The sequence below is a fragment of the Athene noctua genome, chromosome 2, assembly GCF_965140245.1.
Source record: "Athene noctua chromosome 2, bAthNoc1.hap1.1, whole genome shotgun sequence".
Lineage (NCBI taxonomy): Eukaryota > Metazoa > Chordata > Aves > Strigiformes > Strigidae > Athene > Athene noctua.
Window position 1 is genome coordinate 71,761,305 of NC_134038.1, and position 288,358 is coordinate 72,049,662.

Below are 288,358 nucleotides of genomic sequence, written 5' to 3' on the forward strand. Positions count from 1 at the left end.
GGCTCGGCTGCGGCCGGACCGCACCGCTGCGGGCCCAGCCCCGGCCGCCGCCCCCGGGGCAGGGCGAGCAGACAGGCAGCCCGGCGGCAGCCGGGGGCGGGAGGCGGGAGGAGCGAGGGGCGGCCGGGCCGGGCCGTGCTGGGCCGGTGCCCTGCCGGCAGCGCCTGCCCGCAGTGCCTGCCCGCAGCGCTGCCGGCGGGGCGGCTCCGCTGCCCGGGCACCGCCGCGCTGGTGTTTTTGTCAGACTTTCTGTCCCCGCCTGCGGCCCGCGGCATGGCCGGGGCGCCTCGGTGGGAGCCGCTCTCTTTCCGCGCCTTCCAGGCCGCCTGCCCTCCCGGGTACCGCTACGGGTACGGGCTCGGCGGCGGCCTGCGCAGCCTCCGGGAGCGCGAGTTCCCCCGGCTCCGAGGTACCGCGGGGCGGGCGCAGCCCTGAGGGGCGGGCGAGGGGCGGGCAGAGCCGCGGGGGGCGGGCCGGGGCCGGGGGAGGCCCGGGACGGTCCCGCCTCGCCTCGTTCCCGGGCGAGAAGTTTCTGGTGCGAGGGAGCGGCGAGGGAAGGGAGGGGCGCGGGCACGAAGCGCTGGCCCCGCCTCGCTGCAGCCCCTGCAGCGACATGGCGGGGGTACCTCTCTCTCTCTTCTTTCCCTTTTCCTCTCCTTCCCTCTCCCTCCCTCCCTCTCTCTCCCTCTCCCCTCTCCCTCCGCACCACGAGTGCCCTGGAGTTGCCATGAGTTCAGTTAGAAGATTTAAGTACAGCAAGATGCAGAGCGAGATAACAAGAAGAGGGAGGGGGAAGGAAAATTAAAATGGTAAAACAGCTAAAGGGTTGTGGTTAGGTCTTGGTAGAGTACTTTTGCAGGTTATATAGATTTCCCCTTCCCCCAACATTACATGCTGCTTGAACATACTAAAAGCTGTGTGATGAACACACCACACACTACAATACTTCATTTTACTTAAAGACTTATTAATGCCCAAGATGTTAGCACTTCAAAATACAAAAAAGAGTAGAGAGCAGAATAAGTAACATCAGTTTGGATGTCCTGAAGCTGTTACTGAGGCCATTCTTTGTGTTAGGAGTTTTATGTTACTGCTCCTTTTTATCATTTTGAATTTTGGTGATCGAATGTAAGAGCAGGCTTTCTCACATGCAGGTGTCTAGTAAAGAATGGAGTTACAGTTTGTCTCTAGAGTGATGTGGAAAAAAAACGAATTTTAAGCAGCAGTTTGAGGAACATTAGCTAAGACTCAGTACATTAATTTCACAGTCTGGTATTAGTCATATTAGCTGCATCAGTGAAAGTTTGATAACAAGAAACTGCTTGTCCTAAATTGAGGCCAAGATTCTGAAAAGTGGGTGCTTTGTAAATGAAACATTGTTTAAACATATAAGCAGATGACTCTTCACAACTCCTGAGAATCAGGCTTGTTTCTCATGAGGCTCCCCAATTTTGAAGCAAAGTGTATCTGCTGACGAATGATGTCTGGTGGATCAGTCTGGGTTCCCGAGTGGAGCTCACTGCAAAGTCAGAACATTGGGAGTTTACCTCTATCTGCAAATGTTTTGACTAATGTAGGCTACTGAGTTACACTTTGGTCATGCAACCTACTAAAATAAGATGTGGATGATAGATAATTTAGAATATTTCCAGAAAAAGATAAACAAAACCAAATACAGGGTATAAAATAGAATCTGTTATAATGCTAGCTACTTGAAATCACGTAATAGTCTATGGTAAGGTGACCTAGGTTGAAAATTCCTTCTGCCCTTTGTTTATCCTTTGTTTAAAATGTTATTCAATTCATAAGTCATCGTCCATTTGTCTTGAAAGCTTGTCACCTCCATAAGGAAGACCACTGTCCTTAGATGGTCGCTGTACGTACATGTGGCATCCTGTATGGGATTCTTGTCTTAAGACCAGGGACGTTATCTTCTCTAGTCAAGAACTTGTGCCTTTAACTGATGCCAGTAGTGCCAAATGAAAGACATCTGGGAACAGATTCCTAGCCCAAGTGTATAAGGTTGAGTGTGCCCTGCCTTACCCATCTGTTTTGTCTCAGAACTGACTTGTTGGACTAGTCCAGGACAGAGTCCAGGAGATGGCTGATAGTGGACTATTGTGGATGATAAGTATGTTGCTTGTACTTATTCCTTGGCCTCCATTTATTTAGCCCTATAGCTGTATTCCCGCTCACTGATGATGATGATGTTATAAAATGTCTTTTAAAGCACAATTTTAAAAGTTTAAAAGGTCTTTGTTACTTTGCTGAAATAAGGCAAAGGAAAGGTGGCTGATGCACAGGTTGGCAGCAACAATAGTAAGTAAAGGGGTCTTCTCCGAGTGACTTGCAAAAAAAAAGGGGTCTTCTCCGAGTGACTTGCAAAAAAAAATTAGTGGGGCTTTCAGGTATTTAGCTACTTCAGCAGCCTGCCAGAACATGCAGGTTGGGAGATGAGGTAGAAGTTTTACATCTCTGGTGGCCTCAGGTCACATTTATGGGTAAATCCTGATTGTATGCTGATTCACTAAGGAACCTGTAGTTGGGGTTGATCTCTGCGGGGTGTCTCCCTATTGCACAAAGGTGCTGCAATTTAATCCCTTCTAGTAAAAAGCAATCTTAATTAGTTTCACTAGGCAAAAGAGAAAAAGTTGTATTTTTAGGTAGTTGACAATATTATCTTGCTCTGTCTGTTTATTTGGGGTATATCTCAAAGATCTTTTCACCATTAAAGTTGGATAAAAATCCAGATTTTGCTGCTCACTTTTTATGTGAACAGAATTTTTGGAGTTCCTGTGAAGGTATCCATGAATTAGGCCTAATGCTTAATTTTGGAAGTATTATCTTCTAATGAGCAGCATGTGATAATAATTATTATTGCATATCGATGTATTTGCTTCTTTCTGTTTGATGGTATTTGGTGGTATCCACTAAGGACATCTTGTGCAAATGGTGTTCTCTGGGGAATGCAGAAACCATTTCTGTGTTACAAGCCTTACTGTGTGGTGCTAGTGGTTCTTTTGTAGCTCTAGTATGAATATTGCACTAGTGCCGGTTGAGAAGAAGGTACAACAGATGCATGCAGGGAACACTGGCTACCGGACATACTATAGAACGAGGATTTTTCAAAGGTTGTCTACTTGTGGTCCTATCAAAGTCTGTGGGAGTTTCACTCTTGGCTCCATTAGGCCCGTGCTGAGTGTGTTGGGGATTTCCCATTCAGGTTTTGTGAAGGGATAAAAGGAACTACTTTACTTCCTTGAATCAGCAGGAGTCTGTCTGTTCTGGCACAGAAGCCTTAAATTTTACCGTTTAAGCCAAAGTTTATCTTCACTTTTGTAATGCAAGGGCTGTTAGCTGATGGCTAGAGCAGCCCCTTCTAAAAATATATGTAGAGTCTGTGAAACGGATCCCTGTTTCACAGGCAGCAGCGTATGCGCAATATGTGACCTTGACTTTAATCTTGTGAACAGTGTACCCTTATCTGCAGTGTAGGATTGTAAATTGTGCTTTAGAAATGGATAAAGAAATCAGCAGGAGTTTATAGGTTCTGTTGTTAAGTAATGGGGATGAATATGCTTCTATGATGTTTATCATAGCAAAGAAAATATCAGCTTCATTTTGTGTCGTAGTTTTAAAAAAGAAAAAGCCGCCATGTGATTTGCGGTGCAGCATTTAATCCCAAGATACCTTTCCAGTTTCAGCTGTGTGCCAGTACTCTTCTCTAAGATAGCTGTGTCTGTTTCAGTGGGAGCTTTCCAAGAGCGATAAGCAGTGGCTACCCATCCCCCAAATAAAAACCAGCACGTAGTAGCAAACACATATTCTTTAAGGGCTTCTGCCTCTTTGAAGATAATATTTAACTAAGGTAAGATGCGCTGTCACATTTAATGTCAAATCGGTCACTGTCCCATACTTAAGTCATGTGACAAATCATGTGTTACCTTAGTAGTATGAACATTTGTGATATACATGATTACATACAACTAACAATAATAATGTAGCTTGCCTGTTAAACAAAAAGGAAAGGCAAACTAAGCTTTGAGTAACAGAATTGGCCTTTGTTTCTTCAAAACTCAAATGATGTCCCATGAACTGGTCGCCTGTACAAGAGCTTATTCTGTTGTTCAGTTAAGGAGTAGCTGGGTACTGGATCTGACATTACACAAAAATAAGATTTTTTTACTCATATTGCTGGTAATTGTTTGCACCGAGACTTCTCCTGTATGTAGAAGAATGGGAGAAGCAGGTCTTCTCCATGCACTTCAGTCCTCAGTGGCTCAGTTAGCAAAGGTCAGTTCTGTCCTCTGAGAACAGAAAAGCCTGTCTATTTGTCATATTTGGGGTAATCTGGTGTTTTGGCTGAATTTTAGAAGTAGGAAATACATTCTGGTGTGTCAGCTCAGAGTAATTTTTTTTATAGGTAGCTGTTGCTCACATTTTATGAAACTTGTGAAGGTGAGCGTACTGTGAGCCTGAAGAGTTGTGCTCACCTCTTGATTTGCAAATGTGGTCATGCCCTTAGTTTCTCTGCTGCTATACCAGTTTGCTTGCCTTGTCAAACCAGAAATTCTACCAGCCTTGTGTCTGAGGATTTTTTTTTCTCTTTTTGTTAAAAAAATATACTTGGAATATTTTCTGTATCCTAAAATAATTTTAATACTTTTTTTTTTTTTTACATCTACAGAGGCTGGGTTTTGTTGTTTTTGGGTTTTTTTAAGACCATTCTGCTTTATCTGGTACCTGTCTTCTGCTTGTGTTTATGTTACTTTCTGCTGATTTCCTAATTACTAATAATTTATATCTGCAGATGAATCTGTTCTGTTTAACCTTTTTTCTTTTTCTTGAAGACTAAGTGACTCTGTGTATTCAGCAAAATCTCTTATAGGTAGGTTCTTTGAGCAAGTTAGCAATATGCAAGTCTCATCATGCCGTTTAAAAACCGGTTTGATAATGAGGTATAAGTTTATTTTGATTCATTGTTGTCTAAGGTCTATGCTGAACCAGAAGCAAGGCATGTGCCATTTTACGGTCAGATGCAATACTTAACTGTGAGTTCCCTGGAGCCCACCCACCCATTGCTGTCCAGAATTCAGCTGGGCAACTACAGTCCTGGGAGAGACAGCATTGCCTGGAAAGGCAAAATGATTTCATCCACGTGCAGAGATTGGCATATGTTAATTCAGTGCTTACCTCTCCTACCCAAAGGCAGCAAAAGCAATGTGTAAGTGAAGGATGAGGCTGCTTTTTTCTCCTTGGAAGATTCAGGGTAGCTAGAAGACCTGCTAATTGTGCTGGAGAGTAAGATTTACTGAGTTACTTCATCTCTAGCTCATCCTGAACAGAGAAAAAATCTTTTAAACCTACTGTTTTGTGCTCTAAAGCTGAGAGCTCCTCCTCCTACCCCTGTGCAAGGCTTGCTGGCTCTCCCCTCAGTGACTGTGAGGTCTCTGGCTGGTAACCTCCTCTGTAGCCCCTCTGTCACAGCGTGATTTGATTCTGTGAAACACATTTGGCTTTTTATTTGAGGGGAAAATATAGCAAAAGAAATTATATTTATTGAAGGAGGCTGCTGGTGGATACTTTGAAATGGTAGGATATCTGGGGAGATGCGTTTAGTGGGTGGAGAAGGTATTGTAAAAAGAAGCTGTGGTATGGGAAGTGTCACAGCTATGTGACAAAAAAACTGTTTTGTAAAAACCAATATCTATGCTCATGTAAAGCCTTAATGCTTCCTGTCAATTTCAAGTCAGCAGTAGTTATCTAAATAAGCTATTATCTAAAGAATTGATATCAACAAGGAAGCGTGTGTGGAACATAAAGTGGATTTACCACCAAATTCAGTAGCAGCAACTGTGTTAGTTTCAGAGGTTTTCCTCTGCCTACATAGAAGTAACAGGTACCGTTAAGGAATTTCTTACCTTGCATTTCAGGGTTCAGGAGGCTATCGGTGATCTGCTCTGTGCAGGACTGATCTTTCAACTGATCACCCAGAGCTGGGTGATCTTTTGCCCTTCATGGTGAGCACAGCTCTTTGTGAAGAGTAGTCATTGATATTGTCACTGTAGTATTTCAGCAATGAATAAAATTTTAGTTACTTTAAAGTTTTGCTAGAGGAAGAAAAATTCCCTGAAAGATACAGGTAATGTCTTCTCTTTCTTGAACTGTATTACTCAGAGTAATATACATAATTAATTTTTTACTTCAGATTTGGTGTTGTAAGACCATATAAAGATGTTCACTCTACCATTACACTGGCTCTCTAATTGCCTGTGTCACATCGTACAAGACATTTAAAACTCTGTCTGGAATACAGAAATGTTGAGTGAAAAAGCAAAGTACCAAACCTCATAAACCTGATAGAGGTGATATGAACTCAGAATTTTCAGGTGAAATAATCATAGATAGACATTATATTTTTCAAATCAAAATGTAGAGATTAAAAAATAATAATAGATTTGGAAAGATACTCTACAGAACTCCATAGATGCTGCAGGGTATCAGTCGCCCATTTAAAAAAAATGCACTTTTAATTAAAAGATACATTATCTCTAAATTTAATGTCTGCACAAGATGTATATTAATGTATGAAAGTATTGGAACAGGCAGATGTTTTATTTAGAAAAGCACAAGATGCCTTCTTATGTCTCACTCAGAAACTGGAAATGTACCAAAATCTTGTTCCTACAAAATCCCATATCAGTGGTGCTTTCTTCCTTCCATGGCCTTTGCTGCCTCTTAGATTCTCCTGTCTTCCTCCATTGTTACGAAGTTGCTATATGTGTATTGATTTCTTCCTAGCCTATTTCTGTATATTTCCATATTATGCATATCTGATTTAATTTGTTTGGGGTTTTGGTTTTTGTTTTTTTAAAATATGAAATGTAAGATTAGTAATTAAAGAGTGTATGTAAGTTTTCAGACAGGTGTGATCTACTTCTGGTGTCCCTGCACTTATACTGGAATTTCCTCTGCAAAATCAGAACCTGTCACGTGAAGCTCTTCAAATTTCTACTGTATGTTACAGTAGCAATTCCCATATTTGAGCTGCTCTCCAGAATTCAAGGGTATTCCCAGTCTAAGGACAAAAAGACAAATGTAGAGGTGAGAGGTCAGTTTTTGTTGATCAGCTTGATTCATTGCATACTTGGTAACAGAGAGATGCTGCAGAGGTATCACTTGGATGTGAAAAGACTGTCACCGAATTCAGGAAGACCATACTGCAGAGTGCTGCATAATAAAAAACACTGATATGAGAGGCTGATAAATATGTAGACGGCACAGTATATTTGCAGAGCAGGAGGCTAGTGGGATGCTTAACTTGAAGATGATATTTAGGGAGTAGGATGCTGAGCTCTCAAATGTCTCAGGCTTTTTAAAATAGGTTGTCTTGGCCCAAGCCATCGATGCAGATGTTTTCCTGTATGTCACACTAAAATACTAGTAAGGTGGGATTTTTAATTTTTATACTTCACTGAGCTTAGAAACTCAAAAATGGAAGTAAAAAAAAGTTTCCTCTTAGGAATACGTCAGTTTGGGTTTGATTTTTTTTTTTTTTTTCTCTTCCTAAGATAATAATGCTGATAGTGTTACCATATCTGCATATTGAGAACCACAGACTGGTTCCTGTCACGTTTGTTAGGAGGAGATGTGTTTTGTAGAGGTACTAAGAAAAACGTGCTGTCAAGAACTGGAGGTGTGGGAAAGGGATGTCAGAGTTATGGAGATATGGGGGTATAGAGGGCAGGGAAGCATAAAGAACATAAAGGCCACAAAGCAGTAAAAAGTCAAACTTAATTAGTTTCATTGCTAATAAGGTGAGCTGTTACACTCCTGGCAGTGTTTGTGGCAGCGCTGCTAGATCCTGTGCCATGGTGCTCTTTGCCCCTTCACCTTCCGTCCTGCCATAGAGAAGCAATGGTCTGCAGGGTGCCTGTGACCCCAGGCAGACAGCTGTTGTGAGAGTGTCATGCAGGAAAATGTTAAGTCACTTTTTTTCTGGTATCTCAAATACACATAGAAAATTGGAAGGCAAGTCTTTAGGAGAGAAATCTTTCTCTCCCCTCTATTTTATTTCTTCCTTCTTGCTTTCAGGGTTGTACTGACTCACTCCTCCTTTCTTGTAGCAGCTAGGGGAGTATGGATTTTACAAGAGTGGTTTCTGTGCTCATTCAGATTAGTCCCTGGAACACGAAGATCTAAAATGCTTTAGAAAGAAAGCTAAGAACATGACCAGACAGGATTTTTGTCACTTATGGTCTTCTTAAAAAAGAGAGACATCCAAGGATGTGATCTTTTGGCAACATAGTTAGCTGAGGAAGGATAATTACACAACTAAGCTTACTTCTTCTGGCAATATGCAGAATAATGTCCTAAATTAAAATTTGGAAAGATGACGGGAAGCTCATTTGGACAGGTATTCATTAATTAAATTAATGTTGTGTGAATTAATTTCATTACTGCACAATTAAACACCAAATATCACTGTTCGTACCCCTTTGCAAACTTATGAACAGGTCAGGTGAAGTTACAGAGTCATCAGAAAGTTTGTCCTGTAATTTCTTCCTGAGGAAAAAATTGAAGCCCAAGATTTTCCACTTTTTTATGTTCATGCCACACAGTGCATTAAAGTTGTCATCATTCAGTAATTTGGAACTGATTGGTATTAGTAGTGGGTACAAATGCATGTTGCCTTTCTTTATAAACAAGGACTTTGTATTGCTGATGAGTAAAATACACTGTTCAGCTGCTGTGCCATTCATTTCCCAAGTAACTTATTAAGGAGTGTAACTTATTAAATATGTGACTGGGAGTGACATTTGTATTATTTGTATATCTGCTTGTAATTTCTTTTAGTGTAAACAATTAGAATTGTCACAAAACAAAATGTTACTCAGCTGCTCTGGCAGTATGCAACTTTTTAAAAATCTGTCATGGTCTTTGATTCATCACACGCTAGGAAAATACTTGTTACAGATTTACTCAATGTAGGAGTGCGTAAACCCAGTGAGCAGAATGGGAGACTCTTTAATACTCCGTCTGACCTCAGTAATGATAGACAATGTGCTTTGACAATGCATGTTGCCTTCTGATGAGACTGGATACAAGCAGATAAATAAGAGTCGTTAACTAACAAGAATTGCCTACCCGATGGACTGAAAAATTAAAGACTGCACGAAAAAGGAGCCTTGGCTAGCCACAGACACGCTACTCTGCCCCCCCCCCCGCCTCCCCCCCCCCCCCAGTATTACATGGTGGGAAGCTGACTGAATTGATATTCAGACAAAATTGTAGGTGAATTATTGAATTCCGTTGTTACTTGGTCATAGAGTTTGTGTTCACAAGCAAACAGAACTTTTGATTAATGAATAACAGCTTTAAAATGCATTCCCTTAGGAATGCGAATGCCTGAGAAGTAATGTATTGTGGAAGGTGGTCATGAAATGTGGCAATATGTTAATAATCCTATTCTTATCACCTTAGCATGGATGTTTAGTGACAGGTACAATGCTGCTGAGACAGCTTAATAATGCAAATGAAGGATGACTGGTTGCCCTTCTAAAAAATGAGATAATTTAATGCTAATATTAGCGAAGAAAAATATCGACCATTTAAATTCATCAGAAGTGAATTGGAAGACTTGCAGTACCTAAGAAATAAACTAAAAAACATATGAGATATGTTTTGGGTAATGTGACATTAAATGCAAGACACTTTAAAACACAAAAATAACCTTTCAGGGATGGCTGCAAAGGTGTATTTTGAAGATAGAATAAGGAAGGAAAGAGAGTGACACATCTGAACAGCACAGTAGCAGGCTTCTCTTTTTCCTGGGGCAGAGCAGCCCCTGTGAGTGGGACTCACAAACTCCTTTCCATTCTGTTGTTTACAACTATTTCTGATTTGACTGAAGTGGATGTCCCTGCCAGTTTTTTTCTCTGGTAATGAAATGAAGCCCTCTGTTTTAAGGATTGTTAACTGTCTAGTTAATGTGTGATCAGTGAACTGTCTTGGTATTTCTCCAGACTCACCAAGAGCAGGAATACAGAAGGGAGAAAAACTATGACAGTTGTAATGGGAAAATCACTTGCTATGTACATTAAATGTCCCCAAAAGCCTTCATAATTTGCAAAGCTGGAGTCTTTGTGAGAATCTTTCTTTTTTCTTTTTTGAAATTTTTTGTGGAAGTTGTCTTTGATGTAGGTCTTGTTGAAACCACAGCTATATATCTGTCATTTCTTGGGGAAATGTGAATTTCAGTGAAACTATTCCAAGTTCATGCTCAGGTGAAACTCCCTAAAGTGTATATGCTCTTTGTCCTTCAGGGTCCAGTTCCAGAGTAACAGATTACCTTCTCTAATGATTAGAAAATTAGTAACTTGTTTTTCTTCTGCAGAGAAGTAAAGGCTCTGATTTTGGGTTTAGGTTGAAATTCAGCTTTTTATTAATTAGGATAGCAGCTACTGATGTAGTCCCACCTATCTAATGGCTCTGCGTTGTTGAAGGGATTACCATGCATTGAAGTGGTTCTGCTATGAACAAAACACTGCGATTTTAACTCCAACATAAAGGAAATCTATTTTTTGGGAAGCAACTTTTTTTTTTTTTTTTTATCATAACAACAATTTAGGATTTGTGAAATATTTTCCTGGAGAACATTGATCATGAGTGGCGATTCCTGTTTCAGTTGCATTCTTTAAAGACTCACCAGTCTCTGTAAAGCACAGGACTGAAGGAGGAGATGGGGTATGAGGAAAGGGAAGGGAGTCAGATGTCTGGGACAAAAAGCAAGCTTCTTTAATATTCCTTCTCATGTCACAAAGAGCTATTTCAATAGTAACTTTCACAGTCAAGTTTAGTTTTAAACTTTCTGTCTTCTATTTCTGTAGAAACCTAGGGGGTTTTGGTTGGAAAATAGGATTTAAAGTGATCTTTGAGTATAAACTACTGCTTGGAAAGAAACCAGACTTCTGGGAGTGAGGAAGGAAGTAATGGTGATTTTATTAGGAGCTGCCTTATGTCCAGGCTCGGTGAATCTCACCTGCAGAGCATAGCAAGCATCACTGCACCACAGGGCTGTGGAGCCAACACTGTCTTCTGGTGAGCACTGCTGTGGACCTGGCTTCATCTGACCTGCTAAGAGAGATGTGGACGGAAGACAAAGCCCTCCTGTGGCACTACACGAACCCTCCTTGAGATGTAGGCTGTATAGAAACAACCCCTCCCTCCAGCCCCCGTTTTTCATTATCAGCTTGCCCAAAGGGTGGGTCTAATCCAGTGAAATGCTTTCTAAGGGGTGAGGCCATCTATTTCTCACTCTTATAACACGCTCTTTATTATCCTTAGAAGCCTGTAATAGTATAAGGTTGAGTACTTCATGAATGATGAAAAAGTATAAATCTTAGTGAGTTATATCAATAGGTTTTTTTACTGAGTTTCCTTTCAATCTGGTATTTTTTAAGGGTTAGGAAAAAACTTCCCCTCCCTGCCCCCCCCCCCCCCCCCCCCCATGTCAAATTTAAAAACACCTGGTTTTGTTGGAGTATTTATATTCTGATTAGCTCAAATGAAAGGCAGAGCCAGCTTTTTAGCTTGTGGGAACTGAAGCTACTAATTCAAAAAAAATTAAGAAAACCTCTGTTCCTTTGCATGTGTGGACTATTGCAGAGTTCAGAGTATGTAATGCTTGTTCGAAGTTATTTGGTCAATTCTCCAAGCTTTGCATCACTGAGTGTGCCAACTCCTGAGAGATTAAATAGCTGTTACCATCAGAAATTTAATTACTTTTTTCTTCCATTTGTGCAAGTACAGAGAAGGATAGGTGTAATTGTAAAGTGCCATGAGGATCACACTGCAGCACTTCCTGTATAAAATTCAGTGCCACTGAAGTGAGGGAAACGGTACCAAATAATCTCATGACAGCTGTCATATTTCCAAAAGTGTCTGATCAAATTTTTAGTCTAAATGCTACATACCTTGTGGGCACATCCAACCTCTAATATCAGTCACTTCTGCTTCTGTTTCCTTCCATTCTAGAGGTAGAAATGTGATTACGTACTAAACTAATCAAATAGCAGTTAATTTACAATGATCTTCAGGTTTTGTATTTCAGTGTTACATGTAAAACAATTTATAATGAGTGGGGATTAGGAAGTTGGAGAAAAAACTGCCTTTGGCTAGTTCCCAATTCTTCAAATGCCTCCTAAACTTTATGTTTATAGAACTTACTGTATCTTTAAAAATTATCTGGGTTCTTACGTGGGTTGTATTGAAACAGCATGAGAATTTCTCAAATGAGTAAAATGATACCTGTAATATAGGTATAAAAAGCTTCCAGATATGGGGGGGTGGGACGTGGAAAGGAGCTCTCTTGTTTTTTGCTTTAGGACAAGAGATTAGTTTTTATACTTCTTTTTTTTTTTTTTTTAAATAATCTATCTACATGACTTGGGTCTTTCTAGTCACTATGCACCTCCATTTTTTTTTTTTTGGGCTGTAGATTGAATTTCCCTGTCGTTGGAGAACAGAAATAGCTGTATCCAGAGAAAGTTTACTGTTTAGGCTTTTAATGTAATTGAGTTATGGACAGTGTTGTGTGCATTGAATCTACTTCACTGTGCTATATATTCCTTGTGGAATGACTCAGAAGAAAACAGCAGTCTAGTCTAATGTATGTAGTCTCTGGGTATATGTTGGTTGGGATTCCCAGCTTGTAGACAGGAATATGATACGAGAAAAAATGACAGAATGAGAAAAAAATGGTAGAATGAGGAAAAAAGGAGGAACATATTCCTATCAAAACTGATTGTTTCTTATTGTCTTTTTACTGAACAGTCATTACAATGGATATAAAAATATAAACAAATAAGTACAAATAAATTGGTGTATATATATAAATCCAGGAATTTTAGTCTCACTGTGGTGAGAACACAAAGTGCCTAACAGTCATCTTTCTTAGCAGAAGGAAGTAAGTGTTTAAAAATGGAAGGGGGATAGGGGGAAAAAGAGCACGGGATGAGGATGGGGAAAAATTTACACTGAATGCCTTTCTTGTATCCCTCTGTCAGCAGAAGTTGGAGAGAGGAAGCCCATAGTTTACTCCTGTAGAAAAAAAAATTCTCTGTACACTGTGAAGTAACTGATCTCATGAGGTTTACTTTATCACTTTATCCTGATTTTCTGTGGAGGCAAAGTACCAGATATTTGGTGTTTATACAAAATATTGAGAAATGGTCACTGTCCGTCTGGAAATTAACTTCTTCAAAGCAGGTGTCTCACATGAAACCTGTGTGATGTTCTGTGCAGCTAATTGCCTAGGTTCCTTCTAGGTTGACTACTGGGGAGCCACTAGTTGTGTTATGGTGGTGACTATATGACGTAACAGGGATTACTCCCGTTCTGGTATTTATGGCACAAATGCGGAGAGCAGTTTTTAGAAGTAAATGGATCTGGAATGAAACATGTAGAACCAATTGTTGTATGTACTGGGTTGGATGCATTGTTTAAATCATCATTGTGTCAGAACATTTTGACCAAGCTTTTTTTCTCCCTTAATAGTTTGCATTTTGGATACGCTTACTTTGAAAGGTGGTGGGGCAGACTGAGACATTTGACTGAACCAGATTTACAATGGATGTGATCTTACAGTTCTTTGAAGATCAAGTCCTTCTTGAGGTGACTGTAACTAAGGACACAAATAAGGGCACCCTGACATACTACTTTTAAAATGGTTTTATTTAAACAATTTGATTTTGTGCTTCTTTTGCTTAGATTTCTAATCTTTTCCCTTACGTTTTCCAACCCTCTGACCCATACCTTGGCCTTTCTGTGCTCACTGGGAATCTTTACTAACTATTTTAGAAGGTTGTGATGATATGTTTAGGTGTTTCATTTTTAAATCTCCTGGGTGATCCCTTTGCTGAAAAATGTTCAGGCAGTTTTGCTAAAAATAAACAGGAATTACAAATGAATTTCATCTTAATGACAAATAAGTAGCTTTAAAATGCAAGTGATAAGAACCAAACTTACTGTTGTTGCCTTAAATGTACTTGTTTTGAGGGAATATGGTGATATTATGTCTGCAAGCACAAATTCAACAAGAAGTAGAAATATTCAGGATATAATAAGACCTCATTACAGAAACTCAGTAGTATTCTGTCATGTTTCTTCTAGTTACAGTTTTACACTAGCAAGTCTGAGAAAGTATTTGAAAATTAACAATGCAGAAATTAGCTCTGAAATATTAGCAAATTACTATTAGTTTTCCACTTATGATAATACTGTTTGTTATTAATTTGATCATTCATTGTAATAAATAATATTCATCTCACTTAAAATTCCTCTCCATCCTCACTTCATGTTACCGAATCAATTCCTGAATTTCTTAGCTTGCATAACTCTCTACTTGCCACCTGGCATCCTTTGCCCATGTAAGGAGTAGGTGCGTTCAGTAATCTCTGTTTTGTACAGCATAGGTAGAAGAGGTCCCTAAAGAAGGATCAGGCTTCAGCGTAGATAGGGAACTCCAGCAGCTCCAGCATTTCAGTGTGGTTATGATGGTTATGGAAACTCCAGATGTGAAATTGGTACTCATACTCAGGATCCAATGCTGTAGTTAGTTGTGGAGGCAGAGTACATTATGTGTGGTTTTATCTAGATAGTATTTTCCAGTATCTTGTGTCAGAAACTGAGTAAGGTATATTGTATGAATGTTGTGTCTGGTCTTTTGGTCTTGTCATTTATTCAAATATGGCAAGACTATACAATCTGGGGGGAAGACCTTGATTTTTAAGCGCGTAATGTTTTCTCAGCTGCCTTGAGGCAAAACGCAATAGCTGGTGTTTGGCAGAGCTGTGATTTTAAGCTCAGAGTTCAGACATTAGGGAAACTGTGGAATATTTGTTTTTCCACACATAATCTTTTATTCATTCTCAAAGCTAGTGTAGTGTTAATGAGGCCATTTGTATTTAGCACTTTGAATAATTTATGGTGAAATTATAATTCTCTTTCATTTCTAATGTCGTTAGTATTGAAAGAAGCCCTTTAATTGAGAGGAATTATACCATGATTTAGTGAAGCACAGCAAAATATTCCTTAGGTGCATAGTTATAAAATTGAGATAAAGTTGTAATTGCTTTATTGCTGGGCCTGTAAAAAAAAAAAAAAAAAAAAAAAAAAAAAGAAGCAGCAACTGCAAAACTCATTTTTGTAGGCAAAAGTATCCACTGGAAGGTTGTTACCAAACATGAAATTTTGTATATTTGTATCAGTAGTGTCAGTCTATTATTGGGTTCATGATGCTCATATATTTGTATTCTCTTAGTACCAGCATAAATAGGATTAACTTCACAGGTGCCCCAAATCCTACTTTTATTTAAAGGTAGAGCATCCTGATAAACAAAGTTGCAAAGGAGAAGAGTAGTTGACTGAATGGACTTGTATTGAGCTGAGCAGCAGCAGAACTCAATCCCCTGTACTGGAATTCTCTCGTGAATGCAAATTTATTCTAGTTAGAAGTGTGCCAGGCTCTCTTCAAAGATATCCACCAGTAACTATGGTTAATGTAGGCATTTAGTTAGTTTTGTTCTGTCTTTGAGGGGAAGGGAAGGGACACTTAAGGTGAAGTATCTTTTCTTTCTTTAACAAAAGAAGCCCTGATAAAAAACAACTTTGGTATGCTGTCAAAAGTTGTTTTTGTTGAATGTTGATGCTGTTTGTAGACGTTAATTTTGATTAAGTAAGACTGAAAGCAGATGTGATGACTTCTAGGTTATCACTTTGCCAAAAATCTCAAAATGTACTGTTAGATAAGTGGTAGAGAAGGTAGAAAAGAGCTGTAAGGGATGAGAGTCTCTAGATTCACATCTGCTTTTCCTTATGTTCTGCTACAAGAAGCAAGATGAAAACACTAATTATCCTCTTAAGGGGATACTTAGGTACATACATTCATATACCTACCTCAGTACTGCATACACAGGCATATTTGTGCATGTTTGTAAATAAAGGTGTATACTATGTGCTTGAAGGAAACACTTAATCACCTTGGATGCCTTGAATACACTTCTGGAGCAGTTCTTCGTTTGATGTAACTGACTCTAGTGAGCTGATTTATGTAATTTTGAGATTCTGTTGCTATTACCTGTTATTATATCCCTCTTACTCCCTTTGTCGATAGATTATTAAAAATGTTGCACTTTTTAAATTGATACCTAGACTTCTAGAGAGTGCATGCAGACCCCAGAGACTGAAGGTGTCCTGTAGATGCCATATGAGGAGATAGCAATATGAGCACCTGTTAATATCTTATTCAAGAAATCAGAATTTCATTTGTTTCAAAGGTCATTTAAGCTTCTGTGAAGATCATAACCCAGCTCTTTAACTTGGCCTGGAAGCAAAAAGGTAATTAGTGTAGTATGTTTAGGAAGTGCTGATTATAGTGTATTTGTTAATGATTTAACTCATACAAAGTTCAGCAGAGCCTCACAATCACTTCAAAGGCTCTGCATCAGACCTTGATGCCTTATTCTCGTATTTGAATGGAGCTTGCTTCTTCTCCACAGAGGTGAGGTCTCTGTGACCTGAAGGCAAAGTTCTACTCTAGTTATTCATTGTGGTAGAGCTGGAAACTCAATCAGACTTCGATTGGGTTCTTTTGACTCGCTGGACTTTAGAAAAGACTTTTTTTTGTCCTGTTATAGCCCTTCAGAGGTCAGAGAACCTGACCTCTGAAATGATATGTGTACCCAATGAAGGGTTATGTCTCTGGAGAAGCCACAAAGTCTTGCTTCTAAACAGTATCCAGCAGTGAATTTTTGTTCTCCAAAGTTAGATTCCAAGTAATGACCAAACCTCCAAAAGCTGTGTCAACAGATGCAGTGATTTTTAGTTTTCTTTCAGTAAGCTGTAGCATGCCGGACATCAGTGAAGTTAAAAAAAATAGAGTATCTGGAAGCTGCATGCTGTTATTCCTATTAAAAGCAGTCCTGTGTTAAGTAGACATAGCACTGAGGGATATGGTGTAGTTGGGAACTATCATTGTTAGGTTAATGGTTGGACTAGATAATCTTCAAGGTCTTTTCCAACCTAGATGATTCTGTGATTCTGTGAAATTCCCACCATAAATTATATTGTCTTAAATAATTACTCTGAAGCCATACTGAAACTCCTATATTTTACATTTCTTCTCACTATAGAAAGCACACTGAAGAATTGTTGCTGTCTCCTGTGTGTGATTTCAGTTTACATTGATGATTGCTTACTGGTGAAAAGGTGATACAGGAGATGTTGGTCAAGCATTATACATGGACTTTTCAAGCATTAAAGCTCTCCCTGGTTTAGTAATGCAGTTTTTTCTGACTACTGGAACAATTAGGAATTTAAAGCAAGTAAGGAATAAGTTAGGAGTGTAAGCCAAGACATAGGTATGTATGGGTCTGAGGAGGTGTTTTTCCAGCAGAGTTAGGGAAAATTACTCTGTTTTTCCAAAGTTCTGAGATCATCTTCTGAAATGTGTGTTCTGGTCCTTCACCCTGTGCTCTCCATCCTTCTGTCTCTCTCAGAGAAAGGGCTTCCAGCTGGACCACTGGGGCTGGAATGAGTTGTCAGATTTATCATGCATTAGAAATAAAGGGAGATAGCATTTTTAGCCAGAGCAGGTGGAGAGGTGCTACTGGCTTGTCAGAGGAGAAATACTTGTTGAAGCCAAGTGGGTGAAGATAGGTATTAAATAGAATGATGCTCACAGGGGAGACAGGAGAATACACTGACCATGAAAAAACAAAGTCTAGAGGTTAAGCTATAGTTTCTTACTAGTTGGATGCAATTCTGAAGCACCGTTCTGGTTTGAGCAAGGTAGACTAACAATCTACCTATTTTTCAGATGGAAGTAGCTTGGCTGATGAGTGTAGCAACAGACTTCCCACCTCAGGCCAGGATAGTCTTTTCAGACCTTTCATCTTCTGGCCAACAGTCCACTCACTCTTCATTTTACAGTCTTTGAATTTACCTATAGTTCCTCTTGGTAACATGGTTATTTGGTTTGATGTGTTTGTCTCTGAAAGATAGTCCATATTTCTGCTGAAGGGAAACTTATGTTTCTCTTATTCTTATATCCCTGAAATTCATCTTCACTGTCTGGTCCTGGCAATGGACTGTTTGCTGGATGGTATAAATAAATCAAGGCCTTCAACTGTCAATGGGGAACCTCGTGTGAAGAATTTCTACTGGAGAATATCTTTATTGCTGGTTTGCAGTAGCAGCCTCTTTGCCAGAAAAAGCCAGCAGAGGGAGGTACTGTTTCATTTGCCAAAAAAGACATTTCACTTCGACTTGTCATCAGGAAGAAATGACTGCTGGGAAGTAATTCTGTAGGGCCTCCACAGCTGGGATAACTGATTTTTGCTGTCTGTCATTCAATGTTCATTGCATGCACCAGTTCTTATGTAGGTGTTTAATTATTGCTATGGTTGCCTGTTCAACCCAAGGCTCTAGCTCCCAGAAGCTCATAATGATTTGAGTATTTCTGTGTAGCAAAATGAGTTTGAAGGGAGAAGGGAGAAGAAGGTTACTTTTTGGTTTTCTCTTATTTTGAACTTAGTTTCTTTTCGCCTAGAAACCATAAAATAATTTGAAAGGCCTTCTATATATCACTGCACAATTCATTTCATTTATGTTTTAGGGAATACTTAGGATCACTAATTTGTCTTAGATTTTATATGAATCCAATTAATTCAGGTTACAGAGAAAGAAACGGAACTGACTAGAAAAGTCAGTTTCAAACATTATCTTCGCATGTTGTTGTAAGCTTGTGGCTCATTTATGGGAAGGATGGGAGGTAAATTAGAGCAGGAAAATGCTACTACAATGTTTAGCTAATGTCTGCTATTAATGACAATTATTATTAAGATTCCTTAAACACTGCTTTTTACCATCATCTTCTAATCTCCAGTGGAAATTCTGAATGCCTCTTTCTTACACAAAAGTGAATGTTTCTGTGAAAATTTCAGCAAAACAAGAACATTTTCCAGTAATGCAAGAATGGGGAATATGTTCTCTTTCAACTCGTCTTTCATTTGATCAGTTGCATCAGAGGAAAGGGAAAAAAAAAAAAAAGACTGAAAGATGGTTGTATCTTCACTAGGGAGGTGTGAAAGCTAGTTTCAGTTTGCGTTCGTTACAGTTGTTTGAAGACTTGCATAAATATGAATCACTTGTGATTTATATTTCATCCAAAGATGACAAGACGGTAGGCTACAGTATGTTATTCGCATGTAGCTGTGGCCTCTGATTCATGCCCACAAGTAAGGCTTCAGCTGATCTCACACAACCCATTAAAGGTGTCTGTGGAAATAACATCACTGACTGCAGTTGATATTATCACGCCCCAGTGAGCAAGAAGTGAGCACTAAATAAATAAAGCTGTGTCTTACAGGTAGGCCAAATGGACGAAGGTGGATGCTGATTGATCCCTTTATCATGGTCTCATTTAGCACAGAAGCTGGCAAATGATGAAATTTGGTGGAGTGTGGTTGTTTTTTTTTTTTCTGTGGCTGTGAAAGATACATTTCATAGGGTTGGATGTAACTTCTTAATAAATAGGTGTGGTGATTTAGGCCCTGCCGGGACCCGAGACCATGTTGCTGTTGTCCCTCCCCCACCCTCAGACTGGACAGGGCAGGGAGTTGAGATAAGGAAAAATTTAATACAACAGTGTAACAAATAATAAACTGAACAACAATAGCAATAACAATAAACAGTAATAACAATGAACAGGACAAGACATATACAGATACCACAAGGATAGAGCAGTAAAGGGTAGCGATGATGAACAAAAGCTGTTCCTGCTCTTCCTGCGCTTGGGTGCCCGGACCTGACGTCAGCATGGTATTGAATAACCCAGCTAGAGCTCCCTCCCCACTGCTGGGGAAACTTAACCCTATCCTCACTGAACCAGGACATAATCCACCCCTTTATTCTATACCATCTGCATCATGTCCAGCTGCCATTTAGCAGTTAACAAAAAACAATTAACAAAGGCACAGCATAATTCACGGTATGTTCTCACCCAGAATCAAGTCCCCCTGTGGTACGCATCGGACCTCTCCATCCTCCTGCACCACCCACCAGGTGCACCCAGGTTCTTGAGCAAAAGCAATCCCGTGGATGGGTTTGCCTTTGCCTGACGCAGGACTAACCCAGACCATTTTTCCCAACACAATAGGAAATCCTTGCTTTCTTTTGCGCTCGCTGTCGCGGATGAAAGTATTGACACGGTAATGATTTAGTAAAAATAATCTAGATTTATTAATAGCTAACAACAATTTGTCAGTACAAAATAACTCAGAAAGAAAAGTGACTTATTCAGATCCTAAAATGACAAGATTCACTCTAATTTACTTAAAAGTACCTTAATTTATACATATATATATACATGCACATATACAAAACAGACATATACGTACAGAAACAAAGGTATTTGGATTCAGTAAAATGGACACAAAAGGGACAAACACACAGGAACAAGGACAAAGGTATGTACCCACACACATCCCCCAATAAACAGGGAGAGAACAAGTGAAATAGGAGCTAGCTCCAAGAAAATTTCCCTCTCGAGTTTAGAGCAAATACTCACAATGCCTTGGCATTCCTCAACGGGCGATAATTGAGACTCGAGCGGGGGGACTTCGCCCTGGCCTTCCATCTGGAGCAGACGACACCTGAGAGGCGTCCCAGCTCAGGGGAGATGCTGGTCACAGGCCGCTGCGATCCGGAAGAGCTCAAAGGGACTCTCTGGTGATCGCAATTTATAGAGTCCAAGATAATTGACTTTTGTCAAATACTATCTGGTGCCTTCCAGCAGTTGCACAAGAATTTGAATAACATGCAACCCTGTTATTGTTCCATCTGACCACATCCCAGGCACAGGTGTGCCAGGCCATCAGGAGATGATGGGCCATTATAACCCTTTCCGAGCAATCAGAAGGGGGCAGGAGCCAGGCTCCTCAAGGTTATTAGTTCTTATCTTCACAGATTGGTGTATGGCTCGGGGGGATGTGGATGGAATCACACTAGCACCAAGCAGCCCAACAAGGAGGGCAGGGAGGGATAAGAATTGCACCACCACACTCACATAGACCTTAATATCAGCAAGCTGTAAACTATAAGCCACGAGTAGGGGCTCATGTACGTAGAATAGTGCCAGTGCTTACTGGAATAACCCTAGTCACCTAAGTAGCTTTTGTGGAGTTGTTATGGCCCCTGCTGAAGAGTACAGCAAACGAGGAGGGTGTATGGTATTGACTGTAAACTGTTCTAATGTTCTGTCTGCTTTGCTGTAGGTAATAAGCAATGAGAGCAAATAATGCAAGCCAATAGCATGTGGAGAAAAATAATGGAAACTTATTACAGATAAATGTAATTGCACATTTCGCGCTTTGCTTTTTGTAATCAGTCTGTCAAGTCAAACACTAAAATACATTAATTAAACACCATTTTCCCACAGAACTCAGTAACTTGTTAGCAGCCCTTAAAATATTGATAGCATTATCCAGGTTGTTCTCAGTCCAGTGCGGATCAGCATTTGGCAGTCAGGTTGAGCCGTGATTGCTTGAATTGATGAACTCAGTGGACTGGCAGTGGGAAGCAGAACATGCCCCATGGCTGTGCGCTGACTTCTGCGTTACTTCACCAGGACTGTAGCAATTAAGTCAAATCATGCTGAGGAACAGTGTCTCCTTTAACTGCATGGTAACTGTTCAGACTGGGCATCTATGGCCTTGTATGTCAAGGACTATGCTTTTGTGGTCTTTTGAAGGGTTTCTTGTCCCTAAGCAAGGGAAACAAAACATTACCCTATCTAGCAGACCAGGAGTGTTTAGGTGAGAGGCATGTCATTACTTGAAAAACATACACTGGTTTTGATAGCTTTTGTTTAAATTGATGCCAAACTGAAACTGAAGGTACAGTTAACAATATTTACTAAATGTTTAACCCCAAAAATATCCAGCACAAGCAAATCTTAGTAGGATTTTTTTTTTTTCTTTTTGATGTACTTCGTTAATGGTTTTGCAGAACCACGATCTTTATCTGTCTGTATATATGTGGGCATATCATGCCCTGTATCATCATGAGAATTCAGGAACTTTTATAAAGGTTGCATGTATTACATAGTTAAAGCCACTTTTGAGATTTAATTTAGGAGTATCCCAGGGGGAAGCTAAGTTCTTATGTAATGGACAGAGTGAGCTGCCTCTAAAGAGCATCTGACTTAGATGATGAAAATAACCTAAGGTACCTGATGTGATACTATCTGCTAAAACCTCACTGTGTCCAAATGATATCACACTTGTCTACAACCTCAGCCCTCTTCTCCCTATTTTGTTGTTGGTTGTTCTCTTGCTTTTGTTTTGGTGTATGAAAATCTGTCATATTTATCTTTTGATAGATAATGCTTTATTTTGCCTTCAGCTTGTTTTCATATAATCTATTTCATACTGGTTTTGTTAATATTGCTGTACTTATATGCTGTCTCCCCAGGGCATTGGCTGTAGCTACTTTCCAAGTAATATTGTGTATATAATCCCACTGAATTGCAATTATATTCACCAATCAAAATTCATGACTCTCTACAGTTACTGCCTTGTAACTACACATTTTGTTCTTCATTATGAAACTTTTGGCAATGTAACTGGCAGCCTGTAATCAGCTGGAGTGCAGGAATTTTGAAGTGCCGGGGCTGTGAGAAATAATCTGTGAAGCCACAGTGCAGGTTAGCTTGTTTTGGTGACTGTGGTAGATTCACAGGATAGCAAAAGGTTAAGGAGGTGGACATGGAGCAGCCACATGGAATGTGGGAAATTATTTTTGGAAGTGATACTCTGTCAAAGTTTGGAAATGAGTAGCACCGAGAACAATTTCAGGGATTAAAAAAGTAGGTTATATAATACCAAAGTAGTAATAACTTAGCCAGATAGGAGCTGGGTGACGAGGCATGGGTTTATGATGGGGTGTGAAGGAGGAGAAAGCTTACTCTCCATGTGCCACCAGGCCATTGTAAGGAGTGCCTCCATGGTTTCTCTATGCTCCCCCTGCTCTAGACCATCCTCTGGGTGGTAGGTCTGTACATCACTTAATAATTACTAAGAGATTTAATAAAGATGTAACCACCTTGTTCTACTCTCTGTTCATGAAATGATGTCTTTAAATTTCTTTGAAGTCTGATGGAGTCCCCTTTTAGGAAAGCGTGCTTTTGTCAGAAGCAGGAATTTTACTTCCAAAAGATTAATCCAGGTAGTGTCTTCTTGCCTTTTTGAGGCGGTCAGACTACATATAGTTGAGTCTTCTCACCTGGTCTTAAACTCTAATTTTAAAATGTTCCAAATTAAATTATCTTTATGTTTTTTCACTTAAGAGATAGAAATGTTCAGTTAAACTAAATGGTCCTCAGGCACTTCTGAGGCTTTGTGTTCATGTGCCCTCATGAAGTTTTACAAAGAGCCAAGACAGGCAGACAGACATGGCAGATGCTTTATTAAGAGGTGAATTGTAACGCAGAACAGAGAGCTGGGCTGGGGCTTTCTTCAGCAGGACAGACTGGCTCATGTTGGTTCCCAAAGAGTTCCCCATGTAAAATTAATCTGCAGGAATGTTAGCATATGAATATTACGTTTTATGAACTGATACTCTTGCTGAATAACTTCCTGTAACTAATGCTGACACATTGAATGGTTTTCGATACTCCTAATAAAAAAAACTACATCCAAAATGTGATTTTATCAAATAGTTGGTATATTATTAGATCAATGAAGTCAGTTACACATTCCAAACATAATAGTATGTAAATTAAACTAAAAGTTAATTTTACATTTTCCCTGAGCAATGAAACCATGTCATGATGGATATTGCGTTTTGATTTTTTTCTGGTTGATCATACTACAATTTTTTTCTCCTGTTACTTCCCATAAAGAGTATAATTTCATAGTGCTGACAGCCTATATACTAAATACCACAGTGAAACAGGAAGAACTATATAATTCTGTAAATACTTACAAATCTCATTGGTTAATGGGCGTTCAATAAAATTAAAATAGCAAATGTTATTAAACCAGGGAAAAAGCACAACGAACGTTATTAATGTTTGTTTCTTTGGTGGTGTTATGCATGTGCTGCATTATTTTTTCTTTCCTTTAAAAATATAGTTTTATTGAAATAAGACAGGAAGGAAAAAACTACAGCATAAAAGTGTAATAGCAATAAAGATATTTGTTTCAGTGCAGTCTCAAATGGTGAGAGGCCTATTTCTTTTTTTGGGCAGTGTTGAGAGTATTGAACGCTGTTCTCTGTTTGAATTAAACAGCAACATTAAAGATAAAATAAAACTTTAAGAATTAATAATTTTTCCTTCCTCAGCCACATGTCCTCCCCTGTTTTCAAAGTAATATACCCAGAGGAGGAATTTTTAAAATGACCAGCTTTTTTTTACCTCTGTTTCACAGAACTGCAATATTGTCCTTCATAATGAGTTACATAATGAATCACTTAGGGGGCCTTTACCTAGAGATCTTTTAGTCCATATTGCCTCACAGGAGCATTGGTTGGGATGGAAAGCGCCTATCCCCTGTTGGTGGGTGGTTTGTGTTTGAGGAGCCTCAGCTGGCTGCTTGGTTTTTGCTCGTGCTGTACTGTTGTGTTATCACTTCAATGTTGTCAATCTCCTTAGGGCTGGAAGGATCCAAAAGTGGTGGTTGTCTGCCTCCAGAGGAGCATCACTAGGCTGTGCTTGTGGTGCCCATAAGAGCTAATGGGCCAAGTGGCATCTTTGTGTGGGCTTTGTTGAGAAAGAGTGTTGGACAGGATGGTCGCCTCCAGGATGGCAGTCCTTCCCTCTCTCTTTCTGTCTCAGGGGTGCTTCTTTCCCTTCTCAACTCTAGACCAGCCTTCCCCAGCTCTCCCAGCTGTAGCCAGTGACTGAGAGTTGCTTAGAGCCCCGACCTCTGTCATCGAGCTGGGCCCCTGTGTTGGTGTTGGTGGCTGTTACTCCCTGCTTCAGCTCCACCTCAGGGCGGAGGCATTTGGTGCCAGGCTGGGGGACAGGCCCTGGTCTCAGGGCAGCCACAGTAGGCGTATGGCTGGAGGGAAAGCTGCCATACCCATGCTGTGTCCCCTTGCTGGCAGAGGCCATGCCACTCTGCCAGGCAGGGGCCTGGCTGTCTCCTGCCAGGAGGCAGCATGCCTCTCTCCCTCCAAACACCCTGCGTTTTGGGGGTGAGCTGAGCAGCTGTAACCTCTCTGCTGCTACAGAGCAGCTGTAACCTCTCCTGTCAGAAACTGGGCCAGATGAACCCCCATATGCATGCTGACCCCTGTGTGCTTGTATGTGCCACCTCATACTGCTTGAGAGAAACTTTCTAGAATTTAAGAAAAAAGAGTAAAAACCTAAAAATTCTGTACATGTAATAAATCAATCCAGGTTTTGTCCATGCTCCATCCCTCAGAACACCTTAAAACACTTGATTAACTTCAAGCCATCATTAAAAATTCTGCTTTTGCTATATATTGTAACTGGGGAAATCTTAAGGCAGGGAGAGCTTTTCTCTTTTGGAAGTAAGAGGGGATGGTTATCCATATTGGTTTTATCATAGCACTGCCTCAAATCTTTACCCACTGAATCACTGCTACAGCAACATAATATATAATAATACATATTTTCAAGTGTCAAGGCTTCTTGTTTAAAGCTTAACTCAGTTTTAAATCCCTATGGAAAGGGAAGGCCTTTAAAATATTTAATAAATTCTAATCTTAATCATATTCTTCATTATTAAAATTTGAAATAGGTTGAAATACTTAAGGTAAGTGAAATGAAAAAACTAATAAAGGGCATGAAACACACTGGAGAAATGGAAGAATAATTGCTAAAGATTAAGAAATCTAAAATGGCCAAACATGAAAAAGCCTTAGTTTCCAGTAAGCATTTATTTAAAAGTTTTGCAATAGCTTAATAATATAAAAGGAGATTTTAAAAATGAATTGAATGTTAAGTGCAGCAGAGTGTCAAGAAATATTTAAATACATTAAAACTTAAAGTAGTCCTGTCTTTGGACTTTAAGCATGATTTAGGCCTTGTCAGTTCTTGAGAGAGTTGCTCCATTTGTCAGCAAGGAAGCAACACTACTATTGTTGTTGTTATTAATAATAATTATTATCATTTTGGTAATAGTAGTTTTCATAAGTAGTGCCAAGGAGTAACAAGGTAGTGTGGCCGGAGACACTGGCTTGCTCAGTCTTGTACAGGCAGAACAAAAAGATTTTTCCCTTTCAAAGAATGTGTAATCTAAACATGAAAGGAAAATATTTTGGTTTTAATTAAAAATTATAAAGATGCAATCAAAATGTTGGGCTTCTATTAGATCCTTTTTTTTTTCTGCTAGTGAATGAAAGATGCCTTGCTGTGAATATTGTCTGACTATTGGAACGTATTTGAGAAGCATTTTTCAAGAGCTGTAGAGACTTCTAAGTCAGGCAGAGAAATATACCACAGGAAGTTTTGGGAAATTGCCTTTTTGTGTGGTGTACTGCACTAGGGGTGTTTGAATGGGGCACTTCAGTGTGAGAGAAAATGGAATTAAATATTTTAAAAATTGAATCTATTAATTTTATTTTTGGTTTAGGAATTACTTACCTTGACCATGCCGGTTCAGCACTTTTCCCAGAGAGTCTACTTAAAGCTTTTACTGATGACCTCAGAAACAACGTTTATGGTAAGTGCAAAACAACATTCCCATTAGTCTTCTCAAGTTTCCATCTAAATAGATCAAAACTGTGCCTCTTGAGTTGTTAGAAGAGTACTTCTGCGGGGTTTTTAACACTGCTATAGAGTAGTTGGAGGACCAGTGATTTTACAAAGGAGTCATAATCCCTTTGTGTCACCCCTAGCCTTGTTTTTTGGTGGCCAAGGACGTGTCTGTTGTTGAAGAAGAAAAATCAAAGGGAGCATGACCGTCGCCCTAGGGTTAGGGCACCTTGCTGGGGATAAACAAATACAATGTAGCTCTGAGCACTGTTTATTCTGTCTGTTTTTTTCCCACACAAAATGCAAAACCAATTTCTTATGCAAGGACTAGAATCCAGAACCACCCCCCTTCTCAGTGAGAGTCATCACAGGGATGTTATACTGTGGCTCAGTATAAGCACTTTATTTAGAAGAAGGCTTAGCTCAAAGATCCCAAGTGAATTTGGGCAGGGTGTAGGTGCTATACCTCTCCCAGACAATTAGACTAATGCTTACTTAGAAAAAATGATGTACATTGCCAAAGCAATCTTGAACTTAAGAATGTGAGTGAAAATATGTACAGAATTGTGCAATATCTGTGTGGAGATTTAGCTATTGCAACTGTGAATGTACCTACAAGTACTTCATGTCCATATCCTCTACGTAAACCTTTAATCTCTTTTTTAACATTATTGTCTAGCTGAGAACCACACACTGAATGCGCTTTTATACAAAGACAACAGCATCCATTGTTTAAGAAATACTGTCACTGTGTGAGACAATTTACATTGGAGTGATTCATGCTCAACCAGAAAAAAACCAAACAACCTGTACGGTATTATCTATATACTCTATAAGTAGTCCCATTGATGTAATCAAAATTTCTCATTGTTTGTTACTATCTGTGGGATATGTGTCCTTTTGGCTAGTTTTGTGTCTTTCTTGTGCTCCCTGATACACAGAGCAGAGTAATTCCTCACTTGAAAACTAGGTACCACTGCCTTAAAAGAAAACCATGTTCACTCAAGCACTGGCACACTTATGCTTATTACCTGGGTGAGCCACTTGAGAGTTCTGGGTAGTTTTCATTTTCAGTGTGCCATTGTATGTGTCATTTCCCCCTCTTTTGTTTCCTGAATGGTAGCGAGGCCAGGATTGAGAGCATGGATTTAAGTTCCACTATGAAATAGATGTTGTTCTTGATAGGAAAAGGGGTTTTTTTCTGTTATAACAAGATACATTGATTTGATTACATTCAAAATCTCCTATTGAAGTGCATGTCAGTGATATTAAAATTAATGTTCTGTCACTACAGCCATTGTAAAGTGAGATGTATGCACTCTGATCTTAGTTATTTCAAACAACATTGGGCTCAACCCTTACAATAAGTACTGTCTGTGGTGGAAAAAAATTTAATTTGTGAATCAATTGAGTGCTTGTGAATAGAAATAGTAGTGCTGCCAGTTTGGAGCAGATTTGCATAGTACCTATTATGCTTTGGGAGAACAAATTGTATCTTTTTTAATACTGCTTTCATCTAAAATGATAACAAGAGCTCTAATATGGTCAAATCTCTCCTTTTTTGGTTACATCTCTGATACTCTGAGGGGAGTAACTTGTATAAAAAGAGTTCATTTAACAGACACACATGTGAGTGAAGGGAGAGTTTGACTTGCAGGTTTTTTTTATTTTCTTGGTGATAATCCACAGGCCTGAAGAACTGCAGTTTAGCTGTTACATGTGTAAATGAGGGAAAGTAATGTAAGAAAGAGAGATTCTCACTTCTAAGCCGAGAATATTTGAATTGGAAATTACAGAAATTCAACATCAGACATGAAAAGTCTGAGTATTAGTTTTGGGTTTGAGCTCTAAATTTATTATTCTTTTCAACACTTTCACTCAATAACTTTCAGCAGGGTGATTTTGATATTTTAAAAAGAGAATAGCTAATATTTTAGCCTACTGCAAAAACTGTATTAGTATAGCAATTTTTTTCTTGTTCTCTTTCCAAACTGTTTAGGTGTGTTCTTTAAGCATTTACTAATAGGCAAGTGTGCTGTGGCTGTGTGGATATTGCTGTAATCTTTTTTGCACAAGAAGATAAATTCATGACCTTCTTAAGTGCTGTCTTAATTGTTAATACATGCTTGTGCTAAGGTGGCTACTAATTTTGCTATAAAATTTATGTTTTTATGAGCTCGTTGAATTTCAGACACTAAAGAAACCAGTGTTAGTCCTGTTGTCTAGTCATGAATGTCTATTATCTCCAACTGCTGTCTCTTCTAAATTGCTTCTTGGCTAGTGCACACTATATATATGCTTGTGCTAAGGTGGCTACTAATTTTGCTATAAAATTTATGTTTTTATGAGCTCGTTGAATTTCAGACACTAAAGAAACCAGTGTTAGTCCTGTTGTCCAGTCATGAATGTCTATTATCTCCAACTGCTGTCTCTTCTAAATTGCTTCTTGGCTAGTGCACACTATATATATATATATATATACATCTATGAATGTGCATTCTGTCTATAGTTTTTCCTAGTACTTTTGTGCATATGGAGTTGCATTTTCTTTTTAAAGGAACTGTATAAGTATTAGTAAGAGATCTAGCTGAAGTTTCAAGGTCTGTCTTCTGTAACCTGTCCCTTCTCTTGACTGCTTTAAGGAGCTTCAGGGCATTGCTGTGAAGTATACATTAAATCTTTCTTTGTCATCTTTTCAGGCTGACTTGGTGTAATACTTTCATAAAAGAAAAAATTAATAGCAAAATTGTGATTAATGATTAACTTCTGTATCTCTGTTGTCTCCTAGGCAACCCTCATAGTCAGAATATCAGCAGCAAGCTGACATATGACACAATCGAGCATGTCCGATACAGGTAGAATAATCTTTCTTCCAGATGTTGTATGATACACTTCCTAGTTTTCATTTTGATTGTTCCTGTGCTGTTTTGATCACTTTGCTATGATGTCATTTTCTGAGGGTCATCTGTCCCATCTAAAGGAAACACTTTTATAATACAAGATACTTGGACAGTAAAGCGTTGGACAAAGTCAGTTCTTTTTCTCTCAGATGCCCCAATTCTCAAAGTCCTGTAGTAAATTAATGCTGTAATATAAGTCCACATTTTAATTAGGATGTAGAAGTTGGAATCTCAAAAGTGATAGTAAGATGGTATGGTAAGATAGTAAGGTGGAACTAAGTGCAAGGACATGGTTAAAATTCAGAGGAAATTAAATAGGGTGTAATGAGAGATTTGTGAGGATTTATTAAAAGCTTATGGGAATGTGTACATTGTTTTACAGCAGGTACTTAACTTCTGCTGGAGTAATAAAATACCTTTTAAAGTTTTTTTAGTGTAATTTTTAAGAGCAAAAAGAAAAAGAAAATGTAAGATTGAGTGTTGGGGCTTCTGGGTATGGACAAGAAAGCAAATTGAATCTTTAAATAAGGGATGCCCTTGAAAGTTCAGGGTAGAGCGTACTGAAAGTACACTTCTTGCCATTAGTTTACACCATAAAGAAATATACAACCTAGGTACTTGCTTATTGGTTGTGTTAGGTAACTTGCTATTTTATAAAATGTGTCTTTATTGAAGAATATGCTTTGAGTTTATTTGTCTGCTTTTAATGGCACTCTTTGTGCAAAGAAAGAAGTGTCACAGATTCATCTTTGTTTTATTATCTTCCTTAAAAGCAAAGTTTTCTCCAAAACATATGACAGAACTCAGATCAACAGCAGTGGCATTACGATAGCATTGTAATGTGCATAGCTGTAAAGTAGAAAATCCGCCTTACATCTTTCTGCTGCTTTTTCTTTGACTACACTTTTATGAGGGTGTAAAAAACCCAAGATTTCTAGGTGTAACATGCTGCTGGCTATAACCTGTTCCCTTGCTGCCACTGGCTTTCTTGAGAAAGTATTTATTTTTGCTTCTTCCACAACCCTCCCTTATGCTGAGCAGGATGACAACCTATTGATGTAGGGCCACATGGAATGAAAGAGACTCTCTATGAGGAATAGCTGTTTTCAAAAGAAGACACTTATAGCCAGGTGCAGAAATACCTACAGCCCTTCAGTCTCCTGAGCATACCTGTGGGCTCATATGCAGCATTAGCATTCTGGTTTCTATTTAACTTCAGTGATATTTCAATGTTGCCATTTCATTGTTCTTCTTATGAAGGCACATTAGAAAGTGTAGCTGTTTCTAGACTAATTACTATTGTACTCTGCGTTCTTCATGTTACGGAGCAAGGAAATAGACTTTCACCATGTAGCTTATATAGATTACTTTAAAAGAGTTGACATCTTCAGCTTGTTTTATTTTGGATCCTGCTTTAAAAAGACTTTTATAAGAGCAAGGTGGGAATTGACAAGAATCATATCAGTGTTTGTGTTGGTTTGGGGTTTGTTTTGGTTTTTTCTTTTTGGGAAAAAAAGAAGGTCCTCTGCATCCAAATGAACATTTTCAGTATCGCACCCAATAGAATTTGTCATCTTTCCCTATAGAAATTCAGCCATTATTCCCCAATAAAAATTTAAAAAGCATAGTCATCAAAAAGGCATAGTCATAAAAATTCAGGAAGAAAATGCCCCAAAAACACTGTCAGTAAGTCAGCTATCTAAAAGGCAATAAAAGTATATTAAAAATCTATACTTCCATGTCATTGCAGCCAATCAAAATAAGCAATATAACAAGACAGGGAGACAGGCAGCTCTGTCCTGCATCACAGTGCATAGACTGGATTTCCTCGGTGAAAGAATAATTCAGAAGGTAGTTTCAGAAGTCTTAAAATTAATTACTTCCTTATAGTTCTGGTTTTGGCACATGGCTGCAGCCACAAATATGGCTCTTTTTCAGTGTTTGACTCCGAGACAATATGATTTTTAAAAAAAAATATTTAATTTTCTGATGAGATGACACAAGCAACTAATTAAAACTAAACACAAAGCTTAATTTTTGATTTATATTTGTCAATCTTGGTGATAGCAGCATCAGAATAGACTTTCCTAATCTGGCAGTGTACACTGTTCCACAGTACAAAGCTTTATGATTTGGTTTTGCCTTCATATTTGCTTGACATACAGAAACCACTCTTACAGCATGGATTTGCAAGAATATAACATAAATAATTAAATATTTGAGTCAGTGGATGTTTTCCATGATTTACAAGATTACAATAATCAAAACGGCTTACCTCTTGATCAGCTCAAGTACAGTAAGAGTAAAAATAACTATTTTATTCTTAAAAACATTGCTTCCCTTTACTTGAAATTAACTGAGAGATTTTCAACATTGTATCTCTACATTAACCATGAGTGACGCTGAGAAGAGGAAGCAAGAACTGTAATAAACCTTACCGAAATGTATTAAATGTATGCATCAAAAGATTATAGATCCTTTTTATGACTTTGCTTACGGATGTATGGAAATGCCATTGCTTCAGTTCCATAGAGCTACAGAACATGAGTGCAATATCTCCTTACGATCCTTCAGATAATGCAACTCAGAAATTCATTACACTGAGTACTAAATAACCCTTTCCTCATTTGCAAGCGCTTTAAAATACTAGCTTTCTGAATATTTTAAAACATTGTCCTTGTAGATCTTACACTTGCAATATCAAATAGTGCAGCAGTGTCTTCTAACCAGAGCCAGACTGAAGTTTTAGTGCTTTGTGGTGTGTTTAAGATGTACAACAGGATAGTACAACAGGATACTTTTCTCATTCAAACACAGTGTTGAATTTAATAGAGTTTTGATGTTCATCCTTGAACTTTCAGGTACTATGAAATGTTAAACTCAAGCATACTTTGGGAATTCAAATATATATTTAAAAAGAAGCAAGAAATTTCAGCCAAGATTTCAGCATCAGATTCTCCTCGACTGTGGCAATATGTGTATTATAGATTTGGCATTGAGCTAAATGGGATCAAGCTTAAATATAAACCGAAATGCGTATTTCTATAAAGGCCTCTCAAAATATGCTGCCATCTAAGTGAACTATAAGAGAATAATCTCTGTGGCCTGCACATATGAATGAAAAAAGGTTCAGCAGGCATGTACAAAATTAACGTAAATGGCTTAGTATTTTAAGAAATACTTACTTCTGTGGTAAAACACACAAGTGGTAATGGATTTTGCTAAGGAAGCAGTCTTATAAATGCTGTTTATGATTTAATTTACTTTGTATTTGAAGAGAACCTTTCATGATAACAAGGTAAAGCTTTACATTCCTTCTATATGCATTGTACCTTGCTTATGAAGTAAGTTTCCATTTCAAGTCTTTTTCTTTAAATTATCACATGTTCTGAAATGGTGCTATGTGCAAGATAAGAATGTTTTCTTTATTAACAGGTTTAAGCAGTTCTGTGTCTGAAAACAGTAATGTTAGAACTGATACATACATGAAAATTCGTTGACCTTTCCTACACAGTAAGAAATAGTAGATACAGTATCTGCTTAGTATTGATTTGTCCTTTGCAAAGGTCATCGATGGGAGACTGTATGGATGAATGACATCTGAGTGCTGAGTCCTGTCCTCTTTAATGGTACCTATCAACTTGAAAACCTTGTTTCAGAACTAGGATGGTTCAGCTCTTTTGCATGCTTGTTTTATAACGTCATTTGCAAATGCTGCTTTTCCTGATCCCACTGCTCAGCAGGGCAAGTCTGAAATACCACAGTTGCTGAAGCCTAGCAAAAGGAGACAGTGCTCACTTAGGTGACTGTATATCGCAAATGGGAGAAGCATTAGAAGATAATTGGGAATAATAGATAGCTTTTTTGGAAGAGCTTGATAAATAGGCAAGAGGGGTGATCTTTTTCCTCAAGGTTTATGGAATGATTTTACGTAGATATGCAATGAAACAATCCCAATGTGCCCACAGCGAGCTGACTAATATCCTGACTATGTGCTCTGTTATGCGCTGAGCGACAACAGAGCAATGGCTTTGGTGCAGATCCTTCTTTTTTCTCCTTGGCCACACCTAGTCTTTTATGCAACTGTGAGAACCTATTTTTTTTCTTCTTAGCACTAAAAGAAAAAAACTTGTGGGATGGATAGTAAATTTAAAATTAAGGACTCCATTTTATAAACAGTTGTTTCTAGGAGTCAATCCATTACTTTTGATGGGCTTAATCTTTTCAGTCCTATGCAAGGTAGTTAAAAGCTTCCGGACAGTATACGAGGTACTGTTATTTCTGAATGAGTCTGGAGACTGGTTTAAGAACCAATGAAATCAGTTTACTTTGGAACTTTGATCCTGGACTTTCATCTCTGTTTTAATAAAATCATTAACCATTAACTTGATAAACTGAAACTTTAGAAAGGAATTTGCTAATAATACTCTCTGTTACTCTTCTGGTAACTCTTCAGCTTTATAACTTCATGGTTTGTGTGAAGAAATTGCAGTAAATAAAATTTTTACATTCATAGTCATGCTATTTGAGTAATGTGTTGCAAAGAGAGCCAAATCTGGAATGATTCATTTATTGAAAGAAATAAATATTTCAGTAAAATAAATTAAAATCTGGAGGTCAAGATCGCTAGTTTATGAACACGAAGGATGAAATGCTCCTGGGCAATTCTGAGTTTAATTTGTGTGGGTGGTTAGAGGGTGTTTTGCAAAGAGGTCTGAAAAAGGGTGGATACAATGTTTAATTTTTTTCCTTCCCAATTCAGAAAAAAAACCTCAGGAATCTGCTTCTATAATGTGGCTGTGACAAAAAAGCAGTGGAGAATTAAGTTTTAAAGTGGTCTTGCTGTGCCATTGCTCTCTAGATAACATTCAGAGTAGGGAGAGGCTTACTTAGAATCAGGCCACCATGTTAGTTCACATTTTTTAAATGCACAAAGCCTCACTGCCTCCTCAGCTGCTCTTTTGGCAGGGACCTGATGGCCTTTGTGTCGCTGGGGAAGCCTGTGAGAGCGCACCTGAGCTGATGACTGAGATATTCCAACTGGACAAAATACATTGATAAAAATAGTGAAAGTTCTCCCAATGCAAATTCCATTTTTCCCTTCTCTTAATCTCTTTGTGTCTTTCAGGGTTTTTATGGAAGCTTTTTTCCCTCCCTAGGCTGTACAATACTTCTAGAAGAAATGCAGTGTTCCTCCCTCTTCTGGATTTGAAGTTGCATCCTAAGAAGCAGTATAGGGCCGCACTGGTCTGTGACTTCTCGGGTAACACTTGTTGCCCTTGCTGTTTAGTGGGTAGTAACATAGTCCTGTCTAGCTATTGGGAATGCTAGCAGTTACTTTGCCAGCTCCAGGGGAATCTGACAACTTCATTACTGGCTTAGATGATTTTTAATGGAAGACCTGATATTTAGCACAAAAATAATTTCTGCCATCCCCTGTGTGCACATGTTGTACTTGACAACTTTGTTTTGACTTCAGTGCACTTCTGTTTCTCAGAGTAAGTTATGTAGCATTGAAGAGGTGCTCCATTTGCTTTAAGGCAAGAAATTTTGAGTGCCATCTTGAGTTATGTATGTTGTCCAAAATTCAGCTGATATTTTTTCTTATGTCTAATTTTTTTAAGATGGCTGACACTTTCTCTTATGTTCCATCTGAAATTTACTCAATGATCCTCTAGCAAGTGCACAACCTGCACCTTTATAAGTAGTCTCTAATAATCACCTAAGTGAATAGCTATTAGTGTTGCTTATTTTTTTTATCATTAAAAAACTAGCTAGTTCATGGCTTATTATTTACATTTTGAATATATATATATTTCTAAACTACTGCTGAACTTCTAACCTCCTGAATATAGCGATGTATTCCTTTATTTTTTGTCTAGAAGCACATATGATCTGCAAGTAGTGGTAACTTTGGAGCAGGTGACTCTGAAGTGTTTGAGTGATTTCATTACTTTTTTTTTTCTCTCTCAGTTGTGATATAGCCTGAGAATTATCTTCTGTCCCTGTTACACAAGTGTAACTGCCTCTGCCTTCTCATCTCTAATAATGCCATTGGCTTTTATGTGTTATCCCAGACTATCTGTAGCTCATCCAGTCTTCTTACAGACAGAGCAAACACATTTGCTTTGCCAAACAATGGCACATGCCTTCAGCTCTCTCTCTAATAAGCAGGTTATTTACAGCACCCATGCTAGATACTGTAGTCCTAACGCTGGGGTTTTTTTTGTATTTTGCTGTCCTCTGCAACCTGCTGTCTTGATGAAATTTTCAGTTAATATCCTACATCTATTAGTGGTTGTTGCCTTTTTTTTCTCCCCTCAGCCCTGACAACCCACTTGGCCACAGGCAGATGCCAGCTAGCTGCGTTCATTAAGTATATAACTGCTTGTTAGCGAGGACATTGCTACCCTGCTGAAAATTCAAACATTTCTGTGGCAAAAAGCAGGGCAGCTTCACAGCTTCCAGGCTGGCTGGGTGATGTGTTAAACACCAGAGGGAGTGGAGCCAGTGGGAGCATTAAAGCAGCACTGTTGAGCAGAAGAAACAGAACAGTGAGTGCAGAAGGATGGACGGTGACTGGCAGGGCATAATGAAGTGGTGCAAACTGGCCACCTTAGCTGGAGCAGGGATGAAATGAGAGTGTGAGGGGCCAGTAAGGGTTTTAGGGTGCCAGGTTTCAAGAAAGCCAGGTCATAAACATCCCAACTGGTATGGTTCAAGAGTATGGGAATGCACATGACCTTCAGGGTTTTTGTGTCTCATCTCCTGCTTTTCATCTACTGTCACATGGTACTTTTCATCTGCTATTGATGCCTTTTCCCACTGGGAGGGCTAGAAAACTCCCTCTTCCACTGGCTCGTGAGAAGCCAGTGTCATTTTGTTTCTGTGCCAGAATTTCATGTTACCTATAGGCTTTCATAGTCTTTATCACCATTACTCTCTCTGATTCATTTATGTAAAGGAGACCTGTCCCATTCTCCTGTTTTCATAGGTTGAACAAGATAAGCTCCTCTAGATTCTACTTCAAAGGTGTATTCTTCATGCCCCACCCCAATCTCATTGACCCTGTCTGTGGGCTTGTTCTGGATTGCCTTAATCTTTCTGAAATGTGTAGCCAAAATAGAATGGGGTCATTAAAATAAGTCCTGCAGTATGGCAATCAAGGGTATGGTAACTGAGACAGAATAAAGGATTCTTTAAATAGCTATCTGACCTCATCAAATATTCTGGGTGCTAGGAGAAGGCAAAAACTATTGTAAAGGTAAGGAAATGGCATGAGCATTTCGAATTAATAGAGGAAACCTGCAAGCACAGTGGATTTCCTGGATGAAAGAAAGCACATCTTTGGGCTTTGTGCATTCTTCTAGAATGTTATACATTTGCTGGAAGATGATTTTTCCTGTTTGTTTTTGTTCTGAAATTTCATGCTAGGCTGAAAGTGGTAATGTGCTCCATAAACTGGTTGATACTGATATGAATGGAGGAAAAATGAAAGAAGACTGTGATATTTTGTACAGAGAGGTATTATGTAGGAATCCACATTGACTTGAAGGAGATAAAATGATTTGATTAACTTGATCACTTTGAGCATCTAATTCTTTGAAGCTAAATGCACTAGCTTTCATTGGTAGTTTGAAAATATGCAGTGCCACCAACTCAGACAGACGTTTGTAGTATATGATGACAATATTAATATTCCTTCTAACTTTCTTTATGCTTTCTTTTGTTTCTCTGCTTAGTTCACTGGTTCAAGTTTCTCACCTGTTTTAAACTTTATTTCTAATATGAAATTTGTAAGCAAAGATAGTGTCCTTGAGATTAAAGGGTGCCTTTAAGAAGCAGCATGAGTCATGGTTAGATACAGGAATATGAAAGATAAATGAAGCAAGACTTTGAACAGAACTGTCTCCTTTATATTAAGGTTAATAATGTCTAGTGAATCCAGGTTTAATTTGCTAGATTTTATTAGTATATTTGGTATGTGCCAAGGCGGAAGAAAATTGCATCATTAGTATTATTGAGTGCCAGCTCAATAGCATGTTGCTAATACTTTAGAATTTATTGCAAGCTTTTGGATGGTGAGACTGTTTAGAGGAGTAAGATGTGTATGCTTTGGATTTTATGAAGACTCCCTTGGCTTGTAATGAATCTAGTGTTCACAGTCAATAGTGTTCAAAAGAGCTTTTCAACGCTCAGGCTTTTCTCAGCTATGCTGTTACCACTTCTTTTAGTTTGTCTTTCTTTACCTTTTTCAAGGTGTTTAGTATTTCATTACATTTTTTTGCACAATACCTGTCATGCCATAAAGGAGGTTTTGGAGATATGAATCACTTATTTGGAAAATCTGTCAATGTTCACAGACCAGATTTTTCTGACTTGTGAGTAAACTATGTAAAAAAACCAGTGTTGTCTTGCAGAGAGAAAACAAAACAAAACAAACAAAAAAAAAACCTAACCCCCCCCCCCCAAAAAAAACGCAGCAAAAGACCACAGATGATGAACAATACTAACACTGACCCTTGGCATATAATGCTGAGACTTTTGTGCTAACAAGGCAGCAGAGGTATGAGGCAGAATCCTAGTTAATTTTACCTTGCTAAGAAAAATTTCACTGACCCGTTGTTTCCAAAATCCTGTGTGGTGTCCCACTCAGCCATCTTTTAGGAGGCTAGTTCTCTCCTGAGTCTTCTGTGAAACCTCCAGTTCACTCGCTGTCCATGACAAGTTCCTTGCAACAGCAGAACGAGTTCTGCCTGCCAGTAAGGGCTTGTCTGAAGATGCTTACAATCTTGCTATAAATTCATAAAAGCTGAAGGTTGTTTTATTTCACACAGATGTCTTCCTGTGGAAAGTGAAAACTAGAATCCAAAACGTTCTGTTAGACAAGAGCTGCTCTGCTAGCCTTGAAGGGGTGGAAACCCTTTAGTTCCACACCGACACACTCCAAACCCTCAAGTCCCCTTGTACAATCTTACTGGAAAGTACTCACCTGGCCTTCCAAGGACTGAACAGCAGGCCACACATATAGAGCTTAAATTATTCCAGAATGCTTAATGTGAACTCCATTAATATCATATATGCAGTATAATGTGGTGGTTTTGTTAGCATACATGGGAAATGTTTCCTCCCCTGCAAAACGTTATGGATGGTTTTGAACACTTGATTTTTATCCGCAATCGTGTAGTGACACATTTACAATAACTGTCATTGCAGCCTGCCTTTTTAGCTCTTTGGGTATTACCATGCACTCAAACTGGAGTAAGAAACTGTACAGACCTCTGAAATGTTGTGGCTTGGACAGCATATGAAGGCAGTGACTGAGCCTGGATTAAAACAGACCTCTTAACTCTTCTTGGTTGTGTTTCTCCTGTGTATATAGTGTGCTACAAGTGGATAGTTTCTTCATTATTGTCCATGACTGCAGCATAAACTTTGCCTGTGTTTATTTGTGATGAGTTAAATGTGTCGCAGTAGTAGGTTGGAAGGAATTTGTAAACAACAGGTTACCTTAGCCAAGGAAAAAGCCTAAACAACCGTGATATAGGTCAGATAACCAAACTTGCTTGAGCCAAAATAGATAGGAGCAGTGGCTCTCCCTCCTCCTGCTTGACTGACATAGCTGCTCAGAGGAAAGAAGGAGGCCTTTGACTTTCCAGTAGCACTTTTCATCTGCCTTGAGCGGCTATCTCAGTAAATGGGATGCTGTTGCTTCTCTTCAAGTGTCCCACTTTCTCCTTCAGGTGGGAGAAAGTTTTACCATGTAGCAGCCTTACAGGGAAGTCTGGGCCATATGCATTGTCTGAAGGCAGTACACAAGGGTAAATTTCTGTCAGTAAGTGAGAAATCCTTGCCATGTGGGATACAGTCCAGTAATGAATGTAATATGCTGCTTCATTTGTGAGAGGAAAATAAAATAACATGATGTACTTTATAGGCACAGGTACAAGCAAGAAAGTTCTGTAGTTTTTCAACACCTTGAGCCATACCTGTGAACATTTCAATTCAAGGATACATAATGTAGCTTACAGTAGCAAGCCAAATACAAAGGACTTCATCTGAAAAAGCATAGAACATTCAAAAGCCACTCCAAGTTTATCTGACTGTGTTTGCCTATTTAAACATCCAAATGGGATGGGATCGCTATAGCAAATAGTACTGGCATTTAGCATTTGTAATGAACTTCAGAATGAGTTTGATGAAGTATGCTTTTAGTATAAATTGAAGTTAAGCTGCACTGCCAAAATGTGATATTATAGGTGGTATTCTTAACAATGAAGTGCAAATGAAATTCTGCCTGCTTTTAATTAAATAAGTACACACTCCACTGAGTTTTGGAAATTTAATTCTCTTAATCTGAAGTCTCAGGCCCTGAACAGCTATTTTAATTTGAAAGATAGTGCTGATATGTTTCAAGTCTGTTTGTACTTAACAACATACTCCTGCTGTTATCTTTTGTAAATTTGGGGCCCTTTTGATTTCTATGCGTGTTTCTTCTATTGTGGAAAAAAGAGCTAAGATAACCTTCTTCCTGGTTGTGTCTCATGAAGGTCAGAGCTGTAATCATGGGCATCAATGAAAGGGCTAAAGCATCTGGATTATGGTGCTTCTGCTGAGGGGTTGTTGGTTGAAGTTGTCCCTTGTGGACAGTGCAGTGAAGTATGTTGCTGTATGTGAGGAAGTCATGTCTGGCAATTCAGAGCCATCACAGGCCTCCGAAAGTGAGAAGGGATTGACCACAAAGTCTTGCTGGGAAGGTGCCCTTCTGTTTTAAAACTGCATGGCCTTGATAAGATGGTGGAAAGGTGTTCCTATGGACAGGTCATAAGGCTTGGAGGAGAGAGATTCCCCTGACAAAGAGTCTACTACTAGACGTAATAGATTTACACATACCAGTGCTAATTACTTCATTCTCAGTATTGTAAGGAGATCTACACAGTTAATTGAATAGGGGGAAAAAAGGAAAAATAACTGTCAGCATTCATGTGATACTGTGCTTTGAAGTATGTGCCTTTTGAGAGAAGTTAATATGTGCTTCCATCCTTTTCCATTCTAATTTCATTGCCATCTGATTCAAGTCACTACAAACTAAAACAAAGATGGATATAAAGTTGTTTAAGAATGAGAAATACAATTTTATTTGACAAAGGTACATGATATGAAGGTGTAGTTAATTAGCTAGTATGTAAAAAGCATTGATATTTCTTGAGTTTGGTATAGTCAAATTTAAATATTTTGATGATGGGTTTTACATAGAAATAACTGCATTCAGAACAGAACCACATATAAGAGGTGGCAATCTTTTTGAAAATGTTTATATATGGCTTATGTGTTTTGGAGTCATCTCAGTTTTATTTTCACAGCCTAAAGTATTTTTTGACCTCTATTATAAGTAATTTTAAAACAGTGGCATATAACATTTTCTATGTCACTTGCTTGACTTTCATTTTCAAGTCTAATTGAGGTTTACTTGCAATGAATTTGAGCTCTCAAATCACTTAAGCTGTTACTGTAGCAGAAGCATTCTGCCTTTAGGGTGTACTTGTATTTCCACATTAGCAGAACTGTGTTTTGTGCCTGTACAGTGAAATTCCCCATATCAAACTCAAGCAAGAGAAATGGAAATTAAATCCTCTTTTTTTTCCACTTTCTTTCTACATGGGATAATTTTGCTGACATGGCTGTATTGATTTGTTATCATATACCTGACCAATGTAGTAACTATGACAGTAGAGTTAGGTAAATATGGAGTTAAGCATTTGGGGGAACTATATTCAACATAACTTTTCAAGAAATCAGAGTTATAGTGTGCAATTAACAGTTTAATGGACCTTTACCTCTTCTAGCAGCTCATTTTAAATGAGACAGATTGCTTGGTGATGTTTAATAAAAAGTTTGATTACATACAGTGTGTAAAATTAAGACTTTAAAATTAAGCATGTTCAGAAGTAATTTCTCTCAAGCACACGTGGGTTGCTAGAAAAGGAGAGCGTGAGTGAACTTGATAACTTAGAATATAATTACTGAGGTGCAAAGCATATTGTAAGTCATTTAAAATTTGTGAATGGCAGCTCTGTGGAAAGGTTCAATCACAGCAAAATATAAACGTTACTAAACTTGCTTTTACAACCACAGTGAAAGAAATCACCCTGGTGATTTATTCTGTGTAGCATACAGATCAGTGCCACTTTCTAGAAGGAAAATTAAACCCAGCAAAATACTGTTTGGTGAACAGAGGCCAGCAGATTTATCTTTCATTCATTCTGATGTGACAAAGTGTTTAAAGACAGCTTTTAAGGGACCACAAGATGAGTTGTGACATAATCGTGCTCTACAAGCTTTCGTTGTGTGCTGCTACTCTCTCACATGGCCTCCCTCCATGCCTCTTCCGGAGATTCACCCTTGGTTCTGGAGCTGGCAGACTGGAGCTGCTGTCAGTCATTTTGAGTTCATATGCTGGATGCAGTGTGTGGAGACACATGCATACACTCAGTACCAGCTGTGGAAAGATGGGTAGTTTTTGGCAGGCAGCAGGGCAGGCAAATGGAGGTGGTCAAAACCACTGCTGCCAGACTCACAGAAGCTGAGAATAATGGCTACAGCATGCAGCATGCCTAATGTCCCTGCTAGGCTCATGTCCTGTCTCCAAAGTGGGTATGTAAGATGGCAAGTGCTCCTTCTGTCGGTGCTCTGAGTGGGTGCTCGGATTGCTTGAGACATGCACTGACTTGAGGGAGGATCTGGAGCTGGAAAGTCCAGGATGCTGGGTATCACTTGGGAGAGAGCAGCTTTCAGAAGGTTTTACGTCTGGGCACATAGTTCTCAACCTCTCTTGTCCATTATTCCCACTGTTAATGGTGTTGGGGGAGTTGCAGATGTTTTTCAGCTGTATGTAACCTTTATGTTTTTGGGCCTAGCACAAGCAAGTATGTTGCCCAGGAAAAGCTACTGATAAAATGTAAAGAAGAAAATGAGAATCTTAAATTCTTCCTCGCAAATTGTGAGAAGATTATTACTGTGTTATGCCACATTTTAGTGTCTGTTAGACCTATTAGAAAATGAATACATGTTCTGCTGGTGCATTGGTAGTCACGTCACCACTGAACTTTCTGAACCTACAGTGTTTATAGTTTGATAAGCACAATCTGTTATATGCTAATGGTATTATATTTGCTTATTTATGTAGGTAATTTTAAATGGAGCCTCTCACCATTGTACTAGGTGCTTTGCAGAAAAATTAAAAACATAAATTACATAAGCTACCTGCAGCTGCTGATAAAAATGACCACCAAAGCACATAGCTGAGTTACCTGTAATAAAACTAAAGACAGAGAAAGGGATGCAAGTCAGGAGAGGAGAACTACTAGTCAGATGCAAAATGAAATAGTGTGTGCTCTGTTCTAGGTCCCAGCAGCAGTTTCTACTAGGTAAAATGATTAATGAACTAAAATCAGGGTTCTAGTAAATTTCATCATGTATTTGCTACATTTCTTGAATAGATGTTTCTTCACTTTTCCTCAGCCACTCTGCTCTAGATATTTGCTCACAGGTTTATCTGATGATTTAATAGCTATGCAAAGGTATTATTATGTTTTCCTTATGCTACTGTGGGCAGGTGCTATGGCTACAGGAAAGAGCTTTGCACGGCAGAGCAGCATTGAATACAAAACCCTGTTTTTGTACTCTCTTATACCTGTGTAGTTCCTGTGATGTGGCTAAGAGGCTGGTAATGTGAAGGGGAAAAAAAAAAAACAAAATCAGATTGGTGGATGGTAGGCTACTGAGAAAGAAAAGTCTTTCATCTTTATATATGCAACTTGTCTATTTCTGTGGAGCAGACTGAGATGAGAGGCCCTAAAATAATCCTGAAACCCCAGAGGGCTCTTATACGGTTATGTGGCTGCCATGATTTTATTTTCATTGGTTCACCTAGTCTACCCTTTAAACCTAAGTTTTAGAAGAAATTCTAGTTGAGAAGTTTCTCAACCATTTTCACAGCTTTTTGCTGCTGAGCTCCAGATTTTAGGACTTTTGACATTCTTTTGTCTCTCCTCTAGCTTCATTACAGGAGAAGGCTGATCTCATATTATTATTGTCCAGGGAAGAGTTATACTTTAAGGAGGAAAGACATACTGCCATTCATTGCTGTTTTCTGTGATCTTAAATTTTTTTCTGCTTGTTTTCTGTCTAAAGTGTTATTTTCTCACTTCATAGGCTGCATTGGTTTTATGTGAATGTTCTCACTCCTTGGCCCCTCTCCAGTGATTTGACTGTGAGCTGCATTACTTCAAGAAATATTTCCCAGTTAAAAACAACTATATGAGGTCTCTTATGTCCTGATAATTGTCTGTGTAAAATAGATCTTCAGATCAGCCCCACTGCTTCTGAAGAGCTTCTAGAAAAGCAAGAGTCCCTAGCTTATAGACAGGTGCCTGCCTTGAAAAGATTTGAAAAGGATGATGTGCACATCAGAATTGTATAATGGCAGCAGATTTTTTAAAAATACTCTGCATTGAGTAAACTGCTAACCAGGTAACAAAACAAACTCAAACCCCAGAAGATAATTTAAGATTCCTGCATTTCTGCCTCTGTAGGACTCCAGTCCAGTGCCTGATCCTGTATCTTATACCTGTGCAAAGACTTGGTGCTCTCTTTTCTACAGAGGAACACTGCTTGCACTGACTGTGAAATGAAAGTTGAGATTGTGGGTGTTAAAGCCCACAGTTGTGACTTCTGCTCCCAAGAGGAAACCTTACATGGTAGCTGTAAATATTGGGAGACTTGTGGTATTTCCCTTTCCATTTTTGAAAGCTGCTGAATTGACAGTACTAGTGAAGAGTACAGTAGGCTTATTAGTAGGCTCAAATGGGCATTTTGCTTGACTGCCTGGTTTTCATGTGTGGCTTGGCTCCTGACAGATGGCATGCTTCATAGCAGCACCCTGCCCACTTTTTTCCCCACCAGAGGTATTTATTTGGGTCTATTTCAGCTGCAGCTGAGGAACCCAGCATCTGTTTTTCACTGTACCAGAGGTCTCTGAGATCTCTTTCCATCAGTCACACTGATCTGAAATTTGACAGCATCCTCAGGAGGAGCTTGAGGTAGAGATGCTACCAGAGGTTATGTCATGGCATAAAGTTACTCCCCATCCCCCTCAAGAGACTAAAATTATCACTGGGGTTTGGATTTCTGATCCTCTGTGAGTTTTTATGTGACAATTTCCTTGTAATAACAGGACAGAGAAGTTGTACCAAAAGAGAACTGAGGTTGGATAATGAGAGGGAAGGGAATGCGTGAAGTAGAAAAATGTAAAGTAGATCCTATGTGTGCATGTCTAGCAGAGGTCCCAAAAAATGTTTTCCTAAGAAGTCTTTTCTACCTGATTTGGGCCAAGGCTTTCAAACTTTATTTTTTCCCTGAGGATGCCACTAACCTTTGGTCAAGATACTTGATCCCTAAAATACTGCTTTTATCCAGTTACTATTAGCTATATGGGAAACAGGTACAAAGTGGAAGAACGTGGGCATACATTTTCACACTCTCTCTCTCTCACCTAGATTGTGTGATACTAGAATTTATATGAGCTTCCTGGTCTCAGTGTTGGCAGACAAGAGAGTTAAAGCTTAGTCTCTTGCATAATAAACACCGTGGTTCATTTTGTAATGGGGCTTTAGCTATTCTGGGATTTCCTTTTACCTCTCCTAACATGTTTGAGTTTATCCTGTGTGAAACATGGAATACAAAATCTCAAACACGAGAAACCCCTTCCTGTTCAGCATTTGGTTCTGTAGAAAGCCTGGAACAATCACCTCTGAAGTTTTCTTACTTTCGTAACTGCATAATACTACCTGGAAGATGTACACCTTTGCAGCTGCTGCAATATCAGTTAGTCTGTTTCTGCCTAAGTCACTGGAATTGGTTTGCTGCCAAGCACAGGAAGATGTGCACTGTTGCTCTGGTAAAGTATTTTAGCCCCCAAATGTGCGTAGTATATAAAGGTGTTTTTAATAGTGGATACATAAATTTATATGGTGTCTCGGTTTTTATCCCCTGAGAATTGATCCAAACTTTTCTTCCTTTTTGTCACTGATTCTGAATTTCATTATCTGTGTGTAAGCATCTCAGACTGATTGACAATACAAATGCCCTGTAGCTTTAAGCCCAAGTGATTGGATGGTAGCAACTGGACTGCTTACAGTATTTGGTAATAGCTGCAAGTCTGTGTATGTGCATTATGGAGGATCCACATTCTTGATTAGAAGAATTCACTTCAGTTTTTATAGTCTATTCTATATGCACAAAACTAGAAGAGGATGTACTGTTGTAAGTGGCCTCACATTTATTTGATAACTTGTGATGAGTTGTCAGACACTATTTCTTTGTTTATTAAACTCACTGTAGCTTGGACATGCTGTAAGAGGCAGGGTGTGATATTTCATTTAACTTTGCACTGAAATCTGTGCAAATGTTATGCGATGAATTGTCTTCCAAACTGTGTGGGGACATGTTGCCAGTACCAAATATATATTAATATCCTTTTCTTCTGCCCTCCTTATCTTTCATAAGCTCCATGAACCAAGAAGGGGTTTCTTTTTGCAGGAGAGCTGAAGCATAAAAGATATTATAAATTATAATAATTAATAATCCTATTTAAATGAAAAATGCTTGTTATTACCATAACCAAGAAAGAAAGCAACACCACATGATAAATGAATGTGCAACTATATGCATTATCTGAAAATACTTTCACTTCCTTGTTCCTGGACAATATTTGAGTTGATTTGAGCAAGGAAGACAGGGAATATTTAGCCTTGTGGAGCAGTGCTGGAGTGCCTGGCTAATAATACCTGGAAACTTGCTACCATCTGAAGCATGCCAAAGTCAGTTCTTTTTAGAAGGTTTTCTGGCAGCCGCAGACAGTTGTGGAGATAGGGGTTGGAGAATCCCCAGTTTTCAAAGGGGATTTTGTGGAATAACAGGAAGGCAGTTCCATCAAAAAGCAAGGATACGCTTCTTTCTTCTGCTTAGAGAATTCAAAGATAAGGGATTGGAGGAATCCTGTAGATTTTCCAAAAGCTGTTGCTCATTCATTACTGAATCTCATACAGTTTTCATATTGTCAGGCTTCGTGTTTCAGTGACGGAATTATTTTAAAATCACTATTGCCAAAATCTTTGCCTTGCTGAAAATCACATATGAAAGAGAATGGACAGTCCTTGATTCAGATAGCTTATCATTCCTTTAACACTCAGTATTTTAAGGTAAACAATGAGAGAAGAGGGGAGATCCTGTTTTATCTCTTAGTTTGCAGACAGGCAACTGTGGTATGGGAAGGTAGAAAGACTTGCTCAAGATCACCCAAGAAATTAATGAATGAAATAAATCTGCACATCTATGAGTCTCTCTCAGTAGCTCAATCTCCAGTGTTTTGTGATGTACAGTGTATATGCACAGAAGCAGTTCTTTAATCAAAAACATGGTCAATATACAATAATACCTGCATTACTTCCCTCTCCCCACCTTTGTTGAATTTTTGATATCCAGTTGTCATCGCTGGAGAAGCCTTCCAGTGAACAAGGGAGAGACAGGGTCTTCCTCATCCCCTCTTTCTTGTAGTTCCTGGGCATGTACCATCCTTCCCATCTCAGTCCTGTAGTCTATCTGTGTGTCCTCAGAGTTGCCGATTATACCTGTTCACACCATCACTTGGGCAGCAACAGCAGTGGAAATCTGGTGGTTTTGGCACTGCATTCCTGAAGACATCTGGGTTGTGTCTTTCTCTGCTGTTTAGATACCCCTGCTTTCTTTATATATGTGTCTGTATGGAATGTGGGTATGTGTCTGTATATAGATAGGTACATATGCATAGAAATTGTCAGGGAAGTCATACCGTGTTGTTACATATTCTATGCTTTTAATCAATAATAATTTCAGGTTATTTTATTACCAAATAGTTGTGCTAAGTAACTGAAATGCTTAAATTACACTGGATTCATATCACTTAAAATATAAAATGCTATAATGAAGACTCGTATCTTCAGACCGTGTCCTGCTGAGGAAGAGAGAATCACTAGGCAAGTAAAGCCTGGATTCCCTGTTCTTCTGGGTTTTGGGGTAACTGAACATCCTAACCCAGATTCCACTTCTCCCCCTAAATCTTGAAAGATTTAAAAACTGAAAAGAAACACTGTTTAGATCATTTGAAATTATTTGACTTTGACCATTTTTTTGTTGTCTTAAAAGTGAACCAGAAGATTGTAATTTTTCATTCATGGAAGTCCAAGCATTCCCCACCGTCTCTCCAAACAGAATTTGACCTTGCAAGGTGCTGTGACTAGATGGAAATAAACCTTCTGTGAACTTCCCTAATTCTGCTGCACACAGAGCTAGCAGAAAACCTGCCCATTATTTGTTGATTTTTGTGTGTATCTCTGTGAGTTCCCAGTGTACTACTATGTGCTTATCTCCCATCACCTACCTGAAGCATGAAAGAAATTAATATAAAAGCTTTTGCTTTTTTTTCCATCAGAACATTAAAAAGTCAAATTAATTTTATACAATTAAATGTGGGAGGGTGGTGGAATGTCAAATGCTGATGTTAGGGTACTAATTTTTTGGTGACAATCTGATACAATTAGACATAATCTGCTAAAAAAACTGTTAATTAAACTGGTCACATCATTTTGGCACTATTCATGTACAAGCTAGCTAATTTTAATAAGCAGTTTGAGATTGGTAGCTAAGGTAGGTAGAATAAGTCACTTTTTAGGGGTGACTAGTGTAGGTTTAGATGTTAAACTTAGGTGAAGTGAATCCAGTCCCAGAATCTAAAAAAGATTATTTACTCTATGTATTTCTGGTGGGTTAATTATATTTTTTGAAGAAAATCCACATTTTATTAAATGCCTGGTCCAGAATGTGGTTAACTTTTTAATTACGCAGAGCTTCAGTGCAAAAGTAGGATGGTGGGGAGACAGATAAGAAAGGAAATACTATATTTTCAATGGCAGAGAAATGATTGGACCAAGATCAATATTCACAGCTGTTATTATGGCTGTAATTCTAAAAGGGGCAGAAAAAGTCATACCACCATATTGCAGTAACCTGAGTGGAGCAGTGACTTATGTGAAACAGTCTACATCTTAGAAAATCAGGAAAATGTCACAGTCCATGTTCCCTGTGTTTGTGGGAAGCAGTCAGCCCAGCACAACACCAGTACCACTGGCTGGGGATCAGAGAGGGCCCGTGCATTGCAGTTAACTCTAAGGAGTTGGTAGGTTTAGGGTCAGTGGTTTTTTATGAGAAAGGAGAGGGATAAAACAGTGCTGTTCTTTGTTACTGTATTTTTCTTCCAACTTGGGCGGTAAGCTACCCATGTATGAACAACTACAGTATGGTCAGTATCAACAGCTATGGTATGTGTGACTTGAAACAGTATGTAGCAAGTACTTTGTTGTTCACAAATTAAAAGTTTGACACATTATTTAATTTGGAATCCAACCTTTAAAAAGTAATAGATTTTGCTTACAAAAAAGCAGGCATGACAAGGAAGGTGTAAAACTAGAATTTTGTTCCATTTCACAAGCCCACTTAAAGTTTACTCCTGCAGAGGTTGTGAAATAACAGACTAGTAAGAGACAATATAATTCTCAGTGCTGATCTGATGTTTTAAGTAGCTAGGTAAGAAGATATGGCATTACTATCCATCTCCTGAATAAGTGAAAATGAGAAAACCTCTTATTTGCAGAAGTCTCTGCATTGGTTTTGGCTGTGCTATAGCACCTTTAGGGAAGAACAAGTGGTGATAGCAGCATATCTGTGTGTTTTAAAGCCTGTTCTTTAGCTTATTTCGAATTTACAAATTTTTGGAACAACTCAAAATCATTGAAGGAATAAAACTATTTATTGAGTGCATTTATTAAAAACTTGTAAGACAATCAGATACACAGTTCATTATAGTTGTGAAGCTTTCCCACATGTTAGTGTTGTCAAGAGAGTTTAGGATATATTAAAATGTTCTTAACTTGAGAAAATACGCTAGACAGTTTTTAATGGTGGCATAAGATGCGGCTAAGGACAGTTGTTTTGCAGTTGCCCATAGCTGTACAAGCCATGAAATGGTAAAACTTTTGCCACAGCTCTCAACAGTGTAAGCTGGACTTTAGTGTTAAAAATTTAACCAAGAAATCTGCCTCCTCATTTTCACAAATGCCTTTCTTACTGCTACTCAAGCAAGCAGGTATGAGAAAGAGGAAAGATAACCTCGCCTGTACTGAGGCTCTCAACATGGTTCTTAGGGCTACAGCTCAGCTGGTGTTGAAAAAACAGGGAAGCTTCAGCTGAATCTTTCATTTGTACAGGACAGTTGTCTTACCAAAAGCAAAGAAAATTATATATGTAATGAATAATTTTTCTCCCTGTGCTTGGGTCTGTTTAAAAAGGAGAGAGTAAATTTCATTGTCTGGGAAGGAAATTAGTAGAGGGAATATATTTCTCACCTAAGAAAACTTATTAAAGGAAAATATTTAGGCAAGTGAGTATGAAGGAGCCCCAGCTGCAGTGGTGAAATGTAGAATAAGAAATGTTTCAAGGAATTAGACCCTCGTCCAGTATTCTACCTAATTATCATTAGGCATGTTCGTGCATGTAAATAGGAGCTTCTCTCATGTATACTTTGCTGTTCACATTCAGAGTTAAACTCAACCATGGGACAGCTAGTAATGTGCCAGCTGCATCATTAGTACATTTAATACATCTTAAAACATTGTAAAGCAGGAATGTACTTCAGTGAATAATAAGTACTGAAGAGGGAGGGGAATATTTTGGTTGTAATCTTACTAGCATACTCCTCTCTGAGGTGTTCTTCTGATGGTAAAATGTGGTAGTAGAAGCATATAGTCCAGGAGTATTGATGGTGATCCACAAGCTAGACTATTCAAAACACAGGTTTAGGTTATCTCTGAAATTAAGACAAACCAGAAATGTGATATTGTAGGTATTATACTCAACACAGCAGTGTAAATTAAATTCAACGTGTACATTTCACTGAGTTGCTGAAATTTAATTCTGTTAGGTTAAATTCTCAAAAACTGCATAACTGTTGTGCTGTATGATTAAAATACTTTCTTTTTATATTTTAAAGTGAAGTTTCCATATTAAAGCACCCTTGCTTTTTACAACTTGCTAGGTCAAACATTTGAGTACTCTGTTTCTTCAGACTGTTTTGAGACTTTTATGTTACATTGTCCCTTTAATGTAGTACAAGATACTCAGTTGATTATTACTGTTATTTATGATATATCTTAAAAGTTTGCAGTTTTTAGATCTCTGTGTATGTAACCTTGTAATATTCTAGGTATTAAAAATCTTCTGTGAGAGTTGATTAGCAAGGTTAAAACATTAGTTATATTAAAAGTTAGCTAATAATAGATTTGGAGTTTGCAAGAATTACAATTTTTCCTAACACCAAATTATGTGATGCTAGGTGACTGTTTTAATTTCTTGGAACCTGTTTCTCTCCATGTAAAATTGGAATATCTCACTGCGTTACAGAGGCGTTCTGAGGTTTAATAAGATGATACTTTTTATCATTTTAAGTTATATGAGTGGAAATTATATATTGGAACAAATTATTTCAGAAAAAAAACGTGAGATTTAATTTTGGAAATATGTGCAGCCAAACTTTATCACGATCAATGTTATAGAAAGAGTGTGTCTTTTGTCTTTGGACAATTTGAAACCAAGGTTACAGATTGACATTTTCTCAGAATCTCATGCCTATACAAGCAGCACATACTCCTTTTGATGGTTTGCCGTGAAACAAATGCAGCTAAAATTCTGTAAGGTCTATATACACAAGTGCTGTTAACGAGACCTAGGGCCTTGTCAGTGCTCAAAATTGCACTCTTAAGTCATTTGAAAGTGTGCTGTATCATTGCAAAGCATCATGTATACAGATGAAGGATTAAGTTCTATTTGTACTGATGTTTCTATTGTTTGTTCTGAAATCTGGGGAAAAGGGGTGTTCACAACCAGTAATGCTTTTGCCTTCATGATAGCCTTCCTGCAATATTTGCTTGAAGTGAGTAAAACAGAGTGGTGATGAATAAGACATCCAGGAAGCTCATGGAAACGAACCACATTTTCTGAATTCCCAACCTGTGTTCTAGCTCTCATACCTTCCTCCCCTCTCTTTGTACTTTAAGCTAGCAAACATTAGCAAAGTGTGTACAGGTTTTACTTTATTTTAATTCAACCTTTTAAATCACTGTATTTAAAGCTGTGTGCCTTTGAGTATAGGCAATGTATAAAGTATATTTGGCACTGGTGCCCTTTACACACCTCAAAAAAAAAAAAAGAGCTGGAGACTTGTGCTTTAAGTTCATTGGCTTTAAGGAGTTTGCTAGTTTACAGTGGTGCTGACTGGGAGGATCAGTCTTGTTATTGTGCCACTGAAATACATTACTTTTCTTATAGCTGCTAAGAGGGGAAAAAACAACAGTCTACAGTAGCCTTTTTTTTTTTTTTCCTTTTTTTTTTTTTTTTTTCTTTTTCTCTCCTTATGTAGAAGGGAAGGTTTGGGAACTATCTATGAAAACCTAGGGCAATGACTAGCAATACAAGTTAATAATTGACATCCACACTGCAAGTAACAATGTCTTCTTAGTGAGCTAATTTGCTTTGTCTCTGTGACTGGGGCATTTTGATCTGGGCAATGAAGTGAGGTCAGAGTTTTGTCACTGTGACCTCTTGTAGCTTGATTTCTGTTACTCAGTCTGCTGCCTGAATATACTTTTTTTGCCTTCCACGTTCTTTCCCTTCAAAGGGTTAAGTGAGGCAGCTTGCATTGATAATTTCTAAATAATTCAAGTCTGATTGCACACATTGTGAAAAATGATGGATTTTAAATTACACACATTTGGAACAAATTTCTCCAACACACAGATGGCTTGGATAGACAAAAAGAAAAAGTGAACCTAATAACTTATTGAAGAGGAAAGTATGTACAGTACCATTCTGACATTTATGTAGCTTGTTGGGGGACTCCAAATGTGTCATTTAAAATGCCCAGGCTTTGTCTGTGAAGCTCAAGGAATTTTCTATCAGTTAGCTTGACATCTGTACTGAGATATATATGAAAGATTCAATCAGTAAAGTATTAAAGGATAGCAACTTTATTAATGCATATCAACATGATTTCACAGAAAACAGATCTTGCTTGCTTGAGACCATTTTCTGAGTTTAATTGGTAGAAAGAGCTCTTGACACAGTAGACTGCTGATAGACATTTGACTTAGCACTGCACAGCATTTTCATGTCTTTATTTATGTTTTAAAGACTCTGCACCCAGAGATGAAGAGCAGATTTTCCTTCTACAGAATAAAGATCTTTATTTTGGAATGAGTGACTCAAAAAGGTTTGAGATGCATGAAAATAACTGACATATGCTGCACTTCTGCTGTTAGCATATATAAACAGGGGGAATTTTAATCAAAAGAGATTGTTCAGCCAGTTGAGGAAAACTGGCATGTGCATATGCCAGAAAGAAAAGATGCATGTAAAAAAAAAGTATAGTCTACATTTCTGTTTGTTTGTTTTCAATGTAGGCTGTTAAATATCAGCAAAGAAAGTTGAATTTACAGAATGTGAGACAGTATCTGAGATGCAAAGGAACTGTGGCATGGACTGGAATAAACGAAACTTTTATAAACATCTGTGCAGATACTCCCATGGAACACACACATTTATAAAAACATGCTTTCTAAGATGGGGAGGCACCTTAGAGACCCTGACACATGTTTTGTACTGTTTGCTTCCACTAACAGTTCCCACTGAAATCAATAAAAATGCGTGTGAAGCAAGATAATACTCAGTTTAAGCTAGGGTCCCTTAACCCACACCAGTACAAATATGTGCAGATGAAATAGTGGAATGTTACAAAGCTTGTTTGTAAGTTTACTGAAAAGGTCAAAGTCTCAGATGACCTACTTTCACTGTGTATGTTTTATTCCTTCCTGGCAAAAGAAGCTTTTTTTTTTTTTTTTTTCTAAGTTTTTTTCTTTGAATTATGGTAAGAAGTGTATATAGAAATATACAACAATGCTGAAAGTTAATCAACAGAGAATCTTTTTCAGCAGCAAAGATGCTCTGTATCTGTTGCTGAAGGATTAATGTATTTTGAAAGTTGGGGAAAGCTGCTGGATTTGGTAAGGCTATCTGCAGATGGCTGTTGACAAAAGGAAAAAAAAATGGTGACCACTTAAAGCCCCATGGCATTCTGTGGCAACTGACAAGTTGTTTTTCATAATGCCTTGAAGATCATTGCAACTTTCTCTTGTCTAACACAGCATACCTCTGTGAGACTTGAGGCTTGACCTGACATGCTTTTTAATAGAGAAGAAGTAAATAAGTAGAAAAATGCCATCTTGAAATGACACTCTAAAACAATTATTTAAGATTCCAAGAACACCATAGGTCTTTCCTTCATGTGAAACATGACAGATCACAGTGCATTCTTAGGAAATATTTTCCCTCTTAACCAGGTATAAGCAGTAAGATTTTCTCTTGTTTTATTGCTAACAAACTTCTGGAAGTCTCTCTCTAAGTAGCATAATGGAATCATTCAAGATAGAAGGAAGACACTGGCTGAGAAAGGGGAATAAGTCATAACTGAATTTCAGTCCAATTTGAATTTTAGTGGCTTTGGGCAGAAAGATAAGTCAAAAGCTATCATCTTTGCAAATGAAGACAACCCATATTCATGAAGACATTTCTGTTTTCTAATCAGGTCTATTTACATGAGGTAGGTTTTAGTTTGCACCTTATGTCACGTCTAGCTTACATGTTGTGAAAATCACGTTTCTTCCTCCTGCATCAGGACCTGTAAGTAGTCCTGAGGAGGATTCCTGTTGTTTTAACTGGAGTTAAAAACATCCTTCAAACACTGTGTGGACATGTCTGCTCAGAATGGCAGAGGACTTCCATTTCCTCAAAAGAATTTTTAGATCTGTGGTATTTGGGAGTAGTGATTTTGAAGTTCAAGTTCAGTCGCAACCAGTATACATGTAATTCATTGCCTAAGTAACAAAGAAGGTAAAATACCTTTGAAATTTGAAGACTTTAAGACTTACCTGTGTCATGAGATTACATTTTATTTGTACGTACAGTTTGTTTATTTACAGCAATGCAGTGATCTGTTACTGCAAGGAAGAGATCCATCTCTGTCTTTGTGGAACACTGAGGTCTAATTGCTGTTGATAGGTGTATTAGATGTTGAAAAGTTCTTGACTTTTTTTACTGAGCTGGAGATAAGAGTTCAGAGTTACAGGTGGTATTTTCAGTTAGAAGCAATTGTTTTACCACATCTGCAGTGAATGTAAAGACACTTGGCTCACTTCATGATGATCCAGATAGGAATTTAGAACTTTTATTAATTTGGCGGTTAATAAAAGATGCCTTTTGTCAGTGCCATGAACTTCAGTGATCTTTGAATCTGGCACTAGGACGCAAGTCATTGCCCCCATTCTTACTGATTTAATAGTTAGATGTTGCCTTGGAACTATTTATAGGTGCACAGTATTTTTCCTCCTTGACCTCGTCTTAACATTTACCATAATTTTCAAGCTGCAAGACATTGGTGGTGTTCTGAGAGGTTTTTACATATTGAACAATCACAGAGAAAGCATCTGAGTTTTTATCCAATTGCAGTCAATACATCTGCTCTAGTTTTCGTCACTTGATAATATTTAATTATCTACAAGCAAGTCAAATTGATTACATATACAAGAACCTTACAGCTTTGAAGCAAAATGAATGAGCCTATAGATTTGTCTGGGATAGCTATCAATGCTGATGGCAAAATATAATTAATAATATTTATTAATAATTTTGATTGGTAAGTACAACTTTTTAAAACTTCAAAAGACTTTATACAGCTGTAGATTAAAATTGAAATCCATTATAAGAGTGAAAATAATTGTTAGGTGGGTTTTTTTAGATCTTCTGTCCCAAGTTACCAAAGGTGCTTGTTCACATACATATCTTCCTTATATTTTGGATTTAAAGAAAACAGTCTTACAGTTTGGTCCCTTATTTTAATTTTCTTAATTATTGGTGGAACAGGTTTTAAGCTTGGGTCAAAAACAGAGCAAAGTTATCTATAAATATATGCCTAGGTAAAGGGTTGAATGAGCTCTTCTTGCAAACAAATCTACAACTTGCATACAGTGTATCTACATGCATACCTTGCATGAATTCTCTCGATGGAGTCAGAAATTTTTCAGCTGACTAGAAAAAAATTGTAGCTGTTGTCTCTAAGAAGACATTTCACATTATTTCATATTTCTTTAGACTTAAAGTGAAAAAGAAACCTGTGTAGGGTAAAATCTAAAGGAGAGAGAGAATAAAGGGCATCTAAAATGCCAGTGCAGCAAAATGAAGGATATTCCAGAGGGAATCAGGATCTAAAGAAGGAAGGAGAACTCTTGGTCAGGTAACAGATGTTTTCCCTCAAGGATAGTGATGGAACAGACACCAGAGGGGCAAAAAAATTTAATGAACAGCAAAATTTCTCATTTTCTTTTTCCGTCTACTTCCAATGTCAGAACAGTATGTTTTAAAGAAGTGTGACAAGGACTGTCACCTTCTTTATATTGAAACAGGAAGTAAGAAAACAGTTAATTTCAAATTTCCGTGTAGGAAGAGAGCAAATGCTCCCATTAGTCAGATGACTTGATATATCAAGGGAAGTTCCAGCGCAGCCTGGTACAATGAATTTAGTTGAACCTCCTTCAAACTGAGTGTGGCATGGGCCAGCATTGACAGTTTTCTCCTTTCCATTGCTGCAAGAAAGAAAAGGAGTGCTTTACTCCCTAGAATGCTCTCTAAAGTAGGATGTTGGTAGAAGTTTAGAGATTTATCTACATGTTTATGTTGTTCAGGATAGTTATGAATTTAATATACCTTTGGTAGTTGACTAGTTATGTGCTTGTTCTTAGGCTGCCTTGCATAGGCATCATTACCACAGTTCCTACCTAAGGTCAGGCTGTGCACTGACTTGCAAGAGAATTGGATAAATCCATTTAACATGAAATAACAGACTTTGGCATTTGGCACAGGGATTTTTTAAAAGGATGTTGCCAACACATCAGTCAGTTTCCATGTGATAAATACTTTGTTTCCAATATTTGAAAAATCATCAATTTATGAGAATAAAAGGTCATCACTGAGTCAGACATATATCCATGAGTGCATATGCCTTCCTTTTTTTTAAAATTTCCTCCTTTTTATAACAGCGACTAGGTAGCGCAAAGTAAGCTGGGAGCCAAATTTGCCCTTTGACACAGAGCTCCTGTTGGTTAGAAACCACTAGGAGCCATATGCTTCTGAAGTGAAAACATGTTTCTTTATGTTTATGCTGCTTTAATGTAGGCTACAATCCTACAGTTATTTACGCAGTAAAATTTTCCATCAAATTCAACAGCAGCATGAGGATCAACAGTGGCAATTTCCTCTTAGTAGGGCTTCCAGCAAGAGGCTGCCTGCTGCTTCCAGCTATTGCAGAATTCAGCCTCATGCTGCTCACGGGACTGAACAGCTGTGATCACATTACATCCACCCAGCGGTCTTTTCACTCACTGCCTATAAAAAGACAATGGATCAATTTTAAACTGACCCTGTTGACTTTTAAAGCCCTTAGTGTAGAAGGAACTGGTTTTCTGTAAGCCTCCCCCATTCATTTGGCTCTTGAGTCCTCTTAGATGTCTTCCAGTCAGAGGCTGCTGGTTGGCATAAATTCTGTTGTTGTAGCCCCAATGGTTTTGTAACTTGTTTCCTCTCAAGCATCTCTTTTTCTTATTACATCTTTTTTAAAATGTTGTGGGAATCCCAGTTTCTGATACACCTTTATGCCCCCTGTTCTTTGCCTCCCAGAAGTGTTCTCAGTTTCAATTGCTCTTCTACAAAGACACAGAAATGTTCTGCCTCCTTGCAGCATTTCATAATGATTTTGCATAGTTTTACTTTCAGAATACAGTCATACAATAATTCAGGTTGGAAGGAACCTCTGGTGTCCATCAGGTCTCGGAACACAGCTAGCTTCAAAATTTAGGTTAGGTTGCTCAGGGCTGTGTCCACTTGAGTTTTGAATATCTCCAAGGGTAGATATTACACAGTTTCTCTGGGAAACCTGTTCCGGTGATTGACTGCACTCATGGGGAAGCCTTTTTTTTGCGTTTGATTAGCATTTTCCATGATGCAGCTGTGAATGTTGCCCCTTATCCTTTGACTGTCAGTCTGAGAAAAATCTTGCTCTGTCTTATCTGTAACTCCCCTCTCTTAAAATTGAAGACAGTAATGAGGTCCCCTGAAGCCTTCTCTTCTCTAGGCTAAGCAAACACCATCCTTCAGTCTCTCTTTATAGGGCATGTGTTTCAACCTCCTGGCCATTTTAGTAGGGCACTGCTGAACTCACTCCAGTTTGCAGATCTCTCTTATACTGAAGATGCAAAACTGGACACAGTCTTCCAGACATCTTTTAAGTGCTGGACAGTAAGAATAATCACTGGACCTGCTATCCAGGCTATTATTAGTACTGCCCAGTACATGGTTGGCATTCATTGCCGCACAAGTGCACTGGTTGCTCATATTCAACTTTCCTATCAGTGCCGGGTCCATTTCTGCAGAGCTGCTGCCTAGTCAGTTGGTCATCAGTCTGTGCTGATGCACTGTGTTGTTCCATCTCAGGAGCAGAACTTACTTATCTCTGAACTTTGTAAGGTTTGTCAACCTGTTCCCTCAGCCTGTTGAGGTCCCTTTGAACAGCAGTTCTGCCCTCTGACATATCAGCCAGTCTCCCTACATTCCCGAGGGTGCATTCCATCCTGTTCTCCAAATTGTAGATGAAGATGTTAAACAGTATCAATCCCAATAAATTTTTTTTTAGGATTCAAAGTGTTTCCTTAGAGCTGGGACCACCTTAGTAGAAGAAAAATAGTTTATTTATTGTAATGATAATGTTGTAGCAGTATAAAATATAGTGAGTTTTACAAATGTTGAGATATGTTAAGATATATGTTGGAAAAGTCTCCACCAAAATGGAGCATTAATGAGGTGAGACCTACACTTTGGTAAATAATATATGTAGTATACATAAAAAAGGTTTGTCTGAACATTCCCATCTTAGGGATGTATAATTGAGACCAAACTTTTCAGATCAAGCTCATTTTGCACTAGAACTTTATATCTACTTGTGGCTTAAAATGTGGCTGCTTAAAAAGATAGAAGGTGGCAATGATTCATATTGAAGCCACAGATCTGTAATGCTTGAATTTGGGGATAGGAGCTTTGCTATTGTAAACATTAATGAGATATGGTCTGCTCTCAACTTATCAGAAGAGAGTATGGTGCTGGTAACTGAGTAATTTCTAGGTATGTTTGGGGGAAAGCAGAGAGAGCATGTGGTTTTCTCAGAGGTGCACAGGAAATTAAAGTTGCACCATTTGACTAAAATTTGATCACCTGAGTCCAGGCCAACACTTTAGCATAAGACATTAGATCGGTATCAACAGCAGACACCTAGGAAGAATAAGGGAATCAGTTTGTGATGCTTTCCTTCTATACTTTTCCAGTATCCCGTGACCTCTGGCTCAGGAACTCTTGGGCCGGGTAGGGTATTTTAGAATTTTAATAATACTTTTTTGTGTTTAGTGATATCATTCACAGTTAAATAAATGAGTTGGTTTCAAAGAGTCTTGGCACTTGCATCTCCAGTCCTTAGTAAATGGCAAGGTATGTGGCAGTGGATTTTGAAGTGAGCTGCTTTAATTGGAACAGCTTACCTGGTAGGTATGACTACAAGGTCTCCATAATAATGTTAGGTACCTGACAAATCAATCCCACTGAACTATCACGTCTCATGCCAACTAAAAATGAGTTTGGACAGATATTGACCTCTCTGCCAGTGATGAATATCCTGGATCTACTCAATTCAGTGTGTGATGATGTATCATTTAATCACAATCACAGAAAGCAGTGAGCATTTTTTTATTGTTGTTTGTTTCACTTTTTCCTATACAGTCTTATTCTTTCTGTTGTCTTTTTAGTGGTTGTTAGGAGTTGAATTGACTGTTTCTGTTTGCTCAGAAGAAAATTTTCTCCCAGCAGAAACATGAAAACTATGGGGCAATATTAGGGAGAATTACTTCCCAATAGCCTGGAAATTCATGTTGGCCAGAGAAAAAGTAACACCACAGAAAGCGTGTTGATGACCATGCTGTAGTGTTTCTACCTTTTTTTTGCCTCTTTGTTCTTTCCCTTGTTTTTTTCTTCACAGTCAGTAGAAAAGCTGCCTCTCATGAATCTGACACTGGGTGACTAGCTGAATTATCCAAAAGCAGGAAATTAAATTAGGCACTTAAAACCCCCAAAACAACACCAAAAAAACCTTGTGCTTTTTTGTTTCATCATCTTGAAAGTGAATTTCAGCTCACCAGACCAGATTCTGAGGCTCTCCTGTCACCATAGCTTCTAGGACCTTCAAGTCTCTGGCAACAATCAAAGCAATCTTGAGATCCTCTGCCAATGCTCCATCAGAAATGAGCCTACCTGCTTGTATTTCCACCAAGTATTTAATGTCTAGGCATTTGTCAGCAGGGTAGTGTTCTGGGTTCTTCCTTTTCTACAGATGGTGGTCACTCCATGTAGACACAGTAATATGTCCACAGACAAGGTCGTAGACCCTGGTTATCTTTTGCTTAGCTAACTGATTCTTTTCTTTCTTAGCAGTTTAGGGCCACTGTGGTGACTCAGGTGACTGAAATTAATACCATGAATAAGGATAGTCAAAGAGTTTATAAAATGGTAAAGAGAATTTTTGCAACTGACAGAAATTTATTCACATAAAGTATGAAGCAATTACTTGCAAAAAGCTTCTGAGGAGCAAAGTCAGGAATAGTTGGTAAACAGACTTAAGGAGAAAATGTGACCTGGTCAAGTGCTTAATTTGTAATGACAGATTTCAGCTATATTTCACTCCAGTTTTCTAAGAGCTCATTTTAGGAAGGCCTCTTCTAATCTATTTAACTCCTGATTGCCTTATTGATGTTTCTATGGCTGGAGTTCCAGGTAGTATCAAAGAAATAGAAGTAGCACTATGATGTGAAAGGTACATTTGTGCTCAGTAGGTACATTTCCTCACACGGCTGTATTGCTTTAGGAGCCTGGGCAGGTTGAAAATGTGATTTTAATTTTCTTTCTTGCTTGGTAGTGTGGGTGCCATTCTGTGTTGTGAGTAATACCACTGCTGTGAAGCAGGGAAGTGGTATATCCCACTGGATAGGGACTGGGTAATGGGTAGATGCCCACAGTTCTGAGCATCTTAGAGGAATGGAGATGTTTTGATGTAAGTTTAGATAGTCCTGATGTTCTGGACAAGTAAAAGGTTTACTGGGCAGTACAGTGGGTCTCAGTGCTAGTCAGCACCATAGGGAGGCAAGACTATAGCTTTTTCTTTTGGAATAGATTGCTTATACATGACAAAGTAATCTCTAGGACTCTTAAAGGTTTGACCTGTTTGGTTGCCATGGAAGTTTTGCAGGACCCTTCTGGCTACATATACATGTGCTAAAATTTGCTCTACAGGCACAATAGCAAAGCTTAGCATCTTTATGAACCTTTTTATTATTACTTGAGGGAAATAAATGGCTGTCTGTATTATGCATGAGCATGCTGTGGTACCGCATTAGTCTGTCTTCCATCAATATGTCTTGTTCTCTTCCTTTATCGGCTAATGCTCATGATAATTCCAGGGATACATCTTAAAGCCCAACCAAATGAATATCAACCTGAACAGGTGGAAGAACACGATATTAGGCTGTTGAATATTCTAATACATGAAACAGCGAGCTGTGTAGTTATGTTTTAACAACATAATCAAAACAGAGATATATCTGTGTAATAAAATTGACTGTTGCTATAACCAATACACTTAGAATGATTACATGATTATAATGGAAATGCAGTTGTTATTTGCTACATTAATTAGCTGTTGATGTAATGTTATACAAATGTGCTTCCTTTCAAGTAATCATATTTCTTGCCAACATTTCTGAATAGGACTACCAATTAGTTAAACATGGGTAAGTAGAGGTGCTGATTATAGGTAAGCTACAATAGAATACAGTGGAATAGGGCTTCATAATTTTAAACTTTTAATGTTACTATCTAAAGCATGTTGCTGTTAACACAACCTTGTGGTTGTGTAAACAACACCTTTTTAAATAAGCACACATCTTTGATATCCGCTACACAGCTAAAGCTGCTAAAGAAAGAGCTGTTGCTTCTCTGTGCTGAACTTCTCTGTGAGATCCTGTATTCCTGTATTTCCCAGCAAGTCCATCTCCCAAAGCCCTTGGAGGAATATTTACCCCGCTCTATCTCAAGGTGAAACTGACGGAGGCTTTTAGCATTTTGGAATTTATTGCAATGTCAAGGTGTCCCTGTAAGCATAGAAAATTTCTTTGACTTAATTAAAAGATAAATAATATAATCAAAATGTAAAAATGTGTCCAGCTAAACTGTCTTCTTGAGTCAAACTTTCTTGAAGCTAAGAAGATGCAGCTTACTCTATGCTAATGGGGTCATTTCATAAATCATTCTCGTTAATGAGGATGTTTACAGAATTCCTCTGCCTCTTGCTTACCCATGCAAACTAAAGCCACATCTTCAACTGATGTCAGTGACTGCTTTCAGTGGGGATTATTTTCAACAACTTCTGTTTGACTTGATGTATCTGAGGACTGGACCCCCATGATTTGCATCTGTAGTGATCCTGCACTTAGGATAATACTATACTGGTTGAATCCCTTAAATAAAAAGTAGATTCCTTGATCAAAGTTCCTCTTCCTAGTGATTGTACAACAGTCTGAACTATAAACTGGAGATGACTTGGAGATTAACAATATATGGTGTTTGCTTTAGACATCTTTTCCAAAAAAATCTTTTCATGTATCATCTCTTGTAATGTTTTCCTTAATATAGCTTGCTATTTTCTTGGCTGCTTCCCTCTTAGTCATATTAAAAGAATATACAGTATTTCTTACAGAACTCTCCTACACACAGATAAGGAGATTTTTTTTCTGGTTTTGTATGTGTAAAACATTTTGCTAATCAATAAATCATCAGTGCACAGAAGTGCAACTTAGTGTCTTCAGAACGTTGCATGTGGGTTTTCTACATTTGCAAAAGTATAATTAGCCAGGAAATTTCTGGGTGGTATTACAAGTTAAAATCAGCGAAGTGCATTCTCAGTTTGTTTGAGCAGCAACAAGCCAATTCAATCATGCCTATTGATAAGCTGTTTCACAAAAAGCTATGCAAAGTGCAGTAAAAAAATCCATTATTTTTTTTCCTTGGAAAATGGTTAAAAAACATAGAAAATGTGTCAGAGACTGATTTGAGTGGGAACTTTTAATCTGTCCACAAACTACAGAAAGTGACAAGCTGTTCTGGCTTCTGCAAATCTGTAATGGTCTGTATTTAAAAATTCATTTGCTACCAGAACCCATCTTGTACATGCAAAATTACCTTGATTTTTATATCTGGACTCAAATTTTTACAAGCATAAATCTAATACTTATACACAAAGGTGATACAGTGAAATCTGGGAAACTGAGAAAAAACACATTAAAAAGCTATCATACAAAATATGTGGATTGGTGCCAGATTTTCTTAATTGTTTTATTAGTTCAGAACAAGTATTTCTTCTGAAAGACTAACGAAGAAAGATATACTCATATGTGAACCTCAGGCCACGGGAAACTTCATTCCAAACTCTTTGATTTTGAACTTGGCAGATAGAGCTGAAGCCATCAGAAAGGAAGGAGGTAGACAGAAAGTGAATGATGATTTTAAATGCTTTGTTTTTGGAAGGCACCAGTGGAAGACTAGATGCACTAGTTTTTGCTGCCTTCTCTTTTCTCCAGTAGGACTTGCAGGTAGCTCTGGTAGTAGAAACCAGAAAGACCCACACAGATACAGGCAGGTTTTTAATGGACTGCTGTTACCCTGCATAAACTTCCCTTTTGGTAAATGGTGTCAGGCCTTCACTCCATAAAATAATTCCTTTTATCTGTTGCTGTCTGGGATAACACATAAGCGTCAGTTAAAATCTCAAGCCTCTGCTTTGGTAGTACACAAGTCCACATTTAAAGCTAGGCACATGTTTAACTGCTGTTCAGAAAATATTTATTATTTTTCAGGCAGACTTTATTTTTTAATTACAGAAACGCAGAGAAGAATAGCATGGGGCTGTTAGGGTATTGTTTTTAATTTCTGACTTGTTTTATATTCTAGTAACCTAAATATTTTTAGACCATACTCATGGTTCCAGGGACCTCAAGCTCTTCTAAGTCACTCCAGCTCTTTGTCCACAAGTATAATACTTCTTCCCCCTACATGGACATCATTTATTATTCCCTTTGCTAGTATGAATTGTGAGTAAAATTATCTGTTCTTCTGCTCTGCATTATAGTGCCTTCTTCCTATCATCTAACATGCATTAGTGTGAGTGCCTGGCAAGAATCTGACCAGTCTTTTTGTAAATATTGAGATTGTATCAGTCGGCTTTGAAAACAAACAGCAGCAGATCCAATTGGAGTGAATACCCAGACTTCAGGTTCTTAATTATTTAAGACTTAACCATTTTTAATTTTCTGTTTGTATGGCATATATCAAACCTGTTTGCACACTTGCAAAGAGGAAAACAGTATCAGCTTTGGGAGGCATTTTTGCTCTACTTCTTTCTTTCTTGTTTCTGTGAAGTGCAAAAGAAAATATCCAAAGATACCAATCATCACAGAATCATCTAGGTTGGAAAGGACCCTGGAGATCATCTAGTCCAACCGTTCTCCTAGCACAGTTCCCACCTACAGCATATCCTTAAGCTCCAAATCAACCCGACTCTTGAACACCTCCAGGGATGGGGACTCCACCACCTCCCTGGGCAGCCCATTCCAACGCCTAACAACCCGTTCTGTAAAGAAATGCTTCCTAATATCGTCTGAACTTTCCCTGGCACAACTTGAGGCCATTCCCTCTTGTCCTGTCGCTTTCTACTAGGCTAAAGAGGCTCGTCCCCAGCTCTCTGCAGCTTCCTTTCAGGTAGTTGTAGAGGGTGATAAGGTCTCCCCTCAGCCTCCTCTGCTCCAGACTAAACACCCCCAGTTCCCTCAGCCGCTCCTCATAGGACATGTGTTCCAGACCCTGCACCAGCTTTGTTGCCCTTCTCTGGACACGCTCGAGTCATTCAATGTCCTTTTTGGAGTGAGGGGCCCAAAACTGAACACAGTATTCAAGGTACGGCCTCACCAGTGCCGAGTACAGGGGTCAGATCCCTTCCCTGTCCCTGCTGGCCACGCTATTGCTGACACAGGCCAGGATGCCATTGGCCTTCTTGGCCACCTGGGCACACTGCTGGCTCCTGTTCAGCCAGCTGTCAATCAACCCCCCCAGGTCCCTCTCTGACTGGCAGCTCTCCAGCCACTCCTCCCCAAGCCTGTAGCGCTGCTGGGGGTTGTTGTGGCCCAAGGGCAGCCCCCGGCATTTGGCCTTATTGAAACTCCTCCAGTTGGCCTCAGCCCATGGCTCCAGCCTGTCCAGGTCTCTCTGCAGAGCCTCCCTACCCTCGAGCAGATCAACACTCCCACCCAACCTGGTGTCATCTGCAAACTGACTGAGGGTGCCCTCGATCCCCTTGTCTAGATCATCAATAAAGATGTTAAACAGGAGTGGCCCCAAAACCGAGCCCTGGGGGACACCACTCGTGACCGGCCGCCAACTGGATTTAACTCCGTTCACCACAACTCTCTGGGCCCGGCCATCCAGACAGTTTTTTACCCAGCAAAGCGTGTGCCCATCCAAGCCACAAGCAGCCAGTTTTGCCAGGAGAATGCTGTGGGAAATGTTGTCAAAGGCCTTACTGAAGTTAGGGTAGACAACATCCACAGCCTTTCCCTCATCCAACAAGCAGGTCTCCCTGTTGTAGAAGATCAGGTTTGTGAAGCAGGACCTGCCTTTCATAAACCCATGCTGACTGGGCCTGAGCATCTGGTTGTCCCTCATGTGTTGCATGATGGTGTTTAGGATGAGCTGCTCCATCAGCTTCCCGGTCACCAAAGTCAAGCTGACAGGCTTGTAATTTCCTGGATCATCCTTCCAACCCTTCTTATAGATGGGCGTCACATTGGCCAATTTCCAATCAGTCGGGACCTCCCTGGTCAGCCAGGACTGCTTGTAAATGATAGAAAGTGACCTGGTGAGCACCCCAGCCAGCTCCTTCAGCACTCTCGGTTGTATCCTATCTGGTCCCATAGACTTGTGTATGTCTATGTGATGCAGTTGGTCACTGACTGTCTCCTGGATTGCAGGGGGGTCGTTCTCCCAGTCTCTGTATTCTGGCTGTGGAGGCTGGATTTCATCAATACAACTAACCTTGCTATTAAAGACTGAGGCAAAGAAGGCATTAAGCACCTCAGCCTTCTCCTCATCACTTGTTACCAAATTTCCTCCTGCATCTAGCAGGGGATGGAGACTCTCCCTGGACTTTCTTTTGCTACTGACATAGAAACTTTTCTTGTTATCCTTGATTGCAGAGGCCAAATTAATTTCCAGTTGGGCTTTAGCCCTTCTGATTTCCACCCTGCATAGCCTCACAGCCTCTTTGTAATCACTGTGTGTGGCTAGCCCTTTCTTCCAAAGGCTGTAAACTCTCCTTTTCTCCCTGAGTTCCAGCCAAAGCTCCCTGTTCAGCCAGGGTGGTCTTCTCTGGCGTCGGCTTCTCTTAGAGCACCTGGGGACCGCCTGCTCCTGATCCATTAACACTTCCTTCTTAGAGAGCGCCCAGCCTTTCTGGGCCCCTGTACCCTTCAGGAGAGTCTCCCAGGGGATCCTTTCAAGCAGGTGCCCAAACAAGACAAAGTCATCCCTTCTGAAGTCCAGGATGGCAGTCCTGCTTAGCTCTCTCCTGGCCTCTCTAAGAATAGTATTTCATGATCACTGACCTCCAACCTCTACGTCATCCACCAGCCCTTCTCTGTTCACAAAGAGAAGATCCAGCAGGGCACCTTCTCTGGTCGGTTTACTCCCCAGCTGCGTCAGGAAGTTGTCTCCCAGACATTCTAGGAATCTCTGGGACTGGTCTCGTTCTGCCATGTTGTATTTCCAGCAGATGTCTGGGAAGTTAAAGTCGCCCACAAGAACAAGGGCAAGCGATCGTGAGATTTCACCTAAGTGCCTATAAAATATCTCTTCCATCTTTCTGTCCTGGTTGGGTGGCCTATAGTAGACTCCTACTACAACATCTGCCCTGTTGGCCTTCCCCAATTCTAATGCAAAGACACTCAACCCTGTCTTCCCTATACCTGTGCTCGAAGCAATCAAAACAGTCTCTAACATACAGAGCCACCCCACCACCTCTCCTTCCCTGTCTGTCCCTCCTAAAGAGCTTGTACCCATCAATTGACACACTCCAGTCATGGGAGACATCCCACCATGTTTCTGTAATAGCAACAACATCATAATTTTCCTGTTTCATCATGGCTTCAAGCTCCTCCTGTTTGTTACCCCTGCTGTGTGCATTGGTATACGTGCACTTCAGATGGGCCGATGTTTTGCCCCCTTCCCCCTTCAAATCTAGTTTAAAGCTCTGTCTATGAGCCCAGCTAACTCCTGCCCCAAAATCCCCTTCCCTCTCTGGGACAGGTGCATCCTCTCTAATGTCAAAAGATGAGGTGCACTGTATACCAACCCATGATTGAAGAATGCAAAGCCCTGATGGTAACACCAGTCTTGGAGCCACCCATTCATCTGCTGAATTCTCCTGTAATCTTCCTTATCCATCCCCCCAACCATAGCGATGGAGGAGAATACAATTTGTGCCCCCGACCCGTTAAGCAGTTTCCCCAAGGACCTAAAATCTCTCTTCATTGCTTTAGGCCTTCTCCTGGTGATGTCATCACTACCTATCTGAAAAACCAGGAGAGTGTAGTAATCCTTCGGTCTCACTAGGGTAGGGAGTGTTGCTGTGAGGTCCTTGATGCGGGCCCCAGGGAGGCAGCAGACTTCCCTGTGAAGCGGGTCTGTCTGCATATGGGGCCTTCGACACCCCTTAGAGTGGAGTCACCCACTACAATGACTCTTCTGGGGTTCTTTTCAGAGCTGGTTTTAATACCTGGTCTGAAGTGACCTGGCCTTGGTGGACCTTGGTCTTCTTCGTTTGTCTCATTTTCTTCCTCCTTCTCTTCTTGTTCAAAAGTTCCAGGGCCCTGAATCTATGGGGAGTGAGGGAGGTGGGGAGAGGATTTTCCTGCCTCCCTGAGCAAGGACCTGTTTTCAGCCTCCCTCATCTCTTAGTGCCCCTCCTTCTGCCTGATAGCAAGAGGGTGAGGGATTACTTGCCACGTTTGGAGCTTCCATTAGCTTATGTTGCTTCAGGGGTGCTAGGGTGTTACTCCACCAGTCAGTTTCCCGTTCACACTCCCTAATACTTCTTAATCTCTCAACCTCTTCTTTGAGTTCCACCACCAGGCTGAGCAGGTCATCCAGCTGATCCCTTGTGCTCTAAATGTAGAGAAGCTTAACTGAAGAACAGAAGGAGAAAGTGTTTCATACATGATGAAAAGCATGGGATCTGTACTGATAAGGAAGAGATAAGGATGAAATGAAGAAACCTTATGCTGAATGCTTTTATTAGAATCATAAGATCACGCCTTAGTTCAGGTTGGAAGGGACCTCAGGAGGCCTCTAGTCCAACCTCCTGCTTGAAGCTGGGTCAGCTGTAAGACCAGGTTGCTCAGGTCTTTATCCAGTTGTTGAAAACCATGCTAATTTGAAAAAACCTCCAAGAACTCCAGACTGCACAATCCCTCTCAACAGCCCAGTTCATTGTTTCACTGCCCTTACGGTGAAAATGTTTTTTCTTCTATCCAGTTGGATCCTCTCTCATTTCATTTGACATCTTTTGCCCCACATCCTCTCTGTGAAGAGACTGGCTCTGTCTTCTTGATGACCTCCTCACAGGTAGTGGAAGGCTGCCATTAGATCCCCTTAAAGCCTTCACTTTTCCAGGCTAAAAACCTCTCTCTTTAGGGAATGTGCTCCACCTGGATGTTCCTCCACTGAAACATCAACTAGCTTCACGTGATCATTGTCCTTCCTGTGATGGGGTCCCAAAACTGCAGTACTCCTGATGTTGGCTAATGATTGCTTAGTAGAGGAAGATGATGGGGTTGTGCTTCTGGTCATCCAGCCCAGGATGCTTCTTGCCTTCTTGGCTGCCAGGCCATCCTGCTGGCTCATGTTCCCTTGTGTAGATTTATATCTTTATCTGAAAGGGAATCTTACTTGATCACTAAAACTTTAGAGAACTAATCAAGGCCCCAGTGGTAGGACCTGGTTAACTACTTACATTTGGCAGAATTACCTTGGCCTCACTCAGTGACAAGTGCTCAGTTGTTCTCCTACAAGACTTGCCTGACCCTGGAATGTGTAAAGGCTGTGGAGTTTGGTCCATTGTATATTTAGTGAATTGTAAATGTTCTGTGCTCAGTTTTTCCCAGATGTGATACCTGCTAATTCCTGGTGACAATGACCTGCTATTTGAGCATGGGGTTGATGCATTATTGATTAATCCAGTTTAGACTGCATTTAAAGTGGTTGTACTTTAATTACATTTGGTATCTAGAAATAATAGCTTAGCATTTCAGAGGCTTCTTGGAAGAGATGGGGTTTTGTGTACTGCAGAATGTTTCTTCTGATGGCATTTTTGTCTTATCAGAAAAAAAGTGTATCTTTTAATGAAGTATTCTTTTAATCTGGTTGCTTTTATATTACAATAATTTATCATTAGTAAGATTCTTTTTCCCTGTGGATGTCTTACTTGAGCAGTACAATTTGTTACTTCCAATGAAAATAATACATGACTTGAAACCACTACGCTGTAGTCACAAAATGAAGCTTCTTCAATGAACTTTTTCCTTTTGTGTGTATATGTGTGGTTTTTGGTCAGTTACTCCTGTTTCATTAATGTTGAATTCTCTTATAATAATTTATCTTAATAGTTTCTGACTCTGCTCATTTGTATACTCCTGCTTTCTGATATTGAGAGCAAAATGTAGATGATGTAGCTAAATTTCATGGTTTAAAAAATATTATAGGTCTCTGAGTAGCTTTCAAATAAAAAGATTTTATTTTCTTTTGTGGGTACTACTAAGTACCTCTTTAGCATTATGCTAATCATGAAACATTTCAGATTCTACTGCTGGCAGAAGCAGGCTTTATCTAGTAATTTGAAGAGAGGAGATCTACATTTTCACATATCCTCTATATGATTACTTGGGTGAATCACTTCAATAAAATTACCAGTTGAAGTAAAATAATTTTTAAATATAATGTTATTGATTAAAAACCAGTTAAGTGTGTTAAGCTGTTATCAACATTAGTAGGTGCTAGAGGTATATTTCTTGAGCCTGAATTCCAGAGGGGCTATTAAATCAAGGCATCCAAAATCTTCATAGTTTATGTTCATTTTGGATTGCATTCAAACATTTAGGGCACAAATGTTTACCATATATCTCTTTTTATTTGTGCTCAGATATTGCATAAAATACCGGATGCATACTGTGGTACTTGGTACGTTAGGTAGTTTGGGGAAGGTAGTCTCTTTCCTGAAAAAAATATTATCGGGGTTTAATAGCAGAGACTGCAGGTGGGTACAGATGTTTAAAGGAGCATAGTAGACCCAGCAGACAAGAGAGATGAACATGACAAGTAACAATACCAGTTTCCCACATGCTGAAAAAATATTTATTCTGGGGAGTGTCAGGGGTGGGATGCAACAAGGGGGACTTGTAATCAAATATCCGTAAGTGGATATTCTGCTAACGGTTGTTTGCTACAAGCTTCTTCTAGAGCAGAAATGGGCCATTTGAAAATGCATGAGAAAGTGGTGACGTCTGTGGCACAGAGTCAAGAGTAAAAGCCTTGACAGTGGATGAGAAGTGTGTAACATGACCACAATGAGCCCTGAGAACAAAATACCATTTTCAGTTCATTTCAGACTAGGGTGAGCTACTTGGGTGCAACAAGTTGGTCAAAGTGCTGAAGGAAGAAACTTTCTTACAGTAAAATTTGGAATAGTGGGAAGTAGGACAAGGGAGTCATGCCAAAGGCAGAGGAGAGCATCTAGGGAAGATGTGTTTTATTAGAAACTTTGCCCTTAGGGACAGATAGAAACAAGCATGCCTTGGGACATGGTAGTAAATGCTGTAAATGCACTTCAGTTCAAGCTTTGAGGGATTCAAAACAGTGATTTATTTCTTGATTTATTTATTGTCAAAAGACAGTGGAAAGAAGTATTTGAAATTAAATAATATTGGTAATTTGGGACAAACCTAAGAGAAATAAATGCTCGCACTCACCAGCTTTTTCTTATCTTAGAAGTCTTCGGCACAAATTTAGTGGAATTGCTAGTAAAAGTGTCAATTCACAGGATCTGGCATATGACGCTTAATAGCATAAAGGCCTAAATGTTACCACTCATGCAGAGAAAAGGCGAAGAGTTTAGCTGGTTAAGGACATCAGATTGTAGCTTTCTCAGAATAGCAAAGGATCGAAGTGCAGTATATCTTGATTGCTGTAGATAACAGTGGATGTACAAGAGCAACAGAATATGTGTGATGCTTGTGTTTTTCTGACCTGCGTTTCGGAGCATCACTTACCAAATACTCTGCAAGAGCAGAAGGAGAAAAGAGAGATTAGGGAAGAAAAAAACCCCTATATTGTTGAATTCCATGATTGTTCAGTCGTTACTCAATATATTGGGTAAAAATCTTATTGATTTATTCTACAAAATAAATAAACATTTTTAGCACCTATATATCATTTGGTTTCCATTTGGTTTCTCATTCAGAATGAAATAATGGTACCTGTGTTGATCATAAAGGAATGCAACTTTGTGGCAGATGTATAAATTTTTTGTTCCTTTGTAATGTTGCTGAGCAATATCTAAGAATAACAATAAGCTTAATCCTTATGAGAACAATAGGGACAATAAAGCCACAAATGATCACCATGTGTCCATATGAAGACTTATGCACTGAATAAAGTAGATACCACAAGAGTGTAATTTTTTTCTTTGTCTTAAATCGACAGTCAATTAGCTTTGTCTGGGGAACACATAGAAGCTCTGTTGCATAGCTTTTCCATCTTGTCAAGCTTTACAAATATTATGGAGTAATTTTATTTACTTGTGCTTCTCCCTAGCTTAAAGTATTTTTTGTTTCTGTGCATGCACACAGACCTGTATCTAAGCAAAACAAGATTTCTGCTTGATCTTGCTTCATGCAGTCTGCCTAGTTGTAAAGTGTTTTTTGAAGGTTGTGCTGTTAAGCCTTGCCGATTCTGCAGCACACAAAGGCTTTACTGGGAATCAGAAGGTGATCAGAGCCATTCCAAAGTTCTTTGGGGAATTTAGTTTGTACTGTGTCCATACAGCATCTTTCACAGTGGGATCCTGTGGCTGAGCAGAACTTCTTGTGTATTAAAAGAATGCAAATAATTAAACAATAACAATGTGTGTGTCTCTACTACCAGTTCATGGTAAGAGGAAGTGAGATTTTGGGAGATGGTTTTTGGGGTGGGTTTTTTTATCTCAGTCCTTATCTGCTAATCTTACAGTCAGATGAAACATGAAGACCATGTTTTCATTGTTTACAGTTTTTCATTGTTTACAATGTTCAATGTTACAGTTTTCAAAAAGCTTGCACTAAAAAGTGAATATAAAATTTATATTAATTATATTTCCTATTATTAATAATAAACTTATAAAAATATTCTTAGAAGTTGGTAGGTAGCATTATTTTGATAAGTTACATGTAAAGAATTGTGTAGGCATGGACATCTTAGAAGACATTTGCACTGAAAATTGAAGGAATATTATAAACAAAGTAGCTTTTCTTATCTAGAATATCTCTACATGTGTTTCTTTGAGACCTCCACAATTGGATGTTCATGCAAAGAAAAAAGAAACAAAAAAAGCTATGCCAGAAACCATTACAAGTCTGCTCAACATCTCCCCCTTTACTACCAGCCTGTTGGCGGTAAGAGGAGTGACAGTCTACTTTCATTTTGCTGCTTGACCTGTCGTTAAACAAAAGTAATCAGTATGTCTCAACACTGAATAAAGAAATATTGAATCACTTATAAAATTGTTATGACATTTAAGACATTTGAATAATTTGTGGGGGTTGAGGAAGAATGAGGATGAATGTGAGAAGCTTACTGTGTAATGTCTCAGTTCAAGAAGGTTTTTACGTATATATATAATTGTAGACAAATTGAAAACAGTGGGTAAGCATCAAGAGTTAAAGACATGCTTAAATACTCTCCTGAACCGAGGCTTAAGCACCCAATAAATCTGCAGTGATCTTGTAGTACAGATATGTCATGTCAACACTCCCTTACTAACTTTAGTGAAGTGTTATGGGTACATCTGCTGCTTCCAGTGAAAAATAGACAGGATTTGAAGTGGTAGCTGTTGCTGCCGGAGTTTTCTATAATAGCTGCCAAGTGGGAGGGAGGAGGGGAAGACAGCAGCAGAGGAAGCAGTAACCTGCCTGTTTCAAGAAAAGAAACAAATCAATCAGTAGCTCTATGCAGAGAATTGGAGAACCTGCCCAACATCTGTCAGATGAAAACTGACACACTGCAGCTGAATCTGCTTTATAACCAGCCATTGTGGGTGTTCTGCCTTCAGAGAGGTATTCAGAGAGCTGTATAAAGTTCTTTCCATAGTACAAAGGTGGGATATCAACAGTAGTGCATCCCTACATAAATTTGAAGCAGTACCTCAGCAATAAGTATAAACAGAGCTTTATATCTTTCATATACTTTTGTTAAGCTCTTGTGTCTGGATTACTACAAGCAATGTGACACTTTGATATAAATGGACCTCTAACCAAATCGTACAGTGAGTACACTAAAAATGGTGATGCTTGTTTCAGCAGGAGTAAATGGTTTTGAGGGAGGTCTCAGTAGCGTACAGAAATTGCCCAGCTCATGGTAGCATGCAGAAACACCCCTTTAACCTCAGGAGATTCCTGGGAAGTGCAACACCCTAGAACAGGGATGTCCACTAAGTGAATCTTACTGCTTCTGATTTCTGCTGGGAGGGAGCTATTTGCTGCAAATGTAATTATTTTGATTTTGGCTACTGGGAATTTAAAAATCACCAAAAATACTGCTAGGTTCTTTTAGAACAAAAAAATCTGAGGGTACAAAGTAAGGTCTCTGAGGTTCCTGACTCTAACTGTAGGAACCTAACCAGAATGTACTGGAGTCTCAGCAATCTTTCTATAGGGACAGTGGTCTAAACAATATTGTAAGACAGGTGAGTGAATCACTGAGTATTGATTCCCAGTTCTAACCCTTTGCTGGTGAGCCTGATAGCAGCTCTCCAATGAGTAGCAAGGGTTAAGCACCCAGAGGTAAAGCGGCCAAGGCTACTCTGAGCCCCACAGACTTGTAGCAATAAATGCAGTGTCAAACATACTGTGATGAGCATTGATTTAGCAGACAACTACACATCTTGACTGTAAGCCTGACTGATGGCTGCCCAATCTCAACAGAGCAAGGTTTTGTCTAATAGTTTGGGCTAAGTAAATGTATTTGCTTTCTTTATAAGTTTTGTGCAACAGGCCATCACAATACTTTTATTTTTATATTGCTATGAAAATATTGTTATGCAAGGGAATTAAACTGTAAGTGTGCAAATATGTATGCAATTCTTGCCCTTTTCAAAAACTTGTTTAAAAATCATGCATAATGAAAAAGAGCTCAGTAGATCTATAATGTGAATAAGCAGCAACAATATAAAATATCTTATACCCATCACATTTAATTGTCTTGGAATCACAAGCAAAGTACATTTGGAAAGAGCCCTTCTGTTTTTTATAGTGGACCACTTACTGTTTCTGTCTCCTTCTGCTAATACTCATTGGTAACTTATTTTGATAGTGTCTCTTGGCAATTGATGCATCCACCTTTGTTTTAGGGGCACAGAGTGTTGAGTTGCAGCCAGATGGTCTAGACAGATGATAAAAAAAGTATGAAATGATACACCAGAGCACTTAGCTCCTGCTGCTCTGTCACACTGAACAAACACTTACTAAAATCTGAAATTGAAATAGCTAAAAATATGTACTGCAATACAATGGACCTTCACATATCCCTCTGGGATTTAAATGTCTATTAAATATGACTTGTGCAAAACAGTTGCCTTTTGGTGTCCATTTCTGGACAAATTCTTAGTGTGCTGGTGACAGTGAGCTGGGCAAAGGACATAATTATTTATTCTGTGTTAGGAATTTCGTATTTCTTATTCTGGAAATTGCCCATAAAATTAGACTGTTCTTCAGTGTGGTTTGTTATTCACCAAATAATTTCTGCTGACATCCTTGTTGGATGGAGTGCTTGCCAGCGATTCATTTTGAGATCTTGCAATTCAAAGTTTAAACCCTTTTGATGAGAACAGCATGAGTGTTAAGCTTCTGACTTGGCTTTAATGTAGCCCTTAGAATCAGATTTCTACCGTACAATTATAAGTTCAGTATTTACTTTCCTAGAACATTCTGTAATCATTCATACTCACTGTACATTTCCTGGAATGTTTGCAGAAAGCAGTGTACAAAGGGCACAGACATACGTATCATGAGTGTCTTTAGAACTCTGAATAAATATTCATCAAATATACACTGCACTTTTCATTCTGCTCCTCGTGATATTGGATGTTACCAAAGCTAATGTCAAAGCATCGAAGGTGTGACAAATCTTCAGAAATAGTGTTGAAATCATGATAGGTAGAGTTAAAAAGTACACAGAGCAGAAAAGGCAATAGATTTTATCAGAAAAACCTTTGTAAAGTAACCATCTTGGAATTCTGTTCTCCCGCTTTCTGGGTGTGAAATCTAACTTGATCCTGCTGGAATTTGAACCCAGGGCTGTGGAGGACAGCTTTGGTAGATCTCTAAATCTCCAATCATATCTTACTGCTCACATCACATCTGGTTTATATTTGAGAAAAGATCACTTTCACATCTAACCTATAGTATTGTGACCCTGCAGAGTAACACAGAGGCTGCTGCAGTTTCTAGTTTTCATGGATTTTTTTTTTTTTCAGCCATTAATAAACCTTTCCAATTTTGATGAATTTGTAGAATGCTTAGATTCACTAATGCAGGAGGGTTATAGGTTAAATCCATGTCTAGTGTAAGATTTATTCACTCAATTATGTTTTTCCCAAAAGGGTTTCATCACTGTACAACGTAATGCATGAATGTACCCGGTCTTTCATTTTAGCTTGAATACACTTTCAGGACTTTTGGATCCCAGGAGCAATAAATTCTATACCATATTTTTCCTTGAAAGTTAATCAAGGGTAGAGGGGTTCCTTTTATGGAACTGTGAGTATGTAACAGCACGTGTGCCCTTACACGTGCATACGCTGATAGGAGTTGCATCAGTGTTGTCGCAACTGTTAGTTCTGCTGCAGCGACTGCAAATTTACCAGTAATAAAAGAAGAATAATTAACCCCTTCCCTCAACAACAACAAAATTTAAGAAATCTTGTAATGAGGAACAAAATTTTTGTTGGTGCATGAGCATGGACGGTATTGTGAATGTAGCCAAGTCTGAATTTGGCATTTTCTGTGTGTCTATGTGTAATCAAGAAGAATGAGTTTTCCTGCTTTTCTAGCTTGACACATGTCAACAAGTGCTGAAAGGCTACAATGCAGATTTCGATTGTCAGCAGCAACATCTTACTTTCTTTTGTTTTTTTAAGGTCCTTGATACCTGGAATCAGGAAGATAAATTTTGCAAATGTTCATAAATGTTGATCAACCCATTTAAAATAACCCTTCAAAGATGTCAAACATGATGAGGTTTTTCCAGCCTGTTTTTTCTGGTTTTATACTGTAAAAAATCTTGAACTTAAAAAGTCAGCTTTATCGCTGTTTTGAAGATGTGATCTGTGGGCCTCTTCCCACAAGGTGCTGAGTGTTTTGTTTAGGCTGAGCAGGTTATGTCATCCTGTGCATGGCAATATCCTTCCTACACATGTAAGTAGTCCTCTGCTCATTTTGAGAATTTTTTCCTGACCTGATTTTTTTTTGTGGCTTTGCTATACAGGGTGGCATACTTGGGAAGTCAAAAACAAGCTCCTAAGTGTTGCTCCTTACCTATTGTAGTTTGCTCTAGTGAGTTGCAGTGGTTCACAGAAATCATGAATTTGCTATTCAGAATGTTTCCCAGAATATATGGAACATAGCTATCTTCTCCCACATATGTACTGACCATCTAACATCTGGATCTCCTGGCCTCCTGGGTCAGGTTTCTATCTCCTAGGAGCTAAATAGTGAGAAAAAGAAAGATCAAAGGCAGTTCCTACATTTTCTGGCTCAGGTTTTCTGCCTAGCAGCTCTGCAAGATGAGGATGCAGTGTAGAAGGATTATACAAAATTATGGTTGTTGTTATACTACTTAGTTACTTTCGATTTCATGAGGTTTTCTGCTGCCAGGCAGCACAAATTACAAAATGGAAAGGTTACTTAACATACTTCCTCTGGGGTGAACTTTTTAATCAATAGCAGGTTTAGTTTATATCAGAATTAACTAATGGGACACTTTAAACTGCATTACTTACTTTTAGCTTCTAATTTCCATGGCCATTTTCTTTTGAACAGAATGATCATCAGACAATATGGGAAGTACTGTAGCAAGTTACAAAATATTTCTCTTAGCTCCCTCTCACATGCAGTGGCTGGTTCCTGGGTTTGATTAATATTTTCTGTTCAATTAGTAAAGCAATGGGATTTATATGAAGGGTTTGTGATGCTATGGTTTTTGTTTTAAATTCCCTTTAACCAGCTCTCATTTTGTGGTTCTAAAAATGCCACTTGTGAGCTTCTTAAAATGCTTTTATTGTTCCTTGTTCCCTAATGTGGTTGTCATAGATTGTAACCAGGTTCTGTTTTAAGACAAGCCAAGAGTATCCCTCAACAGTCATTTATGCCTTGTTGCATCCATCATGTGTAGAACAGTTTCTCCCTCAACTGCCAGGAGCACTGGAAGCACAGTTGTCAGGATTTAAAGTGAATCAAGAGCGACTTGACAGGCAGAAATTATGTTTCCCATATGAACAAACATCCATTCATAGTTTCTGGGAAGTCTTGGGGCTGTTTGAGCCAAAACATGACTGTAGCTCAGTGCAGAGTGTGTAGCGAGTGCACGCTGACACCAAGAATCCTTTGGTCAGCTCGACAAACAAGCAGAAAAGCCTTTCACTCTTGAGTATTTCTGTATTATGGCCACCAGGGTGTTGTTACTAACATTTATGGTATCGTGTTATTTCTAACTCACAAATAATCAGATAGTCGACTATTTTGCCAAAGTATAAGGGTCCTGCAGGTTTCAGGAACTTATGTGCCACAGATTACTGGCTCTGCTCTCTATATTATTGTCATTGCCCTTCATACTGATAGGAGGCTTTTGCAGTTTTATGTAAAATGCTTCAATGTTCTTCCTAGGAAGCAAAATCAGAGCTACACCGCTGAGGTGGGACATCACACCACATGAAAAACAAATGGCAAATAAATGGTGGCCATCAGTCTTCCAGACTTCACTCTTATTGCTTTTCCCCAGAGCAAGGCGAAATGCAAACTGCTGTTGATCATCTGTCTAATTTGCCTGGGATACCTATGCCATGTAAAGTAAAATGCTGTTGAAATGCATAAATAGATTTACGTAAACCCCCTGTATTTTGAAAGCAGACTGAGGTGATTTCAGATTAACATCTTCATCTGAAGCCATTTCCAGACAAAAGCATAGTACTTGAAAAGCAACCCTTGATGAAATAAGTCCTATTTATGTATGAGTGTTTGCCCTAGTCCCTGTCACCATAGTAACTGAGGCCCAGATTGACAAAATCATCTAATTCCTGTTTAAGGCACCTGAGTACCTCTGAAGTTCTGGGCCCAAGTGTTTCCCAAGTAAATGTGAACTCACTGTACAGGCCTCTTATGAATTCCAAGAAATTATCCCTTCTTTATCTTTTGGGGATTTTTTCCCTTGAGCAAAAAAGCTCTGACTATGGCTGAAATTTTTTTTTTTTTTTTTTTTTTTAATCAGGCCATCAGTCATACTGTGGAAATATGTTAAGAGATGGATCTAAGAGGTTATGCTGGAAATGGTCAATTTCTGAGGTTCTGGACATGTGGGATCCGAGTACTTCATCACTGCTATGGGTCTGTTTTATGTAGTGGACTCCATTTGACATGCAAGCATTTTGTCTTTTTCTGTCTCCTTGCCCTTTGTATTTTGCAGTTTTTCCAGAGAAACAGGTTAACATTAAAGAGTCAGCAATGCATGTGTGATCACTGATACAGCTATCTTCATTTGCAGTTGATATGTTTCAAGGTTAGGATCAAGGCTTTATTTCTGAGCAGAAATTGGAGTAGAAACCAGTAGGTGGATCTCAGCATTGGGAAGATGTCTACCAAGTGGTGCAGCCACTGGCAGCTATACTCTTCACAGGCTATAGACTCTGGTGTATCTATTGTCTGATAACCATAAATAACAGTGAGCCTAGATGTGTCAGACACACGAGTCCTTAAAGTTCAGAAAGAATACCGTGGAAGGAGATTACTAGCCATTTGGCAGTGTTTGGGACCGACAAACCTTGTCACAACTACTGTGCTTTGATCCCCAACACAGCTCAGGAATGGACTTGCTTGGAGCCGGCACAGAGAAGCCCTCAGTACACGGGAGTTGCTCGGGCTCCTCTACACAACTGCTCTCCTACGGCTGCTCAAACCTACCTGAGTCCCAGGCAATACCACTCCAAAGTAAAATGCAGAGATTAAGTAGGTAATGGAAGACTCAAAAAGTGATAAACATATGTCTGTGCTTGACTTCTGCACCAAACAATAAGCCTAACTCTTGCTGGATAGTAGGAGAAATGTTGGGTTATGCTTTTGAAGCTATGCTTAGTTACTTACACTTTACAATCCAAAATAGCAGGCAATGTGCAAATAAGTCAAACTTAGTTGGTTTTGATGGCAAATCCATTTTGTAAATGGGTTGTAAACAGTTGCTTGTTGTCACATATCCATTGCTTGGCACCAATAGGGAAAAGAGATTGACTGGGGTCACGGTGTCTGGAATATGTGACATACTGTTTCAGAAAAAAAATTGCTGTAGTTTTTTGACTGGTTGCAAAACCACTACAAAAAAAAAACCAAAAAAACCCAAAAAAACCCCCACAACCAAAACCACCATACCTGGAGAGATCACAGAAGTGCAGTTTAAAGGCCAAAGCTGGTCTAGAAATACATTCCATTAAAGAAAAGTTAAACAAAGAATAATGTTAAAAAAGATTGAAAGCAATGGTATGTTATTTTTACAAAAAAAGAAAAAAAAAATCTAGCTTATGAAGTACTTTTTAACACCTTAAAGAATATTTAATTTCTTATCTGAGGTTACTTAGAAGGTTAAGCACTGTAAAAACTTGAGAGTGTGGAATCGTCAGACCTCCAAAGTGTGCTTTTTTTTCTTTTTATCTTTTTTTTCTGAAACAGCCTTTCCAAGTTTATACTTTTTACACTGCTGGAAAATAGTCAGCTGTCATGCTCCACTTTCCAAGAATCAGAAAACAAAGTGAAGTAATTTCTGACCAGTTACCAGCAAATATCCCTAGGCTAGGTAGGCAGGCCTCATTCCAGTGATGCTGGCTGGCATTAGCAGAATTAGACACCACAACACTGAGGAATGAAGCTCTCTGGCAGGATCTCAGAACATGCGGAAAGGTTAGAGATCAGGACTTACTAAGACTGGAAAGAAGGATGGCTGTGCTCCGAAAATACTGAAGCTGAGGTTAAGCTGGAGAAGAGTAGCTGTGTACAATGCACAAGACATTTAGCTGGCTTCAGCAGGCAATGGAAAGAACTGGGCATGTCCAGGGTGAGACATCTCAGTCTGAAGTAGACTTCTGTGTTAGGTCAGATGAGTTGCTTGCTGTAGAGCCTGTGGTTTTTGAGTGACTCTGAAGGGTGATGTGCTCTGGTGTCCACAGTGTAGATGTCTTAAGGTGATAGGAATTTCCATACACACACCCTTTAATCTGTTCACTTAGCTTCTGAATAGGGTATTACACCTACTACTGGTAGCAGTGATACCTCTGGCTGGTTACTGTGCTGTCTTGAGTATTGACCATTGAATTGAATCTTGATGCATTCTTTGTTTCTGCTCAGGGGATATCTAAATAAAAAAATTATCAGTGCTAGGTTAAGAGGAGTTTGGAAAGGGAAAATATAGTGACATTCGTTGTTTGGTTTATCTTATGAAGAAAATACTGTGATGGAAGCATCTTGTGCTGAAGTTGCCTAGACAAGAACTGAGGTGATACACTAGTCCATGTACAAAATCTTCCTGTGTTTGGTTTTAATTTTGCTTCCTTGTGGTGACTTCTAAGATTTGCTGCAAACAACCTTTGAATTCTAATACTTGAACAATTTGCAAACTGATTCAGATTCATTCATAGTTTTCTATTTGGCGATTAGGTTGTGCAAATACAGTTTGGAATGGTTTGTTCATGAGCTGTTTGCTCTTTATGGCTAGCCCTCCTTAAATGGTTGCCTAAAATATGGGTTATTTTTTCCATTTCCGTCCTGGTTTACTTGAATAGCAGGTGGTGAATTTTCATTTGAAAAACCTATGGTATAAATTTTCAGAGTAATTTGTGTTCTAATTAATTAAAATACCATGATTCACGAATGTTTTTACAAATCATTGGCAGTTGTTCAAGCAGTGGAGTAAACATTTCTGGCTGATCTTGCTCACAAAAATACCCACAAAGTGGTTTTAAAATCATGTAGCTATTGATCTTCCCTCTCTACACAGAAAAATAACTATTTAATTTCAAAAGAAACAGCTAGCCAGGGGTTTCTGCCACATCTAGAGAGTTATAGGAGTTACAGGCTTCTGTCAGTGAGAGGAGTTGTATTTGTGTGTTAGAACAAACTGTACCAACAGGTAGCCTGCAGTATCAGATTTTACAGTTTTCACAATTCCTTCTGACTGTTTTGCTCTTCTGGTTATATGCCGTGACATAGTACCACCCTAAATTTTAGTTTGCTCTGTCAATATGCCCAACTGTGACACTGAACACCTTCTGGATGTGCAGGTTAACACCTTTCGGTCAGGATATGTTCTTCTCATGGGCTTTGTTCATGAAAGCATCTTTTCCTGCAAGAAGAGATTTTGTAGCTATTAAATAGCTCCTGGTCTTCTAAAGATGTTGAGTGAGGGAAACTCCAGGCATTCTGCTGTGCTGCCAGGTTTGCAGAACTGGAGAGGGGATTTATTTGGTGAAGACCAACTATGATCCTTTGTAAGCAAACAGGTTTTCCAGAGTGCATCTCCAGTGAATTGGGCAGTGCCAAGGAGAATAAATGCTTCAGTTAAGATAGCTGAGTGTGAATGCCTAAAGAAAGGAAAGGAGGGATTTTTCCATCACCTACCTATGCCAAGTGGAATTTATGAGATGCATTCCAGCTAATCATTTATTTCATACATTCAGGGAGCTAATTTCAGTGTTGTCATAAACAGAAGTTGTGTAAGTGGATGAGATCTTAATCATTCTCATGCAAGCAGAAATGGGAAGAAGCTGGGTTCACAATGAGTGCCTTTCAAGTAAAATAGTCAGAAAACAAGTTTATGTGGCTGTAACCAGTGAGGATAAATAGGGCAATGTGCGCCCATTTCACAGTTAGCACATGCTCTGAAAGGTTTAAATTTGTGCATTGTCAGTATAAGAAAGGAAACTGAAACAGAAAAGGAGACTGAGCAAACTTTGAGAGAGAACTATAAAGGATTATATATACCAGTGCTCTTCTTTATGCAGGCATTAATCCATGAGCAAATCCTTCAATCTGAGGGACCTCCACTGGGTTAGCTGCACAGGTCGCAGATATGGTATGGCATAGATTTCTGTTGAAAGCTTTGCTTTAAGAGAAAATAATAAATGTTTACAAGGGCTTTTTTCATTATTTAGTGCTTTGCTGGAGAAGGACAGACTTGATAGATTTTTTTTCCTGCATAAATATATATGATTCTTAAAAATATTCATAGATTTCAGTTTGGTTTAGTTTGGATTGGGAATTGACAATGATAATATAACTCAGTGCTGTGACATACTGGGTTGAATAGATCTTGTCTTTAAAAAATAAGATAGAAGTCCTTCATACACAAATGGCTTGTCTTTTTCGTTTGTAAACCAGAGCATTCCCCTTATGGATCTAGCTGTAACTAGTTAAACTAAGCTGTCACTTCTGTCAGTGAGAGAAGTTAAGGAAAATTTGGATTGTATGTTAAGCAGTGTGTGCTTCTTTATGGTATACCTCTGCATTGGCTTGAATGAGGTTACCCACATCTCTTCCTTTTGCTTCATACACATGGAAGGAAAAATGTACGAACTACTGCTGCACATTAAGCTACCTGCACCCTGCTTTTAGGCTGCAGGTCCTGGTGACTGTAACAATTACAGCAGTTAGGATCCCTCACTAACATTGATGGGAATTTCTCAATTGACTGCTTTTATAGCTGCAGCTGACCCTTAATTAATAAATGAGGAAGGTTAAAATACTCTTACCCAGAAATATAGAAGCAGCAGTCTATACTTCTGACTTGCACTTGTGTCTGGAAAGCATTATGAAAAGTGTTACCCCCTAACTTTAAAAAAAATATCTCAATCATAATACAATATTTTGTTTGACTCAGAAGACTTTTATGGTTTTTTAATTGTCATTTGTACAAAATCTATTCCTTAAAAAGCAGTATGTTACATCTTTTCAGACTTTCTATAGAGCAGAAAACAGTGTGATGAAATTTCTGAGGCTCAAGAGAAGCATCTGTCAATACAAGTCCAAACTGGATTTGTGCTCCTGGGTAGCATGACAATAGAAAAAATTTATTATAAGAAATATTTTTTATATGTAAATGTGCAGCTGAAAATTAGCCTTTATAAAGTGCTTTATAAACTTGCACTGTTGAATAGTACTTGTACTGTTGCTTCTGTCTTCATATCTGAATCTCTTGTTACAATGGCAATACTTAAACTTTTAAAAGGGGACTTTTTCAGCTAGATCAGCTACTGCCTAGAAAATAATTGTACTGACAATATTTATGAAAGCTCATATACAATCTAAATAAAAATGTGAGTACAAATATAAAACATGAAAATCACCAAATCTTTGGCTGTATTTTGATCTTGCCAACTAGGAACTGAAATGTTTGCACCAATTGGAATTAAAGTGTGACTTCTCCCTGGACAGGCTTCTTGGCCACGCATTATTGACCTCCTTGTGTTGTGATCTGTGTGCTCTTGGGGAGGTGAAAGGAGGGGGAGAAGAAGTGGCTGTTCGTGGTGGGTCCTCAATGTACTGCAAAGACAGAGTATGGAACTTCTTCCCCCACCTTGCCAACTTGGAAGAAAGGTGCTGGGTCAAGTTTCTCAGCCTTTCTGCTGTCTTCCCTGTGATGGCACAGCTGTATCAGTATATTTAATGAAACAGTTATCTTCTTAGCTGTTTCTTCCAAAGAGTCCTTTGAAAAGTGAAAATTTGTAATACTATAAAATATCACTGCTGTTTGCATCTGTGAACGATAGCAGATCAAGCTGTCAGTTTTCTACCACAACTCTTTAGTCCTGATGCCAACAACAACCTTATATATGGCTATAAATCTTCCAGGAATGTAATAAAGGTGAACTGCATTTCACTGTAATGGGGTATGTCTTACATGAAGACAGAGAGCATTAGGAAATCTGTGTGTAATAGCCAGTGCTTCCCAATATTCATGTCAAAACAGAGGATGTAGTACTGTGGGCTGTAGAAGTCATTCAGACCTGTTGCAGTTTTCTGTCCCTAAGTACTCTTATTCTATCATAGCAGTGCTGCTCTAGTTCAGGAGTTTGTGGTATTCATTCTGTAAACCTTATTCTGAGGTGCTCGCAGGTCTTCTGCTCTGTGCATCACAAGTCATTCTGGAGACGGAAATTACCTCAACTCAGTTGCTATTGCTTTATTCATGTATTTTCCTTTTTTAACATTAGAAATACTTCAGATGAAATGTAAGTCTGACTTTGAAAATTCTACCTCTTTTGCAAGTACTGAAGTCATAGCAATTTTATGAGGCATTTAGAAACAGAAAATGCAGATAGATACCTAATGAGATTAACAATATTATTTCCTATTGAAGTCAATTAGAAATGTAACTTGGTTGTTTCTCTAGCTTTAGGAACTTAAATGCCTTTTTAAAAAAGGCTGTAATTCATTTGGGCACTTTTGAAAATTTTACCCTAAAGCTTGATTTTTTTCATATGAAAATCAATTTCTGGTACTGAACTGAATAGACATAACATCAGTGTTATGTCATGGATTTTATTTCAGAATTGTTCAGCTGTTTCTGAATTTGAATGATTTAAAAATAAATAAAATACTACCCATGTGTATGAGCTTTGTTTCTCTCATTTATGAATTAAACATAGAGCTGTCATTATTTGTAGTCTAAAGAACCCAAAATAAAATGTATTGTTTGTAAAGTTGTGAAAATGTTTAATAAAAGTACTCACTGGCTCTGATAATCATGGTTGGGCAACAGCATCCCATTATTAAGCCCCAGTCCACCATTCTTGCATCCCAGTGTTTGTCATTTTACAGTGTCTTTTGGTCAAATTAAGTGCTGTGGTAAGTGAGTACAATTCCGATAGAGGAATTGTAGGTTGTTATTCCTGAGCAAAATTTGACATTTTGCCTAGCTGTGTCTCGCCTCCCACTCAGCTTGTGTGGCACAAAGAGGCTGACTGGGGAGGAGAGCAGAGAAAGCATAGAGAGTAGAAGAGGAGGAGGCTTGATAAGAGTCTTCAACATGCTTTTTGTTGCTGCTATTGTCAGCTTGCTCTTATGAAAAGATGTTACGTATTAAGAATTTGCTTCTGTCACCTAGATTTTTTAATCAAAAGGTTTTTATGTGTGTGCACATACATGTGAATACATAACTTGTCCTAGTGTTCACAGAGGTAGAAACATAGAAATCTTAATTGTTGATTTTTCCTGGAATTGCACAATCTTTTTGTAATTTGTGTTTATATCAGTTTAATGATTCCAAGACCTATCCATTATGACTGTAGTGCATGCAAAAATAAGCCACATCAGATAATACATACGAAATTATGTCCATAACAACAAAGACACAGCCTCCTTACTAATCCACTTTCCACATTTCCTTTCCCCTAGAAACAGTCTAATACTCTCTTGTTCTCTCCCTGAAGATGAAGTTAGGACTCTTGCTTTCCCTCCTTTTCATCTTTTCTGTATCTAGGGGAATGCAGAGAAAGGAGATTAAAGGCAGAACGGTATGAGGACTGAAATTCAGGGCATGGCTCTGAGTGGTAAACCTATAGCTAGCTTAACTTCAACAGAGGCTGCTGTCTGGGTTGAGGGTTTCATATTCTTTCAGTCAGGTGTCCTATATGATACACACGAGTCCTTCAAGCTGTAATGCAGGTGGTAGTGTGAAAGGCTGTACGGATAGTAAGCAGGGGAAGGGGGACTGGATGTGATTCAGTGACCAGAGTGAGCAGGTCACAGTGATGAATAAGGCAGGCTGTCTGGTCAGTACCCAATACAAAAACTTCTGTGATTGTCCCCATCTTCATCCCTAACATGATTTCTAAAGTCTAATGGAAAAGTTTGGTTTCTCTGAACATGGTCTTTAAAAATGATATCTGGACCTGTGAATGCTTGCAGCAACTATCCCCTGGCAGATCTATTTCAAAAAGATCCTTATGAATTCTTTCAAACAGTTTCTCAGAACATTTAAAGCTTAAATCCATGACCTGCTCGTGTCCTTCATAAAAGCTGAAAATCCTTCTTCATTTCCAGAAGACTTCAAATTTCTAACAATTGAATCACATTTCAAAAATTGAAGTTCTGAAGAAACTCAAGTCTCATTTGGGCCTGTGAATCTATCTGTTGCATCCTGTACTTCCCAATACAATAAGACTTTCCTTCAACTGAGAGGAGTATTAAGAGTGTGATTTCAGTGGGCCTTTGCAGGGTGATTTTTAGTCCTAGTCATCAAAGTCATTGCAATTTTTTCTTTTCCAGTGTCTAACCTTTGACTGCTGCACCCCATGCACCCAGCTCTACCACCCTTTGCCTGCAGTATTTCAGTTTCAGACTGGACACATTAAGGCATTTCTCTCTGGTGTCCTATGGTTCAGTAAATTTTAGCTTGAATTTGTCATGTAGCCTTTTGTACAACTTACATTTAAATGAGACTGTGTCTTTAGTTTCTGCCTGTCCTAGGTAAGGGAATTTCCTGTTATATAAAATGTGGAAACTTTTAATGATACACATTAGGAACAAGAGTTCATAAACTCTCCAAATGCTGGTCTGTACATTGGAATTACACAGATCAGAGTGCCAGCTGCTTGGAGAACACTGGTATGTTATGTTGCTCACAGAAACACTGCAGCAGGAGAGATGCACTGAGAAACTCTGTTACATCTTACCTTCCTTGAAAACCAGACAACATTGCTGAGCAGCAACATTTATGCTCTGGTTCAATTTTGTTTGCTCTGCACCATGTGGTTGTAACATTTTCTGTTAATCATAGTAGGAGTTTTATGAAAGGTAAGAAAGGTGACTGAATTGAAGCTGTTCCTCAGCCTCTGAAAAGACCCATCCTGCACACTGCAAAAATTTAATAGAAGCACTAGCTAGCATGGGTACCAAAATGTGCATTAGATGCTCTTCAGAAAAGCTAATTTAAAGCCAACAAAGTGCCATCCAGGCATCAATGAGTGCAGAGTGTAGACGTGTCTCAGGAGACCAACTTGCTTAAATTTTCATAGTCTGACTTGCTGGAAGACATTAGGCTACTTCTGGTTTAGGCTATCTTTGTGGACTAGAGAGATCACAGCCTTATGTGCATAAGGCACATAGAAAGCATATGTTGCTTCTTGCTGTTTTCTGTTTCTGTCGTTAGTAATATAAGCAAGGAGCAAATCTCTATGCTAAGATTTCCCTAATGAATCTTGTGACCCTTAATTGGGATGCCTGGTATTTAAGTAGGGTTTGTGGGTTTTTTAACTTAAAGATACTCTGTCTGCTTCAAACACTTTGTAAACTAAAAACCCTAATAGTTTGCATATAAAACTGGTCTTTCTCAAGGACAGTGTAATTTTAATCATATGCAGGCTTGATTCTGATCCCACTGAGGGACCAGACTGGCCACTCTATTCAGAGCCAGGCAGAATTGGCTTCTATCCTTAAAAATGCAGCCACGTTCACTGCAGCGTTGGAAAGATTCTCTTGTGGGCAAAATTATTTGGGTTACACTTTTTGAAGTTTATTGTGCTATTTGGCAAAACCTGTCTACTTCTATTCATATCAGGTGTCAGAGTGGAAGAATTCATGCTGAGGAAAAACAAATATCACACAACAATAAAATAGAAAAATCAGAAAATAACTGGATTTTTTTTTCCATTTTTCAGAATATTGCAACACTTTCACACTACTGCTGAAGATTACACCATCATTTTCACATCTGGATGCACAGCTGCACTTAAACTGGTAGCAGAAGCATTCCCTTGGATACCTGAAGGCACAGAGCAAACCAGCAGTCGATTTTGTTACCTAACTGACAGCCACACGTCTGTGGTGGGTATGAGGGGGATAACTGCCTCAATGAATGTCTTGTCTGTTCCAATAAAACCAAAGGAAATCTTGTTATCAGAAAAAAACAGGTTACCAGCTGAAGAACATAACTGCACGACACCTCACCTTTTCTCTTATCCAGCTCAGAGCAATTTTTCTGGTACCAAATATCCCCTTTCATGGATACAGGACATAAAAACTGGAAAACTCTGCCCCATGAAAATACCAGGGAAGTGGTTTGTTCTACTAGATGCAGCTTCATACGTGAGCAGTTCTCCATTAGACTTGGGAGTTCACCAAGCTGACTTTATCCCCATCTCATTCTACAAAATCTTTGGATTCCCAACTGGTTTAGGAGCATTACTGGTAAACAACCGGATTGCCCCTCTCTTGAGAAAAACCTATTTTGGAGGTGGAACTGCAGCTGCCTACCTTGCAGGAGAGGATTTTTATTTCCCAAAGAAATCTATAGCAGAAAGGTAAGGCTTTGTTTAACAAAACATAGGTTTTGCAGGTACTGTTTGTGTCAGACAAATGTCTTAGGGTTGGTGCATGGACTGGGCTGTGATACCTGTGCTTCTTTATGCAGTTGGATAGGTATTTCACATCTAACTGTTTTCTTCTTAGTATTCTTTTTTCCTATCTAAAGAACATCATCTGAAATATCTACCTTTTTTCCCTGATCTAGTTTGTCAAACTGGTAAAAATATAAGGCTTCATTCAGTGACATAAAGGTCAGTCCATGCATTTTTTAATTTATGTCTAAGGTACCTCAGTGGAACCCTGATTTGCTTTTGAAGTTCTGCACCTGAAGCAGCAAGGCCAAGGTTGATCACACTGTATAATGACCCTCAGTGAAATTGGAAAGTAAGGTCCATGTATCTCACTGGAAAGGTGTTACGCTTTACTCTGAAGAGCAGCTTTATCAGAATAACGTGCGCAGTAAGATAAATTACCTAGCACAAATATTTGTAGCGCTCTTATTCCCTGACTGAGGTTCTGGAGAAGCTGTGAAGCTCTCCTACAGAAAACAGAGGCAAAACATACACACATAAGGAAATACAGGGCAATGGATAAGCTTCCCCAGTCTCTTAACAGATTGAAACACCACTCTTAATGATGCTTGGTCTCCCTGCCTCTCTCCCTCATGCCAGCAACGGCTTACGTAAATGCAGTAAAGGATCTTCCTTCCTGCCTCACATCCAATACATCTGCACAAAGGGAATGCTTGAGTTCAGCATTTAATACTAAATTATAGTCCTTGGGAGAGGCTGGAGGTGAAAAGAAACAGCCATTAATACATTGCATTTATTTATGGATATGTATTCAACATCTCCCATGAGGTAAATGTCTGACCTTTCAGTGTACATGTAGTAATACATAATGATGCTTCATGTGGGTACACCTCTTCTAGGTGTGTGCTCTGAGTGCTGCTATGGGGTTTTGGTTCCGGCCTGGTAAATGCAGAGGCTGGCTGCGTTAGACTGGCTCTCTTGCAATAGCAGGCTGTGCATTGTTTCTGAAATGGAAACAGGAATGGTGAATGTCCACTTAATCTTTTAATTTAGAAATAAAAAAAAAACCAGGGAAATATTGGCATTCTAACCTCTGTTTCTGGTTTTTAAAACCAAAAAGGCTTCGAAGTGCAGCACTAAGTGAAAATCAGGATGAACGGGCATGAAAATCCCAGGATCCTAGGGTACTCCTGTGCCACCAGCAAGCCAAGGAGAAAGAATGCTTTAATTTCACAGAATCACAGAATCGATTAGGTTGGAAAAGACCTTGAAGATCATCTAGTCCAACCATTAACCTAACATTAACAGTTCCCAACTATACCATATCCCTAAACATTATGTTGAACCTACTCTTAAACACCTCCAGGGATGGGGACTCCACCACCTCCCTGGGCAGCCCATTCCAATGCCTCACAACCCATTCTGTAAAGAAATGCTTCCTAATATCCAGTCTAAACCTTCCTGGTGCAACTTGAGGCCATTCCCTCTTGTCCTATCCCTTATTACTTGGTTAAAGAGGCTCATCCCCAGCTCTCTGCAACCTCCTCTCAGGTAGCTGTAGAGGGCGATGAGGTCTCCCCTCAGCCTCCTCTTCTCCAGACTAAACACCCCCAGTTCCCTCAGCCGCTCCTTGCATGACCTGTGCTCCAGACCCTGCACCAGCTTCGTTGCCCTTCTCTGGACACGCTCGAGTCATTCAATGTCCTTTTTGTAGTGAGGGGCCCAAAACTGAACACAGGAATCAAGGTGCGGCCTCACCAGTGCCGAGTACTGGGGTCAGATCCCTTCCCTGTCCCTGCTGGCCACGCTATTGCTGACACAAGCCAGGATGCCATTGGCCTTCTTGGCCACCTGGGCACACTGCTGGCTCCTGTTCAGCCGGCTGTCAATCAACCCCCCCAGGTCCCTCTCTGACTGGCAGCTCTCCAGCCACTCCTCCCCAAGCCTGTAGCACTGCTGGGGGTTGTTGTGGCCCAAGGGCAGCCCCCGGCATTTGGCCTTATTGAAACTCCTCCAGTTGGCCTCAGCCCATGGCTCCAGCCTGTCCAGGTCTCTCTGCAGAGCCTCCCTACCCTCGAGCAGATCAACACTCCCACCCAGCCTGGTGTCATCTGCAAACTGACTGAGGGTGCACTCAATCCCCTCGTCTAGATCATCAATAAAGATGTTAAACAGGAGTGGCCCAAACACCGAGCCCTGGGGGACACCGCTCGTTACCGGCTGCCAACTGGATTTAACTCCATTCACCACAAATCTTTGGGCCTGGCAGGCTTTATTTTCTGAGTGACTTTTCTAGAGGTAATTGACACATGGCTCCTGAGATTGTGTAGCAGATAAAAACATCTGAAATTCATTTTAGATCTCAATTCTCCTTTTATAGTTTTTGTTAAGTAAGAGGGGAAAGGTATGTGGGAACCTTGAGGGGAGCTCTATCTCTGGTATCTTTTTCAGGAGTTTTCAGAGGTTGACTAATTACAAGCCTTTCAGGTATTTCAGTCTCCTACTGCTTTCAAGAGCTTTTTTTTATTGGATTAGAAGAAGGGCCTGCTTTAACCTTTTTCTACTAAAGAGTTAATAAACAATGGAATTTGTCCAATTTGATTTCTCAGTCAGGCTGGGTACAGTGTCTAAACTGGGTATGAGGGAACCTAACTAAAATAATCATATCTGACAGCTGGATACTCAGGCATGTAACACTAGTTCCTGTTAGACACCAAAGTGTCACGCAGACAGTCTGAGTCATTGTACGTAGATATTTACATTTGTCCTCATCTAATCCTTTGGTTATTATTTGAAAACCTAGTATTTAGAAGTTGCTTAGAGCATTATTGATGCTGTCCATAATCCCTAGTGAACTGTGAAGATTTACAGTCCTACCTAGAGATACGTGAAGTTTTCAAACATAGGTCAGGAATGAGGGTAACTACTCTCTTGAAAAAACAAAACCAGCAGCATTGAAATTCTTGATCAGTATCCTCTGAGCTGTATCATCCAAATTTTTACCTTTTTTTTTTCTTTCAGATGTTATGCAGTTTTGCTTTGTTACATTTTTAAAGTGTTTTCTTGTTAATAAAACACAGAGATAGAGCAGTTAGGAACAGAACTACTAAACTTCAAATGAAATGCTGGGTCACCATGGCCAAAGCTAGTATGATTACCTTATCTGTGGGCCACATTTCCATTCTTTGCTAGTGACTGAAACACCGTATTTATATGATAAATAAATCATTATTTATCATATAAACAGCAACTCTAGCCAGGTTTCATCCCTGCCAAATTGCAGGAAGGAACCTCCATCCTTGGAGGTATCCAAACCCAACTGGAGAAGGCCCTGAGCAACCTGCTCCAGCTGGATATTCTTTGGGCAGGAGGTTGGACTTGAGATCTCCCAGGGTCCTTTCCAGCCTCTGTGCTTCTGGGATTGATTCTGCACACATCTGTCAAGCTCCATCTGCATTCTCTCTTTAGGCATGTGATTTCAAAAGGTTGGTTTCTTAAAATTGCTTGTTTACAGTTCTGGATTAACATTGGGACTGAATATACTGAAACATGTAATTTCATGTGGTAATTCGTAAGAAAACTTGCACTCTAACAAATACCATTGGAAAAGTGGATTAGAATATGTGTATTTGAATACTGTTAGCGGAACATATTCCCTGTCCATGCAGAATAAAAGTGCAGTATACTAAACAAATAGCTTTTTCTAAGTCAAGGTGAAACTTGAGTGGATATGTGCAATGAGAGGGTGTTTATTCATCTTTCCTTCCCAGGACTGTCAAAATGGTTACCTTTTGTTTTAATGGATACCGCTTTTGCTAGTGTTCCTTGCACTGTATTTCGTTGTTCTTGGTATATAAATTATTCTATCGTAGTCTCTTTTACATTCCTTTAATACCCTTAAATCACTTCCACATTTTCCCATTTCATGGCAGTAGCCAGTCTTCCTATCTCAACTTTTAAAATCATGTTTATTGTATTTTCATCCTTGTATCAAAAAGCGTGACAAATTATTATCATTGACAAATCTAGCCTTATTTCCCATGTTTTTTTCTGCACAGCATGAGATAATAAAATAATATGATTATGTATAGTAAGAATTCAGTGATAAAATATTCATCATCTGCCCTATTTTTCTTTTGTATCTGGGAGTGCTATTCAGAATCTGATCATCCTGGAATTTATGACTAAGGGAAAAGAAGCTGTTGTGTTATCTGTAATTGGATATCTGCATCTTAGTCTACTGGTGTGAAATATCTAGTACATTAGCTGTTGTGTGTTTTTCATTTCCAAATGCATTCTCAAAAGCTTTGGAAATCCAGATGGCATGACTTTGTCCCTGATGAGTTTTAGTGGCTCTTGCCTCTGCTGCTTGAATGATTTAACAGTCCCAAAGCAGCACCCACACTTTTGTAGTCTATGATATATTGTACTTAATCAAAGCATGTTTCTTTATTTTTGAAGCTGTAGCTTTTTATTATGTTTTTGAGGTGATTCAGTGTCTGATATATATGACCTGCAGATAAAGGGTTAGATCCCTTAATTTCTGCAGGAAATGTCCCTAATTAGGGCCACCAATGTACTATGGTGGAGAGCTACGCTAGAGATCACTGGGACAACTCTGTGCATGCCTGTGCAGGTATGTGTATAGTGATGTAGTTTAGATCTTCAGTTGCATGCTGAGGGGAAGGGAAGGAAGGAGTGGAAAATGGAGGCAGAAAGGCAGGGATGACAGCTATTGCTAGGATCCCAAGAACTGGAGCTGGAGACAAAATCCTGAGACTGGGTGTTGGATACAGAACAGCTCAAGGATCACTTGGCACAATGCTGGTTTTCTTGAAGTTGTCTCTTTAGCATTATTGCATGTTTCTGTCAGCACAGAAAGAAAGAATATAGTGACAGGTGCTGGTTTATTCCATAGAAAGTCTGCACAGTGCTGAGAAATCACCTAAGGACTGGATCGTATTTAGAAGAAAACAATACTCACCTTGTAGTCTAGCTTGTGCCAGTTGACCCCACACTCAAGGGCTCTGTCCATCTGCCCATGATTACTTCTGTGTGGTAAGTCGGCTTCAGTATCACCCTCTTTAGTACATTTTGTTCAAGCATTTTATTATGTGCTTCCATATTTTTGTGATGCTTAGAAATCTCCAAATAGGACCATTTCCAGAGGAATTTCCAAATCCATAAAATTCCTGAACTAACATCCTTTCAACCAGCAGTAATAACTTGCAGATGAGGTACTTGGGAAGTGACAGGGGTCTTCATCTAGTTTCTAATAGGCGTTTTGCACCATGAGGCTGCCTTTTGCACCTGCCAGACTATGGCAGCCACTAAGAGGGACTCATAAGCCTGAACAGGCAGCAAGAGGGTGAGCAAGTTGCTTCCTTTCCCTCACGCTCCCATGCCACCCCATCCTGCAGAGATCAGAGGCCAGAGGCCATTGAGTAGAACTGTGTAGGACTCTCACACAGCTGCTCTCCCTGTCTGAAAGGTAGGCAGTGTCCTTTCATTTAGCTGATAGAACTTCATTCTGACAACTTTTACAACTGTTTTTCAAAACAAGAGCTGTGAAAAAATAAAAGAGGAGGTTTTTGCTTTCTGAGTAACTATAAGAATGTTCGATTGACCCATTACTCTTTCCCTTCTCTGCTGAAGTGTAAGTATCTGCTGGAAAGCTTCATGCAGTCTGTCTTGTTACCTCTCAGTATGTCCAAAGTGGAAGTTGACATTTCCTGTGCTTTTCTGCCAGCTGTCACTGCAGCCAGCCAGATTCTTCAGTATTTGATTCAAAGGAAAGTTTTGCTTATTGTTTTTTTTCTAACTCCCACTGTTAAGGAGGCATTGATATGTCATTATGCACTCTAATCCTCCAGGTGATTATTTTTTTCAAGTGAAGTTGTTTCATTGCCTGAAAATTCAGCATAGTCAGCATAAACTGAAGAATGTAAATCAGTGAGCCAAATGGAATCCTGTGGGTATCGCTTTTGATCATGATTTGCCGTGGGATTCACCTTAAATTCCTGAATCTAGGATACACTGAAAGCAGTACCTCTGATGAATGCTTGTAGAGTGCAACCAAACACTTGAAAACATATCTGTGAACCTGGATTAGCAGGAAGTCACCCAGAGAAGTAACAATGTAAGCAAAACTTTGGAGAGGCAATACAGTTGGCACTGATGGCTTCCTTTTGTCAGTCAGCCCCACCTCTGTACAACTCTTGGATGTCCTTATTTGTATTCTCAACCTCTTGCCTGGAAAAAACCCTATCAGTTTGGAAGACAGCCTTTATTCTTGAGTTTTTGTTTGAGCAGCTGGTGTTGCATTTCTTTTTAGCTACACAGCTGGAGAAGATTGGTGGTTAGGGTCTTCTAGGTTATACAAAACCTGAGTTCAGTGCTTCCTGCAGAGGTTCAGACAGACACCTGCTGGAGTACAAAGTCATCTGTAACTACCAGGCTCTTCCAGCAGAGATTTTAGGGAAAAAAAGGAATCGCCTCCCACTATACTCCTGAAGTGCCTGCTCCCATGTTTATCAGAGTTGAGTCGCAGAAGGAGGTACTCTCATAAGTAAACTCTTCACTATGTCCCAGGGAGAAATAAGATGTGAGTTGTTTTTTCATCCTTGGTGTTTCCTATTGCGCAGTTGGGAATCCCAATTAGAAATGGTCACATACAAGTTTTAGAGCTGTAAATGCTAGGAATGAGCCATAAAAGATAGGCATCATATTGGTTGGTGTCTAAATGTTTGGGTTTATTGCAGCATGCAGTCACAGTGTACAGATTCCCAAACTACTTTTAATAAAACCAGTTCAGGCCCTCAATGCAATGTAGCCACAGTGCCACTAACATCCATGCCCACAATTTACATTGTCTCTGAGGAAGATACTACATTTAGGCACAGTGGAATGTCTTTGTGTTAGGCTGCAATCTACAGTATGGAAATAAATACAGGGGGAGGTGTTTTTTTCAGACAAGGGAGGTAGTGGATCTTGCACACTTTATAGCAGTGTTCAGCAAAAATAAATTAATAAAAGCCATAAATGCAAAGAATTTTAAAACCGTACTGTGGATTCTCTTACTTGGGAAGTAGGCTGAACTTAACATGTTTCTTCTTTCATAGCCAAAATCTTGTTGAAAGCCAGTAGTAATCATATGCCTAATGTAGTCACATGTCTAGCGCACAGAGGCTCATGTAAATCACATCAAGCATCAATCTGTATTGTTAAGCACCTCCATCCCAGTATATAACTGACACCAAATTACTGACTTATGTAATAAACCTTATAAATTGCTAGGGAGCTACAATGCATGCATTTTTAAATAAAAGAAAGACATTTGGAGATCATTATAAAATGCATTTTTCTTACAATATAAAGTGTTCTGAGATGATACCAAGAAAGAAAATAATTCTGTTATATACCAGGATTTGATTTTGCCTTAGATCACATACATTAAAAATTCTGTTTGAACCAGGATGTATCTTTGCAGTCATTGTGGCTAGCAAATTGTCATGACATGGTTTTAACCTAGGGAGTTCTTAAATTTAGAATCAAACCTTTAGCCTAAGTCTTCTTCAAGAGGCTTTGTGAATTTCTAGCACCAGCTATTGGGATTGTACAACATTTGTTTTCTGATGGTAAATTTATTGTACACTTCTTATTGTGCTTTGTAGATTTTACATTTGTGATTGATTAACCTGTTTGATATATGAGGAAAAACAATGGTAACTTGTTTGGCATAAAAATCGCATTTTTTTCTTCACCATTCGTACTGTGTACTTAGAATATCTTAATTTTAGCATGTAAAAGGGTGAGACTGGCTTTTTGACCCAGACAATATTTACAACATACAAGTCCTGTTCAGATAACGTTAAGGGATTGATTTACTTCAAAGTACGGGAATTAAAGCTTTTGCTCTCTTTTTACCTCAGGCAGTTCTTAGGAACAGGAATTGCTGTAAATACTCCATGGTATAGTATATAATTAGTATAATGCTCTTCATTTGACTGCTGAAGTCTTAGAGACAAAAGCACGTGCTAAGGCAGGCATACAGAGGAGCTGTAACGAGTATCAGGGGGTCAATTTAGATATTTAACATTATTTTAACCTAGTTTTAATGTGCTCTGAATCCTCCGGCATGTGTGTGTGTGTGTTTTAAATACTTCCACAGTGATGCTGAAATTGTTCTGAGTTGGCTACTGAAACTTTATTGGGTCCTTTGGAGTGAGTTTAATCTTGGTTTACAGAGTGTAGCCTGAGATGTGCAGCAAGCACTGAGCCCAGGCTGGAGCGTGTGCTGCCCATGGGCCTGGCCCTATGTGGGGCACATCCCTACGCCTCTCCAGAACCACCCAAGAAGGGTTGAATCCTTCTCACATATTCCCTCCTTCCCCAGGAAAGCAATTACTGCTTTTTCTAAACTTTGTTGGGGGCTTCCCTCCTCCTTCCTTGTGCTATAGTAGCTCTGCTGCCCAAACACGGGAAGAGTGATAAGAAGGTCATCAGGTCAGGGAATGACCATGACAAGGGGGTTAGTTTTTTCATTTGGGGATTTTTTTAAAGCATGAGATGATATGAGTGGGAGAATGGCATGAATGAATAGAAATAAGAAAAAGTTGAACAGAGATGATAGAAACAGAGGAAAAGTTGAAACATGTCTGTAAGAGTGTCAGCCCTGAGCCCCAGATGTGACGTAAGGCTGCTGCTGGGAGGGTGGCAGCTCTGTGTTGGAGGAGGCGGGTCTGCTCCTGGAGCTGACCCACCCACACAGGGCAGCTCTTTCAGGCAGGATGGGGAGGGCTACTGCCTTGGGAAGCAGTTTTCTTCATAAACTGTTGGCAGCACGCAGAGGAGTTCTAGAAATATGTCTCAGTGTCTCCATTTCTTTGCATGTCTCCAATCTGCAAATGGGTAGCAACAGCTTGTCAGAAGTTGTCACAAGTTTTAGGTCAAGGCCATTCCCACTGGCAAGTACCATAACTTCTGACATGACTTCTGGATGGACACTGCCACAGTGAGCTCCGAAGCCACCATTGCAATCTGTGGCTTCCACAGGTCTTTCTGTTTTGGGGAGCAAATGAGTCCAAACTGAAGGATACCCCTGGGCACAGTTGCTGTACTGCTTAAGGCCCTCTGCCAGCTGGGTGCACTTTGCACCACAGACGGAGACACACAGGTCCCCATGTGCAGTCAGGGCTCGCAGGCTTGCCTGCTCACAGCTGTGAAGAAGTTTAATTTCCTATGTCCAGATGAGAGCTGAAACCCTTACAGCTTTCTTTGTTGCCAAGCAGAGCAAAGCAACGGGGGCCATGAACCCTATGTCAGTCCATTTGCTAGGGCTGATGATGAGCTGGTGCCTTTGCAAGCACATCTCCATGGCAGATCTATGGGCACATCTCCAGAGAAACACACCCTGTGAGCAAGGTTGTCTGGCCACACAAACCCTGCGTTTTGAACCATCTTGGTTTCAACAGTTTTGTCATTTTCCCATTGAAACTTGCTGCATCATAAACCCCCATCCATCTCTGCTGCTCAGCTCCCTACCCAGGGCTGAGTTTCACACAAAACTGAGGTATTGTGCCAGGTAAATCAAGGACCATTTTGGATGCACAGAGGAGGAGGTGTGGGGTAAGGAGAGTGGGAATCACCCACATAGGCCTCTCTGAGGGAACTGTGATGAGGAACAACTTTTAGACTTAGGAAAGAGTATTGAGTTGGTTTTTAAAACAAGAGTAGTGCAGAGCAATGAAAGTGGTGGGGAGGGGAATTCTGGTGTCTGTTCTCCAATTCAGAAGAAGACTGAAGCATATGTATTTAAGTCAATCTCTAGTTCAGAAAACTTCTCTGAGCATTAACAGGGAGGGACTTAGCTTGCACTTTTAAGTACAACAGGTTTATGCTAATTGCAGTGCTGTATTTCTGTGCAAATCCTTTTGGAAGCAAAACTGTTAGGAAATAATTATTTTCTCCCTTCTACTGCCTACTATCCTGACCCCCTACTACTTGTATGGTTTTGGGTTATTCTTTTCTGTGGGCAAGGGGCAGAGGAAGGCATGGCGGAGTGTCTGGCAATTAAAATTACTGGCTGAATGGATCCAAATTTAGTTCTTTCAAAATGGGATAGTGCTAGGTCATTGCCATTAACATTTATCCTTAATGCAAATAATCATTACACAATGAAAAAGTATACTCCTCTAATAGAAACTGATACTAAGGTTGTGTCAGGAAATGCCTGACCACAAATGATGAAGCATCTCCTCTACTATAACATATTAATTCACTATAGTGTCATGAGTTGATGTTAACCATTCTTGTTTACTTCTATCTGCCCTTTCCAGGAAGGTGCTAAAACTCAATGGTTTTCACCCTCTTGTGCATGGACCCCTCAAGATCCATGAGCTCACCATAAAGGCTCCACAAAAGGAGACCAAGACACCTTCATATATTATGTGGCAACCATATATGTGATGTTTCAAAAGAGATCTTCACCTTCATTGGATTCTTTTCTAGTTCACTGACTTCCACTCAGAATCATGCTTCTAAAATATTTTTTGAAAGGTATTATTGATCAAACTTACTCCTGTCAGTAGCATCAGAGACTTATAGTTTAAGAGAAGGGTATATTTTTGCAGTCTAAATAAAGTTGGAATGCAAGAGAGCAAGTTGAAATGCCCATAAAGGTTTGTCTGTTAATAGCAGAAGACTTACAAAACCATCTTAAATTTAATGACTTCTTATGTGATATTCATATTATTTTATATTTATTTATAGCTAAGCTACAGAGAGCTACTTTTTAAAAAAGTTTAGTGGTCATTGGCTTCCTAGTGGGGAAAAAAGAGATATATGGAAACAGAGCAATTTAAATGTTTAGATGATACCACTCAGGCTAGTATTTGAAAATTACAAGTATAAGCACGGGTTTGTGGGTTTTTTTTCATCTTCTTACTAGTCAAATATATGCAAGAGTGCATCTGGCAGTTGTGCTCTTGGGAACCTGTGAAAAAAAAACATCTACAGGCTTCTCAAACAGATTTAATTCAGAAGAAAAAAGAAAATATTGATGCTCTTGAGAAAAAAAGGTTTTACAGTCTTTCTTGACTTTCACATATATACAACGGTTTCCAAAACAGGAAATACTCAGATTTGATTAAACACTTGTCTGTCACATTTCGGTCTGTTCATGTTCAATTAAAAAATTCAGAGGGATTCTCTAGCATTATTATAATCTACTTTTTCCATATCTAGGCATTTATATTATCAAATAACATCTGCTATGGCTTAATAACTGTGTCAAATGATTGTAATAGCTTTATTTTCAGTGAATTTTATGATTAAAAGTTTTAGAGTTACAGCAGGGAAAGTACTTATGCTGAAAGGATTGTGTCTCCTATTTCATACTTTATGGCAGACATTTTGCAGTTATGTTTTCAGGTAGTACTCTGAAGTAGCCCTTTTTTTTTTTTTTTTTTTTTTTTTTTGATTGCTGCTGATACCAAGTTTGTAAATTCAGCCACATAGATTACATGGATTTTCTTCATAACACCCACTGCTAAAAAGTGGTTAGTATGAATTAACTCTTCTTATCACTCATTTTGGCCTAAATTAGAGGTGTCTTGGTTGATCTTAAGTTAGCTACTATAATATATGACCAGTTTAAGTGAGAAAAATGGTACACTGCTTTTGTCAGTGACAGATTTAGCATGGTCTGTCCTCTTGGGCAAAACAATAAATCAATGCTAAGTAACAGTAACCCAGTTAACCCTTCCAACAAAAGCAAATGTTGGGGGTTTTTTTAAGTTTTTCTGCTGTCAGTATCCAACTGCAGGCAGCTGCTTTGAAGTCCTCATCAGTATTAAAAAAGGATGTTGTTTGTGTCAGATTATGTTCAGATCTTGTTTGTTGTGTATATACATTTTTCCTGCATTTCTTCATGATAAGTTAGTTTAGAAGGCGTATATCAAAATAAAGAGGCAGAATCATTGTTAGCCATAGATTTTCTGACTTTGTCTTGAGAAAGATAAAATAAACCATGCGTGAGTTTTTATCAAATTAAACAAAGCATGTGGTGTATGCATATAAGAAATATAATCCTTCACTGTGGAATACCTATATGTGGACAACAAGTTATCTCTAATCATCTTTTACTCATAATAATGTGTAACATTTTTTCTAGTGTAATCTTGACTACTCGGTTCTAGTATAGTTTAAATCCCATCTCTGTGTGACAGAAATCTTTCAAAACAAGGTTTTATACGTCAATGTTTACACATGAGACTGTTCTTTCTTTTAAAGAAATAGCTTTCATGCTGATTTGACTGCCAGCATAATTTAGAAAGGGCCAGTAATGCATGAGACATTAGCATTTTGGGTCCAATGGTCTGAATATTAAAGCTTGGTTTGTATAAAAAGGATGCTGTATGTTGTTTTATTGAGCAGCTGAGGCTGTCTTTTTGGATATCACACATCTGAGTAGGAAACAGTCCCCTCATATTTAGCTATTCAAAGTTATAAGAACTTCCTTTTAGATAGAAGCAAAGGAGCAGGAAATCCCACTGTGTTGTAAGTCAAGCAAGCATGGCAGAAGGCCAGCTAGGCTGAATAAAGAACTCCTCATGGAGCTTGAGGAAGAAGAAATTGTATGATACCTAGAAGTGAGGTCAGGCTTTGCAGGAAGATTACAGAGCTGTGGTTCGTATATGCAGGGAGAAGACATGAAAGCCCAAAGCTCAATTAGAGTTGAAACTGGCTAGTGTTGTTTCAGACAACAAGGGCTTTTTTCAGTATGTTAATAACGAGAGGAGGTCTAAAGAAAACACTGGACCGATACTTGTTGAAGATAGTCATCTGACTAATAGGGATGAAGAAGCAGCGGAGGCTTTCAATGTATTTTTTGCCTCAGGTCTTTAATTACACTGATAGAACTCAGGCTGCCCAGTCCCCTGAGTTGGAGAACCACAAGTGTGGTAACAGTGATTTTGCATTTGTGGACACTGATATTGTAAGGGACCAGCTGAATCAGCTGAATGTTCACAAGTCTGCAGGGCCTGATGGGATTCATCCCAGAATACTGAAAGAGCCAGCAGATGTTGAGGCAGGACCCCTCTCGATCCCCTGCGAAAGGTTTTGGATGTCTGGGGAGGTCCCTACTGACTGGAAGCTATCCAGTATTATTTCAATCTACAAAAAGGGCATGAGGAAAGATCCAGGGAACTACAGACCTGTTAGTCTAACCTCAGCTCCTGGAAAAATTACATATAAGATTATACTGGGTACTACTGAAAGGCATTTAAAGAATAATGGCACAGTCAACATGGGTTCACAAAGGGAAAGTCCTGTTTAACTGATTTGATATCCTTATGTGATAAGGTCACCTGCCTAGTGGATGAAGGGAAGGCAGTGGATGTAGTTTTTCAGAATTTTCATAAGGCTTTTGATACTGTCCCTCACATCATCCTTCCGGACACATTGTACAACTGTGGGATGAGCAGGTTCACAGTGTGCTGCGTGAAGAACTGTCTGACTCAAAGGGCTGTAGTGAATGGGGCCGCATCTGGCTGGTGACCAGTCACCAGTGTTGTTCCTCAGGGTTCACCTCTAGGGCCAGTTCTGTTCAATGTATTTATCAATGATCTGAATGCAGGAGTTGAATGCACCATTAGCAAGTTTGCTCATGATACCAGACTGGGAGGGGCTGTTGAATTTCTCGAGGGACAAGATGCCTTGCAGAGGGATCTAGATAGATTGTTGCACTGGGCAATGATTAATGAGATGAAATTTAACAAGTTGAAATGCTGGACTCTGCACGTGAGAGGGAGTAATATTGGGCACAAGTATAAATTGGGAGAGAAGTGGCTGGAGAGCAGCCCTGCAGAAAGGGATATGGTGGTGTTGGTGACAGCAGGCTCAGTATGAGCCAGCAGTGTGTGCCCTGGCGGATAAGAGAGCAAACCACATCCTGGGGTGCATCCAACACAGCACAACCAATGGGTCAAAAGAGGTGATTGTCCTGCTGTATCCAGTGTTGGTGCAGCCTCAACTTGAGTGCTGTGTGCAGTTCTGGGCCCCACAGTTTAGGAAGGATGTGAAGGTCCTTGAATGCATTGAGGAGGACAACAAAGCTGGTGAAAGGGCTGGAAGGAATGTCCTGTGAAGAGCTACTGAGGACTTTGGGCTTGTCTAGTCAGGAGTCAGAGGGGTGACCTCGTTGCTCTCTACAGCTTCCTGAGGAGGGGATGTGGAGAGGGAGGTGCTGAGCTCTTCTCCTTGGTACCCAGTGATAGGACATGTGGGAGTGGTTCAAAGCTGTGCCAGGAGAGATTTAAGCTGGACATTAGGAAGCATTTCTTTACAAAGAGAGTGGTCATACACTGTAACAGGCTTCCTAGAGAGGTCAAGCCTGTCAGTATTTAGGAGTCATTTGGACAATGTCCTTAATAACATGCTTTATCTTTTGGTCAGCCCTGAACTGGTCAGGCAGTTGGACTAGATGTTTGTTGTAGGTCCCGTCCAACTGAAATCTCTTCTCTTTTCTCTTCTCTTCTCTTCTCTTCTCTTCTCTTCTCTTCTCTTCTCTTCTCTTCTCTTCTCTTCTCTTCTCTTCTCTTCTCTTCTCTTCTCTTCTCTTCTCTTCTCTTCTCTTCTCTTCTCTTCCTTTCTGGATTTGCATTAGTATAGCTGGATCAGGTGGACATCCTAAAAATCACCTTGCTTTCCATGAAGTATAAATGGTCCTCGGAATTGCTCATGTACCCCAAACCATTATGAGCATTAGTCTTCCCAAGTCACCATTATGTGTGATGGAGCCCTGCTGTCCTGGAGATGGCTGAGCACCTGCCTGCCCATGGGAAGTGGTGAATTAATTCCTTGTTTTGCTTTGCTTGCATGCACAGCTTTTGCTTTCTCTATTAAACTGTCTTTATCTCAACTCATGAGTTTTTCCACTTTTACTCTTTTGATTCCCTTCCCCATCCTACTGGGAGATTGTTTCTGGAAGTTTACAGATATCATATACAAAATCTGTCTTTTGGAAATCTGCTTTTCTACCCAAGATCAGATATTTGCTCCCAGTTATTTTAAAACATATTCATCTTAAACCATTCTTCCTATATGGAAAATCTTATTCTGCAGAGTCACATTGAATAATGATATAGTAATGTTGCTTTTCAGAGATTCCTACCCTTAATCTAATTAGTTAGACATCAGAGTTTTTGGATGCAGTGTTTAGTTTCTGCATTATATGCTGAAAATGCACAGACATATTTCTAAAGATATTAAATATTCTACAAACAGTGTCATGTTTCACTTCCGTTTTAAAACTTATTTTCTGAAGTTGCCAGAATCTCTATTAGGTTTGACATCTTGCTCTTTCTAAAAAGTATTATTAAAGTCATTTGTTGAAATTTTGACTGCTGTTTCACTGAAATGCAAATATTTCATGGGAAAGCATCACTCTAGGTGACTTCTTAATGTAAAAGGCAGACATCTTTCAGTCAAAATGGAATAACATCTGGTTGAAACTTCATAGTTCTCCTTTAATTTACATGTAACTTGTATTTTGGGTAAGTTTTAATATTTTGTCATATTTTCATATTTAGCTTGAAATACTTACTAATAATTTCATACTGAAGCTGCTGTAGTATTTGCAAGGTCAAAGGTTTTTTTTTCATTTTCCTGTCACCATAACTTTCAAGATTTCAAATATTTTTTTATTGCACTTTACTTCAATATGACCCTTTGCTAGTACAACACATGTAGCCCCAGAGAGGTTGTACACTGTTGTGCTAAAAGCCCAGGAAGAGCATTCACAGGCTTTCAAAAATGTGATGCAGTAAATGAAAATAGAGTAAGCTGTTTGAGAGGAGAGTGACAGAACTGCTGTGTAGAGGCCTGTTGGCCCAATTCATCTCCTATCGGACTCAAGAGGAGACCTTTGATTATGTTCTACATGCCAAATTTAATCTATTTTATCATTGAAATCAATTTTAAATATACATGAATTCTGATTCTCTACCTAGACATTTCTAGTTGATGTTCCTAGGCAGGAATTGGGGAATTCCTGCTACAGAATTGGGGATGAACAGGAAAACCACCTCTCTTCATAAGAAGTTCATAAGAATTACACTCTTGCCATTTAATGAATGTGATGATTAAATTAGATCAACAAAACCAAGAAGGACCATGGACTTTAGCTGACATTTTCTAAAGAATTTGGGATTTTATATATGTGAATATATGTATGAACACACATAAGTATGAAACCATAGTTGATTTACCAGTAGACAGATAACTATGGAAAAATTCCGCGCTGCATGCTTTGACTGCGTGTAAGTGTGCATTCCAATTGTAATGACTTCATGCAGCTGTAACTCTTCCTGCTCTCTGTTATCAAGTGGTGGGTTTACAGTTTTACACACAGAGATGCAAGTTACAATTTAAAATTTTAAACAACTGGGTTCAGTGTTTGGGTTTTAGCCTCTTCCCTACATGAAAACTTTGGATTAGAGAATTTATCATGCATTTAGGTTTTCAATGGAAACTGAACCAGCACAAGAACAGTGTAAATACTCTTGTATTAGCACTTCAAAAAAGCCTTGGAAAATTATTGGTTTGAAATTAAGTGATTAATCAGCTATTATTAGAGTATCCACATTATTTATTCTGAGGACAGCATCACTCAAAGACTTTTTGAATCATGAGGAGCCCTAAAACAGTCAAGCCATTGCAAATTTACTGAGCTGATAAACTGATGTTTTCTGTAACATGAAGTTCTTCCAATGTTTTCTAAACTTTAATCTGTAGCTGTAATCAATACGCACCTTGGCACAGCCCAGACAAAAGGTGAGGAGGAGACATGGCTTCTGTTTTTACTTTCTGTAAAGTCCACAGACATGCTGACAGCAAGGCAGGGCAAATTGGCCAGCAAAATTAGAAATAGTTAGGAATACAGTGTCATAGCTATCGCTCACCCTCTGACCATGCACACTGGTCGGTCTCTTTGCCAGGTCACTGCCTGAGACCCTGTTTGGCCAGTCAGAATTCAAAGGCAAAGGATGAAGATAGGGCTTACACACAGGAGCACGTGGAATTGAAAAATTAACTGGTCACAAGACACAGGGTCCTACACCTCTGTTACTCTGGATAGCTACAGGCTTCGATCTCCAGTAGGCTCGGAGGAAGAAAGAGTTCTGAATTTAAGTTGGGCAAAAAAATATTCATAGTGCAATATGCTGTGTCCATTCCTATGGCTTAGATATTGTTTAGATAGTAATTCCATGAAAAAAGCTCACTAGTGCCATACTCTCCTTCTTGTTTGTGTGTATATGCTTTTCCTTTTTGTACATGTAATTTGCACCTTGAAAATGTGTTGACAGTGCAATTTGTGGACAAAAATATAGTGAACAAATACTACTCTTCCTCCACCCCCTTCAGGACATCCACACAAGAGCAAATTTGACAGACTTGTCCAGTATTTTCACACCTTTTCAATATGCCACTATAGATTGAAAAGTATCTGAATGAACCCCACACAGTATTCAACAATAGTTGGCTTTTCTTGTTAAATTCTTTGTGTTTGTGAGGCAAAAAAAAGTTTCAGAAATGTTACATTAATGGATTATTAATCTTTAAATTGGGAAAGCAGCAGAGAGAATGAAAGTTTACTTAAATAAGATGTTCTGCTGAGAATTCTTATGATCATATAAATTTTTAACATTCCTGCGGCCATTTAAATAGCTGAAGGTAGATCTCGTTGGCTGTTATAACTGCTTCATTAACTACAAAATGATCTCTTCAAGATTCACATTCCCCCTTTAGCTCATAATTTAAATAAACCAGGCTAGGATAAGAAATATTCCTTTATCTTTGACTCACAGTTCTGATTGCCAAGCATTTGTGTTCTTTAGACAGGAAGGGAGATTAAATGAGAACTTATTCTGTACTCCCTGCATGGGAGAAGTTTGTGTTAATTTACATTTTCTTGCACATGGAGAACTGAAATAAAACCCATATTTGCTATACTTTAACCCTAGTTATACTGTAAATTTGATTCATCAAATAATCTGAATTTCTGAAAATTTCATATAGTTGATCTTAAAAGGTAGCACATCCACTAAAGTATGCATACTATGGCATTAAAGATTTGGTGACAATGTTCTAATAATAGCGTGTGGGTATTAGAGAAATTTTTAGGGAACCCAGAATGAATATATCTACATTCCTATACATATTTCATATAAATGAAGACTGCAGGTGTGTTCATACTGTGGACATTAATCTTCACATACTTTATTTCATAATAGAAGGATTTACAGAAAATATTTAGGATATCCACTACAAACTGGCACACTAACAATTTAGGAGACCATTCTCCTTTAATGAGAGAAGCATAGCAGTTTTATTCACATTTTGTATAGAAGCCGAACACATTCAGATGTCTTCTTGGCTGGAGTTAAAAGTTTTACACCAATTCCATTAGTAATGTTTATCTGTGCTCTGTTGTGAAATTACAATAAGCAACACAATTTAAAGAATACAAACAAGAAAATTATGAAGGTGCTCAACTTTCTTGGAAACACAAGCATGTTATTAAGAGAAAATTGGCTTCATTATACCCTATTATTTAAAACATTCTGCATGCCAAGTCCTTTATCAAGTTCTGATTAGCCACACCACAGCATTCACAAGCAGAGGAGTAGTAGGTTTTAAGCCTGCTTCTGTGGTCCAGTCTGTGCATGGTGCTGTAACCAGAAGTCTTCAGCCAAATTCTTGCCCCTGAGACTTTGGGGACCTGGGAGTTATTGTAGTCACAACAGTCTAAAATGCAAGTGAGACAAGGCTCATAAGGTGCAGTAACCTAATTTATCAAACCAACTGCCACAGCTGGGAAATCTGTTTACCTCTCTTTATAAAACTTGCCTTACAAGATTTAGACACTGTTAAATCAGGCTGCATTTCCTGGTGCTCCACTGAAAATAAATAGACATCCAGACACTGTCTTCTGCTTCTTGCCTGTTTCTCCTTAAGCCAAAACCAGAATTGTAACAAAGTTTAATTTCTGGGGAATAGCCTTATTTTAGAGATAAAATTTGGTTCTTAAATTTAAAACAACGCACAGTATGACTTCATTTGTACCGGAACATACAGTTATCAATTGCAACAAAGACTTTCTGGCTTCATATATCACAATGATTTGACATCCCATGGTGATATAATTACTATATGCATTACAGATCTGCAGGAAAAAAAGAAAGCAATGACAGTGCCATTTGTCTGATTTCCATAGGGGAAAATATCTTTGGCATCTTTTTCAGTTTGCAGAAAAAAGAAGACTTTTTTGACAGTCTTTGCATGACATTAAGCTAAACTGCACAGTAAAAGTAAGATAATGTCCTTTATAATAAACCCTAATCCTGAAAGGAAGAAAAAAATACAGTTAGGAGTATCATTTTAGAACTATGGGGTTTTTCTTATTTCAATATAGCTAGTGTAAGGGAACATTGTTTAGGTTAGTGATTGATTTTTACACAGCATCTTGCACTCAGAGATAAATTTGATTCTGCAACCTCAGGCAACTAAAATTCAGTGAGGCATGGTGTCTATCATGTTTTCTCTATTTGTTTAATAATGTACATATCTAGACAGCCCCAATTAGGTTTGGAAGTTCAGGTCCCTGCTGGGTCTTCTTGCAGTATCTGGGCAGATCTGAGAAGACAGTGTTACCTTGTACTATCTCCAACATTCTGTCTTAATATTTATATTTCAATTACTTCCCTTATTGCGGGGAAAATATAGTCAACAGGGTGATAAAACCTTGAATCCTTTTCATCCTGGCAATTTGATTACCATTTAAAATGAGAATTTCTTTATGACTGAAAAGTTCAAAGTTTGTCTTTTCCTTTTTAGCATTGCCTTATAGCAGCATCCTAAGAGAATAAGACCTTCTTGGCATATATGAGATGCATCAGTAATAATCCTGTTTGCAGCAACCCTGAATTGGTAGAAAATGTTGACATTCAGACTAAATACTAGTGACAGTTTTGCAGACTTTTTTATAAATTACATTTTTATGATCTTCCTTGTAAGATTATGCCAGTGAAATGTTGACTTAATATTCTGTTTTCACTCCATTGTTTTTTCTGGTTTTGTTTTGCAATCCCCTGATTGTACTTGACTCTTAAGAAAAGCTTTAGAGAATGCCCTGTATTTGCAGTGTGAATTACAATTGTACCAGTATGCATAACAATTACATTATAAATATTTCCTCAGCCATTTGATAAAGACTCAAATTAAGAAAAATAATTACCAGTACAATTACAATTATATATAATTACGCTATATTCAATTTAGTTTATCGCTAACCTCTTATTGCCGTAATGTGTTCATTGTTGAAGAATGAAATTTTAGCTGACTGTGTTGGAAGTAAACATGGATTTTTCTGTCCTTTACAACATATTTTGCTTAAATTAAGAGTTTTATCAGCATGTTTTCTCACCAGAAGATAATTCAGTTTAGCTGGGTCAACTTTAAAGCAGACTCCTAAATGAAGATTTTTTTTCTTATGTAGAGTTTATTTTCAGTTAGGTTGGAGAGACTGTTTGCACCTAACAATACTACTTATACCTGGCAAGCATAGTTAATTTGTACTTAAACAGTAAGACAGATGTATGGCTGCTGCATTGACTAAACACAGCAGATGGTTTTCCAGAGAAACACAAAGTCTTCCAGAACATTGAGTGAGGACCCAGGGTCTCCGAGAAGGAGCAATGCAAAGACTTGGCCCATATTTAGCATAAATAATAGTTGTGGGCTAATCAGTATGGATCAAAACACCTCAGGAAGTAGAACAGCTAAAATGTGATAGCTTGCTTTGTTTGCTTAGAGCAAGTATGTATGTACCTGCTGTTCCCAAGAACTGCACCTACACTGTCATGGTTTGGAAGGATTAATCAGCCCTTTTTAAAAAGAAAATGGGAACAAGCAATCCATAAAAGAAAGGACTGTTTATTTTGCATCTTACAAAATAAGAAATGCTCTGTGGTGCTTCATTGCTGCTTCTTCTGACTCAAAATGCTCAACTGATATTAACAAGACCATGTTATCTGGTCACATATCTCGCAAATGGTATGCAGTTTTGCTGACAAGAGAGTCTATGTGCAGCATAGTCTGTAGGGTGGTATTGTTGTTTCTAATGGATTTTATTTGGTGTCTTCTTTATGTAGCCTTCAAATAGTCCCTTGATACTTTAAAGCAATCCTCGCATGTTAAACAGTCATGCTAATTGTGCTTTCCAGAGACTCTGAGACTAAATATTTTCTCTTTCTCTACTCACTGTAGGGAATTCTATTCCAGATGAAATCCTGGGTTTAGACAGTGTCTCTGTGTAGCTTTGTGTCTTAGATGTACGTAATACTGATTACTTGCTGTTCATTATTCAGTATGCAATCTGCCAGTGTACTTTGACTCCACAGAGTTATAGGCTATGATTAAAGGAAATTCTTAGGATTTAAGAGATCTGGATCATCTTTCTCTTTCAAGTTCCATAAAATTTTCATTTGTTTGAATTTAGGATAAGTATCTTTGCTATTTAACACAGTTTTTGAAAGTGGCTGCAGATTTTATTTCCCCAGCCATGATAAACTCTGAAATCCAACATTGACATCAGTTGGCAGAACAGTAACTATTTCTAGCACCTGAAAACTGAACCCATAATATCTCAAAATGGGAACCACGGATCTTTTCTTTCTAAGAATGCAGTGGAGCAGTATTTTTCTTCTGTATGTGGGCACTGCAAAAAGGTCAGTCGGAGTCGCCCTAAGATTTGGTTTTAAATACTGACTGAGGAAAACATGCAAATGAAGATAATAAACTTACAGTTGCATTTAGGTTAATGTACACTGCTTGTATTTCATTATAATCTCTTTATGGGAATGTTCATGTTACGACATAAGGTATTAATTTATAACCTGTTCACTGTAGCTAGCAGCACTGAGCTGACCTACTGTGCATATTGGTGCAAAGTAGCTGTCTGAGTTGAATGGTTGAACGTGTTCCTGAGCAGGTGCTTGTGAACAATTGTCTGGAAAGTGTCCAATTTACTCAAATCAGGATAAATACTGACGATGTATGTCTCACAGGTATATAGGAAGGAAATCTGAAATGACTCAAATCATTTTTCTCCACATCAATGGATGGTTTGCAGGGATTTAGGTTGGGCATAAACTGAACCAAATGTCACATATCTGCCCAAAACCAGAGAAGGAAGTCAAGATGACTCCCTTAACATCAATTAAAAAACTTTTTTTTTTTTTTTTAATTAGAAATAGTAGCTTCAATCTTTTTGAGGAAAAAGTGCAAGCAAAGTCAAACTAGCAGATGACACCTATTGAGCCCAAGGGAAAGCACAAGATCTGAAGGACAGAGAGCTTGCATATAGGCACCAGTACCCTGTAAGGAGGTCCCATGGTAGGAGCCTGCATTGTGTATCCCTGGCAGTCTCCCCCGAAAACCCTCAAGGACCATCTCCCTCTGTGGACACAGGTGCTATAAGCAGCAGCAAGCAGCACAGTGCTCTTTGTCAGCCTATCTGCACAAGGTCTACTTGGTGACATCTACCAGCTCGTGTAGAGAGGTGGTGAGGGAGAATGAGTTACAAACTCTGACCACAGTCCTTGATAAATTTGCCCATACAGCTTGTTGCTGCTAGCAGGGGTGTCATTAGAACAATTCAAAAACTCTGGGGCTCACCTTTAAATTAGTAGCCAGACCCCAGGCCTGAGGCTAAGTCTTCTTGAGAGTCAGATTTTACCAGGATCTCTCTGGCTAATCAATACCCATCTCTATGTATAATCAATATTATCTTAAGTCCCTTCCATCATTTGCATTTGTTTTTATGAATCGCAGAATCATCAAGGTTGGAAAAGACCTTGAAGATCATCCAGTCCAACCATTAACCTAACATTGACAGTTCCCACCTACACCATATCCCTCAGCGCTATGTCGACCCAACTCTTAAACACCTCCAGGGATGGGGACTCCACCACTGCCCTGGGCAGCTCATTCCAACGCCCAACAACCCATTCTGTAAAGAAATGCTTCCTAATATCCGGTCTAAACCTCCCCTGGTGCAACTTGAGGCCATTCCCTCTTGTCCTATTGCTTGTTACTTGGTTAAAGAGGCTCATCCCCAGCTCTCTGCACCCTCCTTTCAGGGAGCTGTAGAGGGCGATGAGGTCTCCCCTCAGCCTCCTCTTCGCCAGACTAAACACCCCCAGTTCCCTCAGCCGCTCCCCGTACGACCTGTGCTCCAGACCCTGCACCAGCTTCGTTGCCCTTCTCTGGACACGCTCGAGTCATTCAATGTCCTTTTTGGAGTGAGGGGCCCAAAACTGAACACAGGAATCGAGGGGCGGCCTCACCAGTGCCGAGTACAGGGGTCAGATCCCTTCCCTGTCCCTGCTGGCCACGCTATTGCTGACACAAGCCAGGATGCCATTGGCCTTCTTGGCCACCTGGGCACACTGCTGGCTCCTGTTCAGCCGGCTGTCAATCAACCCCCCCAGGTCCCTCTCTGACTGGCAGCTCTCCAGCCACTCCTCCCCAAGCCTGTAGCGCTGCTGGGGGTTGTTGTGGCTGAAGGTGGTAAAAATTGCTGATTCTTTTTGCATAGCTTAAAATTTCCCAAGCTTTTTGTGATGATGGATGTGCCAGTATCAGATGTTGTACCTCTTGAAAGTCTACCACTTACCTCACTAATGTATTCTGGTTTTCTCAAAGGAACCTTTGAAAGGGCTCCAGTAAGTTAGAACACCAGAATTTTAATATAGCATGATAGCTAATTGAACAAAAGCATTAGTCAAGTTCTATTAAACATTGTATCTACAGAACTGAATTCCAGTAACAAATGTAGCTTTAAAAACTTTAGTAAATGCAAAACTGCATTTGGCAAAATGTTCTTGACAGTGTATTATCAGATATACCCCTTCTCCAAAAAATATACAATATTAGACACAAAATACCCTCAGAAGGACTAGTTTGCTAGAGACCCTAAAATATAGAAAATATGCTTGTTATGAAAAACAGGTGATCAGATATTTTAGTAGGTTGCAACTGAAAAGAAATTGCAGGTAGGGTTTTTTTTTGCAGTTGAGACATAACAACAAGATGTTATTATTATTTATTTATAGATTTATACTGAATAGAAACAATTCTAAACCATCATTACAAGAATGGCAGAAGTCAATGAAAGATTAGGTGTATTTTATGTCTCAGTTGACTGTAGGCACTTTTAGTATTTGGGTTGTTTTCAGAAGAGTTTGTGGAGAACTGTGCTTTTTAATCAGAGACTAGAATTTCGTCCCTGAAGTATGTTTGTGTTTAGGAGGATGAAATTACAACATGTTAGTAAACTGCACATGCCACGTCATATGTGCACAGAATGCTACAGCACAGTGATAAATTACCGCAAAATAAACAAATTCTATTGTGAAGTTTGAACTTTAAATATGAGTTTTTAGCATGTCAAAACTTGAAAACAATATCCCAAAATGAACTGATTTTCTATATACTTGTACAGTTTTTCTTAAACTAGACCTTGCATCTAGACTTAGACTGAGAACTTTGTCATTTTAACCACACTAACTACAAAAATAATGAACAAATTCTTTGTTGTTTACCTCCATGCCTCATACTTTCCTGATGAGGACATGTGGCTATCAGTTATCTTCATTTAGTCATCATGGGCAACACATGTAAAACTACTCCTTTCCTCTCAGCTCTGAGGCTGGTGAGAGCATCTCTGTGCTGTGCTGGGACACAGCTCCTCAGGGCAAACTTGCATTCATCACAGAAGGCGGCCTAAGGCCAGTGACAGGATCCACAAGCATACAAGTGAATACTCTGCAGGGACCCCCTGAGAGTAGAAAATTCTTTCAAGCTATGTCTGAGCTGAAAACAAAATTAATTTAGTGGCTACAAAAAGAAAAGAAAAAAAAAGACAACAAACCAGGGCTGTTAAGACTTACCTTAAAATACCCTGAGTTGGCTGTGGCATCCAAAGTTATTACTTTGTTTTTTCCCCCAGGATCTTAGGTTTCAATCTTCCGTGTGTATGTACACATCGAAAAGGAAGATACCTCTTCAGAAATTGTATCAGAAAGAACAAAGACTGCTTTTTTCCTCATATTGTTAAGCTGCCCTATTAATGTCAATTTTTAATTTTATCCTTTGGATTTCTCATTAGCTTTGCAACATATCTAGATTATTTAATTATTATATTTCAGCTTGTAGATGATATAAGATTTAAGAGCTTTTGCTGGGCTCTAGAAACTTGTCGCTCCATTTTGCCTGAAGCTGCTTTTGTATAAAATAATCTTCCCATAGTTAATATTCAGGATACTCTGCAGAGCATCTTAGGAAGACTTAAATGCTAAATAACTGTCACATAGCAAGTCTTAGTATTATTGCACTAAATTACATTGCAAGCAGTGTGATAAACAACATCATAATACTTTGACACATTCATCATTAATTATAGCTGAAATCTAATCTCAACTGGATTTTTTTCAGTAATTATATCCAGTAAAGCAAACATTAACATATGTGGGGAAAGGAGGGTGGAGGAAAGAAGTCTTCCAAAAGCATAGATAATATATCAAAATACTGAATGGCCTGACAAGTCTTATTAGGTTTTATATAGGGTTTTCTATGTATATTAAGAGATCAAAATATCCAAAATATATGTGGAATTCATTATGTGAATAATTGTTTTGAAGGGAAAACTTTACAGTGACCTACTGATTGTGTCATTTTAAGGTGTCACATGAGACTGCCTTATGAAATCCCCTATTGCTGCTCTGTGACACAGAAGACTAGTACTGAACTAAATTTAAAATTATGGATTCCTCTGGCCATCAAAATATTAGATGGGTGGTATTTTAGTCTTCATACTACTATGCTTCCTGTATTTTCCTAAAAACTGCATACGGTATTTGTGAACGGTAACTCCATATACCTTTTCTCTCCAAATTCATATTTGTTTTCCACTGGGGAACTTTCAGGGAGCTCTCATTCTGTTAATGCAAGCTATTTTCCTTTCTACTGGGAAATTCAAGAGTCTGGCAGTCAAGCTGTGGGCAGGAGTGCTGTGGGCTGCTTACCATCATGCTGTGATACAGCACTGCAGCACCCTTTTGTCCAAGTCAGAGCCTATGTCAACTCAGTAAATGTGAATTTCTTTTTGCTTTGTTTGCTGTCTTCCTAAGACTCTGTTTTTGCAAAGTATTTCATTAGTTGCATAGTACTAAGCATACTTTCAAGTGTGACTATTCTTTCCTCTGTATATTATTATGAATTCCCTTCATGCAGAGCTACCTGCTTTCTGCCATATTTAGTTGTCTCCAAAGGATAGCAAGTCTAAAGAGACTATCTGGAGCAACCTCAGCTGGTTCTTCTATTGGATATTTCTACTCATATCAGACTTGGTGTGAAGACTACATCTTCACTGCCTTGATTTTAAAAGCACCAGTTACCTGGCTGCATGTCCCTGAAATACCTGTGTACTGTACCTGAAGCATCAAAGTAGTGGAAGAGCAAGTAGCGTCATTTCAGCCCTGGTTAGTCTTTGGATGCTGAATGAACTATGAGGAACAATTCTCCAGTGGGCTTTTTATAGAAACATGCCTATTTTTCAGGGGAGGGGGATGCGATTCTGTGAAACTTGCATGCAACCATTTTGTGTTATACTTACTGGTACGCTCTCCATAGCATATACAAAAACTGAATATATTTCTAACCAGGAGGATTGTACACTCATTGAGACCTGAACTTTGGAAGTGCTTTTACTGATAAGCAAGAATAGATGATTTACTATATGGGTGTATGTTGAATTTTTCAAATGAGTATTTTGTATTGCAATGTCACTGTACAGTTTTCCTTTTTTGATTAGTCTTTTATGTCAAGTATGATTGAGACAGGGATATTTTCTGTACTTTTATGTGCAAAAAACATTAATGGTGGTGGGTATTTCTCTTTTTACTGTGTTAACTTCATATTATAAAATCATATAGCTGACAAGATCACCTTTCGCTTCCATGAGAATTAATCTCAAAATAAATTTATCTTTTTATTCCTCACTACTATCACCAGAAACCTTCCGTACTAGAAGCATATGGAACCAGTCAATACACCATACTGTTAAGCTGGTAGGACATGCATGCAAATTTATAAGAACAAAAAAGCTGTTAGTAAGTGCATTTCTTTTGTCTCAGTAGTATCTTTATACAGCTAATGTTGCACAAGACAGTGTGACCTTAACTGGGTGTCAAATGGACCCGACTTGGTCAAAGGAAAATCATCAAGAGGGATGACTCCAGGGTTTTCAGGGGTTCCCAAAGTTACAAACTTCTGTATTTATGTTATTTTCATATGCAGTTTCATAACGTAAAAGGAGTTTCTATTTGGGCATTTCCATTTATTGGATTTTTAGGAGGGGCAAAAACCTTCTGAGTCATGTAATCAACTTGTTTGCTGTCAGACAGCCACACTGTATAATCCCTCCGTTATACTGAGTCTGTGTGCAGAATAAGGGGGAGGCCTTTGTCACAGCGGAGGGAGGGTATGTTGGTTTGGGTTTGTACCTGATACACCTGTTGGAAAATTTTTCTGTAATCTCATATCTTGGATGTACACAGGACTTCTGCAGTCTCTATTATCTTGTAGTCAGTTTGGTCGTTTATCTGCATTTTGTCCTGTAGCTCTTTTTCCTCCCTGGTTATTACCCACTTTTTCCATCTGTAGAGCTACCAAGAGCAATTCTACCTAGCTTTAATTTCCATACTAAGTGAACACAACACTTTTATAAGATGGGCTTTCCTTTTCTCTGATCATCATATGCAGCATGCCACAGAAAATCTTATCAGGCTTTTATTAACGGCATTAATATTTTTCTATCTGTAAGTTGTAAATATGTTTTCTTGTCTGTTATGCTGATGGCTGATAACTGATCTGATCAACTAATAAATCTGATGTTTCAGATGACACTCTTCCAGTTTGTGGCAGAAGTTACTGTCATAATAGGGTTTATACATTATAGCATATTATACATTTAATCTTATTTCTGGTTTTAGGGTTTTCAACATTATCTGTTTCTTACTGCACACAATATACAGCCCCATCTTCTGCATTGACAATCTCCAGATTTCAGGTCAGCAGCCTGTTTTATCTTCACATTCCACCTTTTATGCTAGGATCATTACTGAGACTACTATAAAGAGTAGTCCCAGACTAGTGCCAAAAACAGTGCTTCAGGAACCAAACAGGTAAACCTTTTCCTAGTTTAATAAATAGTTACCCTTTCAGCACAATTTCTTAGCTTACTGTAGCACTCTTCTAATATCCTTTATTCTGTAATGGCTTCTCATATGGCACTAGAGGTAATGTTTTACTGAAATTCAAATAAATTCATTCTGCATTTCCTTTGCCTAAAAAAGTAATGTGCTCTTAAAATGGCAGCCTCTCTGGTCTTGATTTTCCATTGGCACAATCCATGTTACATTTCAACATGCTTTTATTTACTCATTTAATTGTCCTTTCACTCAGAACTTGTTTTCAGAACGTACATAACACTGAGGTCAAGCTAACAGATGTGGTGATGCCTGGATCACTGTTTCCCTTTCTTCAGTAGAAATATTGTGGTTTGTGTTTTCCATTCCTGATTTGACAAATTTGTTTACTGGCCTGTGTTACTGGACTTGGGAGTCTTTCATGCCAATTTCTTACTATTCTGGGACATAGTTTGTCTGTCTGCCTGTGTTCAAGTACATTAAAACCTTTGAAGTGAGTTTCCACACCAGTTGCAGTGACTCAATTTTCACACTTTCCACACACTTCCAGCCATGAGTCAGCCTGTCCTGACCTATGTTTTTCATCAGGGTGCTTGTTAAAATCAGAAGCCAAGTATTTATTTAGTTTTCAGACCCTTTTTCCTCTTCCAGCTCTTTGCTTCTTGAGTAACAACCATTGTCCTTTTTCTTTTTATTCCTTATTTCATTTTATATTATGTGTGTTATTATACATTATTTATATTTTCCTTTTATTTTATATAAAGAATAGTCTCCTGTTCAGTTTAATTTGCTTTGTCAGTGCTTGGCTCTTGGGAATTCTCACTCTATCCCTGTGCTTTCTGTCGTTCCAACAGTAGCTTCCTTTGCTGAACAACACTTTTTCTGATTTTATGTCAGCTTTTATAAGGAGGGCTAAAATTTCTCGTCAGAGTTTTTTTTTATTGCAGGTTATTGCTGGAAGATTTCTCTAAAAGCTCATTTTCTTTCTTTTTCATTCTTTTGGGATGCAAATTCCATGCATTTTTGAACATCAGGTAATTTTAGGTGTAAGTATCTGATGACTTCAGTTTTCCTGACCAAGTAATTTCATTAATGTCTCATTTTGCCCATCACATTAAAAACCTCATTTGAGGTTGCTTATCTGTCTGTGCCACGTAAACTTGTAATCCCTCTGACCAGGGTTTCTATCCATCAAAGTCTTCCATTGTGTATTGTATAACTGTTTGTAAAAGCCATTTTTCAGATAATTATTTTATTTGTAACAGGTTTTGTTTGGTTTTGGTTCTCATGTTAAGGAATAATTGAACTCAACCATTTCTGTTATCTTGGTTTTGCTTGTAGGAAAGTTAAGGTAGTATTTATTTCTGTGAGAGTGATAGAAAAGTATCTGTTGTTACTCAAAAACATTTTTTTCTGCATAGCTACACAGCCTATAGCTGAATCTCAGCAACTAATCCTGCTTGTTTTGAATATCTCACCAAAGAGATTTCAGTTCAAAACATATCTGTTTTCCTCACCACCATCTCTCTCCTATTTATATGTTTTCTTTAGCACATGTTTTCTGCTTGTGATGACATACTAATGTCAAGTGTCCTACAGAGGTTTTAATCCCTCCTGTAACCCACGTACTTTGTCTTAGCTTATAAGTATCTCTGCTTTTTTCATCCACTCATTATCCTGTTTTCTATTTGTATGATAGCTGGGATGATATTACATAACAAATGCTTCTATGAATATTAAACATTTTATTACTCTATTGATACACATAACCCTCTGCTGTTTCTTTACCATGCTGTCTCCTCATCTACCTGACTCAAGCTCTTTTCTGTCAAAGCTAGGGATAGGAGTTACCTCTCTGTGCTCCCTGTTTCAAACATCAGCAAGGTCAGGTAGCATGCTGGAATTTTCCTGAGTCCTTGAAGGAATTGTAAGTTGAGGTGATCCTTTCTTCTGGACTCAGATGACTGGAAGACCTTCAGAACTTTCTCCATTTACTGACCTTATCAATGCAGGTCCAGGACACCTGTGAATGCTAAAGCAGTTACCTTTGTTTATGACATGTATATTCCTAGGGTCTCCATCACTATTCTCCTGTTGAAAAGAGACAATTGCGTGGAAAGGGTTTGTGGCTTTCTTCAGTACAAGCTGCAGACTACTTAAACCAGCGAGAAATTAGGAGTACTTGCTAATTCAGTATCACTGCTGTAAATTCAATTTTATGAAAATTTGGTAACTCCCAATATCCAGACCAAGCTTGGCAAATCAGTTAGAGTAGGTCCTTGGAAAGAAAAGTCACTTATTTCTTCAAATTCCCTATCCTCTTCTTATGAGTGAGATGCTAGCAGTTGACCTCGCAGGGTAGTGCAAAGTCATAGCAAGCTTCAAAACGATGCTGAAAAATGAAAAAAACGTCGGAAGAGGTTTGCATATTATAGCAGTCCTGTGGTCTCCAAGTGGAAAGATAGCTTGTTAGGTTTTACAGTAAAACAGGTGATTGCCAGGATACATCTGGTTTGGTGTAGCATATCTAACTGTGAGAGTGGGGCAGAAAGAATTCATTTTTTTTCTCATGAACATCTCAGTTGGCTGCACCCTGAGGTCTAAAATGGTTGCATTTATACCTTGCAGTGCCTTATTCACGAAGATCTTCCTTGTATTTGTCTCATTCTGCTTTGACAATTTTACTGTTACCACAAAGGTCTCAACATGCAAACTAGCTAAGCAGACCTTATTCTGAACCTAAGTTGTTTTATAGCACTAATTTAATAATGCCAGTCCTATCAAGCTGCCAGCCTTTCTGGATTCACAAGGTGTTGTTGGTACATATATCATACATTAAACTGAATTTATCTAAATTTATCTGCTTAGTACTTACTTTTTACTACTTGTAGTTGGCATGTGCCACCAACTACAGGCAGTTCCACATATGTGCACATTTGCATCAGAATTAAAAGACAAAAGACACTGATAACATTATATTCTTGCTGACAGCCATTAAATATTCAGCACATGCATGAAGGGTTCTAACATCCACTTAATACTCATTCCACTTTATAAAAAAAAAAAAAAATATTTCTTGATTGTACTTTATCTGAGTCTGTGGTGTGTAGTTTCCTATGAAGACAGCTGCCATGAGGTTGTGTGGATCAGAGTCCAGCTGGCCTGTGATGCCTTCAACACTTCCCTGGTTTCCAGTGGAAGAATATCTGGACCTGAAGGTTCACTGTAATTTAGAAAGACCTGGCATCTGTGGGGATTCTGCTCAGTCCTGAGCCATGTTGAAGGCAAAATGTGCACAAAGCACTCCTGTCCCTCTGAGTTTTAACTTAGATTGTTTTGTAGCTGCATCAGAAATGTATAGATGGGAACTTTATATCTTTTTAGTTTGGAAAGTAATAGAACAGACAGTGGTGGAGGAAGATGAAAAGTCTTTATTTCTTTTTTATTTTTTTAACTTCCTGCCTTCCAGAAAAAATACTAATTTCTGTTGAGAATCCTTAGTCTCCACCTCCTTTTTCTTTTCTGTAGTATCACTATCATAGAATCATTTGGAAATGGGACATGGAAAAGTCCAACCATTAACCAAGCGCTTCCAAGTCCACCACAACTATGTCTACCATATCTACATGTCTTTTACATACCCCCAGATGGTGACTCCACCACTTTCTTGGGCAGCCTGTTCCAATGCTTGACAACCCTTTCAGTGATTTTTCCTAGTAGCCAATCTAAACCTCCCCTGGCGCAACTTGAGGCCTTTTCTTCTTGTCCTGTCACTTGTTACTTGGGAGAAGAGACAGATACCCACCTCACTACAATATTTTTCAGGGTGAGAGGGATGAGGTTCTTTCTCCAGACTGAACAACCCCAGTTCTGTCAGCCATTCCTCATAAAACTTGTTCTCTAGACCTCTCACCATCTTCATTGTCCTTCTTTGTACATGCTCCAGAACCTCAGTCAATGTCTTTCTTGTAGTGAGGGGCCCAAAACTAAACACAGTATTCAAGGTGCGGCCTCACCAGTGCTGAGTACATGGAGATGATCACTTCCCTAGTCCTGCTGGCCACACTATTTCTGACATAAACCAGGATGCTATTCGTCTTCTCAGCCACCTGGGCACACTGCTGGCTCATATTCAGACAGCTGTCAGCCAACACCCTCAGATCCTTTTCCTCTTTCCAAAGAGACAGCTTTCCAGCCACTCTTCCCCAAGCCTGTAGCACTGCATGTGGTTGTTGTGACCCAAGTGCAGGACCTGGCACTTAAGCCTTGTTGAACCTCATACAGTTGGCCTTGGTCCATTGATCCCGCCTGTCCAGATCCCTCATGATCCTGAGCACCTTTTGAGTCACTGTCTTACTGACAGTACCAACATTTGAAATTCTTTAAATTAGTTTTCAGGTTGTCATGAATAAAGAGCAAATCTGCCCCAAATGATGGCTCAACATGGAATGGTTTAACATGATGGGCTTAATAGTGAAGAACTTGTTCTCATTCATAGTTCCCAGTGGATTCTACTAATCTTGGATATACATTGCCTCAGAAAACTAGGTCTGGAAAGAGTTTTTATAGCTAGAGAAAGAAGCTTTCTGGATGGGATCAGAGGAGTCTTTCCACCACCACCACCCCCCAGCTGAGGAAATAAATTGCTCAGAAGTGTTGCTGGGTGCACTTTTATCCGCAGTGGAAATAAGGCTTATGCACTGCAGTAACCCCTGCTTTGAGGCACAGAACTTCTGTAGAATGGAGCCCACCTATTGGAAAGCAATCATAGGGATTCTTCTCTATTATCTGAGGATAAGTTACTGCTAATCTTATACGAGGTCATTGATCTGGGTCTGCCTCACTGACACACATAGTTAGACAGAGTATCTTTACATGTGGATTTTTAAGAATAATTCATTTTCAAGTGGAGCCTTTTTTGTCTGCCAACTTATAAATTGATTTGTCTTTAGCAGTCCATTACAAAGTTATTCTTTATCCCCACATGCACCTGTTTAAGGATGAAAGATTGTATCTCAATCTTCATGAGGAAATAAACAAATCTGTTTATACTGAACATGGACAAATGATTACAGCTGGTCAGATTATTGCCTATGAAAAATTTATCTCTAGAATGTCTTTCATCTTTTCTTTCCTCCTAAGAAGAAATCAAAGAAAGGGCTTTGATTTTTTATTAATGATTCATTACTCAAAACTGATCAGTGAACAGTTTATGCAAATAGACTTTGCAAATTGCTCCCTTTAACTATTACTTGGGGTTATATCTGGATATTACCTTCCCATGGGAAGCAGAGGTGTGAACATTTGGATTATTGCAATTTAATCGTGGGAAAATAATGCATATCAAATGTTAAATACTCAGACAGATACAGAAATCATTGGCAATACACTTGCTCATGCTGAGTTGCACCTTAATGGAGTTCTTGTTGACATTAATAAGTTACAAGTTGAGATGAATGAGTATAAATTTCAAGCTAACTAGCTGATAGTTGAACATATTATTCTTTGAGGCCAGTTAATGAGCAGACCTCATGTTCCTGAAGGCTTAAATTTAATAAACCTCAAGGAAATATCCCTTTGCACAATGGAATTTTAAGGAGAAAAATGTTTTTGTTTCCCCCCCTCTGCCCCATCAGTGCAATGAAACCACATTGGCCTGTTTTTTGAATTTGGAAGGGAACCTTTGGCCAGTGACAATTGTGGTGCAGGTTTTTTGGTGACCATTCTGGTGGGGGGAAAAAAAGTAGTTTTAGTATTCTTTGACTTTGGAGGATGCATGTAGGGATTAGTGGGGGGAGTATGTTATCCCTAAGATATATTTATTAATTGTTGCATGATTTAAATGCTTATGGGAAAAGCTCTAGAATAAATATTTTTTTAAATATATTGTAAACTGTTACTTGTAAAACTTAGTAGGAGAAATTAATTTTATTTTAAAATTGCATGCAACTGAAAGTAATTGTGATGCATAATTGTCTGAAGTGTGATTTTTAGTGAAAGACAGAGCCCTGAGGAGCTGGTAATTTGCAAAATCAGAATATGTCATTCAGACTGATTTGAGCAATGGACTCAAGGATTGCTAATCTTTTGGTGCAAAATGGGAAGATTTTTCTAGATATAGGTGGTGAACAAAGGTACCAGTTAGAAGTTCACCAAATTGCACATAAGGGAGAGATGCACAGGGACATTTGAGAAATAAAAATGGATTGATTTATCCATTCAGTTTTCTCCTCCACAAGTGGCAGTTGTTCAGACACTGGATAAGCATTCTACTTTCATTGCTCCTGAATGTGTAATGTGTCACTAACAGGTAAAAAGGAGTTGCTGAAGTGGTGAGAGTAGGTGTCTTATTCAGAGGTCTATAATTTATTACTGCTCTCCTAGCATTTAAATTATTGGCTTACTGTAGCATGCTCCTGTGCAGGCAGTTACGCAAAAGTTAGATTATTATGAAAGCATAGTGTAATGATAGCATACATGCCAGTTGCAACAGGCTATCTCCTAATTTTATTTATTTGCATCAGTGGCATTCATCGTGTGAAACAAAAATTTTTAGTCCAAAGGGAGTGAGTACCTAAGGTTAGTGGTCTGGGGATCAGGTCCTGTTACAAAGGTTTTACTTGTAGAGGATCAAAAAGCCTGCAGATACATGCTCATTCTTGTGTGATGCTGCCTTAAAATTCAGCTGTTGGTGGTAATGTGACCAGGGTTTCACCCAGTTAAGAAGGTGACTAATACGGACAGCTGGCAAATTGCTAAAAGTTAAGAACATCATCTGTGGTACACAGCCAGACCTAGGGGAGCATGTCCTCTGGAGAGCCACAGACACGCTGGAAAGTACCAGAGAACTTTGTCTCAGGAGGAGTTGATAGATGTGCTAAAGAGCAGAACAGGACCCTAAAAGGTTTCATAGACTGTTAATGATGTATTTTAAGTTAAAGAAAAACAAAACAAATGTAGCTCCTTTTGCAAATGTTGTTTTTTGATGTTGGAAAGCAGTGAGACCAATTAAGATCCATTCCCCTGCTAATATCAGAGATGGCAATTACTAACCTAAGAACATGAATAAGACTATAAAACAGTCTGTTCCTACAGCCATAAGCTTGACCCTTGGTGCTATTGTAATTCCAGCAAATGTCCATTTAGAATAAACAAGTAAATCTAAAAAATGTAAAAATTACATTTGCCAAGACAGTTGTTTCATGTGGAGGTGATATAGAATATCTCTAAGAGGTGAAAAATATGATCTGAATGAACTACTTTTAAATGCATACCAAGAACCTCTCGGTATTGTTGTACTTCTTAATTAGGTGAAAATAAATGAATTGAAAAGATGAAAGGAACTCGTGTAGCATCTCACTTCAAAGGGCAGCTCCACTCTTGAGGAGTGTTTAAAAAAAAAGAAAAGCAGCTTATTCAAGAAATATGCTTTCTCTGTGGATTTGGTTTCACTTTTACCTGCTTTAGAAACTCGGGAATGACTTCTGCTTATTTGACCTAAATGGAGTCATTACCCCAGCGTAAAGGAGAATGGAAGCTGGCTGACAGTGATGTTCCCCCCAGCACTCCTTCCTTGCACTTTGCATTGACTCAGCAATGCTCTCAAATGAGCAGGATTATTTTTGACCTTATGATGGGATTTTTATCAAAGTTTCAAAGCTCTGGGCTGTGTCCTGGACAGAAATTGTACATGCACAGTGGCTCTGTGTCTGGATTTACTTTGTCTGGGCAAATGAATTGAAAAAGCAGCTGAATCACTCATCTTCCTGCTAAGCAAGTTAGCCTTCCCAGAATCCAGAGGCAGGTGCTCACACTCAAAAATATCTAAAAGCCATGACTTGTATACTTTTCATATACAGAATAGCTTATGTTATGCAAGATATTTCACCACCTCAGCACCGGCTGATTGATCTTGAGGGCCCTTTTGGACTCCTGACTTAAGTCAGTGCTGTCCAACTCGAGGGTAATTTTTTTGCCTTCCACCAAATTTTACTCATAAGTCCTCTCTTTAAACATGAGTTGTTTGTTTAATCCTTAAGCACTTTATTTCCAATCACATCTGTCCAGGACATTACTCTTGTTATCACATTTCCATGTAAAAGTGACCTAACTAAGGAGGGGATGAATTCAAACTGCCCAAGATGTCACAGTTGCCTGCCTTGTTTCAGTTGCCCTGAAATGTGGGATGGTGGCTTTAGAGAGGCAGAAGCCTAACAGAGAATAATTGATTAATAATGTCGTAACAATCAATTGATTAACTATCTCCATCCCTCGGAAGATCCTAAAGGTGAGACCTCTCTCTGTAAGCAGTAGTTTTCTCTCATGACTCGAAGGAAAAATTGCTGCTTCTAGAAGCAGACGTCTTGTGTTACTTGGAAAAGAAGAGCAGCTCATCAGCTTCATAACTCCTTGATAGATTTAGGCAGGCTGCTGTTTTTTGTTATGCCACAAAGCTCTTTAACCAGTTTGTCAGATAGCAGGTTGATGTGAAATGCTATCAGCTTTTCACAAACACAATCAGCAAAGCAATTAAGCTCATCCCACATGTGATTAAGTGGGATCAATTATAAGAACTAGATAAGAGAGGTAAGCTTGTTGTTTCCTGGGTTGGTATTCTGCAGTATTAGCCTTTGTAAGTATCCTTTATAAATCATCAACTGCAAAACCTTTCTTACTCTGGGAAATGGCTTCTAGACCAGCATTCAAATGATCTTCATCCTGAACTGATTATTCTAACACTGGAACTGCTGCTGAGTGGGGAAACAATTTATTTGAAGCATCAATTGCATCAAACAGAAAAGTAGCCATTGATTTGCAATGCAGGGAGCATGTTTGCTCTCCATCTTAAATACAGTTAAATATTCTGAAAGAGAGCTCTTTGTGTTTCAAGAGGGGAACAGCTAGCCTTCATAGCATCATGTTTTGCTGGGGTACTAAGTAAAATTGCTATAGCACTTAAGGGTTAATTTGTTAAATATCAGAATTTATAGATGATACCTGTAAATTTTTACATGAAATGTAAACAGATGTTCAGAAAATCTGAAGAGTATATGTGAGAGTCAAGTGCACTGGAAGTAGTGTAAATATACATATTATAAGAATAACAAAATATTAATACTTTATCAGACATGGAAAGGTGGTAATGTAGTGTGATGGTTTTAAGCCCTGCTGGGACCGGAGACCACGCTGCCGTTGTCCCTCCCCCACCCTTGGACACAAGTAGGGCACAAACCCTGGGTTAAAATAAGAAGAAAATTTAATACAACAGTGTATTAAGCAATCTGAACAACAACAGTAGCAATGATAACAACAATAAACAGCAATAACAGTAAACAAGACAAAAGATATACAGAGAAATACCGCAATGCTTACAGACAGCCCACTCCGCGTGCTCCCCGCAACCCAAGCCACAAAGGAAAGCTTCCCACGCTGCCGCGCCGGACCTGACGGCAGCATGGTATGAATAACCCGGCTGGAGATCCCTTCCTCCTGCTGGAGAAACGTGACCCTATCCTAGCTGAACCAGGACATGTAGAAATAGAGGGGGCTGTGTGAACATATAAAATATAAGAGGAATGTTGCAAAATAGTCTGCATTGAAATTGTAAAAAGAGAGACTTGCCCATATCTTTGAGCAAATATTTTTAACATTATTTTCAATTCTTTCATGGCTTCTGTTTCTTGCAGTGGAGCTCCCAGCAGGCAATTTCTTTGTGATTCAGAAAGAATAAATAACACAGGTCTAACAAAACAATGCAGGATGCAGATACTGCCACAATGATTGTGCTGTTCTGGAGTGTAATGTTTGACCAAAACCCCACAATTGAGTTTGCTTTCTTTTTTTTTTTTTTTTTTTCTGAATGGGAAGAGATTCCTAAGCTCAGGACTATTTCCATAAAAATCTTAGAACAGTGACATTGTTCATGCATTTCTTCTGTTGGTTAGCAGTGGATGTACTGCAGCTGTCTGCTTAGTTAATAATCACATCTACTGTACAGAAATCCAATTTTCACTTCCCCTTTTACTATAGGTAATATTTGGAGGCCTTTGAAGATCTAGGCTGGCGCCTTTGTTGCCCTTTCAAGTTCTTTTCTATTCTGATAATGATAAGGTTGTTGAGGGTTGTGCAGTCTTCTTGATGGGCTCAGTGCCACAGTCTCTGCTCTGGTCTTTAGTTCCCAGTGTTTTATTTGCTTTGCTAGCCATTTCCAGTAACCAAGCAGGGCAGGTCAATTACTCCTCGCAGATCCTTTCTGTAATCTCTCCTTGGCAGTCGTGTGGGATCACTGTGACATTTCCTGCAGCCCGTACAAATTTTTAATGTTTTTCTGCATTTAGTTCCAAACCCACTATAAGCCTCTGCCTGATCTCTTCCTCCTCCACCAGTTTTTCTGCCTTTTTGGGTAGAGTGTTGCTTCCCTCATGATAGTGGTCCATAGGTCTCTGTGAAAATATTCCTAGTGTTAGGTCTCTTTCAGATCACAAGTGACCACTTTTAAATTTCATCACTGACAACCAATAAGGTTTCTTCCCTGAAGTTCAGGAGCAATAGATTTTACTGTTAATTATTACTAAGCAAGATTCAGAAATTCCTAAGAAGGATTCTTTGGCCTATGTTGTGCTGAAGTATGTGAGCATGAGTGATCTCTTTTGGGCCATTCATCCTTGTAGTGGTTTGCCACTCTTTCTTATCACTTGGTTTATAATTATTTGCTGCCTCTATCTCTCTTCTTTCATCCCACCTGAACATATTATCATATATACACAATACTCTTGCATTATTCTTTTGTGTGGAACTTTACCAAATATTTTTCGAAGCTTTATATGTCCTTCACCTGAGTGTCATCTACAGTATTTAATCTATTTGATAACTACAGAAAAATGGAATAAAAGATAAGCAAGAAAATCACTGTAGAAGTGAGAGCTGTTATGCTATTCTGTTGAGGTTTATTTTATTTAAAAAAAAAAAAAAAAGCATTTGAAGTTTGACATTTTTAACCTTTGAGCCTTTTCAATGTACATACTTAATTGTGGCACCAAAAGCTGTTTACATGCATTATGAAAAATGATACATCCAGCTGAAAAAAAAAAAGTAATCCCCTATTTTCTTGTCTGTTATGTGTGTATGTAAAGTATTCTTGCCCAAGAGTGCCTTTGTTGTGCTTCGTGTTGTCCAGTCATTTTTCAATGCAGACATCATCAGACCTTTCTGAGAAGGATTCAAGGAACATCAGGTCCCTGGGAAGGTCTCATCCTCATGATCTGAGTTTAATTTTAATCTTGAACCATGAAATTTGGGATTGTTGCTGGTGGGTTCATTTCCAGCATTAACTGTTACAGTTTTGGAGACAGCACCCTCCTTCTTAGAGACTTGTTGTGACCCCAGGTTCAGCCTTGCATGGTAGTAAGTTCTGTACAGTCTTGACTTCATCAATTGTCAGCATTATTCTGCATTCCCCTTTGTGGTGAAGAAAGCTGAATGGTTACTCCTTACAACTTCTTGTGGATTGTGGTGCATACAAAGCCTAAATAAAACATATTTTGATAATTGATATGGTGTCCCTTCTTCCCCCTTGAAATTCTCTTGGGCACCACTTCCTGAATACATTCCAACCTTGAAGTTGCACCTTCTCCTTCTGAGCTGTGGGAATAGCTGCAGTAGTTCATCAGTTCCCTCATTTTTGTTTCCATTTGGTGTTTCCTTTAAAAGATGTTTGTAGGATATGCGGCTTTTCCCCCACCCCTGTATAGTGCTCTTGTTATATAGGTCGGTTATCATTAATTTCCAAGAGGAGAACATGGAGGAAGATTTGTTAGTGATGTTCCTCTTTGTTCCAGGTAAGGAAGGTCCCTCTTTCCTTCTAACTCAATTGTATTAGATGTAATCACTTTGGGGGGGTGGGGGGGTGGAGGGAATAAACACAAAATCTCAAAGTTTACATCTGTCTCCTCACCTATTCCTAACATTGTTGGAAGGTAATGTAGGACCTTGTGACATTAAGCTCATAAGACATAACTGTTACCCATTATTTTAAAAATGCAAAACCCCCAAGTAGCCCATGCAGGGGAAACTCTAATTTTCTATGTTCAAGCAACTGTTCATATGAATCTCTATAGCTTTCAAGAATATATTTTTGCTTCACAGAACACTACAACACTGGAAGATGAATTCCTAAGGAAAGCATTCCTACTCTGCAAGTTAGATTTACTGAATATAAAATAATAACTCTCAAAATAGATTTAAAGCCTGTACTGTAGCTGCATGATTTGTTTACTGTGCTCATTTATTCCATTCCTTAGGTTTGAAGACGGCACAGTCTCTTTTCTTGATATCATTGCTCTGAAACATGGATTTGATGTTCTGGAAAAACTCACAGGTCAGTTAACATAACTCTAATACTGAAGAGTGAAGTTTCAGATTTATACTCAGGGCACATCTGATCCCATTTCCTATGGTTGTAGCTTAATTTTCCTTTCTAGATTTACTATCCGTGTTCATCGGTGTGAAGATCAGACTTCAGTGTAACTGGTTTATTCAGGTTTTATGTATTGGATTATTCCAGTCTGGTTTGGAAAAGAAAAAATGTATTCAGACTCTTCTCCATGGATACACACCCAAGACTTGAGTACATCAAGCACATGTAGTCTGCTTCACGCTCACAAAGATTCAACAGGAAAATAACAGTAGAAAGTAGTCAAGTGGCTTCCACTGTTTGAGTACCTTTGAAGCCCTTAACAGAGTTAATGCTAAAGATCCAAATAAAACTTTGAGCTGATCTTCAAGCCAGAAGCTCGATGTGAAGGGTGACACTCGTGTGCCTTGTTGACTCTAGGATAACCTGCTGCTTTTCTAGCTTAGCATCCCAAATGCACAAGCTCTCTGGGATTGCTGCTGTGGGTCAGTAATTCTCCTGAAAGGTGCTGGAGATGACACCTGGCCAGGGAAGCTTGCACCACTGGCTGCGCAGGAGACTTGTGCCATGGCATGCTTCCACATGTGGAGTGTGCCAGATTCACAAAATATGTTCCTGAAATGTGTTTCATACCCAGGCATGTGCACAGTTAACGTGTAATACCTGAACCTCCCTTCTCCAGTGCACTCATTGATTTCCTATATAAAGGCATAAAATTTCATCATGGTGTAAAAGAGGCTGGAGTCCAGAGAGACATTGACTATGTATTTTTCAGGCTGGTATAATTTCAGCCACTCTGTGTGGAGGTTTATTGAAGGGTTTATCTGAAGGGTTCTAGTTTCTTCTTCCTCACAGAACAAGACTTTCATGAGGAGTATTCTGTTAGATGCTTAAGGTCTTGCTCATGTGGAAATCGATAGCAGAGTTTTCACCCACTTCAACAGGAGTCTCACTGAGCCCCAACAAGTAAGGGTGTTTTGCTTTGTGATGCTCTGCATGGAGACCAGAGATCAGAAAACAGCCTTTAGTATTCGTTCTTGTAGTATAAAATGCTTCTGAAAAATGTGCATTCTTAAACAAACACTTTCACTTGTAAAGAGGGCTAACTACTTTAATGGGTAGGAGCATTGCTTGCTGTAACGGGAGAGCTGGTAGCATCTCCTCCATTGCATTTCTCATTCATCTAAAACTTTTATTGGTACCTATTTCAGCTAAACAATTGAAAAATCTCTTAATACTGAGGGGAATACTTAGCCCCAAACCTGAATAAAGTGGATATCAGTGGATAAGAGGGTGGAATAGAAGCATGATAAATACTATTAAATACCTTTCAGGTGCCAAAAATGTGAATGTGACTTCAAATTTTCATACTTATAATCCTTTCATAAAAAATGAAAAAAAATCTAGGAATATTCCTATTTTTCAATTTTAAGATTTTTTTTTTTCACAGTGCTAAAATGTAGAAAAATAGATTGTAAAAATATAGGCTGAAAGAGTAAACAAGAAGAAACCTATGCTAAGGAAAGTTTGAAAAATTAAATAAAAAATGGTTTTGACAAATACTTGTATTTTAAAACTTCTGCATTGCTGGTGTAGCCTAGGTACTTTGGTGGTCTCTAGTCAAATTCTGGAGTGCCACACTGAAAAGCAGAAATGCCAGCACTGCCGCCTTGTATCTACAAGAGACCAGAGTAACTTACAGGATCCATAGTGGACGAAGAAATTGAATTCTATAAAGGGTTTTAATCACAAATGATCCAAGACTTTTCTGCCAAGTCAGGCTAGGTACTATACCATTATCCATGACCCAAGATGAATTAAGCTTGTGTTCCAGATAAGTATAAACTTTCAACATCTTCCTTCATGCTAAAACTCATGTGATTATGCTTAGGTGTATATGCATGTAAGTACAAAAATTTCCATATACTGTAGTTTTTTAGTTAAATTTAATCATACAGAAATCAAACAAGCACAGGCAAGTGTGATAGTAGAATATGGTACAACTAGGGTCATGCCTGGGTTTTTCCATCATAAAATGCATTTGGTGTGCCCACTTTCTGAAGTTTATGTGAAAGGTAACTGCAGCTTCCTCTGTGAAACTAAGTGAAACTAAGCCCTGTCATAGTGAATAATTAGAACCTCTACAGAGTAATTACCTTCAGTTGATCGCTTTGAGGTTTGCAACAAGAGATTTCATTTCACTGTGAGGACCTCAGCTGTGTGGACACTCTTAGGAAGTCTTTCATTGAAGTCACTGGGGCCATGAAAAGAAGGCTAATGTAATGCCAGGGAGCTAGATGAGGACTTAGGAGACATGAGTTCCTTTCCTTGGCCATGAAATTTACTTGACTTTTGTTAAGTCACGTAGATACTAATCTTCAGGGGAGCAGGGAGTTAGGTAATTAAACGTGTTTCCAGATCTGCATTTAATCTCTGGGCGGGATTTATCTTCTGTTACTGTCAGCACCTACGTCTGAGGTGACCATTTAGATTCCCATTGCAGTCAGTGGAACAGACAGTACTTCACCAGCTTGATCCCTCTGACCTTTTTTGGAAATTTAGAACAAGAGGAGTTACATCCAGTAATACCAGTTCTTCCCATCGTCTGTTAAGGGAGCTTAGGCGATTAGCTTATTGTGGTGTAAGACATTTCTTTATTTTTACATAACTTTCCTCTTAATGATCCCTTTGGGACCAGAAACCTGAACTGTCAGATTAGTTGAGGTGGAAGTAGTGGTTTGGGATTTTTACCTTCCCTTAGATCTGTGGCTTGTATTGTGCAGGGCAGGTTCTACATTTCTCGTGGATGAAAGAAACCAGTAAAGCAGAACAAGGAATATGCTAGAAGAGCCCCAAGGAATGTGAAGGATCAGCATGAAGTTTTCTATTTGTGAAACTCTCATCTGTCTATTATTTTATGAGTGATTTCTGATTTGCAACATATATTTCATGCTTCAAATCCAAGTTTATTCAGGTAGATGTTGCTTTCTCTGAGAGGGAAAGGCTCACAGTCTGATAGCAGACAAACTATCTTGCAAAGGCAAAAAAGTTTTCTGTCTTCAGGATGATAATGCCCCTGTTATGGTAAAATGACAAAAAGATGTCTTGTGTATATGTATAGCTGACTTCAGAAGTGTGTGATCGTTTTCATTTCAAATGACTGGTTAAAGCTGATTAGGAAGAAAGAAAGTTCAGTTGGTTCTTTTGCATCAGAAGAAGCCAGTGTTGGGACTGTGATTAATTTATTAGGAAAGACATGCTCAACTGAGCACACATTTGCTAATGACTGTAGATGAAATTAAAACAATTAAAGAATCAGTATTACAAAATGAGCAAGTAGGTGAGGCAGTCTTGTGCAACTGTCTGGAAGTACAGCCGAGCACATACAATGTATTTGGGAGGCAAGTTTGAATTAATGGATGTGGCCTACCTTTTTTGCTTTAGATACAGAATCTGTTCCCAGTTCTGCCTAAGGTAGCGTTGTGAAATCTGTCATTTTCAATAAATAAAGTGGGAGAAACTGTTGTAGCCTACATCAAGAGAGAATGTAAGACCCAAGCCTTCAATAAAGGCCATAGGAATATTAACAGAAGTCAAGAGTAATGAAACTCTGATCCTCTGGTTCCTACAGTGATCCAGCATTGCCTACACAAGGCCAAAAGATATTATAGAGAAGTGTATCTCTCTGTAATACCTTTCTCTCTGGATCATTTTTTATGTCAGTTATAGTTAGGATCTGAAGGAATTGTCATTTTTACTATAAAGTTACCATTACCATTGTTAAGAGATAAAGTCCTGTGGGATTGTATTTTTCGAAGGAGAACTGAATTGAGGGCTTTTAGACTTGGATACAGATTTTCCAAAGACACTTTGATACCTATGTTGATTGACTAGCTTAGGGTCCTTCTTATTCTTGGAATACCCTTTTAAATTGAGAAAAGGTAAAAATCTTTTTCAGTTGTATTCTTAAAACCTGTATATGAAATACTCAAGAATTGTCTCTGTATAGTTCCAGCTAAAAATCAGAACTGAAAAGAAAATGGAAAATAAAGTATCACATAAATTAATTACATTTTAAACAATATATTATATTGCTAATTAATTTTTGCCACATCTTGATACACTGACAAGGAAATAAAATGTTACCTTGTGGAAACTAATTTCCTTGACTGATATGTTTAGCAGTTTTCTTACCAACATTCACCTGGAAAATAAACCTTGACAGGGTGGTGAAATAAGTCTAGTTATATGAAAGGCTAGAGCACACTGTGATTAAAGAAAGGCTCGGTGTTTTGGCATTTGCAGAAGGTCTGGCTGGCATTAGGAGTGTGTGCTTCAGCCATCCCTCAGCAGATCTCATGGTCCCCTTATAGTGTATGATGGCTACCATGGAAAGGATTACCTTTTTTCATTTATTACATTTTTAATTTCCTAGCTAACTGGATCCAGCTGTTTCAGCCCTTCATGCAACATGGAGATTTTATGCTAAATCCAAAGGGGCTAAATTAAAGCAAAAGGAAATTTGCATATTGTATAAAACTCTACTTGTTCAGCAGATCCAGATTATATGGTGCTAATCACAAACACTAGATAGAGTAAATCCTCTTGAAGTCACCCTGGGGTTAAGTCAAATGCTTTACACTCTTTGACACATACCCATGAAATATGTAATCAAGTCTGTTTGACGTCCTCTCCTAATTACGTGTGTGTATTTTAAGCAGATGCTTTTCCAGCTGATCTGCTCCTTTTGAGATCTTTTTTTTTTCATTATTAATCAGAAAATCATGCTGTATGTTAACGGCAAGTGCCAATTATGAGAAACTAATATTAGTTCCTCTGCTTAGAAGCTATGCTTTTGCAAATAAGAGCATTGCCAAATAACATATAGATGTAAAGAAAATGTAAGAATTTATCTGTCAGGGGCATAATTATTCTACCATGTACTGCGCTAATTCAACCTAAAACTAAAATTTATTCTTCTAGATACTGATTTTTTTAGTTTGCGGATAAATATTAAGAAAGTTCTCTTTTGGACGTAGGAATTGACTTGTTTCCACTAAAGATAGAATATAAATGATAAAAAATATTTTCATCCCCAAGATTCTACATTCATTACTTCTGTCAAGAATATTAACACATAAGCTTAGCCTTCTGTGAATTCCTCTTACTTAGTGAAATAGTATCAGGAGACAAAATTAATATTTAATTAACTCGAGAGTCACTGAGTTTTAGGTAAACCCTTGTTTTATTGTGACTATGTAAGAATAGTCTCCAGAAATTGCTAGTGACCTAGCTGGTTTTACCCCTACTCTTCAGCTGAAGGATGCAAACTGCCACATGCATTTTGCCAAAGTTTCAAACTGAGTGTATTCCCTTCGATGTGTTTAGCAGAGACATCTACTGGCAAAATGTTAACTAGCATGCTCTTCCTCAGGTCCTACAACGTCATTTCTTACACTTCTGAAGGGTGTGTAGAAATGAGTACTTTTAGATGTACTGGAACATTAAATTTATTGGTTTGGAAGAAGAATTAAGTAGTATATCAACAGATACAAAATGAATAAAGGGAAAATAAAATTTTCCTGTTGTCTCACTAAGGTTACTTCCTGTTGAGCTACTACACTACTTCTAGTGGAGATGTGCATATCAGAGAAGAAGAGAATAAAGGAGTTTATGATCCGTTGTAGATGAACAGGACTAATTGAAAATCACATAATAATCATAGTTAGTCTCCACTTATTTTGATATAGTCATTATAAAATGGAAAGAAATAAATTACAGGATATAATCAGATGAACTATTCCACCTACAGTGACTGGTTTCGTGTCTAATGCTTGCTCCACACTCGAAGTTTATTTTTTTGATAAACATCTGCCTCAGCTGTCAAATTTGCTGAGTTTTTAATGGCTCTCAATAGAGCCATTCTAGATATGGTTTCAATACTTGTGTGCTAGCTGCTCTAGTTACATTTTAAATACTTAGAGGTGGTCAGTGGTGGAATGAGCAAATGCCTGGTGCTTGCACAGATGGAGATAGCAGCAAGTCCCCTGTGGTCTCAGGCCCTAGAGGAGCCCCTGAGAGTCCACTTGGCAGCCCTACTTCTTCTTCTCCGGTCCAGCCTCACTCCCCTTCCTGGAGACACCCATGTACCTTGGTGTGGGTGTAGCCTTGCACAGGTGGAAAAAGCAGAACTAAAAGAAACAGATAATTACATCCCTCCAACAAAAGATCATTTGCATTTTCAGGTAACCTGTGGATTCAAGACACTAAGAAGCACCCTATCTACCTAGTTGGAGTGGGGATATTTTCTCACAATTTTTACTGGTAAAATATATTTTTAAAAACACCTGTCTGCCCTTCTAATGTCTGTTTCTCAGAGGACAGTTGAATCATTTTAAGAGAGATGAGTCCCTCTTACGAGACTTATTATAGCAGTGAAATTTTTCAGATCAGCTTTATTCAAGTAAAATGACACTATTCTCTGAAGTAAATATTCACTAAACCTATTTTGATCAGTTTGTGTGCTACATTCCTAAAAGTATTCATTTTGTTTTACCTTAGGTTTATATGCATTTATAATGGCCATTTTAGGTCTGCTATGCTTTCAGGTCTATGTGTGCACCTCAGCCAAACTCTAGATATAAGATCCAGACATCTGCTCACCCATATCACATCCTCTGTTCACCTATTTTCATCCACATCCTAATTTCCATGAAAAGAAGACTTCACTGAGCAAAGGATCTCGAATTGTGAACCTCTTTAATTGCAAATGTTGCAGTTCTATGATAGCTGAAAAAATATCTTTTGTATTTTTTTCCTCTGCTCATCCTTTCTTCTCCCCTTCTTTCTCATTTTTTTTTCCATCTTTTTACTTTAAAGAACTTACAAGTATTTTGAAAATGGTTGGTTTAACCTGTCTGTTGCTTATGGTGTTTTACTATCAGTGTATTGTCTCAAGCTGATGCTAAAATTTCCATTTTATTATTGTTTTGACCAAGAATTGCTACTTTTGGTATTTTATTCACATTATTAATTGAAATCCCAGGACTCTAAAATTTCTGCCTAGTTTCTCCTTTAAAGTAGAAACTTGCAAATCAGCTTCAACTTCAGCTATCTTCCTACTGAATGCTCCATAAGATTTTAAGGCAGTCATAAAAATCAATTTATTTCTTAAGTATTAGGTTAATGTCAATGATACTGTCACAAGTATCAACAAAAAATGGTGCTGAGCAGGACAAATTCTGTCAGAAGATCATATTTGAATAAAAGTTACATTTAGCTTTATAAATTGAGTGTGCAGAGATGTAATGAAAACTTCCTGGGTTATCCAGTTCATGAAAAAAATTTTATACTCTCTTAAAAAATAAGGACAGAATGAGGAGATTTCTAATTTCAATTAATTTTATCATTAATAGTACAAATCACAGGGAATTTGGGAGATTGCCAACACATATTTTCTCAGCTTAACTACAACAGTCAGAGGGCTTTCATTTTTTACAGTAGAGCAATGTTGGCAGGTCTGCTCAGTTGTATGTAATAATTTCACTAAACAAACTAGGTTGAGCTGTCATCACAAGAGCTGGTGTAAACCCTCTTTATGTTAGAAGGATTTTGATACCATAACCACACCAGCAAAACCTTTAAGGAATGAAAAGCTATTTGTTCCTGAGTGTCTAGCAACACAATTCCATGTTTCAGGCATGATGTTCCAAGTTAGTGTAAAATAAAGTGAAAATGCTACACTTCTGACATGATAGCATACTATACCCCTTTTCTAAATGACTTAAAAATTACAGCACTGTGCAAGGCAACCAATATTCATGATCCTGTGGGGAGTCCTCACCCAGTATAAACTGTCATAGTTTATCGATGTTAGTGGAATTATGATCATTGACATTACCTGCCCCTAAATCTTTGTCCGAGATCATAGAGATGCTGTTTGAAATGCTTCCATTTATAGGTGGGGTTAAGTACTGACCCCTAACAATTGAGCTAGTTTCACTCCTTGGACATGGCTACGAGTTCACACTCTAAAAGAACTTCATTCCAGAAGCTAAAGAGCAAGGCTAGGGATCAGAATTATTGAGCTGGTTTTGTTTGTATAAATAAATTTTGATAACTCTTTAGAGTGATATGATTTTTTTTCCAGACTGTATAAGGAAAAATTGGGTCAAATTCATTCTAGATGAGTGTGCAGATGACAGGGTATGCTGGATGCTCACAGTTAGATGTTGTGTTTGAGTCTGTTTTGTGACAGACGAGGATGTCTGTTCTGAAAAGTTTCTTTTCCAATATAGATCCTATAATCAAAACAAAAGTTTATTTTCCCATTTTTCATCCTGAGTGAAACTCAGCTTCTAACTAGTAGAGAGCCTGAGCCCAAGTGTGAGTAAGTTACTTTCTTAAAATATAGCAGAAAAGATGTTACATGGGTAACTGGCCAGTGCCTTTTCAGAGTGTTTCCAGGCACCTGTTTTTTTCTTATATTTATTTTTCCTTTTTTCCTTTTTACATTAGTGGCAGTTTTTTGTTGTTTTCTGGAAACTGGGATCATCTCTGTTCAAGGACATACTTTCAACTATTTTTTCAATATGATTTCATTTAGAACAACTATAATTAGATTTTTTGTTGTGATTTTTTCTTCTCCACTTTATTGATTTAGTATGAGAATATCTACTTTTTATTTTTATTTTGAGATAAGTCAGATGATCTTCTCGAGGGACATGAAACTCACTTAGATTTCACTTAAGCTCTACGTCACAAGATCTGCTAATACACCATCCTCACTGCTGATTAAGTGATTAAGACATTTCTTTTTCCAGATATCCTCCCCAAATCTTGGCCAGAACTGATGCCTAGAGGCTGAGTAGTTGGTGTACCTACTTCAGAGCTCTGGCAGTTAGCAGCCCAACCAAGTAACCTAAGTTTCATCTGCCTCCATAAATAGAAATTATTAAGTGCTGTGGCTGAATACTTGAATTCACAATCCTTGTTAGGGCTATGGGTGACAATAACAGAGTTTGCCACTTGTGGCTTATAGCCTCTTCTATAGCCAGTGTGTTGTGTAGTCTGACGGAAGCTGCTAAGCAGAGGCTTGAATTTTATGTCAATGTAATCTAAAAACCATGAGTGAGGTCCAAAGGTATCTGAGGTGTAAAGTCTTCCATGTTATATTAAGGTGAGATGGGTGAAGAATAGAAGCTGCATGAACTGTCTTGAAGAATAATATGGAAAATACTCAAATGCCACCCTATAAATCAGTTGTTTCTTATAATCCAAAATATGTGATGCAGTCCTGATTACCTCATCACACAAGTACATCCACAGAAATGGAGGGTGCTTAGTGATGAGCAGCAGCACAAAAGTGCTCACGTGAACATAGACTAAAATAATCCTTTAGGGATGTGTCTCTGCTTATCAAAAAAAAAAAAAATGCTTGCGTGGATTTAAAACGCTGCTTAGCAGAACACAGAATCTGTGTTTTACCACATATATATTTGGTTTTGTAGTGTTTGCCCTGTTTAAAGCATTCCCATTGTGCCTCCTGTTCTTGCTATTCCACAGGGCCTTTGCTATTCTTAGTAGCAAGTCACCAGGGGAATTAAATCACTGTTCAAGAAATGGGTGAAAGATAGGAAGAGAAACTGTGAGGACAATCCAATTGTTCTTATGCCACTTGATTCAATAAGAACAAAAGCATTAAAAGGATTTGGGGGCTGCAAGCTGCTGTTGTACTGACTGATTTACCATGCGTAGAAAAGATCAATGAGGTGGCCTTGAGCTACCCAACATGCACTGTTGATCTGGGCAGTCGAACTGCTGGGTACATCCAATTATTAAGGAAAACAATGAAGTTCAAACGCCAGAATATCTTTTTCTTGATATGTGTAATTCATGTGGATGTTTGGATTGTGCTAGTTTAATTGTGAGAAATGTAATTCAATGATAATAATTACCCAGTTGAATGGGTTGACATGTTTCTATTAATCACTCTCATTAAATTATTAAGCCACTTATCTGTCTTTAGCACTAATATGCTCTACATGACTAGTGGACATTGCATTGATAACAAATTTAGAAGGAATTTTACCCTTTTCCAGAAGTATTGGCTGAGCAAACTAGATAGCTCTGCACATCTGTCATACACTGATAATGCAAAAGGTTGAACCAGCCTCCCTTAATTGAGCAACAGTTTTCATGAAAGTGTGCAGGATTTGACCCAACTTTCTGTGTTTTCTGGAATAAATCATAACTTTTTCATTATGTTCTGAGATTTTTGCTCTTATAAATTAGCATATCTATATCAGTAACAGTATTATATGTGATTTGCAACTGTGCTTTATCTTTTACACTGCAACAAGCTAAAATATAATGGGTGATTTTCAAAGTCCTGGTTTTGACAGGCCTTCAAATTACTTCACTCTCCAACATGAAAGATCTCGAGTCATGTTGTAAGCATATGTATCACATAAAGGGTTGTGAGAAGGGTATGTGGCTGTCTTCCTGAGTTGTGGTTGGAGAGAGCTGGGGAGCAGCATCTGTCACCAGCTAATCAGAGGATGAAAAGATCAGGCCAGTGGCTGCATCCAGCACAGAAAGTTACAGAATAGGAAAAAGCAAGGTAATATGCTAAAATACTTATGAAGCAAGCCCAGTTGCTGTGTGGTATTACCTGGGAATTATTTGTGTAGACCTCATGATGAGATCTGATATTTAGTAAATTGAATTTGCTAGGTCTGTGTTGAGCTTATGGACAAAATTATTATTTGCATTGTGTTCCTCCCCCACTAATTTATTTGTATAAATAAAAAAACATCCAATCTTCCCACTTATTTCTGTTCCAGTATGTGAGAGACTACTGGGAGGTGATGTCTTATGGGGGCTAAAATACTGGGGTTTCAACCCCGAGCCGCAAATTAAGGTTGACATGTGGGTGATTCCCACAGCCCTTCACAAAGGGGGGGTGAGTTTGCCTTTAGGCTTCCCTCCAGGGTGCGGCCGGCCTGGCAGACAGAGCCATTGGGTAAATGAGCCCCAGGTGTCTGCAGTAAGTAACCAAAGGTCAGGTGTCCCACTTAAGGATAAAAGCTGGGACCCCTTGCAGGCAGGGGCAGTGTCTGTCTGTGAGGTGGATGTGCTTTGCAGAGTTTCCTGTTGGGGAAGGATCTTCTGCCTTCCCTGGGACTGGGCTCCAGCCAGGTCTGGCTGTTGTAAATGTGGGCTGTGTAGAGATTCAGTATGTGGATTCCTTGGTTTTATGTATTTGGTTTGTTGACTTGGTTGTCTCCTGTCCCTTCTATGGGAGACTGAATTTCACCATTTATTCCACCCATTGTTGGTTGTGCGGGGTCATTATTGGGGTCAGTGGGATTGATGTTGATTATGTATAATCTGACTGACTTGTTTGTACCCCCAGTGCTCACCCATGTACTGACCCTTTTGTATCAAATACAGTTTGGTTATTGGTTCATCTTTATGCTGGCTGTGTCTTTCATGCTAGCCCTGATAATTGGCAAAACAGGGGCCTATGTCTGCTATATGCTATTCTATGATAGGGCTGAACCTGAGGTATTGCATCACAGCTGGGAAAGGTGCCCATGGTGCTGTGCAGTTCAACAGCCTTCTCTTCACATACTGAGTGAAGGCACACCTAGTTAAGCAGAGCAGCTGTGCTTAGTGTGCGAGGCTGTATGTTCTCCTGCGTTTCCATTTCCACCATGACTTTGTGTTCATATTTTTTTCCAAGTACGGAAAATGGGGCTTTCCTGCTAGTTAGTTGGTGAAAACATGATCAATGGGAATTTCAGGACAGAATAAGAAAGTAAAGGAGATTCTTGAGTGCTGCCAAACAGTCAGGGAGCAGGAAGTACGTCAGATATTCAGATTAGAAAACTGATGTTAAAAAGGGTAAGAGTAGAGGCAGCGTTTTTTGTTTAGTTGTGGTTTTTGTTGTGGTTTTTTTCAGTGAATTCAAGAGAAAAAACTTGCTGTGATTTGGTGCTCATAAAATTTAAAAGCAGTGGGGGACACAATTAACAGATCGCTGCGATTTGTGAGGTGAAACGGGAGATGAATTTGACTCATGGGTTTTAGTAGCCCAAAGATATTTTTATGTCATCCTTCTTCGTGCTTGTGATGTTTGATAATAGCTATACAGAATGAGATAAAGTGCGGTAAATTTTCTGCCAGTGCAGGAACTGCTAGAGGAAGTCTCTGGGAGAGAAGAGTATAACACCACAGAAACAAAGGGCAAACAATGCCAAGGGCAAGTAACCAATAGACAACTCAGGCATGTGGTGTTTAGTATAAAGCATTGTAGGTAGAGCAGCTGCTGGGTAGAATGAGAAATATCAAGACAGATCTGAATAAAGCCCAGAAATGAAATCTGTTACTACTTCTCTGTGGTCTTATTTACAATATAAAGTTAGATCATCAACTGATGCAAGGTTGTTTCTGACCTAAAAATATTAATACCATTACGACATCTGAGCACTGTTAGGAATCTGTCCACTGAAGTTTACACCCATCCTGTAAAAACAAGACTGAATTCCCATTGTTACATTAAGCTTGCCTAAGCACCATGCATCATCCAAATGGCGAGCAGTGACTAAGCAATGTCATGTTTTAATGAATATTCAAGCATAGATACATCATTTTATTTCTGTTGGGGTTTTAATTTTCTAATGCTTTTTCAAGGTCTGTGCTTTTGGGAGGGGGAGGGAGACATTTGCTGTTATAGGAAAAGAAGGCATACTGCCATTTCATTTCTTAGTAGAGGTTCATAATGCGATTACCAAAATGTGAATAACAATCAAATAATGTAGAAGCTTATTCCCTATGGATAGCAAAAATAAATTTCAGTCAAATGTTTCCGGCAAGAAATCTCAAATTTGTCATGCAAAGTACTTCTCTGCATTCAAACATAATGTATTTATGTGAGTCAGAAACATCAAACATTAGGATAAATAGCCAGATTATGAGTACAGTCTGCTTATGAAATGATTGGAATAGAAGTGCAATTAATGAAAACTGGCAGAATGACTATGAAGCAGTGTTAATGCCTTGAGATTTAAAGAAAGCATTCGTATCTGCTTTACAGCATGGGATGGAGGAGACACTTAGAGACTGCTTCGCTTCTCTGTTAACAATCTTTGCCTATCTTTTCATTTTTTGATTTATATTTGTGTCAGAAGTGAATTGAGAGCAATTTTTACAAACTTCTACTGGGTGTATATTTAAAAGGGAACTGAGGCCTGGGAGGCCAAGGGGAAGAGAATGAAAAGATGGGCAATATCATTGATACTTCTACATCAAAGGCAGAGTAACACTACACACTCCTAGAGAAAAAACAGGAGTAGGGAAGGACAGTATGTGCCTGTGTCTGTGTAGTGGGTTGACACTGCCTGGACACCAGGTGCCCACCAAATCCACTCTATCACTCGTCTCCTCAGCTGGACAGGGGAGAGAAAATATAACAAAAGGCTCGTGGTTGAGATAAGGACAGGGAGATCATTCACCAACTACCATCACAAGCAAAACAGACTCAACTTAGGGAAATTAATTTGTTACCAATCAAATCATAGTAGTATAATGAGAAATAAAACCAAATCTTAAAAACACCTTCCCCCTATCCCTCCCTTCTTCCAAGCTTAACTTCACTCCCGGTTTTCTCTAACTCCTCCCCACCAACAGTGCAGGGCCATGGGGAATGGGGGTTGTGGTCAGTTCATCACCTGTTGTTTCTGCCTTCTCAGTGGGGGGACTCTGCACACTCTTCTGCTCCAGTGTGGTGTCCCTCCCATAGCAGACAGTCCTCCAGTAACTTCTCTAGTGTGAGTCCTTCCCACAGGCTGCAGCTCTTCATTAACTGCTCCAGTGTGGGTCTCTCCCACAGGGTGCAATCCTTCCGGAACAGACTGGTCCAGCATGGGTCCCCCACAGGGTCACAAGTCCTGCCAGCAAACCTGCTCCAGCGTGGGCTCCTCTCTCCATGGGTCCACAGGTCCTGCCAGGAGCCTGTTCCAGTGTGGGCTTCCCACAGGGTCACAAACTCTATTGGGCACATCCACCAGCTCCAGCATAGGGTCCTCAGGTGGATTTCTGCTTCCCCCTTAATGTCTGTGGGTGCAGGGGCACAGCCTGCCCCATCATGGTCTGTGCCACGGGCTGCAAGAGAATCTCCGCTCCAGTTCCTGGAGCATCTCCTCCCTCTCTTTCTTCACTGACCTTGGTGTCTACAGAGTTGTTTCACATATTCTCACTTCTCTCTCCGGCTGCAATTGCTGTCATGCAGTAGCTTTTCCCTGTTCTTAAGCATGTTATTCCAGAGGCGCTACCACTGTCTCTGAGCTCAGCCTTGGCCAGCAGTGGGTCTGTGTTGGAACTGGCTGGCACTGGCTCTGTTGGACATGGAAAAGCCTCTAGCAGCTTCTTATAGAAGCCACCCCTGTAACCCCTGCCCTGCCAAAACCTTGCCACACAAGCCCAATGCAGTCAGACAAAAGTGTTGCTATTAACTCCTTATCCCAGCTTTTCCAGCTGTACTGACCAGTCAGAAGTGTTCTCTAAGTTGCTGTGAGTCTTATTTTCCCCCAGAGGAGCTGGTTGAGTGGTAGTATCATCTGCCTCCTCTTGTCATTTGCTTTCTCTACATCCTTAAAAGGGAATTAATAAATCTGAGATACCTGGATTTGATCTGTAAGTGTTTGTGAGGGGTTAGATAGGGGTGGCATAAAGCATATGAACTGTCAGGTTTTAATAATTGTGTGGGTCCTTTGTATTTCTGGGGCTGAAGCGTACCTGTTTGGGAAAAAAGAATGGAAGTAAGCATTGTCTGTGAGGTATATGACCACTCTGAATTGGTTTGTGTGCATGTGGTTCTTTACTGAGAAGATTTTGTTGGGATATGCATCAGCAGTCTGTCATCAGTGGATTGTTCAGTGGACTCTGTCAGTTTTCAGTGGTGATGGAATAAAACGTTTCAATTTTGTAAGGACCTTGGAAGGTATCCTCAAGCAGAGGCTCCTGAGTGCAATGCCAGACTTGGTTAGCATTGTCTGATGTCAGCAGCTGCATTACTTTTAAGCTGTGAGAAGTGCTGAGATTCAGCTCGGGATCCCTTCCCAGGACCCCAGAGACTACCGTTATGGAGAATTTGTTGTAGCTGTATGTACTGCTTTTTTTTCAGTAATTTTAATTTTTAGTATCTCAGTGTGACTTGAATAGCAGTAGCAGAAATCTTTGGATTTACCATAATGTACTATCATGTTACAGGTAAATTATAACACCCTACTCCAAATAAATATGGCAGTTTAATCCAGTATTCACATCTTAATTGAGCCTGCTTAATGCCGAGGTATCACGATACTTTGAATATGTTATTACTTATTTCAGTAAGTCAATATAGAAATAAGAGACCTCAGGTTGGTTTTGGGGAGCTGGTGCAGGTGAAACCCAAGTCTGGATGACCTGTGCTTAGTAACTGATTTTAGGGCATATGGAAGTAAAAGAAGAAAAGTAAAAATGGTATTAGGATATCTGTATAATAATTTTGAAGAAATATAGGATTTATTACAATTTATATAGCCTTGGAGCTAGTGAAGTTTATGTCCAGTTATCCATGGCATATAGATCTTTATGAGAAGGGTTTTACTACAAAATAGATATGTTACTCTGTCCACCACAGGAAGGATTCCTCTATAAAGGAAAAAACTTTTATTAGTCTCAGATTTTTGTTTTCTTGGCTTTAACTGAGCTGCGTTTTCCTCCAGAAAAGCTTTTTTTCCCCTTTAACTCAGCAATAATGATCCAAGATGTCCAAGTGTACTGTGCACTGAAGCTATTCTTCCAGAAAATGTGGAAAATCCATAAGAACCATGTGATGCTGTTATGAGGTGGTATTTTACACAGATTATTTTCTTCTTCCAGTAAACCTGTAAGAAGTCCTTATGTGCCCACAAAGGATCCTCTTTCCTATTCCTTGTCCCTCAATCAAGACTGGATGCTCACAGATTATTAAAACTGTTAGTAGCTGTGTCCATATAAAAGTTCCATGGATATATCATTTGAAAACTAAACTAGCAGCAAAAATAGGTAGGCCCTTTTGCTTGTATCAATGAGTGAGTCTGTAATGTCTTTTCTAGATCCACGTAGGGACTAAATGCATTGCTGAATGGAATGAAGTCAGAGTACTACTAGCTCAAGGCTGAGGGCTTTCTGGCAAGTTTGTTCTGATGTTTAGGTGGTGTTTCCTGTGTTTCATTTCATGCCCGTTGCCTCTTGTCCAGTTACTGGACACCACTGAGAAGAGCCTAGCTTCATCTTCTTTATACCCTCCTTTCTAGTATTTATATATATTGAAAAGATCCCTCCTGAGGCATCTCTTCTCCAGGTTTAAACAGTTCCAGCTCTCTCAGCCTCTCTTCATATTAGAGATGCTTTATTCATCTTCGTAGCCCTTCGCTAGACTTACTCCAGTATGTCCATATCTCTTGTACTGGGGAGCTCAGAACTGGACCACAGTACTGCAATTGTGGCCTCACCAGTGCTAAATAGAGGGGAAGGATCACCTCCATCAGTGTAATACAGCCCAGGATGCCATTTACCTTCTTTGCCACAAGGGCACGTTGCTGGCTTGTGATCAGCTCGTTTTCCAGTAAGACACCCAAATCCTTTTCTACAAAGCTGCTTTCCAGCCAGCCAGACCCAGACCTGTACTGGTGCCCAGGTTTATTCCTACCCAAATGCAGGACTTTGCATTTCTCTTTGTGGATCTTCATGAGGCTCCTCTTTCCAGTTCTCCAGCCTGTCAAGGTCCCTCTGGATGACAGCACAATCATATGTTATAGCATCTGCAAATTGTCAAGTGTGCATGCTGTCCCATTGTCCAGATCATTAAGTTGTTACGCAGCAGAGGACTCTGTATCAGCACGTGGGGTACACAGGTAATGATTAGCTTCCAGCTGGACTTTGTGCCATTGATCACAAGCCTCTAAACCTGGCAGTTAAGCCAGTTTTCAGTCTACCTTATTGTCCACTTATCTAGTCCACATTTCATCAGCTTGTCTGTGAGGATGTTATAGGAAACAGTGCCAAAAACCTTACTACAGTCCAGATAAACAACATCCACTTCTCTCCCTTCTTCAATGAGACCAGTTTGGTGAATGAGGGCTGTGAGGTTGGTTAAGCATGATTTTTCCTTTTTGTAAGGAAATTTTCCATGCTGACTCCTCCTCATCACCTTCTTGTCATTCATGTGGAATGGTTTCCAGACTCATTTGCTCTATCACTTTCCCAGGGACTGAGGTGAGGCCAACCAGCCTGTAGTTCTATTGTCTTTCTTGCCCTTTCTGAAGATAAGAGTGACATTTGCTTTCCTCCAGTCTTTTGGCACTTCTTTCAGTCACTATGATCTTTCAAAGATTATGAGAACTGGCCTTGCAAGTGACATTAACCAGCTCCTCAGCACTCATGGGTGCATCCCATCAGGGCCCATGGACTTGTTTATGCCCAGTTTACTTAAAGGGTTCCCTAGCTTGATCCTACTCTACTGATGGTAATTTTTCTTTGGACTAAGCTTTCCCTCTGGCTTTATGGCCTGGAATTCCTGAAGGCACAGTTCACCAGTAAAGACTGAGGCAAAGAATGTGTTGAAGACTTTGGCCTTTTCTGTGTCCTTCCTCACCAGGGCTTCTGCTTGTAGAAGTCCTTGTTACCCGTTACATCCTTCACCAAATTCCTAATCACATCTCTGCATGCTCAGACCATGGCTCCTGGGTCACATGCCTCTGTTTTCACCTCTCTAAATTTTATGTTTTAGTTTAGCGAGGAGCTCCTTGTTCATCCATGCAAGTCTCCTGCTATCTTTGCTTCATTTTCTGCTTGCTGGGATGGACCATTCTTGAGCTTGAAGGTGGTGATCCTTGAAACATTTTGCTTGACCTGAAATTGATTTTTTTTTTTTTCTTGTCAGGTTAAAACCAAATTTTTGCAGTGACTAATCCTAACTGTGATTTGGAGCATTTCTGAAAAGCTGGGTAAAAAATGGACATTCGGGTGTGTAGACTGTGTATCTGATTCAAGATTAATTTAAATAACTACAAAAATTCTCATTGATTTCCATAAGCACAGAATCAAGAAATTCTTGTGATTCATGAGGTCAGTGTACCCTTTGGGGAAAAATCTGTGCTACATGCATGGGAATGGTAGCAAGGGAAGAAGTGGAGCATGTAAGCTTTTTATGGGCATAGTTAAAAATGGTTATTGAAACTAATATTAAATATTTAGTCTTTAGCTCTCCCTGAAAAATCTATCAAGGATTTAATAGAAAATAAAAGCTTTTCTAATTAATTTTTGACCATTTGCTGGCAATTAGAAGAGAGTTATGAGCTGGATATAGAACCCCATGCAAAAGCAAGAAAAGCCCCCAACCTCTAAAAAGGAAAAATTCTCTGATAAACTATCTGGACTTTCACAGAGGTTGCTAGTAACCCCAATGGATTTGATTTTATTGGGCTTTTCTGTAAAGAGTCTCTTACAAGAATATAACTATTAATGACATTTAATAAATTATTTCCAGGACTGAAATCTTAATAAAGTTTTTACTTTCAAGCAATTTAAGGGAGTGGTGTTGATGCAGTAATTTTGTAAGCAGAATATCTTAATTTTACGGCACATTTATTAAACCTTTTTCTGGAAAATACACCTGCTTATACATCGAACTAAAAAGTTATGTATGTCATAACAAAAGGGGAAAAGGAAAAGTCTGTGGATAGTGAGCTTTGCTCAGACTAGATAAAACTCATATATGTTAAAACAAACATAACTGCAAAGTGTGAAGTTATCTACATAAAAATGCATATGCCCCCTTTACAAATTCTTTTTAAAAGAAGTGTCTTACTAAAAGCAGCCCAACATTTCTTCACAAGTGCTTTCATCTTTATTATTGTTTTTTAATGTTTTCCTCAGTAGACAACACTTACAGAGATATGTTTTATGTATTGATCCTTACCAGAAGGAGAGTTTTAAATCAATGCTAATTTTGAATTGTCAAGCTGCTGAAAGAAGTTAGTAGTCGATGGCGTCTGTGTCTTCTACTAACATCACGGAGAAGACTTTTCTTTATGGGATTTTTTTGTTAGAACTGCAGTTTGTAGCAGACATCAGAAGTGCATACTTTGATCTCTGTATATATAATGTGTATGGCATTCCAGGTGTATTTGTCAATTTGGCACATTCAGTGAGCTACACATCAACTGAAAGAGCGTGCTGTAATTTTAAAAATAGTATTTAAACATACATCACTGGAATATTTGAGTAGTAAAATCTAAATAAATATCTAAATATATTCAAATTAACTAATTTCAAATTAACATCAGGAAGTTGTTTTTCATACAGGGATGAAATCCCTTAAAAGTAGAGAATGATATAATTGTTACTGAAAGCCTAGGCAAAACTTCTTCAGGGCTTTGCAGATTGTGAAACATTTGTTTTCTTCTCCTGTTTTTGGACATACTAATTGATACATATTTTGACCAATGTGATTGGTCAATGTAATGTTGTGAGTCTTTTAAACAGAATTCTTTTTCATCTCCAAAATGTTCATGTTTTAAAAGTTACTTAATGTTTTGGGGTGAAAACTCCAATACCTGGTCTCATGTTAGTAAATCCAGTTCTCATTTAAATAGTGTCAAGTTTTGGCAGCTTCAGTTACAACTACAAATTTTGAAGAGGAATAATAAAGAAAATGGGGAGAAAATGTTTTTTGTGTTTGTAGAGCAGAGGGAATTTTTTGCAGGCCTCTAGAGCCAGGAAATCCTGTAACTTGTGTAGTTCTGCCTCAGTAACAGCAGAACTTGAGCAATTGAATCATTCACTTGTATCATGAAGATGTGACCAACACCATCCAAGAGGGACCCCTCTTTGGGGGCTACAACAGCATCTAGAAGGCAGCCCTTCAGCCATTTCACACATGGGAGGAGGCGAGGTACTTCCCTTCAGAGATCCCCAGCACGTGGCTTGGTGTTCATGTTGTGCCTTGGATGGGAGGATTTAAGCCTAATTAAACAGTAGTTGTTGACTTGCATGTTCTGTAATAGGCATGACACCATTTGGTACTTAGTTGTGGTCTAGCATCAAACAGCTCTCTTCAACTGCAGATCTGAGGAACAGCTCAAAGAATAATTACGTTTGCCCGCGACAAGCCAGGGACTGGATGACAGAACAAGTAGCATTAGCAAGGGTGGAGACTGCCAGCATCAATAATGATTATACATGCCGCTTCTGCCTGTGATGGGCTGCCAGCTTATAAATGCTGAACAATTGAGTGACCTTGGACAAACCCTTCCCAATAATGATACAGCATTTGTTTTAATATGAAAGTGACAAGAAGGAAAAGATCACAGTGTATCTTTCTTTCATGCAATCCCTCATCTCCAAAATGGATGCATCTCATGTGAGTTTAATAATTCGTTTCATATGCAAAGCCTCTTTCTCTGGTATTAAGAACATCTTCATTTCAAAGCTTAGAAAAGTTAAAGAAGACTGAAGGCTGGAGTCGAGGAGGAAAGATAGTTCTTATACCTGGCAGTAGCTGTCACCTGCTTAGAGATAATAAAAATATCCTCTGAAATTTAAAACTGTATTTTATCTCAGATTAGCTACCTGCAAACTTTTTTATTTGAATTCATTTTTTGTATTGCAGCCACTCAGTTAATCAGACTAAATTGTCTGTTTTATTACAGAAAAGTATAAAATATTGGCAAAATATTTGTGGTAAAAATATAAATCAGAGCTAATATTTTTAAGTGTGGACCACCTGCAACAGTGTTGGAATAAAATCTTTCTAAGCAGAAGGACCAAGTCCTCAACAAAACTGTCTGAAGAAAGCTAGCTACAAAATATAAGCTGTCCCAAGAATCAGGGCAGGGGGAAACCTATATAATAAGCTACTCAAAGCCCCGAAGCTCTCATTCTCAGGATTCCTTCAAACCCTGACAAATGGCACAGCTTTAGTATAAATTTTTAAAAGCTCATTCATCTTCTACTCATAAATGTTTAATTTCTCTTTTCAGCACTACTTCTCTGTTTGCTAGTCAACACAAGAAAGCTTTTCTTCAGATACAGTCTGTGGGACACTTCAGCCCTTCTCTCTCTTTTTATAACATTATTTCTTTTGAACGCCTGTTTTTTTTTTTTCTAACTAGAAAAGAAAAAATGGTAGTTTCCAGCCCACGATCCAGCAAAAGTACCAAAGTTCAATATTTGTCACTGTCACGGTATGAGAGATAATGCTGTCTTGAATAGGAAATCATGCTGCCAACTACTTTTAGAAGTGCAGAGTATCATATTACCTGATACAGATCTAATGGCTTTCAAAAAGGAGTGGACCTTTTTTCTGGTCCACTTTTTTCAATACATTCTTCTGGTGAAACGTTTCTGAGGACTGAAGCCAAGGAAGATGAGCTTTTTGCAGTGGTGTACAGCAGCTGTGTGACTTGGCTGCTGAGAAACTCGGCTGCTGCTGTCTAACTTCTTTTATAAAAGGCTTTTACCACCCTTATTTTGAGCACCTTATAAAAAGGCGCTTTTTTTGTATTGAAAACCTGCATTCTTATATTTATTAATCATGAATAATATTAATTTTAGGCATTGAATGCCTTTGGTTTCAGAAACAGTTTAACAGATGTGTAACCACACAAATGAGCAGACAAAAAATGGGAAGCTATGGAGCTTGCACTCTTTGAAGAAGCAGAAGGAAGCTGATCTACCTGTGAGTCATGGAAATTAGAGCCCATGCAAAAGAAGCCTTGCTCTCTTTGAGATTTTCATGCTTGTCCAAGATACACAATGCAGCTGTGATCATAGTCAAGCTGAAGAAGCTGAGTATGGCCTGTCTCTGAGCATGTCCAATTCCTACGGCATTCAGTGGGAGCTGTGTGCCTGGATAGGAAGACATAAAGTTTCACTGTGGTTTGATTCACTGCAATTGTTCTAAGGGAGGTTCAGAGGAAATTTGGTGCAAATATTCTCAACTTGAAAGTAGTATTGTTTGGATGTAGAAATTGGAAACTATCTTGTAAAATGTAATGCTTTATATCTTAAGAAAAATACTACTTTTTGTTACTTCAGTGCCATATTTTAAAAAATTTATTGCTGTTATGTATTTCATAATATTCATGGAAGAATTTAAAGAGGTTTAAAACATGTATTTGGGCACTTGCTTATTGTCACACCTTCTCTCTAATACAGAAAAGAGCCAGAAGTCTCTCCTTCCTTCCAGTTCTGTTTTCACATTTATATAGGAAACTGCTTGCAACATCTAAGTATTCTGGTTTGAGAGACCTTATACTGTTACGCAGGGACCAAAATAGAGTTGTCACCTTCAACCTGTGAACTGTCCCGGGAATAAAGCAAGGGCAACGCAAACACCGGGTCAGATTGGCCGCTCTGCAAGGAGCCTCCATGCAGGCCAGTGAAACAGTCGTGCCAGGGTAGCTGGGTAAGCTGTGCCAGGTTGGAGCTTCTGGCCGGTCCCATCGCAGGAGGCCATGCATGACTCTTGCTGGCATTTGGGGCTTCCTGTGTAAGGAGAGCTTATAGCCAGCGAGGGCATGACCAGTGAACTGTTGCAGGCTGGAAGCCACTTGGGAGTGTGTGTTCTTGGGTTGGGTTTTTTAGTTGGGTTAATGTTGCAGAATAGTCATAAATATACAGATTCACAGTTGTGATATTAGGAGCCTAAGAGCAACTGTTTTGCAGCTAAAAAACCCTTATATTTGTGCAGCTTATCCGAATGCTGCGTGTTTGTGGGCAGTGCCTGTTTCACAGTGTGCTTCTAGAGCACCTAGGTTAAGTCTGGCTAACTGCCACGTCTTGTGGGACTGTCCCTTCACTCCTTCCTTTCACATCTTATAGTTCTGATCTGTTGAATCCCCAAGTGTTTGACAAGGCCCATTTGATTCCTCATACTCTGAAACACTGTTTGTGTTTGTTTATTGGGAGTACTTTTGTGCTACTCAGTTTAGGCTTAGTTTATAGGATTAATAGAGCACAAGATATGAAATGTATATCTTTACCCATTTGAAGTAATAGATCAACAGTTTAAGAATGCTTTCAAAATGAGTGCAGGTTCAGTGATCTCAGCAGTTCAGATTTTTTTCACAAGTCTGACATAATTAACACTTTCCTTAAATCTTCATTTTATAGTCATGTGACTAAGAACATCCTTCTTAAAAAAAGAGTTTGTTTTCTAGCTCATTATTTCATGCAAAAGCTTGAAAACATAAGCTATCAATATTCAGAAAGCAGAAGGCAAGAAGTAACAGCAAGCCCTGAGGACTAAAATTTATGAGTTCTGCCAAAACATTGGTATTTATTTCATCTCTTGCACAACTATTCTGGAAAAATCCTTTTTTTTTTTTTTTTTTTTAGAGAAATTGTCCCCTCTTACTTTGCATCCATTCCCAGAGGCAGTGTGATCACATATTGGTAAACAAAAAGATCAGCTGGAAGATTCTGAAAATATTACAGATTTGGGATATTATTTCTCATTCCTGTTTATTCCTCACCAAGATAAGCATCTAAAAAGTAACATTCCAAGTAGTCTATGAATCACCTTGCCACTTGAAAGTTTCTGCATTATGAAAATGCACAACTTTAGCAATGTAAAAAGAACAAAGCCCATGCAATAAATAGTAAATAGAGTTATGGGAGACCTACTCAAAGAATACAACCAAATCTGTATAAATAATTTAGAAAATAAACAGCCTGCATTTTGAGTAGATTTAGAGTAGTTCTGTGTATGTTAAGAATTTTTTATGAATGCAACAGAAAATAGGGGTAACATTAAATTTGATTGATGGATTTTTCCTAGGTTGATACCACTTTAAATGAGATCTCAGTATGGCTTTGGTTTGCTTTTAAAAAGACTGTGATCTTTATTTGGAGGAACTTCCATTCTAAAAAGTATGGGGCAAGCCAGGTACAGTAAGCTACAGACTGATGCCTAGCATTTCTAACTCTTCCACTGTTCTCATAGTCTTATGCTAAGTGATATCTTTCTTAAATAGCAAATGCCTAGACTCTTGTGAGTATAAATGATACTTAATTTTATTATGTTAACAATAATACATTTCTTGTCCTTGTGCTTATAGAAAAGAACTTGACAATGTGATTTTTTTAAACCCCAATATTCATTATTTGTATCATCTGTCTGCTTGAAAGCCAGTCTTGATTGATTTATTTTATAGAACAGAATTTTATTTGGACTACGTGTGGTAAATAATACTTCATTGTCCATCCTTCAAGCAAGTTTTTGAATATTTAAAGGGAAAAAAATGAAGGTACATGCATTTCACTGTAACACTTATGTTCCGGGTGTTGACCAAGGGACTTAGGAGGGACTTCTTCAGTATTTCTGGTCCTACTACAAGAAGATATATATGTATTGGAAGTTACAATTTGAACTTGATTTATGAGGTCTTCAACTTTGGTTTTGATTGTATTTGTGCAAAGAATGTCTGCTTCTGAGGTTCAGAGGAAGGATGATTCTGTGGATATTATTCACATAATGTGAATTTACAACAGAAGCAAGTAGCCTCACCACTGCTGGTACATGAAAGGTCTGGAGAAGAACAACTCTATGAGAACAGAACTGATGGAGAAAAATGTGCAAATGCTTGAGAGGGAGGGAGGGAAGGAGGCCTAGCAGAGGGAGAAACTCAACACAAAGTTGTACTTCTGAAAAGTGTCAGGATAAAATATAAAACCTCTCTGGCTGTGGCAGCTCCCCTCTTAATCCACAAACCAGAAAGTGATTGCTAGATGAGTCTTCCTTCACTAAATCTCACTAAGAAAACTTTTTTCCATTTTTTACTTATTAGGACTTCCTTAGGAGTTACATTACATGTTTTTGACAAACGGTATCTTATTGATCACAATTAGTGTATTTCTGCATGGGAGTGGATGTATAAAGACTAGCCATCAGATTACTTTTTGTTTCTGGTTTTCATTTAGGGCTGCTACTTTTCTTTCCAAGAATTAGTTGGATTTATCATAGACACAAAGACAAGAGTAGATCCCTTAATAAACACAAGAGTCCTTAAAAAAAAGGCAAAAAAAGATAAAGAGAAAAATATTATAAAAACAAACGAGTTATTTTTGGAAAATATTTTATATGGCCTGGGCATCTTCTTGAAATAGAAGATTAAACAAAAAGGGGGGAAGTGGTATTGTGGATGTCTGAGGATTAATTGTGTCTCATATTCCAATCCTCTTTTTCCTAAAATAATGGTTACTAAATATAAAAGTAACAATAATCATAAATCAGCTTTTCCCCCTTTGATTTGCTCAATCTTTTGAATAAGCAAATGGACTGGGAGGGAGAAAGAGACTAGAACCGGTTATAATTTTCACAGTTGTCTGGGTGGACACCTGTCTTACTGAAATATGTTTATTTTGATATAACATTTTACAGCAGAAACTGTAAAATTATTCTATCAGGCTATCTAGATATAGTACCTAGTATTTATTTCATTGTATTTTAAATGTATTTACTTAATACATCCTGTGTTTCAGTATTCACAAAAGGTTTGCATGTAAATGAAATATTTGAATGTCTTTGAAACAAACATTTCTTTGAGGTTTTATTTGCTGGCAGATCTGGGTATTTCTGCTTTCTTCCTGATATGAGTTTTGGAAAATACCACTGTCAGTATCTTAATAAGCGGAATACCATTTTCCAACTACCATTAACTAAAAGTGAGAATTCTGTATAACAGTAATGGATAAATTTCTGTCCGAAAATAATTAATGACACATTTTACAATTTTAGCATATTTGATATCATTGTTTTTACAAATGGACGTGCCCTTACATTGTTCCAAGTTCTGAATAGCTGACTCTCAGCTCCAAGGGGAAAAGTGAGTACATTATTTAAAATACAATTCAGTGTAACTGCCAGAGAACATTCCTGATTTTCTTTAATAATCTATAGAAGCTGGAGATTAATAAAAGGGGGAGCATGAGAACAAGAAAGGGGTAAACTAAGGGTAGTAAAAAGGAGGCTAAGCATTTTATAAATTGGAATTTATAAATTGAGAGCAGTAATACCAATCCATTGATTGAATAACATCATGGGTGTTTAAAAGCAGTATATTTTTATGGCTGTGTTAAGAGGTTTTGAAGATATATTTTGCTCTCCATTTCATAAATTAGTCTTGAAAATGTCTTCCTGTTCATGAAAGCAGAAATTCTCAAAATCTGTATCTGGGCGTTGTGCCATTTTGTGGTACTAATAGATCATTCTGTTCTGACAGGAAGAGTTTTAAATAAATGTCCGCTCAACAAGCAGCTGTGTGAAACAGGCTGATCTGGCCTCTGTCTTTGGGTCAAATACTCACTGTCTCTGCTGCACAACAAAATACAAAAAATAAAGAACTAAAATCTGATGGGGCACATTCAGTTAGCATGGAGGAATTTCAAAATGTCTTGCAAAGGTGGGCCTGCATCTCAGCAGCACATAGGATATGAAAAGATGTTTTCTGATTGTGGCAGGAGAGCTTTACAGCTGCAGAGGATCCTGCTGGCTTTAATAGGCTCTGAATACATTACTCATTAACCTGGCTTACAAGCAACTGACGTTAAACTGCCTGATGCCCCGACACATGCCTTCGTCTTTTCCCTGCATATAGATCAAGAGGCAAAATCTGTGGAGGAAGCTAATACTAGTGTAGTCAAAAAGCAAAAATAGCAGAGCAGTATAGTGATGTGTTTAACTTCTCTTTTGCAGAATATCTCCAGGTAAAATTACAAACATATTGCACGTACCCAAGTTCAGTGAATATTATCCATAAAGAGATGTGGAAATGAGGGAAGAGAAAAAGCCGGATAAGATGTGAGAAACAGATTAATCCTTCATGACAGAGCTCATCATATGCTACAAGAAAGTATGGTATGAGTTGAGTCCAAGTTTGGTGGGTTGCAGGAGAAAATAAAGACTGCGGTTGCTGTCTCTGGCTGTTGAACAAAGTGAGCCTTTAAAGTTCAACATTTAGTTAGAAATAATCAACAAGCTGTCTTGTTACCAACATATCTTGTTATCTGCTCTGATAGAGGTGGATCTAAGCTTTTATAGTAGATCCCATACTAAACTTGACAGCATCATTCCGATAAAGAAAGAAAAAAGGGAAGGGCTGTAATGAATACATTTGGCAAGACTTGTGTTGTCAAGGCCTCAAAAAGAAAGCTTGATTGGTTTGACCTTACAGGTGAGCCAAGTCTGAGCAGGACCATAAAATTACAATGTTTCTGACCCTTCAATTTATAATACCTTCCTTTTTCCTTTTCTGTTCTGTCTTCAAGACAAGTGAAGTGTTCCAACCTCACCACTTCTACACAAAAAATCATGGGATTCATCATAACTTGAAGGTATTAATCAATTTACTTGTTGTGTGTTCAGAGACACAGAAAGAAAGAAGTACTTAAGCCAACATTTATTTACTTATCTATGTATTTATCTATTTGTTCTCCAGCTTTGCATGGGGTGTTTTAATCCTGTCTTGAGTTGCATGTAAGAGACTAGAACTCTCTGGGACACTAGAGTCTCTGTTAAGAGCAAAATGTAGGTTTTCTATCACTTCTCACACTATGTGGAGGCTGATATTAGAATAGGTAGGAAGAAAATTTTTTTAAAAAAAGATAGAACACAGTACTCAACTTGCTGAAAAAGAACGTGCTGTTGCTGTCAGTACCACTCTGTCTCCTACGGAGTTCAAGTTCACTGCCTGCCATGGCCACAAAAGCCCATCTCATCCTGCATCTTTCTGATCTCTCTTTGTAGTTGTACTGATGTCTTCTCATCTGAAAGAGCTCTCTGATGAGAGTCATAATGGGAATTATAATAAAAGGGAAAGGGGTAGAGAAGCCATACCACCATCCAGGCTAACATTATCTGATAAACAATTCATCTGATCATGGTGTTGCTTTAGGATACCCTAAAATAGAATGACATACCAAGGTTCATGTGCTAGTAGTTGCCTTTTGGTCTCACTGATTTAGTAAACTTTCCCTGTTGAAAACTGCTCAATAAGTTCAAACCATTATAATAAACACTTAAGATGTTCTTGAACTCCTAAAAATTATTGAGGAGGTCCTTGGAAAAATGCCACTGAGTACCAGTAAAAGACTTTGTAGGTGGGAACCCACAAAATGTTGTGGGAATGTTATTGTTCTGATAAAATGAAACAGAACTGATCATTTGCATACTGCTTTCACCCATATCCCACCATATGCAAGACAGCAGAAGAGTTTCAGGCAGTTAAATGAATATGTTGCATGAAATCCACCCACATAAATGTTTGATACATGCAGCCCTTAAATGCATTGCCATGCATTTAAATTCACACTTCTTAATTATCAAAGTTTTCCTCTTGGGTTTGCAGTAAAATGTTTGAACAGTTTGATTAATCACTGCAGTCCTAATTGGTCTGAAGTTAGCTGCTGTTTTGAATTATCTCTCTGTCTTGTACCTCTCGTGAAGTGCCACAGTACAGTGATGTAGTTCCTGTAAGATCATCTCCTAGAGATTTAAGACCACCAAATATCTGCTCAGACCAGAGAGGCTGATTCTAGATATATTAGAATGCTGGGCAGCCTGAAAGCCATTCTGGTTAGTTCAATTCAGAAGAGGTTATCTGTTGCATAAACTCAATTAAAAAAATAGACTAAATAATCATCTTTCAAGGTGGAAAAAAAAGGAAGACTATTAGATGAATGTATTTCAACAACAAGTTTTTGTTACTTGAGGCTAAGGTAATAAAAGAGAATTCTTTGCTTCATATTATGGAATTTGTATATTTCCTGTTGTGCAGCATCTCTGTGTAGCAAAAGGTCATGCAGCTAAGCTTGTGTCAACTTTCTTCGCCGATACTAATAGCACTCAGTGTACTGTTACTAGTTTCTAAAGATTTTTATTTCATGGTGCTTTAAATATGAAGCTCTTTTCATGGCCATACTTTTCATTTTTAGTAGCAAGACTGCACTTTTTGTTGGTGGAGCAAGAATGAAAAAGAAATTAACAAGGATTATCTATGTACTTATTCCTTAAATTTCTTTGTTCTTTGGTAAAGCACCCAATATATTCTGAATATTTCCATTTATCAAATAATTAAAAAAAATGTTTCTGCACTCTAGATATCTTTGGCAAATATGCTGCATCAAAGAAATGAAGTGCATGGCAGATAATAGTAAATAACCAGAAAACACAAAACCCCCTGTATTTCTGATTTTTTTCCTTCATTAGCCCCAATACTGTTCTTTCACATCTTAAAATATGGATTTCAGAACAGTCTAGTGGTAACCAGTATCACTTTAGTGATATTGTGTCAAGATGTAAGAAAAAGCTTGCAAAAAATTGAGGGTTCCAAAGAAACCAGGGAAGTGAAATGTATTGTTTTCTTGTTATGTCTGGTGACAAACTAGTCTGAAGCTCCTCAAGGGAAGACATAAGTGAATCTGGGCACCCACACCCCTCGAGTGTTGTAGCTTCATCCCTACTTGGTGGGAAGGAAACCTCTGACATCTTGCCTTCTCTTCCTCACCTGAAAAGGGAAGTTTGTGAACAGTGCCTTGAACTGGACCTTCCTTGCAAAAGCCTTGTTATTGTTAAAAATATCTGAAATGGAAATCATAGGGAAAATTATTTTTTTAAGCCATTTTTAATCTTTGTGTTTACACCTTAAGTGCAAAGTCCCTCATTTGGCACAACAGCAGCAGCCCCTACTCTTTTCCCCTCACTTCTGCAGAGCTCAGGTGTAATGTGTTGCCATGGGAAAAGGCCAGGACTCCTAAGTGCATGCTGCCTCGCTTCTCTTCCCTGACAGTGGCTCTTCTCTGTGTTGGTAGCATTCATCCTTCACCAATGCCTTGCTCCGATCAGTGTTTTCTTTTAAATTTGTCTATCTTCAGAGACTGTTCTGTAATTTACTGTAGATCTTGATTTACAGCATGAGACAGCAAGTGGTACACATAAGAATTGCTCATGTCTTGAAATACTTCACCTCTTCTGAACTGAATCTGAAGTACAGATTCTGACTGATTTATGGTGTTACATCTTATTGAAGCTGATGTAATGCCAAGTGGTTAATGCTTTCTGAAGCACACTACCTACAGTCTTTAGAAGGAATCAAAAACTAGAATAAATTATAATACTCATATTTTCTACCTTGGTTTTCTCTGCTAGTCTTCTGTTAAGTAGATCTGCACACTGGACTTGCAATTGAATAAAATACCAATCCTGACCTTACAAAATTACAGATTAATAAATTCACAGTCTTTATCCACCACAATATCTTATTACTTATTATCCCCATGACTTGGAGAGCACACAATATTTTAGGTGCAGTGGATTTCAGAAGCTTATAGAAATGAGCAATGTAATGACAACCTGCCAAAAGTTAGTTTGTGATAGACAACACTGCAGGACATTCTGCTTATAAAAACACTGATACCGTTTTACAGAGGTTATTGCTGGGTGTCCCACAGCAATGGCTGTACTTTAAGAACTGTACTGTATTTTAAGTACTGGCATCTCAGTTTTATTGAACAAACTCTTGAAGTGGGACTGGGACTGTAACATCATTGCTCAAACCTGTGCAGCATTGTGGCAAATTAGCCATTTTTTGCTCTCAGCTTTTCCTTTCACTATCTGTGAAATTTTATGTGTGTTCACACACCTCACTGACTCACAGACCTTGCCAATGAACTTCAAGACCTGACCCTGCCACATCCAGGCAGAAAAGATGACCACATGAAGGAAAGTGTGTCAGTGGGTCACCCTTTGGTCTTCACAAGAACAGTGAGTGAGGTAAAGCAGAGTTAATGCTGTGACTTTGGATCAGGGTCAATAAAAATGGCAGTAAAAAATTAAATTCAGGGGTTCCTGAAATGTTTAGCTAAAGGTCTCTCTTGTGGTGTTAATGTAGATGTTTAAAATGAGGTCCAAGAATGTGCTTTTCAAAGTGCTTTTCAATATTGACTGCATGCTTCCTTATGATTAAGGCATCAGATTGAGGAAATCTGAAAGTGTTTTTTTTTTTTAATTCATTGTAGCTGCTTTATTACCTCAGTTTCATGAATGACACTGTTCCTTCCATGGTAGCCATTATTATAATAACATTACCCATCTCTGACCTAGTTTGAGAATGCAAAACAAACAGCAAAGCCTCCTTTCTGGCTATCAGAAAATTATGAATATCAATAAATCCAAAATTTCACTAAGGAGAATATTGTTCTTTTAATAATAATTGCTAGAACTTATTTTACCAACTTTCAATATTCCTGAATGTTGCAGATACAGAATGGAAAAATTGAGTGTGTTTTTTTCCTTGTCCCATCACTAGTCAACATCATGCCTTAGAATTTGTTGTCTGGAAACTTTTCGTGTATTGTATTTCTTGGTTTAATCAAACAAACGTGGTATTTCCTGTAGTGCTGTGATGGGCAAGTTCTGTGGAGCCTTAGAGTCTGGTACAAAGACTGTGTAAGAGCAGACATAGAGCATCCCCACTACTACATACACTGGCAGCCACAGCCCTGGTTCAGTGATTGTCATAGAAAAAGAGTAAAGGTGTCCAGCCAATATTATCAGACAGAGAAAACCTGGACTGCAAACTGATATGCTGCCTTGGGCACCAAAGTGTTTCACTGACAAAGAGTTTCCAGAAATGCTATGTTAAAAGGATTGCTAATGTAAAACCTGTAGGAAGGTAGAGTCAAACCAGTAGGTACTGAAATGAGAGGTTTGAGCACATGATTACCCATTCCTCTTCACCTAATGCAGGCATGGTGAGCTTTGAAACAGAACTGATTTATTTCCTAACAAGGCTTTAGAGTGGGACCTGTCATTTTAGGGAGAAAGAAGCTGTCTGGGATTACAGAACATTTTAAAGGGTTCTCTTGATGCTGAGGGAGAGATTTCCTCCTGTGAAAAACACATTTGGATTTATCTTTACATTCAGCTTATTTTTGGTGCAAGTTGTTTGTCTCCATTGGTCTGCAGCTCCCCTCAGGGGAAAACAAAAACAACCCACAAAACTGCAGAGCCATTAGAAAGCCATGAGACAGTCAAGTAGTACTGGTGACTGGATCCTACAGAAGTTACTTGAGGGAAGAATTGTACTTAACTGCAGACCGGATAAAACCAATGTCTCTGGCTAGGCAGAAGATGAGAAGGGTTTTCCTCTTACTATGTTAAGGTGATCAGACTGTTGTTCCTGACTCCAATAAGAAAGTAAATAAATAAATGTTTATACAAAGTCAGTGCTGAATTAGTCTTATTGACTTGAAAACGTAAGACTTACTGCCCTATCTTACCTTTTCTAAATCCCTATGACTGTAGGTTTGAGACGAAGAAAGAGTTTCATGCACTGCCTCGTATTAGCAGTCTAGTTACTGAAAGTTAAAAATACCAGGAAACAAGCAGTAGTAAAGCTTTCACATGATGACTTCAAGGAATTGTGCATAGCAGGCTCCATTAAACAAAAGAGAGCCACTTTTATACTAAAGCAGAAAAACAGGCCTCTATGTTGCATTCAGGTTTCTAACAGCTACCAGGAGAATTCATGTGCTTTTATAGTACAAGCTTCTCTTGCATTTAGTCCTTAAGATGACACAATCATAAGCAGAAGTTGTTCTGTTGGGCTGAGAAAAACCTTGGGAGATAAAGCCTTTAGAGGTAAAATGCAAGTATCACATAAATACGTACTTCCAGGGATGATTCTGTTGTTCTCGCAGAAACCTCTGTGGGCTCACGTCATCCAGCACTCTGGAGATGCAGTTTGAATGCTACTTCCATGAGGTGTGCAAAACACTCTGCCTTTTTAAGAAAGCCTCCCCATTCACCTTTTATGTTGCTGGTTTTATGGTTTGAAAAGTCATCCTGAAATTATTTCCTCTGCTGAGAGTACGGCTTGGGCTCATGGAAGACAAAAAAGGGTGGACAGACACACACACCCTACCCTGGCTGAACAAAGAAATCTCATAACAATAGCACACAGTAAATTAAATGTATCTTACCTGGAGCTTATTTGAATTCTTAGATAGTTTTCAGTCTAACAAGCAGTTAACTGAAATTGAATTGTACCTGTAATTAAAATAGTTATACTAAAAGTGAGTCAGCCAGCTGGCACGTACAACTTCCCCTTCTTATACTACTCCTGAGAAATTAAAAAAAAAAAAAAAAAAAAAGGCAAAGTATTCTTCATTATGATGTTTGAAAATTAGGACCTGCTTCTTTCAGAATGTGCGGCATGTTTTATTCAGAACAAAGACATCTAACTTCCTTCACTGTCTGAAAACAGAGCTTGAATCAACTGCTCTAAAGGAGTGGGAGATGGGGCATCAAAGAGCCTTCTGTTCATTAAGATAAACACCGAATATGTGTTTCATGTTTGGTTTCGGTATGACATTCTGAATAGAGGATTAAGCAGTTGCTTCCCACAGTCTTAAACTATTGAGATGGTGTGGGAGAATGAGGAGAATAAAAGGCTTTAAGCTATTATGCAAAGAATTAGTGTTGAGAGAGTAAAAGGTCTCCCTATTACCCATTGAATTCTGCATGGATTTAGTAGTGTTGAGTGTAACACGGCTCTCCATTTTAGTCCATCTGAAGTTTCAGCCTGGATACTGATCTTGTGAGATGGATTCTTGCAGCTTGATTATGTGCTTTCAAACAAAACTATGTACTTTTCAACAACAAAAAAAATCTACATGATTTCATAACTGAAATTTCCTTTTTCTGTAATTTTTGTTACATCTTAACTTCAGAAAGAAGCCTGTTCTAATCTCTGCATGGCAAGATAGTATTTTTTTGGAAGTACAGATGACATCTGGGGACGCAGATTTTTCCCTCCTTGCTCACAAATGCAGTCACCTCAGTTGCAGAAAGGGTCAACCCCATTTTGTGTTCCCCAAATCAGTTTTTATTATATGTGCTTTATAGATCAAGTTGATTGGACTGTTTATGTGAGACAATGTGAATAAGGGATTTGCAATCTGTCCATGCCTTATGCATTTTCTGAGTGTGGATGATGGATGGTTTCATGAATTTGCTGATAAACCACTTACAGTGTTTTTTATTTTGAGTTTTAATGAACTAGATTTGCTAACAGTTATGACCAGTATTGGAATGCTATTACATTAGAAGAGCTCCTTTCTGTTGACTCTAAGCAAATGTTAATGTATTAATTTTAATGCCTAAGTTCCATGAGAGGCTCATATACCCTTAGTTCTGTTTTTAAAAGTAATGCTTACTTGCTCTTAGCCAACCAGTAAGCTCATTTTCATGTATTTTTAATTTATATTCTGTTTATTGAATCTTTAAATTACCAGTTGTAGCTGCTTAAAAGTTACATACTTTTTCTCATATATTTTTTTCCTCTACTTCTCACTCTGGAAGACAGGCAGTAGCTAGATTTGTTCTGACTTAGGACAGTTCTTCTCCTAATTTAGGGGAAAAAAACCACACCAGGAATGTGTATATTCAGTATTTTTATCAATGAATGTAGGACCTCTACCAGAGGACGAGTGATCAAAGTTTCTTATTAAGTTGATTACATTTTCTTCTTATTGCTTGTTTTTCTAGTATTGTATTTGTAACATTTCAGGGTTGCACTCTGGTGACAGGGGATTGGATCATCATCTGAATGTTTCATTTTCACGTTTGCAGTGGTTTGTTTGAGGCAGGATTGCTAAAAAAAAAAAGTAGCAGTGATTAGAATATATTGTTTAATGTGGTTTTAGGCCAAAGCACTCATATTTGCAAAGGAGATATATGAAGCGACCATTACCAAGTTCATCCTCAAAAGGTGTTCTTCTGGAGAGTAACACTAAGTAGGTGGCAGACTTCAGTCAGAGACACTCAGTTCTATGCATAAAAGAACACCAAAAAAAGCTCAGAAATGAATCTTAATGTACGCTTCTTGGAGGAAGTGAAGGAAGGACTCCAAATGTTTGACAGGATTTACAGGTTCCATGGCTTCATTAGCACATTGACTCACAGGTCCCACATGGCGATCTGTCTTGTTTGGGATTTATTAGAAGGTGGCTACATCTTGGTTTCACTCCCCGCTGATTGGTTTGCTGAGATTTCAGATCATCAGCTCTCTGCTTCCTTGCTATCAGTTAGGTAATGCTGAAGAATAATGAATCACATTGATCTTTTTCTTATCCAAAGATATATGTGAGTTTAGATTTACTGGTGTAACAGAGAATTTGTTCACTTAAACCTCAATTTTTGGTTTTTTTTTCACAGCAAGTTAGAACAATAACTGTATATTTGATTTATGGCTCTCTTCTTCCTTATCTCTAGTATTTAATTTCTTATAATAAGAGAGATAAGAATGTAGATCACAGGTTTCTGAGTACATCCTGAAAACCTTAAGCACCACAGCTTTCATTCTAGAGGCTCAATTTCAGTTTCTGCTTTACCTTAATCTCTTTATTCAAAATCTTTAATAGATATTGACATACACCTATCTGTCTACAGTTCTCTCAAGAAGAACTAACATTTGAACATCTGAGCTACTGAAATTCTGCCTCTTTCAGAGAGAAGATTGTATGCTATTACATGTTTGCTATTTACATAATGCAAAACCAGGTCTATACTAACTCAAAATCATTCCATACTGAATACTTATTGGACATCTGTGTATCTCATTTTTCTCTGATTAGATAAAATTCCACTGTAAAAATAAAATCATGCTGTATTTTAACAAGCAGGTAGTAAATCAGAGGTAATACAAATACAAGAGGTTATGACCAGGCAAGCCAAACAGTGGATTTACAGTGCCATGGTGACAATTGTGCGTAGTTTGAATGAATGCACATAGTTTGAGCCCTCTTGTAAATGGGAGAACTTACCCGTCTCTTCCAGATGACGGAACTGTCCCACAGTCTCTGTGGATAGGCATATGCACTCATGCAATTCCTGTGGAAGAGCAGACATTGTAAATTTATCTGTGTGTTATCCAGTGCACTGGTACTCGGAATTTTCCGTACTGGAACAGTATCAGTTTCCATAATAGTATCCGAACTGAAGTATAAGATGGAATGGTAGGTCTGAGATGGTGCTAACCTGACAGGATGCTGTAGTGTGCAAACATACATCAGCAATGTGAGGTTTAACAGCATCTCTACAGGTTTACTAGAGTACTTTGGCAAGGAGGTTTGTACACAAAACCACAAGATTTCTTTGTCAATCTCTTCTGCTTGATAACTTTGCCACTGCAAGAATATATGGTATTCATTGTGGCAACAAATAGTGTGAAAAATGAGGTGCTATTGGGAAGAAGGATTAATTAAATGATCATGTCTGGCTTAATGTAAAATTAAAACACACACATGAAGACAAAGTAATAAGAGGCATATTAATACACATAAATGCAGGAGTTTCCCTTTTAACAGGGATGTCTTTACATTTCTACCATAGGAAGCAGTCAGTCATTAATGAGTGCTGAATGTGTTCCTACACACATTAATACCATTCACTGTATTTGATAGACTTCATCTGGTGTCATTTAGACTACATCAGATTCATTCTGATCCCAATTAAAGAACACATAAATTGTTCTTCATTTTAAAATAATTTCTAGGAGCAACTAGGTGCAATTCACCTTAATGAAACAATGCAGTGATAAGGAATAAAATCCATAAAGTGAGAGGGACACTTGATTCCTTCCCAGCACTTTCTCAACATGAAGTACTGATGATTTTTCCAAGCTGTGTGTCTTTCAAAAGGCTTAAGGTGTGCTACTTCTTTTATCCCCAGCAGGCATCTAGGGAAGAGTCTCCACATACTCATAATTAAGGAACTGGGCATAAGACCCAGTATATAGAGAGAAGATAAAATGCAGGAATGCAGTAACCTAATAAATATGAAGTCAACCATAATATAGACAAATACCTTCTCCTTTACCTTAGTCTCAGTCAAGCAATGAGTTTTGTTACCCCAAATATGAAGCTGGATGCAATAATGCAAGTACTCAGATCATGTTACAGACCAAAGATTTGTTCTGGGTTTTATTTTCTCTTCTTCATATTTTTTTCCCTGGTGGGGAGAGGGAGATGAGGTAAGCACTAGATTTATGCAGGGTACAGCATAGATAGTTTTGTTTAGCAAAATAAAAATAAATCACAACTATTTTCTGTCTATACCTCTTTTTCTATCAGAACAAATTTCAGATTGCCTGCAGTTGTTTCACAAGGTTTTCTGTGACATCAGACCTAATCACAACCTATTCTGCTACTTAAAAATATGGGACCCTGGCAACACGGCTTCATCTCTCCAATTACAGGGCAACAACGCAACTGCATGCTATTGCATTTGGATTTGTCAGAATAAATAATTAAGAGGCTCATCAGCTTCTCCCCAATGAACAAGGAAATGTGATTAAGCAACTTTAAGAGAGAATGGCTGAAGACAATATAGAAATGATAGCAGGATGATTGCTGTGAATGAGAGACTGAAATTTCTGCATAAGAGGTTTCTTCAACAAGACACAAGGACAGTAGTTTAATCTTCCATTAAAAGATTCCTGCCAATTTGGAAAAGCTCTGAATCAGGAGATTACAGACGTCTCAGAAGCTGACAAGGCAGTCAGTTCTCTTAAGACAACTTCTTTCTGGCAAATGCTGAGAAATAACTTTTTTTTTTTTTTTACTATTTCAAGACTCTCAACTTCTACCAAACAATGACTAGGATATCTCTGACTCGCTAATCTTTTATTCTCAAAGACTCTGAAAATACAAATTGTCTTTCAGACCAAAATGTTCTGGAGATGCTTGCCAAGTTTACTGTGGCTAACATCTAGAAATTTTACTGATTAGCTTCTGGCAACATTCCTTGAAAGTGCTTTGTGTGTTAGTATCTCATTAAATATCTTATTCCTCTTTATTATTCTGTAGTGCCAAAAAATGTACTTCTACCTTTTATCTAATCTATTCTGTGCTTTTACTGTTTGCTCTCCTAGCTTATCTAAAGGAGATAGCACGTAATATAGAAACTTGAAGCAAAGTGAAATAAGAGAAGTTGCTGTAATTCTTCTGTATGTCAGAAGAAATATACCCTATTTTTTTTCCTTTATAGATATTAATAAATGACACAGTCTTTTTATGAGTAAAAACACAAAAGTCTACAAGCAGATTACAAGATTTCTGTCCAAGGGTGCTTATATCAGACTGTAGAAGTTTCCAGATACTCAGATGTAAAAATGGTATGCACAGAAGTGAGTGTGAGATTCATAGTTATGCAGTTAAAAAAAAAAAAAAAAAGAGTTAAGGAAAATGTCAAACATCTTTTTAGTTACAGAAATGCTCATGTACCTCAAATAAGATACTTAACATTACAGAAAATACTCTGGGTCTAAAACCCAGGCAGAAAAATACTGTTCTACTTCAAGAGGCCTTTGAGGAAATAATTATTTCCTTTTTTTTCCACATGATGTAAGCCCACCATAGTGCTATGCATAGTATGCATAATAGAAACTACTTTGGATTTTCAGCCAAAACTCAAGCTTGTCTTCAGTGAAGGTTTGATTGGGCTTAAACAATTGTCAGCCTTCAGGTATCTCTCTGTCTTTCTTACAATACTCTGAGACCGTACTGTTATCTTGTAATTGTCTTCCATAAAGATACAAATTTATAGGTTTTCAGTTTCTAATTTGAAGATTACTTGTACTTTTCTTGTTTCATGTCATAAATTACTGTTTCATTAGGGTTAGGGTTATTTCTTTTCTCATACCATATTAATTGTCATGCCCAGTTACTTGTCTCTTGTCAGCAGTTTATCCCAGTGAGTATCACAACCTACATCTTCAGACTACATATGTTCTCCTTTGGCTGAAATGGCTGGTTTTGTATCTGAAGCTTATGTTCTAGCTTCCTGCAGAGAATCAAAATATCCCCGATGCCATGGGTGACCATGGTATATCATCCTGTGGCATATCCGCTGAGCACAAGAATGAGAAGCCATTTCAATAGGGACATCTAACAAAGACCTCCTCTCAGAAAGCAGAGATGTAGAAGAGGTCTCCATCTGTCAGGAAATCTCTGCAATTCTCCTGTCAAAACTCCTCAGTTAAAAAAAAAAAAAAAAAAAAAAAAGGCAAAAGCAAAGGTAGACAACATATTTCCTCTTTATGCTTTTTCCAGGTCAAGTTCTGGGAAAACTCCGCAAAGCTTCTTTGGAGCAAATAGATCGCATCATGGGTGTAGTCAGTGAAGTGTTTGCAATATCCTCTTTCTTTTTCTTCTACAGAAAGAATCGCTGGCTTGAAAGAGTATTTTTTCATTATTCAAGTAAATTCCTCGTAGGCTCACATTTGTATTTTGTCATTACATTTAGAATTTTATTATTTTTATCTTAAACATAAAAATTTGCTTTCTATGTTCTTTTAGGATTGATGCCTCATTCACATGAGCCAGATCTGGAGCAAAACTTGCTTTTCAAATTAATTGTGTTAGAACATCTTAGTGATATGTATAGACTGGAACTATCAATGTTGTAGTGCATGTGAATCCACTTCAGTGTAACTTTAGATTTCTACAGTACATTAATTGTAGATAAATCCTTGGTGCAACAGTACTTCTGAAGCTTTTGTATGAGGAAAGAAACATTTGCAAATTATATATTAATTTAAAGGACCCCAAAACTACCAATTTTGTGCTAGTTACCTCACAGCTACACCATTCTGAAAAATCGTTCTTTTTTTACATTTCCATAAAAATAAGGAATCTGACATGCACATGTACTTTTCTTTTGTAGGTGGAATGGAGAAAATAAAAGAGCATACCTTTGCATTAGCTCACTACACATATACTGTGCTGTCTACCTTAAAATATGCCAATGGGGCTCCTGTAGTACGTATTTACAGCGATACAGATTTCAGCAATCCTGATGTCCAGGGCCCAATCATTAATTTTAATGTGCTCGATGAAAATGGAGAAGTGATCGGCTTTTCACAGGTATGATTTTTCCCTTGCCTTAACTGAGTGTCATGTTTCTATTTTAAGCATATTCACAATTAGTTCTTTATCCTAAATGAAATATTTTGTCCATAGTAGTCCCCTCTGAGGTTTTGCGTTTGTTTCCTCATAGGTGTGCACAATATACAGACACCATTTTTAAAGTAGTATAAGGAGAATCCAATAAATAGTGCTAGCACAATGCAAAGTACTTAATAGCCAAAGCCAGTATCTTACAGATTTAATACTCTACATGTAGGAAGTTTGAAAGTGGGCTGTTTTAACAGGATGCATTGACTAGGGAGTTGGGTTTCTTGTTGACTTCTCTAGAGTACTCAGCACTGGGAATTGAAGAGCACGTCTACAAAAGCTGATATAAGAGACGGCCTTGGAGCTTTGACATAGAAACAAAATCAGATCCCAAAATACTGCAGTCACCCATGAAAGAGAAGTTGTCTTTTCCCTTCAGTTCTAATAGTTACATTCTTGTAATATTCCTGAGGAAGCACTGGATAAAGTTGAATGATTGGTGTAAGGAGTGAGATTGAAGGTCAAAAAATCCTTAAATGCTATCTTTCTCAACAGCTTTCTCTAGCCTTTATCCATTAGCTATACTGAGTATCTCTAAGATGAAACTGTTAAACTTTTCTGCCTTCAGTAGAGAGGTAATGATGTATGACTGTGCACTGTGTAGGCAGTGGGTAACATAGGGTAATGTCATAAGGTCACTTGCTCATCAGTGGAAGTCAGAAAAAACACAGTGCTCTAGTTTTGCTTAATTCTTCTGGGGTTTGTTGTCTGATAATTGAGTAAGACCACGTCAAGTTCAAGTGTATGACCGTGATATTTTTAAAAGCCATCAGTAACTGGCACCATCTTTCTCAGCAGCTACCTCCCTCTGCCAGCAGTAGTGGCAGAGCCACATTGTTCTTGGAAGATGGTAATTCTGAACCATGAGGGAGAGAGCAGGAGCGCTGTAAAAGGCGTTCCTCAACACTCCTCTAACAGAGGCATAAAAACAAGTAATGAGGGGAATGCAGAGACATGTCTGTGAGAATACAAGAGAAGATCCATATATACACAAGAGACAACGGAAGTGAAGCAGTTACTTTGTAATCAATATGGAATTTTACAATTTTTTTTTAAAGCACTTACCACACTGTTGAACAGGGGAACAGCAAATGTATAGTACTGGAGAAGCTCTTCTTCCCATATGTCTTTTTTTGGACTGTGTGACCAAATAGTCTCAAATATTTACCACGTTTCATTTCAAAGAATTACACATTTTAGGAGTGAATTAGCCATTTATACAGTCTTGAACATGTGTGGCAGTGTTCAGAAAAGACTGGAGATGTTAACACAGTTGGATTGGCAAAACACTCTGCAAACACACTGATGTTGCTTCTGTCCATTGGTTAAAACCAAAACCTTTATTTGCATTTATGATTTTGACAGTTTCTTAGTAAAAATGGCTCTTGTCTGTTTCACCTTTTTAAACTCAAAGAAAAAAATATTTAGTAGTCTGATGCCTCCATTGTGCCTGTTTGCTGCAGTGGCTGCTCATAAAAAGCTTCTTTATTGGATCTGTATCATCTGGACTGTGCTATTCACCAGGTTCTTGTCATTTCTGGCATGAGTATGTAGAATGAAGAACTATAAAGTTTTCAAATGCATACCAGTCACATCTGCAGTGCCTGTTAGATTACTTTGTTTAATTAAAATAATGTGCAATTTAATGACTTTTAGAAATTAACAAGCAACAGCACTATTCTTTCCAAAGCTGTAATACATGTGATATATATATATAATTGGCTTCTTTATGGCATGAAATTCTTTCATAGACATCTTATAGCAGTTATGGGGGAGAAAAATGTTTGCTTCTTCTTTATGACTAAAAAGAAAATACATACAACAGAGACTGAGCTTCATCAAATTGACAATATAATCTCATCTTCATACCTGTATGCATGTCTAGAATTAGATTAGTTTATTCAAATCGAAGTTAAATCCAGTACTTCCATGAATGGTTCAGACATGAAACAGTGTCCTCTAGTTTGATCGTGTCTGTGATCTGCACATTCATGTGAATTCGCTGGTCAATCTCCAAATGCAGTCTAGTGGATTTAGGAGAATACAGTTTCAGAATTCTCCCAGAAAACATTTTGGGGAATTTTTAATGAAGAGAAAATTGGATGACATTTCTATCTGATACACCTACTACTAGTGGACACCAGTGAATGATTCAGGTTGTATTTCTGCTAGTATATTAAAAGAGAAATGACAGAATGCCCTACTCCTTTATGGATGATATCCCATCTATAATTAATTACTTATAACCAGGCATCCAACAAGTTCTATTTGTCTTTTTGACAGGTAATTGTTATGTGCCCATTGCCTATTAGAGAGCACAGTGTGGCTGGACATTAGCATTTGCTAGCCTAGAAAGGACAATCTGACTAACTGATTCCAGAGAAAATATTATGACGAGGTTTGGAGCAGTTTATTCAGAACATTTGAGATTGGCAAGAAGGACTTCATAAGTAGACAGTGTCTTCAGAGGATACCAAGCTTACATTTAAGCTTCAAGATTTACATAATTTACATGATATTCAAAACTCTGAACTAAGTCCAAGATATTTAGGATGTGAAAGGCGTGTAGTGAAATACATGACATTTAACACTGCCACTGAAATATGAAAGCAGAGAAAAAATGATGTCTTTCATCTGTGTAGCATTTGGTAGGAAAGCTGTTCTTACCTGCTTCTATTATTGAAATCCATTTCTGACTGTTATCAGAGTTTAATTACCAGAGAGAATAATATTGTGCCACGAAACACAAACATTCTAGAATTACATACATGGGGTCAATTGCACCAGTAGGGAATAGCCACAGTCTCAGGTTCATCGTTGAATAAAACCTTCATTGTAGCACTCAAGATCAAATGAAGGCACTTCATTAAAGTGAGACACACAAATGAAACCATACTATGATTGCACTCTCAAAGATGGCAGCGTTTTTGACAACCTTCTGTCCCAATATATATTATATAGGACACGTGGATGTTAGGAAGTGATAAGGTGGGAATCAAATAATTAAGGATTTTAAAAGGCTATTGCTTTTTCATTTAAATGTTTCTTTGTGATTCTTGAAGGGTATCACTGGTTTAGAGTATTACATTTGGAATAAACTTGCTTTGTATACTATATGTATCATTTAATTGACAGTTTAATTACTGGTTTAAATGGTAATTAAAACAATTAAAGAAGAGGGACTTTCAGGCTCCAAACACCAATAGTCATCCAAAAGCCTTGGTTTTTCAGATTTTTCATGAAACATTTCTTTATCTAGGGATAAAACTACTACAGTTTTGAAATATCCATAAACCTCTTGTCTTTGGGCACTAAAACTACATTAAATTTCCTCCTTTGAGCTGCACCAAATACTTCCCATGAAAATTTTTTCCTTCAGTAAAGCTGTCTTGTATACTACCGTTGGTAGTAATTTGTTCTTGAAATTACTTGGGATGATGCCTGTATTCTTTTCACACAACCTGCCTGTCCTCTGTGGTAGTCTGTCTGTCATTCTATGTTATGTAGGTTTTTTACACTGCAGCACCAAAATGTCCTGGTTATGAACAGGGGTTAAACTATGATGAGTACTTGACAGGTCCAGGACATAAAGATGGCCTTTATGCCAAACAGCTTTTTCATATATACTTGTCTAGTTAAGAATGGATAATTCTCCAGCATTATAGTTTTTGCTATTAATGAAGTGTGGACAGATGACAGGCTGGTGATTTTGAAAGGTGAGAAAGTACAGGGGTAGAGATAAAGGACCTCTGCTATGTCAGTGGTGCAAGATGGAAGCAGCAGAACTGACATTAATGCAGCAAGCTGTCAATCTTCTGCTTTCTTGTGAGGCTACCAGAAAAAGAAGCAATTATCCCTAAATATTAAAGGGGGGTTGTGATGTCATGAAAAACATGACATTACATATATGCTCAGTGCTGAGCTAATACTGCAGTCTTTTCACACAGAGAATCACCATTAGCTCATTTATTAACAGTCAGTATCTGAAGTCTTCAGCGTATATGAATGTCATGTATTTATACATCCCCAAGTCCTTCCAATCTCTGAAAAACTGTTTGACAGCAATGACTCAGCTTCAGTCTGCATCTTTGCCATCTTTTTTTATCAAAACCTTGCATACAAGTCTATGAGGTTCCCTGCTTTGAACACCAAAGAGGAGATGGAACAGCTGAAAGAGAACAACATTCATTTGAAACAACAGTCATACAGACATAACAAGTGGATTTCTTCCAAATCAGGGTGAAGTGCAAAGTTTTATGTTCTCTTCCATTTGAAGATTTTTTTTTTTTAATCACTATCTCTGCTATGAGGGATCTTCTGTGCTAACATTATTTTAAGTTTTCCTCTTTGTTCTGATAGGGAGAGGACCTGTGAAATGTTCTTTGTACATTCAGTAGATAATTGCAGAGTAATTTTATAATCCTTTCATATTTTATTCTGCAAAGTCTGTTTGGAAGCTGGAAGAGGTGAAAGCGGTAAGAGGCAGAGATGGGCAGATGGAATTTCACCTGAAACATTTGTTAAATGGTATGCACTGAAGAGTTCTTACACAGTCACATCTTTTAGTTCAGTGTTTCCTGCCCCCAGTGAAAAAAAAAAAAAAAAGCACTTTCCTTATCAAACTCCTTCTTTTTTCACTCTCATCTTCTGAGACAATATTTTTTTCCTCCTGTGTGACATGGGCTTAAAGAAGTCAGCAAACCATCACAGCTATCTTTTGAAAAATGGCCATCATTTCAGCTGTGGATTACCAGCTCCCTTTCCCACCCTGCTTTTTCACATTGCTTTTTTTTCCTGGAGCCTGAAGCTAAACAGAATTAGCTTGCTGTGATTGTCTCACCTGCAAAAGTTCCTCTGGTATCCATATATGCTTGCCACGCCTCCTAAAAACCCTGTCAGGAAGGGAACGAGCATCAGTCCATTAGCAGTCTCAGCCTTCTTGCCTGCCACTTCACACTTGTGTGTGATAGACAAACTGCTATAACAAGCATCAGTTGCCAAAGATAGAGAATGTAAACATTTTGGTTTGCCTAAGGAAGGCTCTTCTGCAGTGTTGCATATGGATGAGTTCTGCCTCTCAAGATTGAGAACCCTGCTCAGATAGATTATGATCAGTTTTGTCTAGGAGCCTACATTAGCATGTCCTGGCTCACTCTCATCAACCCAGATAGAGTGAAGGAAGCTATAGACTTTGAACTTACCTTTCTTCATCCATTTTTCAATAAAAAAACTCTCAACACCTCTCAGTAGATAACTTCCAGTGTGTATCCCCTCAGCACAAATCTGTAATGCAATTTGATGACTGCTCATTATGACATCTGCTCAGTCTCATGCACTTTCCTTTTATCTCAACCTCCCTTGAGTTAATGTAAGGATAAACTCAATGACCCACTTGTGTTTTTTTCCTTTCCCGCCTTTACTTTCTATCATTCTGAAGTGAAGACCAGGGTCTTCCATCAGAATCACTTAGATGTAAGAATAGCCACTCAGGATCTCACCATGGCACCTTCTCTACCCTGGTAACCTCTTTCTGCCAGTTGTTCACATGCTAGTGGTATAAGAAGAGGACAAAACCAGAATGAGACTCTGCCAAGAAACAAAAGAAATTTTGGGGTTTTTTAAACCCCATTTATCCTTCTGTGTCCAAAGCATTCTATGACAGTGAATTGTCTTGTAAGCAGCTTAGCAGCCAAGCCAAATTCTTCCCTGTGGCTTGAGAAGATATGAAGGGGAAAAAATAGATTTTAGGATTGCAGGGACTATAAGAGGTTACCTTTCATCAGTATGCCAAGATAGGATCATCTTTACCTGAACCTTTCTGCAGCCTCTGGAGGTGGTTTATCCTGAAACTTAGCTATATTCACTACTACAAAATATTTCCTAATGATTAACCTAAATTTCACGCAGTGCAGTCAAAGTCCATTATTACATGGATTGGGCAAAGAAAAAGACACCAATTTGGGCAGGAAAGCAGAAAAAAAGGAGATTCCAGATACCAGAGGCAGAGGAGAGTTGAACAAGCAGTCAGAAACAGTGTTGTATGGGCAAGGTGTGTCCAGAGAAGAGACAAAGCAGTATAAGCATCTAGAAGTTATTCTGTCTGTTTGCATTTGGACAGGTCTGCAAACAGAAGTATAACATGGGACAAAATGGTGTGAGGCAGGATGGAAAATGCACTTAAAACTAATCGCTCGAGGTATATAAAATGGTGATAGCCAGTTCTGGGAGCACCTTCATACTGCAAATACACTTTCTTTGCTTTAGTTTCACTTTAGCTTTTAAGAGCTTCCTTTTTCTTTAGAAATGTCTTAATGAATTGCTTAGCTGGACCTAGATCAGTAGCCAGGACCTGGCAATGGGTAGGTGAAATCCCCTCCTTCTGCTGTAGTCTTTCAGGGTCACCTTGAGGCATTCAATGTCTGTCTTCCCCACTTACTCAAACCTCACAGGAGTGGAGAGAAAATGTTAAATACTGGCAAATCTTCAGATATCAAGTGGCGAATACATTTGTATATACACACAGCTGGTTGAATACATATTCATATCACTACTTATCATTACATGATAAAAGAGACTATGCAGTACCTGAAGTGGGTAGATTTCTTGAAATAATTGCTGTTTGTGTCTTACATGGTACCCTCTGTTTCACTGGTAGATTAGCTAGTGCGTTGGTATATAGGTACAGAATTAGAGCAGTAACAACATGAGAATTAGAAGAGTGGGAAAAAAAAAAGGAGCTATAGCATTTCACATGCACAGGAAGCTGTTACCAGGTCAATTTGATCAGACTACTGACTGGAGCCTGATGGTAGCTATCAGTACTTGTCTCGAAATTCATACCATGTCCCTACAGGAGAAAGTGGGTTGCTGTTAAGCAACAATGAGGGATAAATTTTACTTTATTTAATCTATGTGAAATAAATCTTCATATCAAGATATTAAGCAGGAGATCTTTGTTGTTCTTCAAACTGTAATCCTTCTATGTTTTTTCCATCTGTTACTTCTTACTTCTGTGTAAAACAATCATTCAGTTTTGCAGATGGATAAGTGCAGCATTTTTTCATCTGGGCCAGAGAAAATGGAAATTCAGCATTTGTTAATTCCACCTAAGAATGTCTGTGCAAAGATGGTCAAACAACTTTGAGTTAGTTACACTAATGCTTTTAGAAGCATATCCACTCATTATATTAATGTTGATGACTCAGGGAAAGAAAAATGTTCTTAACATGCCTAATGGAATTTTTGGCCATCTTCCCAACAGCTACCTAAAAATTGCCAGGGTGATTGCTCACTATTGATTTTAGCTATAGATTTAGCCATTGATTTCAGGAAGCCAGGGATGGCAGATGGACCAGCACAATAGAATGCAAACAGGATTACAAGGAGAAAAAGATTGTTGTGAAGATTCCTGTTGAATGTCCACTAATTTCCTTGGTTCCAATTAGTTTCCAGTTGCACTGTGAATGTCTGGTAAGCAGGGAAATAGCAGCAATGCAGCAAACCACACTGGTTTGCCAATAAATAGCACCTTATTGCTTCAAACTGGCAAGAAATGCCATTACAATCTGTATCTGTTTACATTTGGTTACGTGGAAGTGGGCATTCAGAGACAGCCCCCACAGCAAGGGGCTCTCTAGGTAGGGGATTACTCACTGAGCGTAAGGAGATGCTGTACTTGAGACACTCAGTGTGATAACTGCAAACCTAGTTAGCAGGTAACGAATCTCTCTTCTAGCTGAGGAAATAGTGGCAGAGTGCAGACTGAGTTACTTTCTGTAGTATCTCACTGCAGGGGGAACAAAGATGCATGTGAGATGACAGTATGCTTGAAATTGCCTTCTATTAAACTGTTCATCAGAGCTGGTCAAGGTTAGAAAACTTCATGAAAGCCTAGACTGAAGGTGTTGCCTGACACTACTTCTCTGGAGTGTCCTTGCATGTTGCTAAGGAAACTGGAAAGGAGATAAAAGAAAGATACTTGTAGTTGTTCAGATGAAAGAATCTCAGATGAATGAGAGAGGCTAAATATTTTCTGTTTAGTAACAGGGCCAAACTGTGGCTCTAAACTACAGACCTTGTTACACAGGGGAGTAATGTGAAAAGAAACCACATGGTAGCAGCAAAAGGACTGCACTTTTGACAGCCTCTGCTGGATTCCTTTTTTCTTGATCTTGGTAAAAGCAGATCAGCTGCCTTTGAACCCATGCAGTGTCCAGTTTCAATCCACCATCTAAATCCTTCAAAGACAAAGAGACCCTGGCTCCACCTTCTCTATTACTTTGCTTGCATCTTCCTGCCCAACATACAAATCCTGTATAGGACCCTGTATGGATGTAATTAATATTTCAACACAGTCCATCATGTCATTTTAACCCTACAACCTCCCTGTGTCCTATTATTCCCATTTTCTGGGGATAAATACAGACAAAGGAGGATTTAAGTGATTTAAGAGAATGAGGAAAAGGTGGAGAGGGTTTTGACTGGGGCATGAATTAAATCTATGTAACTAGACATTCAGTATCATGCACTGCACCTTTTTATTTCTAAGCATTGTTTCCACTTGTATTAGTCTGCTATATTCCCCTTTATCCCTTCCTCTTATGTGTTAGAGCTTAGTCTTCTACATTGTTTGCACCTGGTTTCCACTTCTCTGACTAGTAGCAGTTTGACCCAAAGCCTTTGGCCTACGAAATAGCTGGGGATGCACAATAGGATGCAGAGACACTTTTCCTATGACTCTCAAGGGAATGCTCTGTTGAAGTCAGGGTTAGGAAGCCACAGAGGGCTTTGGGTTCCTTTGATCTGCTTTTTTTTCCTGGAATCTATCCTTTCCCTGATGTTGTTTTATCAAACCAGATTTTCATTGTCATTGAATGAAGTTTAAAAAAATAAGAAGAAAAAGTTAAGAGAAAATTACATTGGTTGGAGGGACCTGTGGCCTCTGAGATGCCACATCAAAGAAAACCAAGGTGTTACACCAAGGTGTAACCAGTTCCAAATACCTGGATCTTGGACTCGCAAAGTTTATGTACAATCCAAGTAAGATCATACCCTAATTCACCCCGTGTACTACAGAGAAGAAAAAAGCAGTTGAAAAAATGTGAGGTCGCCCATTAACAATCAAGACTGTGTTTCATTTCTTCCTTACAACCACCCCATCCCCAGTGTTCTAGCTTCTGGATCACAGAGATGTAAAATTATTGTTACTCTTTAAGCATGAAGAACATTGCTATTTATGTGACATCTTCTAAGTGAGAGTTCCTGCAGAATAGCAACCCACATATTCTGACTTATGTTTCCAGCCTGCTTTTCTACCATCCAATCTTAGCTGATATTTGACTGTCTTTGGACCCAGCAGAGAAAATTACCACATCGACTGTAAAGTTCCTGCTAAGATAGCGTTTCCACTATCAGGACACTGACTTTGGCAGTTTCAGTAAGTTTCAGTATCTCTGTCTAATACTTCACTGCCTTTTACCGAAGTGGTTTTGTTTAGAGTGAGTGATGAATAGGTGTAGACTGAAGAGAGATTTACATCCTTGCTCCAATCAGTTTAAACCATTGTCAACAACTAGAGATGCAGTAAGGAGGAGAGGATAAGATTCTTCAATACTGTGGGAACCTACCCAGGCAGAATTTCTTTCCCTGGGATGGGAAAAAATGCCTCTCTTGCAGGAAACTAGTTTAAGTATATGTAACTCAGTTAAAATGCTTTTTTCCTCCTACTAAATGATTTGGAAACAAGTGCTGATTTTTTTTTTTTTCTTGACCTACTTCTTATTAAATTGTATTAAACAAGATTAAGTATGCATTTGCATCAGCAACATCATTTCACAGTCAGATGCTGGATGACAGAAAGAGCTAGCTTACTTTCTCTCCAATTCCATGCCATGAATCAGTGAATTAATTTACCAGAGGATGTGGAGAACAGTGTCATGAAGCCTGTTTTATAACCAGCCATCAGTGGTGTGCAGTGAAATTCCTGTAATGAGCAAATCCGTCAGACAGAAAAACTGCTCTGAAGTTTGAGCACTGTAGAGAGTAGAATGAGAAGTCCCAATCCCAATTCCTGAAGGACAGTGCCTGCCAGTATCGACTTACATGATTTTGGTTTTTTCAGGACACTTCATGATCTATTATAAAAAGTTCCTTTATTCATGTGAATCATTCTTGTGATACTCAGTAAAATAACTTGCACAAATAAGAAGTACTTGCTTGAATAAGAGCTACAGAATTGGATCCTATGGGAATGACTTCAGCAGGGCTTCCTAAAAAAATCCATAATTCTTAGTGAAAATCTTAGACCTAGTTGATTAGAAATAATGCAGAACTATCTGCTATTTGTTAATATTTACTATCACTTAGTATATGTCTACCTACAGTAAGCATCATTCTCAGATTTAGTTCAGTAGAGCCTGAAGTGAGAGAAAAGTTTACACCTTTCAGATGACCACCACAGAGGCCCTGAAATAAATGAATAGCAGAAGTGAAACGTTTAGCAAATGTGCAGAAAAGTTAGCCATGCAGCTGTGTGACAGAGAACAGGAAATCAGAACACACCAGAATCAAATTTCTTTTTGGAGCTCTCCAGCTCCTGAGTGTGAACTAATATACCAGATATCCAAGGGGGAATATTGTAGGGTAATGCATTAAAGACAGGAGAAATAAAACGGTCTACCTCAATATTTTGTATATAAAAACAATAAATAAAAATTCTTATAATTATCAGGTAGAGCACTATGAAAAAAACCCTAACTGTGAGCATTTGGTCAACCTGGCAACACTACAGGAAGGGTCACTGAGGAAGACAACTGTGATTAAAATAGAAATTGTCTCAGGAAAAAAAAAAAAAAAAAGGACTCATTTTAAAATTAATTTAGATTAACTTCATTCATGTGTGTTTATTAAACTTGAATATCACAGCCTGGAAGTGTGAAATGCACCTTTTTCTTGTCAAAAATCAAGACAGTCTGACATCAAAAGTGTTGGGGTGTGAAGCAACCTGCAGGGCTTGGCCCACAGTAAAGAGCTTCACAAAAAGTAATTTATGCAAAGGGGCGCTAAGGGACAGACAGGACCCCAAGATGTTGTGATGACTTAATTACCATGTCCTTGCTGACTGAAATCAGTAAAAATGCTGCAAGAATTCTGCATGTGTTCTTCAGTTTAACTGTAGTCTTTAAGCTCTGAAAGACCAAGGCACAATAGTTCCAAATATCAGACCCAGGGAATCACCAAAACTGACAATCTGAGTACATAAGATATGTACTTACCATTAGTACCATTCATGCTTATCTGCCTTCATTGATGAACACATTCCTGGCTCCAGAAAGTCAGCTGCTGCTGTTACAGACAGAGCTGCAAGCAGCATTCTGTATTTCATAACCCTGAGCTCCATACCATTATTGCTCCTTATGGCAATTTTAAAGATGTGCTTTATTTAAATAAGATTTTCTTCATCAAAATAACTGTAACAGATGTTTTGTGTTCTATTTGTTTTGCTGTGTGCTAGCACTGCAGAGAGAGATTAAATTAAGTCTTCAAGTAGGGTATTACTAGGGTTAAACTAAACAAGAAGAAATTAAAGTAAATGTCCAAGGGAAAGTCAATCATGAATGCAAGGGACAGGTAGATTTGCAGTGCTGCTCTTACTGTTTCTTTACATTTTGTCATTGTTTGCATTGAAAAGTGTACATCACATTCTCAAGACCTGTGTGCATCGCCACACTGGTGATAACAGAGTGCGATTAACGCTAAAGCTATGGATAACTTATATTTTTCCTTCTGAACCACAGTTGCCTATGTTCCTGTAATGTTCATACATTTTTTTGTATCAATAATCTTTGCCTACTCTACAGATTAATATATATCACAATTTAAAGTGTTATTGGAGAAAGGCATTGGGTCACACGGCTAGAATGGTATTACTGTTCATTAAAGAACAATTTTCACAGAATCACAGAATCATCAAGGTTGGAAAAGACCTTAAAGATCATTCAGTCCAACCATTAACCTAACACTGACAGTTCCCAACTACACCATATCCCTCAGCGCTATGTCGACCCGACTCTTAAACACCTCCAGGGATGGGGACTCCACCACCTCCCTGGGCAGCCCATTCCAATGCCTAACAACCCATTCTGTAAAGAAATGCTTCCTAATATCCAGTCTAAACCTTCCCTGGTGCAACTTGAGGCCATTCCCTCTTGTCTTGTCACTTATTACTTGGTTATAACAAAGAGGCTCATCCCCAGCTCTCTGCAACCTCCTTTCAGGTAGCTGCAGAGGGCGATGAGGTCTCCCCTCAGCCTCCTCTGCTCCAGACTAAACACCCCCAGTTCTCTCAGCCGCTCCTCGTACGACCTGTGCTCCAGACCCTGCACCAGCTTCGTTGCCCTTCTCTGGACACGCTCGAGTCATTCAATGTCCTTTTTGGAGTGAGGGGCCCAAAACTGAACACAGGAATCGAGGTGCGGCCTCACCAGTGCCGAGGACAGGGGTCAGATCCCTTCCCTGTCCCTGCTGGCCACGCTATTGCTGACACAAGCCAGGATGCCATTGGCCTTCTTGTCCCCTGGGCACACTGCTGGCTCCTGTTCAGCCGGCTGTCAATCAGCACCCCCAGGTCCCCTCTGACTGGCAGCTCTCCAGCCACTCCTCCCCAAGCCTGTAGCGCTGCTGGGGGTTGTTGTGGCCCAAGGGCAGCCCCCGGCATTTGGCCTTATGGAAACTCCTCCAGTTGGCCTCAGCCCATGGCTCCAGCCTGTCCAGGTCTCTCTGCAGAGCCTCCCTACCCTCGAGCAGATCAACACTCCCACCCAACTTGGTGTCATCTGCAAACTGACTGAGGGTGCACTCAATCCCCTTGTCTAGATCATCAGTAAAGATGTTAAACAGGAGTGACCCCAAAACCGAGCCCTGGGGGACACCACTCATGACCGGCTGCCAACTGGATTTAACTCCGTTCACCACAACTCTCTGGGCCTGGCATCCAGACAGTTTCTTACCCAGCAAAGCGTGTGCCCATCCAAGCCAGAATAAGCCAGTTTCACCAGAACACTGTGGGAAACGGTGTCAGGGGCCTTGCTGAAGTCAAGGTAAATTACATCCATAGCCTTTCCCTCATCCAATAATCTGGTCACCTTGTCATAGGAGATCAGGTTTGTCAAGCAGGACCTGCCTTTCATAAACCCATGCTGACTGGGCCTGAGCATCTGGTTGTCCTGCACATGGTGTATGATGGTACTCAGGATGAGCTGCTTCATCAGTTTCTTGGGCACCAAAGTTAAGCTGACAGGCCTGTAATTTCCTGGATCATCCTTCTGACCCTTCTTATAGATGGGTGTCAAATAATAATTTATTTGACAAACTTAATTAACTCACAGAATCACAGAATTGTCTAGGTTGGAAAAGACCTTGAAGATCATCCAGTCCAACCATTAACCTAACACTGACAGTTCCAGCAATTCATGCTAGCAATTCCTTGAATTTGGGTTATGGAAACCTGATTACACCACATACACTTTGATAAGCAAGGCTGCCCCAGCAATGTTTCTTCAAAAGATAATAAGAAGATTATGTATGTTAAAGCTTTCTGTATACTGAGCAAATAAGCCCAAACACTGTACGAATTCAGTAGTGAAGTATTTGTCATGATTTTTGCCTTGCTTGACATCATTAACGGAATGATAGATCCACCCACGAGTCACTAGCACCATGACAAACCGTGTTATGCCAGGATGACAACTTTTCTCATCTAAATGAAAAAAGAAGTCAAGAAAATGCCACTGTTCTCAGATTGAAGTCTTCTGACAAAACAAAGCTAATGACACCACAACAGTCTTTCTCAACAGATGCCTTTTACTATAACTTTGATTTGAGAAACATGCTTTGAACACAGGATATTTTCCAAGGCATTAATCGTGAATAGGGATCTCGGGACTGATTCTATTCTCTGCTTTCCCAGTCTGGATATATGGAGTTATTTTGATTGTACCTCCATTTGAGAACTGAACCATTTTGAACTGAACTATTTGGGCAGGAGATATTTAAGTGTGTACTTGAGAACTTGTGCACTATAATGTTGAGTATTTCATCTGTGTATACAGCACCTTTTTTTGTCAAGTACCTTGTGCTCCATACATGACCAAAAAAAACCCCAAACCATAAAACAGTTTGAACTTCTTTTAGCAGAGCTAAACACTATTTAGGTTTAATTATTTCAGCCTGGAGTCAGTTGTAACAGAGAGCCCTCTGTTTTTCAAAGTGCTGAGATAGTGAAGTTAAAGGTGCTTGGTATCTCACACAAACTCTGAGGTGTCAGAAGATAGACTGACATTGGAAAATTGATGATTTCAGAAAATAGGAGACAGAAGATAGGCTGAATTATGACAGAAATTATTTGCTACGTATATTGGGCTATTATCCTATAGAAAGAGAATTTATGTTAAAAAAAAAAAAAAAAAAGAAAAGAAAAAAGCACTAACAGAGATTAAGCCAGCTAGAAAAGCTAGGCTGAATGTTTACACTGATACCTCAGGCAGATAAAGCATGAGCTCACAGTTTGGGAAGTGGTTAGTTTGAGATGGTCAGGAGTTCTATTCCTGCATATTCAGGTTTAGCTGTTTCTCTGCTTATAGCTAAGCCTGAGCACCCTGCAAGGGGAATTGTGTCACTGGCGTGGTGGGGTCCTCTCACTCTGCAGCGTGATTATTATCAGAGCTCTAGGCTCTCCATTTTGCAGAAGAGGAGCAAAAGCACAAAGAGTTTAATGCAGCTTGTGTGAGGTTGTTCTGGAAGTCTGTGGTAGAGATGGGATGTGCCAGGTTTCATACTACCTTTCTGACAATCTGACTGTCCTTTTTCCCGGTCCTGACCAAGAATGTTCATCATTTTTTGTCAAGAAAATAATTGCCCATAGCTGTATCTGCTCAGCTAACCTTACCAGCTGCTGTTGTTGCTTTTTGAAATCAACATAAAGCAGTTTCAGATCCCTGCAGTGTGCTTCTGTGGTTTCTTAGCTGTGCTAAGAGGATCCCCATGGTGTGCTTCCATTGTTTCTTAGCTGTGCTCTGAAACCCTGACAATCCATACCTCTTCTCTGCAGTGCTGTCCTGCCAGTGCCATCCTGCCAGTGCATGCATATATGTATCTCCTTCCAAGGCACATATAGACATGTGCTTCTGTTCTTTTTGCACATCTTTTTCATTCCTTCACATAATTTATTTATGCCAGTTTGTCATCAAGTACTGTATTTTTGCCCATTCATTATTTAGTGGATAGTAAAGAAATAGTATAACACAGAACAGCACAGCAAAGCACGAGGAAAAAGTCCACCAGAGAGTTGGTGGACTGAGTGGTCATATGTAGAAGGCTCAAGGAGGTATTCTAGTTAGTCCCTGCCCTGTCAGATATTATTGCTTACTGAAGGACTGATTCTTCAAGCACTTGTGTGCCAAAATCCCACAGATACAGTCTGTTTCTGTAATGAGGACTTGCAGTTTCAGATCCTTGGAAAACAAGGTTTTCTTTAGCTAGCTGAAGAGGTGCCCCAGGCCTCTCTTCAATCTCTGCAGATGCAGTTGTAGGTGACGATTCTGCTGAGACACTGAATGACACGACTGCAGGCTGGTAATTAGCACTACTGATGTGAATGAATGTGTTCACAGGTTTAAAATTAAGCACACGTACTGTCATTAACAGGATCAGGACCTGAACTGGTATGCTCTGTGTGTGCGTGTGTCTGCGTGTGTGTTGTGTGCACCATCTCTCAATGCCAAGATAAGCGTTTCTGCTTCCTCCGTTGTTTTCTTTCAGCTGAATAACAAGGCTGGAAAATTCTAAATATATATGGGAATTCTAGAAGTTACAGTAAGTTGTTAATAATTTAGAGATGTAATTTACCTTCAATTGAATTGTACCTTTAAAACATTGTATGTCATTTACCACAACATTGAAATGTCAATTTTTTGTTCTTCTCCTATGTCTTATCTCCTGCTGAACTGGGAAGGTGGACAAGATGGCCAGCCTTTACAACATACATGTCCGCACAGGTTGCTTCTGTAATACAGGAGCCTGCCAGTTGCATTTGGGTATAAGCAATGAGGACATCCAAAGGAACCTTCAGGTTAGTTTCTGGATGAGATTACAAGATATATTATTACCTGTGGAAAATACCTAGGATCAGTGACCCAGGTGACATCTTCTGGCTATCAGTTCTGAATTCCCTAAGGATAGGAGATTTGAAGGGGAAAAGAAAATCTGTCTCTGTATCAAAAAAAATCCCTAATTAGTTAAAAGCTAAAGTAGGTGGTTTTGAGTCTCTGAGACTTTAAGAATGAAGGTAAATCTGATTTGCTTTCCCTGACCTTTCAAGTCAATTGCCATGTTAAAGAACTAAATTAACTGAAATTCAATACATTGAAATGGGCTGTCGAAACAAAATCATTTGATGGACCCAAAGCAGTATGTGTTGCTTGTTTATATTTCATTGGAAAATACAAACTTGTGACTTCTTGTTCTGATTTGGAGTTACATGAAATCCAAACTTCCCACAGAATGGAAGTTCCTGGACAATTCATCTCGTATTGTTCCTTAAGTATCCTTAATGATACTTAATAATGTTGAAGTGTTATAGATCTGTTGCTTTGGTGCTTACAGTTTAAAAGGCATGCAAAAATTGGGCAAGAAACTATAAATGAGAATACACGGTGAATCTCAGAGAGTGAATGAGACTAGATTATATCTACCTAGATTACTGGTGTGTTAGATTGTTAGAACATGAATGTAAAGACTGTTTTCTAGATGACTAATATTTTCCACAAATTGACATTAAAAGATGTGTAGCAGAATGTATTACAATGAAGTGGAGGAGGCTTCAAGCCTGCATATTTTTCGGTGTTTGAGATTACAGTAAATTAATACAGAACAATCCAAAATTTTATTAATCGTATTCTGCAAAAGATAAAAAATTATAATGGCTGTATTGATATTATAGCTCACTTAAAATTTCACAGAGTCATTTAGATAACTTTTGCAAACACATTTATGTGCAAGATTGATAGCACAAATTCTTAAAGGGGGAAGAGCTCTTTATACCTTCCTCGGCAAAATGTTGCTTTGATTTACCATGGAAAGCTCCATGTCCATAGCCTCGTCATGCATAATCTGTCTAAAAGCAGGTGAGTGATGCTTGAATTTTTGAGGGGGAGCACGTTCCCCAAGATACGCTGAGAAAGGAAAAAAAGGTCCACCTTTCTGATAAAATGCAAAATGCCAAATGACCAGCTACAATGCTCTTGGATCTCTTTACATAAGGAGGATTTTTCTAAGGAGTGGGTGGCTCTTATAGGTTTGTATCATGTTAATAAAGCTGAACATTTCAATGGTGATAGGCCAAACCCAAACTTATAAAGAGCCACTTAATCTGCCCAAAATGGTATGCCCAATCTGCCCAAGGTGGTGCAGTCAAGCAGTCATTATCTTGTGACATTCTCATCAGTCCTTTGAGAAGAATGAGAAAGACTGAGAAGGATGAGTTATTGACAACATTAACATGTAGGGAAAAGCATATTTTATCACATTATTTGCACATATGCTTTGCTGTTGCCTTTTCTCAGGGTGCTGACTGTATTCTTCCTTCCCTGATGAAGATTTCATTGTATAAAATACCTGTAAGGGAGGACTTTCTGTCCTAAAGGGTCCCTGAAGAAGTGTGGTTAGTTTTCTTAGGATGTTAGTAGAAACTCGTTTACTTACTTGCAAAGCAGGCACCTCTCTCTTCAGTCAATCAATCAGTACTTGGCAGAAGGGTTATATGTATATGAACAGATGCAACCTAATTTTGCAAATGTTGCTTCTGCTCTATTGTCAGGGATAAAAACTACATCATGCTGCATTAAAATATTTACTACTGTATTGCATGCTTTGTCATAGAGGTGGTTTGGGGTTTTTTTTAATTTCTCCTTGCATAAATGACATCTGTGTTCACTGAACTGTGACATTTCTTGCTTAAAAAAGCCCTCATGTAAATAATCTATTCACACTTACATTTTCATGTAACAGAAATGCGTAAATAAATTAAATTCTGAGAAGAAAAAAGAAAACAGCTGCTGCACTTTCAGGAATAAGAATGCTGACTTAGGACTAAATCTTGTGTCCATTGGTGAGATAATGTTAGATGGATGAACAAAGAGGGTCTCTGGCTTATCTCACTGTGGGTGAGTGGCAGCATTCACTGACTCACTTACTGAAGGAGAAACTTCTGCTCTAAGGGAGAGTTTTCCAGAGAATGCTCTATGAAAGACATATCAAATGAAGGGGTATTTATGTGGAGGTGACTGTTAGGGTATCTGAAGCGTTTCTCAGCAAAGATTTTTCATGAGTGGCAATCTGTGTTCTTCAAAGGAAGAAATGTTAGGGGAAGGCTGGTTCCTTCCATCCTGAAAGTAGTATGTTGAGTGGATCAGCAAGAGAGATTTACTGCATATCCTGATGATGAGGGAAGTCACTTTGGATGTTGGAGCTCTAGATTCAAGTCTCTGCTTTGCTAAAATCCCAGACCAGTTCTCAGATGTATAGCTCTCCACTGGACTATTTAACACAAGCCATGAATAAGCCATTAATAGTATAAAATCAAATTTCTGACAGAAAATATCAAGAAAACTGCCCCAGAAAAATCAGCAGTCTCATGGTTTGTTCACTCATCTGAATGTAATATCCCATCTTAAATCGCAGTGGACTATGCAGATGAGACTGGAATATACCTGGAGACTGTCCTACCTAACAGGCCATCCTGGGACATACAGACTTTTTTTGCTTCTCGACATGTTTTTGAGAAGTCTCTCTTGCCTTAGGGTAGAACAGGACAAGCATCTCAAAATTATCTTCTTCCCAGCTTGAGTAATTAATAAAATAGTTGGGATTTTTTTCCCCATTTTAGCTTTGTACTCATGAGTTTTGAATGATACTTCTGAGAACAGTTTTTCAGGTTAGAATTAAGAGACTTGTTAATAACTATGTAAAATTAGAGGCAAATAAAACAAAGTTTGTCATAATAGCTCTCTGGTTTTCTTCCTATTTCAAATTAGGCTGGCCATGTCTGTGGAGATGATGTAGACCAAGTTGATGGACGTCCCACTGGTTCTGTGAGAATATCCTTTGGCTACATGTCTTCTTTTGAAGATGCACAGACTTTTTTGAAATTCATCATAGCCACCAGGGTCTCCACGTCAGACACCGAGATTCCCTTCCAGTCCTCTGTTACAAAGCTGACAACAGAGTCTGTCCCAGATGACCACCCTTCCTTTAACAATGCAGATAAATTGTCTCCAATACCACACATCTCAGACAGAGAACTCAGGAATAATTCGTCTGTGACAAAGATGACTGTCAACTGGCAGCCACCAGAGGCTGAGGCGGAAAGCATAAGGGCAGCTGTTTCTGAGACTGCAGTACCAACATGTAGAAGAGGTGGCAAGCCCATCACTGTCACCAACATTTACGTCTACCCAATCAAATCCTGCTCTGCATTTGAGGTATACGCTTTGAATCATTCTTAAATATTCATATCAACCTTGTGTTTTTCCTTACCCCTCTCAAACATGTCAACCAGGAGTAGTATGTGCATGAGATATTAGGAAGTAGTACGTGGGCACCCATTTTTCCTTTTCTCCAGTTTCTGGGATCAAATACTGCATGCTAAGGTACTCTGAGGGATTTTCAATTAGAATGAAGTTGCAGGATGCAAATGTGTCTTCTGCTCTCCCCTCCCTGCCAACAGACAAATCTGCACATAATATGCAGTCTTGAAGAAAATAGTTGGATTTGCAAAACTCGACTAAAATATAATCAAGTAATTAGTATGCTTTTACAGAATGACATGTGATGGACTTGGAGGCATTGATGGGTAGGCAGCAATTGAGAAATAACTTGATTAACATGTTATAATTGAGAGGAGGCTGATTTACATTACAAAGAAATGTTATCATTAAAAATACATTTGCAACAGAAATATGACATTTAAGTGTTGCTGCGCTATTTGAAAGTTCACTCTTTGAAGATTTTAATTGCTTTTTTACCAAGTTAATAATATCGGCACCTTAGCTGTGACTTTTTTTTTTTAATAATGCATGATGAAATAGGTGTATGGCCCACACATGACCTAGAATGTGACTCTGCTTAGAACCATACTGGAAAGTGATTTAATGAATGTCAATATCAGTATAACTTTCCCTATGAAAACTTGTTGTCGTAGGTCACTGTCTCGCATCTGAGTGAAAATTGGGGTCGGATCCAGTGACAAATCACCTGCATTTAAAATACGGCATCTCAACTGACTTGATTGTGATTTTTTTTCTTAATGCAAAAAGAGGCTGGGGAGTTAAAGACTGTTAAATGATCAACAAAACATCTGTATTTTTAATTTTGTTTTGGCTTATGATGGCTTTAATTCACTGACACAATTTTGAGCATTAAATGAGACCTGAATAAACAATTTCCACACCTTATTAACCTCCCACTAAATCAAGCTGTTTAGAAAATCAAAGTAATGCCACATTTTGTGTGAAAATGTTTTAACCTTTGTTTCAGTGCTTCAGTTATTATAGCTGTATTACAGAGGCCCACTACAGAAGCTGCTGAAATATGTTGTAGCAGTATTCAGGCCCCTTTGGGGTTAAATTCTATTTTTAACGTGCAGGCTGGTGTTGTGAGATATTATACATACCACAACATTCAGTCTAGGAAGGCTTTGAAGTGATTGTGCCCAGGAGCAGGTAAAACGTACCTCAGCATGAAAGACAGCTTATGTTTCCCCACAAGCTGAGCCAGTTTTCTTCTTTTCAAGCTCTGTGAGGGGAAACGAATCTAGGTGATAAATTCGTATAAACCTGGTACTCCCTGACAGAGAAAACTGCATTTTTATATGGAGGTGGAAAATCCCTATTCCTCATACATACTTCTTGTGCCAGGCATGTGTTAATGGACCCAGCATGAAAGCAGGGTTCATCTTACCTCAACTTACCCCTCCAAAGTATTCTGTAAGCGGTGAGAGTTGGATACCTGTTAATTTATTTTATTGTAAAATAGGCATCTGCAAGAGGAAAAAGGAATTGTTCCTAGATATTTCTGTCTCTTTCCATTGACTATGGGAGGAATCAAAAGCAACTTGGATTGCACACCTAACTCTAGCTGATTTGAATAGTTTAAAAATACAGATATTAAAATTGCAACTATATAATGAGGTTTAATTTTGCATGCCTAGAATAATTTTTGAAGTCTAATGTATTCTGGTTTGATATTTTTTGATAACAAAGTATCAGCCATATTAGAACCCAGTAAGCTAAGCACTGTCAGATTCTTTTGCCAAAGAATAATATGCAGTTAAATATATACTGGCTTTAGTATATGGTATTGGAAGGGATTGGAAGTTCACTATCAATAGCGTTTAACTTTTCTCCTCCTCTTTTCAAAGAGCATTTTTTTGTGCATTTCCACTTAGTTCATAGAAGATACATGAGTACGTGTGAAAGAACAGTAGAAGCTGACCTAATAGATAAAATGAAAAAGGGCTTTCAATGCATAAGGAGGTCAGGCCAGGAAATGAAGCCAAAAGATTCATTGATTTTCATTAGTTTCAATGTTGAAGTAAATCCCCAAAGAAAATGTGTTTGTTTTCATGATCATATTCCTGTCCACCAGGCATTTGCTCCCAAAACCACCAGGTTTTTGTTCCCAAAGGTGTGAGTGACACTTCTAGACCTGTCATACATTTATAACTAGCCTGAGAAGGATTTGTTGGTCTCATTGTCCAACTATAGAAGAAGTACAAATGGCAACTTACAGCCCACCATTTATAATACAATCATTGTAAAAATCTGCAATTTTTTTTTTTTTAATTTTACAAAAAAATTGTAAAAAACAGTTAATCCCATTCTAAATCAAGCCTTATCTTGTTCTCTTCCCAATGGCTAAAAGTAGACTAGAAAGCTAGTGCTGCCAGAACTCACATCATCACTAACTGCAGAGTGCATCACCCTCTACAAACCTATGTATGTCATTACTGCAACTCCAGCCTGTATCATCTTGAAAGGGGAAAATAACCCATGCCACATGGCATGGGAGTTTGAAGCAAGCCATGCTAGAGGAACGTTACCACAATTAAATGGAATCAAATCCTGAAAACCATTTTGCCTTTTAAAATACTGATTATACTAGCATTTCTAGTCTTTATCATGAGAAGATTGAATCCCATAGAAAAGTATTCCTTTGCAAGTCTCTTAGTGGTCTTTATCATGCAGAGCTCACACTTACTTAATATTATATTATCTCCTTAGTTTAGTAAACTCATAAATTTCTAAAGTAATAATCATGTAGCTTGTAGTTTCCTTGGTCTTCAGTGAGAAGCCAAGAACTGAAATTTATTTTCATGTTTTAAACCTAAAATACCTTTAGATGCTTTGTAGTTGTTGGAAAGTTAGAAAAATTAAAATTAAAGTTAAAATTAAAACTTTGATCCCCTTTTTTGTCAGTTATAAGGTAGGTCTAAGCTAGTTGATGTGGAAAGTGGAAGTGGTTTAGATATTGGGAATCAATAAATTGCCTCATCATGTACTTAGATACTTGAGATCAGAATCTCATAGATTTGTAAGTTCAAGTGCAGGCCTTCAGCTGGCCAGGTCAGACCTTTAGCATGTGTAGTAAAAGGGGTTTATTGTAAGTACATGATTGCTTGAATTTTCCTAAAATAATATGTGCAGTGGAAAATTCCAGCTAACTGTGTGTGCAGGGCTCAGCCTCTCTGCCAGTGAAGTCTGCCTGCTGAATTACTGGTTGCAGGATAGATGATTTGATTAGTGGAGGGAGGACAAACTCACAGCTGTTTCATCTCCTCTTTATAGTCACATAATTTTCTCCTCCTAAACTCTGATTTTTCTGCTGTATTCTAAGTGTTTTAGCATGGGAGTTGTTTGACCTCCAGAGAGAATGGGAGTGCAGAGTGCTTTGGTAGCTGAGAGGATGAAGCTTGGCATGAAGTTCATCAACTCACTGCAGGTCAGTTAGTTCCTCCAGCTTGTGCCTTTTATAAAATGTTCCTGGCCATGGGACGGTTTCTGTTCATTGTTGTTCCATGTGGTTTGTACACATGACGCAGGAAGCAGAGAGCAGAATATTCTAACTCAACTTCTTAAATGTTTTTTCTTTTCCCTACAATTATTTTATTAAATGGGCAGAAAAGCATAGAAGAAGAGTAAGCTCTATCCCAGATCATTTTTTTCTTCTTTTCCAACATAAAAATGTGTTTAAACATGCATTTTTAAACATGGACATCTCTCATGTCAATGAATTTTGCATAATCACATAATACAGTGTGCCCAGTGAAAAAGGTTAGGACTTTAAACATTAATAACTTTATTATTCGTGCAGTAGATGTCAGAGTATAAAAATAGCATCTCAACACAGAAGACAAAATAGCTCTTAATTTAAAATACAATGCAGATTTCTAGTGATCAGTGGATAAATTATATGTAAGACCACTAACATTTTTAAACTTGCATAATTTAAAACCTATTCAGTGATTCCTTTAATGTGTTTGAAAATTGTGTTAGCCCTCACGATTACATTACTGTAAACTATGGAAAAATGATGCCCAAAATGTTTTAAAGAAAGTTCTAAAAAAAAAAAAAAAACACCCACATTTTTGCAAAGAATATTTTTACATTACAAGAAGAAAAATGAACTAAAGCAGACAGGACAATACTAGGTACTGGCTGTACTATGCAATGATCCTTACTTATGACAGGTAGAGATGACCTTGTGTTGGATGATTAGCCCACTTCCATGCTGGGAATGATGGTGTATGCTAGCATCTATCAGTAAAATCATGGTGTCCCTGATTTCTTTCTGTCCTCCCCCTTCTAATTTGTCTCAGTAGTCAGAGATGGCCAGACAACTTCAGGGAATCAAGTTAGAAGCTATGTAATACAGTATTGCTTACTGCAGTGTACACTAACCTGTTTTACTTTGCAGTAAGCATCACTGGTTGCTTTGTTTCACTGTATTGGTTGCCTGAATATAGGTATTTAGTGACATTTGATGACCTAACTGACCTCCGGCTGCTGATCCACCAGGATGTGGATCTTTGCAGCCTGGATCATTTCTGCTAGCCTTGGGCAGACATCTCAGATGTAATCCGAGGGAGCCAAATCAAACCTCTCTTCTCATGTCTCACATGAAAGCAGAGCAGACAGAATTTGCTTGAACTGCACTAATTCAGTTGCTTTCACAGAATCACAGAATCATCTAGGTTGGAAAGGACTCTGGAGATCATCTAGTCCAACCGTTCGCCTAGCACAGTTCCCACCTACAGCATATCCTTAAGCTCTTAATCAACCCGACTCCTGAACACCTCCAGGGATGGGGACTCCACCACCTCCCTGGGCAGCCCATTTCAACACCTAACAACCCGTTCTGTAAAGAAATGCTTCCTAATATCATCTGAACTTTCCCTGGCGCAACTTGAGGCCATTCTCTCTTGTCCTGTCGCTTTCTACTAGGCTAAAGAGGCTCATCCCCAGCTCTCTGCAACCTCCTTTCAGGTAGCTGCAGAGGGCGATGAGGTCTCCCCTCAGCCTCCTCTTCTCCAGACTAAACACCCCCAGTTCCCTCAGCCACTCCTCGTACGACCTGTGCTCCAGACCCTGCACCAGCTTCGTTGCCCTTCTCTGGACACGCTCGAGTCATTCAATGTCCTTTTTGGAGTGAGGGGCCCAAAACTGAACACAGGAATCGAGGGGCGGCCTCACCAGTGCCGAGTACAGGGGTAAGATCTCTTCCCTGTCCCTGCTGGCCACGCTATTGCTGACACAAGCCAGGATGCCATTGGCCTTCTTGGCCACCTGGGCACACTGCTGGCTCCTGTTCAGCCAGCTGTCAATCAACCCCCCCAGGTCCCTCTCTGACTGGCAGCTCTCCAGCCACTCCTCCCCAAGCCTGTAGCGCTACTGGGGGTTGTTGTGGCCCAAGGGCAGCCCCCGGCATTTGACCTTATTGAAACTCCTCCAGTTGGCCTCAGCCCATGGCTCCAGCCTGTCCAGGTCTCTCTGCAGAGCCTCCCTACCCTCGAGCAGATCAACACTCCCACCCAACTTGGTGTCATCTGCAAACTGACTGAGGGTGCCCTCGATCCCCTTGTCTAGATCATCAGTAAAGATGTTAAACAGGAGTGACCCCAAAACCAAGCCCTTGGGGACACCACTCGTGACCGGCTGCCAACCGGATTTAGCTCAGTTTACCACAACTCTCTGGGCCCGGTCGTCCAGCCAGTTTTTAACTCAATGAAGGGTGCAATTGTCCAAACCTCGAGCAGTCATTTTTGCCAGGAGAATGTTGTGGGAAATGGTGTCAAAAAGCCTTGCTAAACTCAAGGTAAATGACATCCACAGCCTTTCCCCCATCCAATAAGCAGGTTGCTCTGTCATAGAAGGAGATCAGGTTTGTCAGGCAGGACCTGCCTTTCATAAACCCATGCTGACTGGGCCTGAGCATCTGGTTGTCCCTCATGTGTTGCATGATGGTGTTTAGGATTGAGCTGCTCCATCAGCTTCCTGGGCACCGAAGTCAAGCTGACAGGCCTGTAATTTCCCAGATCATTCTTCCAACCCTTCTTATAGATGGGCGTCATGTTGGCCAATTTCCAATCAGTCGGGACCTCCCCGGTCAGCCAGGACTGCTGGTAAATGATAGAAAGTGGCCTGGCGAGCACCCCAGCCAGCTCCTTCAGCACTCTCGGGTGTATCCCATCTGGTCCCATAGACTTGTGTATGTCTATGTGATGCAGTTGGTCACTGACTGTCTCCTGGATTGCAGGGGGGTCGTTCTCCCAGTCTCTGTATTCTGGGTGTGGAGGCTGGATTTCATCAATACAACTAACCTTGCTATTAAAGACTGAGGCAAAGAAGGCATTAAGCACCTCAGCCTTCTCCTCATCACTTGTTACCAAATTTCCTCCTGCATCTAGCAGGGGATGGAGACTCTCCCTGGACTTTCTTTTGCTACTGACATACTTATAGAAACTTTTCTTGTTATCCTTGATTGCAGAGGCCAAATTAATTTCCAGTTGGGCTTTAGCCCTTCTGATTTCCAGCCTGCATAGCCTCACAGCCTCTCTGTAATCACTGTGAGTGGCTAGCCCCTTCTTCCAAAGGCTGTAAACTCTCCTTTTCTCCCTGAGTTCCAGCCAAAGCTCCCTGTTCAGCCAGGGTGGTCTTCTCTGGCGTCGGCTTCTCTTAGAGCACCTGGGGACCGCCTGCTCCTGAGCCATTAACACTTCCTTCTTAGAGAGCGCCCCGCCTTCCTGGGCCCCTATACCCTTCAGGAGAGTCTCCCAGGGGATCCTTTCAAGCAGGTGCCCAAACAAGACAAAGTCATCCCTTCTGAAGTCCAGGATGTCAGTCCTGCTTAGCTCTCTCCTGACCTCTCTAAGAATAGAGAACTCTAGTATTTCATGATCGCTGTGCCCTAGTCGACCTCCAACCTCCATGTCATCCACCAGTCCTTCTCTGTTCACAAAGAGAAGATCCAGCAGGGCACCTTCTCTGGTCAGTTAACTCACCAGCTGCGTCAGGAAGTTGTCTTCCACACATTCTAGGAATCTCTGGGACTGGTCACGTTCTGCTGTGTTGTATTTCCAGCAGATATCTGGGAAGTTAAAGTCACCCTCAAGAACAAGGGCAAGCAATTGTGAGATTAAAATCAATCATTTTAATAATTTAACAACCCCTTCAGCCTCTGCAATAATGGCAGGAGACAGTCTGCACAGGTCACATGCCTAAGTACTAGGAGTAGAAATGTATATGTTTTTTCATGTTCATCTCCAGTATCAGTATTAGCAACAAACCAGTTCTGACTGTTTCATGCTTGTCTGTGATTCTGTCTAAGGCAGGGGACATAGTTTTTTTGTTGTTGCAACTTTATTTATTGGTGTTCTAGCAATATGTGCAATACAGTAAGCCAAAAACTGCAGAGGAAGTAGGGCACTTGACAGTGTACAGGGGACATACCTGACAGGACAGGAACTCAGGTGTATGTATGATTCTTGTTACAATGGCAAATACCCAGAGGAAGGAGAAAAATAGGCTGAGGACCCATAGCCATGTGCTGCATCTCAGAGTGGAACATTGTTTTGCCAATTATTTGGCCTAGCATAAAGGACACAGCCAGCACAGAGACAAACCAATAACCAAATTGTGTTTGGTACAAAAGGGTCAGTACATGGGTGAGCACTGGGGGTACAAACAAGTCAGTCAGATTATACATAATCAACATCAATCCCACTGACCCCAATAATGACCCCGCACAACCAACAATGGGTGGAATAAATGGTGAAATTCAGTCTCCCATAGAAGGGACAGGAGACAACCAAGTCAACAAACCAAATACATAAAACCAAGGAATCCACATACTGAATCTCTACACAGCCCACATTTACAACAGCCAGACCTGGCTGGAGCCCAGTCCCAGGGAAGGCAGAAGATCCTTCCCCAGCAGGAAACTCTGCAAAGTACATCCACCTCACAGACAGACACTGCCCCTGCCTGCAAGGGGTCCCAGCTTTTATCCCCAAGTGGCACACCTGACCTTTGGTTACTTACTGCAGACACCTGGGGCTCATTTACCCAATGGCTCTGTCTGCCAGGCCGGCCACACCCTGGAGGGAAGCCTAAAGGCAAACTCACCCCCCCTTTGTGAAGGGCTGTGGGAATCACCCACATGTCAACCTTAATTTGGGGCTTGGGGTTGAAACCCCAGCATTTCAAGCATTGAGTGACTTGCCGTTATTCTGTACCTTCCAGGGGTATTTTGAATGGAAAGTGTGCATTATTTCTAGTTATCTGCTACCTAGTCAGCAGAGCTTTCCCAACAATGCCTATCTACATGTAAGCACTAGCTGAAACTCTGATTAAAGAGAAGTTGTTTTGCTCATAAGACCTCTTACCTTCAGTGAAGGGTAAGCAAACACTTAAGCTATTTCCGGAATAAGATTGCTGTCCTGAAGTGGAAACAAAACAACTAAATGTTACAATAGGGAGCTAGGAATCATTGTCTTTATGCTCTTTTTCTGTTTTCTGTTCTTTTAGTTTATTCTGTTCATTATGATTTGCAAATTCTGTAAAGATCTGTTGGATCCATAGGAGGATATGTTACCAATTAGTGATCTTCTGTTTTGGAAGGGAGATTTGTTAGCAGGAAATTCTCGCAGCTCTCAGATGATCACCAGCTGTTCAAATGCATTTTATAATTTAATTATACAGGATGACAAAAAATACTGACCTCTCCCAGGAATAATTTCCAGCAAGGATAAAAGTTTGTTCTTCAGCTGTTATTGCTGTATTTGGGCTGTGATTCCTCTCCTAGAAAGACAGAGCAAATGTTCACATCATTTAGGTACTGGCAGTTTGAGGTGCTTGGACAACACAGTTTCAGATGACACTGTCAGACCTAAAGTTTCCATTTTTGACTGAATTTTTCATCCACACTAGCTTAAAAAACTGCCAAATATTATAAATTGAGAAGGTTGATAAAATATATTTCTTATTTTTCCATGCATTTTCTGTATTTAATACAGTTGATAGCATTGTGGCCAAATTATTTAGAGTTCAGCTTTAATGCTTTAAGTTTTCAGTTTCAGAGTGCCTGCCTTCAGCTTTCTCTAGTCAGGCTGCCAGTGTCAGTCTACTGCTGCAGGCTCTTATAAAACCTGGAAAAGTTTATAAGAATAGGATACTGTGGTTCTGCAGGGTTTTGGATAGAGCGCATGCTAAACAAGAATGTGATTTTTAATTAATCTAATGACAGCTTCCAGCCATGCTTTTCTTCAGAGCATCAGGCTGTGCCTGACATATCTTTTTCTTAATACTTTTTGCTAGTCTTTGGCCTGTTAATTCATGTGAGCTGCACTAAGCTTCTCTGCAAGAATTCAACAAAGTTCAATTGTAGTTAACTTTTCTCCGTACTCAGCTGTGACTAGAAAGCATACATGAGTCGAAACAATATGTTTAAATGCCCTGCTTTATGTTAAAAAAAATGGTATTAATATTTTAACATTCCGAAGGAGAAAGCAGTTATTAATATCACCCAAAGGCATTACTAAAATTGCTCTCTTTTTGGATTTCAAGATTACCATCTGTGTAGCATCAGTAACAGATGTTCTTTTCACCAGAAAAATATACATGAAAGCAAGGACAATATGCTTGTATGGGCTATTGAATGTAAAGAGTGTTATAGAAGTAATGGAAGAACAAATAGCAAAGAAGACAATGTGTTTTGTTGTAAGGGGATCTGGAGAAACATTATGCTCCTAGCCAAACCAGAAACCCCAATGGTGGAGGTTTTCTCAAATGGATTAACTGACAGACTTGTTCCAGTTTTATGAAAAATATGGAAGTTTTTTCAGAATTTTGAAGTTCACATTTTTCTTCCTTTTGGTCTGTTTGGGTTTGTCTTAATTCATACAACTCCTATTAAATGTCCATGATTTGTAAGTGAAGAGAAAATTGGGGGGAGGGGGGGGAAGGTGCTGAAAATGGGTGAGTATAAAAGTGAAAGCAGCTCTGAGTGTTTCAGAGGTTATTTATTCTCATAGCTCTGTTAAACCAAAGTGTATGATAATATGTAACAAAATATAGTAATTCCATTTTGTTTTGTCAGCCTTGTGCAGTGTTATCTTTATCTTTGATTTGCAATTAAAGTTTCTCAGCTTGCACAAGTTTTCCTGATTTCAAAGTATTTCTTTAACGGTTCCTTTTCCCTCTCTTTTCAGCATGAATCTGTTAATTCAGATAGCATTTTCTAAACCTTGGTATTCCTTCCTGATGCTTTTCCAGGTTACAGAATGGCCAGTGGGAAACCAGGGTTTGCTGTATGACCGTAACTGGATGGTTGTAAACCAGAACGGAGTCTGCATAACTCAGAAGCAAGAACCAAGGTTGTGTCTTGTAAATCCCTCGATTGATCTGAAGAAAAACATTATGGTCATCCAGGCAGAAGGTTAGTAACCAATATCTTTTTTTCACCTTCACTGCTCGTGTCAAACTTCTAGACAGACACCCGCATGCTCCCACCAAAGTACTGAATGCTGTGTATGCTTACTGACTTCAGGGACAAATTCTGCTACCAGCTGTGGGCAAAGAAAGCCTAGGCTGTAATATACAGCCCTGGGTAGCTTCCTAGCTTGTAGGCAGAGAGTAGACAGTGACTCCCTACATGCAATTGTTAAGTGGATGCTCCAGGAAGGAGTAAGGAATTGACAGATGTGGAAATTTACTGACTATCTCTCCACATCATGAAGTCCATCAGCCTGAAGGGACTGTTATTGCTGCAGAGGTAAAGGAATAGGAGTCTAACATCAAACAGCCTGGCCAAAGACCTTACCATTTTATAGCTCTCCTCCTCCTTCCAGCTGTGGGACTAGAAGTGTAGAGTCTTCAGTGGAAATCAGCATGAATTAAAATAAGGACCAGACTTTATTTAGCTCAGTTAAATACTTGCACCAGCAGGCAAATATTTCATGATGTTTGGGCTTCTCTGGACTTATCAAAACCCTTTTTATTCTCTGCTGAGGATTAAAAAAAGAAAAAATCTTATGGAAAGCCCTTTGCTACTTGGGGGTGCAAGTTATTTATTTTGCTAACAGTGCTGTTAGCACTGAACACTGGAACAGGTTTGTATTCCACAAAAGTCATTATTAATGCCAAGTTTGCATGTGTCTGAATGGTGTTCATGATTTCCCTTGGGTCTAACATTTACTCAGCCTGTATGTCTTAACCATTAATAATAAATGCGCCAGCATTTTCAGCAGCTAGAGCAAAACAAGGGAATCAGTATTCAGATTTTTTACCCTTTGTTAGAAATCCATATGTGTGGATCTGTAACTACAGTCTCCATTCTGTTTGTGCATTACAGCTGTTGTCCTCTCCAGCTGTCTGAGTACTCTCCATAAATTTAAGTCTGACCAGTTGATTTCTTTTGTCTGGAATATATTTGTCAAATGTACATTTGGGTGCTTCCACTAGCCTTGTGTGATTTTTGTGTGTGTTTCAGATCCCAAACACAATCTAGTCTCTTCTTAGGGATTCCAGACTGGCTCATTGGCACAAATGCTGCTATTTTCCACTCTTCCCTTTATAATCTTGCTTTGAAAAGGTATGGTTAATTCATGTCAATTCTTTGTGTAGCACCTTGCACCTCAGATTTTTGTAGTACAGTTGCATAGGCAGCCTTCTCTCACAACTTTTAAATTAACAAGTGCTTCAGAACTATTGCTAAAAATTCAGTTCTTTTCCATCTCTCTTCCTTTCTGCTGGTACCTCTTGCTCGCAGGCACAATGTGAAGTCTTATTCAAATCTTCTCCACTTATCCTTCACATTTTCAGAGATTCAGCTCTGTTGCGCCTTTTGATTGCTTTGTTCTGCTCTTCTAAGTGTGTCCTTAATTTTTTTCCTTCCTAATACCACTTCGTTCAGACAAGTGCATATGCATTAGTATGTGTGCCTGTCAATAATACCCACACTGACATACTTCAGAGAGTCAGGAAGTTTTCTCAGACAAAAATGACAGTCAAGGAGCCCATTTCTCACTGAGATTTACAATCTCCTGCCGTAGTTAGTGCCAGGGTGAAATTCACCTTTAAATCCTACATTTTACTTTATGTCATTCTTGGAGTTTTCACTGTCATTCACCTTTTTTTCTACGAAAGTGAGAACCATTTCCATCTAGAAACCAAGTCTATGGATCACTTTTCCGCCCCAGCGTGACTGATCAGATCTCCCGAGTGCTCTAACAGAAACATGGTTGGCATTTATTTATAGTACAGCCAGCATGTAAGCGTGGAGTCATTTTATTCTTTGTGTAATGACTCTAGATAGCAAAAATCTTATCCCATAAGGAGGTCTGGGCCCTCTTTTTATAATAGTCCTGCTATTTTTCACTCTCTTAGTGTACTTGCAGTCTGTCGTATTTTTTTAATGCTTGAGATAATGGCTCTCATTTGCTTGGGGAGACTATTCCAAAGGTTGCTGCTCACAAGATAGCACAGTGATGGGTATACATACGAATTGACAGGGTAAGACTAAGCAGATAAATCTGTAGGAAGTTGTTCCAATATTTATTCTGTTTTCTTTCCTCTTACCTGCAGTCTAAATGCATGATTTATTTGTTGATGTTAAATTTTTAATTTTTTCTTTTATCCTTTCACATACATAGGTCATTGTTATATCTCCCACTTAAATCATTTTGTGGCAGACAAATTTAATTTAGTAAGTTGACTCTTTCCTTGAAAATCCCATGTTAATCACTGTTGCTTTTGTCACTACTCTCTCCAGCTGGTCAGTAGTTTGTTGCTAATGTAGGACCTGAAGCTGAATGCCACATGTGTAGCTGGAGCAGCAGTCAGTGCAGTGAGGAGCAGTAGCCTTCTGATGAACCAGACTGGTTGTTGTGCAGCTCTGAGCCTTCACTGGCCTCCATCTGAGGCTTGTGGTATTTCAGATTTGTAGCACATAGCCTGCTGACTATAGTCACCTCCAGGGCTCTTCCAGCTTTGTTGCTTTGCAAGTTTCTTTCTCCCACTGGATGCCTCCCACCCAAATTGCCTTTCCTCAGCTACAGTAGCATGCGTCTTTCCAAGAGCAGTTTCGTGTCCTCCTACTCCCACTCCCCGTGCAGTCCCTCTGTTCTTCTCAGTGTGATGGGGACATTTCTGGTGGTGAGGAGTGGGTGCGGGAGGCAACAGTGGTGAAAAAAAGAGAGGCAAACCTTTACTGCACCTCTTGCTCTGCTGAATGTGAAAACCCAGCAGCTCCCTGCTGGCCGGGTGACAACTGCAGTCAAGCTAGCTGCCTTCCTCCTGCTCCTCTGCAAGGAGGCTGTAACCACTCTGCTTTCTCTACCAGTTTCTCTGCTGTCATCTGTGATAGTCTCATTGTGAGAGCAGGCTGTGGCAATGATCTCCAGCTAGAGCGTGCTTTGCTGTCTGGAGGTTTCTCTCTCCAATAGAGAGAGCCTAAGGCAAGCGTGCTGCTGGATTAGGTGCCCCTGGTAAGTGCCTAAAACCCAGTGGGGCGAATCCCACATAGCTGAATTATGCAGCATTCTTAAATAACATTTTGCTGTTACACCTTTAGTTTATGGAGAAGACTTTAGCTGTACCACTTTTAAAACATAATGAGTCTCTTCTCTCTCCCCCTCCAGGCACATGCTCTCCTCTCCCTCTAGAACTTTTCATTAGTGGAAAATTCGTTTATGGCTATTTTATTTCAATATGGTTTAATATTCTCTGTCTTCTCTGTCCAACAAAATAAAACTGTCAGCATGATTTAGTATGACAGTAACTACTCTAATAAGTTTTGCTGACTCCTCTGTGTGCTGAGGCACCACTTCATGTTCTTTCTTTAACCCCTGGGTGCAGCGTGTCTCCGTAGCCCATCTAACAACCAGCCTTGGATGGGCAGACCCACTGTCTGAGCCAGCTGTGTGATGCTGCCATGTCTGTGTGTAGCAAGGACATCAGACAAGGCCAAAACTGCTCAAAAGCTTAGGATCCTTCCCTGGCATGCCTACAAAATTATTTGGCTTGCATGGCAGCTGGGGAGCTCCAGGTATTCCCCTAATGCCTGGGTAAGGGGATAAGTGAGAGCAGAGGGAGAGGAAGGGCTTGTGCTTGGTCCCTCATTGGCCATACTTGACTTTGGTAGACAAGTGAGATTTTAATTTTGAGAAACTGCTTTTCGGAATTTTGTCAAAATTATTTTCTTGGCTATGTAGATGTTAACAGGCATTTCCTATTCTTTTTGATGTGAAGAGTGTAACTAACCCTTGCTATCACAGGACTCATTCTGAGAAAATCGGTGTATCTTTGAATAAGCCTCTGTGGAGAAAGACAACTTCTTGTATCTTGACTGAACCAGTTAATGGTTAGGCTCTCAGCAGTTTAAAGGTGGACAGGAGCAAGTTCCCTTATTTCTAGAAGCCGTATTACCTGAGTGGGAATCAAGGGAGATCTTCTTGTGCTGCTCCATCAAATACATGGGAGCACAGATTACACTGGTCTTGTTCCTGACTGACATAAAAGTAAGCCAAACAGAATTTATCTGAGAATACATTTCTGTAGAAGACTAATTTCTCTCTTTCCATTTTAGCTAACAAACAGCACTACTTTGGCAAGTTGGGCATTACTTTGCCACTGAACAGAGGGAGAAATTTTGAGTACTGTGGAGGCCCTTTAAAATATTGGAGTAGAAAGATGCTAGCAAAACTGAGCAACTAATTACACTTTATGGAGTTTATTGTGCCTTCAAATAAATGTTACTGCCAATAAAAATAATGGGAATTAAGTGCATACACTGATGAAAGAATATACATGAATAGTTTATATTTCAGTCTATTGAAATAACAGACCTCTAATTTTTCTCATTGACTGAAAATAGGAGCTATAAAGACAAGAATAATTTTTTTTATATTAATACTGTGAGCACATCTGTGAATTTTATTATCAAGCAAATGACCATGGAGAATGACAGCTTTTACATTTTAGTAACTGGCAATATTCTGCTTTATTTTTTTGCCTTAAGATAGAATAAAATTGTAATTAACAATGTTTAACTGACCTAAACATCACTGTAAAATGTGTACTGTTCAATAAAAATGTGATACACTTGCTGGTGTATAAAAGTAGGGCTTTTTAAAGCCCTGAAACTCTATTTTAAGAAATTTTGTGAGCATGCCTTGCTTAGAAAGTATTCCTGAAAGACGTAACAGCTGAGGATGCATACAGGATGAAACCTTTCAAACTGTTCTTTTCCAGAGGGAATGATGTTAATGATTAACTTTCTCAAAGTACAAGAGCATTAGTTCTCGTTTATAAGATGATAACATCGGCTTCTTTTTCAGGTTGCTGAAAGCAAGTTCAATGCATTTATTACACATGCTTTATTTTCCTAAGTGAACCTAGCTTCTCCTCCTCTGTCGTTGCTTCTGAAGCATACTAACATCATTAGCTAAAAAAGGAGTAGACATCTTTCTGTACTGAAAACTCAGGTGGAACAGAGCTAACAGTTGGGATATAGTGAATCTGAACTACATTTCTTTATTTTTCAGAAGAGAATAAAACAATTTGATTTCACCATATCACAGAGCTGGTAGAGCTTGATTCTCATTTGCATTCCAGTAATATACACAGGAAGTAATGAGTGAAATTGAAACATGCTGATATAAAGCTGGAGTACAGGAGATCAGTCTTTGCTGGTTTATGTGGCAGTATAATGGAAAAGAGTTGGATTCATTGCAGCCACACAGTAAAACCCTTTGTTCGTTGTTTCAGATTATTGCTTTCAATTAACAGAAAGGAAAATAGTACAGCTTTGCTTTTAGTACTAGTAAGCCACAGTAGCCTTCCCATCTCTTTGGCTTGTTCTGTTAAAGATAAGTATGGAAGAACCTGTTAACACAGATCATTACCAGAGATTCTTCATCTAGTTTAAACTTTGAGATGGATAGATGGGAATAATTCATTAGTGGTTTCCATACATTTTATCTTTAAATTATTGTCGGTTTATGACACATTATATTTCTCTCCTTGAACAGCCTGTGCTTATTTTTTCAACCCCCCTTCATCTTTCATCTTTCTGATCACTCCATCCCACCATTCCAAAAAAACCCCAAACCAACAGCGATTAACCTCATCTCCTGATTTGCTGGAGGGAGCACAACAGTGATAAACTCATCCTTTCGACAGAAACCATGACTGAGGCAGTAATTCTCTGTCAGTTTTGTTGCCTGAGATACACAGAGAATGAAATTACTCAAAGCTGAAATTGTATATTCCTTAATGTGTTTCGGGTACGAAGGTCATCTGTAGCCTTTTCTCTTTGCATTATCATTTGGAGCCACCTGCAGGCAGAGAATATAATTCTAGCAAAAGGGAAAGATTTTTGTCACACGAATTTGAGAGGCTGCTGTGATTGCAAGCAGGTGCAAAGGTAAAAATTTTTTAATGACGCTATGTTTCTGCATAAATGTGGTTTTTTTAAACATGGTTTACTCTCTGCTCATCTAGGCATGGACCCAATATCTGTATCACTAGAAGAAAATACCGGAAAAGAGGCTGTTACCTGTGAGAGTAAAGTCTGTTCACACAGGTGAGTAAAAGCAGAGAGGAATCAAAGCTGAAAATCACTGCAATGACACTCAGGACATGACTGGATGGACACACAGAAGTCATTAAAAAAAGGGGGGGAGGGAAAGCAATTAATGATTTAGTGGACCAAGAGAAGACAGATTTAGACAGGTAATTTGACATGCCCAGCATGGCTGGTAGAAAACACCAAAAAATAAAATTTAAAAAGGTAGGGAAGGACAGTACAAGAGACTGTGATAATTTGGCACTCACTTGAATAAGGGAGATCTTTGTTTTACTTGCTGCAAGGATGAGAAAGAGGAAAGGTGTCCCCGGTTACTTCCAAATGCCAAGTGGGGGCCTCAGCAGGACTCTAGAATTCAGTTCCTTCATTTGACAGTAATGATGCTGGCAACTTTGCACATTTCATGCTGTGTGGATTCAAAATTGCTAGAACCCACCGAGGATATAAACAGCTTTCCATATTTACAACCCTTTTTAATTTTGTTTTGACCACCTATGTTGATCAATGTCCCCTTAACAATCTTGGGAAGATTGCAGGTGAGTATGTGAAATAACAGTAACTCTAATCAAGAGACATACCACTTCAGTGAAATACAACATTATGCATAAATTAATTTCCTATCAGTGAACTTAAGTGTTTATCCATCATATTTTCTAAGTACTTCCCAGTCTCATTAAGTTTTCTGAGTGGCAGTGTATCAAGTGCCTTCCTAAAGTATATTTGCATTATCTACTACAGTTTCTTGGTAAGTCCAACTAAAAGATCTACTTACAGATTTACATCTTTTTTTAACCAAGGTATACTAGTTCTTTCTAACCCTCTACATTTACTTGTCTGAGGGTAACACATAAAGAAACCAGCAGAAGACCTGGATATTTTCCCCATGGAGCCATGCAGGAAATTATCTTCTCCTTCTTTTCTAGTACCTATTCAGATGATAAAGATGATCTTTTTCTCAGAAGTGTATTTTCCTCGGGTAGTGGAATTATCCGAAGAGTCATATGTTTAAACCATCTGTCCCACTTCCCTTAGTGTTGACTCATCCTTAGCCTCCCCATGGTTAGCCCATCTATTACAGGCTGTAAAATAGCCTAGGTTATCTTTCTCTCTGTGTGCATATAATTGGCTGCCATACTATTTATTGTAGCTTGTCTTTCATGTCACTGACTCTGTAATTTTTAATATATGAAACAGGAAATTTTCATGGGAAACTGCTTAGAATTCTGAGGAGGAAGAAAAGGATGGAATGACAAAGGAGGAGGTGCAAGACAAATTGCACAGAATGGACTGTAATTAGCAAATAAACAGGGCAGGAAGTAAGGCAGAATGAGTGGACAACGTTGATGAGGCTCCCAGACTGCTCAGAGATGCAACAGCGCCGATGCCAGGGAGCAGGGGAGCCTCTGGGGCCAAAAAGTGGAAAAACAGTGGTTTACAGTAGGACAAGTGATTTGTGGCCCGGGGTCTTTTCTGCCAAGTGTCTGAGGTGAGCAATGGGACCAAAAGTCTTTGTTAAAAGGCTTTTATTCAAAAGAAACCTCCACTGAAGGCATTTTCCACTTACTAATTCTGCTCTTTGGTGCTGTGATTTCATCCAGTTCAGTTGGCTTAGGTGGTCACTCTGAATTTACAGAGATGGCTGAGCATAGCACATGATGTAGAATCTGCAAGCAGTCACATGAGAAAGTTTCATTTCAGAGCAGCCACGAAAGTTTAATGAGCCCAAGTTTCCCATGTGAAGCAATTCATCAGTGTTAGCCTTCATCTCAGCAGGGGCTGTCCATGGGCAAGTGCTGCTCACATCAGAGGGACATGGCTTTCTACTATATCTAACAGTGGACAGAAGCAAGTAGAAGCTAGTGATGTTAAGGTTATTGATGTTGTAGAAGACCCTAAATGCTCAAGGTTATTGCTCTACTGAAATAGCAGGGACACAGCCTCCTCTTGACAGACCACAGTATGAAAGAGATCAAAGGAAGGGTATCAGTGGTAGAAGAAGACAAAGGTAGTTAAAAACAAGGTGAACTGAACCTGTTGCACATAAATGTATGTATTTTATCCCTTGGAATCAATATTCAGACTTCAGCTGTCCTTGTTTCTTCTTCTATAAATTACCTAGCTAGAGGGACCAGCTGTAACACACTGAAGCTGAATGACATAATGAGTGGGGAACTCAAGGCAAACGTCAAGTAAAAACTGAGAGAACTAGGCCCTCCTTTATAAATTGCCTGACATATGCCAAATGAAATTTAATGCTGATAGATATAAAGTAATACTCAACAAAAATAAACATAAAGCAGAAAATGAGTAGAATTGAGCTACAACAGAAAGACTTTGAATAAGACCTTGAAGAGGTGATGGTACTTGCTCAGAAAATGGTCTGGCGATAAGGGAAAGCAATTTGAAAACATAGCAGTCTTGGAATACAAAAACTACACAGTGACATTTAATGAAAGACAAAGAATGCTCTGTGTGCCTAACTCAGCCATTGAGACTCAAAATGGTAAGCAAATAAAAAAGAGGGCAAAACTTTGATCCTGATTTATACAGTATTAAGCTTTAGCAGGCTGCTAGAGGTCATTGGCTCAGGAGAAAATTTAAATACCCCTAGCACCTCTGAGGGGCAAAAAATATTTGGGTAATTTGTTTCACCTGTACTGTTACCAAGAAAGATTCATGCCTTCTCTTTAGCAGCTTTCTCCCTAACAGAGCGACCAGCAAGAACACCAGAACTGCTCAGCTCAGACTATAGAATCCATGTGGAGTCTCGCCTTTTGTCCATTGTTTCTTGCCACATAATACCAGAGGTTCATTTCAGCTCTAGGACATCACTGGCTAAATGCAGCTGTAGTTGGCATCCATCCAGTCTCAGAGTGGGGAGAGGATACAGAGCTGCACCACAATCAAAATTCAGAACAACCACTGAAGAGATACCTTATCCCTGCAGGATCAAATCTCTTTCATTTCACTTGTCCTGGTTTTCTACCTGTGTAACTCAGCTGAACCTACAGAGCATTTCGTAAAGCCAAGCCATGTCTCTCTATCCTAGGGCTTAGCATCTTCTGCTATGAGGATCTGTTTTCTTATTTCACAGAGCAAGTGGTCTCCATGCAAATCAATTTCTTTGACTGGATAGGACAAAAAGGTGAGCAGAGGACCACTGCTACCTCACTTTCCTTACTTCAAGAATCCTGCCTAGACTGGCACAGGAATTTGCATTCCTCTTATCTGTTTATGCCATATAAATATTAGATGTCAGTCAAATCTACTTTTGTAGTCAATAAAGAGAGTTAAACACTCTCAGAGTAAGAGTCGTCACATCCTGAGGTCTAATATAGATGGGAACTACTTACTTCTTTCAGTTATCTGTGAGGAGAACCCAGATAATTACTTTAAGATTGAAGTTAAGATTACTCAGGGCTGTGAAATCTGATGGCAAATAGGATCGCTTCCCAGTGGTCTGATCTGTGCCCTTCCTGAACCAAGAGAGGTGATCTCAAAATCCTTCTAGGAGAGATTACATCCAGGTAAAGAAGGCAAATCTATTGCCAGCCTTGCAGAACTCACTAGACAGTTTACTAGTCTTTAGATTGAGAAATACCTGGGCTCTGCTAGTGGAGCCATGCTTTTATGTGGAGGGTCTGTACTAACATGAATTAAATTAGGAAATTAACATCATTCTACGTGGTGAGATCATTAAAAATTACACACAGTGTGGCACAGTGGGGAAATCTTAAATTCAACTCAGATTAATCCTCTCTGTTTTACTAAAAAGCACAGACCAGAGACTAACTTTTTCGTAACACTGTATTGTAATATTGTAATACAAGCTACCAGTTACTGTACTTCAGAATCAGTGTCTCGAGTGTTACAATTCCTTTATTCTATAGTAATTTTCTGTATAAAACTAAATTAGATCTCATGAATATTAAATTCAAGACACAGAGTACAGTTGAGGAAATTGGGAGATAAAATTATGCAGAGCTTCACATCTCTTTTTTATCACTTATCAGAGAATACAAATTCTATATTTTGTATTGGAAGAAGCAGAATAAACATTTCATAATTCATCTTCAGTTTTGCAAATTAATGCTTGGGCAATCAAATTTTGCTAAGTACCTCTTTTCTTATAATAGGGTAAAAACACATGATTGTGGAGATGGAATTGCTGGCTGGTTCTCTTTGTTTCTTGGTCATCCATGTCGCTTGATAAGACAAAGTTCAGACATGACAAACAGGTCTCATCGGAAAACTACAAAAGGTATGTTTTCATTCTTAAAAAATTGTGATTTCTCACTTAGTAAGCATCAGGCCCATGGACTTCTTACTGACTATATAATTACCCTGATAAAGGGTGAAAGAGTCATTCAATATTGATCTAGTAGGTTTCAGAGGGTTAATTTCTACCCAAACTGTGTTTATGCTGCCCTTCTACTTGTTACGTTTTGTGAAAATGTACAGATAACCAGTCTTGGGATTTTTATCATGACCATGATTTTGTCTGGAAACTCAATAATAATTTTGAAAAATTACCATGAAAAATCTATAAACAAAGAATTTATTCTTAGACTAAATTTCATTATTAAAAGGATCAAATTGAAAGAGATCAAAAATAGATATTGCTCTTGTAAATTGTTTTACAAATTTGGTAAAATCTCAGCTCTATCTCAGTTTCTAAATGCATTGCATTATTATAATTTACAGATTTGAGGGGATTCTTGGAATCTTTCCTTAGTGTCTGGAGCTGAGTGAATAATTTTTTAATGAGAATAAATTAGAGGTCAAAGGAAGGATGAGGTGAAATTGCTAGTATAATCTTCCTGATTTTTAACAATCATTTTAGAATCTTGGACTCTTTTTTTTTTTAGATTTGTCATCTGCTACAAACATCTCACTCTCTCTTGTGAATGAAGCACAATACCTCCTGATAAATGTAGCAAGCATTCTGCAGCTGAAAGAACATGTTTCTGCAAGGTAAGATTCTTCCGTCTCCAAATGTCTCTCAGCAGTCTTGGTTTCCAAAATCTAGCCATAAGATGCCAATATAACTGTTTTATCTAGAAATTTAGAGATAGTTGCCATTCAACATTCAACAAATATATAGGTACTAAACTGCTATAATTATTTATTCCTGTATGACTTCTGAAAATTTGGATTAAATGTTTGAACATAATCTGTCTGCCAGTCATCTTTAGGAAAACTTGAACAAAATTCTTGTCAAATGATTTGGTGGCAGGAGATAGTTGGGAACCAGCCAACTTCTATATGTGGGAAGAACAAAGATAATTAGGTTTTCTCCACACAAATAATCTGGCAGGTGAAAATACAAAATCTTGCTGCTTGCTTACCTATTTCTTTCCTATGGGAAGGATTAAGATTTAGAGCAAACATTCACAACAGAAATATTTTTAAATTACTTGCAGGACTGGATTTATTTCATTTCTTAATTGAATTTGGCTTTACTTGTACAAAAGTAGGAGATAGAAGCAGCAAATGAAACACTGAGCCAGCCCACAGTTCAAAGATAAGGAACCCATTACCAACTAAATTTTCATATACTGACAATAGAAAGTTGTTTCTTAAATGTAACTAGGACAGGCTCAAATTCCACAGAAAATCTGCCCTTAAGGCCTCTATCATAGCAGTGCATCCCACAGCCCCAGCATTTGTCTCTGAGCTTCATTTTCCTATTTCACCAAACTTCCCTGCTTCTGCTTGGAGTCATCCCTCCTCTTAGTCACACACCAAACATGCTCCCTGCATTGAAATTCCTGTTTTGAGTAGAGGAGAAACATATATATATATATATATAGCTGTAGGAGGATACATATATAGATTCAGTATTTAAAACCATTGACTGAATGAAGTATCGCTACAGACCACTGGAGCTTGCGTTGCCTGAGGGTTTTCTTTCTTTAGGAGAAGACAGTTGGGCAATTTTAGGATATCATGGCAGTGCCCCTCTGGAAAAAAAGCATGGAAAAGTTTTGAATCAGTCCGTTTCTCAGCTGTTTTGACTCCCCTTTCTCAGTGACAGTTAATGCCTTCTTTTGAGGCTTGACTGGCTGAGTTATTACTCCTTGGGAGAACAACTCTTGAAGGCATCTCAGACTCAGACTGGGCTTTTTCCATGGTAAGACTCAGTGAAGAACCATCCAGACATGGGATCTGAGCGTAAAGAAGGAGAGTATGAGACCAGAGGGAACAGCAACTGAGGATGATGGAGGACAGGGAACTTTGGTAAAACATACAGTGTCAGGTGATTCACTGATTTTACACCTTCCAGTACAACTAGGCTTGTAATCTCCTTTTCCTGAAAAGAAAATCCAGATATGACTAGAGCTGCCATGGTGTCTGAGAAGCATCTTGCTTCCCACTCTGCAGCAAAATGTGGGAAACTCCTCCCTATTTTGCCATGCAGTGCTTTCTCAGAGTGCTGAGGAAATCAATTCATCATAGATATACAGCATCCTCATTCTGCACTGTTACTAAACCATGTTGTATGAACTTTCCAAATATTGAACAGTGCAATGTACTTTCAAGCATCTGCACATATGGGTCTTTATTAAATGTGTTTTCTTTTTTAGAAAGTATTATTTAACTTATTGGCATGTGGGTTTCTTTTTTGTTTAACGAAAACCTGTTAAGATTTATAAAACAATTTCAATCTTCAGTTGATTTTTCATAATTTCTCTTGTATGTTCTGTAAGTAAAAATTAATCTTCCAGTTTGCTCTTGGTTCTTCAGAGGTGATCTAAAACAGATACAGCAATTTAATTAAAAATTAGAATGTAACATACTGTTGGAGAGCTACATGTACATGGAGACATCTGTCTCTCAGGCATTACCATTACAGGTCCCCTTCATGAAAATCCTCATGGCTTGGCCTTATGCTCAGATGTTCTTGTTAGAAATACGCCCCTGAAGATGCAAATATTCGTTTTCAAGTTTGCCTGATAAATATATATAATGTGTTCTGGATTGCAGGGCCCACTACTGTGAATAGTCCACACTACCTAGGCTGGCTTTTACACTAATTTTCACAACAGATCCTTATTGAGATTTGCAGTATGAAGGTATCTGTCACTCCATCCAACACACGTTTTGAGGGAGGGGAAATAATGGCCGTTTGCTCAGTACATGCTACCAAGTAATTAGAAGCAGTTCTGAGTGATGAGGATAGGTGCAGGAGAGGTGAAGTATTTTGGAGGTGAGCCTGAGCAGGTCGAAGGTAGAGAGCAGGGGCATTGCAGTCTTTGAAGATCAGCAGCAAAGGATAAATAGTAGAAAATCAAAGCAGTTTTCAGCAGCTGGTTCAGGACGCTGCAGGCCCAGCTCTGAGGTTACTTGGGGCTCTTCATGCCCCCACCAGTACCGATTGGTGTAGCAAGCACTTACATGTCACAAAATGCATTCAAAACTAGAGGCTACACAGCACCCCATCTCCAAGAGCCCACGGCAGAGCTAGGAAGCACAACAGCGTAACTGAACTTGTTCATGACTGACTGCTATTTTCCTCCTTGTCTGTTTGAGCATCAACATAGTCTACACCTTCTGTTGGCTCCTATCTCCTGCAGTCATTACGAATCGTGTTTCAGCCATGGGATTGCCTGTAGGATCTCAAGGGAAAACCTGTAGCCCTGCAGCTTCCCATCCCACTTTCTACCCCCAGGCTGCTGGAGCCCTTGTGAACAGCAAAGGCTTGATGGAGCTGGGTTTGTGTGGTTGGACTGAAAGTCTGCACTGACAGTTTATCCTTATGCACATTTGTCTGCTAAAGAAGATCATTCAGACTACTTTAAATAAAATCAAGATCTTTTTTTCATCTAACAAGCCTCTTCTGGCAAGACTGCTTGATGTGAACAGTTTTCCCTGTACTTTGATTTTGCATGTTTTTCTTAATTTTAATTAAAACACATTTTAAACTGTAAAACTTCTCTCTTCACTACTTACTCAGGTTTCTGCCTCTTCTGTAGGATGTCATATCCCAAAGTTGTCAGACCACAGCTGATGGAGTATCAAGAATTGTTCATGTCCATAATCACTAAGGCAAAAAAAAGTGTTCTTCAACATCTCACTAACAACAGCACGGAGAGAACTCTCTTGCAAATTTTAGGCCTGTCTTTTTTTCCTGGTACTGGTTGGGTTCTCCTTTGGAAGAAGAGTAAAGGATAACAATTCAAGGGTGCAGCCAGATTTCTGATATTTGTATGCAGTCTGCTGCTCTGTCTGCCTCATATATGTTCTCCGCACTGACACAAATCTACACTCTGGCAGTTCAAATGCTTGTAAAGAGGTGGAGATATCACCACACAGAGATTAATTTTTTTCAAAACACCTATCATTTGGTGCAATCTGCTGCATCCCAAAGGCAAATAATAATAATATGATGAATACATTCTCTCGTAAAATGTCTTTACTGGCCTTTTTCACCTTCAGCATCTGCTGGTTTTGTCCCTTTTGCCATTGCAGCATGTGCAGAATAAGTTTCTATTTGCCTTCTTTTTAGAAGCATTTAACAAGTCAAATGATTGCTAACTCCAAAGATCTTTTCATTTGTTACCGTTAGCCTTAAATGTGATAACTAATAAGGAACTTTCTCACAGTCACCTCTCTATGTACATTCATACCTACAGTTCCAGGTTACACCTCTGAAGAAGCCACCTAGAGGATTACAAATTATAATCGAAGGATTGCAAATTATAATTAAACACCTTGTGCCTTTTTCATAGCCTCTGTAATAGAACTCAGTCCAGGTTGTTCTGGAGAAACTTTTGCTGAATCTTATTAGCCACTAGATTCTTACATCACAAACATCTAGTGCAGAGCTAGTTAACAAACCTTATTTTTTCTTTTTCTCTGTCAACTCTGTGAGACAGATTGGAAGAGCCATTGGAAATAGAGGAATTAATCCGACGTTTCCGTGCCAACATTGTCATCAGTGCACCAGAGTCCTTTGAAGAAGAAGAGTGGGCTGAGATTTCAATAGGTGCTCTGCGATTCCAGGTGCGAAATCTCTCCTGTCCTAGTCTATCACAAAGTATTTTGACCCCTGGAGACAGAGCCAATTTTTTCAAGGCTTTGACTGGAACATGGGCAGCACAGTTTGTGCAGATGAAATTTATGAAGTGTGTAAAAAAACCGATGCTGTGACCTGTGACAAACATGCTTCAATATAACCAAGAGGTTTTGACATATTTCTCCACAGCTTTTTTTTTTTAATTTCATAATTAATAAAATTTCCCACCTCTATCCAACTGAGCAGAACAATAACAAATGTTCTGAGGCAGAGTTTGCTGCATATATTTAGACAGCATGTCATGAGAGAATACCGGTTGCTGTTAAGCATAATAGTCCGAATGTAACCTCGGATTACTGCACATCAAGCAACTGATTGCCAAAAGATTGGACATGAATACAAGTGAACAATCACTGTCTATTGCCCTCTGTTGTATACAATGAGTCTTAATCTCCATTCAAGACATGTTTCTAAGTCTAGCCTGCTAGGGTTTTTTCATATGTTACGCTTTGTATCATATCTAACAATATAATGTACTTTTACTGTAAGGAAAGTGCTGAAGAGTCAGACTTTGTTGGCAAATATATTCTTTTGAGAAGAACAGAAAAGGATACATGAAGAAGCTACCACATGAAACCTAAGGGAATGATGGACGTGTTACATGTTCTGTTAGATTTGTCTGGTTCTTAGATATGAAATACATATTTGAAAATGTGTTGCCTGGGATATGAAAGTGGCTTATTCTTTGTTTTCATAGGGATGATAATGAAGGTGTAACAGAAGTGCTAAGGTCAAATCTAGAAGCTGTGATAGACATCACTCCTGTTTCTTTCTGGTCAGCATACTGTAAGAAACGGAGCGGTAATTTTTTCAGTAAGGGTGGAAAATATGACTCTTCTGCTCTCTTCTTATGTGTACTTTGATCAGTAAGCTGTAATAGGAGTTACAGAAAATTGAGGAAAAATTTCTTTAGGTAAGAGATGAGGAACACAAAGGACAAAATCCTTGGTGTATGGCTTGCTGGAGGCTAGAGTTGCACTAGGGAACTCAGCTCGGGATCCTGTTGTGGAAGATACTGAAAAATAAAAACTCACTCCTGTTTCTGGCATTGAAATACTTTAGGATTTCAAGCCAAAAAAGGCTTATGCAACTTGCATTGTCTTTTCCAGTCTCTGCTAGGTCCTTATTCAGATACTGATGTAGTAACAGTAGAAATTATGTTAATGGTACTCAATGCCAGGAAAATGGTAGAAGAAGCTGTTGAAAGAAGCAAAGCAGGAAAAGATATTTCCTTCTCTGACTTGTTTTCTTGTTCTTTTAATAAAATATTAAAGCTGTGGAAAATCACCTTCTGAAAAAACTGAGCCAAATGTATGGTTTTGAGGGTTATGCTGAAGAGTTGTACAAGCAATAGTAGATGTATCTTAAAAAAATGAAAATAGCATTTCAGGTCAGCATATAAAAATGTTTGCAGTGGAAGGTGTAATTATTTGCCCAATTTGAAATTTATGACACATTTCACAAAAGTAGAATATTGGGATACTGTAAGAACAGTTTCTATAATGTACAGCTAAGCTAAAGTTAGGGATGCAGTATTAAGTGAAATAATATGCAATATGTCTTCCTTCTTCATTTTAGCGTTTTAAGAAGAAATTTGTTGCAGGGCTTTTTTCCCTAAAAACACTCCCTAGTTTAAACAAGAATTAACTTTAAGATCCATGCTCTGTATTACATATGATGTTAGACTAGAGGATTTCATTATTCCTTACGATTATGTAAAGTGAAAATACGATTATGTATGTGAAAATTCATATTTTGTATTCTGATTATCTACAAGTGACATACATATAAGAATGGTATTGTGCATTTCAGCTGCACTGAAACTAACACAAGAAAATCCTCCCTGGGTTAAATCCTGAGGTGCTGGCTTACTTTTGTATTCCATTCTCCTTTGGGCAAGTACCCCTGCCAGCCCGTAGATGAAATGAAGCCATCAGGAAATACAAATATGTAAATGTTGGGTATTTCTCAGATTCTGTCTCTGGGAAAATTTTCCTTTAAAATATAAAAGAAAAAAGTGAATTAAGAATTCAGTGAGACCTTCACAAGTAGACCCTTTGAAAATGTACCTACTGCATTAGGTGAATAGGCCTGATCTCTTACATAATGAAAGCATAAAAGAACACAGGAAAGGTATGTGAAAGATATGTGTTTAAGTTATTATGGTGGTCAGAAGCTTGTACTGTTCTGTGTTGTACTGCTTTGATATACATTTGTGAACCTTCTTTAACTAAAATTTCAGGTTATGGGTCCATGTAGCAGATGTCAAATAATCTGTATTGATCAACAGTCTGGGGAACGAAACAAAGAATTTCTGCAGTCTCTGTCTGCTGCCAGGGGTAGAAAGGTCAGTACAGTACTCTAAAATAGCTGTATATAAAGATGTAGTTACTTTACTGCATATGTAGGGAAGTATCTGCAAAGAGAATATTCACGATTAAGTCATTATGCGAATCGTTACCATTTGTTTTTTCGGTAAAAAGAGGATGCACTTACAATCCAGATATGACATGGTTTATTTCCATAAAGTGTTCAACATGGTTTTTATTCATAAATTGACTATTAATATGCATTATTTTTTATTGTGCTTGCTTTTATTTAGTATGTGCTGCTTTACAATGTGTCTATTTTGGTCTTGAAAAACATGAGCTGATGCACTGATGTCATTCAAAGAGAGAAATCTGCAGAAAAATCAGAAAGTGTTTGAAATGATAGTTAGCTCTAAGACTAAACTTTATTCATACTGTGAGAAACTACTTAGCAGGAAAAACAGAGCAGATGTGAATATAGTCAAAGCGGAGAGTAATTGATTAAGAAAGTGTCTGGGGAATAAGTGTGAAGTACAGGCATTTATTTGGAGTCCTGTTTCCTAAGGTTGCATTGCTGCTTGGAATTGAGAGTGCTCAGATGATGGGTAGACAGTTCGGCATCCCCAAAGCTTCACAAATCTCCTCATAAGTATTTATTTAGCTGAAAGCTTTAAATTCATCGCTTCCTGTTCGTTAAGCTTCTGTTGTAAAAGTTTGTTAGCCAGTCAGGACTCAGAAGCCTTGCCAATACCAAGCCAAACACCAGAGACTGGGCACAGCACAGGGGCAGAGCAGTAACAAATAGGTTGCAAATCATTCACCCAAACAATGCACAAACAAGTTATAAATAATGCATTCTTTTGGAGGGAAAAAAAAAAATAATAAATTGCTTCATCTCAGTGACTCATTAAGCAAACAAAGGGCTACATTTTCAATGAATGTTATCCTTGGTGAATCGTTCCGCCGGCTCCGTCTCGGAGCCAGCTGCCTGGTGCAGAGTGAGCCGGGGCAGAGGCGAGCAGTCAGGGGACGGCTGTCCAGGCACAGCTTCCCGCTGACCTGAGATGACTTAGGCTTGCACAGCAGACTCTGGCATCCGGATCGCCGCAGCACATGGGCCTTTTGAGATGAGCTCCTGGCCATGGTGGGTAGCCTGAGGACAAGAGCCCCCTCCAGGTAATGGTAAGCCACAGCTGGAACACCTGGGACACTTTAGAGCACATTCTGGCACTCTGGGCAGGGATGCTGCCCAGCTGCCCCATGGGGTGCGGTTTGCGGAAGACTTTCTCTACCCCTGTGGGTTTTACTGGATTATGACTTGAATCCTCTGTGGAGGGAAATTCAGGGACCCTCTCAAATGGCAACAAAACCTTACCTGGGACACAGATTCTCAGGAGAGGTAAAGTATCTTCTGCATGTTTCCCGCAGCAAAGATAAGTTTCTCTTTCATTCTGATTAACAGCAACGCAAAGATTTTCTTGCTACAGGCACTCCTAGAACCAAGTAACTTTTTCAAACAAAACTAAGGCAGAGAGAACAATTCAGCCTCTTGAGCACAACCTGGCACCAGATAAAAGACTCATGGCAAGGCGAGGCGCTGCAGAGCACAGTGCTGCTATTCACAGCAGGGGAGTGCTCTGCTTCCCTCAGCTGCTCAACGGTATTCATGCTGCAAAGAACCAGGCCTTCAGCTTTTTTTTATGTTTCCCATCCTTCAGCACTGCTAGCAGATGGGATCTGGTAATCTCTGCATAAGGCCAAGTCCTCCAGGTTAGCCTGACATCTGAAAGAGATAGTATGAACTGGTAGTTTTGCCATACTGGGTTTAGCCTCAGAGCCCATCCCTCCTGCAAGTCATCTGTGGGTTGATGGTCACCAGCTGGTTATCAGTGAGTAGCACCTGAGGACTATGGCATCTTCAGTGTGCTGAGCAGACCTTCCAGAGGACATTGATCCAAACCTTTCACAGCTCACTGTGGGGAGAGAGAAAGAACATCAAGTTCATGTGACTGTGATAAATTGCAGAGCTAATCCTTCGGTGACTCATGTCTCTAGCATGCGCTTTTCTGTTACGGAGTCATCTAATAGACTTCATTTTCCTTTTTTATCAGCTACAGACTCAGTAAAGGAATTTAGCAGTGTTTGTTCCCAGCTGTCAATAATGTAATTCGATCTATGAAAAACAAATGCAGCAAAATAAGATCTAAGCTGATTTCCCAGTACAGGGGGAACTGATATTTTTGAAAGGCTGTTGTAGTTGCTCAATTTCCAAAATATTAAAGATTTTGCACATATGAATGGATAGCAAATCCTGAATGCTTAACAAGAGAGCCAGATGTCAATATTTACCATTTTGTTTTGTTTTTCCAAGAACACCAACCTGAAAAAATGTATCTAACTTTATCGAAGTGATAGCCCAAATGACAGCACTGCCAATGAACTTCAGTAATGAGCTAAGTAATATAAGGCTTGTAAGAGGTGGTTCGATGTTTATTTCTGAAATCATATTTTTCTCCATCCCTTTGAGATTATGAGAACCGGGTGTTCCAAGTTGAAAGATTGAAGCTTTCCATAAAGGGATTGCAGCTGAAAGTCAGAACCAGCAACTGTAATTAGCCACACAAGCTATTTGCATGTTTCCTAATAAATGTAAAGTAGGGTGCTGAAGCCTAGCCAGCTACTTTTTATGAAACATTTTATCACATTGTTTGAAATAAAACACAAACACCTCTACAAAGCGAACTTGAGCTCTGCTGCCATCAGTTCTGAAGAAACACTCATTAAGGATTCTTTCAGTAATTTTTGTCTGAAAAGGAAAAATGAGCTCTCCTTCTGTGACAGAGCGCTCTCTGTTACTGCAGGAGGCTACGAAAGACTAGATAACTACATTAAGCAAATAGCATAAAAATAGCCACACGCTGTTTCACATGCGTCACCACCTGATGCAAAACACACATAGACAGAAAGGAGAGAACATTGAATTCTTGCCTGTCTTCTGTGTTTTGCAGATGCAGTTTAATGCTAACAATAGCGGAAGCCCTGTGGGTAAAGTTGCAGCAGTGCTATAAACTGGGACTTGCTGTCAAGGTAGCAAAGCGAATTGCATTAGCAGTCTGCCCCAGCATAAATGTATGGATAGCGGTACATCAAGGAAAATCCATTATGTTTGCACATGCCCTCATACACTAAAAGGCTTGTGTTTTTTCCTGCGGGCTGTTGATCCGCCTTTGTGTATCTCATTGTGCCTTGAGAGAGCTTCTTTCCCTGCAGAATTAGACTCCTTGCCTTTGGATTGCTTACTGAAACGTTAGCAAGGATAGCAAATGACTTTTCTTATCTGAGGTACCATCACAATTTTCATAGTAATGCAGGGCTTTACACTGTGCAATGCTTTTCATCAAAAGATCTGGAACATTTGCAGTGATTGATGTAATTAATAGACCTCTGAAATAATATGGTTCTCTTTTCTCATTGGTGGCTGAACTGGAAAATGCATTTATTTAAGGTAGAGCAGAGGAAAATTAGTTCTTAGGAAATCACTCTGTTGTCTAGATATTTTCAACAGAACAAGATGGGGTTTTTTGACACCAAGTTCTTTTTTTTTTCCAATGTGAAAAATCAGTATCTTGAAAGTGAGCACTTCCACTCTCCTATTTTGTAAGGCTTTACTAATAAGTTTTGGTGAATCCAGAGCTAATTAAAAAAAAAAAAAAAAGGCTTTAATAATTGCATCTTCCAAACCTTTGCATGGAAGGGAGCTTATGTTACTGTATGAATGAAATGAGCAGACATGAACAGGTGTATCTATTAGGCGGAGGCAGCTGAGAGCTGCATCCAGGAGCGAAACTCAGGACTCATCCTTCCAAAGCTAAGTTTTAGCATGCCGTATCACTTATGTGCTCCTTACACAGTCTAGCAGGGCATTTTCCCTACCAAGTGTTAGTCTGAATTAACAAATTGTTTAGGAGCTGTAGCTTGAAGGCATCTCAGCTCAGCTCAGCCTTTGTCAGATGTAGCACCCGGGTTTTCTATCTTATAAAAGGAGATACTGCACCCAGGATATTTCTCTGTCAGTGAGTATCTAAGCAGTGCATATTACTGTTGATCCAGTAAATGTACTTGAAACAACATGCAAGAATGACAGCATTTTATAGCTCCTCCTTTAAGTGAGTGTGATGACTATCATATGATTCACTGTTGGCAAGAATAAGTACGTTTTATCCATTTCTCCCAGCAGTGAAGTGTTTTCACTAATCAAGAAGCTTTACATTCTTTGTCACTGTGAAGTTCAAGAGTGATGGGAAGAGCCCCTACTGCCATCAGAAGACTGAGTGGATAAAGCCACAGAACTCATAGTCCAGCACTCCCTGCCCAGTTCTCGGTGTGTTCTGGGGAGGTTATATGCAGAATAAAATGCCCTTGAAGTCAGGAAAAGGTAGCAACAGCAGAGGGAGATTATGCGGTTCATTGTAATAACTCTGCAGGCTGTAATCTCTGCATCTGAAAGCCTCATTTTTCAACAGTGAAACGCAAGAAGGGCCAATTTCTACATTTTATCTTTCTCTTGAAACAGAGCTGAAAACGCCAGGATGCACAACTTTTGTGGATGCTTAGGGCTGTGTGCTATTATCAGTATCTGCTGAGTCAATTTTTATAATAATGGAAAAAGAAGGAAATTTACTTAAAAGATATTAAATCCACACCTGGTAATCACAAGCTAAATTTTGGTCTTGAGAACATTCACAAAAGAAAGAGGTCAGCATTTCCAAGCAGGTATTAGTACTAAAATACGTATACCGTTAGTATACCATCACCTTGAAAACTCCTTAGGCATCACCTGGTCTTAGCACTGAAGAAAATACTGTAAGAGTTTAGATGCCCAATCAGAATAGGGAGATACTAAGGACCAGTATTAAAATAGTATTTGAGAACTCCTGAAAAGATGTATTCACACATGCCTTTTCTTAAATAATTCTGGATGATTTAAAGTGCTTTAAGCAAAAAAATCTTGCTAAATTATTCACAGCAATAGAAAAATTGGTAAATTAAATTCTCCACAGTGAACAATCTGCCCAGGTTTCTTTTAGTCTTATTTTAAGATAAATCAAAATGTCAATACAGGAAATATAAATGAAAACTTCTCATTTATCAAGTAAGTTCATTTACACAGATGACTTATAAAACTTCTTCCTGTGTGAAATGTGGTGTTGCATTGTCTAATATTCATTTTACAGCATCTGTTTTGTGACTGCCTGATTTTTTAAAACAATAAAATTATGGCAACTGTCATTTTTGCAGTAGGGTATAGGAAGTAAATCCAGGTTATTAATCACAAGACTGAAAAACACATCATTTATGCCAATAGAGAAACCACAGCTTGTCAACAAACAAGAGAAAAGCAAAACCAGAAAAATAATCTATGTACCTTAATATTTTAAATGAAACAGTTGCTAAGATACAAGTTTAGCATCGTGGTTAATCCAGCACAGTCACTGTGCTAGAGGAGTGGGATCTTCCTGTGCTGCAGTCATTCCTCAGCCTTAAATATTAGAACACTGACCATAAGGATCTACCCTGTGTCAACCAGTGTTGACACCATTATGGTCACAGGTATCCAAAAAGTGTCATTAATAGGAAGGGCCTGATCAGGTCCAGCTCATACCTCGTATATGTGAAATGCCAGTAAGATGAAGGAATAGCTGCGTGGGAGTGTTTTTCTGTGGGCCACATTTTTTCTTTTTAATGTTTAGGGTTAGAAATAAAACAGAAAGACACAAATTCAGAGTCTGAGGCCATGTTTGGACAGATCTCTGCTTTACAGCATCTCCCTTACTTGGGAGTACATCTCAGCCTTACCTCTTGCAAATTCTTCAAAAACTAAAAGCTGTTTCGTATTACCTCATTACTGTATCTTTATTTAATTATACGGTGCAAAGCCAGGAGAAGACGTACTGCCTTCATATTTACTCTGTCGAATATGCTTCCTTAAATTCAGCTAACACTATTTTTTTAATTTATTGCAATTCCTTTTTGCCTAGTATATTTTTCTAAACCTGCTGTAAATGTAATTCGCTCAATTTCAGGATCATCGATCTGAACAATGGCAGTAAATGTAATCAGGAAATGGAGAAGGAGAATGGAGTTCTGTTTCTAATGAATTTCATTTGCTTATTTATTTACTTTACACTTTAGAGTGACTGGTACATTTTGTTTGTAGCCTTCCAAGACAAAATACTTTTTATTGAAACCTGTAAAAAAGGACAAAAAAATTAGTATTGGGTTCCAAGGTCCTCAGTTTGAAGAACAAAGACATTTTGAAGTCTACAAATCAATTACCAATTTAACATGGTCTTTGGCATTCCTTTATTTCTTATTTTACATATTTCTTTAATTAACTATTATCTCATTGTTTGGAAAATATTATCATGAGAGTGCAAGTCTGTTTCTTGAGCATTTCTAAATTCTCCGCTGTGGGAAAACAAAACCACAAAAACACACCAGGCTCTTACTGTGACATTTCCAGATCCCACTCAGCTGTTCACAGCTCCAACTGTAACGTTCAACGTGCTGAAGATCAAGACCACACGTAAGAGTGCAGCTCAGGTTTTCAGTGCCTGCAAGGGTTGTATGGTCAGTGGGTGAAGTGGTTATTCTGTTCCTCTTTTCTTTATTATTCAGTATCACAAAGACAGATATCCAAGTATTTCTAATATTTATGTAGAGTGGTTTCACAGGTAATGACAGATAACAAGTGATAGTCCTAATAAAACGAACTTTCCGAATATTTTCTGTAAAATATACTAAAATATTCATTAAAACAAATGAAGGGAAATTCACAAAGACTAGACAGAACAAAGTTCTGTTAACAAAGCGAATAATTCATGGTAGAAGATGCAAGACTTTTCCTCACTGTTTGAACACACATGCACTCTTGTGCTGCCTAGCCTTTATTTGTGATAACGCATTAACTGTATTTGTCAGGAAGCCAAAACAGTCATTAAATGACAAGACTGTGAGGGAGTGTAAATAACATATATGATACTGTGGAACTCATGATGAAATACTGTGTTATTTATCCACTTAAAGGTATTCTTCTTGAATAGCATGGGGTTAGCTTTTGTTTACCAGTCTATTATAGTTAATTAATTTAAAAAGTTCTTAATTACATAGAGATAGTACATACCTTCTTATTCTTAAAGCAAGATTGTTTTTCTGAGCATATCTGGATTATGAGATCCTCTGTAGGCCTGATTACTTTAACATGACTTGCATCTCAATAAATATTTTGCTTTTTTCAGACAAACTTTGGCATATACCTGATGAACCAGCCCTTGCACTCATCCTTTCCAGATATTTTATCCGTTGGGTGTCAAGTACTTCCAGTGCTGAAGGAGAATACAGAAATTCAGCCCCCGACATCCAGTGAAGAAAAATGTTCAGGATAGATTCTCTGCTGGAGATGAAATTTATATGCAACTCCAGGGAAAAGTCAGTAGTCAGTTATTCAAAAAGAAAGAAAAAGCTTCCACTCATTTGCTTCTGGTTTAAGTCTTTTAATTTTCTGTTTGCTGTAAATGTTATCAGATGGCAGAACCCTTGATAATTACAGCTCACCTACATGTTTTTGCTTGTGATTAGGTTACAGCAGCCATAACTCTATTTTGCTCAGTTGCTTCAGGATGCAACAAGTTTGATCAAGTTTTACTGGTGGATGGCTCCCAAAACAAGCCCAACATTGCTGTCAGAAACCCACATCTCAATGAAGGAAAGTAAGCACAACAATACACTACTTCCTTATGTTGCCTTGTTAAAACCGCAATTGGGAGAGAGGATGCAGGACATATTTTAGAAACAATGTGAGTGGGAAGGGAACAATGGGAGAGTGGCATGAGAGTAGCAGTGCATTCAGCCTTTCAAAAATGAAACTGAGGGTGATGTGTAGACAGTTGGAAAGCACTGGAGAAGAGGGAACTGTTATTGGGAAATGTGTGTCTCCCTCTTCAGAAGTGGTGCGTAAGGATGACAAAAAGGTGCAAAGATCGATGAAGATTCATTATGCTGTTTGCAAAACACATTCCCTGTAAACCAATTTCATCCATTTGTTCTCAACGTATTTCTCTCATTCCCATTTGCTACTTTTCCATCTGATTTATTTTGTGTGATGTCTTCCCACACACTTGTTTCCTTATGTGTTTGTGATGTTGCCACATTTTTCCTAATGAGAGTTTTTGCAACTAATACAATCATGTTTTCTATACAAACTTTGTATCCTCAGAGGTCTCTAATGGCTACTTAAAGGAACTCTTGCAAGTTTGAATGTCTCTCCATCCCAAACAGGTCAAAGTATTCTTTTTTCTTAGTCTTTGTGCATTTAGTAATGGCCTTCTTAGAAGGCTTTTGAGTTCTTTACTCTCCTAAATATGACTTCTGTTTTCTGATTTCTGAGAGAAAATATGTAAAATTTAGGAATTAGTCTAAAATATTAACTGTTGTGAAAATTTAAAAAAAAAAAAAAATAAAACAAGCCACACAGCAAAAAAAACCACATGGAAAGTCACAGAATCACAGAATCGTCTAGGCTGGAAAAGACCTTGAAGATCATCCAGTCCAACCATTAACCTAACACTGACAGTTCCCAACTACACCAGATCCCTCAGCGCTGTGTCGACCCGACTCTTAAACACCTCCAGGGATGGGGATTGCACCACCTCCCTGGGCAGCCCATTCCAACGTCTAACAACCCGTTCTGTAAAGAAATGCTTCCTAATATCCAGTCTAAACCTTCCCTGGCACAACTTGAGGCCATTCCCTCTTGTCCTGTCTCTTGTGACTTGGTTAAAGAGGCTCATCCCCAGCTCTCTGCAACCTCCTTTCAGGTAGCTGTAGAGGGCGATGAGGTCTCCCCTCAGCCTCCTCTGCTCCAGACTAGTCAATGTAAAGCAAGACTGAACACACTGAGTCCAAGTGTTTTATAACCCCCAACATGTGTCCAGTTAGCCACAGGGTGATTCATGCTTCCAGGAAGTCCTTCTCCTAGACTGGGTGCTCTGTTGCCATTTAGGAAGTGAAATTTTGACCCGTTAAAAACACCGTCAGAACTCTCATCCAGCATGATTTAGGTCTTCCTTGGGGCACTTTTGGCTCAAACTGTGTGAAAGTGCTGCTGGCTGAAGCAATCCTTGAGTTATTTGAGTATATGCCTGGAGGGGAGCAGGCAGTTTTGTGAAGGAATTGGTCAAACACTCATTCTGAAAGGGAAGCGACTACCGCAGAGCGGTGTACAATAGGAAAAGGGAAACGCATTGCCCAGTGTGCGAATCAGAATTCAAAGATGGGCTTTTTTCTTTCTTTTCTTTTTTTTTTTTTTTTAACTAGTTTCTTTTTTTTTTTTTTCTTTTGTTCTTTTGAAGAACTGGTTTTACTCACTTCAGCTGGAACAGACTCTTATTAGTCTCTCAGCAGAGCTTTGTAATGGAAATGAGAAGAGACATTATCTGTTTCTTACAACCTGCCATAAAATACATGGAAAGAGAGAGGTGTTTCATATGTATGTAAACTGAGGATCAGTTTTGAGAGTTGTACCTTCCACTTCAGAGCCCAAGCACTGCTCCTTGATGTCTGCTTTGAAAAGCAGGAGTTTTATCTGTCTAATAGTCAATTATCTGATGTTGTAATGAGAAGCCTTTTTGGAACCTTGAAAAGCAGTTTCCTGGTATCGAAATCTCTTAACTGTTTCATTCTTTGCCTTTCTATTATGCAGAACATTGTTTTGTTGGATAGAAAGGCAGCACAGCTCTGGCAAATTTAATATGAAGAGACCTGCTGTATGCTGACCTTCAGGTGATCTCTGGTGCTTTGCTCTGTCCTCTTCACCTCACCAGTATGTCATTTGTTTAAAATGGCACAGAAGTTAGAAAAGAAAATGGAAAGCAAACCTCAGCAAGCTCTGTTTCACTTGTTATTGGATTTACTACAAAATAAGTCACTTCAGTACACAGTGGCTTGACAAATACTGTTTGTGAATAGCCTTAATGCAATGTATGGTAACTAAGGATGAGAGGATTTGAACTTTAAAAATGTCATGCTTGGTCATTTTGACCTATTATTTACAGGCAATTACACTTTCCCTCTGCTGTGGCTTAGTAATATTAGATCACGAATAATTTTGTCATTTTACAAGGGGAAAAAATATTTTCTCTGACGTATGAACATACTCATTAGTATACTCTGTGCATTTCCCAGAAGGAACATCCTTGTGCTACAGTGATAGGAAATGTCACAATGCTTCAGATTGATGGAGGAGACATAAGGAATCTTTTCAACTCAACAAAGGATAATATTTCCCTTCTAGTAAGTGGAGTGTTCCCGCCAGTGTTGATACGTCTTCCCATCAATGAAGACAAATTCTTCTCAGTGCCAATGATCTGTGGAAAATCTTGAAGTAAGAAAAGTCACTTTAAATGACATGCACTGTAAGTTTGTAGAAGGAACTTCCCTCCCATGATGTGAAAAAAATTCAGAGAAAGAAGAAACTTAGCATAATGCAAACCCAGGTACTGCGGGAAGGAAAAGGGCATAAACACTTCAAAACACTTCATGTATTACATGGAGAGATTGTATGTTCTATAAGGGGTGACTTCTCAGTCTTCAGGGTATATAGGAAAAAGACTGTTTCAGGCTCTTTCATCTTAGTACTCTCATTGCTGCAAAATTAAATCTTTGGACTAATTGCAGATATATTTTTACCTTATATGGATAAGAAATGTACTTCCAGTATTTCCAAAGTGCTATATGTAGAAGGTCCTCTATATATTTGAAAACTAAGTCCCTATTTCCTCACAATTAATTTTTCAGACACATTCCATTTTCTGTGGGACTGAACTCCCAAATCTGAAGGCAAAAACGGTGTTTATTACAGGTTCTAACAATAGCCAGGAGGCTGAAATCACAGAACAGAAATCAGCATATTTAGGAGAAGCCTCTGAACTGTGTTCTGTGATATGACTAAGATATTTTAGATACAGTTTATGATTTATATACTTTCAATAGCATTCTTCAAAATATGGTCAAAATTTTAGGTCACTCTTCTGTCAGAATTATACACAAATCAAAAACAAGGACTGCATAAAAAATGTGATTGTTCATAAATTGTAGAGATTATACTATGCATTTCTTCTTCAGTCTGGTTTTAACTTTCTTGGAAATGAAACCAATAAATTATATATTGTGCTTGATGTGTCTCCTGGTGGTGGTTGCATTCTTGACCTTTGAGCTCATGAGATGCTAAGTTCTGCTCTGAGGCACTGCTGGGCTCACAGGTCGAGTATGTGCCTCAGAACTGAAGGGATGTCTCATCGCTGCTGGGATTCACAGGTGAGATGTTTCTCCAACTATTGCACTGATGGCCTCTGTCTGTCTAGTCAGCATGCCAAACAGTTGCACACTCAGCTCAGGCCCTGCACAAAATGCACTAATAATCATAGTTTTCCTTTAAAATATGGCCAAAGGCAGTCCTGCTGGAGCCATCTCTGTTATCCAGAGGTTGGAGCTCTCACCAAGTGTGATGCAGAGGAGAAGGTTGATTCCCTCTCCTTTGCCTGGAGGAATCCAACACCATCTTTCTCCTCTGCCTAACCCATCAGTCCATAGGCAAGACTGGGGGCTTAACAGAACTCTGTGTGTGTGTGAATCATATGGAGGGCTTGTCCCTCCCTTCTCATGAGATTTACACAGAAATGATCTGTGATTCACTGAGCAAGAGACATGGGCACAAGCGAGGCAGGATCTACATGTGACTCTGAGCTACTCATTCATGCTCTTTTGGATTCCCTGAGGGTGGGAGGGGAAGAAGAGCATGGCTCTGTAACTCAACAGGTAGGTCACTCCTTTGGAGATGAGAGATGTGGGTATGTCCCTGTCTCTCTGATTATACATCTGTCATGAGGAAGCTACTTGGACAAAACATAGACACAGCCCCTGAAGAAGGGAGGAGAAGGCAGAGCACTCCATGTCTGCTGGGCAGCGAGACAGTGGGTTACAGAGGCTTGTCTCCCTCCTCTAGCCACCAGCATTTAAGTACAAGGTGGAACTTCAGCAAGAATAGAGAACACTCCAGTTGTGTTTTGGAATAGGCCATTAAGGCTAACAAAAGTTTGAGTCCTCAAAAGTAAAAATGTAAATGAACACATGTTTCTGACTTCTTGATAGGTGCACTAGCCACAAGGCCAGAGTGAAAAGGAAAAAATGTGGGAGGGAATGTGGCATCTCCTACAAAGTTTAAAAGAAAGTAGAGATACGCATGCCTTCACCACCCAGTTTGTAGTTTTTTTAGGCAAGAAAGGACGTAGGTATCCTCAGGCCCATAAATCAGATTCAGAGAACTCGGAGTAAGTCATTGACAGAGAAGTGCCTCTTAAGCAAGGTGCCATTTAAGAGGCCTCTCTTCCCTCCCTTTTCTGTCAACTAGCTTACTTGGCTGCTCACTCAGTGTGATGGTGGTTGTGGGTCACTTCCAGTGGAAAATAAAATAAGCAGGTGCCCTGCATAAGGAGTGCACTGACTCACTTAAGACTGCAGACAGAGAGAGATGTTAGGGAGGTTTGACACAGGGCATTCTTGAGTATCACTGCCATGTGCAGAGTTACATCAGAAACCTCTGTGTAATAGTCCCAGAAATACATGTCACAGAACAAGTTAGTCATTTTCCTGCTGCCACTGTGAAGTCATCCTGGAAGGGTGATATTCAAGAAATGTGCTGTAGGGGAACAGACCCTGGCAAAGGCAGGATGGGAAAAAGGAACGAACAAAAAAATGCTCGTTGCAGCATTTGCCACTGGAAATTTCTGAGGGGCTTCTCAAATACCCACCAAGTAAGACAAAATATGAGAAATTGGGGAATTTGATTTAGTACAGCCTTTTCATGGCAAATTTGAAATGACATTGATCTCAAATGAAGAGCCTCTTGCCTTGCATGGCTCATGCATAGCCTATAATTAGGTGCATTTCTGTGTTAAACCCAGTTTCTTCTGTGAGCTGATCTATTCCAGACTTGCAACCAAAATTTGTCAACACGCTGCAGATCCGGGTGTCAACATCAGCTTCTCCCAGATAACCAGTGTATTCCATCTTTGAGACTTTCTCATGCTTTTTGTTGTTTCTCAGAGGTAAGTGTCCCATCTGGATTAAAGTACTCTGGCCAGGATTCCTAATGCAGAGATGGTTCCTCACTGTTCACTTTCAGAAGTGAAATCAGCTTTTGGTTTCTAAAAGGGCTGTGTTTTCCATGTGCCTGTGTTTGAAAAGCCAGCCATGATCTAATGTCAAGTCTGTTCTTTTCTGGTATTTATAATAGCTGGATCAGATAAAGCTGTTGAAAAGTTTGTGAGTTACTATTTCCTGAAGCAAAACAAAACTAGAAGACTACAGAAGGCACTGCGCTGCTGAACCCAATCTATCCACTTCTACAAATGGAGAAGAGCCTCTGAGGTATCCACCGCTCGTTGCTGTAATTCCCAGTGAGTCATGTATTAGATATTCGTAATTTCACTGTTTTAGCCTAATGCTTGGACTATTGCTTATCCTCAGAGCCTTCATATTTACTGTCATATTCAGAATGTTCCTTCCAGCATATCCTTCAATACTGAAATGAAACTGAATTTGTGCTATGTCAACTGTTTGTCTTTATTCTGTTTTAAGGAACAAGAGTGCAAGATTTCTGTGTTTGACTTGCTATCTAAAGCTTAATGTAATGATTTAATACACTTGAAAAGAAAAAGTTCTTGTCCAAGTTGCTTTATCTGTCAGTCAGTACTTGTAAAAAGCTGCAGTTTTCCTCAGTAATGTCTAGTCAATTAGAAAAAAACCCCTAAGCTACAGGAGCTGGGCACAGCTTCCAAACACTCGTTGTCTAGAAGAGTTTGCATCTACTCATATCTATTTATTCAAGCACTAAATAGTCTAAATGATTTTATTTTTTTGTCTTGGAAAATACTCAGAAAAAACTGTGCAGTTTTTCTGAGGGAGCACAGGATATGGCACCCCATCTTTTGTATCAGACCCACAGTGGTACCCCTGGCAACCAAATCACTGCTGTTCCTGCAAACAGAATGAGGCCTTAGACATGTGATAGTGCAGAATCAAGTTTTGTCATGCAGCTTTATGCCTTCCCTCTTTCATCATACACTAAGGAACAGCTTACAACAGATACGCTGACGGAGCTCTGAGCAGCTCGCAGGAGTATGGACCCAGGACAGGGGGCCCGTGTCCCTCTGCAGACACTGTGTGACCTGGCTTCACTGTGCCCTGCTCAAAATTTGTCCCAGGGATACTTTGAAAACTGCTGCTTGCTGGCCTGTGCTGTAGCATGTGAGTTGTATATTATGGCCAGAGACTCTTAAAACAATTAAAAGCCAAGACATTGCTAATTTAGTTTGCTAAACTCAGAGGATTTTTCGTTAACTAGTTGTGAATGGTTTCATCTGAGGGAAGTGCTTTGCCAAGTTCTTATGCTATTTTCTGTTGCCTTGTACTGGAGTCATGGAGTCATTTGGTATTCATTCAATCTCACATGCCTTTCCCGCTGACACGGCATGGTAATTGGGAGCTATTTACATTCCAAGTGAAGAATATGTCAAGGAAGAGAGAATCTGACGTCTCATTGAGTGGGTAACCTGAAACAGTTGGTTAGATTAGTCAAGCAAGAGTGAGAGCTGTGTGTATCAGAGGCATGCATGAAACATTACAAAAAATGCAAGTGGATTCCTACCAGACCTTTTTTCTAAGTGCAAAAAAAATACATGACCGCAATCGTGTATTTAAGAAGCTAAGTAATCATGCATTTAAGAAGCTATATATGGTCTAAATGAAACTGTCAGGTATTGAAATTACCATCTTTATCTACACTTATATTAAATAAATATTCTGCTTCAAATAAGAACATTTGGATTGGGAGGGTCATTCTACCCCCCACTGTATTTCTTCTACTTTTGTCCATCAGCCCCAAAATACTGATGGGTGAAATATTTTTAAGAATTATCATTTCCTTTTTGTAGAGGAATTCAGCTTTGAAAAAGCCTAAAAAAAGACACAGCTTTCTGAGTTGAAAGACTGTAGGTTAGCCATGTAGTGATATTACACGATTGATCATCTGGAAAAATGGCTGTGACGTTTGTTGAAGAGAAGAAAATCCAGATTCAGCAGTTAGAGGGGAGGCATACACTCAGGCGTCACATTATGTATGAAGAGGAATGCTTGCTTGAAGACAATTCCCTTAACATATGCACACATATCCCAGAAACTGCCAGTATTAGGAAATTTTCTTGAGTATATGTTGTTATTTTTCTGAAGTCTGTGATGATAAACTTTATGCCACAAGAAACATGAGAGGCAAAGTAGTGTCAGGTGGCGAGTGCCAGAACACAGAGAAATAATGAAATTATTTTTGTTTATGAAATAATGGAATTCTTTTGCTGTCTAAAACATTCTCTTTAGGAAAAAAAAAAAAAACAAAACCCAAAACAAACAACCAAACAACAACAACAACAAAAAACCACCATCAAAATTCAGTTTAGAAAGAATATGAAAATAAAAATAAAAGTGAATAATGAAACTAACTAAAATTATCTAAGCCTTCTAGAATGTATTAGTATAAATAAAATTATTTTCTAGGTTTATGAAACCCCATACCATAGTTCATCCTAACAGTTCTTGTTATTGCAGCCCACTAACTGCCAGATCCTGGATAGAAGTCACTGAAATCATGTCGTCAGTTCTTGTAAAAGAGACTTATGCTGGATATGGATATGATGATAAAGCTACTAATCAGAGTAGTTACATGACAAAGTAAACCTTAAAATCATGAACCTTAAAATCATATCTGGATGCAGAATTGGGAGGGCCTCACAAAGGGACACACATTTTCACAGAGAGGGGAAACTTCTGACCTTAATCTTGCAATGAAAAGCTGAAAAGCTTTTCAGCTGTAGCAAGACTTACTGGTTCAGAAACAACATGATTTTTGACCTCTTGATGCTGACATTATTTTGATATACACTCAGCCTTTCTTAACCTGGATTTTCTGTGGAAGTAATAGCTGCAGCTGTCAGAAAGAGGATGTGTGATCATGAATGGCAGAGGAGATGAAATCTCTTAAGAGGCTGTCAGTAGAACAAGAGACTATGACTCCCTGGTGCCCTTAGGGCAATAGGAGCCGTGAGCCCAGGAATCCAGCTGGAAATGTGGCTACAAATTAATGAATGGATTTGGGAATTGGGAAATGCTGCCTTAAAAAGTGAGCTCTCTCCTCCAAGTTTCAGTTATTTCTATCTAAAAATAAAGCTGCATGAACACCAATGTCATCAGATTGCAATGATATGGACTTCACTGTGATTCCTTTTTCACTATAAACGAGTTGTTTTCTCATCTAATTGCGTTGCAATCCAATAGCAACTTAATAAGATTTTAAAAATTAGTATGATGGGCTTTGCAAGAATCCATTCATGTGAAATTTTGTTTTCAGTGCTATTAACATTCATTAATTTCCGGTTAGCCTCTTGGTTATCGAGTTGTAAATGGCAGCATAGCTGTGTTTGAAGGGACTTCTGGAGGTCCCCTAGTTCAACATGCTGCTCCAAGCTTCAGGGCTGGGTCAGGTTTCTCAGGGCTGTATCCAGTCAAGTTCTGAACACGTCCAACAGCCTTTCTGGGCAACCCCTTCCTGTGCTTTTCGACCCTCCTGGAGAAGAAATCTTTCTTTAGGTCCTCTCAGAAATTGAGCTTCTGACTGTCACCCTTTCACTGTGCACCTTTGAGAAGACTGGTCTTCTCTGTAACCCCCACCCATAGGTAATTTTACACCCTGCCCTTAGCTTTCTTTTCTCAAGGATGAAGAAACCCACTCCCTCAGGTTCTTCTCATACATCATGTGCTGCAATCCTCAAACCTTCCTCTCCAGTGAGAAGTATGATGAGTGATGTCAAATATCCATCCGCTCTTGTGGTGAATGAGGGAGAAGGGTCATGCAGTTCATGCAGGTACCATTTCTCTGGCAAGCTGGGTCAAAATGCTACATTATTATAAGGATGGATACATCAGTTTGGAGACTTGGCTGTGACACATCCACTTTTGCTCCTCAAAGACTGACTCTGAATTTAGTTTTAGATGAAACCTTACATTGAGTTCAGGGTATAAGTCTATTACCATTGACTTACTGGCTGATTCCCTTTTTTGATTCAACCAAGGAAAAGTTTGTTTTTCTAGTTTCAGGATCAGGGGGCATGTTTAATACATTCTTTTCAAAGCTGGAATGTTGTTGAAGTCTTGGTGTGAGTAAAGTCAGCAGCAGAATTCGGCTTCTCTCTGCTGGGTAGACTCCTGTCTCCTCTATAACATTGGAGGTAATCATATTTGCTTCCCTCAGTGTGGTCTAAATGGATCTTCACAATATTCAGAAAGCTGCTGTGTGACTGAATCATTTCCATTTCTGTATGCTCAGTTTTGGATACTTAACAAATTTGGTTTTCTAGAAGTATGAGCTGAACGCTCTATAAAAATTAGGTTAATAGAACAGTCAAACAATCAAATATCTGTGCAGCCCAAGTACTTCTGAAAGTTTAGACAAAGATGTACCACTTCCTAATTTACTAAACTAACTGCATCTGAAAGCAGTTAATCAGCCTTTCCACTGCCAGCAGGCAAACGGAAGTTGACAGCTGTTGACAACTCTGTGTTGTTGTCTTTAGCATTTACAATGCAAAAAATGTGAATCGGGCAGAATAGGTCAATGAGATTTTCAGGCAATCACAGGAACGAAATAAGGGCTGAACCATTGAACAGGCTCATTTTTCTCTCCCTGGCACCTGGCATGTTTATTTGTCCCAGTGCAACCCATGTATAAAAACCATAATCACATGGGAGCAGAGAATCCTTCCTCAGTATTGTTCTAAAATCCCTGTGCTCAGGCGATGAATAACCTACATGAATTCCAAGGTGATGAAGAACCAGAATCAGTAGAATGGTTTTATTGGGAAGAAGTTGTAGAGTCAAAAATCTTTGCTGAGACTGCAAAGCTCGAAATAATTTCCAACTTTTTTGTTTCTTTTTCTTTTGTGAAGTATTATGAGGAGAGGCTAATGTTGCTAGTATAGCAGCTGAGGTTTGTGAATCTGAAAATATAGTAGGGTATCCCTGCAGCCAAGTCTTTTATAACCAGACATAGATTGTTAGTAAGTCAGTCAACATTTCTTGCTTTTATGAGCTCTTTTTCTCTTTGATGCAATATCCTTATATGCATATTGTCTAGCTGAACTAGAGGAGCTGCACAAAGCTGGGCTTTTCCAGCAGATGACTTGGAAGATTCCCAAGAATTCAGTATTTGCGATGAAATCCAATCAATCCTCAAGGATGAACATGAGCCCAATATATTAGAGAAGGACAGCAAAATGGAGGGAGGAGGGTCCTTGTGAAATTGTCAAATCAGTCCCTCAGCCCTGGGCCACTGCCAAATATATCTGCGCAACTCCTGACAGGTGATGAAGCGTTCAAAAGGATCCCTAATTCTGTCACTATACAGCCCCGGCCCGTTGTAGCATAGGGGAGGGTTGGACGGACGAGGCGCCCAGACAGAGCTGACCTGGATCCCTGGGGCTGCACAGGGATAGTGGGAGTCCCTGCGAGGCTGCTTAGGGCAGTTGAGGTGTATCAGTGCCCTCAAGGCCTGAACCTAGGGAGAATGGCTGGCTCTTTAAAACAGCGCTCTCTGTGTGACAGTCAGGATCATTTTCCGTCTGGTCTGGAAAGCAGCAATAACTACTTTGATGAAGGAGCAAAGTGGTCATTCTTCTGCACAAGCCTGGATGCCATGGTCAGTCAGTTCCACTGCTTTTCTCCCTGTTTTTTTATCTGCCAGATAACTGATGTGGGCCAAGGACCGAAGCGATTGCTCCTTTCTTGATCTTTTAATAAATAGCTGAACTTGGAAAATTTTTGTCTGTGGGCTGACACAGGCTGACACGGCTGTGCACGCAGGCTATTGCAGACATTGTGTTCAGAGGCTTATACACATGTAGGTTAATGTGCAAAGGGCAGCTCTTGATGGAAGGGTTTTGCTGGTCTGGTCAACTAGACCTTATAATCACCACCAAGCTGCCAGAGATCTGAGAGATTTCTATTACTAATGTTCCCTGTACTTGTAATTTCTCAGATGAAGGCTGTGTATTGCTCATCCTTTATCAGCAGAGATTTAGCTGTTCTTGAAATTTCCGAAGTGGAATATAAAAAGCAAAATTCTTATCAAACGTATTTGCCACCACTGATTGATGCTTTTGCAAGAGATAATGTCACCTGAAGGGGATCAATTAGCACCGTTTTTCTTTCATCATAAATCTCAGTAAAGCAGGAAATACTATGAAACTTGAAAGAAAGATAAATGAGTCTCATTAAGAGGAGTGAGGTATGATTAAACAATAGGGTACAGCAGGGTGGGTAATGTACCAGGCCAGCACTCAACTGGGGACAACTCATCTAATTGTTGTCAGCTTCCCAGCCCAAAGGAGGGTGAAACATAGGTCCTGAGGTACACCATCACAATGCTAAAAATTACAGTTCAGAGGATTAATCACTATGATCCCTAAAAGTGAACTCAGAAGAATCCCTGAACTGATGAGCTCGTAATTAACCTGAGGAATGACAGCTCACGATCAGTCGCATTTGCCCCTGGTGTAAGATGGCAGCATCTCGTTGGCTTCCACCGAGACGTGACTCTTCTGATATCAGTGTGCCCATGAAAAGGCAAAAGCACATCTAACGTTTTTCCGGTTTTAATTTCTGTAAATAGCAAAACTCCTTTTGATTTCAAAAGAAGCAGGACAGAGCTATTTGCTTAATTATACTAAGTCCTCCTTATTAATATAATGCAAATTAATGCGAAGCTCTGTTTACTGTTTTACCCTGTTGTGCCTAAAGCTGGAAGGAGATATTACTTTCCATCCAGTGAAATGAGAGTGCTGCTCACTCTTCTCATAATCTATTCGAAGCATCTGCACTCGAGGCAGAAGCGAAGGTCTGAAATTGAGGCATTTTAACAAACAGTGTCAATGACCTTGTGCCTAGCGCTGCTCCTAGACAAATAGTTGCACCACTGTGCTGTATGCTGGTGCTTACCTAACACACTCTTATGCAAGAGAAAGTAGCTGGGAGTCACTTTGCATATTTGATGAGTGTGAGTGGCACAGCAGCTTCAACTGGATTGCACACAGCCAGGGCAACTCGCATTCACCTCAAGAGCAGAAGACCTGATTTTCCTTGGCCTTGCTGCCTGTATGCATTCATGTCTGCCCACTGTGGTCACCTTCCTTCCACTCCTTCCCGCACGCACCACTGCAGGGTTGGAAATCCCATTGGCTTTACCAATCAAATGAGCCACATGCGGCTGCTCTGTGACTCCCACCACAGAGGCATGTGTTATCCAGGGACTGCAATGTGCCTGCGGGATTTTACCAGACCACAGCTGTACCATCTTACCCTTCCTTTATTAACTGCATTTTTCAGACAGCTCCAATACCCTGTGGCCTGGATCCCTTTCTGTTCCTATGCTCCCAGTTGAAGCAATTGCCCCATAACCTGCTGTTCCATCTGCAGGTCTCATTTGCCAGCCTCTGCCCTTTCCACACAGGTATGGGGTCTTGTCAGTCTCCAGGGCTGACACCTGCAGCTCAGTCAGCTTGCAGCTCTTCTTGGAGGTGAGTAGGATGTTAGGGCTGGTGAGAGATGGCAGCAAGTCCCATGGGGAGTGTGCTGGGCTGTGCAATAGGGCACTTCACAGACCTATTGTCCACCACCGAGTAACCTGTTTCAGAGGGTAAGTTGCTCAGAGCTGAGGTCTTAGTAGTTAGATGTCTTGGCTAAGAACTATAGACTCCATGTGGTCTAGGACCCATCCTATTACAGATCTGGCTCTGAGGGCTGCTTACATGGGTTTTTTCTGTGCTGTTTGAGATAAAAACACACACAGGTGATGGGACTTAATTATTTCCATTTATCCACAGGTGAATGAGGCAGGGTGTCCTTGTCCTTTGACTTTTTCCATGATCTAAAGACTTTGTCTTTCTGTAGAGAGCAGAGGATGATGTCCTGGAAAAGGAAGAGGTTGATAATTCAGTAAATTGAAGCAGATGAGGGAACTGAGCCCCAAGCTTTCAGATTATGTGTCATTACTGGTAGTGGCAAGCTCTGCAAAAGAGGAGCTGCTCATGTCTCTTGTCTAGGAAACATCCACAGGGCTCCATCATACCATGGAATAACAGGCTTGCTGGGACTTCAGGGGGGGCATCCTGTCCATCCTCCAGACTCTACCTCACCAAGATGTCAGGGCAGAGATTCACCCCTCTGCTGTCCCTTCTCATTATTGCACAGAAAGAGGTAGGAAGGGAGCATCATCACTGAGTATTTGTGGGGCAAGATGGAGCAGGGGTCATTCTACAGGATGCAGAAAGAGGGAGAAGTTGGATAGCAAAAAGACCACAGTGAAGTCAGGTCTCCCTATCATCTTGTTTAAATCTCTTCAGGAGTTGGCTAGTTGCGATCAGTACCAAAATGTGTCACTTGCTTTTGTTGGCCTGCTCGTACTCCCATGAGTAACTGCGAGAACAGATTCAGTAGAAAGAAAAGTGGATTTCTGTACAGTTCCTCTAGATGGCAAACTTTATCTGTTCTATTTATCTTATCTATTCAAAAGCAAGTATGTTCAGGCTCAGCCACACTGGAAAAAAACATCCTACACTACTGGGACCATTCAGTCAGTTCTGGAATATCAGTTCCTAAAGTGCTAAGCAAGTTGCCGTAGGGAAACAAAATCATGGATGATGCATCACGTCCCTAAGAAATGTGTTTACTGGTGGAATATGATTTAGAAAGTACAATAATGAAATTTTGTTTGAAAGATGACATATTTTTCAAACCTCTTTACTGCACCTAATGATGAAGTTGTTGTCCACTTTACTCACAAAGGCATTTGGTGTGCTGAATGTGAGGGAGGTCTTTTTCTGCCTCAGCTTTTCTAGGTATTAACGCTGATCATTACTTTCACTGTTGCTAAGCCAGTGAGGAACGAATGCAAGGAATCTGAAATAGAATGAGGAAATCAATAAAACTGCCCTGAGAGCTGATCCTCATCTAACTCCTGTGTAATTAAAAATGACTCCAGTGGACTTCCTGGCATAAAATTACCATAAGGTGTCTGGTCTTGTGAGCATCCAGTATGTAAATCTGAGAGAAGAATGATAATAAAGAACAACTATGTTGCATCCTAGGTTGTCTTTTGGACGGCTGTGAAGTGTGATGGTAGTATTGTGCCACAGAATTGTGATAGAGACTTCGTGGTATTAAATGTTTTACTGGGAAGCAAGACAGCAAAGAATCAAGCCCATCTCTCTGAGGATCAAAATACAGTCCTAGCCCTTACGCTTCATAGAACAGAAATGAAGCTTCCAAAACCACTCTTGGTATTTATGAAAACCCTATTCTAGTGATGTATCTCTGGTGTAATGGGGACTTTATATGATGGTAGCTGTTATTCTGCGTTTTCTGTGGACAAAGGAAACGATGTCTGCAAAGGCTGACACTTGTGTCCAGCACTCCACTGTTCACATTGTTTCTGTTGTGCTCCTTGCTGTGACTTCATCTGTGTTCCTTCACCTGCAGGAAACAGTTTGTGAGCTCCTCCAGTGAGAGATCGCTTCATTCATTTCCCAGGTGGTACTGTATATGTCATTCTGCTCAGGTGTGGAATATTTAATCAATTGTCTTGGGAGATGTTGTTATAGCCCTAATGATCTACTTGAATTTTAATGTTCAGTTGAAATTTGTCCTGCCTTAGTTTCAACATATTACTTATTATTGTGTCCCTCACCCCCCATTTCCTTCCACTCTTTAAGTCATGCACCCTGTCATGCCTCTTGCTAGACTGTAAAGGTCTCAGACTATGGACTTTTATTTGTTCTATACAATTTCTGAGTACTCTTCAAGTGCTGTACAAATACATAGCAATCCCAGTCATACTGCTTGCTCTGCCTGAAGTGATCTGTCTCCCTTCTTCACCTTTTCATCTTCCAGTCTTGTCCCAGAAATTGCCTATAGCTTACCTAAGCACTCTTAATTTTCCTCAAATCAGTCTTCCCAGCCCGGAGATCACTGCTTCCTAACAGAGGGATGCCCAGACCGCTGTGCAGTTTTGCTGAGCACACCTCAGATGAGTCACCTCGAGGGAGTTTCTTATCTCTCCTCTCAGATGAGATGGTCGGCTTCCTTCTGCTGCCACCCTGTATCACACACTTATGTCTCTGGCAGTGCCTCTTCTTGCCTTGAGCTCCCAGCCTTTCACTTCCCTGGTGACTGTGCCTGCCCTGGATAAAATTAAGTGGCTTGTGCCTGGTTCTTGCATAACTATTCCAGGGCACCAAGAGACCTGCTTTCTGGATTTCCTCTGCTTCGGGTCACCATGCACCTCTGAGCGCTTTGTGATCAGATATCAACTGTCCCCCAAAATAGCAGGGGAAATGAGTTAATCTGATTCCTCCAGCTTTTAGTGAATCAAAGGGTCAAATGATAGTGAACAGGAGAATGTGTCACGTCCTTACATGCCATTACATAACATGCATGACAATATAATTTCAGCCATCACTATCAGTAATTTTGCATTGTCCAGAACAATTTTTTCCCCCTATTTTGTCAAGAAAGCTATAATAATGTCGCTTGATCTGAGCCGACAGACTTCCTTTTCTCTTGACTTTTTCCCCAGATTTACTGCTGAAGGAGAAAAAAAATGGCTAACTGGCTCTACTTCAAAGCAAGGACACAGCAAGCATGAGCCAGTGCACATGATGTCCTGAGGAGCCTTCTCCTTCCTCCCTGAGGCAGCACAGCCTGCTAGAAGGTCTAAAGATAATCAGCCTTCCCTTTCCCTATCACATCTGATTTCACATCCTTTGCATATATTTAGTATATCCCTTTAAACTGACACAGGGTGCTGGGAATCCCTGCCCTCTAGCTCTCAGCTCCTCAGCCTGACTGACAAGTGACATGCTAACCCTTCCCCCAGGTGTCAGATGGAGACGTGCTATGGGACTGAATCTTCCACAGGTCCCTACAATATGCCTTTATGCAAGATGGCCTTGGACTTACCTCATGGCATAGAGGAAGAATCAACATCTGAACCCCCTGTTTTCACACAACAGGTGTTTCTTTCACCCTAATTAAAAGAAGTACCTGACTGATGTATAGGTGCACATAGATCTTCTCTTTCAAGGTCAGAGTGCCCCAAAGCATCCAGATAAATGCCGGAAAATCTTTTGGAAATACATGCGTGCCACTGCTGAGAAAAATGATGATGTTACTGACTCTTATGCTGAATAAGCAGCGAAGGAAACAGTGGCCTCTGACAATGTGCCAGCTAGGGAATTTGAGAAGAGGATATATTTCCTCACAGATTTATATGTGAATTATGCTGTGGTTGCTGTGTACTGCAGCCGAGCATTACTCAAGTTTAGGCTCTCCTTTTGTTTCCTTTTTTTTTTTTAATACTGGTATTTTGAATACATGTGTAATCATCTATGCCCCCACTTTTTAGGAACTTTTATTTCCTCTCCACACTATTCTGAAGTGGATCTGTGAGTGGTGCTAGAATATTTATATTTCTTGTATTGTATTTTTACAGCATCTTCAAGTAAGAATCAATGGAAAGACCCCGAGGAAATTATTTTTCACCTATTTTTCTGGTCACAAAGGAGTAGGTCATGCAAACTAAACACACCCCTACATCCTTTGCTCCAGGCTATTCCCCCGGGGTTGGAGTGGACCCAGAGGGCAGGATGTCTCACAAGGAGCTCAGAGCACATGGCTATATTATTCTCCATGCTATAAGGCTATAAGCACCTGCATAGGTAATTTTTTCTGCCTAATAGGAAGAGGGAGGAATAAAATGGGAGGGCAAGTTACAATTCCCTTCTTCATCTTACAATGGGCAATGAGTCTGTGAAAATTTGGGCTCTAGTTTTAATCTCCCTTGCATTGCTCTAAGTGACGAGTAGTTTAAGCACAGCATGAGTAAAATGTGAGCTCATGTTCTGCTGTCTCCTTCATTAAATGTGCAGTAGTGTGGAGGTTTGCAGTTCTTCATGAGTTGAGTTCATCACCAACTTTTAGATGCGATATTTTAAGAACATTATATAAATGCATGTGTATAGATATATTATGAGACTTCTCACGAATCAGAAATGTCTCATAATGCTGATGAAATGGAGCCCTGGAATAAAGAATTCCTTTACCTACCTCAATAACAAATGTGATGGATGTCTTACCCTATCCTACACTGCAATACGTATTGGTGGCTGTGTATCATACTTCCAAATGTGCAGTAAAGACAAGCTATCAAATTCTGTGCCTCTGGAAAAGCCATGCTTTGCAAGTCCAGCCTATACATAATCTTAAACTGTGTTCATGCTGATAGCAAATACTAAGCGTATTTTATTATGAAGAGGGAGAGAAAGGCTGCCAGCTGGATGGCATTTGCAAATGATCCATCCCTAATCTCTCTTCCAGAGCATGACCTACATCTTGTTGCTATCATTCCCTTTTTTGAATGATTAACTCTCAGTTCATTAGACTTTTCCAAGCAGGATCTATCCTTCAGGGTGCCTAGTAAGTACCAAGTGCTTTTGGCTGCTTGGGTTCAGCTTCCTATTTCCCAGAGCAGAACCATCTCAGATCTCCTTAAAATCAGCATCATAAACTTTAACACAAAGTCCCAGGGACCCAGTATAATACTTTATTGGAAACCCATCAGTCACTGCTCTATCACAGTCATATATTTTCCTGTACACGGGGATAGGCGGGCATCATGGACAGGAGCTGGCATCTGAAGGACAGTCCAATATTAAGAGCAAAGCCAAAGCTGCAGGGTGTCACCAGAGCTGTGAAAGGAGGGAGAAATCCCCACCTAATGGCTAGCCAGTGGTCATAACCCAGCCTGGGCTTCCTTTGTAAGAAGCATTTCTAATGTAAACAGTGCTCTTTAAGTTTCAAGGAAGCCCTGAGGAAAATGACTGGCTGTACAAAGGACTTTTGTTGTTGCTTGACCAGTTGGTTCACTCAGCATCTTAGATCTCCCCACTGCCCTTTGGTCAGAGTCATGTTATTATGAGTCTATAATTGTGTATTTAGCTACTAGCTCCTCTGTTAGGGCTACAATTTAAAATAATGAAGGAATATATATCGGTGATGCTCCCCATATGAGCTCAATACAGGGCTATAAGAAGCTAATTTATAAATTACACGTATTTCCCCCAAACTCAGACAAAGTGAAAAATACAAAAATGAGAAGGACTGACTGGTTATGTGCTCATGAGAGCTCACTCCAAAAATAGAGTTGCGCTGGTTAAAAATGCTTTTGCTGAGGCATACAAGCAATTTGAAAGTTTCTTTATAGTTTTCTTAGGAAAATTAGACCAATTCACGAATAACTGAGTCACAGGGCATTTTGATTGGCTGTTTCCTAGCAGGAGTTAGAAGTAACATTTGCTGCGCGCACAGTGTTGGCAAACTGATTTTAATCATTTGCAATTTCATTTTTGAGAACTAGTCAAGCCAAGGGTTAAGAGAAGGCTCTTAGAACAGGCGAATTTCCAGAGCAATCTGAGACTCCATTCACTAATTGAAGTCAGTGTCAGGAAGCGTGTTTTAACATGACCTTCAGGAAGTTCTTTAATTTGTTGTTAATATATCAACCTTCTCTTTTCCCTCCAGTATAAACAGCAGCTTTATGCAGATTTTTTTTTTCTCCATGCCTCAGCAAAGGCAGGAAAAGGAGCTGCTGACACTGAACCAGGAGAAAAGGAAGGTGGCCATTCCTGGAGAAGACGCCTCTCTCTCCTTAATAGCCTGACACAGCAAGGTGGCTGCCCACAGATTAGGAAACTGTTTGAAATCCTTGGCATTACTCAAGCGAGGTTGTTGCCTTTGGGTTAACCCAAACGGCCACAGCAGGTCAGCCCCAGCACTTCCATCCTCACTGACCAGGAGGCTGAGTCAGGCCCTTGCCAGCTCTGATCATGCCACTGCATCTCATGCATTCGTGAGATCGATCAAGCCTCAGCTGCCATCACTCAGGGTAGGACAATAAAAAACATGCTCCAGTTTCTTGTGGGCTGCCTTTGCCTGAACTGTTCAGTTGAGCATCACTGCCCTAATCCTGAGCATCTTTTCCTCCTCTGGCCTTCACTTCTTTGGGGGGATCCCTCTCACCATCTCTTCCTCAGTGTCCAAGCTGAAATCACAGGAGGGTTTTGTTTCACTGGAAATGTTACCTAGCCTGCTGGATGAGAAGGTGCACAGAAACTGAGCTAAGATAGTGCCCAGTAAAACCAGAATGCCTGCAGACTGATGGGCGTAACTGGGGACAAATGCCCATTCTTCACCCCAAATGCCCAAAACCTTGCACATAGATTTTGTACTGTGACACTATTGAACTGACTGTACAAGCACAAACTTGGTTGTGGGCACTGTTATTTGGCTATCCTAAAAATACACTATAGCATCTACTTATTCCTATAGGGGAACAACAGTAGCAGGATCAGAAAAGAAATCATTTTTTACCACATTAAAAGTGGTGCAACCCCAATAAAAATTAGAAACTATAAATCTTTCCATTGCATTGGCAGAGCAGATGAGCTCCATGCTCTCCAAGATTCACACACCTTCATGTCAGTGTTTTTCATGCCACCTCTTTCAGGCTGAGAAGAGAAACGATTTTCATTTTTTACCTTGGGAGGAGCCCAAATACTGTGGGTGGTGGCAGAGCATCAGGTGAAGAAAGAAAGGGAGTATTTGCTCTTCTGCATGCTCAGCAACGCGCTTCCTTGGAAGGGGCAGAGCTTGGCACCACTAGAAAGAAACTTGCTTTCCTTTGACTCTTTGTAAATGCACAAAACTTCATGAATACAGAGCGCTGTATCATTTATTGTAGGAGAACAAGCTAACAGGAGCAAAGATGAGGCTCCTTGGGCATTTACCACAAATTCAGATGTACATGTTAATTTTCTGTTGCCTTTTCCAGGAAAATAACAACTCACAACAGACCAAAGGACTTCTGGGTAGCAGCAGCTACCGAAATGGAGTATATAGTTTTGCTATGAAACTTGTGCTCAGCCATATCTGGTATACTAGTGCCAGTTCAGCAATAGTTTAAGAAGAGAACTTTCTGGAAAATCAAATTTAGTCCCATAAGAAATTCTGATATTTCAAAAGTGTGGGAGTATTAGCACAGATTTATGTGAAAACTTGTTTTTTGTTGGTTTGTGGTTTTGTTTTTTTTTTACTTAGAGGCAAAATATTCTTATTTAGAAACAGAAAAATAACTTTGAAATACATTTTTGATCATGTTAAAATACCCAAATTCTTTGCATAATAAACAGCAAAAGCTAAAATCCCATAAGAAATTGAAAGCAAGTCAATTGCAAAAGCCCCAAACCTCCACACACCAGTTAGCTCCACAGTATTGAATAGTTTTAATCATTTTCCCATCCTTTCTCTCCAAAAATATGGCCTGTTCCCCCAAAGCATTTTATTTTTATCTAATATATTCTCTTGCAGGCAATGTGTTTTGATCACCAGAAAAAAAAAAAAAACATTTGACCAAAGGAGTAGCGCTGAGCCCTCTGAGGCCATATCTACATTAGCAATCAGTGCAGAGCAGTAGGACCGACTCTGAAGAGCATCCCCACGATCTCTGTCACAGGGGTTTTCTTAATCCATGGACTGAAAGCCTATTTGTGGATGGAGTTTGATGCAATCTATGCTCTCTTATGCCAAACCAAAGCACAGGAACTGACAGTATCTTCAACAACCCCCACCTGATCTGGACTAAAATGTTAATGAAGATGCATCATGAGTATGAAGTTGAATCACACTAGCAAAAAGTCCCATCTCCTTACATCATTACCTGTTGAATGACTTTATATGGTGAGGTACCACTGACTGATGAAGCAAGTTCTCCAAAGCACCCTACAAAAGGGTTTTGGATTTTTTTGGTTAGTGGATCTTTGCTCAAAGACAGGATATCAGCTGGATTCTCTATTATTTTTATCCCCAATTTTCTATCACTCTGTTAAAATTGTTAATGGAACAAAATTACATTAATGTAAATCACTGAACAGAATATCTGGGCTTAAAAGCAGAAACGCACAATACAGTGGTAGTTCACACTTTCTAAAGCCTTTGCTACACAGCACTGGGCTTAGACTGCAGTATTTACACGACTGGTATTTACATCCAGCAGCAAACACACTAAAATATCCCTTTTTCTCAAGGCATACAATATATGTTAAATATGAATAGGATCAATTTCCTGTTAATTAACTCGTTTGTTTACTCAGTTACCAGTGGACCATCATTCCACTTCTGTTTTTCAAACTCACCCAATTACAGAGTGTACCTAGACCTTAAGGACATATCAAAAAAGCCAGACTGGAAAACGTAAATGATTTAAATAATAAAATAAATTTAAAATAATAAAATAAATTTTTTTTAAAAAAATAATTAACAGAACATCTGCATTGTCACTGTAAGAATAAGGTGCTGAAAATTATCAAAGTAATTAAACACTTCCATCAGCTCACAGATTAACTTGTGTTATCGTCTCTTTTGGTAGCAATTCATGACTTGAAAATTTTCTGGCTTGACTATCATAACATCTTTTTATTTAGAGTAATTATATTGGTAAGGTTACACTTTAAAACATGAAAACGACACCCCTCTGCTTTTATAAGAAAGTGATATTCTGAGTTTTCTTACCCTAAAAATCTGTTTCAGTTATACTTATGAAAAGACTAAAACATTTGTCTTCATCGTGTTGTGGCAATGCATCATGCTGCAGTTGTCGTTGGTTGGACTCCTTACTGTCTTTGTGTTAAGAGTTGATGCTTAATGCGTAAATCAGCCAATGCACTCTGTGTGACGAGTAGTCAAGTTTTATGTGCCTGTCTCAAAACTAAAGTCTGGGTTTTAATTCCTGGTAGCTCTTACAAAACTAGTATGAGAAACTGAGCAAAAGCCTATTCTTTTCATTTGCAAGTCACCAGCAGCATTGCTAATGAAGATTAAAGCAGTTCTATAAAGTCACCAAAAAATCACAATGTTCAAAAGGAGTAACTAAAGGCATCACTTGGAGCATACCATAGACCTACCCCAAATAATGCGAAATGTTCCTAAGTTGCAAATTTTGTAGAAAGTTTGCAATACTAAGCACATTGCGAGAAAGCACCTTAAGACAATGTATTTCAAACTCTTCAATGCTATATTTGTGCTTTCTTTTTGATGCACTGTCTTCAAAGGCAGAAAGGTAACCTTGTGCAGATAATAAGCAAATTTGGATTGTTTTCCAGGAAGCGTTAACATCTTCTGCTGTAATGGCATTCTGATAGGTCCTAAAATTTAGTGTTCGCACAGATTTTTTTTAAAACAGTTGTAAGACCCAGTAGCTAATGCCTTCGCTCTCCATGCTGGTGTGTGTGACTTCATCAAGAACAATAAGACTTTAAATCATGGCATCGGTGTGGATTTATAAGATCAGGGTAATTAACAGCAGAAATACTGAGGAGTATATGTTGTCATTATATCACAGACCTCCTCTGATAAGCCACAAAGGAATGACATTTTTTTGTCTATTTGAAGCATAATATTAGAACTGTATAAGTTCATGAAGTAGTGTAAAAAATAGAACTGTAGCTTTTCTTATTTTCTTCAGTAAAAAGACTCTACCATAAAACCAGCATGATAATTGTAAGAAACTGAACTGGAATTATTTTGTTAGTGAAGTTAAACTGAATAGCTACATGAATAACTATTTTGCCTTTCGAAAATTAATGTCAGATCAAGCATTAAAAAATTCTCATTTAAACAATCGTCTTTACTTGGACACCTTCTAGAACAACTTCTTCTATTGTACAACATATTGAGCTTTTACATCTAAGATACCTGAATGAAGGAAAAAAAAAAAAAAAAAAAGGTGAGCCTAGACTGTATTTTTAATTTACATCTTTAATTGAATCTCCCAATCCCCAGCAAGCGAAGCACAGATGCCAAAGAAATCAGCAGCAGAATGGATAATAAGCTAGATGTCATTCCTCGGTGCAGAGTATTTGGAAATATAAAAGAATTCTCAAAATCACAGGTCTATGGCTAGCTGCAAAGACATCAGTAGATACAGTACTTCAAAGCGCTGTTATTAAGCATATTGTACTTAGATGTGAGAAAGCTGGAGCCTTATGCATAAGATGAAGCAGCATCTATATGTAATGATCATAAGTGAAGACTGATTAAATTCAGCAAACGTATCTCCAAAAATCATATTCTTGAAATACTGATCCTATGCAGTGATAAAAATAGTTTCTTGCAACCCTTCTCTGAGCTAATTTGTACCAAACATGTCACTTTCTTTCATCTAAGTATATTACAAATATCTAACTGAACACTTACATGATTTTTGAAGCCACACCAACAATTTGTGCCGTTCTTAATGGGGTGATTAAATAGAGGATGCCCCATCATCTTGCTGAGTGGTGGATGTTTTCTTTGCTGGTTTGCATAGACACATCTGGCTCTCTAGTCCAGAACTGAGTTGCATGAGGGTATTTCTAGCTCCTTCCTTAAGCATAAAGCTTCATACATTTGAGGCTTCAAATTCCCTTCACCTGTTGGACATGGCACAAATTATCTAGTAGAGTTAAAGCTTTAATCTGAGATTGCCTAAATTTGGGTTGCTTCCGCAGGGCCTTTTCCCTGTTCAGGCTCCTTTGGTGCCTGGCTCTTCTTAAAATTTGAAGATATAGTTAACAGGGGCTGCCTGCTTGTAGTGAGTGTGCAAGAGTCATGCTTGTGGAAATGAGTTTCAAGACAAAATAAATTATGGGATTTAAAACTAAGTTAGGAGGGAGTCATGCTTCTGAGGCTTATACCTGTGGAAAAGAAGCAAAATGCCACTCCGTGTCATGAAGGTGTCACACTCACTTGCCAGTAACTTAGCCATTTCTTTGTTGACATTTTGTGTGATGACAACTTGATGGTGATGACAAATCACCATTTTGCTGCATGAAACCATGTGGCTGTCACTTGGAATTCGTCTACCCTAAGGTATTTACTAAATACAGTGAAGCTTACACATGTCCTCTGGTCAGCACATTGAAAAGAAGTCAAGAAGCTTACTCATCCAAGAAATACAGTGTAATTAAACCCTGCAACTAACTATGAGCAATCTCCTGAACCTTAAATGGTATGTTTTATGATTTTTTTTTTTAAATGACCATTTGTGGTTGGGGTTTTTTGCCCCCCTTGGAATGATTCCCTTTTTTCACTTCATATATATACAACCATGCTAGGATCTCCTGTATATTTAATACCCTCAATATGTCCTCTAGTTTTAACCTATCATTTCCAGCAAGGATTAGAATTATCTAATCTATTTATGCTTAATTACTGTTTTCTAAAATAACTTGGCTACATGCACCGACTAATAGGCAAGACTATCCTCTTCCTCTCATTATTATACCTTTCTGGTTTTTATGTTCCTGACAAAAATAATTTTCAGCACTAAGGGTGAGGAAGTGCCAGCTTATGCTAATTGCAGTTGAAAAATAGATTAAAATCCAGGTAATCAGATAAAATGGCAAGCAGTGAGAGGAGATGTACAACAGTGATTTTAAGCCAGCTTCTCTTTCCCCTAACCCAGCACTGCTCATAGAGACTTCTGGCCCCTGATATATACTTAGATGCTCTAAGTGGTAGGAGCAGCTGCAAATGGGCTCTGAGGAGGACACCAAAATGAGGGTTTCCACGACCAAGGGAACTATCCATGCCCTCTTTTCTCAAGCTATCCTCATTTCTTGAATTAAATTAATTGGGCTTCTCAACTCCTTTGTTTTAGGGTGATCTGAAGAGGTTAACTGTGGAAAATGGTCCAAGCACAACCAGTGGTGGAGACCTTGTTCTCTGTCAATACCTTTTGAGTGGAAGCAACGAATGCAGTCCGTCCTTTTCTGTTTAATGCAGGAGCATTAAAAAGGAACTTAGGTATTTCCTTTATTTATCATTATAAAGAGTTCCAGGGATGACACTTGGATATCTACCTCTTCCTACCTTTTTCAGCAAGAACAATCTTGACCTGCAGAGTATGATTTTTCTGACTTTGACATGGTGCTTTCACAGTTTACATCTGACTTTCTTTTATCCAGATGGGACTAGTAGGATTTACTACTGGCAAAGGAAACAGCTACAGACCTGAGCAATGTTGGCCCACCAATCATCTCAGTGCACCTTCCTCTGTAATGGCCAGATGAACTCTGGGAAATCCTGAACCTGGATGCAAAGCCCTAAGTAATGGAGCCAGTCAGTAGGGCTCTGAGGGGACCTGAAAGTGCAAGCATATAGCAGAAGCAGACTCACAGTGCATCAGCCCTCTTGGCTCACCAGCCCATCGACCAGAAACTCACATCAGAACATAACCAAATACAGAAAGAAAACAAGTGGGAAAGAGAACTTAATACTTAAAAAACAAACTTCCAGATTGTGCCCCCCTCAACAGATAGGATAGGCAGTGGAAAAGCACACAGAGTTAAATCTGTGTGTGCTGGCAGTAATTCATTACTGGATTCATTATTCTGCACAATTTTGCCCTTGCAATTACTGCAACTGCCTCCTTTTTGCCTTTATGCAGTCTTTCTGTTTGACTGTTTTAAGTCTGAGGTTCACATCTTCGTTGTTTAAACACATCCCTCATGCCTTCAGGTGTGTCTGTTGATCCCTTGAGCTGAAGCTAGAAAAAAAAAAAATAGTGCTGGATTAACAGCACATTGCAATCACCCTCAAAGAGAGTAAGAAAGCACATCACTTCCTCGTAGCCTCGTCCCTGGATCCCTTCAGGTTTTTGCAGCAGTTCAGCAGGCTGATTTCGCTCTCATGGTCCTTTCAGCCTGGTGGGTTTTCTGCTCATTAATCTAAAGGAACTGGCACTTTAGGAGGAAAAACTTTGATAGTAGTGTTGAATGGGCAAGTATTTAAAGCTCCATTCCTTGAAATGACTCCAGATGAAGTAGCCAGTGTGCCAAGTTACCTTACTGCTGTTTGCACTGCAGAAATCTGCACTGTGTCTGACAACGGATACGTGTCATACAGAAATTACCCTGCCAGGGGATTTTTGAATTAGATTTTGCCTATGTGATGGCTTTTGATTTGTGATCTTGAGAAAACAAAATGTTGAGTCGCTGTTTAACTTAAACTAAAAATACCCACAAACATTACAACAGTTTTACATTATCTTCAGGAAATCTGGTTCTAGGATAATTTTCAAGTGTTCCACACAGGTCCTCTACTTTTGCTTCTAGGCGGTGATGTGCTCAGCAGTGATATTGTTGTGTATTGCGGGTCCAAGTAGTAGGTCTCAGGAGGATGAAGTATGTCCCAAGGTCATCCTAGAGTCCTCAGGGCACAACTTAGTGGAAACTGTTCATTCCCCTGTCTGAGAAAAGGAATGGAAGAGCGCAGCTAGAAGAATAAATGACACCTATTGTTTTTGTGCAGTGTTTGAAAGGCAGAATTCATCTAGTAAATGCAGAGGTTCGCTTCAGAGATGGTCACAGTCGGTCCCCTTTACTGACAACGGAGAGCAAATCAGTGCACAAAGGGGTCTAGGGCATGGTTCGTCTTCTCCTAAGAGATGTCTGGAACAGCTCAGGTGACTTGTCGTCAGCATGCCTAGTTCTCTCCACTATGGAGACAGCCTGAGCTGACCACCTCACATACAGGGATCTACACTCCAAGTGTCTGAAACTAAGTGCAAGGAAGCAGCCTCTCACTCTAAACACATGGATGAAACAAGATAATGCTTCCTGAAGCCTTTTGCACTTAGCAGCTCTGGGTCCAGTGTGTGTTGTGCCTCTTAGTGGCACACGGTTGCTGTGGATGTGTACTCTGCTGACACCACACTTCGCATCTTTGTGTTTTATAACCCCAAAGCTAACTGCTTCCAGGTTGAGGCAGCAGTTTCAGCATTGTTTCTCCCCAGGTTGGCTTCATCCCTTCCAAAGAGAGCACTGGCTCCCTTTCGTCCCCTTGCTGCAGTTCTATAGCACTTGCTGTGCAAGCAGCAGATGCTTTGCAGTAATACTTGAAAGCCTTTTCCAAACAAACACTATTCTGCCAAATTAAGCATTTTAGGGTGCTTCAGTTGGAACAATAAAGTGAAGATTACCCAAATGGTCTGGATGACACCATCACATGTCTCTGCGGACCAATATAGTCAGGATTTCATCTTCGCATTGCACTGGGTAACAGAGTTACTACCTGAAGTGAGAAACGTGTGCTGTTTAAAGAAACAATTGCTTAAACCTGCTCCATTTTATGCCAGTTAAGGTCCACCCTCAGGCTTTTGGCATATTCCCAAATCAGCCTTGAACTGGACAACCTTTGATCAGTTCCATGGAAAGCTAATGACACATAATTGTAAGTTATGGACAGATATTGGGGTGAGGACAAATGAAGCATTATAAGGAAGCAGATGCAAGCATGACTTGGTTATTTTGTCACTTCAGTGACAGAAGTGGAGACAAGCATCAATTGCACAGTTACTGTAAACCTGCACTGTTTTTTCAGACAATGATTATAATTATAGATATGAGCTTCTTGGAAGATCAAGCACCACAATTATGGGATGTTTGTCATTTGAACGCTCTTTGCAATAACTCACATACAAATGTATGCATCAGTTTGAATGCTTGGAGTCTGTCCAAAAACATAAATGGCTGCTATCACTTCATACTTTAATTTCATGATTACAACAGAATGCTCTTGTATGTAAACTTGACTCTTCCTAGTGTTTTTGCTGCAATGACAGTACTGGTTCACTTAGCTCATTAGATGGTTTTCAGATTTTTAGGATTTGACATTTAACCAAATACATTCACTCATCCAAATGTTATCTCAAGAACCAAAAGCCTAGCTTCAATTGCTATTTTTCACTTCTCTGCTGTAAAAAGTTGAAACCAACTCACACTGTGCGTTTCATTTCCAAAGGCTGGGTAACAGTGTTAATTCCTGACCTGTTTCATCCACAGGCAGAATTACAGCTCAACACAGAAACAAACAAACAAAAAAACCCCACAACAACAACAACAAAAACCCCCCCCAAAAAAAAAAGATTTCTTGTGAAATTTTTATATTATCTCTCTACAAGAAGCCTTTATTTTTTCATGTCCTTCCCACTGAAATTCAAATCAGAATATGATACCCAGTATGAGTTTGCTAATGTCGTAAGAATGTGATTATTGAGAAGTCACCTACTGCAACTGTATGTATTCAGACAATACAAATAAATGCACACCCTTCTGCAAATGTACTTCCAAGGGTTTCTGAGCTTGCAGCTCTAAATGATTCACTTCTTAGTATAAATTGTCAGTGCAGTAACCTCAGGACATCTTAGAATATGGCTCTGAAGTTAATGGATTATGGAGTAAGAAGCAAGTAGGTTATACATTTACCATTGTCCTGGTCTGTAATAAACCTGGCTGGCCATGTTAAGTCATGTAGAGACTTATGTTTTAAGACTCGGGTAAGCTTTCAGAATGTGCCAGTATTAACGTGCAATCAAGGGGCATTTCACAAAAAGCTATTTCCCCACAGCCACTTTTCTTCAATTCAGCATTGCCCAGCTTAATCTCTGGGCTATCACCCATGTTAAGAATTACCCAGGATTCTAGTCTAAGCAGGACAACGGATAAACAGTTCTCAGTCTTACAGAAAAAGGATGCAGAGGGAAAAAAAAATCAGTAACTTTTCTTCACAGACAACATAGACAATATAATTCCTGAAAGTTTTTGCAACCTTATATGGGACCTCAGTACATCATCTCAAGAGTGTTGCCATCACTTCCGATGTCTTCAAGATGAGAATGAAAGTTCATGGATTATGGAAGCAGAAGCAGGAAAGCCAAAGTAGCTCTGTCTTGCACTTCTTACAGCCTAGCAGCTGCTGCCTTCCCAAGTAGGGCATGTGAAAAATTATCTGCTCTAAACTCCAGGGGAAAATTAATTCACTGTCATGCCCGTTACAATTGGATGAGAGAAAGACCCCTCAATGAGCAGCACTGTAGAAGTGGGGTGAATACAAGCACCTCTTTCATTTAGTTTGCTGTAGTATTAAAACAAGTACAAGGCTCCCATGTGAGTAAATTCAACCTCTGGAAAACACAACTTTACATCAATCTGTTCAAGCTTACTTACACATGAAAAAAACCTCAATCTTTGTGAGCTTTGTTGAGTTTTAGTTTTTAAAGAAAGAGGATGAGTATTTAGACCTATTGAGTATAATGTAAGTACTCACAGGCTGCAAAATGAGAGATTTTATTTACCCAGTTGAGAGAAAAGCAGGAAATTGCCATATTATGTCATTTTCCATTGAGGAACCTCTGGTGGACTTGCTGTTTCCAGGAGTGTGTAATGTTCCTAGAAGTGAGAATTGATTTAGATTTTTCTCTCAGCATTTCAGTGTGGGAACAGAACGTGAACTTTTGCCAAATTCTGTAGGAGTATTTTTTTTTTTTATAGTCATTATTACAATCAGGTCATGTTCCTCTTAAGACACAACACTTTACATGCTTGAAATCTCAAATGCTCGCTGCTTATTGTCTGCCTCATCCCAATATTTTACAAGTGTGCAATAATGATAGCTTCCTCTTTCATGCTGCATTTTGTGCATATGTTTCAAAGCATTTCCCAAAGAAAGGGAACTATAATTATGCGTGTGTTAGAGATGGGGAAATAGAAACACTGAGAGGTAAAGCAATTTGCCCAAGGTGACAGGGCAAATTAAAGGCAGAGTCAGGCATAAATCCCACGTCTCCTGCTTTTTGGTTCTTTGCTAACCACAGCCTTGCTTGCACTTGACAATGGTATCACCAGCTTGCAAGAGCAACAGCAGCAGGAAACTGCTATGGGCTACTATGAGATGCGCCCTGAAGTGAAATTGATACAGGTCTTAATGAGGGCCCACTTGCAATCCCTTTTGGTCACGGGGGTAACTGATAAATGGTACCTGAGCTGTGAGGAGCTTGCAGGGCAGTGCTGGGGGCTCCTCACTGAGCCCTGGATGGGTAGACAGGGGCTGCTGAAAAGCAGAGCAACCTCTGCAGTTGCTGCATGAAGGAATCCTCTCTGTAAGCACTGAGGCACTACTCTCCTCGTGTTCCCGGGGATGCATTTCTCAGAAATCAGGTCCGCACGGTTTGTTCACATCAGCAGCAATCAGAGTTGCTGTTGACAGAGTCAGAGGCCTCTGTAGCAGAGATGTGGAGTTGTTTTGTTCTACAAGAAATCATGCCTTGGGGAGAGGCAGTGGCAGCCCTTGCCACTTTGGTGCACAGCGGAAGGATTCCTGCTCTCCCACAGAGCAGAAGCATCCGAATTATACCGCTAGCTGTGGTTTATTTGGCATGTAAGATTGATTTTAAATTATTTCCTGTATATTCGCAAACCCAGCAAGTAGTTTCCCTTTAAAGCACACCAGCTGTGACATTTGGTAGGTTCTGTAATTTCAAATGAGGCGCTAAGAGACTACTCCTTTCAACACCTTTTTTTTTTAATGAGGGTGGGTACCTGTTGCAATGAATCAATTAAAACTGGCCTGACACACAAGATGTGTGTTGCCCAACCTGTTTCACGGGTTTCTTAGGAGGGAGGATAACATGTGACAACACACAGAAGCCAAGAGTACTGGAGAAGATCAGAAGCCTGCATGAGTGAGCTTAGCTTTCCAAATTTCTTCAAGCGCTGTTTAAAAGACCACTGACCTCTGCAACAGACAGCACCATGGTGGAGCAAGAGATGCTGCTGCCGTGTGCTTATCCTCAAGAAAAGTGTAAGTGACCAAATATGATTTTGTATAAGAAATGAAAACAGGACACTGGAGAAAGGAAATGAAAGAAATGATCTAGCTAGTATAATTGAAAAGACAGAGGGAGTAGAGGGGAAATGCTAAAATAAGGAAATAAGGAAGCTATTAACTTTATATTGTAGGCATGCAATTGAAATATGATTAGTGTACTTACAAGCAAAAGAAAGGACGCTTGTACGAAGAATTCTGATATAAAAGCATCTTGAAGAAACCTGCTTTCATCTTTGGCTTTCCACTTGTATTTGTAAAAGCACTGTGGCGTGGGGCTGCTTGTGTGGTGGAAAGTGTGAACAATGAGTTTTGATTTAGTAACCTGAGTGGCAGACTGGAGTGCTGTGAAAGCGTTTTCTAGAAATAGTATAATTAAAAACAATGTCTTTTCTTCTCACAATGCAAAACCTCTTTTTCCTAAGGTATCAGCAAGCTTTCTAATACTTTATCCCAATGTCAGCTGACAGTGACAGTACAGTGCAAATATTCCCAAATCCATCCCTCCTTCCCCAAAGGAAGCTGTCACAGAACTTCTCTGCTAACCAGAAATTTTATTTTTATTGCTAGAAAATGTAACACAGGCAAGAAAGAACAAAACAAAACAAAAAAAAATCTGTATATGTTGGTATTTGAAATTGCTAGGAATGTTTTAAAAGACTTCTGAAAAACACCAAGTCAGATTTCCAGTGTGCCAAAGATGAGTATGACAGAAGGGTAGAAATGTAGCTGACTACAGTGAAGTCAGGTAACTAAGTCTTGGACTGGACTTGTCTGAACAAAATGCTAAGCAAAGGTAGAAACGGAACTAGTGTGTCCTGAAGCCACTTCAATACACTGCCAGAACAAAGTTCAGTGCAAAAAAAACTTTCTTTCTGTGAACTCAAGAAACTTTGCCTTTTGAATGGCCTAGCTTGTTTTGGCAACTTCATGAGGACGTTATTTAAAACTTACTCCAGAGGGAAGGATTGTCTTAGTTCTGGATGTAAAACTGTCACTTTGTACAGGGCTTTATGTTGGTTATCAAAAGCTGGATAGGACAGGGATGTCAGCAAAGATGCAGTTCACCTGTGGAGAAATGTTTTCTGTTTTGTCTTGTTTTCTACTCCCTGCAAAGTCCCATATGCAAAAAGCAACAGACAGTTAAAAATCTTCCTTATGTACAGTGTCCTGCTGAGCTGACTGCAGAGCCAGCCCGCTCGTAACCAACTGACTGTAACAGAGTTTAAATGAAACCTGGAGTTATAATATCTGTGCTATAAAAAAAACAGTGACGCTTTCCTTTCTGTTGTCTAGTGTCCTATTAAAGGCTTTTAGAAAGCAGGATGATAATAATAATTTACTTTTAGCTTTGCTGTAATCTAAGGAATATAAGTGAGCATTTTTCTCTTTCATGGACCAATTTCTCTTTTTTTTCTTTTCTGTTGTTCACTTTAATGTTAAAAAGACAACAAGTCATACTGGGTTAACATCATCCAATTGCCTTTTATGGAAGACATAAAAGGTAACCGGAGCTCTCAAATTGCTCAGTTTTGTATATGAAATGTAACTTTATAGTGCGTGTTATTGTTTTTGCATGTGTATAAGAGAGAAAGGGAGGTTTTTTCCATCTGTTTGGCTCTCAGTTTCACAGAAATGTGCCATGCAGCACTGTAGAGGTCGAAAAATTTGCATGGAAAAATCAAATCAAACCCATAGGAAATAAATCCATAGGAGGAAGGAAACCATGTAATACCTCAGGATGGACGAGCTGGGTCCTCTAGTTGCACCTTCTGGTGGCATGAATCAGCAGTGACCCCCCCTGAAGCCAGTGGTGTAACCCCATGGGCTGAAGAAAGGACTATGTGGAGGACCGACCTCATTGCATTTACAGTATTAAAAGCTTGCCAGGTAATGTGTGTATCTGACATGTTAAAAAGACAAACTGAGTGCTGAATGGGCCCGTTCTAACTGTAAAGGGTCAAATTGTGCCTCAGCAGGCAACACATTTCAGCTCAAAACTAAGTGCTTTATTGGACTGGTCCAAAAGGTCAACCTGCTGCAGATTTTAGCTTACAAATAAACCCCAAGTCTTTTAAGAAATCCTGTCTGCTAAGCAAAATGGTCACAGTACATCTTTGGGAATCTACAACTATTTGTTGGGATCTGTTGGCTTTGTATCTGTTGCTACGTGAAGTCAGCAAGAAACTCAAAACTTTGTACCTGAACTTATGGTCTAGTTGTCCATGACGACTCATTTCCATGTGTCTTCTGCTTGGTGTCGTTTGTCTTCCCAAATGTCTTTCAAGGAAAAACTAAGACATTTTTATGTGTTTCTTTTGTTTTGTCCTCCAAGACACATCAGGGTGGTTACAACATTGAAAAATTAGCTCACAGTTAGTCATGGGACATGTTTTTCATAGGTCAATGATGGCCCGGTGCTGTAGTGCCAGGGTATTGACTCCACAGGTGAATACTGCTCTTTTCTTGTGAATGTTAGCTGGGGTTTTCTGGGGTCTGTCACTCTGTTTCACCAGGCAGCTGGGGCAAACTACTGACTGGTAAGGTCTGGTGTTGGGTGTCTCTCCAGGAGGCTTGTCTCATCACAGATATGACAAGACCAAGAAGATAAACTGTCCTGAAACAGCAGCACAGAGGTTAAGATCCCACTATCTCTTGCTACTGTTGTGATTTTCTTTCCTGTCTGAAAAAAATGTTAATTATCAAAGCAGTGTTGTGGGTGGTGTACATATTGCATATTGACATATTGTACATATACATATTGCATATTGAGCACACCAGCTTCCTCATTAACCTTTTCCAAGCCATTCGAAAAGCCCCTCTTGGCAGAGATGGTTTTTAAAGGAAAATACACTAAATTAGCCATTACAATGGATTTTATTCCTCTTAGAAAGCAAAATGTATGTAGTAAATGCAGTTTCTTCTGGAATAGTGGTAAAGGGACCTCTCAACTATGTGACATGGTCCTAGATATTCCTAAATAGCTGTTTGCAAATGTAAATTTCAAAGGGGAAAAAAAAAAATAGAAGCTATCTTTTTGCACTTCTCCCTCTGTGTTGTTGTTCATTTTAATAACTATTTCATATTTTTTCATGTATTTGGAATATCTTCTGTTAGTCTGCTCCTCTTTGTAATATTTATATATTCACAGAGCCCAGATTTTTTTTTTTTTTTCATAACTGTAAAAGAGCATATGACAAAACCAAAATAGTCTAAGCCTTTACCAAAATAAAAAAGAGGGGAAAGAAAGTAACTTTGGACAGAACCAAGTTAGTCTGAACAAGTTTTTTTAAAAACAGAAAGCATTTTTGTGCTTGTACTTTAATTATGTGTCACACAATAACTACTGAAAATATTTTTTTGAATCTTTCCAAAAGCCAATTATCTTTACGTTGAAACAAAGCAAGGAAATTTCAACCCAAAAGAATTTGTTTGGTGTAAGGGGTTTTTGTTTGTTTGCTTGCTTGTTTTTGATTATTGTTTTCCAAGCCATGAAATATCAAACATGCGCTTTCAGGATGCTTACTTAGATTTCAGATTTGAAAAAGCATTCTAAAATTAACATATTTCATTCTCACTGCTTAAGAGCATCTCTGTGCTATTATGTGTGTGCCAGTGGGAAAATGTGGGAGGTCTCTGTTCTCTATATGTCTTGAGGACACAAAAAATGTGGTGATTGTCTAGGAGTCGTCTTTAAAAAGTCCTCCTCTGGAACAGTTTTCCCAGACATTTGCTAATCCTCAGCCTCATTTCTCTATTTTCAAATCTCACATCTTTTGTTTGATCATATCAGAATGCAATTTTAGATTTGACTGTTTAAATGAATGATCACCCTCAAAGGAGGAGTGATTCCCTATTAACTACCTCACTGAATTTTTGGAATCACCTACTAACTTTGCGAGTAAAGACTTCAGGGGTTTTTTTTAGTTTGTTTGCATTGACATATTAAATCATGTCAGACTAAGAACTAGTCCCAGGTGGACCACAAGAAAAACAGCCCCAGTTATCTCCCCATGGACAGCTATCTTTTAAAGATCTATCAGGGAATCAATTTTTAATTCATCTAACGCACACCCTGTAAGTTCCAGTTAATGCACATTTTAAATCAAAATGTCCTGTGGTGTTAAATTGAGTGTCTTGGAGATATCAAAATATACTCTCCTCATACAGTTACTGTTCTCGAACAGAGCTGTCATATTGTCAAAACAAAAGATTTATTGAAGGAAATCTGTTTTCCAGGGAACTCTGCTGCCTGACTGTCAACTTCTTTGGCTCTGATTTTTTGATAACTTGCCAAATTAACACATCACTGTATATCAATCCAACCTATAGCTGTAGTCAGCTAATAGGAAATAAAGTCTCTATCACTCCTTACCTTTTGAAGATCGGATATGTCCAAAGGAAGAAAAAATAAACTGAAAACAAGCCAAAAGTAATGCAGATACTCTTCATATGCTCCTCATCTCAACACCACATCAGAAGATATTTCTGTTTAATTCCTCTGTGTTGACTTATCTCTTGAAAAGGGGCTTATGCAATTCAAGGGTGGAGCCCAGGTAGAAATAGGACAATTGTACCAGTCAAAGGTTACTGAGAAGTATATTTGGGGAAACTGTTTAAGTTATGCTCACTCTGAATAGATGGGCCACTAAAATGCTTCTCTGAAAAACACATAAAGCAGGTATGACAAGTGCTGGCTACTCGTTTTGAACACAGATGATCTTAGTTGTTCCAGAAATGTGGCAGGCTCAGCTGGAAAAGGAGCGGAGCGAACACCGGAGCTCTGCCGGCTCCTCTGGCGGCCTGGCAGCTGCATAAAGGCTGCTCACCAACCCGCAGGATGCAGGGATTTTGCCCACACAGCGTCCTTGTGTTTAATGTTTTGCTGTTTCTGCTGCTGTGGTAACGTGGGTGGGAATGTTACCAGCAGCTGGAGGCGTTCCGCTCCCTATGCAGGAAGATGGGCTCTGAGGGACAGTGAGTGGCTGGCCTAGGCTGGCTTTGCAAGGAAAGGAAAGAAACGTTAAGGAAGAAAACAGCAGAAAGATGTTTCAAATGGACTTGGAATATGCTTGCTGTACCACTCACCGTATACTTTGTGTTGCAAAGACACATACATCTACAGTCCACTGAGCTACAGGGTCTGCAGAGGTTTCTGACACTCTGGAGTTTTGAAGTCTCTGAAGTTTTTCTTCATCACATCTGTGAGGTTTCTGCTGTGCTGGGTTTCCAATGGATAGAGGCTCTACTGCATTGGCTGCATGGAGATGTTGGTAGCGAAGGGTCTCCTTACTTGCATTTATCCTCAACATCCTATAGCATGGCCTTGCCTCCTAAAAACGAAAACCAGAACAATTTTGCTATCGTATTTTTTGCCCAGTTATGCTGTCAATTGTATCAGCACTGAGTCAAAGTTGTAACGGAATAACTGAGAGCAAAACTTTGCATGGTGTTTTCTTCTGGAGAGATGGTCTGGCTTGGAGCACTGCAGTGTGCAGGGGGCTCTGTGCCTTGCTGCTCATAGGAACAGGAGCTAGGTGTCAAATCAATACAAGACTTTCTGATCTGGGACTTGAGACAACTGAGACTTTTAAGACTAAAATCACAACAAAGCTGGTGGTAATTAAGTTCAAGGACTTATTTGCTCATAAATTTACCAGGAGCTTGGAGCTGTACTTCTGTGCATGTCCTGAGTTGTCCCAGTCTTGGTGGAGTTGAGGGAGCAATTGAAGGCTTGCTTTGTACATATCCCTAACTAAGCCTACTGTAGGGACAGTCAGTCCCACAGATGTCCTCAGATCACGCTCAGCTTTCAGGGACTGATTTCTCACCTTATCACATGTGGTGGCTGCTGCTGTTTGCTGCTGAAATGCAAAATTCCTCTCCTCTACTCAAGCACTACATAGTAGCCTGATTATTTTCTTAGAGGACTTGGAAATTTTCGTTCCCTATTTGAATAGGGAATATTAAAATATATTTGGACCCAAATATATTCGGGTTCAAATCTATTCAGTCTCTTGAGAGAAAGCCTGGCCAGCAGGAGAGAGGCTACTCTGGCAATGGGCAGGGCAGCTCCAGCCATGTCACCAGCCTGGCTGGTCGTGGTTACTGCACTCACTCCAAGCAGAGCTGGACAGGCTTAAGTTTTAGTTCCCCCGCTGGGACCTCTTTGTCTTGTAGCTCACATAAAACCACCACTGGTTAAAACACAGAAAAATCAAGAATAGACAAGGGCCAGAAACTGGGCTGCCCTCACGCCAGGTGATTGTCCTGAGCAGGAGGAAACACGACTCGGTTGCTTAATATGCTCTTTCTCTTTATGGACTAATGAATCTTGAATTGTTTTGTGCACAGTTGCAGCTGGAGGATGAGGAGCATAGCCCTCCAGCCCACTCACACTGACCTACTTTAGAGCTGCTAATTGCATAATCCCTGGGGGGGTGAAGCCCCCCTCCCACACACACTGTGCAGCCAAAGCAGGGAACCAGACTTAGGATATCCACTTTCCAGGTTACAGCTTTAGCAGCAGGGTGTTATATGAATGTGTGGCAACTGTGGCAAAGGAGGAACGTTAAAAAGTGTAAGTCCTGCTCAGTTCTCTGAAGGGATGGAAAAAACAATAAATAAAGCCCACAAAGCTATATTTTGGAAGGGATCTTGTTTGTGGATCCTAACCAAATGCAAGTATCTCCTTGCAGGTCTGCCAGGTGGGTTTTAAGGCTCCTCTCCCCACCCGGCCAGCTTTATTGGCTAGATCTAAGAAGGTGCCTGCTAAGCAGCTTGGCGTTGTTATTGCAGGCACCTAACACTTTTTGTGCACTTTATAGATCTATTGCTCAGGATTCAGACTCTACTCAAAGGTCTGAGATCTTAAATACGGGCTATTACACCAACTTATGCTGAGTCACCTAAACCCTTTATTGAATCTGGCACCAGTGCATTTTTCAGGCTTATTTGCAGAGAAGCAGGTATTATTACCAGCAGTAACTGGGTTAATAACAGGGCCTTCAAGAGAGAAAGCAATTTGTAATACCTGTGATGCTTTGACTGAAACATGTTCATTATCCATGTTCCCAGTTATGTAATAAGCAGAACAATAATAATAAAAAAAAGACTTCTCTTTGCAGAAATCTCTACAGTGACGGCTGCCTGTATATGGCCACTCTATCCTGTTTGCTCAGTACTTGCACAGTTACAGTTGCCTGGAACATCCTCAGCAGAATGCCCCTTGAGTTTTAGTAACTAGGCATGGATTACAAAAATAAATACAGCAAATGCAAAAAAAAAAAAAAAAAAAAAGACATTTATCTTCACTGTGGACAGACAGTTGTTGTTGCACACTTGAAACCTGACAGATGTGGTTTGCTGGCAAGTGGGTGAGAAAAAAGCAGTATCTTAATTGGGTGAGGCTTTTCTTCCTCAGTTTAAGAGAAAAAGGTCTGAAAACTTTCAAAGTTGTTCTTAGCAGCTCCACACACAACAGATGGTCCTTCCTGAGCTTTTGACCATTCCCAGTGTGGGACTCTGCCAAATGAAAGTTAAACAAAAGTTACCCTTACAAAAATATTTAGGAAGCCCTATTTTAGAAGTGAGTGCACATGTTGGCTGTGACTCAGCGCACACCCACACACTGGGTAGACAGATTAGCATCTAAACCACTAGGCAAGTTCCAATTCTTGCTCAGAAGGTCAAAAAAGCCTGGGAAATGGCCATTGCTCCCTTTCTCCTCATCACAATTATTTTTTTCCAGATTACGAAGTCATTTTGAATGGCACAGCAGCAGTGAAGTCAACTGATTTATTGTCATAAACAGTTATGTTCCAAATTGGGAACCAATTTTGTCATTTCTGGACCATAGACTAGAGAGGGGATTAAAAAGTAAAACAAAACAAAACAAAAAAACCTCAAGACACCAAAACCCAAATCTTTTCCTTTGGATTTGTTTGTTCTAATATTTGTTTCTGCTCCACAGAAACCACTGGGATCTGCAAAGCACTTACTAGGGATGTATATATTAGATGGAAAAGAGATGAAAGCCAAAAACCTCCTTGATAATATGCTTGTTTGTCCAGAACCAGAGAAGGTCAAACCTGATGATTTGTTTTGGTTTGTTTTTTTTCCATTTGGTGTCATATTATCAGAACACAACAGCTCAAAAGACCAAGACTTCCATATGCATTTCACTTGCCTTCCACATACTGTAGCTGGCCAGGTTCCAAGCTACTGTGAATAAAGCCCCTGCAGCCACTTTGGTGTTGACAGGAAGGTAATGGCTGCCCACCCCTCTGCCCTCCTTCCCATGCTGAGACAACACAGGAATGGAGTTTAGGGTAGAGCTAATAGCATTAAGCTTTTATTAGGCCAGAGATTAAGTCACCCTGAAATTTGAGGTACCTCCTATTCAGAAAAAAAAAAGAAGTTATCAACGAAAAATTTCCATACTGATGCAGGTTTTATGGGTTGTTACTAAAAAAGGTTTAATATAGCACTGGAAGTCTGTGACTGTCCTGAAACCCTAGGTTTAGTATTTTCTAGAAGCCTCAGACATACATGCAACCTAAAACATGAATATTTGTGGAATCAACACAAAGGAAATAAATCTCAAAGCTTCTAGAGGTGACGAAAGTACGTGAACAAGAAAGAGGCAGAAGCAAGGTCAGAGTCAAAAACAATTTCAAGATTTCCAGCCATGGTATCAAATCAAAATGTGATTCCAAAAGGAAGCTGGCTAGTTAGGAAATATGTGACATCAAGTATTCTAAGGTAGCTCCAGGGTTTTTGTTTGTGCTTCATTCAGTACTTTTACTGTCACGGTCCAGATAATGAGGAGGCAGATGATATACCGTGGGCATAGGGGGTGACAGCAGCATGTGAGTAGAAGAAACACTTCTTCATTTTTCTTTTTAATCACAATGATGTGAAGTTCAGTAATATAGAAACAGTCCAGAGCTACATTTACTGCTGCAGACTTGCCGTGGAGGAAATACAACAGACCTACAAGATGCATGGCTGTTATTAATATTGCAGCTGTACAGGCAAAGCAGAGCTTATTTATTAAATCTTTATTAATAGCTAATCCCCTGAAAAACCATGAGTGGAAATACTAATTCACCTTGCTGGCTTGCAGTTTGGATTTCTCTTCCCTCATCATGGCTTTTTGCTGAGCTGCCCATTGATTTCTTTGCTTCAGAGACAAACAGCCTTATGATTCCCCTAGAGAATTCCCTGCCAATGTTAAAAGTGGCAGGTAGGAGAGAGAGAAAAAATAAACTACAAGAATGAGATGGCTTTTCTACCTTCATTCCTCACACTGGTGCTGTGTCAGATGTAGTCCAAGAACTTGGACTGCAGCTTCCAAATTCATTCACATCTGTGAGACAAACATCTATGGAAGTGTCTAGAACCAGTGTTGAGTAAAACCTGCTTTTCTTCCACATTTGCAGTGCCATTTCAACAAGCTAGCTCTTGTTCCCTGTTCCAGAGTAACCATCATGTATTCAACAGTGATGGTATTCTTGCCAAAACGTTTTTCTTATCAGGATTATACTTTTGCCAGATGAAATGTCAAAGAATCCGCATGATTAATGTTTTGAACTTTTCCTGTTAATAAATATAGAATTCTCTCTGGCTTCAGAAATGTTTTTCATTAACTCTTTTCTTTCAACACTGAGTGGAACTTTTGAAGTTTATCAGAATTATCTGGGAGACTCTTCCTATTTGGATTTTGCTTTTTTTATTAAAAAAAACCCTAACAACTTTCATTCAGAATATTTTTCATTTTCATTCAATTTTATTTTACTTATTAAATAAATGAGGGCAGGTCCTTTCCTCCCATCATAGTCCTGCAGGAAGGAGCTACCCAATCTTCCTACAAGCAGTAGTTCATGCTCAGAAAAATCAATACTGGGCAATTTTGTTATGCTTCATTAAAGAGAAATTACCCAGGGGAAAAAAAAAAAAAAAAAAGGCGTGTTTCTGTAGGAGGTGCTGTGCTATCCATGGGGATCATTCTCAAGAGTAGTGAGGGACAGAACTGTGGCGTTCCCTAGGTGTGCAGGGTGACATCTGCCATGGTCATGACACAGGACGGGTTGGCAGCGCCTGTGTCCCTGTTGTTTTGTAACCACCTGAGATGACAGGAAGCTATTGGCCATTAAGTCTGTTTTAATAGCTAGTAGTCACAGCTTTTATGACCAAAAAGCCTATGGAAACTGTGGTTCTGCTCTGCCATTTCAGATTTTGCCTGTGGCATTTGTTTATATGTTGTGGGAGGGCTCAGGCAAGTTGCCTTCCTTGCTTCCACACCTCAGTATCATAGTTTGCTGTTTTTTCCCCTGCTTCCTTGTTGCCTTTTTCTTCCTTTGCAATACCAGCTTCCCCTCACTGTCAATCAGTGAAGGCCCCACTTTTGGCCAGGGAGGGAGAAGACGTGGATGAGGGCTGGTGGCCAACTGTGTAGATATCTCCCCTTCCCCCAGGGAGGCCAGAAGGATGCGGTGCTCTATTGGGTTTGCATGGCAAGGTTTTGGTAGTGGGGAGCTACAGCTGCTAGAAGCTTCCTCATGTCTGATAGAGATGATGCCAGCCAGCTTCAAGATGGACGCACCACTGGCCAAGGCTGAGACCATCAGTGATGGTGGTAGTGCCCCTGGGATAACATGTTTAAGAAGGGGAAAAAGTTGCTGTGCAACAGCAACAACAGCCAGAGAGGAGTGAAAATATGTGAGAAAAACAACTCTGCAGACACCAAGGTCAGTGAAGAAGGAGGGGGAGGAGGTGCTCTAGGCACTGGAGCAGAGATTCCCCTGCAGCCCGTGGTGCAGACCATGGTGAGGCAGGCTGTGCCCCTGCAGCCCAGGGAGGGTAACGGTGGAGCAGAGATCCACCTGAAGCCTGTAGAGGACCCCACCCCAGAGCAGGTGGATGCTCAAAGGAGTTTGTGACCCCACGGGAAGCCTGTGCTGGAGCAGGCTCCTGGCAGGACCTGTGAACTCATGGAGAGAGGAGCCCACACTGGAGCAGGTTTTCTGGCAGAACTTGTGACCCTGTGGGGGACCCATGCTGGAGCAGTCTGTTCCTGAAGGACTGCACCCTGTGGGAGGGACCCATACTGGAGCAGTTCATGAAGAACATCAGCCTGTGGGAAGGACTGACACTGGAGAAGTTCATGGAGGACTGTCTTCCATGGGAGGGACCCTACACTGGAGCAGAGGAAGAGTGTGAGGAGTTACCCATCTGAGGAGGAAGGAGCGGCAGAGACAACATGTGATGAATTGATCACAACCCCCACTTGCTTTGCGCTGCTTGCAGGGAGGAGGTAGAGCAATTGGGAGTGAAGTCAAGCCCAGGAATAAGGGAAGGCTGGGGGGAAGGTGTTTTAAGATTTAATTTTTATTTCACATTATTCTACTCTGATTTGACTGGTAAAAAATTAAACTAATTTCACCAAGTTGAGTCTGTTTTGCCCGTGACAGTAACTGGTGAGTGATCTCTTCCTGTCCTCATCTCAACCTGTGAGCCTTTTGTTATATTTTCTCTCTCCTGTCCTGCTGAGGAGGTGGAGTGATAGAGCGGCTTTGGTGGGCACCTGGCATCCAGCCAAGGTCAACCCACCACAGATGCCTTTTACCTCCGAAGGCCTGGTGGTGGGGAAACGTGCCTGGCCTCCCCAGTGCCTGCAGGTTCAGCTGGAGGCATCCAGCTCTGCTGCGAGCACTCAGTCCAAACCTGTGTGGAAATGTGGTCTTCATTACCTGTTAAACCTCAGGTAACATTTTTCATCATTTTGGAAGAAAAAGGGCCAGGCTGGAGTACTGCAGCGTTACTCAGACTGCCCTGCTGGTGTGATTCGCTCTAACTCTCCATTAGAAACTCTGCTGGTATTTATCAGTTAGCTTTTGGTGTGCATGGTGCTTTGGAGGCAAATAAAATGACAAGCCTCAAGCCTGTGCTTTTTTTCACTAGGCAATAATCTATCAGGTGACTCATTCTGTCAGCTTGATTTTATATGCTAAGATAATCTAATAATGAAAACCTGGGAAGATACACCAGACTAGTTACTGTGATGAGTAAGCAAACAGCATGCACCACATGCTGTCAGTGAAAAGGCAGAGTTGTACTTCAATCTCAGATACACAATTTGGTATATTCATATCATATATTTCTTAAAGGTGGCTACCATACATTTTATTAGGTTAAATCTTGCTTAACCAAGGGAGGAAAACAGATCTGCAAGATATTGTTTGAATCAAGTACATCCCTATATCTGCTGAGAACACACCAGCACCATAACAAAACTCTTGCAGATTCTTCCTGCTGCCCCCCTAGCCATAGTGCTTTCCTAAACTGGGGTGCAGGTGTTTGCAAAACACAAGTGTTGATTCCTAACAGAGTGATAAGGAAGAGAAAGAAAGCTAAAAAACCACAGCAGAGTGGATCTACTCTGTAAGTTCTGTGAGCTTGAAGGACAGACAGCTATCAAATTGGACTTGATATACTAGTTTCTTCTCTCCAGAAAGATGCTTGCATTGTTTCCCACTTCTCTGCAGGGAATGTGTCTTCTGTGTTTTGTGACGGATAAAATGAGTTATGCAGAAACCTGATTCACGAAACTGGAATCCTGAGAGGATAAACTTCCTGGCAAAAGGGACTCCTCTCCTCTCTGGCCTGATTAGCACTTACAATTCTGCTGGGCAGGAATACTTAATTAGTAACATACTATGGGTCATAGAGATGTATAGGGGCAGTGGGTGTTACCATGGTGCCCTGGGCACAGCGGCAGAGCAGCCTGCACATGTTATGTGAAACAGGGCAGTTCCTAGCCCAGCAGTTCATGTGACTGTGTGTACATGGAAAATTTGACTTTATAAGGACATGGCAAATTCTTTCCTCGCCTTTTGTGCCACTGGAAGATGTGTCTACCGTGTCCGGGAGGGGTGTAGGGATTTTCCTGAGTCTGAGCCACAAGACATCTGCTGGAGAACTAAAGGGAGGAGAATTTCTGAGAGTAATTGTTGCTAACGGATGATAACATCATCTTCAGGGCTGTGGGCTCTCTGCTGTGGGAGGGGACCAGGCTAGGGAGGCAGCTAGGCCCCAGCCTAGCTCAGCAACACTATGTTCAAAACAGCTGCACTGGCTTCCTTCCTGGTCACAGGGGTTTTACCCCAACACCACCGCAGAATGGCTGCCAGCCACATGCTCTACCCATCCCACGGTGGAGGAGCTCATGGCAGGGAGTCCCCTCGTGTAGCGCCCCATATGCAGGCCGACCTCCTTGCAGCTCAGGCTTCCCTTCTGAGTCTCTGCAAAGACAGGGAGGGTCAGGGTGCTGGCTCCATGCTGGCTTTAGAAAAGCTCTGATAACTTGTGGTACCTTTGGAAACAGTCCCCATGAGTTTCTTTGTTGTCTTCAACCAAACACTTGTAGGCCATGTGTCATGAGTGGAAATAGGACATAATAAGGAATCAGGGGTCTTTTGTGTAATCCACTGCCAGCCAAGGAGTGTAAAATGCATTGAGTTGCATAGGGGTTTTTGAAATTATAATCTTAACAAAAAAAAAAAAAAAAGCTTATTTCAAAAACAAATCACAGGGAGATGTCTGTATGGCGCTTACAAATTGGAAATGGACTAGCAGCTTTTAAGAGAAAATCCACCGTGTCTGCAAAATATGTGGAAAAAAATAGGAAAGAACAGATAAAGCAAACAGAAAGGACAGGTGAAAGATGCTACTTTCATTTTCTGGTAGGGTGCCAATTTGCAATTGCTAGATATTAGCAAAGTGAAAGGTGTGAATTACAATGACAAAAGAGTCATTAAACCGAAGCCCAACAAATATCTTCAAACTTCACCTTGTTTCTGATGTAATATAATCTCATTTTAGATCTATGTTTAAAGGAGTGCATTAACCCACTTGGTAATTGCAGACTAGTTTATCCTGCTTTTGCTTACTATGGGGGAATAGTGCCACAGTGGCTCAGTACACCCTAGTTGTTTATGTTGCCTTGCACAGGCACTCACCCGTCACTTGGCTCATTACTGCCCCTAAAATGTTTCACACAGGCAGCAAACTTGCATAAGAACCACTTATGCTGGCGATTTTTGTTTTGAAGAGAAAATGGTGGGGTGGGACAAAAGGCTACACCAAGGAAGACTTGTTTCCTCTAGCAATGATTTTAAGAACTGGTGGTTTGTTGGTTGGGTGGTTTGGTTTTTGGTTTTTGTGTTGTTGGGGTTTTTTTGTTTTTCCTCCTAAAATGGCTTTTGACTTAACACCGTGTTCCCTCAGGCTTGTGGTTCAACCTGTGCTTTTTTTTAAATCCCTCTTTCAACCCTTCTCAAATGTGATCTTTACTCTTCCTCTGCCTGGGGCTGTATGACCACCTAGAGCAACCATACCTAGTGGGATCCTGGTACTGCCATACCCTGTCTAGCCAGTTCACAGAAAAGCCAAGCTGCATTTGGGGGTTGAAGGTCCCTTCTGTGGAAGACAGTATTAGTGATTTACTAATAACTTGAGAACAGTTTCTTCAAAGCATTACTGATTCTTCTACTCACATACACAATGTGTTACAGCAAAGGACAAAACAGGTCCACTTCACTATCTGAATATTTCCTCGAAAATACACATATGTTCCTTTTGACCTAGATCTCCATCACTAGCTGGGAGCAACCTGCTGTGTGATAGGGAGCCTTTTTCTTATCTTCCAGGGCCTCTCTTTGTGTACTTGAAACTTCTCACTAATACTCACAGATCATTTAGTCTCCTTAGATTTCTAGATTCAGGATGTAGCAACAATTTAGGATTTTTTTTTTTTTTTTTTCCCCCACTGTGATGAATTGTGGGAAGACAACATCCTTTCAGACCTTTCCCAGCTGAAGGCAATTTCTCAATGTTTGGTTTCCCTATTGTTTCTTCAGAGCTTTATCCTCCTCTCTTTTTTTGCTGTTTCTTAAAAGCTTTTGGTTTAACCCTATGCATTCAACCAGGAGACCATCATGCAGACAGCCTGCACTCCCCAACACTGGTAACAAACTGTTCTGTAAGCAGTGGGACCATAATGAGAAACTCTGGTGCAGATTCTCCCATGTTTAATGCTTTTCTGCTCTTAATGGTGTCTTAATAGTGTTTTGTTTTCAACTTTATTCACCAGCCTGCTTTCCTGGTATTGTAAGAATTGAAAAACTTTCTGACAGATTTGATCAAAACTAGATTCAAAACCTTACGGGGGTGTGGGAAGAGAGGAGGAGGACAGGCAAGCAGAGAAGTACATTGAGAGCATGGTAATGTAATCCTTATTTCCTTAGGACACCAGACCAAAGTGTACCACAGATAACTTTCTCCTCCTCCACAATATTCCAAAATAAGATTTTAATGAATCTGCATAAAATGTCAAAATTTGAGTTTGTTGAAGGGAAACATTTCAATGAATCCAAAACAATCGTGATTTGGAACTGACTTTTGGGGAACTTGAGAATATTGTAGCCTTCTGTTCTTAAGTAAAATAAAAATTGAAAAATAACCCTCTTCAAAATCCTGCAGCCCTGTATGGGGAAAAAAAAAAACCTTACTATTTTTTCTTTTTTCCTCTTCTAATCCTTACTAAGTACATAAAGGAATTGGATTCATGCATCAAGTATGTCAGCTCAGAAGATAAGCATTTTCAATTGTAGCAAAGCACTAATTGCTCCTAGAAGTTCCAAACACCTGAACAAAGGCAGGTGTAGCAGATGTTCTTTTTCTTTTCACATCATCTCAAACCTCTTGACTAATTTCTTAACCACTGGCTAAGGTTCAAAGAAAGCACTTAGATGAAAAGCAGGGAAATAAAAAATCTTTAGCTTATGTAAGTAAAGGGATCAAGTTTTTTTTTTTTTTCTGATTATGATGACAAAGACTGTAGCTGCTTTTGTTCATCCATGTTCCCAATGCAAAACTGTTCTGGGTGTTGGTCTTTCTAACCAACAATGCAATTCTGTTGTTAGGAAGGGAAAGCTCCACAGCTTTCCCAAGCTACTGGGGTTTGTTTTTTTTTTTTCTTCTTTCCTTCCACTTTTAGATTTCAGCTGATGCTGATTAAAACGAGAATGTCCATGTTTATTGGGCATCCAAAGATTCTGAAAAAGGATAAATATTTCACTCTAGAGGAAAAAAAAACATGTTCCACAGGGGCAGAAGAAAAAAGGTTTGGAAACAATCAAAATGTTTGGTTTATGAATGAAATTGAGCTTGAAAGTCCAATTTCCATTGCTTCCATGTGGCTTTTAAGATCCAGTGAGAGGAGGGACCAGCTGTGAGATAAAAGTCTGGAAATCACTGGTTGAGTCAACTGGGATTTGAGGCTTGCAAGCTCTGTACTGCAGAGTCAAAAGCTAAGTTTCATGAAGCTAAACTCCCCAGGGTTACCAGAACCTTGTTTCTGTGGCAGGGACCTGAGGGGTTTTTTTTGCCATGTGGCAGGAAACTTACTGAAAAACCCACAAGTATTACAAGCACTACAAGGTATGAGAGCACCATATCCCATCATGTGTCTTCTCAGGATATCTTGTTCTGTTGGCAGATTTGGTTGATTTATTTTTTTTTAACAATTATATTTCAGAGAAACATTTTAGTTCTCGGAAATGGAATTTTCTAGTAAAAACATTTTGTTGCAAAATCCCCAATCACCCTGATTTTTGCTGCCTCTCAGACACGTTCATTCTTTCAAGGTTGGGACTGAGGATTTTTAGGAACAAACAGGGTGTAAATGTAGTGGACTTGGCAGAGGTAGAGGATTTATTACTTAGACACCTGGAGGTTGCACTCTAATGGGTGCTGTCCTACAGGGTGCTATGACTACATCTTGTGTATTATACGGGTTTAGCCACATTTTTGTGAGCTATTATTAATGCTGACTTGCAGCATACGCCTTTGGAAGCAGTACAGTCAATGCATACCTGCTTACAGTGGGAAACTAAAAAGCCTCAAATTTCCTCTTGGCTGGCTTCTTCCTCCTACGCCCAACTCGGCCCATGCCATTTGAAAACAGAAGTTGACATCAAGTCATTTTCTGTTGTTGGAAAAACACTCCTAAGAAAACCCACATCCCCTGTTGTAAATGCACTGGAAGGTCGTGGAACAGGTACATTTGGTGACTGCTTCTTTTTAAATTCTTTGTAAATGTGTCATCTTCATTTTTTTTCCCTCATCTACTCTTATTTTAGCAGTGGTAGCAGGAATGGGCACCTCAGCCACTTTCTAATCAAATTAACCAGGCCTCCTCCCACTCAGGTGGAAGTCTGGTTGGATTTTCCAGCTTGGATTTATACCCTATGGACATGAGTTCAGAGGCACTTTATCCACTCTCACGGCTTTAGTTGCCTTCTTGCTGAAGCAGAAGTACAGTGGTAGTTATCAGTGTTCCTTTCGCATGGCTGCACAAAGATGGATTAGCTACTGTACAAAAACACCGAGCTATTTAACTCAGCCGAGATGAGCAGACTTGTTATTAAATGCAAAACCAGACCTAAAATCAGAAGCAGAGAACAGGATAGCAGAGACTGGCAGGTTAACAAGGAAAATGACTGATGGGTTCAAACTGGTCTCATTTTAGTACTAGGAGGAGCCACGCAGACTTTGAAATACCCATAAAACAGGAAGGTACCGAACTGCAGTTCTCTTTTGCACAGAAACCCAGATGGCTCAGGTGCTCTGCTGGGATTTATCGGTACAGCTCCAGTTATTTTGGTGATGCTTTGATACTTCACAATAATTAAAGTGATTTTGTCTCAGGTATGTTTCATCTCACAGTCTTAATTTTGCAGATACATTATTTATAAGGAAGTGCTACTAGCCCAAAGTCTAATTTCTGCTTTACTGGTATAAACAAAAATATCTGACTTTCTGTTAGATGCTTGTGTTCTAAGAGCTATTTTGTACCTATTTTTGTACTAAAGTTATGCTAATTTCCATCTTCATTAATTAATTGGTGCCATGAGTGTTGCATCTGTAAAAGATGAATTTTCTAATGATCCCTTTGGAAATGGTTCTTCTTAAACCACCAGGTATGTAAAGCCACCTTCCTGTCTGAGGTGGATTCACTTTGGGAGCAATCCCTGCATAATTAAAAATTATTTTCGGATTTTTTATTTATTAATAATTTTCTAATATGGCTGAAAGTCATTAGGATGTGAGACTTCATTTATTGGAATATCCTTGAGCAGGAGCAATAGCAGTAAGACTCGCTTCATTAAATGTAATCCTTACAGTAATCGACCTATTGTTCACAGCAAAGAACTTCATTAGCCAATGTTAATTTGAGGCAGAAACCTGCAAAAGTTAAAAAAAAAACAAACTCAAAGTGAAAATTACCAACTTTCTTTTGTCCTTTCCTCCCTAGTGGCTTTGCCATTATGAGGTTGTCTTTCCACATATCACACAAGATGAAGCCATGTAAATTAGCATGGGCTTCAATAAAGCTTTCGTGGATTATGTTAGCTGTACATCTAATTCCAGCTGTGCTTTTACCTTTGAGAGGACTGGTGATACTGCGGTCATCACTGAACCAGTGTTAGATTAATTGTGTAATTAAATATATCTTTTTTTATAAAAATAAAGTAGCTGTTCTCTTAAGGCTACCCTACTATTTCACATCAGTTAATCTCGAGGATCAAGTCATATAGACAAAGTAAAAGGCGGGGTGTGTTTTGCATGCTCCCTTCTCTGCTTTCCTGAAGAAATGATGGAGGCTTCAGTGCTGTAATTCCCTGGAGTGCACTTCATACATCCAGTCCCATGTGGTCCCTCCAGCACCAGGGCCCGAGCTGGTGCAGGGCAGGAGGAGGAAACTACAGGCTTCCTTGCTACCTAGCCCTGCCAAGGCTCATACCTTCTGGAATATCCTTTCATTTCCAGAAGGGTAGTATCCATTACAGGGTTAAATTCCAGGTTCCTGCTTCTTGCACCATCACTTTGCATCTTCCAGGGGTCTTAGGGGTAGGGAAGCCTCGGGGTTACACCATCTCTGTGCAGCACCCAAATCATCACTGTCCTCCAAACCCACTCCTCAAATTCATGTATTGTTTACTGATTAGCAATGGGTGTAAATCTTGAGGAGACACACCCCAGCCTGAAGAGGACATGTACCTAATACAGAAGATTGGGCAAGTCCACACCAGGCCACAGCTTCCAGACACCCGTCAGGAGTTTCCACAAGCCAGTATGTGAAGTAGCAGCCCAGCATTCAGCAATGCTTTACCTTACTGAGTGTGAGCATTTCCAGTGGACAAAGCTACAGATTAGCCAGACAGCTAACAGTGACCATCCTTTCCCAGGATGGCATTTCAGGTACTTACAGATACTAATTGCCTCCAGAAAGGTATTTTTGTTTGTTTTTCTTTATGTGGTGTAGAAACCCAGCTGAGGGACTGCACATTGTGAGTATTTCTTTACCAGTGCTTTTATACTATGCTTTTATACTGTTACAAGTATCAGCAGATTACTGAAAGTTGTGCATGGAAAATAAAATTATAAAGGAAATTCTGTCCCGATTAATTTTGGAGCTTCAGCTTTCACAGCAGCAGGTTTGGGATTTGTTATTGCAAGGTGATGGGCACTCTGCCTGTTGAAAGCTGAAGACATTTTGCACCATCAACAACCGCAAAAAGGTAAAGCCCTTGAAACAAAGTTGCACTTTACTCTCATCAGGCCATATATTGTGGTGAGGACATACCAGACCCTGTTTTTTGATCCCCAAAACAAAACCAGTCAGCATTACAGCCTTACGAGTTTGGAGAACCCTGGTACAGGATGCTCTTGTGGATTTTCCTTTCAGCTGAGCACAAAATTATTGAGATTCAGGAAAACTATAAAGAAAAAGAAGAGGTAAAGGAAAGCATGTTGTGAAGGCATCTTCCTTCAAGCATGCGGTCCCTAAAAGGCCTTGACATTTACACCCCTGCTCCTTTCTAAACTTCCAACAGCCTCTGCCATTGGAGCTCCCTGTGACTCACATGATTTATTTATCCCAAGAGGCATTATACATTTGATCCTTGCTTCAGTTCTGTTTTGGCTAGTGTTACTATTAGTCTTTCAGTTTTATAAACAGCTGTATGCAGATGATGAGATATCCAGGCTTACTGTTGCTCTATGTATGTGTGGAGCAGTTCACCACCCAGCCACCAGTCACAAGCCCGGTAGGGAGGCAAGGATCATCATGGAGGCACAGCCATCACAGCAACCCTTACCATCGGATTTCAACACAGCTGTTGCCAGCTACTAGTTGATAGGGATGGCTGGGAGCAGAGGAAAGTTGCTCAGTTTATCTTTGGAGATCATCGCTGCTCAGACGCTGGCACCTCATCACAGTACTAGGTTATCTGCAGCATGACTTTCTAGACAACGCCATGGATAAAAACCTCACAGCTCTGGCAAGCCACGGCTGGCTGCGTCCATGCAGGTCACTCAGAGCTCATCTATGCACAGCAGCAGCTGCAGTAATGACAGTGCAGCCAGGCCACCCGGCACTTCACCGGCACCTCATCTGGGTCTGCAGGCAGAGTGCGAGCAGGCAGAGCTCGAGTCACTGCTACCACGGGCAGTGCACAGTACATCCAGGGAAAGTGAGGGTAAAACCAGACCCAGGATTCCTTTCTGTGGAAACAGCTATGTTTCAAGTGTTACTGTAAAACAACACTGGTAATGGTATGAGCTGACCAAAACTGAACTTTCCCTCTCCTTCTCCAGTGTCAGAACTGGAATAATACACTTTCTGCCCGTGATAATGTTTCCTATGTTATTTTTTCCACATTATAATGCACTTTCATTCATTAATTTTCTTAAAGAATGGAATGTTTACTTCCTTCCTGCATATGGCATTAGTTAATGAAGTGCAAGCAAATGTTAACTGAATTCTCAAAGATGAGTATCTGTTCTTTCCTTTTTCTAATTAAGGCTCAACACAGCCAAATGCATGTGGGGAAAATCTTAGTTCTAATGCTGGAAACAAATGCAACATTCAGCACCAAATAAATGTTAATTTCAAAGCTGTTTGTAGCTAAAAATAGGAGAAATGACTGTTATCTCAGAATCAACAACTGGAAGAGCTTAAAATTGAACTTGGGTCTAAAATCCAGAAATCAGCAGGGTAGCAACCTTCAAACTGCTCATGTCTTGGCCATTAATCTCATCCCATATAAACAGACTTTGTATGCCTTGATATTTGGGCATGGATGAAAACAAGTGCGTAGGAGGATTAAGAAGAAATGGAAGGAAACTTTCAGGCTCAACGGATCTTGAATGACTTCTGTTAAAGAGAAGTATCTTTGATATGGGGCTATATAAAGCAGCCATGCACTATCCTGCTTGCTCGTGTTTCTTTATCTCAGTGCTTAAGTAAGAACCAAAATTATAGTTTCCTTGAAATCATGGACAAAATTCAATAGGAATGTTTGAAACTGACTTTGTGAGATTTAAAATTGAAAGATAATTTCATCAAAGATGATAGACATAAATTAATGTTTAAAACCCATATTAAATTAACTTAATACACCTTGTTTTAAATAAATAGAAGGTTGAAAATTTGTGCTTGCATTGATCATGTTCCAATTCACTTTAATTATCTCAGGGAAAGATGAAAATTTGACTAGAAAATAACAGTGAGTCTCAAAAATACTCAGTCAAGCCTGTTTCTGATATGTTTTGTTGATCCATGTGTTTCTTCAATGTCACAAAATGATATTAATTTTATCTAGCTGTAAGTAACTTCTTTATCCAGTATTGGGCCAGGAAAATGCTATGAAAGAATGTGTGGATGTATTCTCCCTCATTTTGCTTTAGCTAGATTTGTGTAGCTCCCTTGCACTTCTAGTGCTGTCAGGAAGAAGTCTATTGCCTTCAGGAGAGAGATGGATCCAACCCCAAGTTCAGCAAGCCTGTATACACATTGACAGCTCTATTACTGATCAAATAGCCAAATGGTTATCACAGTAGGAAATGCCTAGGGAAGTCTGAAGGACTCAGTGGGCGGTTGGGAGAAAGCTAGAAACCTAGCTCTTGGCTGGAAGAATTACAGCCTTGGACACTAGATATAGTCATGTAAGACAGATGATGTCTTTACCAAAAGTAAGTCATAGGCAGTTATAACTTGCAGGTCTTAGAGTTTCTGCTCTCAGCTTATACAGAAGACGGATGTTTGAAGTTTTTTTCTCCAATATAGTTTATTTGGAGCTAGGATTTGAATCTCCTCAGGGTTGCAGGGTAGGCAAACCCTTGGTCCTACCAGCAAGGTAGATGAAGCAATAGCTAGCCTCTCAATCTCGGTGCATGTGACAGAAGGTGAACTGTGTGACATTGCCCAAACACAGGTGATCTATATGTGACTGATGAGCTGCACTTCTTCCTTAGACTGCACATGTATAAACAGTAGGGAGATAGAGACAGCGCTATCGTGCACATAACCTCCAATTATGTCTGTACGTGTCCAAATATACAAATATACTGCGATTATCGTTGGACTTCTGAGAGCGGAGAGGGTCACCATCACATGAGGTGACCCAGAATTTTATCTGGGCTGCAGCACCGAATAATTTAGACCAGCTTACCACAGTGTCTTGAAAACTAAATTCAGACCTTACAGCTTTCCAGATAATTCCACCGAACTGCACCTACATGAAAGTATTGCCTGTAACAGAAACTATAGTAGCATTGCTCATGTCCAAGGGGAGGTGAAATCCTCTTTGTGATAAGATTGTGTGTGCAATAATGGGTGTACCTGTAATTATAGGCAATGAGAAAAAGCATGGCTTGATCAAAAATGTACCTCCTCCCATCATGTCAGACACAGACAGGAACATGCCACATGATGGGGTGGTCACACTCTTATTTCTCCTCTTTCTGTGATGTTAGCTCCTAACTCCTCTCCTCTGTTCAGTCTTGGGTTTGAGCGCTGCTTGCTGCTGAGCAGCCAACTACCTCTGGCAGTTCACTACACAACATGTATCACATGCCCGCTCTTCCCTTTGCCCTCATTTTAATTTACATTACTTCCTCTCTGCAGGGAATCTAATTTGATCTACATTGCAAAGCTCAAACACACTTGTAAAACTGCATCATCATAACAAAGATAAGTAGCAAAAGAGATGCGGAGCATTTGGGAGCATCCCTGAGAAATGGTAGTCTGCTTTCTGTGGAAAAAGGCAAAACTCTTGAAGATAACCTTGAAAGAAAAAACTGCAGTGCAAGGGTTGCAATACACATCAGACAGGGATTTGCAAAGGGAGTAAAAACGGAGCTATCGAATGAGATCCTTAGATACGGGATTTGTATTTTGTGTTTAACTATTCTGGCTATTATTGCACATGATTTCAGTGTCAACACACCAGAAACCACAGAAGCATAAGCAACAACAAACTCTCAGCTCAGTTTACCAGGGCTAACACAGCTGGGAGTTCCACTGTTTTCTTTACAGCTAATGTCATATAGTTAAAAAAAAAGAACCCAAAACAAAAACAAAAAACGACCCAAATCAAAACCCCTTCATTTCCAGAAGTCGTAAATTATGATTACTGTGTTGTAACCTAGTGTAAACAGGTTCCTGGCCCATGACTAAGGCTGGTAGGCCGTCCTGCAATACAAACAGCAGCGTGGATGTCTTCCAAAGGCGTTGGACGCGGGGAAAGGCTTTGCTGGGCTTGGAGTCCCGGGCATCCAGTTACCAGCTTCTTGTTTGATCGAGAGCTTCAAGACTGGGCCATTTCTACAGGAAATGGAAAGCTGGAGGGCTGCAAATTTGGAGCTTTATGGAAATTAATTTGTTCAGAAAAGAGGAAGCTAAAGGACTGCCAGGGACACCCAGGTCCGTTTCTATGTAAAGGGTACACCTACAGCAAACGAAGGAATGCGTTTCTCAGGAGGTACAAGCCTTTGTAAGTACCACCCGACGTCCACGGAGCAGCACGGGCACTTTCCGTAGAAATAGTCTTTTTTGGTCCCTTTCCCGCCCGTGTCCCTCACCTCAGGACAGGAGGCGGGCGGCGGTCACCAGAGGGCGGCAAAGGACTTGTGGAAAAGCACATGAGCACGTTTCCCTCGGGCAGAAAGGGGAAAAAAAAGAGCCGTAAAAATGTATAATTGTAAAACAGGAAATAAGTGCAATCTTCTATCAAAGCCAGGGTGCAAGTGAATTAGTTTTTTTCAAGTTAAAAATTAATTTTATTTTTATTTCATGCTCTCATTTCCTTTTTGCGGTGTGTGTGTGTGTGTGGTGGTGTGGGGGTATGTGTGGAATAACAACTGCAGCAGCATTTCCATAGCCTTATGGACTCTCAGAAGTGCTAGGGCTCTGAAAGAGTTTCTCCAGCTCTTTTTGAGAATTATATTTATGTTCGTGGCTTTCTTACATGCTTTTGGTAACTTCAGGCCATTTTTACAGGCGTGTCTCTCATGGTCTAACTGATCTCAGGTCTCTGCTTTGTGAAGATTTTTTTTTTTTGCTGTGGATATTGAGAGTATTTGGTGTCGCAGACAGACGTACGTACTTTTAAAGGCAGTTTTAACGCGAAGGGTTTATGAGAATTACACTTCCTGCAGGTTTGTCACCAGAGCGGCTCCTGACTCATCCATGAGTTACCCACCTGCAACAAAGCATTCCTCTCTCACAGCCAGTACATTCACACACAAAGTTACTCAGAAATATCTATCTACTGTTGTTCAAGTGTTGACTTTATTAAACAGATATTTCCTTTTGCGTCCAAAATGAGATTGTATGTTCTTTTATTTCTGCTAGTGCTAGAAAGTAAGCAGGGCTGAGCAGGAGCTTTGTCCCATTCTTGTTAATCATCAAGCACTGTAAATTACTTGTAAATACAGGGTTAAAATCGTCATAGTGCAGCCAGAAATGGAAACAGTATCTCTTCTGTTTAGAAAGATGCTATACACCTTGCTGGTATGTGCTATAGCCATGAGATTCCATGACTTCTATCGGTTTACCTAATAAAATCTTACTTCTCTCTACAAATGCTGCTTTCTTGAATTTTACCCTTTGGAATACAATAGAAACCTGTAATCTTTGCAGCTACCTTGTACAGTGTAACCATTTAACTGGATGTCACTGGTAAGTAATGACTATGAGCTCCTCTGTCTCCTCTGCACTTCTGTGCCTCAGGTATCCAGATCATTATTTTTTAGCGTAGACACTTACTATAAGTAGTAGTTGTCAATTAAAATAGGAGTCCATGATTACATCATGTGAAAGGTATTTTTGGCCTCCAAGGAAGCAGTGTATTGACTCATCAGTATGGTCTGCTGGCCAAGTACTGCTTTATTTCTAATTAAAGTACTGAAAAGGCAAGTAGCCAACAGAACGATGGGGAAAATATGGACTGACACAAACCTAGAAAGACAAGGTTGGCAGAAATCCACAGTATTTTTGGCTGTAAATGGCTAGCGGCTTTCCTGGCTCAAACGCCTTCAGCAACATTCAGGACACCCTGAGATTTGTTTCATTTTATTTTTTTTCTTAAATCTTCATATGCTTTTGGTGCCATCATAGGAAATGTTATACTACAGCTTCACGCATACTTCTTCATTTTCTCTTCTTTTAATTGCCGCACATTTCCAGTAGTATTCAATCCTTACAGTATTTTCAGTCTGTTTTCCAGAGTACTGAGAACATAGGAGGCAGTCTTCCTAAGGATAAGATTTTCTGGAGGGTTATCACCTCATTAGATTAATTGCTAGGCTTTTTCTTTAGCCATTTGACTGAAAATAAATTGACCTAGGAGACTACACCTAGCCTACCACCAAATAAATTAACATAACAAGAAAATAAAGTGATGCTTGCAGACCGTGACCCAATACAATTCTGCCATTATGCAGAGAAACTGCATCTTGAATTTTAAATATTCCCAGATCCTATTAAGATTATAGCATTACCTTTATATTGGAACTATAAAACAAAATCACAACAACCTCTCTATGGCAAAGAAGAGCTGATGGGAAGAATGCTTTACATTTGGGAGCAGAGAACTAGTCCTTTAAAGCATCGTTCCCTAGATTAGACTTTCAGTCTGGATCACTTTAGTAGGCACTAGAAATTAGGACAGATGACTTTCATATAGTTTTACTTCAATTTCTTTGTGTTACTGAGAGGTCTCCAAACTGGGACAGAGTCAGATAAAATATCTCTCTCCTCTGAGATGTCTAATAATAGCAGTTTAAGGGATTTGTTTCTGAACCTCACTTGCAGCCACCAGAAAAAAGCATTCTTTAAATATAATCTACTATCTCATTCTCAGCTAAATGTATGAACATGTTATAAGTGTTTTTCCCTCTTCATGCTGCAGTTTCAGAATAAAAAGTTTTATGTGGTTGATCTTAACTATAAGGTCAATTCCCTTCAGCAAAAAACATTAGAATTAAGTCTGGAACTCCACTTGTCTACGGGCCCAATTGTCTTTTGCCTTTCAAGATATTTCTTCTGTAATGTTGTACTTCTGCAAATGATAAATCAGAATTACAGATTGTGGGCAGTTACGGTTTTCCAGCTGTATTTTGAAGTGGGCCATTAAATCACAAATTCTCAGTCTTCCACGTAAAAGAGGATTTTTGGATTACCAGAAAACAGCAGCACATGATGTTGCCTTTTTTGAAAAAGTAGATTGTGCCATTAAAAAACAGCAAGGCCTGGTTTCCCAGGCAGTAGGCGTCATAGAAACTTTTGCTCTGATTCAGCTTGACCAAGTCATTTGAATTCATGCTCAATTTATTTTGTTTCATTGACCCTTTTCAAGTTTTCCTCAGAAGTGACTGACAGCCAATGCTTTCTAGTGCTCAGAGCCCTGGTGTCACTTTCTAAACTTATACTCTCCCATTGTCCCCTGAAATGCAATCTGGAGGAGTGGCTTTAAGATATTGAAAGAACATGTCCCACGGTAAAAGTCTTATACAATTGGGTTGACAGTGATTTTCATTTCTTGCATTTCATTTCTCTTTCTGTGATGTGTACAGTTATAGTGCAGTTTTGCCTGATGAAGGAGATTTAAGATACCGAATGCTCTTTTCACTGGACTTATAAGCACAGAGGGGAAAAGATGATGGATCCTTAATGCATTTGTTAAACTAGCCCTTCAGCTTACAAGTGCTTAGGAATATGCTTTAACTTTATGTATGTGAACAGTCCTCTTCAGCTTCCACGGGACTCTTTACGGGAACAGAACAAAGCACATGAGCATGTGCAGTTTAAAGTCCCTAAGTACATACTGTGCTTTTTTAATATCCATTTCAATACAAAGATATTAGTTTTGTCACCAGGGGGCTTCTTATTCCCTCCTTCCCTCTATTAGAATAGAAATAAATAACAAGATTTAAAAGAGAGTAAAATGGTTATTGATTTTTGGTATATACCAAGGTCTGCCTGTCTGGAAAATTTCATTAAAATCAATCTTCATGTCATACTATGTTTTACACCCTTGGAAGAATATTATTTTCAGCAGTAAAGTATTGCATTGAAACAAGTTCTCTTTTGTACAAAAAATATTTCTAAGAGATCTACTTTTATATGACAATGGCATAAGTTTTGCTCCAATGTTAAAGAAATTACTGCTGTCAATTTCTTCAAATAATTCTTTAAAAAACTTTACTAAGCTCCTCATAATAACACCATCAAGAAATTACAGTTATTTTACTTAAGACCTTTTCCCTAGGTCTTAACTGTAAAAAATAAATAAATAGGCTTTTGATGTAAAAATCTGTTCTACAACCATTAATATTTTGGTGTTTCATATTGAGGGTATCAACCAAATTTTTCCATCAAGTTTGATCTTACAGAGATAATGGAAGTAGCATTCTACAGTTAATATCCCACAAAACAGTTCACATTCTAAATACTCTGATTCTAGCATGGATGACAAATTTTATTTAATTCTCCACTAAGCTATGAATAGCATGAAAGCAGGTTATTTGAAAAGGCATGGTTTTAAAAATACTAGACTTTTCACAAATATATGTCTAAATGATATGTCTAAACACACGCATCTTCCATTGTGGCTATTGCCTCAGTGTTTGGAAAAGACAACAAGAATTTTAACTGCAGGGGAGCTCTGGATAGACCAATGAAACCCCTAAAAGGCATGCAGAGCTTACAAGCGAAAGGATGCATCACCCTCTCTGCCACAAATCTCCAAAGACTCCCCGACACACGTGACTTGCAGGAAATGCCGACTTGTTGTTAGAACTTGTCACATAAATAAGCATGGGGAGATCGCAAGCTCTTCATCATTTGCTTCAGGCCTGCTATATCTCTTCCATTTCTCTGAGCTGCACCACCAGAATTTCATAATAGATGGGAGAAAAGGTTTTTATGGATGTATGGTTTGTAACCCTAATGCTGGACACCAGCGCTGTTGCCAGAGTTGAATTTATTAAGCATGCTAACTCAGAGAAACTGCGTGCAATAGTCGTGTTGATATTGACAGGAACAAATTAGCCAGACCTGCACACTCTCACACATAACGCTGCTCTATTTCTGAAGTACTTTTATCTGTGAATCTTCTATTTTTACATATATGTTTTCAACATGAGGTTATATATACACCAGATGATCTGAATAGCAACAAAAGACAAGTTAAATTCAGGTAGAGTTAAAATATTATCTCTTAATTACTCCTTTGGTGTCATAATAACCAATGTAAATGGTGTTGTATTAACAAGCTACCGGAGAGCTTATAAACAGCTTGTGCTAAACTAGGGACTGAATGGCAGCTTAAACTCTGAGTGAGCTCTGTTGCTTTGACAGGATGAGCTCAGGCAATGGTGTGCAGCAGTCACCCACACAGAGAGGCAAGCCTCTCTCATCCCATGTTCATTGAGAAGACAGTTTATCTGAACTATAGCCATAAGAAAGTCTGGCTGGGCTGCGTTCTTAATAGCTTTTAAATACAGATGATTTTTGTGGTTTCATATCAGTAAATGATGCCAATTTTTTCGAGGGAAAGAAGGTTGCTCTCCATTTTATTTATTTTGAGAAATAAATCATTGTTTGTTTTATGGACTTCTGCAGCACAATGGCAATGAAGTCTGTTCCTCTTATCTCTTTAGAAATATGCAGGACCGGGGAAATGGGGAAAAAGAAAAAATAGCTTACCATTTTTTATCATTATTCTCAAGTTTCCTTTCATTTTTTCAAATGTGCAAAGAAAATCTCCTGAAATGGTGAGACATACTTTTGCATATAAGCTCTCAGAAGCTCCTTGTAGCAATATATGATCTCCCAAACCCACAAACTTTTTAGCAGGCTATCTAAATTACTTCTTTACTTCTGGCAAATTGTGGCTGAAATTAGAAATGACCTTCAGAGACAGCACTGCAAATGACAATAAGAACATTTGCAATATTGTCTCGAGGTTTATATTTCCAAAGGACCTTGTAAAACTCTTCACTTCCTTGCCTGTGCTGTTTTGGTGGCCACCAGAGCAGAGGTCATTTTGTTGGTTTTACCCCTCTCATGACTTTTCTTTGCCAGACATGTGTCTGTAAGACACATCACAGTTCTTTAAAAACAAATTGTGTCATGTAGTAAAAAAATTACTTTAAAAGCATTGTGTCAAAGGCTATTTCTGTTCCCAGCTATTAAAATCTTAGCACGACTTTGCTATTTTCTTTGCCTTTAGAAAGCTACTGATCTTATATTAGCGAGTGAGCCTAACTTTACAATTGGATGAATACAAACTGATGAAATACACTGAAATCAATAGGGATGATGTTAAAATAAATATTGTGCAGAAAAATAAATGTTACTATTTATGAAGCAGGAAAGGTCGCAGGCTATAGAAAATAATGAATGCATTTATCTGAACCACTGTATCACAGTCAAACTGAAAGCCCTCTGATCAGTGAGTCATCCCTTTGCAAACATTTCTCTCTTACATCACTTATAATAGAAACTACTTGTGTAGCCTCTGCCTTTGTTGTCAGTGTATGAATCACTGAGGCATGGCTGTAGGACCCCATCATATAGCCCTTTCTCCCCTTTAATTCAAGTGGAGCCTTCTTTGATGATAAAACTATTGCAGCAGGGAACTATATTTAAAACTCAGTGACTCATTCATCGTATGGCTTTTTTTGGAGTCATTAGTGGGTCACATAACTATATATATTTCATTCAAGTTCCCGTTATAGTTCCTACCTATATTTGTAGCTATTGTGCTCCAACTAATTCTCTGAATAGAACAGCAAGCTCTAACCCACTGTAAGCAATTCCCCTCTTTATTTTGTGGTCTGTTCTTTGACAGTTTTTTGATAGAATCTAACCTGAAATTTCCAGATAGTAGCATACCAGGTTACAGCAGTATTTGGTGTTTGCTACTTGAAACTATTAAGTCATAAAGAAAGGTTTGGAGGAGAAGGATCAGGAATCGTATAATTCTGTTCCAGTGAAACAACTGAATTTTATTTGCATAAAGGACAAATAGCCTACTCTTATTCACTTTATTTGTTTCTTTCTGTACTTAAAATAGTCTTTCAGCAGTTAAAAGATTTCAAAAATCCTTCGCTTTGCAATTTCCATCCATGAGAGAAGTTACTTTTTTTTTCTTTTCCTATTTGAATAGATACGCAAAGTTAAGATGTGTTTCAATAACAAACACATCAGTTTATACAGGATCTTATCATGCCAAAACATCTTTATGCACAAACATCAGCAATGAGATCAGCTCTGCTTTGAAAACGTTTTTTGTTAGCTATCGGGCTTTACAGAGATAGTAATGTAACAGCAGAAATGTTGGTGATTACGTCATGTTTGTAATTCTAGAATTATAAAAGTCCCATATGTAGTGGAAGTCAGGAAAGGAAGAACATGTGATGGCATTATACACTTGTTTATTTATAGAAATGGTAGTTAACCAAAAGTACCCAAACTGTTCATACCCACAAGCTAGCTCCACATAGGATCCACATGCATCTGAGCATCGAAAAATAAGTGCCTGGTGGAACTAGACACCTGGTGGCATCCACAACCCTTGTTTTGTTCCTCATAAAAGTGGCAAAACATCTACATGTGATCCTTCAAAAATCAGCATGCTCACCCCTGCGGGAGGGCTGAGCACGCACACGACCAATGTGATCAAGCAATGCCCATTTATTACAACTAAGAAAGCCCTTTTATAATGTTCTCCCGCACATGTGAGTAACATGCAGTACAAGTCCTCAAGATTGGACAGTTAACTTAGCTCACGCTTTAAACCTTCTTATGATTGGATAAAAAGTGCCACATCAGCCTTGCCAGGCTTCCTGCCTGGTGTAACCTCCTCTTCCATCCCAGCCCCTTCCGGGGGTTGTTTGTCTCGTCGAGTTTCTCCCCCCTCATTCAGGGTTACATCCTTATCGCATTCTTGCTCGGCTGAGGCTCTTATCAGTCTTGTTCTCACTCAGGATTGCTCACATGTCCATTCTCTCGCAGAAAGCCCTCTAGAATCCCAATACACCCCCACCATCCTGAGGATTTCAGAGCCATTAGATGCCACTCTTACCACGTTTAATCTAAAAATGCTGGCTTTGATCCTTTACTAGGAGTATGAAATAGTTACATTTGACTTCTTTCTCTAACTATAGCAATTTGAAAAGGTTGCTTAGGCACCTGGTCACTCTGGGGAATGTCTCGCTCTGCTTGGAATAATTAGGAATGAGAGCACTTGACTGCAGTGCTGAGACCTGGATAATAAATCTTGTTCCTCTTTACTCTGGGAAGAAATGAGTCAATCTAAGGATCTAAAGTATGGACCTAAATGGACCTAGGAGTCCAAAATAGCAGTAAAGTGCTTACATCCATTGGCCCACCCTGTACAGAAAAGTAACAGAAACACTCATAGCAGTCTAAAGACAACCAAGCCTCTATTACACATAACAAAAGAAAAAGCCATGACAAATAAGATGGAGAACATCCCTGTTCCAAAC

At 39.3% G+C, this 288,358-nt stretch overlaps 1 protein-coding gene across 1 annotated transcript; it reads left to right on the forward strand.

The window, feature by feature from the left end:
• Nucleotides 1-273: 273 nt before the first annotated feature.
• Nucleotides 274-228,696, forward strand: MOCOS (molybdenum cofactor sulfurase). Its single transcript, XM_074899417.1, has 15 exons — nt 274-409; nt 26,664-26,753; nt 29,574-29,640; nt 88,349-88,990; nt 129,660-129,736; nt 169,590-169,789; nt 185,889-186,005; nt 188,968-189,414; nt 199,762-199,924; nt 205,990-206,071; nt 210,211-210,335; nt 210,943-211,048; nt 214,954-215,080; nt 217,396-217,500; nt 224,761-228,696. Exons 1-15 carry the CDS (start codon nt 274-276, stop codon nt 224,905-224,907), a joined length of 2,631 nt encoding a protein of 876 aa, XP_074755518.1. The 3' UTR covers nt 224,908-228,696.
• Nucleotides 228,697-288,358: the final 59,662 nt, after the last annotated feature.

Bases quoted from the DNA above. Each gene is read 5' to 3' on its own strand.
- MOCOS (XM_074899417.1), top strand. From the start codon at position 274: ATGGCCGGGGCGCCTCGGTGGGAGCCGCTCTCTTTCCGCGCCTTCCAG. The intron at 211,049-214,953 runs GTAAGATTCTTC...TCTGTGAGACAG, and splicing joins AAAGAACATGTTTCTGCAAG to ATTGGAAGAGCCATTGGAAA. The intron at 215,081-217,395 runs GTGCGAAATCTC...CTAAAATTTCAG, and splicing joins TAGGTGCTCTGCGATTCCAG to GTTATGGGTCCATGTAGCAG.